The sequence below is a fragment of the Zootoca vivipara genome, chromosome 16 (assembly GCF_963506605.1).
Source record: "Zootoca vivipara chromosome 16, rZooViv1.1, whole genome shotgun sequence".
NCBI classification, from domain to species: domain Eukaryota; kingdom Metazoa; phylum Chordata; class Lepidosauria; order Squamata; family Lacertidae; genus Zootoca; species Zootoca vivipara.
The window spans coordinates 34,665,144-34,906,025 of record NC_083291.1 but is presented as its reverse complement, the minus strand read 5'-3'; the positions used below and the strand labels follow the sequence as shown (position 1 = coordinate 34,906,025).

At 46.7% G+C, this 240,882-nt stretch overlaps 7 protein-coding genes across 17 annotated transcripts; 5 read left to right on the top strand and 2 right to left on the bottom strand.

Annotated features, from left to right (window-relative positions):
* Window positions 1–8,507: 8,507 nt before the first annotated feature.
* Window positions 8,508–33,058, top strand: DCAF15 (DDB1 and CUL4 associated factor 15). Of its 2 annotated transcripts, XM_035097442.2 has the most exons (14): window positions 8,739–8,870; window positions 10,332–10,437; window positions 13,757–13,854; window positions 13,973–14,108; window positions 17,765–17,871; window positions 20,416–20,552; window positions 21,019–21,189; window positions 23,484–24,059; window positions 27,656–27,747; window positions 29,181–29,309; window positions 30,535–30,620; window positions 31,345–31,449; window positions 31,965–32,080; window positions 32,424–33,058. In XM_035097442.2, exons 2-14 carry the CDS (start codon window positions 10,384–10,386, stop codon window positions 32,477–32,479), a joined length of 1,863 nt encoding a protein of 620 aa, XP_034953333.2. In that variant the 5' UTR covers window positions 8,739–8,870; window positions 10,332–10,383; the 3' UTR covers window positions 32,480–33,058. The 2 variants fall into 2 exon arrangements, with proteins under 2 accessions (XP_034953332.2, XP_034953333.2); XM_035097441.2 differs by lacking the exon at window positions 10,332–10,437 and having other exon boundaries at window positions 8,508–8,870.
* A 6,580-nt stretch (window positions 33,059–39,638) lies between these two features.
* Window positions 39,639–87,379, bottom strand: RFX1 (regulatory factor X1). Its single transcript, XM_035097438.2, has 21 exons — window positions 87,171–87,379; window positions 74,610–74,942; window positions 65,302–65,411; window positions 64,766–64,849; window positions 62,353–62,445; window positions 58,784–58,879; window positions 57,669–57,755; window positions 55,038–55,132; window positions 53,422–53,788; window positions 51,409–51,590; window positions 50,683–50,802; window positions 50,076–50,191; window positions 49,196–49,314; window positions 46,991–47,100; window positions 45,479–45,630; window positions 45,058–45,155; window positions 44,591–44,740; window positions 43,161–43,369; window positions 42,665–42,818; window positions 41,858–41,903; window positions 39,639–39,907 (listed from the first exon to the last, which is right to left on the bottom strand). The coding sequence occupies exons 2-21, from the start codon at window positions 74,893–74,895 to the stop codon at window positions 39,741–39,743; spliced, it is 2,841 nt and encodes a 946-aa protein (XP_034953329.1). The 5' UTR covers window positions 74,896–74,942; window positions 87,171–87,379; the 3' UTR covers window positions 39,639–39,740.
* A 78-nt stretch (window positions 87,380–87,457) lies between these two features.
* RLN3 (relaxin 3) lies at window positions 87,458–103,872 on the top strand. Of its 2 annotated transcripts, XR_004694090.2 has the most exons (3): window positions 87,458–87,881; window positions 93,927–94,028; window positions 102,546–102,671. XR_004694090.2 is itself a non-coding variant. In XM_035141119.2 (2 exons), the coding sequence occupies exons 1-2, from the start codon at window positions 97,859–97,861 to the stop codon at window positions 102,800–102,802; spliced, it is 417 nt and encodes a 138-aa protein (XP_034997010.1). In that variant the 5' UTR covers window positions 97,690–97,858; the 3' UTR covers window positions 102,803–103,872. The 2 variants fall into 2 exon arrangements, 1 of the variants encoding a protein (XP_034997010.1); XM_035141119.2 differs by lacking the exons at window positions 87,458–87,881; window positions 93,927–94,028 and adding an exon at window positions 97,690–98,018 and having other exon boundaries at window positions 102,546–103,872.
* A 4,289-nt stretch (window positions 103,873–108,161) lies between these two features.
* On the top strand, window positions 108,162–142,288 carry IL27RA (interleukin 27 receptor subunit alpha). The gene is made up of 15 exons (XM_035097250.2): window positions 108,162–108,727; window positions 113,076–113,157; window positions 116,592–116,724; window positions 118,221–118,390; window positions 120,407–120,561; window positions 121,786–121,939; window positions 123,209–123,288; window positions 125,226–125,421; window positions 131,240–131,443; window positions 132,431–132,532; window positions 134,121–134,285; window positions 136,219–136,353; window positions 137,058–137,148; window positions 137,299–137,413; window positions 138,232–142,288. The coding sequence occupies exons 2-15, from the start codon at window positions 113,091–113,093 to the stop codon at window positions 138,391–138,393; spliced, it is 1,929 nt and encodes a 642-aa protein (XP_034953141.2). The 5' UTR covers window positions 108,162–108,727; window positions 113,076–113,090; the 3' UTR covers window positions 138,394–142,288.
* Window positions 142,289–142,568: 280 nt separating this feature from the next.
* Window positions 142,569–182,692, bottom strand: PALM3 (paralemmin 3). Of its 8 annotated transcripts, XM_060269204.1 has the most exons (10): window positions 182,254–182,692; window positions 168,565–168,954; window positions 166,050–166,249; window positions 165,832–165,883; window positions 159,848–159,928; window positions 158,143–158,267; window positions 155,561–155,681; window positions 153,829–153,859; window positions 150,596–150,703; window positions 142,570–149,052 (listed from the first exon to the last, which is right to left on the bottom strand). In XM_060269204.1, the coding sequence occupies exons 4-10, from the start codon at window positions 165,874–165,876 to the stop codon at window positions 146,777–146,779; spliced, it is 2,787 nt and encodes a 928-aa protein (XP_060125187.1). In that variant the 5' UTR covers window positions 165,877–165,883; window positions 166,050–166,249; window positions 168,565–168,954; window positions 182,254–182,692; the 3' UTR covers window positions 142,570–146,776. The 8 variants fall into 8 exon arrangements, with proteins under 8 accessions (XP_034997034.2, XP_060125187.1, XP_060125188.1 ...); XM_060269205.1 differs by lacking the exon at window positions 166,050–166,249; XM_060269203.1 differs by having other exon boundaries at window positions 166,050–168,662.
* Window positions 182,693–193,061: 10,369 nt separating this feature from the next.
* On the top strand, window positions 193,062–210,380 carry MISP3 (MISP family member 3). Of its 2 annotated transcripts, none has more exons than XM_035097105.2 (4): window positions 193,062–193,230; window positions 195,091–197,632; window positions 203,606–203,670; window positions 209,180–210,380. In XM_035097105.2, exons 2-4 carry the CDS (start codon window positions 195,109–195,111, stop codon window positions 209,273–209,275), a joined length of 2,685 nt encoding a protein of 894 aa, XP_034952996.2. In that variant the 5' UTR covers window positions 193,062–193,230; window positions 195,091–195,108; the 3' UTR covers window positions 209,276–210,380. The 2 variants fall into 2 exon arrangements, with proteins under 2 accessions (XP_034952996.2, XP_034952995.2); XM_035097104.2 differs by having other exon boundaries at window positions 203,606–203,688.
* Window positions 210,381–225,333: 14,953 nt separating this feature from the next.
* On the top strand, window positions 225,334–233,588 carry CLPP (caseinolytic mitochondrial matrix peptidase proteolytic subunit). The gene is made up of 7 exons (XM_035097387.2): window positions 225,334–225,394; window positions 228,050–228,151; window positions 228,888–228,959; window positions 230,575–230,671; window positions 230,812–230,999; window positions 231,614–231,719; window positions 233,114–233,588. The coding sequence occupies exons 1-7, from the start codon at window positions 225,377–225,379 to the stop codon at window positions 233,281–233,283; spliced, it is 753 nt and encodes a 250-aa protein (XP_034953278.2). The 5' UTR covers window positions 225,334–225,376; the 3' UTR covers window positions 233,284–233,588.
* The last annotated feature ends 7,294 nt before the right edge of the window (window positions 233,589–240,882 follow it).

Genomic DNA, 240,882 nt, shown 5'->3' with positions numbered 1-240,882 from the left:
TAAACAACAGCGACATATAAAAACTCATCCTTCCCACAGGGCACTTAATGGTAGAATGTGTCTGTCTTGGGAAGCAGACAGTCCAGATAGAATAGTTGCCAAGGTGGTCTTCAAATGCAGGGCCGTCTTAAGCGCCCCTGGCGCCGTGGAGCGACAGATCCCTCCGGCGCCCCCCCGCCCCGTTTCCCAGCGCGGTGGGCGGGTGCCACATGCAGCACGGCTGCCACAGGCGCTGCTGCGCGACGGGCAGGCGGGCACAGCGCGGTTGCCGTGGGTGCAGCTGCACAGCAGACCGGCGGACGGGCCAGCCAGCGGGCAGGCACAGCTCGCGGCGCCCTCCTGGTGGGCCGGCGCCGTGGTGCCCTGCGCCACCCAGCCTGGCCGTAGGGCCGGCCCTGTTCACCTGCCTCCCTCTCTCTACTGGGCTCCTTACACATTCAAAGCACATTTCCCCTCTCAAATAATTCTGGGCACTATAGTTTGTTTATTCTTACTGTTATTAGTATTATTATTATTAATAATAAAATTTGCATACTGTACAACCCTTCATCCAAAGATCACAACATACAAGCACAAAATTAAAACACAAAATACATAATAAAAGGCCACAGAACGTTTAACCAGCCCAAGGCCTGGTTATAGAGAAATGTATTTGCTTGGCGCCTAAAGGTATGTACGTAATGGAGGTGCCAGGCAAGCTTTCCTGGGGAGAGCATCCTACAAATAGGGAGCCACTACAGAAAAGGCCCGCTCTTGTGTTGCTGCCTTTCGGACCTCTCATAGAGGGGACACACAAAGAAGGGCCTTGGATTATGATCACAGGGTCCAGATGTGGGGAGAGGTGGTCTCTGAAGCACAGTTGGCAACCATTTTGCACCGGGGGGGGGGTTCGTTCCTGGCTCCCGTGTGCATTGGTGGAGCACGCATAAGTCCACTTCGCTCTGTTACACTCCCATTCTGCCCTCTTCCAAGTCTAAAAGGACCCAGGTGTCGGTGGTTTTGCATCAATTGGACACATGCAAAATGGTTGCTGCCTGTATTGTTAAGTGTTGCTGGGAATTGTAACTACGGCATGGAGAATTATTGGAGGAGATGCTGTAAAGCTGTAGTGTATACAAGCCCTGACTGTATAGATGGCCCTGTGGTGTGGGGAAAAGTCCAACTGGAGCAGGTTCTGAGGTGGTCTTCATAGAAACATAATACAAGACTGCTGGATCAGGCCTATGGCCCATCTAGTCCAGTATTCTGTTCTTCCAGTAGTTGATTATATGCCAGTGGGAATCCTGCACACTGGGCATGAACGCAACAGGAATATGCCCACCTGTGATTCCTATCAACTGGTAATCTTCATTTGTCTCCCCATTCTTTACAAGGCTTCAAAAACGTATTGAGAGGGACTTGGACTCACTGAATCTTCAAGGAAAACTGGCTCTAGTGGAGAACTCTGGAATTGGGACAGCTGCAACGAAAACAGGATGTTGAGTAGGCATGTCTCTGTCTGTCATAACACTAAGGCATAAGGCCATCCAGTGAAATGGATAAGCAGCAGATTCAGGAAAGGAACAATAAAGTATTTTTTTCACACAAATTATGATTCACTTATGCAATTTGCTGTCAGGAGATTTGGGGTTGGCTTCGGCTTAGATACAAGAAGGCTAGACAAGTTTATGCAGACAACTTGTACGGCATTATCAGCAGGTATTAGTCATTATAGGTGCTTAGCGGCAGCGTATATCTGAACACTAGATGCTAGGGGATTAGAGAAGGGTAGGGCTGTTGCCTTCTTGCCCTGACTGCTGGGGACTTCCTGGAAGCTGGCCACTGCTAGAAGCAGGATGTTAAAGCAGAAGGAACTGTGGTCTGATCCAGCAGGGTTGTATGCACTCTAGTCAACATCCCCTTAGAAAGACAACATCTGTGCTGTTAACAAATGCGCAGATATAGGGAATTTTGGATTCTGCGGCAGTAGAAGCCAGCACCACCACACACAAAAAACCAACTATAAAGTAACTTGTTATGCCCCCCAAGGAATACGGCATTCTACTCAGATTTGTGATGGTGCAGTTTTAATAAAAACATAATTGTCTGCCCATCACTTGTCCTTACAGGCTTCTCATGTCCCCCTTTTCGGGAGCCCTGAATTATGTAATGTGAGAGTTGGTAAACAAGAGCAGGTGGTTCTGGTTTTTCGGATTGTCATGCAAATTTATACAGCTCTGAAAGCAGATGCCAGGAATATTTCCAGTGACTCTGGAACATAGAATCATAGAATCATAGAATCATAGAGTTGGAAGAGACCACAAGGGCCATCCAGTCCAACCCCCTGCCAAGCAGGAAACACCATCAAAGCATTCCTGACAGATGGCTGTCAAGCCTCTGCTTAAAGACCTCCAAAGAAGGAGACTCCACCACACTCCTTGGCAGCAAATTCCACTGCCGAACAGCTCTTACTGTCAGGAAGTTCTTCCTAATGTTTAGGTGGAATTTTCTTTCTTGTAGTTTGAATCCGTTGCTCCGTGTCCGCTTCTCTGAAGCAGCAGAAAACAACCTTTCTCCCTCCTCTATATGACATCCTTTTATATATTTGAACATGGTTATCATATCACCCCTTAACCTTCTCTTCTCCAGGCTAAACATACCCAGCTCCCTAAGCCGTTCCTCATAAGGCATCGTTTCCAGGCCTTTGACCATTTTGGTTGCCCTCTTCTGGACACGTTCCAGCTTATCAGTATCCTTCTTGAACTGTGGTGCCCAGAACTGGACACAGTACTCCAGGTGAGGTCTGACCAGAGCAGAATACAGTGGTACTATTACTTCCCTTGATCTAGATGCTATACTCCTATTGATGCAGCCCAGAATTGCATTGGCTTTTTTAGCTGCTGCATCACACTGCTGACTCATGTCAAGTTTGTGGTCTACCAAGACTCCTAGATCCTTTTCACATGTACTGCTCTCAAGCCAGGTGTCTCCCATCCTGTATTTGTGCCTTTCATTTTTTTTGCCCAAGTGTAGTACTTTACATTTCTCCTTGTTAAAATTCATCTTGTTTGCTTTGGCCCAGTTGTCTAATCTGTTAAGGTCATTCTGAAGTGTGATCCTGTCCTCTGGGGTGTTAGCCACCCCTCCCAATTTGGTGTCATCTGCAAACTTGCTCAGGATGCCCTCAAGCCCATCATCCAAGTCATTGATAAAGATGTTGAACAAGACTGGGCCCAAGACAGAACCCTGTGGCACCCCACTAGTCACTACTCTCCAGGATGAGGAGGAGCCATTGATGAGCACCCTTTGGGTTCGGTCAGTAAGCCAGTTACAAATCCACTGAATGGTAGCATTGTCTAGCCCACATTTTACCAGCTTCTTTACAAGAATATCATGGGGCACCTTGTCAAATGCCTTGCTGAAATCAAGATAGGCTACATCCACAGCGTTCCCTTCATCTACCAGGCTTGTAATTCTGTCAAAAAATGAGATCAGATTAGTCTGACATGACTTATTTTTCAGGAACCCATGCTGACTTTTAGTGATCACAGAGTTTCTTTCTAGGTGCTCACAGACTGTTTGCTTAATGATCTGCTCTAGAATCTTTCCTGGTATTGATGTCAGGCTGACTGGGCGGTAATTGTTTGGGTCCTCTCTTTTCCCCTTTTTGAAAATAGGGACAACATTTGCCCTCCTCCAGTCTGCTGGAACTTCGCCTGTTCTCCAGGAATTTTCAAAGATTATTGCCAGTGGTTCTGAAATCACCTCTGCCAGTTCTTTTAATACTCTTGGATGTAGTTCATCTGGCCCTGGAGACTTGAATACATCTAAACTAGCCAAGTATTCTTGTACTACCTCCTTACTTATTCTGGGCTGTATTTCACCTGCTGAATCATCTGCTCCATATTCTTCAGGTCGGGCGTTGTTTTCTTTCTTGGAGAAGACTGAGGCAAAGAAGGCATTGAGGAGTTCTGCCCTTTCTCTGTCCCCTGTTTGCATTTCACCATCTTCTCCTCTGAGTGACCCCACTGTTTCCTTGTTTTTCCTTTTGCTACGGACATACCCATAAAAGCCCTTTTTGTTGCTTTTAACCTCTCTAGCAAGCCTGAGTTCATTCTGTGCTTTAGCTTTTCTGACTTTGTCTCTACACGTGCTGGCTATATGTTTGAATTCCTCTCTGGAGATTTCCCCCCTTTTCCATTTTTTGTACATATCCCTTTTAAATCTTAACTCAGTCAAAAGTTCTTTAGATAGCCAGCCTGGCTTCTTTAGGCACCTTCCATGTTTCCGTCTCATTGGTATTGCCTGAAGTTGTGCTTTTAATATCTCCCTTTTAACAAACTCCCAACCATCATGAACTCCCTTCCCTTTTAGTATTACTGTCCATGGGATTTCACCCAGCGTTTCCCTAAGTTTTCTGAAGTCGGCTTTCTTAAAGTCTAGAATTTGGACCTTAGTATGCTTGGTTGCTCCTTTCCGCTGGATAATAAACTCCAGAAGAGCATGGTCACTCCCACCTAATGATCCTGCCACTTCTACCCCACTAACCAAGTCATCACTATTGGTTAGGACCAGATCTAAAATGGCTGATCCTCTTGTTGCTTCTCCCACTTTCTGGACAATGAAGTTGTCTGCAAGGCCAGTGAGGAATCTGTTCGACCTTATGCTCTTGGCTGAGTTTGACATCCAACAAATATCAGGATAGTTGAAATCCCCCATTACTACTATCTCACTTCCTTTGGAATGCTTGGCCATCTGTTCCAGGAAGGCATCATCTGTGTCCTCAGTTTGGCTTGGGGATCTATAGTAAACTCCCACAATGAGATCACTGTTGTTTTTCTCTCCCTTAATTTTGACCCAGATACTCTCAATTTGGCTTTGAAGTTTTAAATCCTGGATCTCTTCACAGGTATACATATCCCTAACATATAAAGCTACTCCTCCTCCTTTCCTGTTTGGTCTATTTCTCTTAAATAGATTGTATCCCTCTATTACTACATTCCAGTCATGAGACTCATCCCACCAGGTTTCAGTGATGCCTATTATGTCATATTTAGTTTGCTGTACCAAGAGCTCAAGTTCATCTTGTTTATTTCCCATGCTCTGTGCATTAGTATACAGACATTGAAGACCGTTGATCATTCCCCCATGTCTCTTATTTAAGGATATTTTCGTCCCACCACTAGGTCTGCATGCTGCTTGCTCCATTTGGTCCTTGACATTTGGATGATCATCTTCAGCATTTGATAGACTCCTACCTTCAGGACCACTGTCTCCCTCCCCCACATAAGTCAGTTTAAAGCCCTCCTGATGAGGTTTTTGAGTTTTGTGGCAAAAACATTCCTCCCAACTTTTGTGAGGTGCAGTCCATCACTTGCCAGAAGTCCATCTTCAAGAAACTGCAGACCGTGATCTAGGAATCCAAACCGTTCCTGTTTGCACCATTTGCGAAGCCAGTTGTTCACTTCCCCTATTTTTCCCTCTCTCCCTGGGCCATGTCGTTCAACTGGGAGGACAGAAGAGATGACAATTTGTGCATCTAATTGTAGTTAGATCACTTGTAGTTCCCCATATGTCATTGGGATGAGATAGAGGAATTCTGTGAAGCCATGGACAGGGACTCACTTTACTTGGCCAAAAAAAAGCTTCCAGATCCGTCCTACGTTTAAGGCTTCATTTGAACCAGGGCTGAGCCCAAGACATGTGCTTAGTTTCAGTGCTTTATTTCAGACCGTAGAATTTGTTTCAAAATCTAGTTCTGGGTTTATCATTTTTCCTGGAATTCAATTTCTCTGTCGCTGCAGACAGTCTTGACTGCATACTTCCAGCCTACCAGATTTTCAGACATATAAGAATCTGATGTGCAAAATTATCCAGGTTGGAGAAAAACAGAAGTGTTACAGGGCTGAACTTAACTTGGCAGCAAAAGGACACAGTTCTTTGTTTGAAGATTGCCTAACAGTAACATCTGACTAGCTGGCTTGAAAGCACTATTTATAGCTTCCTTTCCTGGCTTGGCTTAAGTGATGGATATATAAACACTTTTTTTCGTTTATTGTTTTGTTATTGGTTCCCTCACCTCTTCCTTGTTATGTTTGCCAGCGTATTCAATTCTGTGCCAGGCTGGGGCACACAGCACAGCCAGTTATGATGACACCAAGCACAGTCAGAGCCCAAGAAGTGCTGAGATAAATAAAAAAGGGAATAAAAACCAGGACATTTTAGCTCTGCTCTTGCAAAATCTGAGATATAAACAGTGCCATGCACTTCAGTGAAAAGCACATAGGACAGAATTAATGGATTGGTGTGCCCTCTTGTTATCAATGGTTTTCTTTCTAGACCACCCGTCATCAGACAATTGTAAGGAAGTATACTACAATATAAAAGCTTACAAATACACACACACACACACACACACACACATAAAAACATCAAGAAGAAGAGTTTGGATTTGTTATCCCGCTTTATCACTACCCGAAGGAGTCTCAAAGCGGCTAACAATCTCCTTTCCCCTCCTCCCCCACAACAGACACCCTGTGAGGTGGGTGGGGCTGAGAGACTTCAAATAAGTGTGACTAGCCCAAGGTCACCCAGCAGCTGCATGTGGAGGAGCGGAGACACGAACCCGGTTCCCCAGATTTTGAGTCTACCACTCTTAACCACTACACCACACTGGCTCTCTAAGATGGAGGGCTGCTTCCCGAGCTCTGAGAATGTCATGGGAGTGCCCTGGGAGCTTCCCAGGGTTCTCCTGCCTCACTTACCCAGCTTTGGAATGGTGGTAAAGGGGCTCTGGAAGCTTCCCAGGGCCATCCCATGACCTTCTCAGAGCCCAGTAAGCAAGGAAAACGTACTGGGTGCACACATGGGGGAGGACATATAAATGGTTTATCCGCTCTCCATTTATTTATTTACTAGTGTCATTCAGCCCGTTTACTAAACGGGCGCTAGAACATTCGGCCTTTTTCGGCAGCGGCGGCGCGTGGGGGGGCCGGCTGGCCCCTCCCACGGCCGCCGCTTCGTCGGGGCGCTCCGCTGAGCCCAGCTGGCCAGCGGGCACCCAGGAGAAGGCCGCAATTCTTCTGAGGACTGTGAGGGAAACGGTAGGCAGAGGGGTGGGGAGAGCATGCGTGTGTGTGTGTGCGTCAAGTCTCTGCGTCCAATCCCTGTGTCCATGGGGCACATGCGCAGTAGCGCGGACACAGGGACTGGACGCAGATACACTTGCACTTTATTATAAAGGATTCCCCTCCACCCCACGTAAGGTTGCAATGGTGTAAGTAAATTGAGCTCAAGTTGTGGGTTCACTGTATAGTTTTCTTAGGGACAAGGAATTTTTGCTAGAAGAGCCATCCAAACCCAGTGATTTGTCAGTTTTTATTTTACTGTATCAAGAAGCCCTAGAACTTCATCTCTTTCTTGTCACTACTATTTGCCTCAATTCCTCAGACTCCCTTCTTGTGAAAGTTAAGGCCCAGGAATCTGCCCTATATCTTCTGCTGTGAAGACAGATGCAGCAAAAAAAAAAATTCTTTAGCACACCTTTTACTCTGCTGTCATCTAAAAGTCCAACACCCTGCCCTAGCCAACCTCCTGCTACGAATATACTTAAATGAATTTCTGTTGTTGGTCTTCTTCATGTTTTTGTTTAGCAATGTGCTCCTCGAATTCTTTTTTTAGCATCCCTTCAGGGGGTTTTAAAAGCAGGTTTTCCAGCTGCACAAATTCTCTGTCAGACATCATGTCATACATGCACTCATACACACAGTGTCGAATGAACACACAGTTTCTCCATAGAAGTTAGTCATTCTCATTCTCATCTACAGCAAAACCCAATTTGGGCATAACATCGGCATGGAACAACGGGAGAGATTATGGGTTGAAGATCTAAAATTTACAGCATGTTATAATTTATGGGAGAATTGTATGAAAATGATATACCGCTGGCATTTAATGCCATGTAAGCTGGCTAAAATGTATGGGGGAATAAGCCCGAGGTGCTGGAGGTGCAAGAAGGAGGAAGGTACATACTTCCATATGTGGTGGTCCTGCCAAAATATAAAAGAATATTGGAATAAAATATGTTGTTGTTGTTGTTGTTTAGTCGTTTAGTCATGTCCGACTCTTCATGACCCCATGGACCAGAGCACGCCAGGCACTCCTGTCTTGCACTGCCTCCCGCAGTTTGGTCAAACTCATGTTCGTAGCTTCGAGAACACTGTCCAACCAACTTTCTATCAACTCCTGCCTAGGTAAGGAAGGCTCCCTCTCGCTCCCTGTGGTCCTCGCTTGACAGGACTGCAGGCCGAAGCCTAGTTGCCACGGCAACACACACGTTTTTATTTTGCCCTATCGGCTTCCTCTATGTTAGGGGCGGGACTGAGAACCCAGTTAAGGCGGGGCATTAAGGCACGCATCGTTTCTCTTCGGCGGCAACTGAAAGCTATTTCCCAGACTGAAAAGCGGCACCACCAATCGCAAGCCGCTGAGAGCTCAGCACGCGCGGGTGCAGGATTTCGCTCTGGTGGGGGCAGGCAGCGGGGATGATCGGCAGCAGCGGCTGCCAATGGAGAGCGAGAAATGGAGAGCGAGAGAGGAGCGCATCAGAATCCCAGAGCGCCGCGGCGAGCGGCGACTCCTCGCGCTCGAGGCTGGCCAATGAGGAGAAAGCGATGGGCGGGGCTCCGATAGGGGCGCTCGTTGGGAGGGGGAGAGAGAGAGGTTGCTGCTGCTGCTGCTGCTGCTCTGGCGGCGGTGGCGAGGAGGAGGAAAATGGCGCCGAGCTCGAATCGGAGCGGGGCGGCGGCGCGTCAGGAGGCAAGCGGGGCTCGGCGGAGTCCGGGCGCGGCGGGAGGCGGGAGCATGTGGTGAGGCAGCTCGAGCGCGTCAAGGTGAGGAAAGCGGCGGGGCCTGGCCCTGAGCGGCGGAGGTGGAAGGCGAGGGACGGGCGGCGTGTGGGAAGCAGTGGGGTCGAGATGGGGAAAAGACCCCGCGGGGATGGAGGAGATCTTAAGGGGTGCGGGGAGGGGCGGAAAGAAAGGCGGCCGGGCGGGGTGTGTGTGTCTGTGTTGGTGCCACGGCCGAGACCTTCCGCGCTGAAGGCAGGAAATGTCTATACTGTGCTGTATGTTTATTTATTTATTAAATAAAATGTACACACCGCTTGGTTGATTGCTCCCCACCCCCCCAAAAAAACCACTCATCAGAGCAGTTTACAGGAAGATAAAACATGAATGTCGGGGGGACGACGACCTCACAACCCTACTTTAAAACATGCAAAAGTTAAAATGCTAAAGCAGATTAAAATTACCTCAGCTTTCATTGGCAGGCTTGTCTAAACAATAATGTTTTTAGTTGCATGACTACTGCTACTACAACTACTGTTACCATTACTATTATAATATATCTATTTATATATACAACCCACCCTTTTCCCTGACAGGGACTCGGCTGGGAACATAGGGAATAATAATAAAAAAGCAATTAAACACCAGTAGAATAAAAACTACAAGTATATATGTGTGTGTACACACACACATATACACACGTTTAGTCTAAACATACAGATGAAAACAACAATCACAGTAGCAACCCCCTCATTAAAAATGGCAGAAGGACAATATGGAGGGAGCTAATTTAAAAATAAAATATGTTTTTTATGGTTTTCAAGAGTAACATCATAAACGGAACATAAAAACAAAAAGAACACATGCTAGGAGGGAGCCAGTCTTCACTTCTCCAGGGAGGGAGTTCCAAAGTTATCTGGGAGGAGCCACCACCAAGAAGGCCTTCGTTCAATGTAAATTGGGGAAGGTGTGTATGTTTGAGGTTATGAATTGGATTTGGGCATACAAATTAGATTTTTTTTATTTTAAAAAAAGAATCTGTAAGATAAATGGATGGGATTATATGGTAGGTTATAACCATGTAAAACACCTTGCACATAGTTGTGCATTGGGTATTGAAATCCTTGAAAGCTAATGCCCACATAAACCAAGTTTTAGCCTTTTCTTCTGCAACAAACCAATACAGACACCCCTTCAGAATTGTTAATACTGTAGGTATGGGTGTGTGTATCCTGAGGAGAAACAAGTGTACCGGGAGAGTGAATGGCAGACTGTGATGGAAGTGCAGTCACAGGCTGGAGAAGATTGTGTGGCACTAGGGAGGCTGGTGAGGAGTAGGATGAGGGAATGAGCTGCTGCCTGTGGTTGGGGGTGTGCAAGGAGTTTGTGAAAGATGGCGGTGGAATGTTGCTTTAAGGAAGAGTGGGAAACACATGCAGCTAATAATAATACCAAAACCAAAAGAGTCTGCTCTTGCTGGACTTCTCACTACCCTTCACTCCACAGGCCCATCTGCTATCAACTGTTCCAGTGGAAGCAAGTCCAGTAGAGAGGATGCATGCAAGGAGCACCTCACAGCTGGCCATCCCTACCCATTAAGGCCTTTTTACCAGTAACTGCCCTGTGGGAAAGATCCTGATTACTTTTATACATTGTTATGTTGTGGTCTTCATTCATTCATTTATAAAAATGCAGTTTAATGTTACTTTTAAGCCATCTTGACAGATTTGTATGTAAGGTGGAATATAAATAGTTGAAATAAATGAATAGCTTTGTGTGTGTGATGAAAACATTAAGAATTCTTCTGCTAAAAGATTATCTATGAAAGTAGATACCGTGTTTCCCCTTTTTTAAGACACCGTCTTATAACTTTTTTTCCTTAAAAAAACACAGGGTGGCTTATTTTTGGTGGGGTGTCTTATGGTCTCCTCGGCTGGGCCAGGCCGCTGGCTCGGGGTGCTGCTGGGCACTACGCGCAGCGTTGCTGAGCTCTGTCCTACCTGACAAGGCTGTTGTATGTATTAGAACAATACAATGTATGCACAAAGATTTCAGAAGAAAGGGACGAGGGCTCTGCTGGGTGCTCTGAGCTGCTGAGTGCTCCGCGCGCTCCAGCAGCTGGTTCTGGGCAGCGGGACAGCAAGCCTCCTTGGCCAGGCAGAGGCAAGACCGCTGGCTCCGGCGCTCTGTCTGGCGCTGCCGGGTGCTCTGAGCTGCTGAGCGCTCTGCGCGCTCCAGCAGCTGGTTCCTGCCGGCCGGCCGGCCACTGCCTCCGGTGCTCCACCCGGTGCTGCTGAGCGCTCGGCGCTGCGGAGCGCTCCGCTCTGCAGCAGCCGTTCCGGGCGGCAGGGTGGGAGGTCTCCTCAGCTGGGCGGAGGCGGGGCCGCTGGCTTCGGCGCTCCGCCCGGTGCTGCTGGGCGCTCTGAGCGCTCGGCGCTGCGGAGCGCTCCGCTCTACAGCAGCCGTTCCGGGCGGCAGGGCGGGAGGTCTCCTCAGCTGGGCGGAGGCGAGGCCGCTGGCTTCGGCGCTCCGCCCGGTGCTGCTGGGCGCTCTGAGCGCTCGGCGCTGCGGAGCGCTCCGCTCCGCAGCAGCCGGTTCCGGGCGGCAGTTCTCCTCAGCCGGGCGCTCCGCGCGCTCACCACTACAACAGCAGCCGCTTCCCAGGCCCCCCTGGCTGACTGGGTCCCGCTGGCTGGCTGGGGCGCTCGGCGGTCTCGCTTTTAAAATCCAAAATCTAGTCACTTACATAGGATCTCAGTCTAATTCAGCAACATCTTACTGCCAGTAGTGGCCATAAGGAGGGTGTTAGTTTTCATACACGGCATGGAAGTATGTCTTATTTTCGGGGTATGTCTTATCTTTCGCAAAAGCTTAAAAATGCTGCCATGGCTTACTTTATGACTACGTCTTAAAAAAGGGGAAACACGGTAGTTAGGAGGAGGTAAATGGTGTATGGAGGTATTTCTGGCTGTGTTGGATTAGGCTAGTACAAGAGAGGCATATGTTCAAACGCCTGCTTTACCATCAAGCTAATCATGTGACCTTTGGCTAGTTGTTCTTCTGTCTGTCTGATTTACCTCGTTGGGTTGTGTGCAATGTTCGAAACTCCCATTCTAGGCGCATTTTGCGACAGGGAATTTCATTAGCACGAGCAGCTCCTGAGCTCTGCACCTAAGATTTCAGATTAAAACTGCAGAGTAGAAGGAAAGGAGGACCTTTTTTTTGCCTCCTCACTTCCAGCTACTCTCTGAAGACCAGAGAAGAGACACTCTTAAGAATATTAGGAGGGTGGGCGGAGGAAGGACTACCATGTGAAAAATTAACATAATATTTTAGCTGCAGTTCAATTGATTTTCAGCTTTGTATTCTTGTTATAAAAAAGCATGCTTAGGCATTCCTATAACCTTGGTTTAAGGTGCCCTTTTGTTCCTAGCTTTCATATCTCAGTTTCTAACACTGGTTGTGTGGTTCTGGGTAAGACAAAGATGTTGTAATCTACAGACACATGTGTAGGGAAAGAGCAAGCATATTGAGAGAATGTGAAATAGTATTGTGATGGAAGGAACATAAAATTGAAGAGGATGTAAAATTAATATAATAGAGGGGGTTTATATTGTTTGTGAGTTGCAGAGACCAGTAGCATTCAGATTCACAGTTAGTGGACAGCCGAGGACAGATCATCTGTTCCCAGCCATTTTTCGTTTTCTGCAGAAATAATTCATTATTAATCTTTTATGTTGTGGCTTGTTGGATGAAGTACTTCAAAGCTTTATTGTCCTTTGCTATGCCAGTCTTTTGGGGAGCCTTCTAATAAAGAATATAATTTCTTTGCTAGATTGAACCAAAATCCTTCTAATCCAGCAGTCAGATGCTCCTGGAAAACTTTCAGGCAGGGCATATAGATAATGGTTAACAGGAGGTTTTCCTCAGCACCTGTTAATCAGATGTATATTACATCTGTACACAGAGGTTCCTTTTTATTGTCACTAAAAGCATTTGGTCAGACCTGTTCTCTGGGGGCATGTAAAATTACTTATAAAAGTAATCTATTGCTGTTGCTGCTGTCTTCTGTAAAGCCATATTGTGCTGTGTGAAGCCACATTACTTTTTCTTCAATTTAGTTCCCCACCCCCTTTTCTAAAATAAACAAGCCATTTTCAAACCATGGGTTATGATTAAAAAGGTGGCTTCTTTCAACCACAATGTTTGGATCATATACAGCTGTACCTCAGAAGTTGAATGGAATCCGTTCTGGAAGTCCGTTTGACTTCCAAGATGTTCAGAAGCTGCATCGGATGTTTGGGTTCCTAAGAATGTTCGCAAACCAGAACATTAATTTCCGGGTTTGCGGGGTTCAGGAGCCAAAACGTTCGACTCACAAGGCGTTCGTCAACCAAGGCCCAAGGTATGACTGTATAATGTAACCCAGAGTTCTTTGAAATGAAACAAAGTGTTAGCTCTGTCCTCCTTACATCTGCTAAGGAGAAGGAAGAGAAGAGTGTGAGTCTCATTCTAGTTTATGCATTTAACACTAAACCATAGTTTAATGTTAAGTGCAAGCCAGCTGTTGGGTCATTGGCACCTGCTATCACTCCTTGTGCCTTTAACACCAGAGCAAAGCGTGTAAGTGAAAAGTTGGCCACTTTTAAGTCCATTCCTATTCATTTGTGTCATCTTGATTCTTGAGTGGGGCAGTGATATTCATGTGCAACTAGAGGTATGGCTCATCTGTGCTGTAAGGTTTGCAGTTGATTTGTGCCAAGAATCAGTGACTTGTCAGGACCACAAAGATGGCACCAGATGCTTCTGCTGCTGATTAAGCCCCATGTAACTGATGTGGCCCGTTCCCCCCTTTTGACCATTTGTGGTACTTTATACATTAGATATGGCCTTGAGATCTTTAAGAGAACCTTCTTTGATACCCCTTGCAGATCAGTGGACAGCTCTCACCTCGCCTCTTCCGTAAGCTACCACCAAGAGTTTGTGTATCCTTGAAGAGCATTGTTGATGAACATTTCTTGAGTGCAAGGTAAGACTATGTCCCTCATTCTGTGATGAACTGTCATTGTGCTGGCTCTTCCCTAACTGCATGGGTGATCTTTCTATACATGGACCTGATAGTCTTAATTTGGCATTTTTCTTTGCAGGCACATTTTCCTTGGCTTCTCTAAGTGTGGGAGATACGTCTTGTCCTACACCAGCAGCAGTGGTGATGATGATTTCTCCTTCTATATCTACCATCTCTATTGGTGGGAGTTCAATGTCCACAGCAAACTAAAAATGGTATGGTTCAAGCGGCATATGATGGGTATGGAATTGAGATCTCCCCCTTGTTGTGAATTAGGGGGATTAGCTTGGTCCTCAGAATTAAGCACAACTTGCCTTGTTATTGGTGGAACACTGTGGAAGGCACTTGGAAAACTTCAGGTAGTGGGAAATCAGGATTCAGGGAGAGTTTCGGCTTGGCAACAGGAAGAAGTATGATCTTTGAGCCATAATTGAAATTGGATCCCATCAAATAGCTGGGTCAGACATGCCAACTCTAGGTGGCAAGATGTCTTCGGGGCCCAGCCCCTCCATGCTGTGGGGGCTGGTGTAGCCTAGCAGAAGGCTGCGCAATGTCGTGAGATGTGTGTGATGTTGTATGACACCCTCCCCCCCCCCAATCTTGGGGGGAACCTGGCGCCTCTGAGCATGGTGCTCTGTATTTGTGACACTGATTTGCAAAGCGTGTGAACTTTAGTTCTCATGTGTATTTGTGTCCTGTCTGACAGTTTGCTAGGAAGGATTAACACATCTGTTGAAGCCAATGTAGAATAATATATTTGCCCTTACATACTTGCAGTACTTGCTTATCACAGGTATACAGATTGCTTCTTGATACCCAACCATCTAAAAGCTGCAATTTATCAATCTGGCAAACAGAGTTTGCAGATAATTTTTACATACAAAAACAAGTGTTAGTAATCTGTTTTTGGCAAGAGACGTTTTTTATGGGGTAGTGGATGCCATTTTTTGTGCTGATCACAAAACCTATGTGCACTCCTGGAGCACATGTATTCTCTTATCAACCTAGACCAATTATAGTTGTGAAGATAAACTTAAGAGCATAATAGCCCTGCTAGGTTAGATCAAAAGCCCATCCAGTTCAGTGTTCTGTTCTCACAGTGGCCAACCAGGTTCTATGAGAAGCCCAGAAGCATTAATCAGTTGGGCTGACTTCATTCCTCATGCTGAGGCTGCCTCAGATGGGCTAGCTTGGACTTTATGGTTTCCAGGACAATCATGGGGTTGCATCATTTGCCCAATACATCATTAGCCCAGCCCATGATGCCAGATATACCCTTGACCTGGGAATTGCCACAGAACAGATTGGTAATACTCCGTTGTGAGTTGGTTGTCATGGATGGGTTGTATCCTGGGTAGATTTGGGTTGAATGCAACTACTCCACTCTATTAGTGGTGAGGGCATTGAGATAGTCTGTCTATGGAGACTTATGGAATTTGATGGATTCCTGAATGCTCTGAAGAATTTTCTGTCTGATGCTCCTGTTGCTTCAGGAGGGCTGACAGTAGAGCATAGGTGATGTAAATCTCTGAATCTGACAGAACACAAGTGAGAGTGCATTAATGCTCTCCATGTAGCATCAAAGGCAGATAAAGCTGATTACTTTGGCACCATTGCTTCTGCACGACTAGCAGAGCTTCTAGTGGTGAATAGATTTTTTGTTACCTGGCTGGTAGAGCATCTCTCCGACACCCTTGGAAGCCTGCTTTGACCATTTTTGGCATAAAATGTATTTGGACTTTGCTCCCTACTACTTTCCTCCCCTCCACGTACCCCTAAATCTATTCCAGGGGTTCCCTCAACCCTCTGGAGCAGATTTGGAGATGGCATTGGGGGGGGGGGAGAAGAGGGGCTCAAATTCCCAGTGCACCAGCAAAAATCCTTGTACTGCCTCCTGCTAATGCAAGAGGTTAGTTGAATCTTGCCCTAGAAATTGCATGAAAACATGAATGTAGAAGACCCTGGTGTTGCAGTAATGTTAATTTAAGTTCATTTGGGACCATTGCCCTCATTTTCCTCATGATTCAGGCTAATACTGATTTTTGCTGTACATCTTTGCTTACAACACCAGTAGCCTTTGAACTCATGCCCCATTCTGACACTACCTTTACTCCCCTCTCCACACTTTTTGTATTAAATTGTATGGACGTTTGCTTGCTTTTGTCTATTCTGATTTTGTAATCAATAAATTTGATTATTAATCAAAACGTCTCCATTGGCAAAAAGAGTGCAGTTGAGGTGCAAAGAGAAAGGCAGTATGGTTACCTGGTTGGCTTTCTGAAAGGACTAAACTAAACAAAGAATTTCCCGAAGAATTCTGTGGGGAGGTGGGGTGAAGTGGAGGCTAAAGTCTTCTGGGGGAAAATTCCTTTCACAGTGGAGTGATGGAAGGAAAGGATGAAGGGAGCTTATCAGCTTCAGAGGACAGATCTCCCTTTACAAGTAAGAGTGGGAAGCCAGTATGGCTTGGGTGCCACAGAGATGAGCTGATTAACTTTTGAGTAGATCTCACTGCCACCTTGTTCACTTAGGTGACCAATGGTAAGGAGGCTGGTGACATCCTGAGGTGATGCTAGTACCGGTACTAGGGTACCACAAAGGTACTACAGTGGTACCTCGGTTTATGAACACAATTGGTTCCGGAAGTCTGTTCATAAACTGAAGCGTTCATAAACTGAAGCGAACTTTCCCATTGAAAGTAATGGAAAGTGGATTAATCCGTTCCAGACGGTCCGCGGAGTAACCGTTCATAAACTGAAGCGAACTTTTCCATTGAAAGTAATGGAAAGTGGATTAATCCGTTCCAGACGGGTCCGTGAAGTACTTAAACTGAAGCGTTCATAAACTGAAACATGGGTGTAATTGGTTCCGGAAGTCTGTTCATAAACTGAAGCGTTCATAAACTGAAGCGAACTTTCCCATTAAAAGTAATGGAAAGTGAATTAATCCATTCCAGATGGGTCCGCGGCGTTCATAAACCGAAAATTCATAAACCGAGGTGTTCATAAACCGAGGTTCCACTGTAACAGGATCAAGCTGGCAGTGAAGAGTAGAATGGGGGTGGGAAACAAAGCAAGTTTTCAAAAAGCAAGCCAGAGTCTGATCATCTGTGGGACAACTTACAGTTTTTAGTTTGCTTCCAACCAACCAACCCCATGGCTTAACATGATGTGTGAACCAGGCCAAGGTGAATCTTTTTGAATCAAAGGGAATTAATATTAGTGAACTGCTGTACACAAATACAGGTTCTGATTAATAGGGGTTACAAATTTAGACAAAGAAACCTCTACTAAAAGCAAACCAGTACTTTAACTTTTAGAGGGTATTATTAACCGGCTTCACATTGGTTTATGCTTGGGCCTGTCATGGCTTACTACAGGCATCCGAACCTGGTGCCCTCCATGTATTTTGGACTATAATTGCTGTCATCCCCAGCCTGTGTGGCCAGTGGTCAGGGATGATGGGAGTTGCTCCAAAGCATGTGGTTGGCCACTGAGAATAGATGGGCCTCCTGTTCTGCAGAGCTCTTATGTTCTTATGAAATGCACCAAATTTGGCAAGGCTGGTGTGCTGCGTCAATCGATGTTAAGTCTGGATTAATTATGAATATAAAATAGCAATCCTCACAAATCTAGAAAACCCATTTGAACTAAGGTTTAATCACAGAAAGTGCTTATTGCTTCCTCCATGAATTAATACTGTACAGCTCTAAACCATTAATTGGTTGGGTACTAATGGGACTAATTTGTTGGATACAGTACAGGTTTTAAGTGTATCCTCCTTTTTTCATGGGGTCATCTATTGCTAAGTCTCTTTTCTAAGGCCCAAGTGGGGTTTCTGAAATTTTACCAAGTGTCTTGCTGCCCCTTAGGTACGTCAGGTTCGATTGTTCCAAGATGAAGAAATCTACAGTGACCTCTACTTGACTGTATGTGAATGGCCCAGTGACTCCTCCAAGGTCATCGTTTTTGGTTTCAAGTATGTTTCTTTCAATGAAACTCGCTTTTGAGATTGAGTGTGATATCTGCCAGTTGAACTTCCCACATTTCCATGAGAATCAGGAACTCATTATACTTTCTTGAGGCATTCTGGATTACTGCTTATTATATTCTGCCTCTTAAGGAATGCTAAAAATTAGGAAAGGTGTTGGTGTCTTTACAAATTATTTAACTAACTGACGTGGCCCCCTTACTTTGATTAATTGAATCAAGCAAAAGGGTTGTGTCAGTTCCAGAGTTTGTCAGGACATTATTACCTTTCCTGAACCAAGGCTCTCTTACTTCCATGTTGTTCTAAGTAGAGCTTTGAGCTGCAGATAAAACAGATGCTAGCAAGAATTCAGTTTAAGAGGCTGTTCCTTTGCTGTTGAATGAGTTAGTGTGACTATGGAGAAGGATCATAGCTTAGTGGTGGAGCACATTCTTTTCATGTAAAAAATTGCTGGTGCCATCCCTGGAAACCTCAGATAGAGCAGGGAAAGTCTCAGACTTCCGGTCTACCGCCAGCGCTGATCGGCGAGGAATCCTCGAGCTCAGAGGTTCCTGGCGCTGTGAGGGAGGGGGAGAGCAACGCAGCCCCCCAAAAGAACCCCAGATTGAGCTTTCTGGGGGCATGAGAGCTCGGCTGCGCCCAAATGTGACTCCTCTGCTCACCAGCAAGCTCTCCTTGAGAGCTCCGAGTCAGAGCGGAGTTGCAGTCGCGGGCACCATTTTCGGGTCTACTGCTACCCTCACAGAGCGAAGTTCTGAGCCGGCAGCGGAGAGCAGTGGATTTTTTTAAAAAAAAAGGATTTGAAAGACATTCGACACCGTGAGTAACAGAAAGAATTTTTAAAAAATTCAATTGAAAAGAATTGGCCACAGGAGGAGATCTAAACAGGAAGTCGTTCTCCCCCATTGAGAGAACGGTGACACAGTTAACTTGCCTGCAGCCGGAGAGTTTGACAGGACTTTAATAACTTCCAAGGATTGGTCTTAAAACCTCCCCCCTGAGGCAGGGTAAAGGGGAGAAGGATTGATAACATTAAAATCCCTGTAAATTTTTAAAATTTGGACTGGGGGAAGCCCCCCGGGAACTGGAGTTGGGTCCCTGGAGGGGTCAGCCAGCCGCCATTATGACATCACAGTAGGAAGGAATTTGTTTACCTCTTTGAGGCTGAGAACTCTTAACTTTGAAGAGAGAGCAAATATAAGGCTGTGTACAAGAAGTTTGATAATGCTCTTTTCAGAAATGGACACAATATTTTAAAAATATGAACAAGAATTAAAAATGTTGAGAACCAGATCGGACGTAAACTTTGTTTCTGAGGTTTGGATATATGAACAGCGCCACTTCCTGCATTGTAATCTGTGCAGCTCCCATGGATTTTGAGACAAACAGGATGTCAGTAGACACAACATCATCTGGCTCTTTAGACATTGTGGATTATCAAAAACTCCTGGAACTGATTTTGGACGTGAGAGATGAATTGCAACAGAACAATATAGAGATTCACAAAATAAGACAGAACTCTGTGGAAAGTGAAGGTGGATTGGTCTTAGTAGAGAATTAACCGAAGCAGGATGCAGTCCTGGACAATATAACTGAACTTAAAAAAGAGGAGGAAGATGTATGGAATACTGTTCCCCCAGTGGGAGAGGGGGAACAAGACTTATGTTTGAATCAAGGAGTCCTCAAAGAAGAACCAGTATGGAATAATGTCCTCCCAGTGAGAGAGGGAGGGCCTGAGCTTAACTGGGGGGAAATTGAGATAGGGCTGGAAAGTGAAAACATAGCTGGATGGTACTGTGCTACAGTTAGAAAATGGGGGGGGGGCAGCAGGGGAGAAAGAAGGGAGAGTGGTGGACAGGTGGCGAAGGAGTGGGAATAGGGTGAGGAGTAACAATGGGTTATTTTCTGATCGACTAAGATGGTCCGAAACTGGAATGTTTTATGGAGCTGGTTGATACATCTGGGAGGTCCAGAGTCCAGGGGAAGGGGGGTAGAATTAGATAAATGTGTTAAAAGTTATTATGATATAAGAAATAATATTTGAATGTATGGAAAATTTTGGGGTATAAATTGTGAGGCTAAAGGAAGAAGTAGAGATGGATGGGAAAATAAAGTTAGATTTGGATTAATTAATGAATTATAGGTTGAGGATAGTCAATGTTTTTTTTCTTCTTTGAGTAGATTAGAATTGGTAGGGAAATAATGGAAAAATTGTGTTAGAATGATTTAAGATGATAAAGGAAAAATGCTTAATTTAGATTTAATAAATGGACCCAGTGTGGGGGGAATCGAGGAAGTCCACAATGTCAAGTTGACATGTTTTTGTTTTTTGATTATGTTTTATTCTTGCTTTTTGTGTTAAAATGTTTGAAAATTAATATTATTTGAAAAAGATAGAGCAGGGAAAATCTCCTGGTTGTGATGCTGGGGCACTGCTGTCATTCAGTGTGGTCACTTCTGAGCTTGAACAAAAGATGGATGGAAGGATACATGAATTTCCTCCTCTGAAAATTGCCCCTTCTCTCCTGATAGTACCCGTTCAACCAATGGCCTGCTCATGAACATGATGATGAGTGATGAAAACCATCGGGATATCTACATTAGTACAGTTGCTATGCCTCCTCTTGTGCACTGTCCCAGCTGCAGGGACATGGCCTTTGCACATCCAGGTGAGTGGCCTATTGCTGGCAAAGTGCCCTAAATTAAGAGTCTTGGAAGGACTGATTGAAACGTTTAGTAGGGTAGCTAAAGCAGTAATAATTGCACCTGTAATCCAATGTGGGGAAATGACAGGATTCACATCATTAGAAGGAATACTTCTGCTCAATGTAATTTTCCTTAAAAAATTTCATATTGCATGCATTTCTAGTTATTAAAATGTGGCAGTCACCAAAAGTTCCTTTTTATGAAACCACTAATAAATGTGAAACATTGAAAATTTATGGCCATTGAACTTTTGTTTATAGCCATAAAGAACTTGTTTAGTTTTAGAGCCACCCCAATTCCAAGGCTCAGGATATAGTTTCAAATTCTTTCTGTTCTGCTCTAGAAATTCAGAAATCAACTATTTACTTTCCCCCATGTTCAGAGCTTGCCCTAAGTTGGTGCTGATGATCCTTTGTACATGCTCCCTAGGTGATCCAAACGCCAAATGTTTGCAGCATGGGTTCATGCTGCACACCAAGTACCAGGTGGTGTACCCTTTCCCCACATTCCAGCCAGCATTCCAGCTTAAGAAGGACCAAGTGGTGCTGCTTAATACCAGCTATTCTCTGGTAGCTTGTGCTGTTTCTGTGCACACATCAGGTAAGAGTATGGGGAAGTTTGTGTGTCACTTCTCAGCCTCTGGATGAGAGTCTGTGCAAGGTGAGCTTTGAGATGTTCAACCTCAAGTGTTGCATGCCTCTGTTGCTTTTTAGAACTGGGACTGCCCAGTTAAAACATTCGTATGTTGAAGCTTCCTTTCATTTGGAACACTGAGAAGATTCCCCATTGCAATAAATTGAAGTGCTTCCACTTTTATGTATCAAAAAGAATTCTTCAGTCCTAAAAATCTAATTCAAACTGAGGTGAACTTACTTTTCTTTGAACCCCAAGGATTTTTAGTATGGCGAACAAAATAATAAAAAGGCATTGATGTTTTAAAATACAAAATGACAGAACATTGTTTTTACCCTCTTGGCTCTAAGCTTATACAGTTTTAAGACAAAAATCTGAAAAGCCTGAGCAAATGAAAAAAGGCCTATCTGGCACTGGATAGATAACAAAGTCAGTGCTGGACAAGTCTTTCTTGGGATGGTGAAAGAGATACTGCTATCGCAGATAAAGCCTTTTCACTGATCTCTGTTTTGCCTTCTGGTTCTGAGAAAGTATAGGAAAGGGTGGACTGGAAGGGCTAATGAAGGTGAGAGGAATAGGCTCTTGGAATATTATTTTATTTATTTCATAAAGTTTATACACTGCTTGATTATATATTTTAAAAACCCTCAAAGCAGAAAGGTAAAACAATAAAATCAAGAAAAAGTTACAACCATACTTTAGCATAACCTGAACTTTCTAAGCATCTGGGTAGCCTTGTCTGAACAAGAATGTTTTTAGCAGGCGCTGAAAAGACTACAGTAAAAGGCGCCTGCTTCATATCAATAGGCAAGGCATTCCAAAGTATAGGTGCCACAGTAAATGATCAAGTTCTTACAAATGCAGAAGAGGTATTATGTGGCACCTGTAGTAGTGCCAGTTTCACCAGTCGAAGTGGTCGAGTGGGCACATGGGGCAAGGTGATCTCGTAGGTAAACTAGACCCAAGTTGTTAAAGGCTTTCTATACTAATAGAAACTTGGCCTAGTAATGAGCAGGCAACCAGTGCAGACCTCTGAGCACAGGTGTTTTATGCTGACATGACCTTCATTGTGTTGCAGCATTCTGCACTAACTACAGCTTCTGGATCAAGCATGAGAGAAGCCTCATGTAGAGCGCATTGCATTAATCCAGTCTTGAACTAACAAATGCATGAACTACTGTGGCAACACTTTCCTGGTTCAGGAAAGGCCGTAGCTGTTGAATTAGCTGCAGTTGGGAAAAAGCACTTCTAGCCTCAGATGCTACCTGAGCCTCCAGCCACAGAGCTGGATCCAGAATCACTCCCAAATTGCGAAACTGCTCCTTCAGGGGGAGTGCAACCCCATCCAGGGCAGGCAACTGACCAAATTCTTGGATATTGGAGCTACTTGCCCACAATGCACCGTGGTGACCTCAGTCATTAAAAATGAAAGGTTCTATCAACATTTGTCCATCTTGGGGTGGGAAGTATTTGTCACGCTAAACTAAATTTTAGAAAGACTGTGCTGCTGCAATAAGGAACTGCCCAATTGACACTTCCATCTTTGGTCCATCTTTCCCAGTACTAATCTATCTTGCAAATCCTTATATGGAGGTGCCAGGGATTAAAACTCCAATGCTTACTATTATTCTTATTATATATTTATTTATACCCCCCCTCCCTTTCCCCTGTCAGAACTCAAGGCAGCTTACAGATTAAAAACAAGAATCACTAAAAACCAAAAAGTGATATTTTAAATAATGATTATAATTAAAACCATATACATATATACAGTAGTTTATGTATACATGTTTATGCAATATGTATATGCCCCATTTCTGAACTAAACCAGTCGTTGTCATAGATGTGAATTCTGCTTGAAAAAGAGGTAGGCTTGTAGACAGGCTGAAGTCCAGCCAGCCTGTGGGAAGCAAGGAGAGCTTTGATATAAAAAACATGCAGAAAAACATAAGAAGAGTCTGCTGGGTCAAGCCAATGGCCCATCTAATCCGTCACTGTTCTCAGAGTGGCCATCCAGAAGCCCATTGGAAGCCTGATTGCAGAACCTGAGTGCAACAACACTTTCCCGTGCCCCTTAAACATTTTATCACTGCATCTTACCCCTTCCAAAGGGAACAGAACCTAAGATTTTAATCAGTTATTGATATCTGATTACCTTGAAGTCATACTGTTTTGCTGGTGATTGAAAACGATGGCACATTGGGTGCAGAAATTGCAGTCTATTCAGCATTTTCTAACTTTCCTTCGCTACCTTCTTTCAGATGACAGCAACTTTTGCCAAATTCTTTATGATAGGAGTCGTCAGCCCTGGTCTCCTGTTGAAGTCAGCCACACAGCTCTCATCTCACAGTGCCCTGCGGGCTTGGAAGAAGGGCTAGAAAGAGATAACTGTTACTGTCAGGATGGAGCTGCACTGCAGCAGCCCCTTGCCGTGCCTCCGCAGGACACAGGAAACCATGTCTCCCCTGCTGTAGCTATGGCAAAGGAGTTTGTTGCGGACATCTTCCGGAGAGCCAAGGAAGCTAAAGGCACTGCCCTGATGGAAGAGGAGGCAGGCAGTGGGCTTCAGTGCCTTCTTGACTCTGATGGGGCCCTTGGCCAGGGCAGTTCAGCCTCTTGGGATCTAGGGAAGAGATTGGGGTCTTGCTTGCATGGCAGTGGCACTTGTAGCTCCACATCTCCTGGGAAAGACAGCATCTCTGATGTGGATGGATCTCCCAAAGATTCACCCACTGCCAGTGCTGAACTGGAAAACCAGCCAACAGAGCCAGGCTACGTGAACTATACTAAACTGCGTTATGTTATGGAGCCCAGTGATTCTTCTGAGGCAGAAGTTGGTAAGTGTCCCTTTAAAACAAAGCATGGTGTTTTGGGGAAGGAGCAGGTGACAGGGTTTTGAACCTCTGGCATCTGGATCTGCAGGCACGATCAAAGAGGCTCAGTAACAAAGCCTGCAGTTGTGCTGGTTCTCGATAGGCATCCTCTTCCCTAGAAGGCATAGTGTGTCAGGCCCATGCTATTGGTTGACTTCCTATATGTACAAGGAAAAGCCTTTTTCTTCAGCCTTGGGAATGTTTCCCATGCTGTCCCCGTTGTATACAGCTACGAGCAGCAGTTTTCTTCTTGTGTTGCCCCTGATCTCATGGGCTCCCTCTGAACACTCAAACAACAGTTTGGGGCAGGCCTGGCAGTGGGACTGCATGAGAGATTTTTGCTCTTCTCTTCTGGAAATACTGTATACAACACAGGGACTTAAAGGTTTCCATGTCTCCTATTAATGTGAAACAGTGAGGTGGAACTATGTTGAGGCATGGAGCCTAGTTGCCCTAGGCTGAATGGGCCTTGTAATGCCAATTCTACTAGTATAGTAGCTGATAGAACTAATTGTGACTTGTTTATAATCATAGCAAGTGGCTGTTGAAACTCTTGAGAAGTAAGTCCATGTATAAGAGGCTAATTTTTATTTTCACTTTAAGGGCAATGGATTTGACAGAAATTTGATAATTAATATGCGACTTCAACAAGAGAATACTGAGTGTGCATGTAGGGTTTTTTCCTTGGGATATTTTCCTAATCCTACCTCGGTGTTAAGCAGTATGTTTACAGATGCATAAAGGAAGGAATGTGTGTACTCTGCAAGAAAAGGAAAATCAAACTGCCAAGGAAAGCTGAATTATGTGATCTATGTAAGTTAGGCAGAGGTGCTGGTGTATACATCTTGCAAAACTTATTGGTCATAGGGAGGACCAAAGAGCTGAGCACAGCACTGACCACTGACATCCTGCTCACTTCTCCCCACCCCAGTGGTGGATAAAGGGTGTTCATCTGAATTCATTCACTGAGAGTCTGAAGGTCTGCATAAAGTATGAATAGGGGACAGACATGTCTTCTGCATGCATGTATTTTGAAACATGATAAAAAAATTCCTTCAGTAGCACCTTAAAGACCAACTAAGTTTTTATTTTGGTATGAGCTTTCGTGTGCATGCACACTTCTTCAGATACATGCTTAGCCAGAAAACTAGGTGCCCTACCATCCATTGAGTCATTTTGAATGACGGTTCCATTATTGCTTCATTTTATGCCCTTGGAGTGATTTAGGTTTGCAAGGTTCAACAACTCATCTTTCTGGCAAAACTAGGATGCTGCACTTCACCATGATTGCTTGGTTTTCCTATGTGCATTGTTTGGGTCCCTCGAATGGGAAACCTATTTCAGCCCAAGGATTGTGTTCCTTTCTGGGGAATCTTCCGAGACAAATATGCCAGAGGTTGGTGGGGCCAGAGGCAAATATAGGCAGAATAATGATTCATTTTACCTCCTTACCGTAGGCTAGTTTCTGTACATATTCATCGCACGCTCTCTCTGCCTCTCTAGCCATGCAGAAACACGTCTGGTGCAAAGCAGGGGCAGTGAGGGGGTATGGCCTGTGGAGGGGGATGTACCCTGGGGAAAGTTCTGAGGGCCAGATAGAGAGGCCTGGATAGCAGCATTTTGTCCCTGGGCCTGAGGTTCCCCATCCCTGCTCTGAACCAAACAGAATGGGGGATGTTGGGAACACAATGCAAGGAAAACCTTACGGTAAGTAGGCTGCTCCGTGGCAGGGTTTGGCAAATGAAACATAATAATAATAATAATAATAATAATAATAATAATAATAATAAATAAAATTTTATTTATGCCCTGCTCTCCCCAGTCAGAACCGGGCTCAGGGCGGCTCACACCAATAAAATTACAATAAAACATAAAAAGCAATTAATTAAAATACAGATTAAAATACAGTATTAAAATTTAAAATGCAGCCTCATTTTGAGTAGTCAAATACAAGCCATGAGGGAGGAAAAACGCAGGGGTCAGACTAAGTCCAACCCAAAGGCCAGGCGGAACAGCTCTGTCTTGCTGGCCCTGTGGAAAGATGACAAATCCCGCAGGGCCCTGGTCTCCTGTGAAAGAGTGTCCAACCAAGTTGGGGCCAATACTGAAAAAGCCCTGGCCCTAGTAGAGGCCAATCTAGCCACCTTATGGCTCGGGATCTCCAGAAGATTGTTGTTTGTGGACCTTAAAGTCCTCCGTGGGGCATACCAGGAGAGGCGGTCCCGTAGATACGAGGGTCCCAAGCCGCATGATTATGTTAGGTCTCTTGGCTTTGTGCTTGAGTTGGCTGTGGTGACAGATCTCCAGCCATGGAAAATGTAGACCTCATGTCTGAAATTGTAGACTTGGCAAATGTTCAAAACATTTGACATGCATCTGTGGGCAGGGGTGTGCATGTGGGCCCTGCTGCAGTGTCCCCGTGTGCGTCATTCTGCATGCTCAGTCCTCAACTTGCCCCATGTTGAGGTGGGAGGAGTCTGCAGGGGGGCTGTACTCATTTTGCTTGAACTCGAGTGAATCGCCTTGCAGTGTTGGGAACCTGCTCTATCAGGGTCACCAGTCATGTGGAAGGCTCTTCTCCCACTCAGGTGAAGTAACATAGAAGCCCCCTGCAGACCACCCCATGCAGCATGAGGACGATTGCAAACTAAAGGAGGATGTGCTACATGTATGAGGAAATTGGACGTGGGAGTTGTGTACATGCCCTTGCCGCTGCCCACATTTAAAAGCATTTGTGTGTTAAGACACTAAGTATGCCTTATATTTTCCTCTTGGGTGGTTGTGCCTCTGTGAATCATCCACTTTCCACGAATCTGTACAATCTGTAGAGTTGGAAGGGACCACATGGGTCATATAGTCCAGCCGCATTGTTTGCTCAAATCCATGACCCTGGAGATTAAGAATATCATGCTTTAGTGACTGTTGAAGCAGATTCAGTTTTAGACTACAAAAAGTCTGGGGAAGACACTGTGAATCCACCCTTAGAAGCAAATGTTGAGCCTTGGTGCCTTGCTGCTGTAATTGGACCAGTATGAGGAAACATGGGTTTCAATTGCCTTTCAGGTCACAAATCTGGCCTGGTGGTTTTGCACATTGCTGCCTCTCAGTCTTGCCCACCTCACAGCACATGAAATAATTTCTTATCTTTTCATTTTTGCATACTTCCACCTGTATGGCACACTACTGATAGGGCAGTCTCCAAACAGAGTAGAAATTTATTTATACTTGTAAAATGTGAAGAAGGCTAATATAATGGGGAGAGGAGGGGGAAAGGAATTTTTAAAATATTTCCATCAATGCAAAGCTGAGACTGGGAAAAGCAGCCTCAGCCTTGCATTGTTGGAAAGATGAAAATTTCCTTTTGAAGCATCCTGTTCCAGGAGCAAAGATTCTTTTGGTCCCTGATGTGCGCACTGTCTCTTCCTTCCTCCCTCCCTCTCTCTTTCTCTTTCATTCTCCCTAAATTTGAGCTGCTTGGACAGGTGCTTCATCTTGGCATCTGTTTCTTTTGACTGTGTGAGATTACCCTCTCCTTCGTCTCATATTGTGTTTACTTTCAGAATATGAGGATGATAAGATCTCCTTGCCATTTGTTGTGACAGACCTGCAAGGAAGAAATTTGAAGCTGCTGAAAGAGAAGGCTGTCTGTCAGGTGAGGGTGGTTCTGGTCCCAGCATCATTAGAGAAACTGGATTTGCAGCTAGCCTAGACTTGTGATTGGTTCACTTAAACTGAACCATCTTGATTTATTTCTATTAACAAGGTGACCTAAAGTCACTGAGAGGAGTTAATTTAAACTCAAGCAGGTTTCTCCTTCCCACTTATTTCCTAAACAGAAGTGTATACTGATTACTTCATATAACCAGAAAGAAGTGTAGTTTTGCAACTAGAGGGTTGTATTCCGTGCTAGTTCTATTAAGAAGAGACTCGTTGAAGTTCATTGATCCAAGTTAGTCATGTCCATTTATTTCAGTGGGTCTGTTCCAGAGCCTTCAATACAGATCTGTTCACCTCCCAAAAATTTTAAACTGAAAGCTGAAACTCATTCAGAAAGGTATCTGGTGTAGTCCTCTGGAGACTGCATCCCAAAAACTTGAGCACATGGAGGAATGAGCAAGTGATTGAATGACAATTATGTATGTACCAGCTCTCTGCATATGGAAAAACTAGAAAGTCGTGGAGGAAGCTAGTTCAGAATCCTTCCTAATGTGCTAATTGTCCCCAGGCTGGGCATTTTGACATTGGGGAACTTTCAAACGTGATTTCCCCCACCTACGTTCTGCAATGATACAGTCCCTAGAGAGCTGAACTTTCTCGTTTTTAATCATGTAGATCATACTGATGGGCCAGACGGTCTAGGAAGTCCATCACACCAGCAATACGCCACCCTAAGGGGTGCTTCCACATGGATTTGCTACACATGGCTGGCTTTTGCAATATATTACAGCTGTGCCATAGAGCCACCTCAGGGAGCAGGGAGCTTAGCAGCAGGCACATGCTCATAATATATGATGCTGGCTTAAAGGATTATTAGAGGAGTAGAATCAGCTTTCCCCCTCAACTGAAGAGTAATATATTTGGTTACAAAATGTCCTCTAACTGGTGGTGTTTCTAGTCTTCTGCCGTCATCCTATGACAGTTACTGAGCTTTCTGCTACCGAAATGCTGCTCTGTTAGTGTTGATGCACCTGGCCTACAGAACTCACTAGTAGAAAGTTGGCAGCCTTCATCTTGGCTCACTTGCACCAACTGCTCATCCATCATCTGCAACATGAGGTCACTTACAGAGATTGCATCTATCCACTACCCTCCAGCGATAAAAGGGAGCTGTTTTGATACCAGAGGGGGGCAGCAGGTTCCACCTCAAAGGAGTCTCTGGAAGGTGCTCTCTGCCATTTTGACTTTCCCTCCCAAGCTTTGTTAGGATTAAAGTTGTTTTAGATTCACAGTTGGGTTTTGCACATTGTAAGTTTTTATGCTGTAAATGTTTGAGAATTTAGAATTGTCTCAAGGTGGCTCTGGTGCAGGGCTGGCGATGCAAATGCTTCCCCTTTCCTAAAGCTGCATCTTTCTTTGCCTTTCCAGGGCCAATACTTAACAGTGGAGCAACTGACTTTAGATTTTGAGTATGTCATTAATGAGGTGATCCGGAACGATGCCTCATGGTCCAAGCAGTTTTGCTCCTTCAGTGACTACGACATCGTCATTTTGGAGGTAAGACAATGTTGGGTGTATTACCGCACCAACGGTGCCCCATTTGGGTGCAGTTTGGGTCATTGAGGAACTATGTTGCATCCTTGCAGCCATTGATCTCTGGACTTTATTTCCAAGGAAGGGCTTTATTTGTTGTCTCTTTTATTAATTTTTGATAGCTACATCGAATCCTTTTGAAGCTAAAGTGAGAGAGATATCAACATAAATAGCCAATGCATGTCTAGTTGGCATTTACTGTATTGCTACACTACAAGAGCCCTTGGCAATTGACCTACCTGTTTAATACCCTCTAGCAAGCCCCACTCCTATCCTTTCTTTAATTTTCTGGTTAGTTGTGACTGAAGGGGAGACTGAAACACAGTTGCACCATTGTTTGAAAACCAGAACTCTCACTATGCTTGCCATTGACCATGTTGGCCAATAGTGCCAAGGCATACTTAAAATGCTGTGGCCTTAGTAATTTAGGCTAGTACATGTGAATTATATTCAGTGCCAGCAGATGTCATCACCTGTTTGATTTTCCAACTCAAAAGGGCCTTTGAGAGTCCCATTCTGCTTTCAGGCATGATACCTAATTTGTATGGGAGCCTTCACTAATAAGGGGTAGCGGGAGACCTTCTTTTCTACCTCACCAAAGGTGGCTGATATGGAACCTTCCTTTTTTTAAAGACAGAGATGGCCAATTGTCTCCCTAGTGTCTCATTATAAGGTGCAAAGCTTGCTACTGCTATTTACCTCTCATTTCTTGGGAGACATATCCACCAGATTGGAAGTGGTACTCTGCAACACAGTCCCAAGACTGCCCCAGGGGAGGATTGAAAGGGGTGGGAGAAATCCTTCTCCCATGGTATCTCACAGCTTCTTGAGCCTGTGTGGCTTGGGTTATGCCTAGCCAAGGAATTAAGAGTGTGTGTGTTGTGTTGACCAGGGAATGTGCACACAGGGGGAGAAGTAGAATTGTTCCATCTGGCAAGCTAAAATGCTTGCATTGATGGAACCATTGCCTTGGTGTGATGTTGAAGCTCACCCCGTTGCTGATTTAAAGCAATAGTTAGATAGCAGAACTCTATAAAAACATAAGGCACTAGAACAAATGCCTGTCCCCAAAAGTTGTGTACATATTCTGAAAGGTGTTGGGCCAGCAATTCTGACTTACTGGTCCCGATATAAGTACGGTGCAGTTCAGGTAGTTTGCTTTTACCAGCTGTCAACTTTGCCTTCCTAGGTGTGTCCAGAAACCAACCAAGTTATTATCAATATCGGACTCCTGCTCCTAGCCTTTCCTTCTCCTGATGAAGAGGGGCAGCTCAGGTGAGTCTCTGTCAGACCCACCTTGGGCCTCTGAATATCTTCTCTCTTTGAATTTCTGTCATGTTAGGATTTTGACACAGAAGGACCTTTGGTAGGGGGAGAAATATTTTGGAGTGATTTACTAGAGTAGAAGGAAGCAGACTAAACATTAATATATAGGGCTTAAAAGTCATACACTTCACCTGTTTTGTCAGCTCACTTTTGCATTTTGGTCTTAATTTGGGTGGAGCTAAGTGAATTTTTTGCAGAACCCTCATTTTGTGTGTGTGTTGGGGGGGGGGAGAAATCAGATTTTAATGAAATTTTTACAAATGTGGTCTCATGATTTGTCAAAATATTGCCCAATACTGCAAATAGTAACATTAATGTCATTTGTCAAATAGTCAAAACCACCCAGCTAGCAAATATTTTCCAGTATTTACTCTCAGGTAATGAAATCAGATGCAAAATCCCAATCTTAGTACTTGGGCAAATACTTGGCAATAACTAGTATGTGAAAATAGCATCTGCGGAGGATATATATTGAGAGCAAATTACTTTCAGCTGTGGTTCTGAGTATCTAAGCTCTCTTCCTGGAGCCAATAGCTGGGCATAGGCTGGCGGAGGTCCATCAGTTGCTGAGATTAATCTTGGAGTAATTTACAAGGTATGTCGTTGGAAAGAGGATGTTGCTTTCTAGTGTACACAGCTGCTTGTCTAGATTGCCCTTTTCTGGTTTTCACAGGCCAAAGACATATCACACTAGTCTCAAAGTTGCATGGGATCTGAACACTGGCATCTTTGTCACAGTCAGTGTGGGAGACCTCACAGAAGTCAAAGGGCAGACCAGGTAAGACATTGTGTGATGTGCCATAAGGGAAATCCATCTCAGACAGCTGGTTCTAGTTGACTAGTTACCAGTTGCCCGATATATTCAGTATTATGAACAACGCACCAAAACGTATTTTGAACACACACAAATTCTTCATGTAGAACTGCATCCATTTATTTTTAATTGGCTATGCAATGTATGGGCCTGTATTTAGTACAGTTCCACCCCCTGTATTTTTTGTTGTAATCTGTTATTTTTTGTGAAATAGTCTATATTTTTATAAATAAATAAAATAATTAAGGAGCTTGCTAAAGCCAACTATCACCTGTACCCATACTGTTTCACCTAAAACCGTTCCCACAGCTGAAGGGAGTTTATAGTTGCAAATGAGTAGACATTTCACGAAGCCTCAGTCTGTTGTGGATTAATGATACCAAGATGGGGAAAGAAACTGTGATTTCTTCCTTAGTACTTTGTTGGAGACCTGTTTGCAGATTGTGGATGCTGATAGAGCCCCATCTTTCTTCCCTTAGTGGCAGTGTGTGGAGCTCCTACCGGAAAAGCTGTGTGGACATGGTAATGAAATGGCTGGTGCCAGAGAGCAGTGGTCGTTATGTCAACAGGATGACTAACGAGGCCCTTCATAAAGGTAACTCAGCACTTTCTAGGAGGCCCCTGGGTGCCTTCCTCAAGGCATAGTGGTGATACCGTAGTTGACTGGTTAATGTTGAGGCAGGAAGCCTACTTCAAACCAGGGAGCCAGCTGCTGGTTTCTGTGCCTCTCAGGAGGACAACATGTCTTTTCTAGGACACGGAAGGACTCATTCTCACCCTTGCTGTTGCTCAGGGCTAGCTTTAAGTTTCAGCTTATTCCTGTGCCTCCTTCCTAAATTGTAATGTGGTGTATTCTTGGAACACTGATGGCCTTTTGTGGATTGCCTGGCCCAGATCAGTGTGTGACTAATTTCATGTCTTCCTCCTTCCCCCTACAGGCTGCTCCTTGAAATTCCTTGCCGACAACGAGCGTTACACTTGGATTGTCTTATGAGGCCAGGTTCAGAAGCAAAGCTTACATCAGTAGTTCATTTCCTGCCATAACTGTGTGTCACATTCAACTACCTCCCTTGTTAAAAGTTTTTAATTTCCCTATCCCTTTGGACTAGACAGTTGCCCCAATGACCCTGAGTGCATCTTAATTGATTTGTGGGTAGAACCACACCCTCTGCTTCATTGTCTCTACATGCTGGGGGGGGGGAATACAAGGCTGGTCCAGATGCTCTGAAAAGCCTGCCTCTCCTTGTAAGGTAGTCGTACTAGTTGGACTACACAGGCTCCAACAGAAAAGCAGCTGCTTCTGTGCAGTTATGTCCATTTGTACTTGGTGAAACTGCAAGGAGACTCTTAAGAGGTGAGTCTTCTACAGGGTTTGTCCTCCTCGGGCCTAGAAAATGAAATGATTCCGGGGCAACGATTGTTAAGGAGACCAAAACCAACTTCCCTGTTTTGAGTTTCAGTGTTTCAGGACCCCCACCCCCCGAGTGGATGGGGCCACAAATGTGTTTTTCATTCTTTTAATTTGTCTCAAGCAGGCTTTCTCTTCCCTGCAATAAACATTTAAATTTGAGAATGGCTGTTATTGTTTCATTTGCTCTTTGAGAGGAAAAAACTTCATCACTTCCAAGGCTATATTTGAGAACCTACTTACATTGCAGCCAGAGGTGGGTTTAGGGTACTTCAACTGGTTTGGCTACATGGGTGCCACAACAATGATGTAGAACAGAGTGTGAGAGGTGGGGCGCAGAATTTTAGTGTTGCACAGGGTGCTGCTGAAATTTGAGAGCCCAAAATCCACCACTGCTGCAGCAAGGTGTATGTATATTCCCAAAGCCACTGGCTGCAAACTTAGGAGATGCTTGTGCAAGCTCAAGATGCTTTTTTGCCTCTTTTCAACTGCAAGGCAACAGTGAAAATAAAGAGCGGTCCAGCTTTGCATTGCAGCAGCTGAAATGTTTTGTTTACACCCCGCCCTTCTTCCATATAACTCGAAGCAATGTACACAGGCTTCCTAGCTGGAGTATCAATGCCCACACTTGCTCAGGTTCAGCAAGGTAGTATTGTATCATGCACCTTCTGACCATATTCTGTCTGCCATTAACTTCTCCTTTCTCGTACTATGGCACAAAAATATGCTTGTTTCAAGAGGGAGGGGAGAGATCAGAGAAGGGAAGAGTGGCAAGATTCATGGTGGATTGGGAGTGGGGAGGCATTACTCCACCACCACTGAGAAGTATTCACTTGAAATCAAAGTTGAAATATTAGCACATTACCAGCAAAACCACTAAAAGGTTGCAGTTTCAAGGCTTTGTGCCCTGGATTTCATATAAATTATTCTTATACAAGTGTGAATAATTCACAGTCCTATAATTGTCAAATAGCAGCATGTTGTAAATGCCTTTGAATAAAATTAATGCTATTTGAGAAGAATTTTTCAGGGGGGGGGGGAATGCTTGAAATTATTTCCCGCTGGCTGGTAGACCGCTTAAAGGAGAAGACCCCACCTGCTTCTGTGTTTGTCCACAGCTGGAGGCAGAATACCACTTGCTGGAAACTACAGGAGGGGAGAGTGCTCTGGTGCTCAAATCCTCTTGAGGGTTTCCCCACAGGCAACTGGTCGGCCACTGGGAGAACAGGATACTGGACTAGATGGGCCACGGGCCTGATCCAGTAGGCTGTTCTTATGTCGTCTTCCCTGTAAAGTGGCTGTTCTAGGCCCAAGCTAGATGAAACATTAATTCCTTATAGGCAATTAATAGGCAATATTTAAAATATAGACATTGGGAGGGAGTGTTGAGTAGAATCTGGACCATGGAGGAACTAATCAACTCCCCTCCTTGCTGTGGTTCTGATAAAGCTCTCTCCACTTCCCACTCTAAAAAGCTGAGGGGGGAGCTTTTTAGATGGGATCTTGTTTCCTGGGGCTAACAGCTTTGAGAGTGCAGAAGATGAAATTAAAATAGCCAGATTTGCAGTGGCTGTAAACTATAAAAACTAATGTTTACTGCTTATATGCAATGGGTGTCCTACCTATTAGCCAAGTTGAGATTTGTGCTGAGGATGTCAAGTCAAGGTTGTCCTCTTAGTTTAGTATAGCTGGACTAAAAGTGAAGGTAAAATTTTATTTTGGTAAGAGTAAGCAAGCAGCATCCTAGGCAAAGAACACGGCTGAATTTATTTCTTAAGAAAGAACTACAAAAGGTAGAAAACAGCTTTTTCACTCCAGACTACACACACGTACATCATCTGACCACAGGCACTGCCCATCTCATGGACCCAGGACACCTACAAAGCTCTTCAAACTCCACTTGAAGTCTATAGTGCAGCTAAAGCTGCTGCTGCACAAAAGATTGACACAAAATATATATTTTATACAATATGTAGATTTGCAATAAACATCTATATCACAGGTTTAAAACACTGGAAAATTGAACAAATAAGGCCATGATGGTTGAAAAACCCAAAAATATCAAGTAATTTATCTTCACCAATCTCACAATATTTAGGTGGTTTTTAGAACAAGAATTAGTAATTACATATAAAAGCACAGATTTTTTTTCTGTTTAAAACTAGAATATCTAATATTCAGTTACAAACCAGAAGAGTGATTACTTTCTTTAGAGTAAGAAGTAACCAAACCTGTTTGCTTAGTTACTAGCACAGAGGGAACAGGGGACTGGTTTCTTTTAAAAACTGAATGCGATGTTCTCATCCAGCAAGTATTTCTGCAGTCTGGAGCATCCAGACTGAGTTGAACCTGCTGACTGATGACTCTCCTTAGCTGCTCTGCAGCTAATCATCTTGGTGGACAGAGAGAATCTTGGTTCAGAGGGAATAGGTGTTGGCATTGTGTAAGGCAGCAACTGAATAAAAAGGTAAGCTCATTCATGTTGTTGAGTCCTGCGTGATTGGTAGATCCAGCATTCTGCACAGTTCAAAGGGGAATAGCTAGCTTACAGAAGCAAGGTTTTTGCAAACAACATGATCCATTTTCCATATCAAAGTTAGGACTTCTCTAAAGCTAAAAGCCAATCTGCATACATTTCAGAGAGCAGGAACAAGGGGAATGCTGGAACAGATGAGTCTTATTACTTGGAACCTTGATTTACAGCCAGTTCCTTCCAGATCACTGATTTATATCCCTGATGGGAGTATGAACCTTTATTCTCCGATGGGTGTATCTTGCTTTGTCAGGTGTGTGGGTATGCTCACATGCCCGACAGTGAAGTTAATCAGCATGCATAACCAGAAACATTTGAGCACACTGCTGTGAATTGTTAGTAAAAGCAGCCGAAGAGGCAGGTATGATAAATAAGGTGCTTCTCTGACAGGGCAAGTGCTTATTTATGCAAAGTGGGAAATGGCTATGAAGCCTCTGGTAAGGAAAGAAACATCCCTCTATCACCTGCATCCTACTTGCTGTAGTTCAAAGTAATGAAGAGGTGCTTTGTGCAAATATCTCCCTTCAAGGTAGCATTCTGCTACAGGAGCAAAGCAAAAGTTTTGGCACCTGTGTTTTTCCTCTAGTCAGTCACTTCAAGGAGAAATTTGCTGGCCCACAAGCTGGGCAACTCTCTTAAGTAGCCCTTCTCTAGACTAGGCTGACTGATTGCACTTTAATAGGGACTACAGAGGGGGCAAGTTCCTGTTTAGCACACTATATGCACTTGCTCTGCTGCAACAACTGCAGAGGGGATATTTTGCTAGAAGGACCAGAAAGCCTGCCTATAATCCCAGTACTTAGAAAACCCACGTGCCACTAAGCAAGCTGGCACATTTACATGATGGGGGTGATACGGAGGTGCTGTGCTCTAGGTAATTACAGCAGTTTAATACAGTTGGGTGCTGCTAAGAGCAGCCACCAGCCTATTTGGCTGAGGTTGGGAATGCGATGGTAGTGGCTAGAACAATGGGATTCTCTGGTTTCTGCTGTGAGGCAGGTAGCTTCAATAAATCAATTTCTTTTACATGGAGAATTTGGACAAACCAGAAAAAGAGGAGAACCAGAAAGCACTGGCGGAGGAAGAGGAGAGCAGGGCGAGCGCCCCCGATGGGGTGCCATCGTGGCTGTTCCCCTTCCCGCGCTGGGCGCCCCACCCCCGGGACGCGTGTCAGCCCTGCCCCCGCCTGCTCTCCGTCCCCCGGTGCCGGAGCATAAAGCTCCGCCACTGCCTGAAAGCCTCAAATCTCAGTCTTTTTGGACTACCAACTATTATTATTAATTAAATTCCTATGCCACCCATTATGAGCGCCTTTATATGATGACAAGGGTTAAAAGATTTACATGAATATCTATTAGTAAGGAGAAAGGTTTCAAGGAGCTGAGGGACTACAAGGATGGTCCTGAGAGTTTCCTCCTTGACCACATGCTTTGGTGCACATCCCTAACTTAAAGGCCCCCAGATCTTTCCTTCTCCTACCCTAGAAAGAGGTGTTTTATAGGAAACAGAGTGCAGCATCAACCACTATGATTTGTGATTCCTGGAGGTGGCGATGCTAGTGCCTGAACAAGTCTATGCTGAAAGCCAGCAATGAGCAAATGGTTTTCATACAAGCAAAATGTGTGTTGAATCCCACCTTCCAGACCTGGGTAGGTCAACACGCAAAGGTAACAAACAGCGGCTACACCTTTCCTCGACACAGTCTTCATGCCTTGTTACAAGCAGCTGTAATGGGTAAGGTGTAACCCACTGTTGTAAGCTCTGAGCCTAGGCACTCTTCCAACTGCTGCTTGTAAGAGGAGTAAGAAGCTAGCGTTTACCGTGCCGAGATAGTTCTGCAGTGACCTCTACCCTCCCAAGTACTTCAGTTTGCTTTCCTTTGACCTTTCCTAGCACAGGACCAATCAAGTAGGTTGCATCCACATGATTACCATCCAAATTTTGTAGCCTAATTATGCTGCAATGTGACTGGTGGGCTGTTAGCGTGGATATAGGCCGAGATAAAAGTGTACTCTGTACCACAGTTACATTGGTTGTAGTAGCTCCTACACTGTAAATCCCACCTGACTGCAGTGTATCAAGCAGGCTTTGGCCTCCAAGCGCTCACAAGAGGACTGACTAATCCTATCCCATGCATTGTGACAGCCGTAATAAAACCGTAAGTGGAAGCAATGTATCCAGACCCCGTTACTTGGTTAATGGAAGGTCTGCCCCCCCTTCACCCTCCACACTTGCAAAAGTTAAGTATTCGTCTGCCACTTTTGATCGCATTGAAAAGCTAGCCTTGCATAATGGTCAGACCCTTAACACAGACAGGTGAGTTAGCCATGTCTGGAAGAAGGCAGTACTGTTTATGCCACCATTTTGCATGCAGAGAAGCCCAGCACTGGAGAGTTTTATAATTAATGCAGCTAATTATCTGGCGTGGCTGAAATGCGACACCATTTTGACACAGCTGTACCAGGAGTCTGGTGGAAAGGACACTGACTCAAAGATCCTACTAGTATTGCATCCCATCCTACTCGAGACACTAAAGCAGGGATGGGGGAAACCTTTGACTCTCCAGATGATGCTGAACTTCCATCAGCCCCAGATAGCCTAGCCAGAGGTCAGAGACGATGGGGGCTCAGAGTCCAACATCTCAAAGGCCACATTCCCCATCCCTGATTTAAAGGGATCACTTAGCCTGACTTTGGGCTAACAACAGGTAGGGCTTCCTGACTTGTCACAACGGATAATCAAATCTGCCCAGAGATCCAAATTTCTGGCCAGTCACCAGCAGCAGCACCAATCAGCTTAAAACTGCCTACAATAAAGCTAATTGGGAACAGTAAAGCATCTGAGAACACAGCTGCTTCATGCCTTCTCTGCACCCAAATGTAGCAGCAGGAGCACAGAAGTGGTAGAATCCAAAGAGTTTTGCAGCGAGAGTTCAATTGCATGTTATGAAATAAGTATCTGTAAATTCAGACATGCTTACTGAGAATGAAAAAGGGGGGGGGCGAGGCAGAAATCAAGCTAAGCAATGGGCTGGAAGGAGTTGTTCAGAGCAATAAGCCCTGGACAACTTCTAAGCAGCTGGAGAATGAGAATTAGTTGTATGAAAAACCAGAAATTGTCAGGCATAGGGCCAGGGCCACCCACTGTAGACTGTTAATACTGCAGCGTTGCAGCAGCTCCTCTTCTAATGAGACCCTGCCTGCTGCAAGGAGTCTGCAAGCAGTTAAAAGTCTGACTGGGCTACAAAGACAGTACAGCATGTGTTGCATGCCCACACACGCATGTGGTCATTAGGCACATGTCCGTGGCAAATGGGAGCTTGGAGACCATTGTGACAGTACAGGTACACGCCGCACTCTCCAAAGTACCGTCTCACACATCCATTAGCTTGAGGCAGTCCAAAGTCCAGTAGTACACACCACACTTGAGAAAACCCATTGTTGCATTTAGCCACTGTCATAGAACACAGGGAAGAGTAACCCAGGATCCATGATGAAGCTATGGGATGAATACAGCACAGCGCCTCGCCCCAAAACAGGCACAAGTCTTGCTGCTGGGAGTTCTAAACCCAAGCACTGACCACTCCTCAAGTTCCGTGACGCTCAAACCATGAGCCCAACAGCCCCCAGAAGTACAAAACTAAGGCAGATGCCCGGGAACAACAGAAACTTCCAGGCAAACAGGGGGAAAGTTCCCCATCATCTAGTGACATTCAGCCTGATCTGAGGAAGGAGCTGGAGTGCCACTTCCCAGGCAGCCATCCTCTGTGGCTCATCCGGTTACCCATATAAAGAAACTTAGACTTGCTAGATACTGTGCATAGCCTAGTCCTTGCCAAGAGGCAGAAATGGCTAGATCCTTGGTGAACCTATCTCAGTTTAATAACTGAATAGCACTCACTGCTCTGGGAGCAGAGGCCATAGGGGGCTGGGACTTGTGCCCGGGCAAGCACCCCCTCCAACTGACAGTGGAAAGCAGCCATGGGTGAGGGGCATGGGGCAGAAGGGCTAAGCCAACTTCCAGGGAACCCAGGTTATCAGAGCAGCAGCTGGAATGAGGCAGAAACCAGCCCAAGTCGCCCAAACCAGCCCCTTCGGTGCTGCTAGGGGCTGGGGAGGCTGTTGGGGTGAGGGCTCCTAACTGGGGGCTTGCTTGGGCTACAGGTGAGACGGAGAGGTGTGAAATGAAAGCGCGATGCATACCACTTGGAGATAGGGAACAGCTCATCTTTATCGCAGGGCAGCGCAACACAGCGCAAGGTGCATCCTGGCCTCCTGCCGGCCACTTGGCAGTCAGTCCCTCCTGTGCTGCTTTTTAACTGGAGGGCAGCGCTTGGACAAAGATGCCCCGGGAGTCTGTCCGTGCCAGCTTCGACGGTGGCTCCATAGACTCTGCTGTTAAACTGCTGGACTCATTGGAGCTGAGAGATAGTTCTTGGGGCATTTCTTCATCGCTCTCGTCTTCCTCTTCCTCTTCCTCATCTGATTTAGAAAGAGAGACGGTTACAGCAATCCTGAGGCTTGCAGCCTGATTGAAAGAACCTGAGGACTGATACAATGCAAGCACCAGCCTATTTTGTCCCCTCAATCCTCGGAGATGTCTTTTTCAAACCACAGCCTGGGTACCCCCTCAAGGCCAGCTGACAAAGAACAACAGGGAAACAGACAGTCATCAGCTATCTAGTCAATTTGGAAGCCTAAGTAAAATCCAGGTATTAACCATGACATCTAAATAGAGCCTCCATGCGCAGAGGTGAAATATTAATATAAATATCACCTACCAACAGTTAAGGCCCATCACCTTTTATAAGCATTTCCGAGAGGCACCTGGAAGGCTCCATTCAAGATATAATGCTGGATTATTAGACCTTCAGTCTTATCCAGCAAATGTAAAAGTTAATACCTATATTCAAGTGTCTGTTGCTACTAGGGTTGCCAGACTCAATAGAGGACAGGACTTCTGTGCCTTTAATTGTCCTGCTCTCTTTTGAGTCTGGAAACCTTAAAGAGAAACCAGCAGGCCCTTTGCTTGGAAATTAAACAAAGGGTCTGCTGGTTTCTCTTTAAGGTTTCCAGACTCAAAAGAGAGCAGGGCAATTAAAGGCACAGAAGTCCTGTCCTCTATTGAGTCTGGCAACCCTAGTTGCTACCACTGGCTCCTTCCTTTGCCCAAGTCCTCTGTCTCAGGCCAGCGAACTGAGGGGAGAGTATTGTATTGCCTGTGGGAAGACTGCAAACGGGACCAGAGCACAACACCACTCTCTCTACCGGTGATTCCCAGCAACTGGTATTTTGCTAGCAACTGGGATTAAATGAACAGCTGATGATGTAAATACACCCTCCACAGCTCCAGGGACAGCTTGTAACACAACCAGTCCCTTCCCGACTGAGCATCCCCCTCCCTTCCCTTCTCCCTCTCTCTCTTACACGTTTTGTTTGTTTGAGGATCACCTTCCCTCAGGGCTAATCTGTCAAGCATATGCTGCTGAGGCCAGCAACAAAAGTGGATCTTCTGCCACCCACTTTTCTCCTTTTGCCTCCCTCTTCTTCCTCACCTAGAAGAATGTTGTTGCCAGGTCTGAACTGAGGACTTATAGAGGGCGTTTTTTTAAAAAAAATAGGTTGAGGGCTGCTTGTCCCTGCTTTATATCTACAAATTATTCACTTCTAACCATATACAGGGGTTTGTTATCACTCCCATCTTATGTGAAGTAAAGAGAATGAAATGGGACCAAGGTCATTTCGAATTCATAACTTTGCTGAGCTTGAAGCCAGCTAATGAGCCATTGATTTCATTCTGTGTTCTGGTCTTGCATCCAGGAGAGCAGAAAGACCTGTCCAGTACTGTAAGATACCCCAGAAAAAGAGGGCAGCCACAAGCAAACCAAAGGACACTGCAGTAATCAAACTTCTCTCTCTCTCTCTCTCTCCATGTAATTTGTTTTAAACTCTTTTTAATATTTTATTTTAAATGGGTGTGGAGCCCACCCCCAATGAAAGGGTGGTTAATAAATCCAAAGTAATGATGATGATGTATGGTCTAGGCCAGGCATCCCCAAACTGCGGCCCTCCAGATTTTTGGCCTACAACTCCCATGATCCCTAGCTAGGACCAGTGGTCAGGGATGATGGGAATTGTAGTCCAAAACATCTGGAGGGCCGAAGTTTGGGGATGCCTGGTCTAGGCAGCCGACATGCTTCAGAGCTGAAAAATCTGGGCTCCAATGCTGGCTCACCCCTTGAATTCAGTGAATAGCCTCAGGTAACCTCCCTCCTTCAGTTTCTCTTTCATACTAGACAAATGGGAAGAGCACTACCGCCTCACACATTTGTAAGGGAGCGAGAGTAATGGCCCCCAAGGGAGGGAGAGTAATGCCCCCCAAGGGTCTAACATCTACCACTGACAAAGCCTAAGCGAAGGGCTGGGCGATACCTTTATCCGGATCCAAGGGGTTCAAGGAGCTCGTCAGGTTTGCAAACTTAAAAAGAAACAAAGAAAACATATGTAAGGTTCTTCCCACGTTATAGACTACCCTGCCTGTAGCCTAATGCTGCCTCACACAGCCCTTCTATGCTGGTGGGCACTGCTTTTTCTCAGGCAGAGATCTGGGATGGGGGAGAAACAGTCCAGAAACCCCCCTCTCCAGAACATGGCAATGAACACTCCGTGGACTAAAAATTGGAGGTGGTGGTGGGGCGGCACTACTTCTTGTTTGGATTTCGCTGATTTCTTGACCTCCACACAAGCATCCACCAGCTAATGGAACATGGATGGCGAGTCTTGGATTAGCTATGGCTCCTCACTCACTGGTAAGCACTGGGCAAGTGAAAGTGTATCATGCCAGTGTGTGGAACTTTTAAGATTACACTGAACGAAACACGTTGGGCTCTGCATAGAAACAGAGGCACAGTTTCAATATTTCTGTAGCTCAGCACTAGAGCACATACAAAAGGTCCAAGATTTAATACCTGACCTGCCCAGTTAGCATAATCTTAAAATTGGGTTGGAAGAGGAGATTAGAGATTCATAAAAATTACTACCAGAAATGGATCAATGATTTGACAAATAAATATAAGGCAGCTTCATTATGTCCAAAAGCTCCGTGGTGTCAACAGGGGGAAAGATTCTTGATTCTGACATCCCAGCCGAAGGCATGTCAATCAGAATGGTTCTAGCTCTTTAAGCAAAGGTTCCTTCACAGATTTTTCCAACCTCAAGTCCAAAGCCCACGAAACCTACCTCTCCCATGACAGCGATGGGAGTCTCTCCCTTGGCCTGGGCCACACGGTGCTCTATCAGGTAGTACATGTACTCGTCATAGAGGAGGCGGATGAGATGGAAGGAGCCAAAACTGGCTGCGCTCCGCAGGGTCAGATCCCGAATCACCATAGAGCTGGAGAAAGGAGGAGCCCAATGCTGCAGTTACCATGCAGGCGGCAGGGGAGGACTTTGTAGTGCCCTGTGTGAGGCCAAAATCCCCCCATCCCTGTCTTCCATTCTGTGTGTGCACTACGGCCACAGTTGCAATGCCCTGCAGCACCCCCCCCCCCCTTTGGCTCGGCACCCAGTGCAGAACCGGTTGCACAGCCCTAAATCTGCATCTGCAGGCAGCATCACAAGGCACGTAAGCCACCCTGTTTCACAAGCATGGCTAAACAGCAGGGGAAAGTCTACAGCTGAGATGGGTGTGAGCCCAGAACCAAGCCCAACACTCTGCTTCTCACCTTCTACTTACCTGTAGAAGGACCACTTGAGGAGGAAGAGTTTGGCGGCTTTGGGGAAGCTGGGGCTGCCATGGTAGGGCTTCAGGACCTGGCTGACCACGCCATCCAGCCACACGGCCCACTGTTCCAGAGAGTTCTGCTGCTGCAGAGTCATCTTAAAGTCCTGCTCAAGGCGCTCCACCACACGATTCTCGCACCGACATACCCATGAGGCCTGCTCCTGCGGAGCAGCAAGAGGAGGAAGAAAGGTGTCTCTAGTGGGGTTTCTCTTCCCCGTTGGGTAAGCCAATGACCCACTTTGAAGCTACTTAAATGAACTGAAGAATCAGAGTGGCCAGGGAAATCTGGTACCTGGAGTCTCAAATGCCAACAAAATACTGTCAATGGCAAATCCCTTGTAATGGATGGGATGGAAAGGAGATCCAGACGCCCCACAGAGTCCAGACTGCCCAAAGAATCTGCCATTGGAGGGGGAGGGGAGCAGTTTGCAGCAAGGGAGCTGGCTTACTTGTGCCCACCTAAAATCATCATGGTTTTAGCCAGATAATTTCACTGTCCCGCTAAGTCATCACTGGGCACCCAAATAAAAAGATACATTCATTGCTAGAATTAATCAGCATACTTTGTCACAAGTAACAGTTATCCTCTGGAACTCACTGTCACAAGATGTGGCGGTCACTAGTTTAGGGCCAAGTTGCAGCAATGCCTAGTCAGGGAATTGCTGGACTCCAATTCCCACCAGTGCCAGCTAGCACAACCTATGGTCAGAGATGCTGGGCGTTGCACAAGTTCCTCATCCCCACTCCAGTTATATGAATACAAATGTGCTGTTAAGTGGGGGGGCAGGGGAAAGAAGGGGGAGAGCATCTGAAGCAAAGAAGTGGGGTAAGGATGAAGCAGCCCCCCTTCTCATCGCACACTGCTTCCAAATCTACTTTTTCTGGAGGCACAAGAAAAAGGGGCGCCAGCACTGCGTTCGTGTGTATATGCAACATCTAGGTGGCTTTTAAACATATTCAATAAGAACAGGTCCATCAACAGCCATTAGCCATCAAATGTAAATGAACTATCCTCCAAGGACCAAATTCTGGGATTAATCCACAGGAAGGGTCCTTCTTTTTGTGTCCTACCTGTGAGCTCCCAGTGCAAATGTGCCACTATGAGAAAGTCCTATGTTGAAGCAGATGTGTTAGTCCTATGTTGAAGCAGACTCAGCCAGATGGGTGGGGTATAAATAATGATGATGATGATGATGATTATTATCATGGGCCTAGCAAATAATCTGTAAGGCCTGTGCCTGACACAACTCTTATTTTGACCACTCAAAATGCCAAATAAGGCTTTGGGGTTAAATGAGACCAGTCAGTAGGAAGATATTTGCAGCTCCTGGATTCAAAATGGGAGAGGAAGAAAACAGTGGCAGAAGTGTGGAGGTTGTTACCTGGACATTAGTAAAATCCACCCTGTTGAGATCACTCAGCATCTGATTGATTTGGGCAGTGTTCTGTAAAACAGCCCGGGCAGCCTGGGCAAGGTGGTTCAGGGAGGTGTAACGCCGCAGCGTCTGGGCAAAGGCACTTGCTGCTGCAACCTGAGAGACAAAACACAGTAACGCAACGTGTTTCCCACCCGCCCCAAACTGAGGAGCTAGGAGTTTGTTCTGCTGCCACCCCCATTAGGAAGCGGGAGGAGCGGCTCCAACTGTTGAAAAGAGCCAACTGTGGCATCAAACTCTGGTCACTGGTGCAGAGGCAGAAAACCTCACCCAATGTGACTTGATAAGTTGTATACTGATCTGCCGCAACATAGACTGAAGGCTCCGGAGAGCACCGCCTCAAGACCTCCTAGTCTCAGAAAAATGTGAAGCCAAGACCAACGGCACCCCACAACTTCCCAAATCTGGCTCACCTTAACGCGGACCATCTCTTCTGGAATATTCATCATGGCATTCGTCAGCCAGCTCTCCAAACTTTTTGCAAAATTTCGGATTGCTTGCGTCAAGGCACCTGGGGAAGGATGTAACGTTAGCACGGCTGGTTTCAAGATGGTTGACAGTCCTCTGTTCATGGGGGTAGTAGAGAATACGTCCAAGGGCAACACGGCACTCAGGGGATGGCTTAAATGCCTCCACCTCAGGCCAAAGAGGCTTCCTACCCAAACCTGCACATGAGGCCAATCACCCAGCCCACTATGGAATAAGGCAGAAGCACCTGGCAGAGCCCCACCAGCAGCTCAAGCATCCTGATTTCAACATTGGTATTGGCTGTGGCCCTAGGTTTGGGATAGCCTGTTGCAGGCCTCAGATATGAGCTGGGCAGGATGAGCTTACTCGGAATGGGCCGGAGCACTTCTGGAATCAGGACCTCTACCAGCCCCTGGTACAGCAAGTTGTCGCAGTCCTTCGTCCATTTGAGGACAGGCTCGTACTTGGACAGTGTCACCAAGCAGCTCTTTGGGAGACGCTTCTCTGCTTCGTCTTGACTAAATATGAAACACAGACACCTGGTTAAAGAGCACCATCACCAAGCCACAACTCAGATTATCAAGACCCATCAACTATGCCAGCAGCCCTTCCCTAGGAACAGCAAATAGATTTTGGATACTAGATGTTTAAGGGCCTGCGGGGCAAAGGTGGAGATAAGATGCTAGGCAGTTAAGATGGGAAAACAACTTCCTATTTTGGTTCTCCTGCAAGGGTTCACATTTCCTCTGTAATAAGAAGTTCATTAAGAGGTTGTTATTCTTCTCCCTATCAGTTTTATTTTCCTCCTGTCCCATATATAACCCCTACATTTGGCCTTTATATCCTAATGTGGCCATGCCAGCCCAAGTCCTCTGTCTGATTGAACCAACAGGCCTTCAAGGGCAGTGAACTGCTCCATTCATTTTGATACAGAAGCAGATTATACGCAAGAGATGCTGGGGGAAATAATCTGGGTACTGGTGCAGAGGAAGATGCAGGGAACTTGAGGAGATGCTGATACAGGAGTGGAATGTCAATTCAGCAAAGTCTGCGAATGCCTAGATTAAATCAAAACTGGTGGAGTTTTTTTTTTACTGTTGTTCTACTCCAATAGGCAGTGTCTAAACCACAGAGCCTAGGACTTGCTGATCAGAAGGTCGGTGGTTCGAATCCCCGTGATGGGGTGAGCTCCCATTGCTCGGTCCCTGCTCCTGCCAACCTAGCAGTTCAAAAGCACGTCAAAGTGCAAGTAGATAAATAGGTACTGCTCTGGTGGGAAGGTAAACGGCATTTCCGTGTGCTGCTCTGGTTCGCCAGAAGCGACTTAGTCATGCTGGCCACATGACACGGAAGCTGTACACCGGCTCCCTTGTCCAGTAAAGCGAGATGAGCGCTGCAACCCCAGAGTCATCCGTGACTGGACCTAATGGTCAGGGGTCCCTTTACCTTTACTCCAATAGGCATATTTGCCTAAGTCTCCACTGAGTGCTGGGCTGACTATAAGCTGCAAGCCCTTGTTGCCTAGTGGCGTCTGTGCTGCAGGCTGGCTTCCCATGGTAAGTGTGATAGCCTTCTTAAAGGGATGAGCAGAGACAATACAGCACTGAAGTGCTATACAGCAGGGGAAACATGGAAGTGATTTTGTTGCTCAAACAGTTGAGAAATGCACCCAGACCTGGATCATGGAGACAGTAGAGCGAACCTGTCCTTAGTGCTCAGTAGTCTGATGCACTTCTTAGCAAATAGCCAATCCCATGTGCTTTTCAGCAGACGTCACTTGCAGATGTCCAAAAATGACAGCCTCTGCGTCATAAATTTGCAAAGCGCCCCACAGCATGTAGCTGATTTTTATATAAATGCCAAAAAACAAAGACTCACATATCGATGGGGGTAGCTTCACTGGGCTGGTTCAAATTGTACCTCCAAAAAGTCTTCCAGAGAGTCTCCACCAGTGTGAATTGCAAGTTTACCATCACATCAACAATGGCCTGAGGAGGAGGAGAAGTAGTTGTATGATTTAATTCTAGACCTGCTAGGCGGGAACAGAGACAGCAGAATCCTCCCTGCTAAATTAATTTGCCAGTGTGGTGTAGTGGTTAAGAGCGATAGACTCGTAATCTGGGGAACCGGGTTCGCGTCTCCGCTCCTCCACATGCAGCTGCTGGGTGACCTTGGGCCAGTCACACTTCTCTGAAGTCTCTCAGCCCCACCCACCTCACAGAGTGTTTGTTGTGGGGGAGGAAGGGAAAGGAGAATGTTAGCCGCTTTGAGACTCCTTCGGGTAGTGATAAAGCGGGATATCAAATCTAAACTCTTCTTCCTATCAACAAGATGATAGGCTGCCTTTAAAGAGTCAACCCAGTTGTCCAGCACATTCTGTCATTTCTGAATTCAAGGCCAATACTCTGCTAATAGTCAAGCAGAATATTTCAGAGAGCAGGTCGAGCATAAAGGCTGCTCAACTGGAATTCACGGACAGACTCAATACAAATTATTTCATATTGAAGCAAAACTCTAATTATTCCACCTGTGCCATGCAAATTGAGCACCTGCCTGCAAGGTGTGCTGCCCCAGTGACTGAATCACATTAACTTCAGTTGTTCACTCATGTATGGTAACTCTACTTTCAGCACGTGTTCATTGATTTTTCTGTCTCACAACAGATGTTTCCCAATCTGAAATGTGTGTCTGTCCACTCTCAACTTCACACACACATGCTCGAGCACCAAAAAACTAATGCTACAATAACATAGCTGCCAAGTTATCCCTTTTTTAAAGGGAAATTCCATTATGCTGAATAGGCTTCCTCGCGAGAAAAGGGAAAAGTTGGCAGCTATGCAATAAATTCATTAATATTTAAGAATCATATGCAGATGGCAAGATGCTTCTGAATTCCCATGATGCTTCTGCACAAATGCTGCAGTTAGAACAGACCATTCACCAGCATGTAGCTTAGGTGCTTAAAAGCTTCCTCTGGATAAAAATAAACAAATAAAAAACTTGCAGGGGCTGCCCATTAGCTACCAGGCAAAGTTAAAGACCTCTTTTGATTTACAAGGGCTTAACAATTTGGGCTCAGGATACGTTAAAGACTACCTGACTCCTTATATCCCTGCCCAATCACAGAGGTCTTGAGGTGAGTCACGGTCAGTGGTCCCCCATGACTCAGATATTCAGCTTGTATACCAGGATCCAAGCATTTAGTATTGTGGGCACAATGATGTAGAACTTCCTCCCAACTGAGATCAGACAGGCCCCCTCTGTTGAATTTCTGGTGCTTGGTGCAGACCTTTCTACTTCACTAGGAATTTTAAGTAAGTTTTCTGATGTTGTCGTTAATTTCAACTGATTTTATCTTTATTGTTTCTTTCACAATCTTACTGTACAACACTTAGAGCAGGCATCCCCAAACTGCGGCCCTCCAGATGTTTTGGCCTACAACTCCCATGATCCCTAGCTAACAGGACCAGTGGTTGGGGAAGATGGGAATTGTAGTCCAAAACATCTGGAGGGCCAAAGTTTGGGGATGCCTGACTTAGAGAATACAGCGTTAAGCATATATCCATATAAATAGTTGAAATAAATAAAACTTTAAATATCAGCTCAAGCTGACTGTTTAAAACCTTCCATGCCCACTAGCGGGCAGGTTGAGAGGGAGGAAATGTGGAAGGGAGTGAGTTCCAAGGCAAAAGTAGGTTATACTGTGGGCTACACTCCAGTCACACAGAAGCTGTTTGTACAATCCACCCGCTTACCCTGCAAACACACCCATCACTCCACCCTCTCTGGAGGCAAGCAAGAGGCACTGCCATAGTTCAGGGGTACATCAGGGCAGTCTCGAGCAGGTCGGGCGCCCTGGCGCTGAGGGGCGGAGATCGCTCCGGCACCCCCGCCCTCGCAGCGCACAGCGCCCTGCCTATCGGCCCAACGCCCTGGTGCCCTGTGCCACCAGGACTCTACCTAGAGCCGGCCCTGGGGTACATTCCATCCAGGCAAGGCGGGTATGGAGCAGGGCCAGGCAAGGAACCAGAGGTTCTCCACCCCTGCCTAGATTTCCCTTTCCAATGTGCTCTTCTGATGTACCTCGCAATGCTCTCGATAGAGCGACTGGAAAGACTTCACATCTTCGGCTCCAATGCCCTCAGGGAGGGACTTCCCTTGTAGGTCTATCTCTGCAAAGTCAGGCAGGCTGCGAGAGGCATCTGCAAGGAGGAGAGAGACATCAGCCCTCCAAGACCAACTCTGGGTCCCAGGGAGCAGCCCCACCTTGACATTGTCTGCTGAAGTTTGAACGAAAAGGTGGTGGTTTATCTGGATCAGGATCTATAGCTTCTCAGGGGACTGGGGAGTTGTGTTTCCATGGCCCACTCTATCCTTGGCCACAAGGGTGAGACTGCCAGCACTGAAGCCACAGACCTGCTTCAAATGTAACAGGGACACAATTTTTGCTGTTGTTGTTTGTTTTTGTGCTTTGTTTTTATGTGTTGGTGAACTATTTTGTATGGGTGGATTGTTAATGTGAATTGATTGTTTTTGTTCCTTTTATAAAATTAATAAATATATTTTTTAAAAAACAGAACAAAATGGTTGTCGCCCCAAAATAATTCCTTGTATTGAGGACTCCATGCAGGGTTTGTGGTAATGCATGCGAAGAACTTCCCACATACAGTGACTCTACCATGTGAAAAAGTCTCATTCCAGTGATGCATTTCCTGGGACATGAAGGTTCTCCACAACACTTGGCCCTGAGATGGTGTTCCTACTACACAGACACCGTCTAAGGTATCCAACAAGTCACATCAGACATGGGGCCACAGAATCTCAACCAAAAAAGTCATCTTCTGTGAGCCAGGTGGTAAAACAGGGGACCCTAACAACCGCACGTAGAAGCTTGTGTCACATGTCCTCTGCTTCCGTCTTAAAGACCTCACTCTGCCATGTACAAAAGAGTGGCCCTCCTTACCCAGGAATTGCTGATACTGTTGTACTTGGGCACTGATGTCAGACAGCCCCGAGGCTTGCTGCTGCCCGACAGCCACTCCATTGGTCATGCCTTCCATCTTCTGAATGGGTTTGAGCCTATAAGGCAGAACAACTTGGAGTCAGCCCCATATCACATCACAGTAACACCCATAGCATGTGGGTATATTCCGTCAAGAGCATGGGATACAGAGAGAAAGGGGTTGCCTCAGATACTGTTATGGAAAAATCTTCTTCAGCAGATAACACTTCACAAGCATTTCAAGGTCTTGATGCCACTTTTCACACTGGGGAGAACTTCAAGAATATATATCTCACCAAAGAAGTTACTCAGTTCCAAGAGGATAATAGCACTACAAGGGTCCCAAATTTTGGGGACCTGCATACAGCACTCTACTCTTTCATATAATTCTTGTCCTTGGTTTGCCTTGCTGATATGTACACTTTGCAACTGTAATAATATGTTGTATCTGCCAGGGTTTCAGTCCTGACTTCCTCCCAGCCCTACCTGAAGATACCAGAAATTGATGCCTAGACCTTCTGTTTGCTCTGCTACTAAACAACAGCCCTTCCCCATCACTATCTCCTACCTTTGCTTCTGAGAAAAGGGCTGTTGCCTCATGGCCAAGTGTTGCTGATCCTCCATGAGCCGCAGCAACGGGGAGTTAGCTTTGATGCGTAGCCCGTAGTAATGGTATTTGGAGTTCCCTCTGAAAGAAAAGGGAAGTAAGAAAACATAAGCCTCCATATAAACAAACCCCTTGGGCCACAACAAAAGATACACCACTGGACACAGAGAACTGCTATCAAGGTACCCTTAGGTACATAACAGGCCAAATTCAACTAACCAGTGCCATTAGTGGAAGCCCGCGCAAAAACTTCAGCTAGCACAATGGGACTTTTCTTACCTCTCCTCCCCGTATGTCCTATTGGTAGTTACCAGGAGGAAGATGTAAATAAATAAACGATTTTGCCCATTTGGCCATTACAAAGCTTCACTGGCATGGCGCAAATCAGATCAGTGTGAGTCCAGGCATTAGGCCTCTGCATTAAGAAGCAAGCTCCCTTTTAGGAGACAATTGGTACCTTCCAATTGCTCTGAGAAAGGGTGTGTAGCCCTGTATAGCACATCCACACTCCCCCCTTCCTCTGCTCAATCTGAGGTTTGTGAATGGGAAAGGTGGGCTTTAGTGCTGACAGTAACTGTATTCCAGAAGCTCCCAGGGGATGCAGAGATGCTTGACAGCTTAGGCACCTCACATTTTTTACTCTGTGATGCTGCCATGCAGCCCATGGGAAAGCCATCTTTCATTTACCTGGTTCCAAGCCGGCGTGTGCGAAGTCCCATAAACACTGAGCGGATGAGCTTGCCAAAGGAAGCTGCATTGACTGGCTCCAGTTTCTGCTCCTGGCAATGCAGGAGGTAATGGCAATACAAGGTACTCCGTGGAAGGCTTACACCTTCCGCAGTCTCATAGTTATCCAACAACCACTGGACCTGCAAAGAAGCAGGAATCCAAGTTATGGGCCTTCCAAGCCCTTTTGTTTGAAGTTATTAAAGGGAACAGTTCAGGGTACCGTCACAATTTCTCTCAATGAATGGTTCGTATGCTGCAACCCACGCTTGGGAGGTGGGAACCATCTTAATAAGCCATGTGAGGGTCCATTCTCTCCCCACTCCCAGGGCCCCAAAGTTATACAAGAGAAGGCTGTGTTGATGCCAAAGTCAATCATCCAACACTCCTATTTCATTAGCATCTTTTAAAATAAGAACCACACATCCGTTTGCAGGCCTTAGACTGAAATCCTATGGAACCAGTATAGAGACCTGCCATTAGATTCCCCCTCCACACCCCAACTTTCGCAGCCCTGGCCCTACCAACATTGGTGCTCCAGAGCTGGCAGGGTAGGGCCAAAAGGGGTTTGCAAGTCAGGGCTGGTTTGGGGACATGCTGGGAGATGACCGTGGAAAGGCCTGAATTATGCCAAACCCAGGACTGAATTAGGCCAGTCCAAGAGCTGGAGTACCTCAATCCCATTTCTTTTCCTCCCATTGTTTCCAATGAAGTACTAAGGAATTGTTTCCTGTGAGAACTAATAGATTCTAACAGGTCTAAACACACACAGAAGAGAAAGCAGGCACATTTCACAATCTTCAGTTAGATCCACCATGAGGTAAAGAGTGCGTTCGGAAGGCTCGTCTCAGAGAACAAGACCCATGAAATAGGGAAAGTAGCATCAAGGGCCAGAAAATCTAAGCAATCAACATCTGGAGGGACACAGATTCCCCATCTCTGCCATAAGTTAATATAGCTTGCACAAAGAACTTATTTGTGGTTTTTGCCTCATGTTAAGCTATATTAACTTATGGCAGAGATGGGGAATCTGTGTCCCTCCAGATGTTGATTCCCATCACCCTCAGTCACCATGGCCAATGATCAGCATGATGGGAGGTGTAGTCCAGTAACATTTGGAAGGACACAGGTTCCCCACCTCTGACTTAGGAAATGAAACACTTCTGTCTATCTACATTGAAGCTGTGCAAGAGGGTGGCAAATTTTGTCCTCTGGGTGAAATCTATCTTGTGTTCCACTCTGCCGCCTTTAATGACATCCAAACATGCTACTTTCCCTCATGATGTCTTGGGTGGCATCTTTTATTGAACCAGCTTCTGGTTCAACATTCACTGGAATGATCAAAGCTATCGTTTTCCTTTGAGTCTCAAAAGCACTATGAATTACTTCGTATTTTCACATGCCTGCTGTAATACAAACGTTCAACGCACCTTTAAAAGATATAAAATGATTCCACCAGAAAGAGCCCCAGGCCTACCAAAATAATAATAATAATAATTCTACCCCATCGCAGCAATGTCCTCTCGGAAGGTCAAAAGAACACAGAACAGAGAAACATGCATAAGTGTTTGATTCTCTAAGTCAGTGGTTTTCAGACTTGCTACCTTCAAAGGACATTTTCTTGAATGCACAGGGTGCTGCTATTGACTGTTAGGGCTCCAGGTTGCTCTGTGTGGACTGAGAGTGCGCCCAGAAGGGGCCCAATACTTTCCTGCTGCTGCACCTTGAACAGAATGGTCAGCTGTGGGCAGGCAAACCATCTCGGGGAAGCTTGCCTCAATCATTATGGGTCTTCTAATTAAAGAACCCTGAGAAGTCTCCAAGCAACCCCAGGTTCCCTGAAACACAGCTATGAAAACCACTGCTCTAAGAGCACTTGGGCAAGCTGCTGAAGAAAGCAAAGAGGCTCCCGGAAGCTCCAATCCCCTTGGAGATTATCCCCTTGGAGGTATCCAGAGCGAGACTCAGACTTACGGTTGCTGGGGAGGCACGAGTGGTGTGCGAGTATGACTGGCTTGAACTTCCCAGCATGTAACCTCCTTGAATCACATAGGTCCCCGTGCTGCTGCTGCCACTGCCTCCTCCACCACCGCCACCAGTGCTGCCACCGCCACCACCATTTCCATTTCCACCTCCTCCTCCTCCAGCACTGCTGCCTCCGCTTGGGTTGGCTATGATTTGCCCTCCGGAGACATACATGGGCACTGACCCACTGCTGGCCACAGTCTGGGAGGTTGCTGGGGTGGAGACCTGGGTTGGGGTGCCTTGCGATTCATAGTAGTTTGCACCAGTGTTCTGAGTGTAGAGAGGGGTTTCCGTGTAAGGGTAAGTGTTGGAGCGTCTGAAAACAGGAGAAAGAGGTGCTGTTTCCATCTCCGATTTCCAAGTGAAGAAAAACAACCACTTGTTATAGAGAAATGACAGCTAAACATACACACCACCCTACAGTAAGCAAAAAGGAGAAGGTTGTACATCTCCACTCCTTTACCATGCTTTTTGCTTAGATCAAGGTGACTTAGCTCAGGGGTGCACACAACTCCTTGGCCAAACCCAGCCCCCGAGTGATTTCACTTGACCCTGGTGACACTGTCAAATTTTAATCATGGTCTACCAATGCTCTGGGATTTTATTTTATTTTCATTAGAAAACAGGGACAATCAACAACCAATCCACCAATCTTCTCCAAGGCAGCACTTCAGAATAACTTCCCTGATTTTCTACAACATTCACTATATAAACGTTCATTTTTCTATTTTTTATAAAACAATAATAAACAGTTCATTTTTTAAAAGAAAAATCTAAGTCCATGCGCCCACAGTTTCATTTATAGTAAAAAGGGGAAATGTCTAAGAGATGTTGTCCACACCCTAGTGCTTCATCTGCGTTTGGTATTTGTATGTAATGTTCTAAGGTAAAAGGCAAAGGACTCCTGGATGGTTAAGTCCCGTCAAATTTGACTATGGGGTGCGGCACTCATCTCACTTCAGGCCGAAGGAGCCGGCGTTTGTCCACAGACAGCTTTCTGGGTCATGTGGCCAGCACGACTAAACTGCTTCTAACACAACGGGACACTGTGACAAGTGCCAGAGCGCACAGAAATGCCATTTACCTTCCTGCTGCAGTAGTACTTATTTATTTACTCTTGCTGGCATGCTTTCGAACTGCTAGCTTGGCAGGAGCTGGGACAGAGCGACGGGAGCTCACCCCGTTATGCAGACTTGAACTGCCAACCTTCCGATCGGCAAGGCTCAGCACCACCTGCTCCCAGAACGTAATGTTCTGGCTGCGACTGGGTGCAGATACTCCTTAACCATTAACCCTTCATTGCTAGGTGGCACCAATGTTGTGATGGAGCCTGGCCACCCAGAAAGACATTTCCAGCCGCTAGATCATTGTCTGGCCATCTATGCACAGGGAAGCTGACCGTCTCTGGCTTAAGATACAGAATAGAATCAATTAGCATCTGTGTGAAGACCTGTGTCTCTTGGAACCTGCACCTGGCAGGAATCCATGCCCGGCTCGCTGTGAGCTTGAATGCTGGGGCAGAACCGGTATGATAAAGCCTTCCTTCTCACCAGGCATGTACTCACATGGTACTTGCTGTGTAGCTGGCATCACCTCCTTCCACATACTGCACCTGGTTGGGATAGACATGCTGCACAGGTACCTGCTGGAGCTGCTGCACCTGAGAACGCAGCAAGCCCACAAAGATAGGAAAGGAAAAGAGGTGAGACAGGATGGGCCAAGGTTGCTGCGCTCCACTCTCTCTAATCCCTCCCAGGAGGCTGCTCTAGACAAAAGGCCACCTCTCTGCCTTCCTAATTGCCACACTTACTGTCAATCTGCTTGTAGCTATCATCACCTGTCCCATGATTTATAGTTGCCTCTATCCTACATCTGACATTGATCTAGCAGACATTAAGCAGGGGGTCAGGGGTGGGACTCTGGAATGCTTATTCCCATGGACAAAGGATTTCCCCACAAGTCAGAGCCATGGCGAGCAAAGTCAGGAACCCAGGCTCTACATACTCTGATCCTGGCAAAAGAAGCACAGTGGTATAACACGGAGAAGGAAGTGCTGGACACTGCTGGGGGCTCTTGCTGGGCAGGCAAGAGCTCCAATGGATTCTCTTGCATTCCCTTCTGGAATGCTAAATTGCAGAGCTGCATGCAATTCCTAAGGGTCACTTTGCACATTTTTGTTAAGAGTGCAGCTAAAATGTTGCAAGTGTACATCTACAAGAGTAAAGTGCAGGTGTGAGAAATATACATTTGCGTTGTGCAGATGTACTTGTAGGACAGCCATGACTGGCTGCAGTTGTCCTCGAGTGCATGCTCAGTGGCAAACCTGGGTTCGCTCCTGTGTAATGTGTGAAATGGCTCTTTGCAACAATGATACAATATTGGTTTTATGGAAATACATAGATACACCTTTATAAACAAGAGGCCTTTTACTTGCCATGAAGGTTCTAATGTCTTACAATCTGATGAGGTGATTTGAAGAAAACTCAGTTTCCACTCATTAGACAGCAGCTAACTTTGGCTCAGGAAGCAGCCTTTGTTTCAGTAGCTGATACAGTGTTAGGGCAAACAGGGCTAAGTAGTCCTCATACAATCGGTACTGCATGATTTCGCTTACCTAGATCAGACCTTGCAGTTATCTGGCATCCTGGCTAGCTATGGCAAGCATAGCTGCCAAGTTTTCGCTTTTCTCGCGAGGAAGCCTATTCAGCATAAGGGAAAATCCCTGTAAAAAAGGGATAACTTGGCAGCTATGATGGCAAGCCTCTGTTCTGGCTGCCAAATACTGAAAGTCCTGCACAAAATGTAGCACGCTTATCTGGTGGCATATGTCTCCCACAAACCCCAATACCTCAAGACTTCCATATCTACACCTGATTCAAGCAAATGAAATCAAAATCACATCCAGTGCTGAAGAGGTCCAAGAATTTCAATTTCTCTGGCAGTATGTGGGGAAGGAAAGAGGGTTGCTCTACCACCGCTAACTAAGAGGAGAGTCACAATTGTAGAGAAGGGGATAATGCTGGCAAGCTCTGCTACCTGACTCTGTGAGAAGGGAAATGCACAGAGCTTGCTATTCTTGGATCTCAATCGGTGCCCTCTGCAGGACCTACTTTAAGTGCTGTAGCTGCTGTTCCAAACACTAGCACCTGAGGGACTCTCTGAATCTTGACTCTCTGGTCAGGGCTGGAGTGATGAGAGGAGGAGAGGAATGGCAGCTGCTCTATCACCACCTTCTGTTGTGGCAGGAGGAGCGGTTGAGGAAGCATGCGGACCAGCTCCACCCACTGCTCCGAGGCAGAATCTAGAGAATGCATGTAGTGGAGCCTGTGCTCTGGGCCAGATAAACAGCAGCTGGCCAGCTGGGGTGCACTGTTGCTGCTGCTGCTGCTGCTGCTGCTGCACTCTAGGGAGAGACCTTGCTGCACTCCTTGTTGCTCTTGCTGCTGCGACTGCTGATTGCTCTTAGAAGGGCCACTGTCTGCACTCTAAACAATAAACAGAGAGACTGAAGCAATCAGAGATAGTGGAGAAACCCAGAAATGTCCTGCCGGAGTGAAGGATTAAGGCAGAGGGTGGTATTCAATTAAATAATTGCAGAAGAAGCAGAATGAGTTCCACTTGTTGCAAGGGAACTTCCCCTCTCCTTTTCCCAATGCCATTCGCATCCAGGGAACCTCCAGAACAGATTGAGGGGGGTGGGTGGAAGTTCTGTTGCACAAGGAGAAACTGTTGTGCTGATGGAATATTCCCCTTAATGCTACTTTGATTACAACCCTGAAGGTCCACGCATCCTGCCTCATCTACATTTTACCCAATGAGCGCAAGGCATTCTATAATGGTAGCTAAGGAGGTACCTTACAAAACAAGAACTGGCAGGGATGAGAACCTTCCCCATCTTCACTGTCTTATGGTGATCATCGTGGGGCTGGGGACAACTCATAATGGGGGAGTTATGGGTGACTACTAACCACTTCAAGGGAAGAAGGGTGTGGGGGAGTTTGGATATATCCAGAAAGCTAGTTCTGGGTGGGAACTAGCTGAGGAATTCAGGCCAGGAATGAGTGCAAAGGCTTTAATACCCTGGCACTGGCTAGCTGTCTTGGGGAGCAGGTAATCTAGGAATATCCTCCATGGTAGATCACAGCTGCTACCAAAGTAGGGCAGCCAGAAAGCAACAGTCAAAATCTCTTTCTTACCTCTTGAGTAACATGAACCTGCTGGAGTCCTTGCACTGCCAGCTGCTGCACTGTGCCTGCTTTGGGAGTTGTCTGCACAACAGATCTCTGCAGAAACAAACCAGAACTTATCAGAATCCTTTGGAACGCAGAGTTGATACAAGGCCTCCTTGCCCCAAGGATAGCTGTAGTCGAGCTGGCCAACAGGAACCTAACCCTAGGGCATGAAGCATGCAAAGTAATGATTTTTCTTTTTACAGAAGTCTTACAAAAATACTATTTTCACAAAAGGACCTACAAATGTATTACTTCATTTGGGTATTCCAAAGAATCTGAACACTATTAGGAGAAACTCAACACAGCACTCTTGTCAGCACAAGCATTTCTGTTCCAAGGCTTCTCCTGTCCCTCTCCAGGCCAATTTGGGTGGGGAAGAGATCCCTGTTGCACTAGGACAGTTGCACAGTTGCACTTGGCCCTCCAGCTGTTTTGGGACTACAATTCCCATCATCCCTGACCACTGGTCCTATTAGCTAGGGATGATGGGAGTTGTAGTCCAAAAACAGCTGGAGGGCCAAGTTTGGCCATCATTGCACTAGGAGAGGTCTTCATGTGGGCTTCCACAACTGAGACTGGCTAGTTGATTCTGGCCCATTAATTTTATATTAGTCTTATAAATCTGAATTGCACCCCAAAACCTCATGTGGAAAGTTTGATTTCTGGAAACTAAGGATGTCAAAAACCTTGCTCAACATTCAAAATGACAAAAATGTTTCACACAAAAACCCGTTTATTAGCTGTGGGAGAAATAAATACCACATAAACACATCGGTTTGTAGCAATGTGAAAGGGACAGTTGTTTAGAGTTACACAGATCTGGGAGTTGGTGTGACACCTCCACAACAAAACAAAGGTAAACTATAGGAAAGTTCACACTACCTTATAATTGAAAGCAGTGGCTACATGGAGTGCAATAAAGACCTTGAAAGTGCTTAGAAACCGTTAACAGATAGAACTTTGAAAATGTAGTGTCATGTGAACCCTTGACAAGCTGCAGCTTTTGCTACCCGACAATCCGATCACGTTACTATGACTGGGAAGAGACCACAAGATATTGGCAAGCAAAGATACAGCACCTCTTGTGCTACAGGCACTTGCTGGACTCCGTGGACCTGGAGCTGCTGCACTTGTCCCGGTTTAGCAGCAGAGCTGCTGTTCTGGACAGGGGAACGCTGAAAGGCAAGGAAGGAGACTTTACTTTTGGGTATGGACGAAGGAGGAAGGCATAACTGCATGATGTACTATTGTCTCAGGATTCATGCTTGCTTTCTCTCCGCCTGGAATCAGGTGGTGTCCCTCATTCAGTCATGGTGCACTCTACTTTTAATAAAAACTTCTACATGGTCATTATACTGTTGATGAACATTTTAGGGAAGAGAAAGGTTGTCCAGCACCAGGGGCGGAGGAAGCCGCTGCGGCACATGGCACGGCACCCGGGGGCGGGGCGCCGCAGCGCAGCACGCACGTGTAACGTCACCATGCACGCATGTGTGCTACACACATGCGCACTGCGTGGCAGCAGACCACTCCAGCGCCGTGTGGGGATGGCACCAGGACCCTCCGGTTGTGGCGGCAGCCACGGGCATGGGACCTCGGCTCCATCCCCGCATGGCGCTGAAGAGGCTTGCTGCTGGCGGACCGTTCTGGTGCCGCGCAGGGATGGCGCCGAAACTCTCCGGTCGCGGTAGCAGCTGCGGGTACAGGCGCTGGGACCCTGGAGGGGGGTGGCGCTCGGTGCGCCCCCCCCCCGTGACTCCCAAGCCGAGTGGCAGCCGCGAGCGCAGGACTTCGGCGCCATCCCCGCATGGCGCTGGAGCAGCTTGCCACCGGCGGACCGCTCCAGGGCCCGCATGTGCACACGGCGCTTCCCCCCTCAGTGGATACGCTGAAGCTTCCTGCTGGGTGGAGCCACAGAGGCCCTGGCCTGCCCCTCACCTCCGCCCCAGCAGGAAGAAGCAAAGCACGCACCAGCTGAGCAAGTGAGCGAGCAGCCAGCTGTCTTGCGAGGCTTTTTACCGAGCAGCGGCTGGCTGCTCACTCGCCGGGGGGGGGGGCGCCAAGTGTCACCCTCCCCAGAGTGGAACCCGGGGCGCCCTGCCCCCATCGCCCCCTTGCTATGCCCCTGTCCAGCACTACCAAATTTTATAACAAAAAAGCAGGAGGGAACACCATACACACTGCTATATTCTTTGCTTAAGTCTGTTGGTTAGAAGAGGGGCACTGAGTTGTGCCCAACACTGGGGGGCCCCATCCTGTGCATTATGATATTGTGCAGCTGTCGCAGACCTCCCAAGTGTCTGTGCAGTGTCTCCCAAAACTGCGCAAGCAAGGCAACTTTCTGCCAGGCCACACCGCTTCGTACAGTGTCTCTCAACAGTGTGTGGCTGGGGTGACTTTTAAGACGGTGGAGGACCGTGGACAAAGGTAGGAGGGAGGAAGCAGGCAGGTGAGAAAGGGCTCAGCCCATTCCAACAGACATGGGGTGCACTGAAGATGCCTCAGCTTTATAGAGTTGGTGCCAATGGAGGTCAGAGATCAAGAATTCTAAGTAACTTGCATTTCCTCCCAGCTTACATATGGTGCTATCTTCTAACAATGGTCTTCCATGGTTTACTGAATGTAGGTCTCTACAAAAATGACAGAATGAACGTAAACTGGATATTGAAAAATGGCAATACACAGAAACCAGTCCAGGTTCAGTCTCCTGGGACACTAATTGTCTAACCTGGATATTGAAGCAAAGGATGCTTTATGGAAACAACAGAATACAAGGCTGCTAAATGATCACAGTCTGGGCACAGTAACATCCCCACCCCACCTCCACTTGACGCAGAACAGGCATATCTTCTTCAGTGATCACTCATAGCTGAGTGTACCCAGGATCAAAACTAGGGGGGGTCACGCCAGCCACGCCCCCCACCCCCAGCCACCTGATTGGCTGGCTGGCAATGACATGGCCGGGATCCCCCCAGGATGCGTGGACAATGTCCACACACCCCAGAGGGAGCCACCTGCGCTTGTGCTTCTGCCTCGCCCGCTCCTTTACCAGCAGCGGTGACTAAAACGAGGCAGCAGCAGCGAAGCTGCCTCCGTCAAGAGAAACCTGGACCTGGACCTGGGCTAACTTCAGCCCACAGAAAGTGCTGCCCCACAATGCTCTGCGGCACTTTATTTGCATGTATGCAAATGAGGTGTCGTGGAGCATTGGTCCAGGTCCAGGTCCAGGTTTCCCTCAACGGAGGCAGCTTCGCTGCCGCTGCTGCCGTTTCGCTTCAGCCGAGCCGGCCAAGGCGGAGCACAGCTGGCAGCGTCCCTGCCTGTCGTGCTGTGCTCTCCCTTTTTTGCTTCTGGGGGGCAGCTGCCCCCCCTGCCCCGAGCTGGGTACGCCCATGTTGTCTTCCATGAATATGATCTTAATGTGTCCGTAAGTGACTGTGGAGGCCAATTCTAGGGAGTGGGTGGTGCTGTGGTCTAAACTACTGAGCCTCTTGGGCGGTTTACTCATGCTGGCCACATGATCCAGAAAGCTGTCTGCAGACAAACGACGGCTCCCTCGGCCTGAAGCGAGTTGAGCGCTGCACCCCACAGTCAAGTTTGACTGGACTTAACCATCCAGGGATCCTTTATCGTTACCTAACAGACATGTGATAGGGCTGTAACCCTTCAAGTAATTTGTCAATTTCTTTAGGCCACAGTAACTGAAATTCATCCTACAGCTCTAGAACAGCCTACCCCAACCTCCCCACCCCCAATATCTTGGACTAAAACTCCCATCAGTCCCAGTTAACACAGATGAAGGGGCTTGGAGTCTGCAACAGCTGCAGGGCACCAGGCTGAGGAAGGATCATCTAGACAAGCTGATCTGTAAGCTAGAGGAGTCCACATTAAAGCAGATACAATCAACTTAATCCTCAAAGTGGCTAACAAATATGATACAGTAGGTTTCCAAGGGTTCTGATGTCACCCTGTGGGCCAACTTCAAGTAGGCTCCCAAATCACTTGGCAAAGCCCCACTGGATGCAACTGTGACAAAGACATTTTGTGTTTCCAGTGCCACCACAAAGTGGGCTCACTAATTACCTCTTTTTGATCAGATATGCACCGAGATTTATGCTGTGCACGTCCTAGTAATCTTTCATCTTGCCTCATTGCTCCTACCTCACTGGTAAGCCAGGGAGCAGACTGAGCTCTGTGGTGTGTGAGAGGATGCATAGGACAGGCATAGGCAAACTTGGCCCTCCAGATGTTTTGGGACTACAACTCCCATCATCCCTGACCACTGGTCCTGTTAGCTAGGGATGATGGGAGTTGTAGTCCCAAAACATCTGGAGGGCCGAATTTGCCTATGCCTGGCTTAGGAGCAACTGAGGTTGGATAAGAAATGCTGGCCCGTTGCCAGGTAATGAGAACATGTTCCCAGGTCTCACAAAATATGATAGTCACAAGGGAGCTTAAGAGGAAACTGGAAATGGGCATCAACTGTGGAGGAACCAGGAAGTAGCTGATGAAGAAAAGAAGTATCGGACTGAGCAGGCAGATAAATAAATGAGCAACGTCATTCAACACAGTGAAGGCAAAACTAGGCTTTCTTGACTCATGGTGGATGGAACATCTGAACAGGCTTTCCAAACATCTGGCCACCCACCTCAGGTGAAGAATGGACCTGCTGCACACCATGGACGGCCAGCGCAACAGCTCCTCCTTTACCAGCCTGTGAAGTACTCTGTACCACCAGCCGCTGAAACAGGATGACATAAAAGAAGCAAGCCCTGGTTAATTACCGTATCTCCTGGAGACTGTTCAGAAGCTACTGACCAGTGGGCTACCAAAGAAATGCTCACCAACCAAACACACACATTTGGTGAATTATAATACGAGCAATTTTTTTACTAGCTACCTTTCACATAGGCAAATACCTTCCCACCCCATCCTGCACTACTCACTGTCATTTTCTCACTCAGTTGTCAAGGCAGCTGTACCAGCTAAGAGGTTTTTTTTATTTAAAAAGAGAGAGAGAGAGAGAGAGAGAGAGAGAGAGAGAGATTGAGGAAAGTCTGTTGAGAGGATCAAACAAAACATAAAACCGCCTCCTCAAATGGGATGCTCTGAAATCAACCACTTCCAGCTTGCCACCAGGGGGAAAGGAAGCCAAGATCGCTATGGCAGCGAACCGGCTGCTGGTTTTGGAGTTTTGGGGCAGCTTGTAAGCAGTTTCAATTGTATCATATGTGGTGGACATGCGAAAAAAATCGAAAGATTTTGGGAAATGATATATAACGAACTGAAAAAGATTTTTAAATACACCTTTCCCAAAAAACCGGAGGCTTTTTTATTAGGACTTATAGGACAAGAGATTGTAAAAGGAGATCAAGTATTATTTATGTATGCGACAACCGCGGCAAGGACTTTGTTAGCCCCAAAATGGAAAACTCAGGAGTTACCGACGATCGAAGAGTGGCAGATGAAAATGATAGACTATGTGGAACTAGCAAGACTGACTAGCAGGATCCGAAACCAGGGAGAGGCAAAGTTCCAAAAAGACTGGAGTAAATTTGTGGACTATATGGAGAGGAATTGTAGAAGTTTAAAGACACTTGCAGGATTGAAATAAATCCTACGAAATGACTTTAAGTAGAAGGAGAAAAGGAACTGCAAGATAAGAGTTGAAAACCAAATGAGGGGAGGGAGGGAAGTCAAAGCTCGGCAGAGCATTGGGAATTCGAGATAGGTGAATAGATGTTAAAAAGAGAAAATTTGTGTGTGTTATGTTTGTTGTTGAATGTTTTGTTATTGTTTAATGTGTTTATTTGAAATTTTTTAATAAATTGCTTTAAAAAAAAGAAGAAGTTTCAACTAAAACTACATAATTTTTAAGAGTTGGGAAGGGCTAAATGGATTATCAAGAACAACCACTCACCCTAATGTTTGACAGTGGAACAAACTCCCTTGGGAGGCGGTAGGCTCTCCTCCCTTGGAGGGTTTTAAGCAGAGGCTGGATGACCATCTGTCATGGATGCTATAGATGTGTATCCTGCATTGCGAGGGGTTGAACTAGATGTCGCTCGAGGTCCCTTCGAACTCTACAATTCTATGATTCTAATAGATTCTATACACAGGTGACTATAGAACTGTAGAGATGGAAGGGACACCAAGGGTCATGCCCACTACCTTGCAGTGCAGGAATCTCAATTAAAGCATCCATGGCAGATGGCCACTCAACCTCTGCTTAAAAACCTCCAAGGAAGGAGAGATTTATCCAATGAAAGAGAAAACCATCAAATAAGGATTCTCTCAACAGAAATACTGGAAATTGTAGTTCTGCAAGAGGTCTACGGCATAGCTGCCAAGTTCTCCCTTTTTTAAGGGAAATTCCATTAGGCTTCCTCGCGAGAAAAGGGAAAACTTGGCAGCTATGGTCTACGGGTGTCTAATAAAGAAATCTTAAAGGTAAAAGGTAAAGGGACCCCTGACCATTAGGTCCAGTCGTGACCGACTCTGGGGTTGCGCGCTCATCTCGCATTATTGGCCGAGGGAGCCGGCGTATAGCTTCCAGGTCATGTGGCCAGCATGACAAAGCCGCTTCTGGCAAACCAGAGCAGCACATGGAAACGCCGTTTACCTTCCCGCTGTAGCGGTTCCTATTTATCTACTTGCATTTTGACGTGCTTTCGAACTGCTAGGTTGGCAGGAGCTGGGACCAAGCAACGGGAGCTCACCCCGTCACAGGGATTCGAACTGCCGATCTTCTGATCAGCAAGCCCTAGGCTCAGTGGTTTAACCACAGCGCCACCTGGGTCCCAGGTGCTAATCTTAGCACCCTAATAAAAGAATTCACCCTTGACAAAGATTATGCTAGTTTACAGCTATCTGAGTTAGTAACATACAGGTGCCCTATTTCTCGTGACAATAAGCTGTAATAGCTAGAATATATTCTCAGGACAACATCAGTATCACTCAGACGCAGCCACAGCAGGCAGGCCAGCCCACTGGCCCAAAGTATGTGCTTTAAAACTGCACCAATTACTAGTGGCAGCATCACAGAGAAAGTTCAGACTCACCTGCTGGGGTACTTGTACACTTGTGAGCTGTAGAGGTGATACCGTTCCAGGCTTCGTCTGCACACTAGCTTGGACCAATAACCTCTGCCAAAACAAAAACAAACTAGCCAAGGATCAAGGCAAACAAAGACAATTCACAGGGCCACATTTCCCTCATTATAATGCACACCAATCTCTGACTTTTGTCTTCTGGGTTTCTGGGGGTTTTCCTGTTGTTATTCTGTCTCTCACAGCTACAATAAACCTACCGTTAAAATTATGGCCTGGCCATTTCTTTGTCAGAGGACAAACAGGCAAATTTAGCAGGGGATCAAATACTTCCCCCCCCCCCCTCACTGTATATCCCACTCAATATTTATGGAATCCAAGAACTTTATTCACAGCTCTCCTCACCTTTTATTCTAACACCACTAATTCAGAGGTATCTGCACTTTTAGAATGTCAAAGTAGTCCTGATTAAGAGAGCGGCCCCATCTGCTTCATTACAGGGTGGCCATTGTTGAACTAACCACAGAAACTATGGATGAGCTACATACCTGCTGAGTAGCCTGGACTTGCTGGACCACCTGAGTTGGCACCCCTGACTGTGTGGCTGTGGAGCCTGGACTGGACTCTGAAACCGTGTCACTGGGCCTCATGGAGCCTTCTGTAGAGAGGCAGACGAGAAGAGTTAATAGCACCAGCCCCAACTCTCCAGCCACCTGTTTAAAATCTCAAAAGCAAAGTAGGTGAAGCGTAAGACTAGGCTCAGAACACTCTAGCTCAGGCATCGGGAGTTCAGGTGTCCATTGCCCTAGTTTATAATATGATTCAGTGAAAACTGGAAGGTCAAGAGTAATGACTCCTATGTTTAACTGCTAGCTCTGTGGAGTGTTCACACAATACATTCTGCCACCTGACATAAGTATAGCACACAATGAAAGGACTTTGCCCCTGCATCTCTTGCAACATTGCAGGGGATCTTGGGCCCCATTTTACAGATTACACACTTGCTAAAATATCACCCCCATAAACTTTGATGCCCCAAGCAACTGCTTGAGATGATGGCCCGTGTTTTGGAGGCGAACAAATTCTGACCAGAACCACATTTCAATGTAGTTTCTACCTATCCAGAACTATCGCTATCCAGACCCCAACCTCAGATAGTAAAAGGAATTGTATGTGGTAATTAAACATATAAAAGGTTGACCTTTCTGAAGCAGGAATAGACAAGAAAATAAATTCTCCCCAGAATATTTCCAAATTACTGTTATTTGATGCAATAAATATGCAACTGTTACTTGTTTGTGGAGAAGGTTCCATGGGTATTTCCTGAAGGCAGTGATATCTCATTTTCTCAGCACTCAGTCTGCTATTTCTGGTCACTGCCGGTACAATCCTAACATGTGCACTAAGAAGTAAGTACCCTTGAGACCAATGGGGGTTCTTCCCAAGTAAACTGTGCATAGGACTACTGCCTGAGAAAATGCTATTCACACAGTCACAAACACAACACTCTCTTATCATATTCACTGTGAATTAGTGCTGTGTGGAACAGGCTTGTGTGTTACAGCCACCTAAGGGATACTGCCTGCAACATAGCTAGTAATAAGCAGCACTACCCCTCTCCACCACTCCTGCCATTTTATGAATTTTAAAATGCTTTGCCAACTTTAGAGTCTGAATGAACTCTCTCACTCTGTCAGAATAGCAACAATAAAAAATACACCAAAAAGACTACCCAATCCTGCCACAGCAACATTTCACTATTTTATAAACTCCTAAAATAAAAACAACAAAACTCTGACAACCATGTGCTCCTATCCTCATGACTGGTACATGGATATTCTGATTTTTTTTAGATGTGGCAAACAGCAGTATGTCTCTCTCCTGCAGAAAAGCTATCTCCACTATATAAACCCATTCTCAATTATGCCAATATAGGATATTGTGTCCCTGGCACTTAATCCAAACTCAATAAAGTTATCGTGCTATAATAAAAAATTCCAGTGTTTCTCATTTTCTAGATCTCACCCACCCCTCCCCTATTTTTCACAAATTGGCAAAGGAAGCAGGTACATCTATTTCCCAAAAGCAAGGACTATCACTTGAGGCAAGAAGTAGTTGTGATAACTAGGAAGCTTCCAGTGCCAAGTGCAGAATTCTGAACTCTTGGTGCTCAGGAGTTGGTTTTAACAATGTCCTGCTTGAATAGAGCTTGCTTCTTTTTTGCTGTAATTCCAGTGACCACAACGGATTTGCAAAAAAAAAAAAAAGCAGAGAATGTGATTTAGAAAAGCTCTGACCTCTGTCACAATTGGGCTGATCCTAAGCAGAAATCCCTTCCCAAGTACTTACGGTCAAAAGGCATTGCATAAAGGCAATCATAATACATGGTGAGGCTGTAAAAAGGGTTTCAGTTCTAGTTGTTCCTTTCCTTGAGAATAAAACAGACAAGGCTTTTATAAACTGCAACCTTGGCCAGGTAATCCCTGCTAGTTCCTACCAAAGCTCCAGACAGGTTGGTTTCAAATAAACATTCGCATTGTAGTAGGTACACCCTCTGTTCTTCTCAGGATGGGGTGGCGGATGCCGGCTGTTCACCTGATTGTAATCACGAAGCAGGAGTTCACGTTTCACGAGTGTCTCATTTGACATGCACAGCGGGAGGGAGAAAAAGGGCAGGGGAAGTCACTCTGGGCCACCTGCATTAGGCTTGTGCATTTATGTCCTTAGAAAAACTAGCATCATAAGTAGGGTTTCAAAACTGTTCTGTTTAAAAGCTTCAGCTCTTTTAACATGAAGAATGATCAGCAACTACATAACCAATATGACTATGCACATGTCTGAACTGAGGAGTGCAAAACCATATGGCAGACATCTCAACGATGAGAGTGTGTTCCATCTACAAAATAGCTGGAGGAGTTCAGTTAATGAAAAGACGCTTTCATTCAGTTAATGAAAAGGCGCTTGCAGACCCTCCAAGTGTCCCTATTTTCCAGGGATGTCCCTAACTTAGAGAAGCTGTCCCGGTTTCTGATTTGATCCCGGAATGTCCCACTTTTCCTTAGGATGTCCCTATTTTCATTGGAGAAATGTTGGAAAGTATAGTAGGATGTCCCTATTTTCACTGGAGAAATTTTGGAGGGAACAGAGTTATCCGACCCCCGAACCGTCTGAAGGCAACCCTATATAGGCAAGGTGTTTTTTAATGTTTAATGTTTTATTATGCTTTTATGTGTTGGAAGCTGCCCAGAGCTGCTGGGACAACCCAGTAAGATTGGGGGGGGGTCCTAAATAGTAAAATTATCAATATGGAATGGGACGTCCCTATTTTCATAGGAGAAATGTTGGAGCAGGCATTCCCAAACTCGGGCCTCCAGATGTTTTGGAACTACAATTCCCATCATCCCTGACCACTGGTCCTGTTAGCTAGGGATGATGGGAGTTGTAGTCCCAAAACATCTGGAGGGCCGAGTTTAGGGATGCCTGTGTTGGAGGGTATCTGCTGTATCTCCCAACATTCACAGAGCTACCTTGGAGCTCAGTGAAAATCCTACTTTAATCAGGATATTCTGCTGTGGCTAACAACAGAAGGCCGTGTATTCCAGGCTAGAGGGTCATCAGACTGTCATAATGAGCCTTCCTTGAAAAGACAACTAAAGAAAATGCAGGAAAGTTATCTGAAAGCAGTTGCTGTTTTCTGGGGAATGAGAGGATATAAGATCAAAGCAAACAGGAAGAAGCAGGGTCAGAAAAGGGGGACTGAAAAAGAGCCTGACAAAAATAAAAGTTAAAAGGGTTGGACCTGTGATAAGCAGAATTTAGCCTGCAGTGATTGGGCTGTACACTGTACAAGACCTGAACCACTGCCAGATGGGAGCATTTTTGAATAGGCCCTTTGCCTGTAATGAACAAGCATTCTGTTCAATGCCCCAGTGACACAATTTCTAGATTTGCCAACTCTGACATGCTAATCAAGGAAAAATAGACAGGCTTTGATCCCTGGAAGGCAGAACATTTCCACAACTGCCCCTCCTCTCACTACTGCTCTTACCTCAAGGCCCAAAGGATAAGCTAATTTCAGGACATTTTGGTACTAGAACTATTTTTACCAGAGTATTAAAGGAGCATACTTCGATTACAACAGGGTTTATGATCCCCTGGGATCCCAGCAAAGGAACAGGGCATGTATCTGCACAAGCGTGTGTCTGCATGCACACAAACACATATCCACAGCCTTAACTCCTTTTGGAAACAAGTCACAGGAATAAACCTAAAGGAACAAAGCCCACTGGAATTAGCGCTGATCCTGGTAACTTTGCATGGTCAGTATTCTTATTCCCATATTGCAGAATGGACAGGTGAGAGAGTTGCTTGCCTAAGGCAACCGTGGTTTGCTGACATTGTCATTTCTTTAAAAGAGAAAGAGAAATATTATCAGGCATCTCTGTGTTCTTTTCACTATATTTTCCGAAAGCTTGTTGCCTGCCTTAATTTTCCATTTTTCTTTCTAGGCTAATGCGGACGGTTTGCTCTGGTCTGTCTCTGTCCTTAGTTGAAACATCATCTTAATACTGTGACCAGATGCAGACCCCATAGCTTCAACACAAGATTTCAGTTTGTTCTTCACTTTCCAAGATTTTCCTTAGCATCTAGCCCACTCAAAAGCTGGAGAACTCAAAAGCTTGTACACTATTTGGGAATATATTTCATCAGCCTAATAAGGGTATTGCCTTTATATGGATTTTGGAATATCACCACTAACCATCATTTAATGAGGTAGCCTACTGTACACACTTTGGCAACTCAGTTGAAGGACATAATTTAACTAGGATTTTAAAAACCTGAATAAGAAAAATGGCAAAATTATCCAGAAAAAAACCTTTGAGCAAAGTCCTCAGCTGCTATAAAACTGTTCAGTTCGACTTCACTGAAATGAAGGAGGGCTGGCTATATATCTCTAGCATCAACCCAAAGAGAAACCTGCTGTGACCACAGATGCCACTCTGCCAGCTTGCTCAAATGTGCTCTGCGTTGTTTGACAAAGAAGGGGGCACAAGGTAATGTGAGCTTTCTGAACATCCAAATAAAACTCTCACTGGCAGTGGAATGTCTACTCAAAAGCAAACTGAATTCATTGGGGCTTATTCCCAAATAAGCAGGGTTATGATTGCAGCCTGAGAAAAAGTTCCGAAAACAATTTAGCAGAATACATGAAGCAGGAGAGTTGGACTTCATCTAGAGTGAATTTGAACACTGCCTTCCTATTCATCTTTATTTCTGTTTTTCAGTGCACTTGTTTTTCAGTGTAGCTGAAAATTAGTGGCTTCTTCCATTTGCTGAATGAACAGGTCGGTGTAACTCAAAACCTTGCATATCCCTACATCAGCAGAAGATATCACCTTACTCTTTAGTTATCTCTGATTTTGTCCAAAGCACGTGTTATAACAGCAGCAGAGTAAAATAATAATAATAATAATTCTGACTTTAATATTAATGGATTGATTTTTAAAAGCTGATCAATTCAGACAATGCAACTTGCCAACAAGTAAATATAAAATGAGAGAAGTTGTGTTTTCTGTTTTCTAAACAAGCACAAGCACAAGCATATAATTGGCCGAGTGGTCACTTAACAGATACAAAGAAAGAAAGGAGATTAATAGTGCTGCCTGAAAATAAAGATTTAAAAAACCCAGAGATCTGTTCTAGACTCAGTTTTTCAAGTAAGAGGAAAGGAAGGAGCTGTCTTGTACCAAGTGAAATCCAGTACTGTCACTACTTCATGATTCTCCAGAGTTTCAAGCAGTGGACTTTCCCCATCACCTGCTACTTGATTCTTTTAACTGGAGCTGCCAGGGATTGAACCTGGGGGCTCCCCTCTGAAAAGCATGTATTCTACCAATGAGCTCTGGCCCTCCCCCATGAGGCAAGGTCAAATATTATTCCACTCCGCTGCTGAAACATATGAAGCTGGTTTAAACTACAACAGGCCACTGTTCTGCTTAGCCCAGTTTTGGCTGAACTGACTAAGAACGACTGTCTCTGTGACTGTCTATATGCAGATCATCTCCTGTCCATTTACCTCCTGGCCTTCTTGTCCAATTTTGACAAGAGTGTATGAAAAGAGCTATACTAGAGCCAACACTTCAGTAGAAACAGAAGGGGTAGCAGCTGAAGCAGGAAGGAAAATGTAGAAATGTGAAACAGGCAAAATGCAACCAATATCAAACATTTTCTGAACTCACAAAAATACCCCCTTACCTAGAAGCCCTCTTCCCTCATCTATACTCTGTTCATGTTTAGAGGCACTTTCCTTCAATACTCCTTCACTTCTTCTAAGATTAGACCCTGATACTGAAAACAGGTTCTGAGTCTGGATCCTGGCGAGAAGGTACTATTTTTCAAAGGATCACGTGAAGCTTTGCTTGAAAAATCCAGCAGAGTTTCCAGCTCTGCTTACTGAAAAAAGAACTAAGCTGAAGGAAAGACTTAGAACTGGGATAATGCACCAAATCCAACAGACATTCAATATTTCAACAGGACTCAATAGTGGGAAGTTGAATTCTGCCAGTTTTTTTTCAGTTGCTTTCCACAGATATGGAAATCTACACTCTCTGGAAAAAGCTCAACCACAAGGCAAATCAAACAACTTCACTCTGCAGCTTAGGAGCTACTTGATTAGAATCAGAAGCAGTCCAGGTTTATTTGGATCATATTTCAGGCCAGCTGAAGTGCTGCATTACACTACGAAAGACAGCAGGAATTCTATCTGGCTGCTTGCCCTGCCTCCTTAAGATATAGAGAAGGCTCCACCAGGAAGCAAGGCAACACAACTGATCCTAGGAGCCATTAAGATAGCAGAATTGAAGACATGACAGACATGACGCATCAAGCACAATCTCTATCCATTTTAATGAAGCATGCACAGAGGAACTTCCCAGAGGATTGCATCCCATGTTAATTAGCAGATGGTAATGCATTTTCTGTCTCAGCAACCAGAATATTTTGGCTTGGGCCAACTCTATCAAACACACACACACACACACGTGTACAAGGACCTGAATGCCCTTGAAGTGGAGCAGATAATAATGCATGGCTTGTACTGATCACCTTTGTCTAGAGTTGTACAAGTGTCATGGAAGGCAGTACCGGTATTATTCATGTGTTTCTTCCACCAAGCAGGTCAAAACGTTCAGTGAAAATGGCTGCAGATTTTCTGACTTAGTCTAATCTCCCTGGGTGCCCATGGCACGAAACGGGGTGTGGAGAGCCCAATGCACTATGCTGCAGCAATCCATGAGCTCAGCTCTAAATGCCTATTTGTGGCACAATCCAGGGAAAGTTAAACATTTTCAAGTATCATTAACGTAAAAGTGGAAGAGTTCAGTATGCACCTGAACCTCTCCCATTTAAATTGGCTAGAATCTCACCACTGATCAGAAGGCCTGCGCAGAGCTCTGATGCAGAGTTCATGTCATGTCTCCCAACAGACTGGATGCAGACTATAGACCAGAATAACTAAAAAACTATGTAGATAATTTCACTGACAATCATAAAAAACTGATTAGTGACAGCAAAGACCTGCTGCGGAAGACTAAACTGGGTTCTATTCTCATTGCCACACTTAAGTTCTAAATGCAAATCTTCATTGTTGATGCTGGAGCCAGAAAGAATTCTGAAAAACTCTTTTATCAACTGCAACTCTGTATATACATTCTAATTTATTAACCTACAGGGTTTTCCTCCCCCTGAAGTGAAGCTACTGGCCCTCCTTTCTGGATCTGTACCAGAGTCCAGATTAGGAAATGGTTGCTTTTTCTTTTATTAGACATGTGTAGCCAGCATATCTCTGTTCTGGTTCCTTTACTGAATATATTTTTTTAAATACCTATCAGGCTGTCTTGAAAAACAGTAGGCTGACCTGCAGAACTTTTGTGGGTGGAGTATGGCATCTTTTATCCTTTATTTATGGAATTTATAGAATTCTAAGGGGACCTAAAATTTAAAACATTGCCAACATCATGACCTTTTGCAGACTGACAGCTGTGCTTTTCCATGACAACTGAGAAAAGAAAAGAGTGCTTGGCAGCTTATAAATGACAACTAAAAAGACAAAGAAAACCATATAATCAGAAAGTCAGGTAAGCAGGGGCCGAAATATAGCTGCAACTTTAAGCGTTCCAAATTTTAGCATATTGCGATGGGGGTCCAATATCCAATTTTCTTGTTGTTGACATGGGTGATAAAGTTATACCATGTTACTACAAAATTGTCCAATTTTGTATGCCCATGTGGAAACTGAAACTTAGAGGTAAGTTTTTCTGAAAGAGCAGTATGCTGGACTTTGCTATGCCAGTTTGAAATCATTGCCCATTAGGTCTTTCCAAAATCTTGCTAAGAAGCTCCTTGCTATTCAAATTCTTCACACCAACAAATACATTTAAAAGTGCCAGTTGAGGTGCTTTATCAATTTGTTGATGCATGCTACGTTGCAGATAGTTGAAGATAAGGATGCAGAACAATTGTGCTCAGTGACAGGACCCCCACATACCACCATTACATACCACCATTTCTTCCAAGGAGCTTGAGATAGTGTGCATGGTTCTCTTCCCCACCCCCACCCCCAGTTCATCCTTACAACAGCCCTGTGAGGTAGGTTAGGATAAGTCGAGATGGTGACTGGCCCAAGGCCACTTAATGAGCTTCATGGCTGAGGGAGGATTCAAACCCTGGTCTCCCAGGTCATAGTCCAACACTCTAACCATTACGCCACACTGGCTCTAATAGCCAGTGTGAGAACCCCTGGCTTGGTGCAGAAAATAAACCTAGGGATGCTGGCATGCACAGTGTTCAGATGGCAAGCCAGTTCAAATTAGGTGTCATGAAGGTTGAAAATAATACTGCATAGCCACAGCCTGAGAAGGACCGCCTGAGAGAAAAGATGTCCTGAGCTATGAACTATTATGGACAAAAATTAATTCAATGTTTGAAAAGCAAAAGTTGACAGGTGGAAAGAGCTGCTCATAATGGCTGCCCCCCCCCCAAAACAACCCTAGAAAATAACCTTCCTTTTTAAGACCCATCAAACATTGAGCCTGACAATCCTTTTTAAGAGCACAAAGAAATAGCTTTTTTTTACTGCAGTTGACTTTTGAGTCAGGTTTAAGCTAGTAATCAGCTGGAACTATTTTACACACACATGGATGTATGCACACACACTTACTTGCTTTAAGCTTTCAAGATGGTCTGGGAGATATATTTAAATACAGTTAAAATTGTGCACTCTAAATGGGGTCTCATACAGAAAGAAGGGCCTATACTGAGCCTATAATGAACAAGTTCCAAAACAAATAGGTAAGTTAATGCTATTTGCACATATCTCTCATGAGATATTTTTTGGATTTGCCAAAAAACTACCAAAAGACAACCATCTGTGTGTGTCCCCGCCCACAAGTGCCCACTGAGGATAGGATAAGAAGCAATGGGATACAAATCACTCAAAGGCACATTTAAGGTAGCTATTTGAGGACATTTTCATGGAATTGTAGCGTTGGAATTATATTTTTTTAAAAAATAAAATTGGTTCATCAATCAAACAGGTAGTCTAGGAATGTGGTGGATCTCCATTCTTGACAGTTTTCAAGAGAAGACTGATAAGCTTATGCCTTGATCGGTTCAAGAGATAGCTGCTGACGGGACTCTCTCCTCTGCCACAGGTGACTGTTTTGTGATGACAGAGTCAGTAGAAGACCCTGGATTTTTTCTATAGACTACTTGCCTCCTTTGCAGGCTGTAAAATGCTTCACCCATTCAGGTACTGTACCAGGACACACTCTTTCCCCCTTGCCACACACATACTTACCAGAAACAGTGACTACTATGTACTGCTGTGGGGCTGGCGTTGGTGTTTGTTGCCCAGTAGGTGGAGCCTGTGTCTGGGGAGGTGGGATTTCCGAGACATACTGTTTCGAAGCAGGCTGTTGCTGTTGTGCATTTTGCAATTCCGCCACATATTGTTGCTGAGCTGCTGCCACCACCACAGGCGCTGCTGTGGCCACTGTTGCTGCTGGCTGTTGCTGTGACGGTTGCTGCTGTTGTGACTGTTGCTGCGCTGCCTGTAATTCTGTAACGTACGCCTGTGTTGCCATGCCAACAGTGGGGAAAATGATAATAAATAAGGCTTTTTTTTTGCTTCCTTTCGGTGAAGAAAAAAAAGAGGAAAAACAAATAAAACAAAAAAGAAGGAAAAATTAATCAATTATAAAGCATTCCATAGACAGAAAAAGCTCCCTACAGTTCTATTCACTGAACACTAACTTAATAACACACCATGCTTAATACCTAATTGCAGCCAATTACAGAAAAAGAGTGGCAACAGGTATGCTGCAAAAGATCTGTCTAGAAATCTGGGAGACCAGAGAACACCACTTTGCATTTACTCATGTGTATTCTGAATGGCCGTACAAGTCATTTTCACAAAATTCCTCCCATTCACAACTTTCTGAAATTCAGTATTCTACCAGTACCAAACAGATTTAGCCCATGTCAGATACGAGAAACTGAGGACTGAATCACAAGTTGTACAATCCTCAGGATTATTAAAATATAAAAACACAAAAATACATAGCATAGTAACAAACAAAAACAATACCCACCCATTCACCTCCAGTTTAAAAGGTCATAGATTGTTTAATTAGTCAAAGGCCTGGTTGAAGAATGTTTTTGCCTGGAGTCTAAAGGTATATAATGAATGCACCAGCCAAACCTCCCTGGGAGAACATTCCACAAACGGGGAACCACTGCAGAAAAGGCTGATAGTTACAGGGTCCGGATTGGTTCATGTGGAGAAAGGTGGTCCTTTAAGTATTGCAGCCCTGAGCTACTTAAGGCTTTATAGGTCAAAACTAGCACTTTTAATTAGGACCAGAAACTAATTGGCAGCCAGTGCAATCGGGCCAGGATTGGTGTTATATACTCAAATCGTCTTGCCCCTGGCTGCTGAATTCTGTACCAGCTGAAGTTTCCAAAGTGTCTTCAGAGTCAGCCCAACATATAACACATTGCAGTAATCCAACCTAGAGGTTACCAGAGTACAGAGCACAGACAACAGAAGTTCGGCTATCCCTGTCTAAATCAGCGTTTCTGAACCGCTGTTCCGTGGCACACTAGTGTGCTGCGAGACGCTGGCTGGTGTGCCGCGACGTGCGGCGACGAGAAGGGCGATTTGCATTGTCACGTGCCTGGCGGCCGCCAATAAACAAGACTGACCCGCCGGCTGGGTCACAACGCGGAGCGAGCGCAGCTCTCAACAGCCACCACCACGGGAGGGTGGTTTTAGACAAACTTAAAGAAGCTGGCTGGATGAGCTCAACCTGAAACTTGCTGAGCAAAGGATTGTGCTGGCAGAGAAATCAGCGGCTTGTGAAGCCTTATTACAGGAGATTGCAACCAACACAGCAATTGGCAAGTGTTTCTTACAGTCATAATTATATAGTCAATATAGGGCGGCACAGAGTTAAATTTTTTAACTTTTTTAATGGTGGTGTGCCTCGTGATTTTTTTCATGGAACAAGTGTGCCTTGGCCCAAAAAAGGTTGAGAAACACTGGTCTAAATAGTTGCAAACCCGGAAGTAAGTGTTCCGGTTTGTGAACTTTTTTTGGAAGTCGAATGTGCTCTGTTTTGAGTGTTACACTTCTGTTTTGAGTGCCACACTTCCATTTGGAGTGTTACACTGAGGTCTGTCTGTTTTTGCTATTTATTTTGCTTTTTGTGGCTCTTTTTTGTGTGTGTGACTGTGTGGAATCCAGTTCAGCTACTGATTAATTGTGTGACTGCAGTACATTGTTTATTGCTTTCATTTTATGGATCAGTGGTCTCGTTAGATAGTAAAATTCATGTTAAATTGCTGTTTTGGGGATTGTTATTAAAAGTCTGGAACGGATTAATCCATTTTATTACTTTCTATGGGAAAGTGTTATTGGTTTTGGAATGCTTTGGTTTTGGAACGGACTTCTAGAACGGATTAAGTTTGAGAACCAAGGTACCACTGTATTGCTGACAACGTACTCCAAAGCTCTGGATGACCCCACTCAGTGGTTTCATGTACCGGTAGGTGTTAAACCAAATGGGGGATAAAACTGAAAACTGAGGAACAGCACACTGAAGGCTCCATTGAGCACAAAGAGCACTCCCCAAGCATCACCCTCTGGATGTGACCATCCAAGTAGGACCAGAGCCACCACAAAACGGTCCATCCAACCGTAACTCAGACAGTCACTCTGGAAGGATACAATGGTTGATCGTTATCAAAAGCCACTGAGAGGTTGAGGAGAACGAACTTCCCCTGTCTCTCCCCCAACAGAGGTCATCATACAGGGCGAACAAAGCAGTTTCTGTACCAAAAACAATCCTAAATCCCAACTGAAATGGATCTAGAAAATCAAATTTGTGCCAAGACCTAGATCTGGTCTGCGACCACCTTCCAAAAACGTTGCCCAAAGGGAGATAGGCAACTGGCCAGTAATTAACTTAAGTTTTTCCAAATCCAGGGTTTCTTGAGGAGCAGTTTTACCACTGCCACCTTCAAGCTGGCAGGGAACAACCTCTCTCACAAGGAGTCATTAATCACCTCCTTGGCCCAGTCAGCTGTCTCCTCCCTGCTCGTTTTTTTGGGGGGGGCAGGGCTTTTTTCAGCTGGAACTTGCCAGAACTCAGTTTCGGCACCTCTCAGGTGGGTGCAATTGCCATTATAAGAGAACAAGGGAGATGTTCATTGTGAATTTTGGCACCTCTTTTGTCACCAGGGAGGGGGTGTATCAGCTTACAAAAACATTGATTTTGGGGGAGATCTTGTTTCTGATCTTGTGCTAAAGAAATTAGCTTACTTGGAAGTACTAGAGGTCCCCATGGTGACATACCCTTACCTATTTTATGAACCTTAATGGAATTCCACACTTCCCACCCCCTCCCCAAAAATAATCCAATACTTTCAAAACAGCCATTGATTTGGAAAGCACCACACTGTGATGCTGCATGCTCAACGCAAATCCCAGGAATTCCAGCCTTGTAATTAGCATTCATTCACCTGGGATGAACAACAGTCACCTCCAAGTAACTCTAGTATATTAACTAAAGCTAGGCAGTATCACTGCATATTTGGCTATATCAGGGGTAAAGGTAAAGGTAAAGGTAAAGGGACCCCTGACCATTAGGTCCAGTTGTGACAGACTCTAGGGTTGCAGCACTCATCTCGTGTTATTGGCCAAGGGAGCCGGCGTACAGCTTCCAGGTCATGTGGCCAGCATGACAAAGCCGCTTCTGGAGAACCAGAGCAGCACACGGAAACGCTGTTTACCTTCCCGTTTCTACGGCACAAGCTGAATCCATCAAGCATTGGTGGGCAGTGAGGAAATTTGGTAGGTATAAAAAGGTTGACTACCCCTGATATAAGGGACGCGGGTGGCGCTGTGGATTAAACCACAGAGCCTAGGGCTTGCTGATAAGAAGGTCGGCGGTTCGAATCCCTGCAATGGGGTGAGCTCCTGTTGCTCGGTCCCAGCTCCTGCCCACCTAGCAGTTCAAAAGCACGTCAAAGTGCAAGTAGATAAATAGGTACCGCTCCAAGCGGGAAGGTAAACGGCGTTTCCATATGTTGCTCTGGTTCACCAGAAGCGGCTTTGTCATGCTGGCTACATGACCCGGAAGCTGTACGCCGGCTCCCTCGGCCAATAAAGCGAGATGAGCGCCGCAACCTCAGAGTCGGTCACGACTGGACCTAATGGTCAGGGGTCCCTTTACCTTTACCTTTATGATGAAAATTAAACATGCAAGCACTTTCTAGAAAAGAAATAGGCTTAATTTATAGGAAAGCATTCCTCTGAATTAGTACTGAACAACCCAAAAAGGGAGGTACATCTGTGTGAAGTCCCCTTACCGATAACAAACTACACCAAATAAGCTGTGCTATTTTTATTTTTAGTCATTTCTGTTCTTATCATTGTCAAAAGACACTCGGACCATACTTATTGCTATGCTTAGGGCTGAAATTATATGCCCTTTATGTTTTATATCACACCACAGTGGTTTTCAAACTCCTCCAGGAAACTCAGGAATTCTATGGTACGATAAATCAATAAAAATCAGTAATGGCAGATCAGTTTCTCGGGCAAATAACTGCCCACCACTGCCAATCTTCACTTTCAATCTGAAGCTTTAGGGGAATGCAAGTGGGTATTTTAAGACACACCTTTGGTTTACATTATTATTTCTTATTTTCATTTATTAATTTATATATTGCTTATATGGCAAAACATCTTCTAAGTTGTTTACAACCATAAAATAAACCCATAATTAAAAGAGCAATAAAATTATCTTTAATTAAAATATACAATTAAATGAACAATTGAAAAACAGAACAGTTAAAGCAGTTAAAAGCAATAAAATCACGATTTCTGCTTAGGGAAATGCTTGCCTAGACAGTTATTTTCCTCAGGAGCTGGCAGAATGCCCACATCTGGTATTTCAGCAAGGAAGGCATTCCAAAACACTTGTGCCACTAGTGAAAAAAGTCCACCCGTATGTTAACGCAAGTCAAAATCATCAGGCCATGGCAAAACTGTGTTCCACTGGCTGATCATAGTGCTCTTACTGGGTGATGAACAGGAAGGTGTTTTTTTGTTTTTTGTTTTGTAACCTGGTCCGGAGTTATTTAGGGCTTTGTATGTAAGTAATAGAACCTTAAACTGGCTCTGTGGCTAATAGGCAGCCAGAGCAGATTCCCCAACACTGGCATGCTGAATAAAGAGCAACCCCCCAACCCCCAGGCTGCACTATTCTGGATCAGCTGCAAGCGAAGCCCCACACAGAGTGTATTACAATACTCCAGACACGAGGTTACAAACGTATGTGTCACAGTGGCCAAGTTATCCCTGTCCTGGAAAGGACGCAGTTGACACACCAACTGAAGCAGGTGATAGGTGCTCTTCAAACACAGAGGCCACCTGAGTCTCTGTGGGCAAAGATGGTTTCAAAAGCAGTCCTAAACTGATTACCATGTTCTTTCAGAGGGAGTACAACCCTTTCTAGACCAGGCAGACTCCCCAGTTCTTGGACCTGAAAACCACTTACCCACAGTGTCTCTGTCCTAGCAGGATTCAGCTTCAGTCTAGTAATTCTCATCCACTTCACCACTGCATTCAAGAACTGGTTCAACATCCAGGTTGTATCCAGGCACTGGTTCAGCTGACAACAGGCATTGGCCAGTGTCAGGAACACGTCACTCTTTTTAAGGTACACAGCTACCAAGGTAGTGTGTGAATAAGAACAACATGTGCAGAATAATGTATTAGAGAGCCAGTCTATGCAGAAAGTGTTCCCTGAAGTGTGTGAATTATTGTTGATTCCTTTGCATCTTAAGGGTATCTTGATGAGCACAAGAAAAAGTGTATGGTTTTTCAATGGATCCAATGGTGCAAAAGTATACAGTTGTACTGTACCTTGGTTGACGGACGCCTTAGCAGTCAAACGTTTTGGCTCCCAAACGCTGCAAACCCAAAGTGAGTGTTCCAGTTTGCGAACATTCTTTGGAACCCGAACGTCTGGCGGGACTTCCATGGCTTCCGATTGGCTGCAGGAAGCTTCTGCAGCTGATCGGAAGCTGCGCCTTGGAAGTCGAACAGACTTCCGGAACGGATTCCATTCTGCTTCCAAGGTATGACTGTACTAGCTTTCCAATAACAGAGATCTCTTAATCTATCTGTGCCTGGGGGGAGGGGGGTTCCCAGCAAAAAACTGCAGCCTTTGTGGAATGTAATAAAGAAGACAGTTCCATCTGAATGGTGCACTACTCCTCAAGGTCAGTGCCAGAGGCCTATTGACTTTAAAAAACCATAAATCGGCATCCTGTACTATAGAAATTGAGGCTAATGCCTCAAGAAATTGCTAGTCCTGGATGACTGCAGGCCAACTCTCACTATTTGTGACATAGCTTTACATAAAGAGCCAAGGTAAAACTCCTGTCGTGAATCTCTTCAATAGTATAAATTTTCCTTCTTATTGCCATACACCCAGAATTTCCTGGACATAGCCGGAATACAACAGTTGGAAGGAATATCTGGGTGGAAAATGCTGAAATGTCCTGGAAAATCCAGACGTATGGCAACCCATGTCGGAAGTCTAGATTTTGCTGAATTTCCTTAAAAATAGCCCAAAACTTCAAATTTCCAAAACGAAAAGATTTTCACTGCTTGAAATATGGCAACCCTATCTTATAGTAATCACTGCCAGCAAGGAGACCATTCTTCCTATGGCCTATTTATCCTCTGCCATGGTACAGACTTTTCCTTACAACCAGTGACACAGAGCTGCTACTTCTTGGCGGAAGGGAGAAGACACTTAGCAGTTCAAACACCAAGACTGAAAATACTGTTCTCTTGAAATGTCCAGCTTGACAGACTCAGCATTGCTCCTGGAGATGCAGTGGACTTGGTGCTACAGTGAGATCCAGGTCAGGGCAGCTGCCACTGTAAGGGATTATTTCTTTTTAGTGGGTGATCTGGCCTCCTCTGGAATTGAAAGTGTAGCATATATGTAAGAAAATGAGAAATTTGCCTGCCTATTTTTACACAAGGATTGGGAGCCCAGTTTAAAATGTGTTCTTCAATGGACTCTAGCCAGAACGCAGTATGAGAAATATGACTCAGACTTGTAAGCAGCCACCTGTGCGGGCCCCTGCAATTCCTAGATAACCAGGTAAGGAAGCTTTCGTAAAATAATGAAACTCAATTTTCCTCACTCCCACCCAGCTAGTTATAATATGGGGGAAAGAAACTGCTGTGCACTTAACTGTATGGGCAAAGTGGCTGCCTTATTACCCCAGCACTGGTATTTACAGCAGCAGCAGAAGGCAGGGTGAGGCAGCAGTACTCATCAGACCTCGTCACTCGCATTGCTGCTGGATACTGGGGCAGAGAAGGGAAAGGCAAGATGGCAGTGAGGTCAGTGTAGTGCAAACCCACCAACAGGAGCACAGGATTGCACCACACTTACCACATCACAGCAGCAACACAGGCAACCAGAAGTCAGGTGAAGTGAGAAATCAGGTGAAGTGAGAAATCACTTCACCTGTCTGTCTGCTACTGGGTATTTATGGCTTCAAGTCTTGCCTCTGAGCTGTCAAGTTTCCAAGAATCTACTGGTGAAAACTGTAAGGTCTGGGATAAATCTACCTTCCTCAATTTCTCTATCCTCAATTAAATGTGAAAAACAATCCTAATATTATTTTGAGTTGCACAGTTTGGCAACCTGTTGGCTATGTACATCTGAAGCTGACTTATTTTGAATCAGACCACTAGTCACCTATAGCCCAGGACTATCTACTCTGAGCGACAGCAGCTCTCTAATACCACTACGTTTTTCATAGTTGTATACTTAAGTCCATACTCTTTCTTCCGGTATGCTATGAAAGTAGTGTGAGTAAAATGTCAATACTCATTCACCATTTGCTCCTTAGAAGCATGACCCAGGAGAAGCTGTAAGCATTCCTAGTATAATTTGTTTAGCCCTGTACAGGGTTGATGCCTAAAACCATGATGAAGGCTGCTGGGAATCTGACCAAGTTTTTTTAGTCCTAGTTCCAAACAAGTATCCCTTCTTGACTTTTCTCCCCTTTGAAAATGTGCTGGTAGCTAGACGTTTCCTTCATGCCAATGGAGTCAAGAGAGACAGGATCATGTCATCCACAGCGCAGTTCTCTGCTTAAGCTACATTCCAAAGGTTCCAATATACTTGGTCACTCCTTTTGGAACAAGCCAAACTTGGAAACGACCTGGCTGTTTTTAGATTCAGAGAGTCACAGCGAAGAACAACTGGGCCTGATCCCAATCAGAATTGTGTACTCAAGTCTCTCACTGGCAGACATGGTCATTATATTTGAAGGGCAAACTCTCGGCAAGTTGCTTGCTTCAGAGGCTCTGCTGACTCTTGCTTTTCACATTAAACCATGTTCTCCTTTTCATAAAGCAAGCAACTATTCCTATCCACAGAACTCCACAAACAGGAGGGGGAACAGGAAGTACTCTCTGGCCTGCAGCTGATGGTAGCATTATACAAGAGGAGAGGGGAAACAATCCAGCACTGACTGTTGAACGTGACTTGGCAGCAGAGTTACCACATCTATGTCACTTGTTGGATTCACCTCTTGAAATGCAGCCATCTCTGAGAAGGAACACAGATGTCTGAATGCAGACAACATCCCTATTTCTTTAGGGCTCAAGAAGAAACCAGGGGCATTGCATCCCATTTCGCTGCTGGAGGTGAAATGGGAAATGCCCCCCAGCCCTGCTGCTGTACCCCACCACCTCCACCACTTGCATTGGTGCCAATTTCACAGAATTTCACAGAAACAACATGAACCGTGGCGGTGACACAGGACTACTTTTTCTAGTTATGCTAAAAAGTGCCATTAATGTCCTCAAACTTGAAATTAAACTGAAATGTTTAGTCTTGCTGTATATGACACACATGTTCAAAGGGGCTCAAAAGGGTCTCTGTCCAAAGCAGGGAATGACTTTATTCTAGACAGAGAGCTTTTCGGAAATGTTTTTGGCATAATCCACTTGGGGGGGGGGGGAATCACACAAACTCCAATTGAATGAACAGGAGCTGTGCAAGATCACAGGCAACCAATACAGTTGGCACTGCTGCTGACAGAGGATTGTTTCGAGGGCCTAGGCCAGGCAGAGGCAAACTAGGCCCTCCAGCTGTTTTTGGCCTACAACTCCCATGATCCCTAGCTAACAGGACCAGTGATCAGGGATGATGGGAATTGTAGTCCCAAAACATCTGGAGGGCCGAGTTTGCCTATGCCTATGCCTGGCCTAGGTTCTATGTGGATTTTTAGCTGGTTGACTGACTGAAGCCAAAGAGTGCTCACCAATGGTTTCTCATCATTCCAGGGGGAAAGTGACAATTGGGGTGCCACAGGATGCTGTCCTGGGCCTGTTGTTGTTCAGTATCTTTATAAATAACTTGGATGAAGGCATAGAAGGGATGCTCACCAAATTTGCAAATGACACCACACTAGGATTTTTCTGTTGCCTCAGAGAGTGTTTTTGTTGACTAAATCCAAGCAAAATAGCTCAAAACTTTGAAACAGAAAAGCTTGCCAAATATTTATTTGCAACTGACATCCATTTACCGTGTTTCTCATATTATAAGACATGTCTTATATTTATTTTTTCCTCAAAAAACACACTATGGCTTATTTTCAAGGGATGTCTTATTTTTTTCCTCCTCCGCCTGCCGTGGCCGGCATTGCTGCTGTGCCTATCACTATGTCTTATTTTCGGGGAATGGCTTATATTCCTTGAATGCTTAAAAATCCTGCTATGGCTTATTTTATGGGTATGTCTTAAAATATGAGAAACAGGGTATTGTTATTAATGAACTCATCAAAGAGAAAATAAAGCACTAGAAAAATTTCTGCATCACATCACTGACTTATTTGGAAGCAAATATCACTGAAAGCAAGCAGGTTTACTGTCAAGTGGGAGTGCTTAAAATTGGGCTGAAAGTGAAACAGAAAAATTTTGATTTTAGGGAAGGCTCTCTTACAAAAACTGGAACTCCTCAGCTGTGGAACTAGTGACCTTCCAAGGCAGAATGGCACCCCTATTGATAGGGTTGCCAACTGATTAAAAAGTATGAACTGCTCTTGTGCCAACAGTGGCTTGTTGTACACATATCTGCAGGTTAAGTTTCCCAAGGCATGTAGATAAGCATTATCACCACCTAATGCCTACATCTCCAGCTGTTGTTAAAGATACAGTTGAAAAGCTGGTAACATTCCCTAGGGACAAGAGAAAGCTTAGGAATGAAAAAGGCTGTCACTGTGTCCTCCCTGCATTCTTAGTAGCTTGTCTTGTTTTTGGGATACTGTACAACATTTCATTATCACCATTATCATATGCTTTCTCATGTAGAAAATTTTAAATTCCTGCATTGAAACGTATACAGATATTATAGGCCAGGAGCCAAGGCAAACGTACATCACTGGAAAATGGAGACAGAAAGTTAAAATCCATCCTCAGCTTCCCTGAACTAGTGCCAAAATAAGCACATTTTTCCAGGCACAATGAGTCTTTATCCATATTTGCCTGAATTGTCTCAGTTTTGTTGGCAGGATGCTGTCTGAAAGTATTTCAGAGTCTAAAAATTGGTCTAAAGAGTACAGTTGCTGTATACTAAAACTTACCTCCTTCCCAATACAATAACTAAATAGTACAGTATTTTAAATTGCACCAGTAAACTGGGCAACAGTGCATCATGCCATATAGTCAGATGATTACAATTATCAGATTCTTTAATGTATCAGCACACTGTCTTAGGCCTCCAAAATTTTGCCTTCACCACTTAATGGAAGGAAGGAATCAATTAGCAGCTAAACTTAAAGCTGTGTGCTATAGCTATCTTGGCTGTAGCTTCCGCGTGACAGCCCTGCCCACATGGCACAAATTCCATCTGTTCTGTGATGCAGCCACGTGTTTGGATAGAGCTACAACCTGGGCTGTCATATAACTGACTAGCTGTAATTTCTGTCCCTGCAGCAGCTGCTATGAGCAAGTAACAATGTGCTTTTCAGCTGCTTGTTTTCGGCTACTGGTTTTTTAGTTAAACTCAAGATAAGAGTGTTTTGATGGCATATAATTAATACATTTTGGGACAAAGGGGGGATGGAACAATTTTCATATATACCCAAGTTACATCATCTAGTAAATCTAATGTACCAACATATCCTTTAGCATGTAAACAACTGAGCTACAGGCCTAACTGGCCTGTAACAGGAAGAACCATAACTTGTGTCAAAGTCCAATATTATAATCCAGTCCAAAAAAAAGGATCAGGAAAAGTAGATACAGCAGCTTCAGCTCCTCCCACCCTGAACAGCCCATTAGTTGCTCTTCAGGGGGTACAGGTCAAATGCCCAAGGAGGACAACTACATGTTTATTAATTATTTTTACATTTCTGCTCTGCTTTCTCATATAAACACCACAAGGTAGCCAAAAGGTTCACTATTTTAAGTAGCCTCTGGGTGCTGAGAATATATCAGTTCCAAGCATTCCATAAACCTGGATGGGAACAAGCGCTATGCTGATGCACTTCCTTGTCCCTTCTGACACAACACTTCAGTTAGTTACCAATTGCATCTGAATCAGGAAATTATGGTTTGCTCTTGCCCTCCCAACCAGGACTACGAACCATGTTTTGACCAAGCCAGGTAGAAATTTGTTAAAAGTGCTCGTTCGAAATAGCAAGAACTCAGTTTATTGTGAACCAGTACAAATAAGACCATTAACGCCTACCTGCACTCACTTCGGTTCTCAAAATCTTTCTCATACTATCTATGATCCCTTAATGGGAGATGCCATCGATTGAACCTAAGAACTTCTGCACAAAGAAAGCAGGTTGCACTGATACAGCCTTCCATCCCTTTAATATGTGTCAAATATAAGTAACTGACTCATAATTGGGGAGGCCACTGGTACATCTCTAGGTCAGTACTAACCATCGCCTAACTGCAGCTCTCTAAGGCCTCAGGCAGCCAATATTTAAATTACAGATTGAATCCTGAACCTTCAGAATCCAAAGTACATGCTTTATCTACTAACCTAGGTGCTCTTCCCATAAAAATATCACTTATGGAGTCACTATGACATCATTCCTTCCAAAACACCATAAAGGGACCAATGTTTTGCTTTAAATCATTGTAAAGGTAAAGGGACCCCTGACCATTAGGTCCAGTCATGACCGACTCTGGGGTTGCGGCGCTCATCTCGCATTATTGGCCGAGGGAGCCAGCGTACAGCATCCAGGTCATGTGGCCAGCATGACAAAGCCGCTTCTGGAGAACCAGAGCAGCACTCTGAATTCTGTGCTGTTACTACTACCCATTGATGTTTAACCACGAAGGGAGGCAGTGATTTTTTAAAAAATTCATTTATTACTGCTGTGCGACGTCACAATCATTTTTAACCAAACAGGGGGGAAACTACTCCACTTGACGTCACTGCGACGTCACGACGCGTCCGTGAGTCACTGTTTTTCTCTCCGTGTCTATGAGGGAGCAGTCGACGCCCGCCTCCCCGTAAACTCGATTGGCTAATCTCAGGGCCTCAGCCGGCGCCTATTGGTCAGCCCGCCCACCAATCACTGCGGAGCGCCGAAGCCCCGCCTGTCAGGGCCTGGGCCCTTTCCCGACAAGCCCTGCTTGGAGTGGCCGCTGCCGCGGGGGCCAAAGCCTGGAGAAAAGCCGCCGCTCACTCGCTTCACCCTCCTCGGCTGCCTCGGGGAGTCAAGCGGGAGCCGCAGGCCCCGCCATTTTGCAGCGGTGGGGGGGAAGGAGGGGAAACGGACTCGGACCCACCTGGACCGTCCCGGCCCCGCGAGGCCGCGTCCCCTCAGGGGGAGGGCGGGGACGGAGTCGCGGCTGTCGTGCCCTTTCTCGATTTTGGCGGGAATCGCGCTGAGGAAGAGAGGGTGGGCGGTTGTTGTTGTTGTTGCTGGGTTTCCTGGTCGCCACGACTACGGTGGCTATGGCGCCCTCCGTGTTCCCTCACCGGGGCAACTGTTGCTACCCACCTCGGCGAGGGGAGGGGAAGGGAGGGGGAAATGGGCGGCGCCCGGCGCCGATTGGACGGTGTCGAAGGCTCATTGGGCTGTGTTGCTGTCAGTCACTCTTTGGCGCTTCCTCCTCTCCGTTGGTTCTAAAGCCGCGCCCCTCACCGGATACTTCACCCTTTTATTGGCCAGTCAGGCATTCCGCAACACGGATTTGATTAGAGGCCTGCCTGTCTAGTGGAAAGGGCGAGCCTAATGGGCGGCTGTAACAAATTGGGAGTTGGCAACTTCCTACTGGCCGAAGGCCTTGTCAGTAAACTGTCGCGTCCGTTAACACTATGACACCTTAGACAGGTTGGGACGCATGCGCAACTTGCGGCATGCTGGGAATTGTAGTTCATAATTGACAGGAGAGCCTGGTTTAAAGGCAAGTAGGTGGCGCACGTGCTCGTCGCTTCACTGTGTTGCGCACGACCTGTGTCAGAAGCAGCTCTGCAATATGGATATGCCTGCGATAGTAAGTGTGTGTTACCTTACCATAAAACAGAAAGGACCGTTTGCTCCAGCTCAATGGAAACATAGATTAAAATATTGTTGGAGCAAAAAATATTAACTTCACGTACACGCCCATGGCGGTGTGATGTGGAGGTGGCAGATAAAGGTAAAGGACCCAGTGTGCGGCAACTGAAAAAGGCAAACTCCAAGCTAGCGATTGTTAAGGAAAGAAACTGAAAAATAAAACTCTCAGTATCATAATGCCATTTAGAGTACTGTACTGTGTACAGTCCTGGTCTCCTCACCTCAGAAAGGATATTTTGTAATTGGAAAAGATTCAGAAAAGTGCCACCGCAATGATCAAGGGATGGAACAACTCCCCTATGAAGAAAGGTTGCAGAGTTTGGCACTTTTTAGTTTAGAGAAAAGGCAAGTTAGAGGCAGTGTGATAGGGTTGCCATATTTCGAAAAGTGAAAATCTGGACACAAATGTTGGAGGAAGTGTTTTCCCTCTCTCATACCCCTAATGGAAAGTGAGAATGCTTAGAGATGAAATTGTAAGTGAGCACAATATGGGATACAGCACAATGTCTGTATATAATGACATAAATTATAGGCCGATGTTTATGCACATGTGTGCACAAACAGTTGTACTTTATAGAATCTCTAAGGATCAGTCACAGGGTTTTGTTTTTTTTTATCTTCAAACTTAGCACTAAGGGTAAAATGCAACATCTCTTCCCACCCCAGCTTTGGAGTGAGGTGGGGGTGGCAATGTTGCCTTTTACAGTGGTACCACTGGATACGTGCCTGATCCGTTCCGGGGTGCCATTCGCACCCGAAAAGTACATATCCAGAGCGGCAATAGAGCGCTTCTGCGCACATGCAAAGTGCGCAGAATGTTTCTGCGCATGCGCGCGCGGCGAAACCCAGAAGTTAACACTTCCAGGTCCGCCGAGTACTTAACATGAAAGTACGCAACCCACAGCGTATGCAACCCGAGGTATGACTATACTCTTAAAGAGCAGGCAGTGGGTTGATCTCAGTGCTGTGGTGCTTAGGGCTAAGATCATTCTGCCTGCTGTTTGGAGAGGAATTGTAAAGATAAAGCAAAATGCTATGTCTCCCAATTGGATTGGGAGATGAAGTTGCATGGCTGACAATTCAGTTCCTGGGGCCTAAGCAATCCAAATTTCAGTTTATGCACTTGATAGGACAGTTACTGGTAGATCTCTGGGTGATTTGCAGTAGATCCCAGTTGTTTAGTAACTGTCATTAAATACCCTGGCCATCATTTTGCATGAAACTATTCCACGCTTGATCTGGAAGCTGCAGTCATTACAGATTGCAGCAGCATGATTGTTGACAGAAGTGAGGCATTGTCAGCATATAACACCCGTGCTCAGAGATCTGCACTGGTTTGCTCCTGGGTCAACATCAAGGAGTTATAGTTAGCATATAAAGCCCTTGACAACTTGGAACCAGTTTACCCACGAGATTGACTTACCCCACATGTGCCCATTCGACTGGTTTGATAGCACTACTACAAATTAGTACTACAAATGCCACACAATACCTGTTCCATATTTGTCAGAACTTTAGTGTGACGGCACTTTGGAACTCCCTGCCCATTGAGGTGCCTTCAATGTCCTCTTCGGTGTCTGCTAAAAACATTCTTGGAAAGGAGGTGATTTTAATTTGTTTTAGTAATTTAACTTTTGTATGTTTTAAAGTTGAGTCATAACTTTTCTAGATTCTACTGTTTTATTTTTTTGTAAGCTGCTTTGAAGTCATTGTTTTATAGTCAGCAAATTTATGAAATAAATTTTTAAAAAATGAATTTGGAGTTTCAAGTGCAGAGAGGATCTATATACAGTATGGGACAGAGATCAAAATTGCACCAGTTAATTGCAGCTGCAAGTCTATTTTTTAAATCTCAGAAGCGTGTTTTGGGACATCATAGCAGGGTTTTAGCTTTGTTTCCTACCACCTATTGTTTCCCCACCCCCACCCCAACCCACGCTTCCGTTTTTCCTGTACATGCATAGACTCCCTCCTCTCACATCTGGTGGGTGGGTTGTTCTCTGGGGTGGGCTCAGATGTGGGTGTGTTTAAAGGTCATGTACCACAAAGTGGTAGGATAGAAACTTGAGACTTCCGTTTAGGTTAACAAAATGAACGAAAAGAGCTGAAAAATAATGTCCCTAACCTGAAGTGAGCAAGAGGGAGCATGTGTATACAGGCAACTCCCCATTTGCACAGGGATTGCGCTCCAGGTAATTGCGTGCATGGGTGAAATTGCACATAATTGAAAAATCCTGCAAACACCCTATTCCCGCCCCTTTTTGCTCCCTCTCCCAACCAAGTAGGAACTCCAAAAATGTCTCTTGGAGAAGTTAAAAGAGTACTTGGGAAAGAGACTCCCTGAAAGAATAAAGATCAAGGATGTATGATTCCTCAGTACTGGAGTCAAAGCTGTTATGTTGGACTGGAGGAAGACTATGATGAACTTTTATCAATAATAGTATTCAGAGAACCTCTTTTAAACTTTTTGTGTAGAAGGACAACGAACTTGAGATGCCCAGAATTGAGTATTGGAAAAAAAGATTGTCTAGCAGAAGGAGGAACTGTTGGACACCATCCTGGAGCGAACATTTCAAATATTTTGAAGAAATATTGTATATACAACTGACAAACTGATAGTTGGAAGTCCTTTTTATTTGTATTTCCCCCCCCTTTCCCTTGTCTATTTTTCTTTTATTTTCTCATTCCTTTATTATTATTCCATTTTTGTTGTTATTTCTTTTCCTTTTCTGCTCTGCTCTTGCTTCTGTTTTGATTTATTTTCTGTTGCTGCTGCTGCTGCTGTCCTCTACTTTGTGTTAAGGAGGGAATTGCATGCAGATGAAGGTGATGGATGGCTGGAGAAGGACCCTGTGTGAGAGGATGAGAAGGGGAGATCTCCTAGGGTGGGAGGCCATGGGAAGAAAGGAAAACTCTCAGGTGAGAGCCGGGAGAGCTCACCTTTTCTGTCTTGAACAAATGTTAAGATATACCTATGAGAGGACTTTTCATCTTCCTTTCAATTTTTGTCTAGTTTCTTTTTTATTGTATTATGAAAAGTCTTAATAAAATTTCATTAAAGAACAATGTCTCTCGCTTGCCGAGGTGTTAGTGTGTGTGTGTGGAATTGCTCCTTTGTTTGAAATGTTGCATTTATCATGCAGCCGAGGGCAAACTCGCCATTCAGCCTTGGGGCAAAGTTTATCTCAGTCACAGAAGGCTCGGATGGTGGCATTTGCCAGCGGCCGGGAGGCGGTGGATTTCTTATCGCAGGGCAGAGAAGTAAGGTCTCTTATCTTCAGCAGGCCGAAAGGACAGTATTCTGGGAGATAAGGAAAGTTCAATGATGCTCTGGCTGCCAGCGCAGCATGAAAAGAAGTCTTACGCAGCAGGGAGTTGTGGTGGCTCTGCGGACTTCTCAGCTATGCGAGGGCAGCATAGGGGGAGGCGAGGAGATCTCACCCGGATGTACAATCCAACTAGAGGTCCCTTGTTTGCAGAGGGTGGTCCTCTATTTTAAAGTGCTGTCGGAGGACGTTCCCCTATCTAGGACAATATCATCTACAAAGCAACTGGCAATAGCTCTCCAAGGTTTCAGGAAGTGAATCTTTCCCAGGTCTTCTTGGGGAATCTGCATGCAAAGCAAGTGTTCTACTATGGAACTTGGCCCTCCCCTTTAATGTGGGATTATAAAGGTAAAGGGACCCCTGACCATTAGGTCCAGTCGTGACCGACTCTGGGGTTGCGCGCTCATCTCGCATTATTGGCCGAGGGAGCCGGCGTATAGCTTCCAGGTCATGTGGCCAGCATGACAAAGCCGCTTCTGGCAAACCAGAGCAGCACATGGAAACGTCGTTTACCTTCCCGCTGTAGCGGTTCCTATTTATCTACTTGCATTTTGACGTGCTTTCGAACTGCTAGGTTGGCAGGAGCTGGGACCGAGCAACGGGAGCTCACCCTGTCGCAGGGATTCAAACCGCCAACCTTCTGATCAGCAAGCCCTAGGCTCAGTGGTTTAACCCACAGCGCCACCTGGGTCCCTTAATGTGGGATTATATTAAGGATTATTGCCTATAAATGTAAGGAAACAGTTGCACAAGGGTCCGAATGGACCACAGTACCAATGCCTCTGGGGTCTCTCAAGGAGGTATTCATAACACGGGGACAAAGTTCAAGCATGTGAATCCCCACCTCCACATCCTTGGTTCAGACCAAGGACGAGGTTTACCCAGGGCTTTTTTTTCAGCCAGAACCCGACATGCACACCATTGCCATTACTGTATAAGAGAACAAAAGAGGTGTTCGTGGAAGTGTTTTCTAGGAAAATAACGCCGAGTTTACCTACTTGTTTACCTACTTATTTCTGCCAAACATAGAGTTAAACTGTTTATTTGTCTGGTCTACCAGGTAGACCCTTTAAACATGAAATACAGTGGTACCTTGGGTTACAAACACCTCGGGTTACAAACACTTTGGGTTACAGGCTCCGCTAACCCGGAAGTAGTACCTCGGGTTAAGGGCTGGTAGAATTTTTATTCCAGGTCAATGTTAGCTGTCCCTGTACTGAAGAACCAGAGATTCTCGGTGGAAATTATGATCTAGGCCAGGGGTTGTCGACCTGGTCCCTACCGCCCACTAGTGGGCATTTCAATATTCTAGGTGGGCGGTAGGGGTTCTACGGCAGAAGCTGAACCCCCCTTCCATCAAGCACTGGTGGGTGGTAAGAAAATTTTACCATCAAGAAAGATAAATTAGTGGGCAGTAGATATAAAAAGGTTGACTACCCCTGATCTACAGGGACCCAGGTGGCGCTGTGGTTAAACCACTGAGCCTAGGGCTTGCTGATCAGAAGGTCGGTGGTTCGAATTCCTGTGACGGGGTGAGCTCCCGTTGCTCGGTCCCAGCTCCTGCCAACCTAGCAGTTTGAAAGCAGGTCAAAATGCAAGTAGATAAATAGGAACCGCTACAGCGGGAAGGTAAACGGCGTTTCCATGTGCTGCTCTGGTTTGCCAGAAGCGGCTTTGTCATGCTGGCCACATGACCAGGAAGCTGTACGCCGGCTCCCTCGGCCAATAATGCGAGATGAGCGCACAACCCCAGAGTCGGTCACGACTGGACCTAATGGTCAGGGGTCCCTTTACCTTTACCTTTACCCCTGATCTACACCCATATTGAACTGAACTTTCTACTCACCTGCTTCTCTAAGAAGGTGTTGTAGCGGCAATGGGAGAGTCGAATGAAGCTGCTGGAATTTCAGAGAGCTGCTCTTTTGTCAGCATCCCCAGTGGTTATGACATTTTTGTTGTTCCATTTTTCCTTTGCTGGCAAAAAATTTCCTTTACATGTGCAGAATTTTACATTGCTAAGCAGAAAGAGATTAAACTTTAAGCTGTTGCTTTCACAAAGTAATAAGAATAGATTTAAACTGTTATCTTCTATCATTGACTTGCTCCAAATTACGCACCGTTGAGAGAGAAAAATTAGAAGCACCAACATGAGAGATCATCAAAGCCCTTCAAAAGCAATCATCATAATTTGTATAGCTTTTAATGGTTCATAATATCTTTGCAACAGACACTACTTCTTGTAGCAGTAGCTTAATGTTGCTCATTATAAAATGATGAAGCCAACCCAAATAACCATATCATTTCATTTTAAAATTGCTTTTGTGTGTGTGTGTGTGTGTGTGTGTGTGTGTGCGAGAGAGAGAGAGAGAGAGAGAGAGAGAATTATATCTAGAAATAGAGCGGAATTCAATTTTATCTTGATTTTGATTCACACTTCTTGAATCTCTGTGTAAAATGAAGCAGAGCTATCCTTTGAAATTTGCACTTTCCCAAAAGTTGTGATGCAATTCTCCAACCAATGTATACAAAAATGCATATATTAGGGGAAACTATGCATAAAATACTTATATTTGTGAAATTTACAGACAATAATTAGGGGAACTTTGCACTAAAAAGATTTTGAATTTTAATGAGATTTTTATTTTTTTAAATCACAGATTGCGGTGAAAATGTGGCGAACTAAATTTTACTGAAAAAATGAGAGAAACTGATATTGACAGATAAATCCATCCTTGCTTGTATCCAGCTATGTGGCTACTGTGAGTATTATTAATGTTGGATACAACCCTCTGTTTCAAAATTCTGGATGTTCTGCTCTTCCATATCCTGGGTATGCTGGATCCTTATTACTGAATATTTTTTATTATATTATTTTACTGGTTTCTGTCTTGTAACACTTGTTTTTTCTACTGTCTTACTAGGCAGGGTAAAACAAAGTTGCTGCATGCATAAAACAAGGTGCAATTGCACAAGGGGACTTCCCCCCTTTTCTCTGCACCCCCTAAATCTGCTCTGGAGGGCTAGGGAAACCCCAAAGGAGGTTTAGGGGGCATGTGGTTTGTGGGTGAAGGAAGAAGAGTTGAGAACGTCCCAACAGGCAAGCAGACCTCATTTAGCTCTATGTTGGATTCCACCCATTGCTTTTTATGCTGTACTTTTTGTATGCTGCTTGGAGATTTTAAAATATTAAGCAGATGAGAAATCTTTTAAAATAAATTATCCCGCAGTCTTTAAAGTTTCAGCTGTGAGTGTATATGACGGCTTTTAAATGTTTACAGTGTGGTTCTATTTTTAATAGCTTCATTTTAGCTATTTGAAGTTTGCCACGCTGGACCAGCGCCGGAGCAAGCCGATCGGGCGCCTGGGGCTGCGCACGTCCCCTGTACCCAGGGGTGGAGCCAACCACCCACCGGGGGAGGGGGCCAGCCACCCACTGGGTGGGGCAAACCGGGGTAGGACGCTCTGTGGGGCCTCCGAGGAGTCAGCTTGCCTCCTCCCACTTAGCCACCCTACAGCTGAGGGGGAGGCGGCGGGCAGACCGTTTGGGGCAGCACGGAGCCCGTGGGCACTCAAGCCACCACGTCACTCCCAGGAGAGATGTGTGGCTCGGGCGTGCTGCAGGCCTCGCGGTGAGTGCCGCCCGGCATTTTGTCACCCCCCTCAGTGGTGACACCCGGGGGGGCCGCCCCCACCACACACCCCTTCCTCCGCCCCTGCACTGGACTTCATTGCGAGGAAGGCTAGGACAGAAATGTAAAGTATTAAAGATTGGGTTGTTGTATCCAATCAAGTCCTACTTGGAGTAAACCCAGTGAAATGAGTAGACATGACTTATTCCTTTACAGTGGTACCTCTGTTTACGAACACAATTGGTTCCGGAGGTCTGTTCATAAACTGAAGCGTTCATAAACTGAAGCGAACTTTCCCATTGAAAGTAATGGAAAGTGGATTAATCCGTTCCAGACGGGTCCGCGGAGTACTCAGCCTGAAGTGTACTTAACCCGAAGCGAACTTTCCCATTGAAAGTAATGGAAAGTGGATTAATCTGTTCCAGACAGGTCCGCGGAGTACTCAGCCTGAAGCGTACTTAACCCGAAGCATGGGTGTAATTGGTTCCGGAAGTCTGTTAATAAACTGAAGTGTTCATAAACTGAAGTGAACTTTCCTATTGAAAGTAATGGAAAGTGAATTAATCCGTTCCAGATGGGTCCGCGGCGTTCGTAAACCGAGGTGTTCATAAACCGAGGTGTTCATAAACCGAGGTTCCACTGTAATTTTAATTGGTCTGCTCTGAGCAGGACTTAGTTAGCTACAACCCAATAATGCTAATATACAATCTGGTATCAACTACAACAAAAAGTAAGTCGAGCCCTGCCCGATCACCTAGTCTAGCATTCTGTTCCCACAGTGCTAACCAGATACCCAAAGTCCAAAATTTGCTATGCAGATTAAAAACCTGGGAAGAGTTGTGTACAACACTTGTAACTCATTGGATAAAACATAGTTATGAATGCAACAGGCAGACAGGGGAGATGCACCAGGAAGATGCAATGGGAAACTTAGATGGCTTTGTGGCCTGATCCAAGAGGACTGTTCTTAGTATCTGAGCATGTTCAGGTAGTAAAAGCATGAAAAATCCTGGGGGAGTCCCCCTCCTAAAGATCCTTTTATCCATTCTGATTTATTTAGAGTTGAACTGGCTACAGAAGTAGTGTGCTCTCCAGATGTTGGACTCCAGGTTCCACCGGCCCCAGCCAGCATGGCTGACGGTCAGGGATGATGAGAGTTGTAGTCCAACAGAAGAGAGCCCTAGAGATCTAAGGGTCTGGCTAGCTTTTCGTCAAGAGAGATGCTCCCAAAGATATAGGAGTCCTGAGTTGTAAAAAGCTTTCTAAGTCAAAACCAGCACTTTGAACTGAGCTCAGATGCATACAGGCAACTCCCATATATTGAACAGAATTGGTGTTATGTGATCTGTAAACCTTGAACCTGACAGACAGCCATGTTTAGTACTAACTGAAGCTTTTGGTCCATTTTCAAAGGCAGCCCACATAAACTACATTGCAAGTAGCCCAGTCTTGAAAAGCATAGATTACGGTAGCCAAGTTATCCCTGCCCAGATAGTGTCGTTGTTGCGCCACCAGCTAAACTGGTAGAAGGCACTCCATGCCAACTGTGCCTCGAGTTACAGCAGTGGATCCAGTTTATTATCCCTCATCCAGTCCATTATTATGACCAAGCACTGATTCAGCATTTCTACTGCACCACCTAGAGAAGATGGAAAGGAGAAATAGCACTGGGTGCTGTCGGCATGCCGATGACAATGCCCTCAAGAACTCTGTATGACTCCATTCAGTGGTTTCACATAGACATTCAACCACTTGTTTCACGGACCACATTGGACCAAAAACAAAAGCCAGTGAACTATATCCCAAACATGTTTATTCGGCTCACTTAAGGGTGATTTAAAACTTTGTACCATAATAACATTAAGTCAGTCTGCATGAACCTTGTCAAGACTTGGCTAATGCGTTGCCAAAAGTTAGCAATGTAAGAGCTTAAGAACCAGCTTCCTGGATCAGGCCCCAAAGGCTCATGTGGCCCATCACCCCCTTCTCATAGTGCCCAGCCAGGTGCCGCTGGGAAGCCTGCAAACACGGCAGAAGCAGAACAGCACCCTCCCCTTTGGCAGCATTTAGAGGCTACATTCCCACAGGGAAAGCAGAACACAGCCAACATGGGTAGGAGCCGTGGTGGACCGTATGAACAAACAACATCTCAAAGCCCATGCTGTGGCCAAATTCAGATTTCTTTACAAATACATGTAACTTATTTTTGTTTCATTATCATTGCCTCTCGTCCCCTGATCCAGACGTTCTACTATTTCTGTATGGTTTCGACAAAGTTTCTTTGTGTTGTTACGATTTATTTGCCTTTTTTACGAATTACCCGACCCATCATACCCGTAGGAAGATCGTGATTACTTCTTTCCCCTGACTCCTCTTGTTTGGCCTCCCCAGCTATTTGTTTCCTGCAAATTCTCCTGTATCTGTATCCATGTTTTAAAATACACAAAAGTTAAAACAGTAAACCGAGGGAGTGGGGGGGGGGGAGAGAGAGAGAGACAGACCCGTGCAGTGTGAATAAGTTATTTCTGTCCTGAATCTTCCAACTTTCAACTTCATGGGATGGTCTTGAGTTCAAGCATTATTGGGGGGGGACGATGACGACAACAACACCTTCTCCACTTCCTCTGCACCATGCAGTGCCTCCGTCAATGTGCAGCTCCAAAAGGCCAGGTAAACACTGAACACAATTCCACACTTACCATGCCGATAACACATAAAAGGTTATCTCTGACTAGCTAGCGTTGTCTATAGCAGTCCTCCCCCCCCCCTGAAAAAAACCCGTGCCCAGCGTCCAATAAAGGTCTACATCCCTCCCTGATGATAATTGGGTAGATAACCTTGAAGGACACCCTCCCTCACCCATGATGGTATAAAGAGGGGCAAGGCACATTGAGAGCAGGCAGGCAGATAGGAATTGCACAACCCCCAGCATCTCTCGACTGTCCTGCCCGAGTCCAGCCATGCCCAAGATCTTCCTGGCTCTGGTACTCGGGGTGCTGCTGTCTGAGTTGAGGCTGCCAAGTGAGGCCAGGACACCACCTTACGGTGTCAAACTGTGTGGCAGGGAGTTCATCCGCGCAGTCATCTTCACTTGTGGAGGATCTCGCTGGAGACGGGCAGGTGGGTGCTTGGAGAGCTGGGGACTGTTGACGGGGGGAGGAGGAGGAGGAGGAACGAGGCCTCGTCTAGCCAGGACCAGTCTTAACATTGGGCAAGAGTGACGCAGCTGGTTTTCAGAGGTCCAGCAAATCGTTAGTCATTTGATTTTATTGTTATAGTTTTTCAAAGGGACACGGGTGGCGTTGTGGTCTAAACCACGGAGCCCCTTGGGCTTGCTGATCAGAAGGTCGGCGGTTCGAATCCCCATGACAGGGTGAGCTCCCGTTGCTCTGTCCCAGCTCCTGCCAACCTAGCAGTTCGAAAGCACACCAGTGCAAGTAGATAAATAGGTACCGCTGTGGCGGGAAGGTAAACGGCATTTCCGTGCACTCTGGTTTCCCTTTGTGCCAGAAGCGGTTTAGTCATGCTGGCCACATGACTCAGAAAGCTGCCTGCAGACAAACACCAGCTCCCTCAGCCTGAAAGTGAGATGAGCGCCACACCCCATAGTCGCCTTTGACTGGACATAACCATCCAGGGGTCCTTTACCTTTACCTTTTTTGCCTTTTACTGCCAGAGAGTGAGGAAAGGGACTCGGGTGACAAAATAACTTGGCTACCATGCAGTTTGCCTGGAGGCACCATTTGTTTATTTATTTTATTGCATTCATCTCCTGCTTTTTCCTCCAATGATCTCAGTGTGGCATACGCAGCTCTCCTCAATTAATGCCCACAACACTGTGAGGTAGATCGTGAGGTAGGTTAGGCTGAGAGGCAATGACTAGCCCAAAGTAACCCCAATTAGCATCATGGCCAAGTGCGGATTTGAACCCTGGTCTCCCAGGTCCTAGTCCAATGGTCTAACCACTACACCACACTAGCCAAAGGCAGGTCCTGGTTGGGGACCCCTGGCTCAAGGCTGTGGGTGGTGATGAGCTGTGCACAGCCCTAGCACAGGTGCTACAGATGAGATTCTGATAAACTAGACTCCAGCTTTCCGTGGAATTTGCCCTTCTAATTATGCTCAGAAATGATCTTCCGTAAATTATGACATTAAATACGTGCGTGCATGAATGTCCAATACATATTTTACATTTGGCACCAGTATTTGATATCCAACGGTTTTTCAGTAGCAGTAGTACATGCTTTATATGCCCCATAAGATATCGAGCGACCGAATAATTTGGCCACAATAAGGAAATTTTGTCCATGGCATGATTATTTTCCACCTAGTCATTTTGACACCGGCATTCTATTTGCAAAATTTAACAATTCCAAAATACAGATGCGCTTTCACTTTCACAAGATTGAATATCCTGCCTTCGGCTGTATTTGAGGGTCGATTTCAAAAAATTCTACTGGAAAAACTGTTACCGTACTTTTCTGTGTATAAGACTAGGGTTGTTGTTTTTTTACTAAAAAATAGTGTTAAAAGGGGGGGTAGTCTTATACACGGGGCCAATCTCCCCCCCTTTTCTTAATTTTGAGTCCCCCAAAATAGGGGGTGTCTTATACACAGGGGTGTGTTATACACAGAAAAATATGGTATGTCCCTGTGGAAATGGCAGTATCGAGTCAGTGGCTCATGTGCTTCTGGCTTGCACTCTTTATGAAGATTTGAGGAGTGAGGTTATTACCCCTCTATTATTGTCCATGCTGGGTCGCTCAGCCATTGCCACTGTGTCCTTTCTTTTAGCACAGGCACGTCCAACAGGTAGATCGAGATCTACCGGTAGATCACTGGACGTCTGTGGTAGATCACTGGTAGACCACTGGCTCCCCCTAAAGAAGCTCAACAACTTTGACTCCCCTAAAAAACTCAACATTTTTGCCCTTCACCCCAAAGAAATGGGGCCTTCCTTCTCCCTAAAAAAAAGCCCTACAACTTTGACCTGAACCCCTAAAAAATGGGCCTTTCTCCTTCCTAAAAATTTTGACCTGAACCTCCACAAAGGGGGTAGATCTCTGCCAGTTTTTAACTCTGTGAGTAGATCACAGTCTCTTGGGAGTTGGCCACCCCTGTTTTATCAGATCAAGATGACCAGGTGACAGCAAAAACTGCAAGGTGTGGAGTGGAGTGGGGGCACTTTGAATAAGATATATTATTTGATTATTGATGTAAACCCCCCAAATGTATTTTCTCTAGTTAAGTGTTTACCTCTATCTTCAGTACATTTTATTTTATTTTATTGCTATGGCTAGTGGCTGATGCAAATAAGGATTCTTCTGATTCTGATTCTGCTTTATATGATGGCTGACTTGTATTAGCATAAAGTTTTTACTAATGTCATTCATTCATTCAGCCACTCAGAAAGCATCCTCTTGAACAGGTGAAAAAAAGAGAACAGTCAACTTTAAATCATTACTGCCAATTCATTTATTTGCTTACCATATTTATAGGCATCTTTTTTAAGATGAATGTCCCCCAAGCTCCCTTGTTGGTGGTGGCTTATTCTGAAATTTGAACTCTAGCTGAAAATTGAGAGTTACATTGCAAAGTTTGAAAATTTGCCAGAATTGGAATTTGCTGAATGTTTTGCTTCAGCTCTGCTGTCCCCAATCCATCCCTTTCTTTCATATAATATATTGGTTTGTTAACAGCGGCATTGCCAGGTCCTTAAACAACTGCAATAATTAGTAATTGATAAGGAACTCAAGAAGGGGAAATGAGGAAGTCCGAAATATTTGGATTAGAAATGGGAGAATATGATAGTGTTTTATGCCTTTTTATTTTTAATTTGGGTCTTTTTTCTTTCCTTCACATTCCTTTATACAATGAATAAGAATGATTTAAGAATAAGGTTATGAAATGTGATATAAGATGTAACTTTATGATATTTAGATGAGATTTGGAAATGGTAAGAGTGAATTATAAACAAGGATTGTAAGAAGGGGAAGTGAAGATGTTGGAAGAAGTGAGAGGGGATATACATTGTCTTTTTTGCATTTTGTATTTTTGTATCTTTTAAAAAAAAATCTTTATCTTTTGTTTTTCTTTTTCTTTTTTTCTCTACGTAAAATTCAATAAAAATTATTTAATAAAAAAAAATTAAACAACTATGGAATTTGTCCCCACAGGAGGCAGCGATGTCTCCCAACCGGGATGACATTAAAAGAAGCTTAGACAAATTCTGGAGGTTAAGGCTATCTGTGGCTACTAACCTTGATGGAAATGTTCTCAGAGGCAGCATGTTTCAAATGCCAGTTGCTGGGAATCGCAAGAGGGCAGAGTGCTGTTGCAGAGTGTGATGGAGGGCTTCCCTTAGGCATCTGGCTGACAATTGTGAGAACAGGATGGTGGACTAGGCTATCCTGATCCAGCAGGCTCTTCTTATTTTTTGGTGGGACATGGGTGGCGCTGCGGTCTAAACCATTGAGCCTGTTGGACTTGCTGTTTGGAAGGTTAGCGGTTCGAATCCCCACGACGGGGTGAGCTCCCGTTGCTCTGTCCCAGCTCCTGGCAACCTAGCAGTTTGAAAGCACACCAGTGCAAGTAGATAAATAGGTACTGCCAGTGCTTCCCCCCCCAAAAAAAATGTTTAGGGGTACTCTCATTTTGACTCAAGAAAACCAGCATTTTATAGTTCAAATCGGGGGAAATAAATACAGTAAATGGATAAAAGTACAAAGATTCACAAAATGTTTAGGGGTATGCGTACCCCTGCGTACCCCCAGAAAAAAGCAGCGCTGTGGGTTAAACCACAGAGTCTAGGGCTTGCTGATCAGAAGGTCGGCGGTTCGAATCCCTGCAACGGGGTGAGCTCCCGTTGTTCGGTCCCAGCTCCTGCCCACCTAGCAGTTCAAAAGCACATCAAAGTGCAAGTAGATAAATAGGGACCGCTCCGGCCGGAAGGTAAACGGCGTTTCCGTGCGCTGCTCTGATTCGCCAGAAGCAGCTTTGTCATGCTGGCCACATGACCCGGAAGCTGTCTGCAGACAAATGCCAGCTCCCTCGGCCTATAGAGCGAGATGAGCGCCGCAACCTCAGAGTCGGACACGACTGGACCTGATGGTCAGGGGCTCCTTTACCTTTACCTTTACTGCTGTGGCAGAAAGATAAATAGTGTTTCTGTGCACTCTGGCTTCTGTCCTGGTGTCCTGTTACACCAGAAGCAGTTTAGTCATGCTGGTCACATGACCTGGAAAGCTGTCTGTGGACAAACGGCGGCTCCCTCGGCCTGAAAGCGAGATGAGTGCCGCAACCCCATAGTCGCCTTTGACTGGACTTAACCGTCCAGGGGTCCTTTACCTTTTTTACCTCTTATGTTCTTATGACTCAAGGTACAGGTCCATACCATGACACAAATTTGCATCATATTTGCTTACAGATGCAAATTTAGGCTGACTTTCGGAAGGAAAGCTGCTAAAAGTGCAAAAAAAAAAGAGAAGAGGGGTGAATGAGGATCAGGCCCCTCCCCCAGGTCACCGTCTAAAAAAATACCCCTGGTAGCGATGGCATGATTTTGAACGCTGATCTCTCTTTCTGTTTCCTGAGCCACATGCATTGTGCCTGCTCCTCCCAATTTCCCATATTGGCTTCTTGTTGCAGGAAATGTCGGTGCCCTCCCCGGAGGAGATTCTGCAGAAGCCTTTGCTGCAACTTCCTCATCCAATGAATGGGTCCCGATCCATGCCCCGCCGAAAGATCCGTCTGACTATTACGGGAGCTGGCATGGCCAGCAGAGCCACAGTCCCTCGGAAGAAACCTGGGGCTTTGACCGTGGAGCCCGAGATGTTATGGCGGGACTGAGCAACGCCTGCTGCAAGTGGGGCTGTAGCAAGAGTGAAATCAGCTCCCTGTGCTAAAGGGCATCGTGTGAGGTTGAGTGTGTGGGTGGGTGTTTGACAAAAAGGGAATTGAAATATTCAAATATTTGTACACTTGAAGCTCAGGCTATCAAACACAAAAATGTGCACACAGCTGGCCATAAATATCTCTATTAAAGCTCCACCGTTTTCACCAAGCTAGGAAAATGTGCCTAAGAATTATAATTCCCACCATCCTATGAGACAAGGTCTAAATCATTGAGCCTCTTGGGCTTGCCAATCAGAAGGTCGGTGGTTCGAATCCCTGCAACGGGGTCAGATCCCATTCCTCTGTCCCAGCTTCTGCCAACCTAGCAGTTCGAAAGCACACCGTTGCAAGTAGATAAATAGGTACCGCTGTGGCGGGAAGGTAAACGGCGTTTCCGTGCACTCTGGATTCTGTCACCGTGTTCCATTGCACCAGAAGCTGTTTAGTCATCCTGGCCACATGACCCAGAAAGCTGTCTGTGGACAAACACCAGCTCCCTCAGCCTGAAAGCGAGATGAGCGCTGCAACCCCATAATCGCCTTTGAGTGGACTTAACCGTCCAGGGGTCCTTTACCTTTACCTACCCCACATTGCCAGACAGCTCTCCTGTGAGTGGCTCCCAATACAATTTGAGTGGGATTTAGTGATTCTGGCAAGTCCCAAACAATTGACCAATTCCCACTCTGCCATTACTTCCCTTCTGTTGCTCCTCTCCTACAGCTGCTTTTGATAAACCTGAAGTTTGTTTTCCTACAGCCATTACTGCAATGGGAAACCAAATGTACCTGCAGCCACAGTAGAACAAGGAGCCCCCTCCCAAGTGGTGCAGAGAAATGCTCACGCGAGGAATGTGTCATGCCCTGGTCTCTTGACGGTGTGTGTGTGTGTGTGTGTGTGTGTCTGATGTGTGTGTGTCCGTCACACGTTTTATCTTACGAATGTGCAGCTGAGTTTTGATTTGAGCAAGATGGCATTGCAAGCAACAGTCTCTGCCCTGCTGCTGCTGCTGCTTCTCTGTTCATCAGTTCCTTCTGCCTGGAGAAATACAGTGTTTGTTCTCTTTAAGATTGCACATTACGTGAAAGCTGAAATAAAAAGCTGAAATGAAACAAAACAGAGAAATGAACTTTGTTGACATGGTGGGTAACAAGAAGGTCCTTCAAGGTGGATTGAAGAAGAAGAAGAAGAAGAAGAAGAAGAAAGAAGAAGAAGAAGAAGAAGAAGAAGAAGAAGAAGATAATCCTGATGACATAAGCAGGCCTAAAATTAGAAATGCCACAGCAAGTTTGCCTAAAGTATGTTTGGTGCCATCAAAGCTAAATGGCCTCCACTAAGCCAATGGCCTCCACTACGCAGAATGGGCAGGAGGGCCCTCAAACACAGGAAGGCCAGCTTACCACCACTGTGACATATATCACAACCCAAAGAGCCCCCCCCCCACAATTAAATCCAGAATCTAAAATGACCAAGCTGCTCCTCTCTCCGCCCTACAAGAAGTGCCCGGAGAATTTTGAGTAGATTCTGAATAGTTTTGATAAGACCAACAGAATCTCTCAAGGTGGTCCTTGCATCTGCACATAAAATAGTCCAGCCTGTCCAAAGTTTCATTAAATCCCTGGGTATGCAGGCAAAGTTGAAATTGACATTCCTCGTTCAATTGGGCTAAGCAAAGAGGAACGACTCTTGGGGGGTCTAACCAACTGAAATGGTGTATGCCAGAAGTTTTCAACCTTTTTGAGTCCACGGCTCCTTTGACCAAGTACCTTCTTTCTGCACCCCTGTGGGGCTCAGGAGCCCAGTTGGGTCACCCCTTGCCTGCAGAGCTGGAAGCCTCTCACCCTTTTCCAAACACCCTCCCTTGTGGAGTTTTCCCTCCGCCTCCTCTCCCCTCTCCTTGGGAGTCATCCGAGCAGCCGCTGCTGCTGTCCCTGGTCTCTGAGCTGTCCCCCTGCCCCCCAAAGAGAGATGCCGCCTCACGTCACCCCACCCCTGGGCAGAGGATGCCCCCAGCCTTAGTGGCCCAACGGAGAATGGCCCAAAGGTCACTCTGCTCCCAGGCAGGCCTTGCACACAGCAAGCACAAGAAAGGCGCCTGCCTGGCCTCCCACTTGTATGTCCATTTTATTGGACAGATAGCAAAGGCTGACAGGCTGGCTGGCTGGCTGGGCTCCCTCGCCCGCTTCTTGCTTACTCCAAGGCCACCTCAGCTCCTAGCAACCAGCGTCTCCCAGCCAGCCCCAGAAGCACAATTCGCCTGCGGAGCTTATAGCCAGGGCTGCTGCAACAAACAGCTGTGCAAGCCTTTGGGAGGCAGAGAAACAAGAGGGCATCAGAGGAGGGAGGGAAGGAAAGAGGGACAGAGGTGAGTGTTGCCCATGGCACCCCCAGACCATCATTCAAAGCACCCCAGGGTGCCACAGCACACTGGTTGAAAACCACTGCTGTATGCAGACAACTGCTCTAAAAGCCAAACTTCTTCTTCACTGAGAAGTAGCATAACTGGGCAGGGAGCAGCAAAATAACCAACTGGGGAGTCACTTAAGACCTCCCACCCACCCACTGTTTTCCCTGCCTGTGGAAATCCATAGGCGTATTTTGTCTCTCAAGCATCTTGTGGAACTCTGCAGGTGAGAAAAGCTGCTCCATGGATGATTTGCAGAAGTGAGAAGGTGATGGAATGATCATCAGTGGGGGGAAATGGTTGATTTGCAATGGTGCAAACCCCCTTTCCCAATCCCCAGCACTTTCCCACTCCCCTCTCTACCCGACCTTCCCCACCTTGCTTTGTGGCAAAGCAATGAGATATTGGCCTTTGTTACATGTCTCTCTGTAGGTTAGATCCTACCTAGTCACCCACAAGGCCGTCCTGTGCAGATTTGATATTCCAGAAACCCCACCCAGTCTGCCTAAGTTACTGGCCCATCAAACTTCTGTGGTTACATCAGAGGTGAAGAAAAGTGAATCAGACACTCAGGTGACAGGAGTGACGTGTAATTAAATATGAAAAAGGGAGAGATTGACAGATCTAAACAATGGAGCACAGGCCATCATGACAAAGATCATTGGGTTTTTTAAAAAATTAAATAAGAAGCTTTATTATTATTATTGTCATTTTTCATACAGAATAGTTATTGACAAAAGCACATACGGTATGTCATAAGCGCATACAAAACGCTGTAAGGGTAATGAATTTAAAACATACAAATAGAAAAATAAAATGAGTATAAAGAGGGGAAGGGGAAACTGGGAGACAACTGAGAGTGCAATGCCATATATTATACATTTATCACATTTAAGAAGGAAAAGGTGAGTCAAATTAGTTCTCCGTTAAGCCTCTCCACACATGTGGAGCAGGCGGTTTAGGGGGCTGTGCGGATGAGTGAACACTGGAGAGAAACTTCTACCAAGTTGAATAAAAGTGGTCTATTTCTGATGAACCATTGTCTCCATTTGTGTGTCAGGTGTTCTGACAGTGCACCGTCCCATACTTTCGCTAGCCACTCCTCTTGGGAAGTAAGTACCGGTAGGTTGGAATTCCAATGGGAGCCACTGAAATTCTGGCTGCAGCAAGTAGCATAAACACAAGAGATTTGTGCACGATGGGTGAGTTGGTACCAGGCTCCAAGGTTAGGAGTGCCAGGGCTGGGGCTGGGGACAGTACCCAAGAGGTGATGGTGGAGATAGTTTCCAAAATTTGGCTCCAGAATCTCTGCACCTTGCAGCAATCCCACCACACATGGAGCAATGTTCCAATGTGACCACAACCATGCCAGCATAAATTAGAGTAACCTTTGCCAATTCTGGATAGGCGGAGTCAGAGCCGTAGCTAGGGGGTGGGGCAGTGCTGGATTTACATATAAGCTAAGCAAGCTAAGGGACCCAGGTGGCTCTGTGGGTTAAACCACTGAGCCTAGGGCTTGCTGATCAGAAGGTCGGCGGTTCGAATCCCTGTGATGGGGCGAGCTCCTGTTGCTTGGTCCCAGCTCCTGCCAACCTAGCAGTTCGAAAGCACATCAAAATGCAAGTAGATAAATAGGAACCGCTTTGGTGGGAAGGTAAACGGCGTTTCCATGTGCTGCTCTGGTTTGCCAGAAGCGGCTTTGTCATGCTGGCCACATGACCTGGAAGCTATACGCCGGCTCCCTCGGCCAATAATGCGAGATGAGCGCGCAACCCCAGAGTCGGTCACGACTGGACCTAATGGTCAGGGGTCCCTTTACCTTTAAGCAAGCTATAGCTTAGGGCCCCACTCTCTTGGGGTCCCCCCCAAAAAAATTATGAGTCTTTGTAAATTGTGTTTCTAAAGGAACTTTTGTTATTGCCAAATCCCAACGTGTTTGCATTATTGTTTGTTATGAATAAAAAGTTAGAGTTTAATAATTATTTCACTCTTAATATACTTAATTGTATTTCAGTTCAACAATTGCTTTGATAAAATACATATTTTGTTATGTGTGAATGGCTTTAGATACCTATTAGGTCCATAAATTACCATATACAGTATACCATAACATATATTCAACACAAAAAACAGCGGCAATTTGTTGTTGACAAAGGGCAGCTGGATATATAAAGGATGCCATTAAACAGGCATCCCCAAACTGCGGCCCTCCAGATGTTTTGGCCTACAACTCCCATGATCCCTAGCTAACAGGATCAGTGGTCGGGGAAGATGGGAATTGTAGTCCAAAACATCTGGAGGGCCGAAGTTTGGGGGTGCCTGCTTCAGTAGCTTAGGGTCTCATCAAACCTAAATCCGGCCCTGGGGTGGGGGCTAGCTGGGGGCTTTGCCCCAGGTGAAGCCTCCAGAGGGGCATCACTGAGGCTCCCAGCCTCCCTGTGTGTGTACGCAAATGCGCACGGGGTGTGTGCCAAACTGGGTCTTTTGACCTGGGTGAAATAAAGCCTAGTTTCACCCCGGGCGGATTGGAGCCCAATGCCATTTTCACACTGTGTGGCTTCTTGTATTCTTACAGAAATTGTATTTAGTGGGGGTTTAGACACCCCATTGCTTCCCATACTTTGTTCCTCAATCCGGACCCAGATCATTCTCCAATGAGAAGAGTCGTGGGGGTGGGGCCCGGGGGGCGCCGCCAGAGCAACCCCCACCCACTGGCGCCAGCCAGGCTTTGAGGGGCGCATTCATGGCGAACTGCGACACTTTGCAAGACTCGCAAAAATAGCGCTGAGCTCGCAGGACGCTTGAGCTGCTGCGTCCTTCTCAGTCCGGCTGCGCCCGGAGGGACGGTCCCCGCCCTCCGCCTACGCTATGCCTCTGCGCCTGGCTAAGGCTCCCTAACGTTTTACTACATTGCAGGGGGTTGGACTAGATGACTCTCGGTGTCCCTTCCAACTCTACAATTCTGTGATTCCCCCATAGCCCGCACACGTGCTGGGAGGAATGGGCGCCCAGCATGGGAAACGAGTGAGTTTGTCGACTCGTGTGAGTCACGATTTGGATGAGACACGATTTCCTCTTTACGGAATCCCCTTCCACTCCCTTCCTCCTCCGCTCTCAAAAAGCCAGGAAGGCCAAGGAAGGGAGGATTGTCGCCCCTTCCACCCAGCCACGGATTTCTCAGAAAGCGGAGGGAAGACGAGCCCCCATCGCCCCACGCCTGCGCTCCAAGAAGGAGCAGCTCGTCCGGGAACAGGCTTCGCGCGGCGCGGGGCGGAGCGTGATCGGGCTGCGGGAGGAGCGAGCGAGCGAGCGAGCGAGCAAGCGCCCCGACACTTAGTGCTCTGCCTTCGGGGAAAAAAAGCCCCGAACTCATTTCCTTCCTTCGCAAAGAGAAGAACCCGGCTAGGGGCTCGTCGCTCCTGAGTCCCGCTCCCGCCGGGGTCCCCGAGGGGCGCCTTGGAGAGCGCGCGGCTGGGAAGTCGCCGTCTGGCTGAGCGGGCGCTGGAGTTTCCTCCCGGCGCGCAAAGGATGTTGTGTAAGTAACGAGGCGAGCCGATTACTTTCTCCCCTCTGTCTCTCTGGGAGGATCCTGCTGCATGGTGGGTCCTCCTCGATCTTCTCTCTTGGCAGGTGGGGAGTGGGACTTTGGTTCCCCGCCTGGGCGGAGGGGAAAGATCATGCGGAGATGCGCGCGGGCGGCGGCGCGGCGGATTATTCCCAGAGGCAGGGCAAAGAGCAGCTGCATCATCGACAAGGCTTGAGCTCGGCAGGCTGCTTGCTCGTTGTCTGGGGCCGAAGCCAGGAAAGGCTCCACCACGACGTGGTTCCCGGCTCTCCTTTCATCCACTTCTCTCCCTTTCTTCAGTTTAACGTTGTGTACGCGCTATGCCTTTAAAGCGCATCTCGTCCCCTCCCGAAGAATTCTGGGCACTGTAGTTTAAGGGTTGCTGGGAATCGCAACCCTGCGAGGAGCAAACTACTGTGCCCAAAATTATTTGAGGGCAAGGATGCGCTTTGTGTGTGTGTGTGTGTGTGTGTGTGTGTGTGTGTGTGTGTGTGTGTGTGTTTAAAAAAGTCTCAGTATAGCGCTCAGACAGCCCTAGAAGCCTGCTTTCAAACCATGGGGTCCAGCTCAGCTGGGGAAAGTGGCAGTAAGGAAAGAGACCTGCTCGTGCTTCTTTTCAAGAATGCAGAACTACTGTACGCTATACGCTGGCAACCAGTTTTATGGGTCTGTCACTTTAAGAAAGTGGAGGGGACCGCCCTGGGTGGGTCAGGTTGATCTCCACCATACGTCCTAAAGGGGACTGGCAATAAGTTCCCATTTCTACAATCACCTTCACTTCCCCCAGGAATTTACTTCTGCTGCAGTAGCTCCTGGGTGAGCCAACTGTAGTTGTGTTTTAGGGGTGGGGGTTGCCTTAGTTAGGATCCCTATTGTCAGGGAACAATAACAGCAAGAATAAATACTGTGCACACATGGATGCACGGAGACCGATTGCTTCTGCCTGGCAGATGGGGAAACCAGGGGTCATAGTTTGTTTCTGCTTAACAAGCCAGGATTGCTAGTCAGGTTTTAAAAACCAAGGTTATTTGTTGCTTTTGAATTCTGACTTGTTAAAAGGTAAAGGGACCCCTGACCATTAGGTCCAGTCGTGACCGACTCTGGGGTTGCGGCGCTCATCTCGCTTTATTGGCCGAGGGAGCTGGCGTACAGCTTCCAGGTCATGTGGCCAGCATGACAAAGCCGCTTCTGGCGAACCAGAGCAGCACACGGAAACGCCATTTACCTTCCCGCTGCAGTGGTATCTATTTATCTATTTGCACTGATGTGCTTTCGAACTGCTAGGTTGGCAGGAGCTGGGACCGAGCAACGGAAGCTCACCCCGTCGCGGGGATTCGAACCGCCAACCTTCTGATCGGCAAGCCCTAGGCTCTGTGGTTTAACCCACAGCGGCACCCACGTCTGACTTGTTAGGAAGAAACAAACCCAGATCCCAGGTGCAGACATTGCACTAGGCTGGTTTGCCCATCTTCTCACACTGGGGGAGGAGCAAAGTAGAAACACAGAGTGGTTGATCAAGGTAGGCCTTATTGTTGCATGCAGACATGTCCAATGAGAGCATCTTTCAAAATGGCTCCATCTTCTGTTAGGGACACACAATTAGCGGCATGGGCTGTAGAAGCTGCAGACAAAATTAAACTCTGACCGTGCATTTGTTAAGCCTTATAGGGTCACTTTGTCCAGCAGCAGACAGAGGTACATAAGGGACCCATTCGTCTTTGTGGAGCAAGAAGTAAGAAAGGCGAGCCTTGGCGGCTTCTAGATATGATGGATGACTACCAGGGTCAGCCAAAATTTGTGGGCTCCTGGTTAAGGCAACAAAACCCTTACCATTCTTATGTGTAATGTTTCAACCATTGCCACTGCGAGAAAGGGATGTGGGTGACGCTGTGGTCTAAACCACTGAGCCTCTTAGGCTTGCTGATCAGAAGGTTGGCGGTTCAAATCCCCGCGACGGGGTGAGCTCCCGTTGTGCTGTCCCAGCTCCTGCCAACCTAGCAGTTCGAAAGCACATCAGTGCAAATAGATACATAGATACCACTGCAGCGGGAAGGTAAATGGCATTTCCATGCGCTCTGGTTTCTGTCACGGTGTTTCGTTGCACCAGAAGGGGTTTAGTCATGCTGGTCACATGACCTGGAAAGCTGTCTGTGGACAAACACTGGCTCCCTCAGCCTGAAAGTGAGATGAGCGTCGCAACCCCATAGTCGCCTTTGACTGGACTTAACCGTCCAGGGGTCCTTTACCTTTTTACCTTTACTGCGAGAACAAGATTTCTCCACCTGTCCACTGCTGTGTCAAATGCTATGTGGAATGTAGTTAAGAACATAAAACAAGGGTCAGCAAACTTTTTCAGCGGGTCCACTGTCCCTCAGACCTTGTGGGAGCCCGGAATACACACACACACACACACACACACACACACACACACACACTGTACAAATTCCCACAAATAACCCAGAGATGCATTTTAAATAAAAGGACACATTCTACTCATGTAAAAACACGCTGATTCCCGGACCGTCCCCGGGCCGGATTCAGAAGGCGATTGGGTCGTATCCGGCCCCCGGGGCCTTAGTTTGCTTACCCATGACATAAGAAGATCTCTGTTGTTGTTGTTGTTGTTGTTTAGTCGTGTCCGACTCTTCGTGACCCCATGGACCATAGCACGCCAGGCACTCCTGTCTTGCACTGCCTCCCGCAGTTTGGTCAAACTCATGTTCGTAGCTTCGAGAACACTGTCCAACCATCTTGTCCTCTGACGTCCCCTTCTCCTTGTGCCCAAGATCAGGGTCTTTTCCAAGGATTCTTCTCTTCTCATGAGGTGGCCAAAGTATTGGAGCCTCAGCTTCACGATCTGTCCTTCCAGTGAGCACTCAGGGCTGATTTCCTTCAGAATGGATAGGTTTGATCTTCTTGCAGTCCATGGGACTCTCAAGAGTCTCATCCAGCACCATCTCGTCCTCTGTTGGCTCTGCTGGCTGAGACCAAAGGCCCATCTAGTCCAGTGTCCTGCTCTCATTGTGGCCAACCAGATGCCTATGGGAAACTCAAAAGAATGACCTGAGCACTCTCTGAACAACTTGTGCTCACCTGCAGCCGGCATTGAGGGGCACACATTGCCCCTGACACCAGAGGAAGAGCATGGAGTTATGCAGTCAGCTTAGGCTCCCACTGGATAGTAATTGTGAGTCCCACACAGCTGCTTCCCCTGCCAGCCTTTGAGCTTGTAAAAACGTTTTGTGCTTTGTGTGCTTAAATAGAAACAAAACTATTGCGCTTTAACAAAATAAAAAAAATCCTTCAGTAGCACTTTAAAGACCAGCTAAGTTTTTATTTTGGTATGAGCTTTCGTGTGCATGCACACTTTGTCAGCTATTGTGCTTTAGTTCCTCAAAGGCTCCAATGTGTCATTCTGACATGGGCACACGTATAAAGTCCACATAATAATAATAATAATAATAATAATAATAATAATAATAATAATTTTTCAAATAATTTTTATTCAGTTTTCAATATTGATATCTAATAAACAGTACTTCCATTACATTTTGTATATATTACATTTTCATTCACTTTGTTCATGCTTCAAAAAAAATTTTTTTATATCACTCATCTTTACACAATTGGTTCTTTAAGAATTGACTTCCACCCTGCCTTCACCCGTCTTTTTAAGTTCTTGTTTTTTAAACTTACACAGTTTATCTTTCTTTACGCTTAAAGTCATAAGTCTGCTATTGTCAGTCTCTTCAACCTTGTTTCAAATTTCTATATTCAAGTTTCTGCCATTTCTCATATATCTCATGAATTTATCCACTTGTCTTGTTTTGTCATACATTGTATTTGATATTCTTCCTTAATAACCAATAAAGAAATTTATATTTAATTATGTGGTTGTTTTTATTCTGCTGGATTATTTACATTTTAGTCACCTTATCCAACTAATAATAATTTTATTTATACCCCACCCTTCCCAGTCAAGACCGGGCTCAGGGCGGCTAACAACAAGAATATCAAAGCAAGCATAAAAGAAACAATTCCATTAAAATGCAGATCAAATACAATGTTAAAATTCAATTTTAAAATTAGGAATCTACAAGTGCAACCTCATTTAAATATCTGTAGGAAAAAGCCTTCGGGGAGGGTAACACCGGGGTCAGGCTGAGTCAGTCCAAAGGCCAAGCAGAACAGCTCCATCTTGCAGGCCCTACAAAAAGACAGTACTGTAAATAAATATAGTAAATGGGGGGGGATTTAATTCAGTGCTGCTTGACTTTGTCCTTATCTTATGACCCACCATTGCTGTCTCTTAATACAGGACATAGCTGGCACTATGGGAAACAGGGGGAACGCAGCATGGCTGTTGCTTCTGTCGTTAAAGGTCTTTGGGATGAAAAAAGGTAAGAGATCAGCCATTCTTCATTTCCTTCATACAGGACTGTCTCCAAAATTTCGTAGCTGAGCCGATTATGCTTCCTGCTATTCTCTCTCACACACAGCTGCATTGCAACTGATTATTTGTGGCACTGTGTCACCTGGCTGTAGCATTTGTGTGACTATCCCAGATACGTGCGAGTGGCTGGTGGCATAGATCTTTAATGCCGCGAGTCTAAAATTTGGGGGATGTAAACCAGCTTGGGCACCACATTTTGTGATGCTAATTAGCTAGGCTGGTGTCATATCACCAACATCAAGCTTTTCCGGGAACTAAGCTCCCTCGGAATGGAAGAAGGCAGGTGAATCAGTGGATTACAGGGATCTGAAAGGAAGTGGTGGTGGTGGAGACAGATAAATGCATGAGGGAATAAGTAGGGTTGCCAGACTCAATAGAGGACAGGACTTCTGTGCCTTTAATTGCCCTGCTCTCTTTTGAGTCTGGAAACCTTAAAGAGAAACCAGCAGACCCTTTGTTTAATTTCCAAGCAAAGGGTCTGCTGGTTTCTCTTTAAGGTTTCCAGACTCAAAAGAGAGCAGGGCAATTAAAGGCACAGAAGTCCTGTCCTCTATTGAGTCTGGCAACCCTAGGAATCATAGCTGCCAAGTTATCCCTTTTTTTAAGGGATTTTCCCTTATGCTGAATAGGCTTCCTCGCGAGAAAAGGGAAAACTTGGCAGCTATGCTAGGAATAAGGGCAAGGGAGATCATGTTTAAGAATCAGAGGGGTGTGAGAGGGCAGGGGAGCAAGAACAGGAAAGGCTTTGAGCTCTTGGGAGAGAGGCCAGGAGTCTCCTGGAGAAGAGACGGTTAAGGGGTGATATGATAGCCATGTTCAAATATATAAAAGGATATCATAGAGGAGGGAGAAAGGTTGATTTCTGCTGCTCCAGAGAAGCGGACACAGAGCAATGGATTCAAACTACAAGAAAGAAGTTTCCACCTAAACATTAGGAAGAACTTCCTGACAGTAAGAGCTGTTCGGCAGTGGAATTTGCTACCAAGGAGTGTGGTGGAGTCTCCTTCTTTAGAGGTCTTTAAGCAGAGGCTTGACAGCCATCTGTCAGGAATGCTTTGATGGTGTTTCCTGCTTGGCAGGGGGTTGGACTGGATGGCCCCTGTGGTCTCTTCCAACTCTATGATTCTATGATGAGTCAGGGAGGTGGACAGAGCAGGGAGTGTTTGAGAAGCAGAGTCTTGAGAAAACAGTAAATGGCGGAGGGATGAAGGTGCAGGCTAAGGAGAAAGCAGGGCTAAGGCCTAGAGATAGCAGGGGCCTATGTGGTATTGGCAGGAAGGAAGTGGAGATGCTGAGGAAGTGTGTGAGGTGGGGAGCTGTGGGTCAGAAATGCAATTACTGTTGAGCCTTTTAAGCTGCATCTGTATAGGAATGATGAGGATGATTTATTAAATTTTTATCCTGCCCTTCATCCAAGGAGCATAGGGTGGTTTACAATATAAAAACATTATTCTTATTCTTATTCTTATTATTTCCCCCACCCATCTGGACAGTTTACAATACATTAAAAACCTCCCAATACAGGGCTGCCTTCAGATGTTTTCAAAAAGTCATATAATTGTTCATTTCCTTAACATCTGATGGGAGAGCATTCCACAGGGAGGGTGCCACCACCACAAAGGCTCTCTGCCTGGTTCCCATAACATAGTAACACAGTGATGGGCAACCTTTTGAGCTTGGTGTGTCAAAATTTGCCAAAAAACCGAGCATAACTCGGGTGGTGTGTCACTTCGGGGGAAAAACCATAATTTCACGATATTTATAGTTTAAATAACAAAAATGTATAATTGTAATATATAACTGTATTTAATAAACCAAAAACTAATTATTTAACCAAACCAAACCAAACTAAACCCCCCTTATTTATCACAAAGTGCCCAGAGTTGTTGAGCTTTTTTGGGGGGGGCTGCTGACCAAAGTTTTGGAGGTTTTTTTTGGGGGTGCAAAAGTTGCTTTGGTTTTTTTTGTGGGGTGCCCCAAAGCTGCTGCGCTTTTTTGGGGGGAAGAGAACAGAAATAAATGACGAATAATACCTTCGCTGGAACTAACACGCAGCACCAACATAGTCTGCCAAAGTGCCAAAAAATCCAGCACAGAACAGGTTAAAAACGAACACTGTTACACCCAATCATCGTCTGCCAAAGCACCAGAAAAAACAGCACAGAAAGGATTAAAAAAACAATCTCTGGCTACCAGCAGCAGCAGCAGCAACAACAACAACAACAGGATCCAGGTTTTAACAGCGGAGACAAGCTGTAGTGTGAGGCGGAGCGGGAGAACAAATGGGGGGAAACAACAACAGCGCGAATGGGTCGATGGGGGGCGTGCCAGCAGTGAGGGCTCTGCGTGTCACGTCTGACACGCATGTCATAGGTTCGCCATCACTGTCGTAACATACAAAAACAATACCGCCCCCCCCCCCCGTTCAAAATGCCATAGATTGTTTAATTAGCCACAGGTCTGGGAGAAGAGAGGTATTTTTGCCTGGCACCTACTGTATATTCCTGCACATAAGACTACTTTTTAGCCCAGGAAAAATCTTCTCAAAAGTTGGGGGTCGTCTTATACGCCGGGTCGTATTTCTTATTTGGCGAGTATATCCCAAACTCTATATTTTAACTGGAAAAGTTGGGGGTCGTCTTATACGCCCAGTCGTCTTATACGCCAAATATATGCAATGAAGGTGCCAGGCGAACCTCACTGGGGAGAACATCCCACAAATGGGGAGCCACTGCAGAAAAGCCCCCGTTTTATTCTGGATTTTTTGGGGGGGTGTTGTTGTTTGAGATTTGTTTTCTAAAATATAAATCAGTATGATAATAATAATAATCATTTAATAATAATAATAATAATACCACCACCACCAATGGGGGGGAAATGGCACCTAGAAATTCTATTGTAGTGACTGCCATCTAGGTTTAAGGTGTCATTTGGTGATTAGCTTATGCAGTGTAACCTCAGTTTTCGACTTCCAAAACGTTTGAAAACCGAGAAGCAATGGTCAATCGGCAAAATCCATTGAGAAAATTGAAAACACACAGCGGAAGCATTTGACTTCCAAGGTGCGTTCGAAAACGGGAGCAATTACTTCCGGGTTTTCGGCGTCCAGCTTCCGAAATGCTCGAAAACTGAGGTTCCACTGTATATCGGAGATGTTTTTAATGATGTTTTTATTCCTCTGTCACTTGTTGTTTGCTGTCCTCAGCTCCTTTGGGGGTAAGGGCAGGACAGAAATGAAACAAACAAACAAACAAACAAACAAACAAACAGAGAAGGGTGGTAATTCTGTCTGGACACTTCCCTTGAATTTTAATAGTACAAGATAATGGCTGTGTTTTCTGTGGCTTGAGTGCTGATTTTGGAATATGCCTCTATTTGCAGGTGACCCTGATGCCCCCACGGACCTGAAATGTTACCAGTCAGTGCCCAGCAATATTGTGAACTGCAGTTGGTCCACCAGGGAGCCTCCAGATGCTGATACTACCCATGTCCTCTACTATAAGAGCCTTAAATTGTAAGCAAGGCATTACATGTGTGTCCATGTGCTGATCATCCAGCCCCAGAGAGGCTGTGGATTTGGGCATGGAAGAGGCAAAACTTCCAAAATGTCAGGCAGAATTTGCTCTGTCGGCCTTAGGATGTGTGTGTGCGCGCGCATGCACATTAGTGCCTGTGTGTGTTTGGGTGGCAATACTCGCAGTGCGCTGCAACTTCCTCACTCTATTGTTAGCCGCATTGGTCTCAAATGCTATTTCAGCATTCTTTAGGGAGGCAAAAGGGCTTCTACCCAAGGTCTTGTCAGCAAAAGAAGTCACTGCATTTGATTGACAGGGCCTTCCAGGAAGTTTCTGACGGGAAGTGAAATGCTGAGATAACAATTGTTCTCCTGTTACCTGCCTGGGCTGGAGTTGTCTGCCATTATTCTTCAGGCAGCTTTGCAAATAAGTCCAGAATCATTAGGCCACAGATCTTGTTTTTAAACTAACACATCACTCTCTTGGTTGGCGTCACTCTGGATCAGGAAGTCCCCTGCTGAAAATCTCACGTCTGCTTGAACTCGCCAGGTACCCTTAGGCAAGCTGGAACCCAATGAGCCCCACATGTGCAGTATGGAGACAATAGTAGTTGTCAGAGGAGCTACAACATTAAATTTATACCTCATAATTCCTCAGATACCCGATTACTCGGAGGGAAAGTGTTCAGGTTGACTTTAACAATCTCTGCTTATAGACCACCTCCAGGCCGGTCAGGAATTAAGCTTCTGTTGCCCAGTATTCATTATGAACTTGCTCTGTGTCTTTGCATGGGGCAATTGCTACTTCCGACTTACATCTCCAAATCCTTGATTATTTTTCACAAACCATCCACATTTGCCTGTTGCTTACCATTTTTTTAAAAAATTAAGTTGAATATGTACCGCTCTCTGTTTGTAGATGAATTAGCATTGGGTCTTTTTTAGTAGGCGTTCCTAGTCATTCCAGAAAGCAACTGTTCTCTAAAAATTTGTGGCAGTACTGTATACCGTATATTCCGGCGTATGAGACGACTGGGCGTATAAGACGACCCCCAACTTTTCCAGTTTAAATATAGAGTTTGGATATACTCGCCGTATAAGAAATATGACCCGGCCTATAAGACAACCCCCGACTTTTGAGAAGATTTTCCTGGGTTAAAAAGTAGTCTTTTATGCAGGAATATAGTATTTATTTATTTATAGATCACAGATGTATTATTATGATTATTACTGTAGCCAACAAAGAGGCATGTGTATGAAAATACATAGTCTTGGGAGACCAAATTTACAAATTCCACACTCGGAACAAAACAAATTACCCATTTTACTTAACTTTTTGTTCTGAATTGGAAATAGAGCATTTGCAGGATTTTTGTGGGAAGGTTTTGCAAGGAATGGTAAGTCCTGGGCAATATATTTGTATAACGAAGGAGTGGGAAATACTTACTTTTGATTCAAACTGGAATTGCCTTTCCCCTTTCTGCCTCTTTCTCTAGTCATCCTGGCAACCCGCCCAAGCGTGGAGCTGTGGGCAAGCAGAACTGGTTGCTTATTGAAAAGGGCAACATGCAACAGGGGGACAACTACAGTGTTTGGGTGGAAACCAATCGCAGCACAGCTGGGATTGCAACTTCCGCTAAGTTAAACTTCAGCCTGGATGAAATAGGTGAGAGAAAATATGCTCAGAGTGCTTTGGGGAAGGGTCTAGATCAGGCACCCCCAAACTTCGGCCCTCCAGATGTTTTGGACTACAATTCCCATCATCCCTGACCACTGGTCCTGTTAGCTAGGGATCATGGGAGTTGTAGGCCAAAACATCTGGAGGGCCGCAGTTTGGGGATGCCTGGTCTAGATAAACTTGCAGATGAGGATAAAAAAAACTTTACTAAAAATAGTAAGGTAAAAAAGGTAAAGGACCCCTGGACGGTTGAGTCCAGTCAAAGGAAACCATGGTGTGTGCTGCTCATCTCGCTTTCAGGCCGAGGGAGCCAACGTTTGTCCACAAGCAGCTTTCCGGGTCATGTGGCCAGCATGACTAAACCGCTTCTGGCACAACAGAACACCATGCCGGAAGCCAGAGCACAGTTTACCTTCCCACCGCAGCAGTTCCTATTTATCTACTTGCACTGGCCTGCTTTCAAACTGCTAGGTTGGCAGGAGCTGGGACAGAGCAACGGGAGCTCACCCCGTCGCGGGGATTGAAACCGCCAACCTTCTGATCAGCAAGACCAAGAGGCTCAGTGCTAAAAATAGTACCAAGTGTCCTTGCTCACTTGTATGTATCAGTGCAGGCTCAGTGTCAGCATCAGGTAACTCTTGGCAGTTGCTGAGACCCCAGCAGGGGACCACTTTGGAATTCCCCCAGTGCCTAAAGACCTAACCTGATGTAGCATCACTGTGGGGTATTGTGGGAAATTCAGGGTGCCACCCACTTCCACCACCATGAAAGCTTGTGGATGGGAGTGATGTGGGAGATTAGGCTGGCAGAGGGCACTCTGCCAAGGCCCATCTCACATCTGGAGCTGATCTTGAATTTGTGTGCAAAATAAAAAAAATTCCTTCAGTAGCACCTTAAAGACCAACTAAGTTTTTATTTTGGTATGAGCTTTCGAGTGCATGCACACTTCATCAGATACACTGATGGTGCTACTGAAGGAATCACATCACTCCCATCCACAAGCTTTCATGGTGGTGGAAGTGGGTGGCATCCTGAATTTCCCACAATACCCCACAGTGATGCTACATCAGGTTAGGTCTTTAGGCACTGGGGGAATACACTGATCTGATGAAGTGTGCATGCACACGAAAGCTCATACCAAAATAAAAACTTAGTTGGTCTTTAAGGTGCTACTGAAGGAATTTTTTTATTTTGTTTCGACTCAGACCAACACGGCTACCTACCTGTAACTTGAATTTGTGTGCTACAGGACAGCTTGAATAGTGGCTGTTATGCTGCGATAGAGAATCCTAACTGCAGATTCCACAGTGATGTCACGAGCTGTGAAATTCCAGACATCTCACCTTTTGTATTGTTCAAGGAAAAAATGGCAACTTGTATCCCTAAAGACTTTGACACTCGAAATGATGTGGCTGGGGCTTTCAGTGGGTCCTGTTAAATTTACTCAAAGCAGCCAGCTTCCAGCCCATCCAAGTTATCTCTAGTCCTGCAACACTCACCTCTTCGCTGCATTCAGCCCTGTGTGTGCTTTCTCAAAAAGGTGTGCCAAAATCCTGTATGTAGACTAAATTGTGAAAGTGAATCAAATGCGGTATCTCATTGTTGCATTTTTGTTTGTTTGGTTTTGGCCTCCCAATATTTGGATTCTGAAGGAATTTAGAACACCTTGAAAAGTCACCGCGCTGACTGCAGAAGTCCACCGAATCTCACCCTGACTTCTGAGAAAAAACACTAGACTGCTTCCTCCGATTCATAAGAAACCAGTAACTTCAGGAATAAAAAACAGTGGAAGTTGTGATGTGGAATTGCAGGGCCACCTGCTCTGTGGACATGCCGAACCTTGATCTTACTCCTCAGCATTTGTTTCCTGGGTTTTGTTTAGAGTTTGTTGTTACAGCATAGTTATGGCTCCATTCCTGATGCTTAGAGAGTGGGAAGTGGGAGTGAAGGGCAAGCAACAAGGGTTCTTGTGCCTGATGCCTTTCTCTGTGTTGCTTCTTTCAGTGAAGCCTCCTCCTCCTGACCTGGAGCCTGTGGAGTTTGAGTCTTCTGTCGCTACAGTGAGATGGACGAACCCTCAGTGGTCTGAATCCCTTCATCACCAGGCGCTCACCTGTGCCCTTCGATACAAGATGTCCAAGGACCATAGCTGGACCTATGTGAGTCCTGTTTTGTCTGGATGTGTCTGTTTCCCTATCCCATCGGCTGTTATCCAGCTTGTATTCTGGGAGAACGGCAACCTGAGGAGTCTGAGACAATTATGGCTGTTCGGCACATCACAGCAACAATCACTGGCAGACCAAGCATAGTCTCCGTGGGTGCACCTTGAAATGATTTGAGAAGAAAGCACAAACAGAGACCTCAGTGGAAGTTAAACAGCTTCCCAAAACTGGAACAGAACCCAGGAGTCTCAGCTCCAATTGTTTGGCGTTACTTTCACTCTCAGTGATAAAAAAATAACTTCTTCTTCTTCTTCTTCTTCTTCTTCTTCTTCTTCTTCTTCTTCTTCTTCTTCTTCTTCTTCTTCTTCTTCTTCTTCTTCTTCTTCTTCTTCTTCCCCACCTTTTTCCCTAAGAGGGGCTCAAGATGGCTTACAAATAAAAATAAGAACAGATAGGAACGGAAAAAACACATTAAAAACCAATTAAACATTGATAGAATTAAATTTATCGAAACCATAAAACTGATTGCTGTAGAAATAGCATGCCACCAGCCCTTTCATTAAAAGCAGTCAGTTTTCAAAAGCCCGTTGGAACAGTAAAGTCTTCACTAGGTGGCAGAAAGACAGAAAGGAAGAAGGCAGCCTGGCTTCTCTAGGGAGGGAGTTCCACAATTGTCTGGAGCAGCCAGCGCCAAGAAGGCCCTGTCCTGTGTCCCCACCAAGTGTATCTGAGATGGTGGTGGAACAGAGACAAGGATCTCAGAACCAGGACAGGTTTGTAGGAGGGAATATGGTCTCTTTCAGACCTTCCACTGGCTCTCCTTGTGGAGGAACAGGAAACTGACCTGGTCAGGTGTTCCTCCAAGTGGACACTCTAGGAACTGTTGTGACTTGTCTGCTCCCAGTATTCCATCCCACACTCCTAACACCTCACTCCTTGTGCTCCCCTGCATCTGCTCCACGCTAAACTTGCTGCTATTCTGATGAATTTTTATGTTGATGATTTTTGTTTTGTTTTGCTTTTATTTTTTTATTTGAAGGTAAGTGTATCAGCATAGCAACAATAGCAGGAGAAAAGGGGGGTGGGATTGTTGTTGTTGTTTTACCTGTTTTGTGAGATGTTTTCTATAGATTCTTACTTTAGAAGAGGAATATAACTGCTACTTCTATTACTACAATGAATAATAAGAGTAATAATGATGATGATAATGTTCTTTCCCAGCTGAGTGAGGAGCATGTGGAGCAGGCAGGCCATGACCTGGAGGACCTGAAACCGTTCACTTCCTACGAGGTGCAGGTACAATGCATTCCAGATACGAGAAAAGGTTTCTGGAGTGAATGGAGTTCTTCCCAGACCTTCGTAACCCCAGAGGCAGGTAAGTACAGCCCTGGAAGGGACGCAGGTGGCGCTGTGGTCTAAACCACTGAGCCTCTTGGACTTGCAGTTCGAATCCCTGCAACGGGCTGAGCTCCCATTACTCTGTCCCAGTTCCTGCCAACCTAGCAGTTCGAAAGCATCCCAGTGCAAGTAGATAAATAGGGACCGCTCCGGCGGGAAGGTAAACGCCGTTTCCGTGCACTCTGGTTTCCGTCATGGTGTCCCGTTGCGCCAGAAGCGGTTTAGTCATGCTGGCCACATGGCCCAGAAAGCTGTCTATAGACAAACGCCGGCTCGCTTGATAGCGAGATGCGTGCCGCAACCCCAGGGGCGTAGGAAGATAGGGGCGGTAGGGGCAGGCTGCCCCGAGCGGCGGGCTCCAAGGGGCGCCATCACAGGTGCCCACCCCGCCCTCAAAAAGTGCGCCCCGTCCCCAGAACATGCACCACGGCCCTCCGGGAAGTGCGCCCCACCCCCGGAATGTGCGGCCCGCCCCTCTGGGAGGCGCATCACGGCCCTGGAACGCGCCCCCTACCCCTCCGGGAGGCGTGCCCACCCGTGAAGCTCCGCCACTGCGCAACCCTATAGTTGCCTTTGACTGGACTCAACCATCCAGGGGTCCTTTACCATTACCTTTTACCTTCAGTTCAGTAACAGTTCAGTACCAGAATTTCACGTGTCAGTCACACGCACGTCTCACATTTTTGAGATGTACACTTGAAAATGTAGGTGTAGAACTGGAAAAATATACACTGTATGTAAATGTGTGGAGAGGCCATTGTATAAGGAATTAACCTTGTACTCTCAGACCTTATGCAGAGTGGTTGGGGTTGGGGGACTGAATCGTAGAATTCCAAAGTTGGAAGGCATCTTTGAGGTCTTCCGGTCCACCCTCCCTGATAACCCCATTTTAATGCAAGTTTCACAGCGCAGGATGCAGCTGCAGAACTTGTGACAAGGTGGCTCCCCGGCATTTGCTTAAATATATCCAGAGCCCACCAACTCCTTAGGCAGGTATTTTGGGGATTCAATATTCTGCTCATCTTTTGGTGGAATGGGTTCTAAGCAGCAAAATTGGAGTATAGACCTGATCATTACTAAATTACCATTGTGCATTTTGTTTCTATCTGCATGAAAAAGGTCAATTGTGCATGGTGCCTTATTCATTTGTTTCTTGGACTTCTGCTTCTTCGAGGAAAGCACCTGCGATTGTCCAGCTGCTCTGTTAGCTCTCACAAACCACCTGTTGCATCTCTGTTGCCTTTAGCTCCACTGGGTCAGGTAGACGTGTGGCAAAAAGTTGGTGTTTCTGAGAAAGGTGTTCCGAGTCGCTTCCTGCTGTGGAAGGTAAAGTGAACCTTGCCGGTCTCCCTTTTACATACACAAAGGATGAATGAAAATTGAATTTTAAAGATTTCCCCCCGGATTTTAGGAGCCTTGGAGTGTACAATACACAGAGCCTTTTGGCAAACGAGCAGACATACGCTCCTTGCTCTTGGCTGCGGGGGTGGGGGTGGGGGTGGGAGCCTGAAGTTTATTTAGTTTAGCTGAATTAACATCTCCCCTGAGCTGCAATGGCTCTCTGTGCTCAGCTTTTGGTCATAATAGCTTCTGGGAACTGATGGTGCTACACAGACCATGGACTGCTAGCAAATATGCTGAGCTTTGCAGCAAAACGAAGTTACTTTGCTGTCAGACCACAGGGACATTAGCAAATCGCGGTCACTTCCTCTTAGGACTGGTGCACTGTTTTTTAATTACAGCTGTAAGCTGCTTTAGGGGTTCGGTATGGACCCAGGTGGCGCTGTGGGTTAAACCACTGAGCCTAGGGCTTGCTGATCAGAACGTCGGCGGTTCGAATCTCTGTGACGGGGTGAGCTCCCGTTGCTTGGTCCCAGCTCCTGCCAACCTAGCAGTTCGAAAGCACGTCAAAATGCAAGTAGATAAATAGGAACCGCTACAGCGGGAAGGTAAACTGCGTTTCCATGTGCTGCTCTGCTTTGCCAGAAGCGGCTTTGTCATGCTGGCCACATGACCTGGAAGCTATACGCCGGCTCCCTCGGCCAATAATGCGAGATGAGCGCACAACCCCAGAGTCGGTCACGACTGGACCTAATGGTCAGGGGTCCCTTTACCTTTATGGGGCCAGAATGTGGCATTCTAAATATTGGTTTCCATTTTTTAAAAAAGGGAGCTTTGTGTTTGCAGGCCCAGAAAGCAAATTCTAATCAGGTTTGCTTTAGATCTGACCTCGCCATAACCATGCATGCATTTGGCCTGCCTCACTGCCTCAGGCTAAACTCTACAATTCTATGATTCTGTGTTTAGATTCCTGCATTGCAGGGGGCTGGACTAGATGTCCCTTGGGGGTCCCTTCCAACTCTACAGTTCTATGATTCTATACGAAGAAGGCATACTTTTGCCACGTATGCCAATTGCCACCTGTAAATTGATATGTGCCATAAATGTCTGTGGTGCGCTCATGGCCTATCAAACAAAACAACAGGAAAAATGCTGCGTAGGATCCTGTCTGATAAAACATACAAAATAATGATGCAGTAGTGAAACTAAGAATCACATCCTGATGTGCAGTCTCCAAAAATGTTCAATGTGATGCTGAGTTCAGTGGGTTTTAATCCCCAAAAAAGAATGCATCAGATTACACAGTGTTAGTTTTTAGGAAAGCAGTTCAGCAATCAATACTACAAGTGGGATCTGTCTGGGGTGCTCTCATTGCCCGCTGCTGCCTGTAGTGGTCATTCTGCCATGCCCACACCCTGGTGACCTTCAGGCTTAGCCACCCAGAGTCCAGCCATAATGGAGCCACTGTCTCTGGACCTACTTGGGCGAGTTTGCTAAGGTTTATGAATTTCTTCCAGAGCTTCCTTTCCCTATAAGGGCTACTGCTTTTCTCATCACCCCATTCCCTTGCTGAGAGGAGATGCACCCTGTGGACCTTTTGCCCTGTCTTTGCAGTGTGTTAAAGGCACAGGGCTTTCCATCTACTTAAATAAAAGTCGTCCCTGCCTGTCCTCTCCAGCTGCCCTGCTTCTAGGGGGGCAGCTGCCCCCCTGCCCCATGCTGGGTACGCCCATGTAAAAGTAGTTACACCATCTATGACTCTCTGGCTGCTGTGAGTGTGAGCAGGGACTGCCGTGCAGCTGTGTCCTTAGTGAGCAGGATCTGTTTGATTGGGTGGGCTTCTTCAGGGTTTTCTTTTCCTTTGTTTTATTTTATAACCACTTTTTTGACGGGAGGAACCTCTGCTCACCTCCCTTTTGCAGGTGCCAGACCCAGAAGCAGCTCGGGGAATCATCCTCGACTACAAAGTTGTTTTCCAGGACCGCGACAAAAACATCACTACGACGGTGTGCCTTTGCTGCCATGCTGCCCTCCCTCTTTCCGCCAACTACGCCTGGGTATCGGCCCGAAATTCTGTTAAGAGCTCGCTGCCTGCCAACCTCAGCTTGGAACAAGCAGGCAAGAGTTGTTGATAAAGCCTTATCAAAGGGCTGCTTGTAAGGGGGCTTTCCTCTCACGCCCTGTTTCCTGCCTTTTCTGCCGAGACTGGAGCTGAGTCATCCTCACCCCTGATGGGGGAAGGTGTTGTTGCTGCCTTCTGTGCACCTCCCCTAACATCCTGTTCGCAAGAGAGCACATTGCCTGTCGCCCAAACCCTTGCCCAAACCTAATCAGAAAATGCCATCCTGTATGCTAATCCTAGCATAGCAATTCAGCTACTCGAGTTCGCTTGGTTTGGAAGTGAAATTGGGCCAAAATTGTGTCGTGCCCTTCGTTGTGCTACAACTCCCATTAGCCCCAGCAAGCATGGTGAATAATTGGGGATTGCGGAAACTGTAGCACAGTGGTGCCTCGCTAGACGAAATTAATTCGTTCCACGGGTCTTTTCTTATAGCGAAAAATTCGTCTAGCGAATCCCATAGGAATGCATTGAAATTTTTTGGAATTTTTTTTTGCCGATAGGAACGCATTAATTGAATTTCAATGCATTCCTATGGGAAACCGCGATTCGCTAGACAAAATTTTCATAAAACGCATTCGTCTAGCAAGGCAAGCTCCGCTCGAAAAATCCTTTCGTTAAGCAGAAATTTCGTTAAGCAGGGCATTCGTTAAGCGAGGCACCACTGTACAGGGAAACCTTTGGTTCTCCATAGGTTAAAGGTAAAGGTAAAGGGACCCCTGACCATTAGGTCCAGTCGTGACCGACTCTGGGGTTGCGCGCTCATCTCGCATTATTGGCTGAGGGAGCCGGCGTACAGCTTCCAGGTCATGTGGCCAGCATGACAAAGCCGCTTCTGGCAAACCAGAGCAGCGCACGGAAACACTGTTTACCTTCCCACTGTAGCAGTACCTATTTATCCATAGGTTACTGAGCTACAACTCCCATCAGAACAGGCAGCATGGCCAATGTCTAGGAATGATGGGGGTTGTAGTTCAGCACCATATGGAGGGCCAAAGGTTCCCCACACCTGTTGTAGTGCATCAACATATCTGGGTGTCCAAGTTGCCCACCCTTGCCTTAATAGTTCAAAGTACCTTGAAGGGGACCCAGGTGGCGCTGTGGGTTAAACCACTGAGCCTAGGGCTTGCTGATCAGAAGGTCGGCGGTTCGAATCCCTGTGACGGGGTGAGCTCCAGTTGCTTGGTCCCTGCTCCTGCCAACCTAGGAGTTCGAAAGCACGTCAAAATGCAAGTAGATAAATAGGAACCGCTACAGCAGGAAGATAAACGGCGTTTCCATGTGCTGCTCTGGTTTGCCAGAAGCGGCTTTGTCATGCTGGCCACACGACCTGGAAGCTATACGCCGGCTCCCTCGGCCAATAATGCGAGATGAGCGCGCAACCCCAGAGTCGGTCACGACTGGACCTAATGGTCAGGGGTGCCTTTACCTTTTTACCTTGAAGGTGGAGTTAGGATACAGTGGAACCTCGGCTCCCGAACACCTTGGGAGCCAAATGTTCCGGCTCCCGAACAATTGAAAACTGGAAGTGATTGTTCCGGTTTTTGAAAGTTCTTTGGAAGCTGAACGTCCGGCAGGGCTTCCAATTGGCTGCAGGAAGTTCCTGCAGCCAATCAGAAGCCGTGCCTTGGTTCCCAAACTGTTTCAGGAGTCGAACAGACTCCAGGAACAGATTAAGTTCGGGAACCAAGGTTCCACTGTGCGAGAAAAGAGGCAAAATACAAACTCTTCCTTCAAATGCTGGTACATAAGACAAGGGAAATGCCACTCGGGCAACTATTAAAGAAAACAATTGAACCCAATGGGGAAGTACTACAGAATGTATATGGCTGGGAGATGTAATGTAATTCTTGTGTCTGACATTCACACAGAGAGGGAACCACAGACCCAGAGAAACAGAAAAAAAGACCCACCAAACTGCCTCATTCACTTGTGATCAGCTCTTCTCCCCCATGACTTGCGGTCGCCCCTTTGTGGGACAGGGAGGGAAGGGGCAGGAGATGCTTGGGGAGGGGCTGCACTTATCTAAGCTGCTTTTGATAAAAACTGAAGAAAGGCAATGTTGCATCTGCTTTTGTTTTCCAGAAAGAGCATGGCATGTTTGGTCAGAATATGTCTTCAATGCAAATGGGTTAGGGGAAGATTGGGGGATAGACGTAAACATATGTTTTCTATTTTATTTTTTAAACATACCTATAAAAATAGTTAGGGACCCAGGTGGCACTGTGGTTAAACCACTGAGCCTAGGGCTTGCTGATCAGAAGGTCGGCGGTTCGAATCCCTGTGACGGGGTGAGCTCCCGTTGCTTGGTCCCAGCTCCTGCCAACCTAGCAGTTCGAAAGCACGTCAAAATGCAAGTAGATAAATAGGAACCGCTACAGCGGGAAGGTAAACGGCGTTTCCTGGCTGCTCTGGTTCACCAGAAGCAGCTTTGTCATGCTGGCCACATGACCTGGAAGCTATACGCCGGCTCCCTCGGCCAATAATGCGAGATGAGCGCGCAACCCCAGAGTTGGTCACGACTGGACCTAATGGTCAGGGGTCCCTTTACCTTTATCTATAAAAATAGTTAGCTGTTGATGCACCACTTGGTCTGTTCCAGCTCTATACAGTGGTACCTCGGGTTACAAACACCTCAGGTTACAAACAAACACTTCAGGTTACAAACTCCGCTAACCCGGAAGTAGTACCTCGGGTTACAAACTTTGCCCCAGGATGAGAATGGAAATTGCGCGGCGGTGGCAGCGGGAGGCCCCATTAGCGAAAGCGCGCCTCAGGTGAAGAACGGTTTCGGGTTAGGAACAGGCCTCCAGAACGAATTAAGTTCAATGATTCTAAGGAATAACTTTGAAATCAATAGTTACCTGTTCTCCTCAGGATGGGTTTTCTCCTCCAGACACACAGGTGCAATACCAGAATACTCTGGAATTTCCTCGGTGACTTTCAGGAATTTATCTCCATGTTCCTGATAAACAGAGGTTTATGGGCAAGGGCGTACCCACCATGCGGCAAGTTAGGGCAGCTGCCCTACTCTAGAAGCAGGGCTGGTGGGCAGAGGCGGAGCACAGCCCGGCGGAGCGCGAGTTCGCCATTCCCGCCGCACCGCGCCGCACCCTCCCTCCAGCTCCCCGGCGCGCCCTCAGGCAAGGCCAAGCGCGGCGGGGAACCAGGGAGCGCGGCGCGGTGGGCGGGAACGCCGAACTCGCGCTCCGCTGGGCTGGGCTCCGCCTCCGCCCACCAGCCCTGCTGCTAGGGAGGGGCACAGCCCGGCGGAGCGCGAGTTCGCCGTTCCCGCCCGCCGCGCTGCGCCCTCCCTCCAGCTCCCCGTCGCGCCCTCTGGCAAGGCCAAGAGCGGCGGGGAACCAGAGAGCGCGGCGCGGCGGGCAGGAACGCTGAACTCGCGCTCCGCTGGGCTGGGCTCCGCCTCCGCCCACCAGCCCTGCTGCTAGGGAGGGGCACAGCCCGGCGGAGCGCGAGTTCGCCGTTCCCGCCCGCCGCGCTGCGCCCTCCCTCCAGCTCCCCGTCGCGCCCTCTGGCAAGGCCAAGCGCGGCGGGGATCCAGAGAGCGCGGCGGGCGGGAACGCTGAACTCGCGCTCCGCTGGGCTGGGCTCCGCCTCCGCCCACCAGCCCTGCTTCTAGGGAGGGGCACAGCCCGGCGGAGCGCGAGTTCGCTGTTCCCGCCCACTTTGTGGCCCCTCCCCTTCCGTGCCTTGGCCCCTCCCCTTGCCCCCCCCTAGTTTTGATCCTGGGTACGCCCATGTTTATGGGACTGCAAGCAGGCCAGGCACTCATTTCGCACAGGAATTTGTAACCTTTTGAACTTTGCCACCTTCCCACGCCCTTCTCCTGTTTCCCTATACATACCTCTGTGACTGGAATGTTAGAAAAGACAGGATGTTAGAAAAGATAGGTTTTAGAGCCCATTCAGGCAGTTTTTCATATCATCATGCCTCACTGTCATTATTATTAGTATCAGTACCAGCAGTGCCCACAAGACTAAGATGCTGTCAGATAAGGAATTCCTTTGCTAACTTTCCCGTCTGGCTGCCATTCTAAGACTCAGAGTAACTGCATTTCGGCAGAGCTTATTATTATGCATTTTACAAGGAAACCTGGGAATTCCTGATCTTTTTTTTACTCCTCTCTCTTTCCCTCCCTCTCCTAAACATGGCTTTGGACTTGAACAAAGCCCCACATCTGGGTATGTTTAGCCTGGAGAAGAGAAGGTTAAGGGTTGATATGATAGCCATGTTCAAATATATGAAGGGATGTCATATGGAGGAGGGAGAAAGATTGTTTTCTGCTGCTCCAGAGAAGCGGACACGGAGCAATGGATTCAAACTTCAAGAAAGAAGATTCCACCTAAACATTAGGAAGAACTTCCTGACAGTAAGAGCTGTTCGGCAGTGGAATTTGCTACCAAGGAGTGTGGTGGAGTCTCCTTCTTTGGAGGTCTTTAAGCAGAGGCTTGACAGGCATATGTCAAGAATGCTTTGATGGTCTTTCCTGCTTGGCAGGGGGTTGGACTGGATGGCCCTTGTGGTGTCTTCCAACTCTATGATTCTATGATCTCCCCGGCCCTTTTGGGTTGCTGTTGGGTTGAGAATGAGATCATTGTTAGACAACAAAACAAACTGGAGGATGTGCAAGCTTACAGAGTTTAGCTAACATGCTGCCCACCCCCCTACCCCTCCAGATCCAGACCAATAAAAGTGCAAAAATAGCACAGATCTTTTCAGCATGGTCCTTCTGTGCCGGAATGGAGAGACAGCAGCAACCTTCAGCCCAGGCTTCCCCTTTCCCTACAGGCTTGTTTGTTCTCCCCCATCTCTCTAAATCCTCCACATTTCTCCTCTGTGTCTGAGTGCCTTCTCTGCAGATTGACCCTAGGAGCCAATTCTCAGTAGCTGATTCTCCTCTTTTCACTCTGTTTGACTCCAATCAGCACAAGAAGCATAAGCCTAAGAAGCTCCACTTCCATGCTGATCCTGGATGTGGGGACCAGGATGGAAACTGGCTGCTCTCTTCTGCGCACTAGATGCCTCCCACTTCCCTTCACTGGATTGCCAATTGTCTGTTGGCATGTTGAGGAGCATGTCAGTAGCTGCAATGCATGTACAGTGGTACCTTGACTTACGAAGACGATCCGTTCCACGGTGCTCTTCGTAAGTCGAGGTCTTCGGATGTCGAAGCACCCGGTCTGCACATGCGTGAAGCGCGATTTTGCGCTTCTGCGCATGCGTGGCCAGCGCATGCCGCTTCTGCGCAGCCGCGGAACGCATGCATGGCAACAAGACTTCCGGGTTTGCCGGCTTTCTAAGTTGAAACCTTCGGAAGTCGAGTCATTCGGATGTCAAGGTACCACTGTATCTTTTGTTGGCTCAAGAGGTGCATCTTAAATGTTGGAAGAGCTGCAAGGTTAATATTATATGAATGCACTTTGTATATGCACCCAGCAATGGAGTGGGGGGAAGCTCCTTGTTGTGGGGACACTTGGTCCCCACCTAGTAGGTCTCTTGCCTGGCGAATGTCACAAGCAGTGATGTTGTCACAGGAGTCTTCTTGGACTGAGCCTCGAGGGTTCTTTTTCCTGATTTGATCTTGGGTTTCTCTGTATCAGGAGCTTTTTTTTAACCCCCCCCCCAAAAATCCAAAGCTGGGTTACAGATGTGCCAAACCAGTGATGGCAGCACTGGGAAAGAATGTGTTTCCACTTTCTGTGCCTATGGGAAAGGCATCCCCAAGAACCAATGGCATTGTGCTGGGGAAAGTAGCCAGGGATGCTCTTAATGACAAATGACTTGGCCTTTCTCCAGATCTTCCTGGCCCTGAGGAAGTCGAGGTGATGGCTTTACCAGGCCTGGGTCCCAGGGTGATGTGGAAGCCCAGCGCAAGCTCTCGGTGGCTCCAGCCTGAGGAGTATGTGGTGGAATGGAGAGAAGAGATCTCCAGCAACCCCGCCGGACAGTTGCTGAACTGGACACGGAGCCCCAGGGGCAACAGCAGTGCCCTGTTGAGAGGTGAGGAGTGTGGGAGAGCTCTAAGGGGGTGGGGGAGAGAAACTGAGAAACTCCCAAGCCAAAGTAAATGTGTTGTTAGTGGTGTGAAATGCCGTTAGCAGACTTTTTGTGATATAGATAGCAGTGTTGAGGGAAGCAGGCTTCCGGTTCCGGTCTGCCTTAATGGAGGCAGCTCCCATGACAGCAAGAGATTGTTGGCAAAGGAAAAACAAGGATATACCGGTAGTTAGCAGTGTTGGGGAAAACCCATCAGTTTTGGCACTGTAGGGGGGGGGGAGGCAGATTGGTCCTCTCTCCCCCCTGCCATAGTCCCAACAGAAATACTCTCCTCAGAGGATGCTCTTTGCTCTTCACTCATGGACCCAGGCAGAGCCTTCCCTTAAATTGCAAATAGCATCTTTTGGAGGTAAAATTTTTTTTGGGGGGGGGTCACAACCATGGCTGGGAGATAGTTACTCTTCCATGTACTCCCACCCGGCCCCACAAGGTATCTCAGGTTTTTCCAAATTTGCTGTTCACCTGACCAAAAATACACAAGTCCTCTTTGGATGCGGACACAACTGCCCTCCTCTGGATACAGTCATACCTCATGTTATGTTCGCTGCAGGATACGTCCTTTCATGTTGCGAACGGGCTGAACCCGGAAGTCCCGGAATGGGTTACTTCCGGGCTCGGTGCGCGTGCATGCGCAGAAGCGCTAAATCACGCTTTGTGCATGCGCAGAAGCGCTGAATTACATCACGCGCCTGCGCAGGTGCGGTGCTTCAGGGCGCGGCCTTTTCAGGTTGCGAACGGGCCTCCGGAACGGATCCCGTTCGCAACCAGAGGTACCACTGTAATCAAGTGGGATGCATGGAGTGAAAAGAGACCAGCAACAAACCCCAGATAATGTCTGGCGCCACATGGTCTCTGCGCTTGGAGAAAGAGGCTTGCCCAGCTTGTACCTCCTCAGGTGGCCTGACGTTGCTTTTGTTCCCCATTCCTCAGGTGACTTCAGAGCAAAGGTGCCATACCTTGTCTGCGTCTATGCTGTGTATGCTCACGGGAGCAGCGCTTCGGTCCCTGTGCGAGCCTACTTCAAAGAAGGAGGTAATCTCGATGGGCAGAGGGAAAGTGGAGGTTGGCAGTGGGATGTGGAACAAGGTAGGAACTATCCCTCCTGGTGTATTGGCTTTCTTTTGGCAGGGAAGAGGAGTGGCTTTTAGCTTTCTGGTGTGAGATCCTCTCCCTGTAGTCTTGAAACAGCCATTGTGTTTCTGCTCACTCTTCATATGTGGACCTTGCTGTTGTTCCAGCTTGTAGAAAGGGGAGCTTGCTATTGACTTGGGTCTCCCTTAACCACGATCCCAGCTGTTTGTAAGAAGATTCCCTTCAAAAGTGTATGGAGCTGCTTAGTAATGTAATGCAGTGGTACCTCGGTTCATGAACACAATTGGTTCCGGAAGTCTGTTCATAAACTGAAGCGTTCATAAACTGAAGCGAACTTTCCCATTGAAAGTAATGGAAAGTGGATTAATCCGTTCCAGACGGGTCTGCGGAGTACTCAACCTGAAGCGTACTTAACCCAAAGCATGGGTGTAATTGGTTCCGGAAGTCTGTTCATAAACTGAAGCGTTCATAAACTGAAGCGAACTTTCCCATTGAAAGTAATGGAAAGTGAATTAATCCATTCCAGATGGGTCCGCGGCGTTCGTAAACTGAAAATTCGTAAACCGAGCTGTTCATAAACCGAGGTTCCACTATAATAATAATAATAATAATAATAATAATAATAATAATAATAATAATAATAAATACACCGCCTATCTGGGCAGCTCCCAACAGAATATTAAAAACACGATAAAACATCAAACATTAAAAACTTCTCTAAACAGGGCTGCCTTCAGATGTCTTCTAAAAGTCAGATAGTTGTTTATTTCCTTGACATCTGATAGGAGGGCGTTCCACAGGACGGCGCTACTACCGAGAAGGCCTTCTGCCTGGTTCCCTGTAACCTTGCTTCTCGCAGTGAGGGAACTGCCAGAAGGCCCTTGAAGCTGGACCTCATTGTCCAGGCTGAACCATGGGGGTGGAAATGCTTCTTCAGGTATACTCAAAATATAATAGTGTGAGATTTTAATCCCCCCCTTTAAAGCAACATAGGTCAAAAAATGAAAGCCTGTCTTCAAAAGATAAGATCAACCTTTTCTCTTTGCTGGTTTTAGCCTGTTATATACTGATTTATTTTATTATTCATTGTTAAGATTTGTTGGGAAGTGGATGTTCCCCAGATTTCCTGTGCATTGTGCAGAGGTTCACCCATAATACAGTGGTACCTCTGGTTATGAACTTAATTTGTTCCGGAGGTCCATTCTTAACCTGAAACTGTTCTTAACCTGAGGTACCACTTTAGCTCATGGGGCCTCCCGCTGCCGTTGCGCTGCTGCCGTGCAATTTCTGTTCTCATCCTGGGGCACAGTTCTTAATCCGAGGTACTACTTCTGGGTTAGTGGAGTTAACCTGAAGTGTTTGTAACCCGAGGTACCACTGTAAGGCACTTTCACTGCAGATCGATGCAGAATGGACTGTCTTCCATTTGCCTTCCTTACATCACCTGAAAATGAAACCACCCCTTGCACCACGATCTCCTGCCGTTCCCTTTAGCTGACAGGCCGTCCTCCTTCCTTCTCCTTTCTAGCACCAACAGCTGCTCCCCAGGCACTGCAGGAAAGAAGCATTTCACCTACGGCCTCTCTCATCTCCTGGGAGGAAATTCCACTGGGAGATCGCAATGGGCACATCACCCGCTACACGCTTTACCTGGGACATCCCACTTTACGGAACGCCAAGGCAAACAGGACCAGTGAGTGACACCTGAGACCAAGAGGCAATTCCCAGCTTTGCGGGGAGGAAGGGGCTGGGCCCAAGACCCTCTGAGTTGCCGACACGGAGGTCTTCCTTTTTTTTAAAAAAAAAAAATACATTTTATTCCAATTTTCCAAATTCAACAAATTAACAAAACCAATCTTTTATACAAAATCTTATATTCACATCTTTTACCTTGCTCCGCCGAGCTATGACTTCCCCCCCTCCCTTCATGCGGGTTTCTTGTTAATTCCCTTTTTTGCAGTTCCTTTTTTAACATATTGGTCAATTCGTAAGGTTTATTTTAATCCTGCGAGAGTTTTTAATGATCTACAGTTTTTCTCCATATAGTCCACATATTTACTCCAGTCCTTTTGAAACCTTGTCTCCCCCTGGTCACGAATCTTGCATGTCAATCTAGCAAGTTCAGCATAGTCCATCATTTTTATCTGCCACTCCACAATTGTAGGTAATTCCTGTAATTTCCATTTTTGGGCTAACAAAGTCCTAGCCGCGGTTGTTGCATACATAAACAGTGTTTGATCTTCTTTTCTAATCTCTCCTCCTATTATTCCTAACAAAAATGCTTCTGGTTTTTTTGGGAAGGTATATCTAAACATCTTTTTCAATTCGTTATATAAACTTTCCCAAAATCTTTTAACTTTTTCGCATGTCCACCACATATGATAAAATTCACCATCTTTCTCTTTACATTTCCAGCAACTTTTATCACTCATTCTATACATTTTAGCTAATTTAACTGGAGTTAAATACCATCTGTACATCATCTTATATACATTTTCTTTCAAGGCAGTACATGCTGTAAATCTTAAAGTTTGATTCCATAATTTCAACCACGCATCATATTCAATATTATGCCCCAAATCTTTTGCCCATTTAATCATCACTTCTTTTGTCAACTCATCTTTTGTATACCACTCCAACAACAAATCATACATCTTTGCGACACGGAGGTCTTCCTTGCAGCTGCCTACATGGTTTTCATCTGGAATCTGCAACCCCTGGATCTCGGGGCTGAAAGATGCATTGAGTGGACCAAGGAAACCAAACCAGGTCCCACTACTGTGCAGCATGCAGTTTGCACCAGTCACAGCCTGCTATGCCAGTGTGACATCTGGCGCACATGCATTGGGGCTGGGCATGATTTATTCCATGTCTGCGCATGGGATTGACCTTGTGTGTAGCCATAGGGCTTTTACCATAGAAATACAAGGATGGAGTTACAGATGGGTGGAGTATAAATAATAAAATTATTATTAACTCAGTGGAGCATAAGGGTCATTATCTGCTTTCAGTTTCAGTTCAGTAAGGTGCTGTGGTCTAAACCACTGAGCCTCTTGGGCTTGCCGATTGGAAGGTCGGTGGTTTGAATCCCCACGGCGGGGTAAGCTCCCGTTGCTCTGTCCCAGCTCCTGCCAACCTAGCAGTTCGAAAGCACACCAGTGCAAGTAGATAAATAGGTACCGCTGTGGCGGGAAGGTAAATGGCTTTTCTGTGCGCTCTGGCTTCCGTCACGGTATTCCGTTGCACCGGAAGCGGTTTAGTCATGCTGGCCATATGACCCGGAAAGCTGTCTGCGGACAAACGCCGGCTCCCTCGGCCTGAAGCGAGATGAGCACCACACCTCATAGCCACCTTTGACTGGACTTAACTGTCCAGGGGTCCTTTAACTTTACCTTTAAACTTCCGTTCAGTAACAGTTCAGTACCAGAATTTCATGTCATGTTGGACTTCAGTTTCTTCTTAGCAGTCTGATGTCAATGTGGTCCCCATCTCTTCTCTCTCTCTCCCCCCCCCACCCCGCTTCCTGCCAACACACATTGAGATACTGGTGGAGTAAACTCTTGGGATGGTGGGTGCAGACTGCCCCCCCCCCCCGCCTATGCTCAGATTATCCACCCCTTTCCTAGTTGCAGTTGGTGCTGCAAAGAGGAGCTACAGCCTCTCGGACCTGATGCCTGGGACTTCCTACCAGCTCTGCATGACGGGATCCACCTCAGCCGGGGAAGGTGTGCCCAGCCCGGTGCATCACTTCCGCACACCAGGTAGGAGAGACTTCTAGGACTTCTGTTGCTTGGACCAAGCAAGACCTACTTGGCATGTGCAAAGGATATGCAACAGCTCAGTAAACACAGCAGTCAGAGCCATCTTGAAATGCCTTGATAGGGAAATATCACACTTCGGGACAAGATCAGGCCTTGTCAGCAAGAGATCTTGGGGAAGCCCCAGTTTTTGCACAGACACAGCCATGGGAGAGTCTTCTGGTAGAGTCAGGGGCCAGCTAATGCCATGGGGCTGGGGCCATACCTGCCAAGTTGCTGTCAGAGAAATAAGGGACCGGGCCGGAAATAGCAGACCGGAAGTAGCGCTGCCGCCATTTTGGAACTGGGTGGAGCAGCATCAAAAGTCGCTTCTGAGCATGCTCCGCCCAGTTCCAAAATGGCCATCGCGCCAGAATAAACCGGGGAAAAACAAAAAAATCTGTTTTTTCAGCTAGGAACAGCTGGAAAAACGGGGATTTCCCGGGGAAAACGGGAGACTTGGCAGCTATGGCTGGGGCAGGTTTCCCCCATGGCTCAGTGCTCTCCAAGAGCAGCTTTCTTTTTACTTTGTTCCATTGGCCTGAATGGCAGCCATCTAGTCAGCATGCAAAAAAGTAAAGCAGTTCACACAGTTTGTTCTGGTTTGACTCTGAACAGTCTGTGCCCAGTGAGGTTCATCTCAGTTTTATCCCCATGATCTCCTGCAGATTCCCACTGGTGGACCTTCATGGCAGCCATCCTGTTTCTGGGATTCCTGCTTTTCCTCGCTTTCCTTGTGGTGCTGGTTAATTACAGATGGTGAGTAATAAAAGGCAGAGGTGTGGTGGAGAGGCAGGCTGGCCCGTGCCACATCCTGCCCAGCATCTGTGGCTACTTAGCTCCCCTCCCCATCTCCCCCTCATTTGCAGCCCCGTGTGAAAACTCTTGTTCACTGTCTCTCCTCTGCAGGGTCCTTGACTTCTGCCGTAAGATCCTGCCTCCATGGTGCTGGGAGAAGATTCCAGACCCAGGGCACAGTGGTGTTACCCAGAGGATTCATGAGCACAGCGCTGCCCCTGGCATGGTAGGAAGTCATTGGGTTGAAAAACAAAGTGTACTGTCTCTGTTTGTGTTGGGAGCAGATGGGAAGAATCTGGTTTCTGGAGAGAACTAGCCGTCCCAGTTGCCCCTTCCTCTTCACTTGCTGAGCGGACCCAATAAGAACTTGTGCCAGATTTTAAGGACTGATCAACCCATCTTCTAACAGATTGTAACCAATAATATATTTGAATAAATGTGCTTATCTGGAATGGTCCCCCCGGGGAGGTTCACCTGGCACCATTATATATATATTTTAGGTGCCAGGTTGAAAACGTGTTAGAAGACATCTGAAGGCTGCCCTGTATAGGGCAGTTTTAAATGTGTGATGTTTTACTGTGGTTTTACAATTTGCAGGAAGCTGCCCAGAGTGGCTGGGGCAACCAAGCCAGATAGGAGGCAAATAAATAATAATAATAATAATAATAATAATATTATTATTATTATTATTATTGATACCCTGCCCATCTGGCCGGGTTCCCCCAGCCACTCTGGACGGCTTCCAACAAAACATTAAAATACAGAAATCAAACATTAAAAGCTTCCTTAAACAGGGCTGCCTTGTGCCTTGAGATGCCTTCTAAAGGTCTGGTAATTGTTTTTTTCTTTGACCTCTGGTGGGAGGGCATTCCACAGGGTGGGTGCCACTACCAAGAAGGCCCTCTGCCTGGTTCCCTGTAACTTGGCTTCTTGTAGCGAGGGAACCGCCAGAAGACCCTTGGCGCTGGACCTCAGTGTCCGGGCAGAACGATGGGGGTGGAGACGCTCCTTCAGGTATTTATGGTTATTGCATTTGTTTTGCAGGATGCCCTAAGCCAATGCCTTGCCAAGTTCCCAGAAGAGATAGACATTGTTGAGATAAAGGAACCAGCCCCAGAGCAGACCATGCCCCTTGCCCCAGTGGAGATCTCTGGCTATGAGAAGCGATTCATGCCCACTTTGGAGGAGCTGGAGAGGCTGGCTTGAGAAGAGAAGAGAGGATGCTGTTGACCTTGGGAAGACCAATGGGAGAGTGGGGACCTGACGCTTTTTCCTACAGCCTCTGATCTCTGCCTGGACCAGGATAAGCAACCTACACTCTGCATTTGTTCTTTAGCCTTGGACGTACTGTAGGAAAACTGCACTGCCAAATTCTTTGGCTATCGGAGCATCTCATGGGCCATGGATCAAGGGGCAGAACTGTCGGTTACAGCGCCCCAGGTGCTCTAACCCAGGTGCTCTAACCAGGTGCTTGTGGCCCCCAAACAGCCACCGAGAGATCCCTGGGGAGGAAGAAGCACAATGAAGTTGTGGACCGAGCCTGGATCTTCCTCAAGGCTCCCTGGTGTTAAGCTGTTACTACTTGGCTCGGTCTTTCTGTCATCTCAGCTGTTTGATCTCCACCTGGATGCTGGAGCCATGGTGTTGGGGGGGGGGAGGGAGAGGGAGGTTGGTTCTTCCTTCCTTAAGCAGAGACATCGTTCATCTCATTGGGGGCCAGTAGCTCAGAAGCGCAAAGCAGGGGTGTAGGAAGGGGGCGGGGGGAGGCGGTCCGCCCCAGATGTAATCTGTGAGGAGGGTGACAAAAAGGCACACGGTGGGGGGGCTCACCCCGCTGCCCCCCTGTGTGGTAGATGCTCCCCCCCCCGGGTGCACAGCATGGCCGCCACTCCAGGTGCCCATGCAGCTAACTGGACAAGGCTTGCACTGGTTGGTTGAGAAGCTGATGGGTTGTTTAGGGAGAAGTCTTTGGGGCTGCCACAAATCATACTTCTTGGCTGTTGGGTGACCAGATGGTCCCCAACTCCTGCCTTTGGACCGAGGAGAGGGAAGGAGTTGGTCCTCCGGAATCCTTTCTGCTCCGCCTGGCAGGGTTGAGCTTCCTATAGGGACAGAGCCATAGCAAAGAGAGACAACAGATCCCCGGGAGGGGGCAAAAAAAGCCCTCGATTCCCAAACTTATTTTGCATCCAGAGGTGCGCGCTCTCCAGGACGCAGTGAGTGGATGTGGGCTGGGTCAGTACTTTAGATGTGGGTGAGAAAGAAAGACGAAGAGGAGGAGTTTCTTTTGTTTTGCCGGGGGAACAGAGGGTGCCAGCATGGAGCTAGTTACAGGTAGGTAGCCGTGTTGGTCTGACGTAGTCGAAACAAAAATAAAATAAAATCCTTCCAGTAGCACCTTAGAGACCAACTAAGTTTGTCATAGGTATGAGCTTTCGTGTGCATGCACACTTCTTCAGATACACTGAAGGAATATTTTTGATTCCTTCTTCAGATTCCTTCTTCAGATGCACAGAAGGAATACTTCTGTTTCAGTGTATCTGAGGAAGTGTGCATGCACACGAAAGCTCATACCAATGACAAACTTTGTTGGTCTCTAAGGTGCTGCTGGAAGGAATTTTTTTAATTTTATTTTTTGTTTTGCCAGCATGGAGTAAGGCAGTGAGAAGGGATTTGGGTAGGTGGGGAGGGAAATGGGAGAGCGGGGGCCTCGGCCTTCGTATTCCCAGCAACTCCATTGCGCCGGAGACAGGGCGCTCTTTCTGGTGCTGGGCAGGGTCTCCAAACCATGTGCAACCCAGCAAGCAGGGCACGTTTAGGGCAATGCTGCCTCTCTGCCTCTTTGGCTGTGAACCCATTTAAAGCACACACACACACACCCCAAGAATCCTGAGAGGTGTCTCTCCCAAGCCTACCCCGAGCCGTTGATGTGGGCGGACGGGACAAAAAAAATTCTGCGCCGGGTACCACCTGACCTTGCTACGCCTCTGACGCAAAGCACACACTTTTCGTGCAGAAGGTTCCCGATTCAGTCACCAGCATCTCTGGGCAGGACTGGGAACGCCCCATCTGAAACCCCAGAGAGGCACTGCAGATTATACTGAGCTAGTTGGGCCAGTGCTCTGACTCAGCATAAAACAGCTTCCTGTGTTGTCCTATCAGTGTATTCAGCTGCTTCTGGAAGCTGTTGCCCCAAGGCAGGAGAATGCCGAAATGCCAAAGAGGAAGAAATGCTGCTTTCTTCTGGGAAGGGCTATAAACAGCTGACCTTTGGGTGGGGCCTGGTTCCCCTGCCCGAGTGTAACTGTTACTTCTCACTTTTCGTTAGGGTTTTTAAAAAGCGTCTTGGTGGGTCGTTGTATTTTTAAGATTTGCTTTCTATATCATTGGTTTTTATTTTGTGTCTTGTAAGCTGCTTTTGAAGTTTCTCCTCTTGCATAGCAGCATGGACGTACATTTAAAAGGTGCCTTGTGCTTAAGGGGTTAGGAAACACACCTGAGAGGTGCTCCTTAGATGGATAAAGCAGAGGTGGAAATTGAATTGGGGTGGCCTCCCTATCCCTGCAATGGACAGGTGTATTTCACACTTGATGGGAAACACAGCTAGAACAACTTGCAGCCAAGATCACCTGGAAGATGTCTATGCAAGATGGTGTCGTTACCAAGAAAGGTATGAAGGAGGGGAAGCCTGCAGTTACACCCCGCCTGCTACATGTCACGTGGTGCCTTTATAAGACAGTCACATACTTTCTTGTAGCAACTTTTGACAGATCTGGTTCAGGTTTAAAAGGTGCAACAACTCCCCTTGCCCCCACCAGGGGGCAGGAAAGCTCAGGGTGCTCTGAATACTGACAAGTTACAGCTGCTTTATCAAGGTTTATTTTGGGGGGGGGCATGTTTTGTTTTGTTTTTAAAATAAAAATGTCTCCCTCTCTGCCCCCCAAGCCACTAGATTCCAGTTTCATTGCTTGTCTTGTGTATTCTGCAATGACCACCCCCCCTTTCCAGATTTGTGTGTAATTTCTCGCAGCCTTGCATGCCTCCGATTACAAATGGCAGCAATTTCCTTTGCACCCGTTGAAGGATTGATCAGAAGGGAATTGGCCCAGGTTCCCCAGTGCAGGCAGAGTCGGGGGTGCAGCCTCTGGCACTTCTAGAGCCTACCTTTGGGCAGCTGCATAAAGTCCCCTCTCCCCTTGAGAGCAGCTCCCCTCCCTTCCCCCCTCCCCCTTGTAGAAAGTTCTGTGGATATAAAAGAGGCAGCTTCTTTCTGTTCAAGAGGTGGGTCTTATCTGAGCATCCCTTAGTTATGTGTGGGACAGATGCTTCTGTACAGCCACTTGCTGCTAACCTGCACGGTCAAGGCAGCTTATAACCCATTGAGCGCAGTTGTATATGGTTGTGTTTCCTACCTACAACTTTTAGTGTGCGGATTTTTTGTATCTGGCACACATTTCTCCCTTTTGAGGTCTGTTTCCCTACGAGCCATGTAGAATTAAACATCTTCACCCCCCTGCCAAAAAAGCCACTATCCTTCACTTGCCTTGGGACTGATTCAGGCCATAGGCTTTTGCTGTGTGTTTGTACCACAGTTTGCAGTGGTAAATATGACGGTGCTTGAAGCAGAGAGGGATGCTCAGCTCTCCCCTGGCTGTTGTGTGTTTACAGTCAAATCTCTCTTTCACGCTTTTATACACCAGCTGCTTAAAATATGCCTTGCATTAAAGCTGAAGGAAAACTTCAGAATTAAGTTATAGTGGAATTTACCCTGATCCTTTCCTGGCTGTGCTCGGAAGGTCTCTACCCCACAGCCATCAGTTTTACGGCTATTTCATAATTTTTATGGCTATTTCATAATCATGGATGCCACTCAAAGAACCTCTGGTATTGTAATGGGTGGGGATGCCATTTGTGCCTGATATCCCAACACCAGCACAACATCATTTTCAAACTATAATTCCCAGAATGCCTTTGCAGTTGCCATAATGCCTGGCTTGCCCCGTATGTCCTGAGGTGACCATTTGACCAGCTATCAATCAGATGTATTCCAGCAGCCTCAACACTTGGGAAGATGATCCACTTTGAAGACATAACCCAACCCCAGAGTCGGCTCTATGGCCAGGCTGGGTGGCGCAGGATGCCACGCAGCTGCTCCCGCCCTCCGCTCCGCCGCGGAGCACTAAGCGCTGCACGCTAAGCCTGCCCGCCCGTCGCGCCCTCAGCGGCCGCGCTGTGCGCTGAGCCCGCCCGCCCGTTGCGCTGGAAAACGGGGCGGCGGGGGACGGCGGAGGGATCCGCCGCACCACGGCGCCAGGGCGCCAAAGGTGCTTAAGACGGCCCTGCCCAACCCACACCCCCAGCCCAGTGAAAGGACTCTCCCTTTAGTGCTGCCATCTGTAAGAGCTCGGGCAAAAAGTCACTCCTTGCCTGCACACTTGTAATGGTTTATGGAGAGGGTGGTAGAAAGCAAAATTATTAGCAATAAAATATTGACAGTTGTGTTCCTTTGGAATGTGGTGTTCCAAGCAATGGCTTTCATACAGTAGTGTTTCACAGTAGGGCAGTAAGAAGAAGGGGGTGGTATGGGATTGGGAACCACGGTTCTCCTCTAGTAGACAAATGACACTTCTCCTTTCTCAACTGCCCATGAGAAAACAGCCCGGCTCAATCCTTTGGTTGAAATAAAATCATGCTGCTTGCTTCCTGGGGCTGGCAAGGCCATTGAGCTCTCTGCTTCACTGGGCACTGAACAAAGGCCTCACCCGATCAACTGAAATCTGGCCTCATACTAGGGCTGCCTTTGGTGCCAGCACAAAGACAGGCACATTGCATGAAATCTGCATGGCATGGCAAATACGTCCAGGAGTAGAAACCTAAGCCCGGATAAGGCAACAGGAAAACCCACTAGAACAGGGGTCAGCAAACTTTTTCAGCAGGGGGTCCACTGTCCCTCAGACCTTGTGGGGGGCCGGACTATATTTTGGAAACAAATATGAACGAATTCCTATGCCCCACAAATAACCCAGAGATGCATTTTAAATAAAAGGACACATTCTACTCAGGTGAAAACATGCTGATTCCCGGACTGTCCGTGGGCCGGATATAGAAGGCGATTGGGCCACATCCGGCCCCCGGGCCTTAGTTTGGGGACCCCTGCACTAGAAGAACTCTGGGTGCTCTGATCCTTGCACTGAATCCCCCCCATTCTACAACAGAAGCTGGGTGCTCTTGAGACCAAGGTGAGTGGCCCAGGAGTGGACCCAGCTGGCAGCTCACTGGCCTGGCTGTGGGTGTCAGGAATGGGCTTGCTCACCTGCATGCCTCTCTTAGTAGATCAGTAGATCAGAAGCACTTCCTTTGGGGTTGGGGGGCTTGCATAGGCACCATCTCCTGTTGGCACACCTGCCCCAAAGCTTTGCCCCACCACAGCTGCCCTTCCTACAGGTGCTGCTTAACACGGAAACGCCAAGCCTTCGCCATGAGTCTGTGGCCCAACATCACCTTGGCAGTTGTTCCTCGACTCTTAGATATGGAAGGAAGCTTGGGGGGTCATCTAGTCCAATCCTCAGCACAAAACAAGGATCTTGCAAATACGGCCTCCCCAAATGGGCATAGCTGGGGCCCATATAAAGTAAATAAATAAAAATACTTACTAACAGACCAATTGCATGTCAGATAATTCAGTTCTGTGTCCCCCCTAACATAATGCCTGCGCCCCCGAAATAAATCCTGGCTACACCCCTGCCAGCATCTGCTGAAATGCCTCTGGCAAACCAGAGCTTCTTGCAGCCAAACCAACCATTTCACCTGCCTCTCGCCTCTCAGTATGCAAGTATGTAGGGAGCTGGAAGTGGGGCTAGCTGGGAAGGCCTTTAGGGCAGAAGTCAAGGGCTTCACTTGGTAGAAAGAGCAGGAACATCATGATGGAAGCCAGACCCGGGTGGCGCTGTGGTCTAAACCACTGAGCCTCTTGGGCTTGCCAATTGGAAGGTCAGCGGTTCAAATCCCTGCGACGGGGTGAGCTCCCATTCCTCTGCCCAGCTCCTGCCAACCTAGCAGTTCGAAAGCACGCCAGTGAAAGTACAGTCATACCTCGGTTTAAGTATGCCTCGGTTTGAGTATTTTCAGTTTAGGTACTCCGTGGAACTGTCTAGAATGGATTAATCCACTTTCCATTACAGTGGTGCCTCGCTTAACGAATGCCCTGCTTAACGAAATTTCCGCTTAATGAAAGGTTTTTTCTAGTGGAGGTTGCCTCGCTAGACGAATGCGTTTTACGAAAAATTCATCTAGCGAATCACGGTTTCCCATAGGAATGCATTGAAATTCAATTAATGCGTTCCTATGGGCAAAAAAAAAAATCAAAAAAATTCAATGCATTCCTATGGGATTCGCTAGACGAATTTTTCGTTATAAGAAAAGACCTGTGGAACGAATTAAATTCGTCTAGCGAGGCAAGTTCGCTTCAGGTTAAGTACGCTTCAGGTTAACTACAGACTTCCGGAACCAATTGTGTTTGTAAACCGAGGTACCACTGTGGATAAATAGGAACTGTTGCGGCAGGGAGGTAAACAGTGTCTCCGTGTGCTCTGGTTTCCGTCACCGTGTCCCGTTGCGCCAGAAGCAGTTTAGTCTTGCTGGCCACATGACCCAGAAAGCTGTCTGTGGACAAACATCGGCTCCCTCAGCCTGAAAGCGAGATGAGCGCTGCAACCGCATAGTCGCCTTTGACTGGACTTAACCGTCCAGGGATCCTTTACCTTTACCTATTTAGGATAACCCCATACTGGAAAACAGGACCCCCAATTGCCCGCCTGCGTTCCCTGCCCTGACATCTGGATCATGCTGTTCCTCTAGCTGTGGTTGTTAGTAAAAAAGATGCTGGTAGCTGGAACATCCCTGAGGAGCACCTCTTTGCCAGCTCCGGAGCACAAGACCCATTTCCTCCCCCCAAGCACAGCCAGAGGTCCCGCTTGTCATTGTATCTGCCTTTAATTGAGACTCTTCCAGTACTGCCCAGGAACTGACCATGTAAAAGGCTCTTACTGACTTTGGCGGTGGCCCTAACAGAAGTTACATAATTCGAATTAAAAACAAAGTGCATAGAATAAACAGTCATGGGAAGGGTGTGGGTGGTTGTGAGGAGGAGGGCTGGGGGGTCCCTGTACCCTGGCTAGAGCAGTGTTTCTCAACCAGTGTGCCTCCAGATGTTTTGGGACTACAACTCCCATCATCCCTCGCTAGCAAGACCAGTGGTCAGGAATGATGGGAGTTGTAGTCCCAAAACATCTGGAGGCACACTGGTTGAGAAACACTGGGCTAGAGCACGGACCCAGTGGCTGTGATAGGAATTGGGGTGGGGTGGGGGGGTCACAGTTAGGAAAGGTCTCTCAGTCTGTCCTTGTGAGGGAGAGCATTGAGTCTGCACCACGTGAGATCTTAGCTGGGAGGCCACATCCAAGCCGAGAGGGTTCCAGCAGCTCCTTGTCCGGAGTCTCTCTGTATCGCCAGCTCCTGCTGTCCCAGAGTCCTCTTGTGCCCAAAGTGTCACAGTGCTGAGTATTTGCTGCAAAGTCCACCGTGGCACAGCTGGGGCACCTCAGCCTACGTGCAGAAGGCAGTACGAAGCGAAGGAGGTATTGCTCAGTGTCCCTGGAATGTGCCCAGACTGATTTTGGAGAGTAACGCCAAGCCGGCAAGAGGGATTCAGGCACATGCGGAGAGTGGAGGTGTCAAGAGTTCTGCATGCATGGGTGTAGCTCTCGGTATCCAGCCCAATGCGAGTAATGTACAAGCATGTGGAAGCATATGTCTTTTCTTACTGGCGCATGAAACTGTGGGGCGTGAACTGAGGCGCTGCAGGCCAACATGCAAGCGGATATGTGACTGTATGTGCCTGTGTAGGCATGTTAACAACACCTGCGCATGGATATGTGCATTCCAACGACGCAAATTTACACAAATGCACACCAAAATGTGTGTGTGTGTGTGTTTATGCGCACGTGTGTGTGTCTGGGGGAGAATGCATACACAGGAAACAGGTGGGGGGAACATGTTGGTGGAGTCTATGCGTTAGTGCATGGCGATGCAGAGTCAGCAATGTGGACCCATGTTGCTAGTGTGCAGAGTGTACCTGCTGCTATTGTGTGGGTGGGTGTCCATGCATTAGTTCCTACGTGTGACTATGTCATGTAGAGACACACTTGGAGCCTCCCAAACAGCATCAGATTTCTCTCTGTCCTGTTCACCCACTCCAGGGGAACATGGAGAGATGATAAACATGGAGAGGCAAATCCACTATTTGAACAAGTCCTCTGTTGGAAACCCTCTAAGGGCTCATCTCCACAACCAGCATCCGTCGTCTCCTCCCAGGGAGTGTGTGTGTTTGTGTGTGTACATGAGAGAGAGAGAGAGAGAGAGAGAGAGAGAGAGAGAGAGAGAGAGAGAGAGAGAGAGAGAGAGAGAGAGAGAGAGAGAGAGAGAGAGAGACCTACAGTAGACTACTGGCAGGGCATGTTACCAACTTCAGAGCCTGCCATTGGGACCAGATCAACAACTCCTGTTCCTGTGGAGAGCATCCTAGCCAAGCTCACATGACCGAGCAGCACTGGCACGACTTCTGCTTGCGCCTGCTCTGCCCCTGCTCTGGGTCTTCCCCTTGCCGGGGTGCCGTGGGTTGGAGCTGGCATGAGGAGGCAGTGTTGGCAGAGGTGGTGGTGTAGGTTGGGGCCTCCTGGTTTGTGGCTGCCTGGAGTTTTAAGATCCCCATCTTGGGCTGTAAGCCTCCCACAGAAATGTCCAGCGCATCTGCCGAGGCCTCCTGCAGCAGAGGTTGCTGTTCAGCGTGGAGACTTTCCTTAGCCTCTTCTGCTGCTGAGGCCAGGCTGCCATCTCTACCTTCTTTCAGCTCCCGGTTTCCCACTGATACAGTCTTGTCCAGGAGAGGCTGGCCAGCGTCCTGGCTGGACGAGAGCAAAGCATCTGGAGCCGTTGGGTTAGGGGATGGGGCTTGGCCTGGCAGCAGGGGCACTTCTTCCAGCTTTTCTGGAAGAGACTTTTCAGGCTCCTGAAGGGAAGTTGCCTGGCCCTGCGGAGAGATTGGCACCTGCTCCGTTAGCATAGGTTGAGCTTGGCCCTGAGGTGACCCTTTAGCTTCAAGGAGACGAGGTGAGGTCTGGCTTGGCAGGGATGCCTGCATCTGGTCTGTAAGGGACCCTCCCATCTCTTGCAGAGAAGAAGGGGCTGCACCCTCCAGAAATGTTGGGTCCTGGTCCAGAAGAGCTTGTGGGATCGGGTCTGGTCCAGATGCTGGAGACTCCCCTGGAAGTAAATGCTTACCTTCATCCACAGGGAATGGGATCTGGCCTGGAAGAATGATGTCTTCCTCTGGCAGAGAAGGGATCCGGGCCTCTGGAGCCGTTGGCATTTGATCCTGCAGAATGACTGGAATCTCTTCCAAGGGCAATCCCTCTGCTTCTTGAAGGGAATTTATTTGATCAGGCAGAGAAGTGAGCTGATTAGACAAGGAGGGGATTATGTCTGGAAAGGATCCTTTAGCTTCCACCCCGGAAAGTTCCTGGCCCTGTGATGTTGTCGACCTCTGAAGCGATTTCTCTATTTCGTTCAAAGAGGAAGGGATCTGCCCTGGCAGAGATGTGAACTGGTCGAGCGGAGGTGACAGGACCTGATCTGGCAGAGCAGCAGCACTCTGTTCTTGTCGAGATGTTGGGATCTGGTCCAGAGGTTTCCCATTAGCTTCATGTAGAGGCGATGGGATCTGGTCCTGCAGAGAAGTGAACTCACCCTGAAAAGAGGATGGGTTATCTTTTGGAGAAGAGGAAAGATCGTCCTGCAGAGATGGTGGGGTTGGATCTAAAAGGGACTCTTGCTGTGCGGATGGAAGCAGTTCTTTCTTTTCTTGCAAAGGAGCAGACTGGTCCGAAAGAGTGGACAGGCTCTGATTTGGTAACAAAGGCTCTAGGCATGAACCCTCCATTTCCTGAAAAGAAGATGGAATCTGGTCTTGCAGGGGAGGAGGAATCTGCTCCTGAAGTGTCCCTGGAACCTGGTCTGGCAGAGGTGATGATGACAACATGACTTCATCTAGAAGTGGCATCTTGCCTTCTTCCGGATCAGGGATCTGGTCCAGCAGAGGTAGCTTAGGCTGGTCCAGCCATGACCCCAGACTCTCTCCGCTTAGATTTCCCTGTCCCCCCATCACTGGCTCCGCATGGCCAACTGCTAGGCCTCGAGCAGGCTCCACCTCCTTGGCCCCCTGTTCTGGTAACTCCTTCTGCCCAGCTCCCATCCGTTCTGCTTCCTTGGCCAGGGAGCCCATCTCCAGCTCCGCCTCTGCCCGCCACTTGGGAGAATCAAGGCAGCTATTCTCACCCTGTGGCGCCTTAGAGGGACTCTGATGATATTCCCAAGAAGTGGGGGACTCTCCCTCTGGACCATCACGGCTGCCCAGTTCACTGTCCACCCGGCTTTCTGTAGCTCCGGGGGCCTTCACTGAACTCGAGGCACTGCAAAGGTGGTTTGGCTTGCTCCCTTCTTCACCCTCATTCCCCAAATCAGGGTGGCCCTCCAAGTCTTCCTCCTTCCCAATGGAGCTCTGCTTCTGCCCAACAGCATCCATACTGCCCACTTCCTGGCCCAAGTGGTCTCGGATGACCATCTCCTCCACTGCCAGCTTTCTTGGGCAGTTGGGAGAGGCTTCACTGAGGCCCAAGCTCTGGCAGGCCAGTTTAATGTCCGGAGCAGCTTCGGCACTTCTTTGTGGGGGCTGGATGCCTCCACATTCTTCAGTTATAGGGCTCACATCGACTTCTGCCTTCTCAGGACTGCATTCACTGCCAAACACACCTTTGGAGGAAAAAGCAACAACATTAGGTCCTCAGGTCCTCTGATTTCCCAGAAACACAAAGTATAATATTTTCAATAAAATAAACTACAGCTCCCATCAACCCTAGCCAGCATGACCAACGGTCAAGGAGGAGGAAGAGTTGTAGACTGGAGGGCCAAAGGTTAGCGACCCCCCCATAAGACACAGTTACTTATATAAAGAGGTGTTGTGCCGAGTCCATTGTCCAGAGTCTAAATTGACCAAACCAGAGACGAACTTTGAAAGGGGTAGACAAACAAGGACACACACACTTTGCATAATTCACTCTGCTTTTGCCAGTCATGGGGCGAGACAAGAGACTATGAAGTGATCGATACAGACCTCTGTTGTGATTCCATGGAGAGGTCCCACCCACCCACCCACACTTCAAACCTTAACATTTGCGTCCCCAAACCTGCTTTTAAAGGAAAACTGTGGTTTTCAGGATTTCAGCCAAATGCTCTGCTACTCAATACCAAAGTCCATGTTTGCAGAAATTTGCTTCACCCCATGCTCCGCTGGAATGCAAATGCTTGAGTCAAAGGGTTTGCCTCTGGTCCTCCTGGCCTGATCCCTCAACCCTTGCGATGCAAAATCTCAGCCCCAGGGGCCAAACATGTCCCCCTGGCCAACCCCCCCTGGCCCTGGGGACTCTTCTCAAGCCACATATCCGCCCCCCCAGCCACACCCAGGATGGATTTTCCTTTGCAGGCTCCTGGAGCATTTTTGTCCAGCAGGAAGATGTCCCCTCACTCAGATAATGCCTCTTCCTGGCTGCATGGAGGGCAGAAAGGAATGTTTGAGCATGTGTGGCAACTCATCACACCAAGGCAAACTTCACATGAGTTAGTTACAGGTAGGTAGCCCTGTTGGTCTGAGTCGAAGCAAAATAAAAAAAATCCTTCAGTAGCACCTTAAAGACCAACTAAGTTTTTATTTTGGTATGAGCTTTCGTGTGCATGCACACTTCATCAGATACACTGAAACAGAAGTCAGACTCTTATGTATATACAGAGGGTGGGTGGGGTGGGTGGGAATGGGTGATGGGCTGATGGGAGTGGTAAACCTGTAGATGGCTGTTAACGACTGCTGATGACTGCAATTGGTCCTGCGGGGAAAAAGCAAGGGCTGAGGCGCTAAAGAAAGCTTGATAATGCATAATGAGATAAGAATCCTATGTCTTTGTTCATCCCAGGTGGCTCCATGGTTTTAAGCTTGGTAATGAGTTCTCATTATGCATTATCAAGCTTTCTTTAGCGCCTCAAGTGTATCTGAAGAAGTGTGCATGCACACGAAAGCTCATACCAAAATAAAAACTTAGTTGGTCTTTAAGGTGCTACTGAAGAAAATTTTGTATTTTGCTTCACATGAGTTACTTGGCCCACGTTTGCCTCTGGCCCTGCCCACCCATGGCATTTGGCTCCTGAGAGGTTGCGCAGGATGGAAGATGGCCCTCAGGCTGAAAGAAAGCTCTCTCCCCCCCGCCTCACTCAAGGGCAGGCCTTGCCAGTCTCCAGCACCCACCTCCTCCCGGCATGTCTCCATTCTGCAGCTTCTCTTGGGCTGTTGCTTGCAGAGACCTCTTGGGTGGAACAGGAGCCAACTCGAGTCTGGACTCAGGGTTACTTCTCTCTGCAAGGAATTCATGGTCACATTCAGATGAAGTTATCAAGTCCTCTGAGAGGTGTGTGTGAAGCTTGTGAGTCATAGGTCAGAGGGCAAAGCCTGGTGGGGGTAAGAGACAGCAGCACCTGTATCTCTCTGTCTGGCAGTTCACCTGGACCCTTGTGGATAATGGGGACAGAGGTAATAGGTGCTATCTATCTATCTATCTATCATCTATCTATCTATCTATCTATCTATCTATCTATCTATCTATCTATCTATCTATCTATCTATCTATCATCTATGGTGGTACATAAATATTTTAACAAACAAACAAACAAACGGCAAGAACCACCAAGCAGATAACTAACCCTTCTTCTTGGTTCTTGTGTGTCACCCTGAGATTTTTAGCTCTTCCTCCTAAGGTAAAGGTAAATGGACCCCTGATCATTAGGTGCAGTCATGACCGACTCTGGGGTTGCGCGCTCATCTCGCGTTATTGGCCGAGGGAGCCGGCGTACAGCTTCCAGGTCATGTGGCCAGCATGACAAAGCCGCTTCTGGCGAACCAGAGCAGCACACGGAAACGCCGTTTACCTTCCCGCCGGAGCGGATCTACTTGCACTTTGATGTGCTTTCGAACTGCTAGGCAGGCAGGAGCTGGGACCGAGCAATGGGAGCTCGCCCCGTCACAGGGATTCGAACTGCCGAACTTCTGATCAGCAAACCCTAGGCTTTGTGGTTTAACCCACAGCGCCACCCGCATCCCTTTCTCCGAAGGAGGCCATCAAAACCCTGAAAGATCAAGCCAGGCCCTGAGACCAAGCAGACCAGTGTTCAGACAAGCTAAAGTAGTGCTATTAAGTAGTATCAGGGTGGCCTAAAGATGCACCGAAACAGGCAGTGCACCAGGGATGCCAAACTGGTGGTCCTCTAGGTGTTGCTGGACTCCAGCTCCCATATTTCCCTGACCACCAGCCATGCTGAAGTGGAAGAATATCTGTAGGCAGGGCTTTTTATGTATCACCTCTACAGAGTACCAGCATCTCTCTCTTATTTGCTGAGCACTGGCATTTATTTTATTTTATTTTCAAAAAAGCACTGTTGGTAGAGCACCAGGTTCACCATTCTGACCCCAGCACTTTCCTACCGGTCCATATCTTCCATTCTCAGTCTTAGTCTTAAAATTTTTACCTTACTGGCCCTTCATCTAAAGATCTCAGAGTGGTTCACAAGATAAAAATAAATAGCACAAAATGAATAGTTAAAACAAAAACAAAACAATAGCCCCATAACACAACACACACAACACTTTTTATAACACTGTAGAATATTAATCGGCCTGGTTGAAGAGGGATGTTTTTGCTTGGCATCTAAAGATATGAAGGCACCAGATGAACCTCCCAGGGGAGAGCATTCCACAAACGGGGAGCCACTGCAGAAAAGGCCTCAGAGGACGATCACAGGGTCTGCGTCAGTTTATATGAAGAGAGGCGGTCCTTGAGGTAGTGAGGTATGAGAACAAGCTCCCATTTCCTGGGCCAGGAAACTCTAAGGAGCACACACAGCCAACTCAATGCAGCCCATCTTCTGCTCTGAAAAGGGTGACTCACCAGGGGTTCAAGATATATGATGAGTTTTAGAACTCCCTGAATGGAGGTTCTAAAAGCCAGGGCAAAGGCAAAGCTCCAGGCCACAATGCAATGACTGGTGGCTGGTTTGGGGCTTGGTGAGTCACACTATGCAGGCTGGGAAGAATATGAAGAATTTGAAAAAGGGTTCTAGTTTCACCAGCAGGTGGCGGGAAAGAGGTGAGAGTGGGTAGAGGGGGATGGGTGAAGAGAGGTGTAAGTTAGTGTGATGCAGCAGCTAAAAAAGCCAATGCAATTCTGGGCTGCATCAATAGGAGTATAGCATCTAGATCAAGGGAAGTAATAGCACCACTGTATTCTGCTCTGGTCAGACCTCACCTGGAGTACTGTGTCCAGTTCTGGGCACCACAGTTCAAGAAGGATACTGACAAGCTGGAACGTGTCCAGAAGAGGGCAACCAAAATGGTCAAAGGCCTGGAAACGATGCCTTATGAGGAACGGCTTAGGGAGCTGGGTATGTTTAGCCTGGAGAAGAGAAGGTTAAGGGGCGATATGATAGCCATGTTCAAATATATGAAAGGATGTCACATGGAGGAGGGAGAAAGATTGTTTTCTGCTACTACAGAGAAGCGGACACGGAGCAATGGATTCAAACTTCAAGAAAGAAGATTCCACCTAAACATTAGGAAGAACTTCCTGACAGTAAGAGCTGTTCGGCAGTGGAATTTGCTACCAAGGAGTGTGGTGGAGTCTCCTTCTTTGGAGGTCTTTAAGCAGAGGCTTGACAGGCATATGTCAAGAATGCTTTGATGGTGTTTCCTGCTTGGCAGGGGGTTGGACTGGATGGCCCTTGTGGTCTCTTCCAACTCTATGATTCTATGATTCTACCTGGGTAATGGTAGGGAAAGGTGGGGTACATTCTGGGACGAGTAGAGGGATGGCTAAAGGTGGGCTAGAGGTTGTCCAAATGACAAGGCTTCCAGAGTTGAGATTACAGAAGGTAAAGAAGAAACATAAGCTTGGAACAGGCTGGAGCACGTCCCAGGGCTGTTTCTTTATCTGAATGCCCTACAAGGCTGTACCAACAATCTAGAATGGATAAAGAAACAATACACACACAGAGACACACAGAGACATGGATCAGGACTGTGCTCATTCCAAGTGACTCCGTCCTCTGAGCCTGCCCTTTTAACACAAATAGCTGGCTGGAGATCAGATTTCAGTCCGGCAGGTTGTGGATCTTTCAACACACATCCGGGAAAGTAAATTGCAGAATACACTTGGGGAATAAGGGGCCCACCTTCAGCCTTATTATGTTCGCCAACTGGGCTGCAGAAAACAAGACAGGATGAAGTGGAAAGCTGTCGCTTAAAGCAGAGTGGGATGTGAATTCATAGGTCCTGGATGGGACTGAACCATGCAATTGACCTGCATAGTTCAGAAGATTGCAACTGACAGTTGTGAGATTCCCATTCATTCCAATGAAGCTTTTGCAGAAGAACCGCCAGGCAAATTGCACCCACTGTGATGGAGGTATCCCGGCAAAGAGAGAATGACTCACCTTCTGGAGGAGAGGAAGAGGTCCCATCAACCTGAAAGCAAAAGAAAGGAACTTCATGGCAACAGCATCCAAAGAGATCACTAGTAAACTTTTTTTAAAAAAAGTTGAGATGGCTTTTGCTCATTCTCAAATTCTTATTTATTCAACATATTGATTCTTTGTCTTTCTTCCAAAGAGCTCAGAAGAGCCCCCATAAGGATCTCTCTCGTTTTATCTGCACAACAATCCTGCAAAGTATGAACACAGGAATCTGCTTTATACAGTGGTACCTTGGTTTACGAACTTAATCCGTTCCGGAAGTCCGTTCTTAAACCGAAACCGTTCTTAAACCAAGGCACACTTTCCCTAATGAGGCCTCCCACCGCCGGTGCCCTTCCACCGTTCAGCTTCCGTTCTTAGACCAAGGTAAAGTTCACAAACCGGGACACTATTTCCGGATTTGAGGAGTTCGTAAACTGAATAGTCCGTAAACAGGGCTGTTCTTAAACTGAGGTACCACTGTACTGAGTCAGGCCATTGGCCCTGCTTAGTATTGTCAAACTCCAAACTGACTAGCAGCATCTCTCCAGGGCTTCAGACAGGAGTCTTCTTTCCCAGCCCTGGGGAAGTGAACCTGGGACCTTTTCCACACAAACCTTGTGTTTTACCACTGAGCTAAGGCCCTTTCCCATGTTAAAGCAATGACTAAGACAGGATACAATGTTTGCACAATGCTTATTGGCCAGTACCTGTGACATCACCAAGGCATCTCTTCTCCCTCCCCCAATCCCTGGAAGAATTTTCTGCTTTAAAAAATATTTCCACTGGAGCCACTGGAGAGGAGGCTGGGGAACTCTTTTCCACTTCCCTGAATGTTCTGCTGCTACACTGAGCTAAGCCTTAAGTTTTGGCGTAGCGTATCACCCAGATCTGGTCTCATGGCTTAGCTTTCCCAGACAAACCACAAGCCATAAATCACGGGACAAACCTTGGTTTCATGATTAGTCTGGAGCAGGGATCGGCAACGTGCGGCCCATGGGCTTGATCTGGCCCACGAAGACCGTTTTACCGGCCCACGAGCTGCCCCCGAACTGAGTCGCCCACTTGGCGAGTCCCCCACGCGGTGCGCTGAACTGGCGCGGCGCGGGGACTCGCCGAGCGGCACCAGAAATCGCATCTGTGCACATGCAGATACCGGAAATCACTTCTGCGCATGCCCAGACACCAAAAATCGCTTCTGCGCAGGCACTATTTCCGGCATTTGGGCATGCACAGAAGCTATTTCCGGCATTTGGGCATGTGCAGACGCAATTTCCGGCATCGCGCTGCACTGGTCCGGCCCACAGGCAATCTCCACGGGAGTGATCCGGCCCATGGCTGGTAAGCCTTGCCGACCCCTGGTCTGGAGAGTGCTAAGCCTTGAGCCTTGCTTGAGACGACATGCAAAGCCAAACCATGCTTAGCTCAGTGCTTAGCTCAAGCAGCAGCAAAATGACTGAAGAATAGTAAAAGTGTCCCCAGTCTCCTCATTTGGAGCCTACATGCTTGCACTACTGAGCCATGCTTCCTAGTGAGCCATGGTTTGGCTTAGCGTAACGTGATTTCCACATATTTAAGCCATTCCCTACAACGATAAGGACAAGAAGCATGGTTTTAAAAAATGTATGCTGAAATTCTCAAAATGCCAAATTCTGTGCTTGCTTGATAGCCATTTTTTGCATTTGCCACAACAGAGATCAGGAACTACTCCTACCTCCCCAATGCCATCCAACGAAGACCGCTTCACCTCCTTCAAAGCCTTCACAGGCTCTTCTGGCTGCAGCAGTCCCTGGTGAAGTTCTGGATTATCCAGCTGCTGCATCTGAGTTTGGAGGCTTCAAAGAGAGAGGAACGGCCATTAAAGGACAACATTTCATGCCCCTGACAAGCAGTGACAGGGAACAACGGTGGCCATGACCAAATCTCTACATCAGGCTGGTGAACATGTGGCTCTGCGGTCAGAGCTGGACGACAATTCCCATATTACCCCTCATTGCTGGTCCTGCTGGTTGGGGCTGATGAAAGTTGGGAGTTCAACAACATCTGGAAGGCCACAAATTCCCCACCCCTAATCCACATGATTATTGTGACACAGAGATATGCAAACCAGGACTCTGTTCACAGGAAATTGATGCACTGATTATCACAACACATGCCTTGGTAACATCTAGATTAGTGGGGCCTCCTTCTGACATGCTTTTGGAACCTGCAAATCTAAAATACAGCAGTCTGATTGTTGACAGGAACTGGCCATAGAAAGCATATCCCATCTGCCTTCAAGACTGTCCTCTTCCCCCGTAATTTAAAAACCTTCTGTGGAAGTTTGGCAAAAGGAAGCATAGCATGTAGCTATAACCAACAGGACCTACTCGGTGGTTGCCTCCTCATTCTGGAAACCTGCCCGGCTTGCTCTTGACTGATTTTTAGCCAGCTGGCTAAGACCTGGCTTTTTAGAGGCATCTGCATGCTACTAAGAGTGCTATGGACTGGTTTTAAATAACTTGTGCTTCATTGATTTGGTGTTGATTTATTACTGTGTTGCGTTTTTATGGTATTGCCTTTTTCTCTTTGCAACCTGCTTTTGAAGGACCTTAGGCTACCCGACGGGACAGAAATCACAACATCAACAAGAACAACAGATGCATTTCATTGTTTTGAGTGGGGTTTTAAGCCGGAGATCTTCAGCCCCATTCTAAACTCACCAGTCACTACTCTGGGAACAATTGGCTCTCCTGTCTTTTGGAATTAAGCAACCTTATGAGCTGAACTTTAGCACTATGCTTCATGAGCAAGTACTGTATTCTGACATCCTTTGGTTAGACAAATCCTGGCTTCTTGCTTGTGCGCCTGGGCGTGAAAAGACCCCCCACCCCCACCCCACATTTACAGCCAGGCTGCTGGAGGCTCTCCACCCCTCTTGCTGAGTTGTCACTTTTGCACTGCCTGGGGGATCCTACCCTCCTCCTCCCCCTCCTCCTGCTGCTGCTGAGGGTGATTTAATCCTCAGGAGCCTTGCTGACTAATCACTCCATCTCTTGCTCCTTCCCTCCAGCTCCCTCAGGCCAGGAAGTGGTTTCAGGCTTCTCTGTCCTGAGTGTTGTTTGTTTGTTGTTTTTAGTCTCAAGCATCTTCTCTTCTGGAGAGAAGAAGATGCAGAGGCATGAGGGGGACACGAAGTGCCCACAAAACATCCCTCCTTCATGTCCTCCAGAGACCTCGATGTCATCATCAGCTTCCATCTGCAGCTTCAGCCAGAACAGCACATTATTGTGGCTGTAGTTGCTATTTATGTACATATTGCCATCAGCGGTCTGACTGGCCTCCACTAGGAGATGGGCATTTAAGTGTTGCTAGTCGCACGCTGCCTCTTCCAGCAGAGATTCAGCAAGCGTCCTCATTTTTTAAAAACTTTCAGGTATCTCTTGAAGACTTATTTTTTTAAAATGCAAACAAGCCTGAGTAGTTGCCAAAAACGTTCCTTGGGTAGCCCATCATTGTTATGATTGCTTTTTCTTGTTTTAAATGTTCCTGTTGTACACCACCCTAATGTTTCATGAGGGGGGGGGCATATAAACACTTTTATAAATCCAACAACAACAAAACGGTTTATTGTGAGGACCATGCCTGTACACAAATATCAACACAACAATAATTAATTAAAAATTAAAAATGTTAAGATTTTAAGATTTATGGAAAGATTTATAGACGATAAAGCAGACATCCCCAAACTTCGGCCCTCCAGATGTTTTGGACTACAATTCCCATCATCCCTGACCACTGGTCCCATTAGCTAGGGATCATGGGAGTTGTAGGCCAAAACATCTGGAGGGCCGCAGTTTGGGGATGCCTGCGATAAAGTAAAGACCCCTTCATCGTCTGTTTAACTCTTTGCTTGTTTTCCTTCTCTTTCTGTTTTGTGGGATGAGGGTTTTGTTGGGATAGTATGTAATGAATCTAACTTTTATAAATAAAAACAGAATGTGAGATGCTTTATAGAGAGTGAAGAGGACAGGTCTCTGCCCCGAGGGCCTTACAATCTAAAATTTGGCACAGGGAGGGGCAAGAGAAGGGGGAGGAAACTGAGGTGGCTGCTTCTCTGTGCTGGGTAAAACCATGAAACCCATTTGGGTGTTTGTTACAGGTTGGTAGCCGTGTTGGTCTGACGTAGTCAGGGGGGGGGGAATAAAAAAAAATTCCTTCCAGTAGCACCTTAGAGACCAACTAAGTTTGTCATACCGTAGGTATGAGCTTTCGTGTCCTCCACCACCGTCCCGCCATCACCTAAGACACACCCACCTGGACAGATCTTTCTCTAATTCCTGAATGCGATTCTGTGCCTCCCAAACAGAAGACAAGTGATCATTGTCGTCTGTGGGTGAGGATGTTCCCTCCATCAGCCAACGATCACGCAGGGATTTCCTCTGAGAAGAGAGAGACAGAGAATGCATTTGTCAGCAATCCTGCACTGGACACTTGCGCCGATAGAGACACGTGGGCTGTCAGGACACATCAAGGCAAGACAATGGGCTTACAGTCATGCATATATGCACAGGCACACGTGAGATCATTCCTGCGCACACCCAGAATTGCATCTTTGTTCCACCACATGCACATATAGGTCTATATGGGCAAGCAGTTGCACATGAAGCACCGACAGTACAATCTTCTCACGACAGGCTACATGCCCAGATATTTTCAGCATATTCATTGTCGGCTGTGTCAACTGCTTTTATTGTTTGGAAATGTATTTTAGTGGTGATTCTTTTTTAATTAAAAAAATTGTATTATTGTATTTGGTAGGATTGTCAGTCATACTCTTTACATACCATCCTGGAGGATGGAGGTTGGTTCAGAAATACTTTAAACTAAATAAATAATGAAGCTACATTGCACTGACAGCAGATGTTGAACACACCCACTAGTGCGGATGTTCAAACATACTCCAGCCACAATCCTCACCGTTTCTCTCTCTCTCCACAACCACCACGCATCACGCAAACATTTGCACACAAAGGGCCACACAGCCAGAACTTGGACTCCCACACCTTTCAGCTTCTAGGGGCACGAGCATCTGCACATAGGCCATTTGCACACCTTTTGTGAGGTCCGTGCCACACAAGGTTGTGAAAACATAGGCCAAAACAGGAAAAAACTCGCAAGCAAACCCATGGCTCATATCCCAGTGATTGTGTCAGAATGCCCAGTGAAGCTCATTGCTAAATGTGGGCTATAAATTTTCCTCGACTCAGATGCCTTTGAGTAGACATGTTTATTTCTAGTGCAGAACATTGGAAAGTGAAGCAAGGCTGTTGCTGTTTTTTCGCAGGGACTTACGGATCTAAAGCATGCAATTCTCAGGCCAGATTATGATTGGTTGAAGCCTTAGAGCTGTCCTATATTGTTTTTTTTTCTGGGAGGTGTGCAGAAAAATATGATCCTTTATAGAACAAAGATGCATTAGTGGGCTTAAAGGAACCAACATTTGATGCCTGTGATACAAGCACTAAGATCCATTTTGCAGCCATTTTATACCTCCTCCTATATCTTCACAACAGCCATATGAGGTAGGTTCAGTTGAGAGTTGCTAACTGGGCCAAGAAAGTGAGCAAAAGCAATGGGGAGTTAAGTGAACCTGCGCAGAGTATTTTATATTTGTTTATCAAGGTGGTCCAAGAAAATAAAAAGTCCACAAAAACATGTGCCATTATACGTGAGTTAGTTTTTAAGACACACCAAGACTTTTTTGTGGTATTATCTTATTTCAGGCTCTTTTTTGGGGGGGGTCTATTTTGGGAACTACAACAGGGCCCCCAACCACCTTAATACAGTACTGGGGTCTGACATTCCCTCTCCTCCCCCAGAGGTCCACCCTGGTCCCTCCCACAGTGGTACCCCCACCCCTCACCCCACAATCATTTCACCTCCTTCATCTCCCCACTCCCGCATCCCAACCTCCATCCCTCTGGTCCATCCATTCCTGCATCCCTCTCCTGGGCGTTACCTTGAGGCGCTGGGCTCGCAGTCTCTCCTCCTCCAGCTCCCGGCGGGTGGCCAGGATACGCTCCTGCAGCCTGCGCCGCTCCTGCAGCAAAGCAAAGGGGACCGAAGGGGTGGGAGGCGAGGCGAGGCAGGAGCCGCCCTGCAGAGAGGGGCGGACAAAGGGCCCGCCGCCGCCGCCGCCGCGGTGGGAGGCAGGGCGCAGAGCGAGCCCACGTGGGCGACAGACAGGCGAAGCTGCGTGCCTGCCCGACCGCGCCGAGGACTTAAGCCCAGCAGAGCAGCCCCCCCTCGGCCTTTAGCGGCATCATCACCTGGGTGGAAGGGCAGCAGGGAGGGAAGAGCCGCTACCCCTTTGTGTCTCGCCCCCGCGTCCTCACCCACTCCCTGCGCTGCGCTGCTTTCTCTCTCTCTGTCTCCCTCTCGCCACCGGTTAAGGAAAAGCCCATCTATGCCACCCCAGCCCCCCCATTGCAACTATGCCAGCGCCTCCCCCTTTTAAAGGCGGCAAGAGCTGGGGGGAGGGATGCGGGGTGGGGGGTGGGTGGGGAGACTGCTCTGTCTGCAAAGCCTGCCCCCTTAACTATACCGGGATGTTTGAGAGAGAGAGAGAGAGAGAGAGAGAGAGAGAGAGAGAGAGAGAGAGACCCTGGGGTCCCCCCCCCTGCAGCGAGAGGGAGACTTTACATCCACCCTCCCCTTTTGGCTGGACTCTCTGTAGCCTCGTGGCACCTAAAAGGTGGCGGCATATCCTTGTGAGGTCACAGACCATGTCTGTGGGCTGCGATCCATGAAAGTGTGTGTGCCACAATCAATCAAACGATGCTAATCCTCTCGAAGAGACTGGCTTTACCTCTCAATCATTTTCTTTTAACAGCGTGGTTTTTCAGAGTTTAGGGAAATCATTAGAAGTGTTCATCATTAATGCTTTTGAATTAATATACCCCCACCCCACCCCACCCCCAAAAAATCAAAATGCTATTTGCACTGGAGTTACATACAGGCGGTTTGTTTACATGAGTCTTCCTGATGTTTTGCACCTTTCAGCTGATGTAAGTCATAGTCAGAAATATCAGGAAGGCACCAGGCTGGGGAAGGTTGCGCTACCTTGGTTCAAATAATGCTGCTATTATCAGACGGGTTTAACTGTGTTAATGACAGATCCACACTGTGTGGGTCTAAACATCTTTTTAAAAACGGTTACTTTTTGGCACCAGACTGCAATTATCTCAAATTATTCAATTAGAATACTGTAGACAAACACAACCATGTCTATACAACCTGAGTGTGCCCAGCAGAATCTGGAGTTTACAGTCTATTGTGTTGACATTTAAAATCAACATGTTTATGCTACACAACCATCTATATGTGCCGAACAGACTTCCATATGCATAAACAACCCTTAGAAGACTAATGAATGAACATTTGAATTATGAATATTATGAATGAAATCAGGGCTCTAATCTTCCTTGGTGACTGGGCATATGAAATTAAAAGAGAGGACATAACGTCAAATGAATTATCATCTAGTAAAAGGTAAAGGTAAAGGACACCTGACAGTTAAGTCCAGTTGCAGATGACTCTGGGGTTGCGGTGCTCATCTCGCTTTACAGACCGAGGGATGTGCCGTTTGTCCGCAGACAATTTTTTGGGGTCATGTGGCCAGCATGACTAAGCCGCTTCTGGTACAATGGAACACCAAAACCAGAGCAGCACACGGAAATGCTGTTTACCTTCCTGCCAGAGGTAAACCTATTTATCTACCTATTTATCTGTACTTGCACTTTTTTCTGGGGGTACGCAGGGGTACGCATACCCCTAAACATTTTGTGAATCTTTGTACTTTTATCCATTTACTGTATTTATTTCCCCCGATTTGAACTATAAAATGCTGGTTTTCTTGAGTCAAAATGAGAGTACCCCTAAACATTTTTTGGGGGGGAGTGGGAGCACTGGCAGTACCTATTTATCTACTTGCACTGGTGTGCTTTCGAACTGCTAGGTTGGCAGGAGCTGGGACAGAGCAACAGGAGCTCACCCCGTCGTGGGGATTCGAACCGCCGACCTTCTGATCGGCAAGCCCAAGAGGCTCAGTGGTTTAGACCACAGCGCCACCCGCGTCCCTATCACCGAGTACAAAGGTACAAATTTTGATGAAGTGTTTGGGTGTGTGCCTACACGGAGGTTACAATGTGTTTACCAAGCCAGGATGTGTTGCATGCGCTCAAGACACCCTGTGGCGCGCATAAGGTCATGGGTGCATCTGCCACTATTCACGTACTCAAGGCTCCTCACTGCTGTTTGTAGCTCCATCTCCCTTTGCCCCGATTCTCTCCCTGCACAGAAACATCTCTCAGCTGCAGAAACACTTCACGCAACAATAAATGTTTACTACGCTTCCTGGCATGCACCATTCATGACAACATCTCCCATCTGGATGTGTTCGTGGGGCTGCACACAGGCTCCAACCCCAGCCCGGCCCCTGCTTCTTCCAGTCTGGGCAGCCCTCCAGATCCCTCTCCTCCTGTTTAGTTCAGGTTGGAGCTATTGCCTGGTGAATAATTCATTTGTTTCAAAGGCAGGATGAGCAAAGGAATGGCAGCTCAGGTTACACCAAGCTTGCTCAGTGTTTCCCACGGAGGAGGGGAAGCAGCCCAGATTTAGCCCAAATCCAAAAACGCTGGGAATATATTCAAGGGCTGCTGCAACCAGAATAATGCTGGCCACTTCCAATAGCCACATCACTGGACAGAAGAGAGATGTACACACACCAGATTTGCCCCTTGTGTATCATCAAGAAACAAGTTTGCATAAAATTTGCATGTGCAATGCAAATTCAGAAGCAACTGCGAGAAGTCAAGTTGCAGGGAACTAGGCAGAGGGCCTTCTCGGTGGTGGCGCCTGCCCTGTGGAACGCCCTCCCAACAGATGTCAAAGAGGAAAACAACTACCAGACTTTTAGAACACATCTGAAAAGGGAGGCTTTTAATGTTTAATAGATCATTGTGTTTTATTTTTCTGTTGGAAGCCGCCCAGAGTGGCTAGGGAGACCCGGCCAGATGGGCAGGGTATAAATAAATTATTATTATTATTATTATTATTATTATTATTATTATTATTATTAAAATAGAAATACAATGTATCTCTCATTGTGGGAAAGACCTGACCAGGTGACCTGAGGGCTTGCTTAGCCTGCTGCTCACTGTTATGGACAACCTCAAGGCTCCTAATCTCCCTTCTTAAAGGTTCCTTATCTTTAAATTGGACTTAAAACAGAAGTCTTCTTCAAAATGCATGGCTTTCTTCTGAAAGAACTTCAAAGTTCTCTGTCCTATGTGTGGACACATTACTCCACAGCCCTTTCATTCTGCCACTGTTCAGGCAAATCAGCACATTTCTGGCCGTGCTAATTTTCTTCTAGAGAAAACGGGTTGCCATATGTATTTTGAGAGGGGCTGCTTTTCACTAGAGCCTCTCCCAGTTGAACGCACGTGTGAGACTGGAAGAAAGACTCCCCCAAAAGTTCATCCCTGGCAAGTCATCTTTTCAGTAGTAAATGGAGGGGGTCCTGTGTGGCTGCTTCCTTTCCTGCAGGGGAACTTGGGATTGTATCCAGAACTGCGCAAGCAGAGTTAAAGGTAAAGGTAAAGGGGCCCCTGACCATCAGGTCCATTCATGTCCGACTCGGGGGTTGCAGCACTCATCTCGCTCTATAGGCCGAGGGAGCCGGCGTTTGTCCGCAGACAGCTTCCGGGTCATGTGGCCAGCATGACAAAGCTGCTTCTGGCGAACCAGAGCAGCGCACGGAAACGCCGTTTACCTTCCTGCCGGAGCAGTCCCTATTTATCTACTTGCACTTTGATGTGCTTTCGAACTGCTAGGTGGGCAGGAGCTGGGACTGAGCAACAGGAGCTCACCCCGTTGCAGGGATTCGAACCTCCGACCTTCTGATCAGCAAGCCCTAGACTCTGTGGTTTAACCCACAGCGCCACCTGGGTCACTGCAATCAGAGTTACACTCGCATTCAATCTCCTCTCCCTGCACATGGGAGTAGCTGGGGGGGGGAGGGGGAGGCAGCTGCCCCCTAATCAATAAAAATAAATAAAAATACATAGCAAAGTGAGGCTCTGCCCCCCCCCATCAAAAAACCTGCCCCGCTAACAAAAATCCTGGCTATGTCCACGTCCCCACATGCCCCAAAATCTGATCCAGGGTCCTCCACCCCCTGGGATCTGATATTGAGAGTGCACAAGGGGCTCGAGGCAACAGGAGCAGGATAAGAATTTTCATTTTGTGAACAGAAGTCTGTTGTGCAAGCGGAATTGCAGCATTTGATACAGCTCATAGGTTTGTAAACAGCTTCTGGGTCTGAAATGGTTGCCTCGGTGGAATGGGGGAACTGCCTGCGTGCAGGAAGGTTTTTTGTAAATGGGATTAAAAACGGAATCCCCTCAAATTCTCACATCAACTCAGAGAGGGCAATGCTGTTATCCTTATATTACAGAGCAGGGACTAGACTGTGTATTACACTATGCATTTAAAGCACATTCTAAGCGCCTTCTTTCCCTCAAGGAATCCCGAGCACAGTAGTTTGCCCCTCACAAACTACAATTCCCAGCAGCCCTGAACGACAAAAGCACTCATAATTCTTCGAGGGGGGAGGGAATGTGCTTCAAATGTGCTTTAAAGGTATAGTGCACACACACCATACATTTCAAGAACACCCAAAGAATCCTGGGAATAGTAGTTTGCTAAGGATGCTGGGAACCATAGCTCTGTGAGTGGTAAACTACAGTTCCCAGGATTCTTACCGGTGTGTGCTTTAAATAGGCTGCTCAAGATAGACAGCTCCTGCTGCTTGCACTTCAAACGTGAGTCATGAGAAGCTGTAAAGCCAGAAATAATTTTTTGGAAATATATCCCAACAATCTGCCATCCCATCAGCAATAGCTGGCCAGCCTCATGCCAGCAACATTGTCCTTCCCACCAGCAGCATCCCCACGGCTGAAGGCATTTGACTGTGTCTGTGTCCACACCATACGTTTAAAGCACATGACTCCCCCCAAAGGATCCTGGGTACTGTAGTTTGTTAAGGGTGCTGTGAATGGTAGCTCTTTGAGGGCTAAACGGCAGTTCCCAGGATCCTTTGGGGGCAGGGCCGTCTTGAGCCCATCCAGCGCCCCCCTCCAGAGCCTCTCCAAGGGCCCGGGAGTGCCAAGCGGACCACGGCAGCAGCAGGAGGACACCTCTGAGGATCAGCAAGAGCTGCTTGGGCGCTGTGCGCGCGCTGGTGGCGAAGTTCAACTGAGCGGAACCCAGCGCTGGGGAAACTAGAAGGAGGCGCAGCGCGGAGTCCTCGGAGAAGGAGAGAGACACGGCGCAGCCTCTTAGCTCGTGGAGCACAGTCCTGGCCAGATCGCCGGAGCCCTGCACTCACTTCCAGCGCCCTCCAGCGCCCGGCGCCGTGGTTCTCTGCGCCACTAGCCTCTATGGCTAGGACGGGCCTGTTTGGGGGAAGTCATGTGCTTTAAACCTACAGCCACTGTTAGGCTATAGGGCAAAGGAGCAACCCACAAAGCGCCACTGGGCCTGGCCTAGCTGCTGCAAAAAGCCTCCCTTGCGAGTTCATGCCAGCCTTTTAAAAGTGTCTAATGATGCCAAACTGATAAATAGAGTGTTACATATTGCAATGTGGCTTTGAGGGTCGTGAATACATTGCAGGTTGTGCCTGGTGGCAGTTGCCCCTATTGCCCCACCCTAGTTACATCACACTATTATTATGACAATTGCTTAGTTCTGGCATAGAGATCTGGGCACTCTTGCCTTCCCACCCTCCTCTCTCCTTCTCCCTCAGCTTTGGGACAGGGGTGGGGTGGGGAGCTCCTGTGGGAGACAGAGGCTGGACCTCGTCTGAGGACCCTGAGCCCCATTTCTGAACAAGTGGGGCCGGGGTAGTGGGGGTGGGTGGTGGGGAGGAAGAATACTTACAGTAATGGCCTGCAGCCGTTGCGCAAACAGGGAGCTCTCTGCCATTTTCCCTCTGAAAGACAAACAGAGCCTCTTGGGAAGTGTCCAGAGGACATTGGATGCCAGTAGGATGCCAGCGCTCACCTCTTCTCCCCCTCCCCTCCCCTCCGCCAGCTCCCGTCTCGCATTCCTGCTTGCTCTGATCCCTGCACGCAAGCAGACCCCTCTCCCCTTCCCACCTGACACCTGGTCACTGCATTCATGGCATTCAGTAGCAAGCCCAGGCACGGCAAAGGGAAAGCAGGTTTGCAGCACAGGAACCTCTTCTCTGGCTCGCTCCATCATTCGGCACATGGTTGTTGTGTCTCTTCCTTTTATCTGCCCACAGTGCCATTTCCATGCTGAAGTCAAATTACCCGGCACAGTTCAGCTAAGACAGCTGAAAAATATCACCAATGTTTTACGTTTCAAACTACTTTTATTTTCTTTTTAAAGTGGCATCGTCTGAAAGGGACTCAGGGCCAAGTCATAGCAGCACTTAACTGGCAAATCCACAGAAAGTGGATTAAAGTGCAAGGATGGCCAATCATGTGCTGATTATTCTTATTTTATCATTAAGCTGCCTTGAGTCCCTGAAAGGGAAAAAGGAAGGGCAATAATTGACTGATTGATTGATTGATTGACTGATTCATAGAATCATAGAGTTGGAAGAGACCACAAGGGCCATCCAGTCCAACCCCCTGCCAAGCAGGAAACACCATCAAAGCATTCTTGACATATGCCTGTCAAGCCTCTGCTTAAAGACCTCCAAAGAAGGAGACTCCACCACACTCCTTGGTAGCAAATTCCACTGCCGAACATCTCTTACTGTCAGGAAGTTCTTCCTAATGTTTAGGTGGAATCTTCTTTCTTGAAGTTTGAATCCATTGCTCCGTGTCCGCTTCTCTGGGGCAGCAGAAAACAACCTTTCTCCCTCCTCCATATGGCATCCTTTCATATATTTGAACATGGCTATCATATCACCCCTTAACCTTCTCTTCTCCAGGCTAAACATACCCAGCATGGCATTCAGTCCATCAATCAATTGATTGATGGACTGAATGCCATGCAAATCAGCCTTCCGCCTGCTTTTTCCAGGTCATTGCAGTGGCTTTTGGAAAGCTGTTGTATGCAGAATTCCACACATATCCTTAGTGGTGATTCTTATTAGGTGCCACCTTTTACCATATGTAGTAGAATTGTAAAGCAATAAAGGAATTCTGGGAGATGATATACAATGAATTTAAAAAATGTTCAAAATAATGTTTGTTTTAAAAAACCAGAAGCCTTTTTGTTAGGAACTGTAGGTGCAGAGATACCGAAGGAACTGAAAAAGTTTATGTATGCTACAACAGCTGCAAGAATGCTGCTTGCCCAATGTTGGAAAGATGACAGGGTCCCTACCAGAAGGGACTGGCAGACTAAACTACTGGACTATGAAAAGATGGCAAAAATGACTGAGAAAATCAGAAACCAGGAGGATCAAAACTTCAACAAAGAATGGGAGAAATTTATAATATACTTGACAGACCACTGTAAGCATTTGAACTCTTTGGCAGGTCTTAAATAACTCTTGTAATGATACACAGACTTGGGATACGATGGAGGACTGAAAGTTTATAATATGCAGTTGAAAAAGTTAACTAAAGAACCCACGCAGGGGAGGAGGGAAGTCTTGAGATTCAGAAGAATCTTGTGTAATTTTATTATTTGTGATTATGAGTGTGAATGAATTTGTAAAATCAAATTTCAAAAATTTCAAAAAAAAGAAAGAAAGAATTATTAGGTGCCAACTCCCGGGGGCCCTGGATGCCAGGGCACCCACAAAATTCCCCATGAAGGGGCCAGGCATCCACAAATTTCAGTGCCAGGGCAATGCACGCTGCATGGCACCCATGGCCCTGGGCACCCATGGTCGCAGGGCCAACCTGGCACTCCTGGCCATCACAATTGCACCTTAAAGTAATCACCCGGAAGAGATTTTCAGTGTGGTGGTAGCATGAAGTGGTGGTAGCATGAAGCCACCATAGGCCTGCTGTGACAAACCCGTTAAGTGCATTGCGGAGAAAAATGCTAGGATTTGCGTGGAATTAGACACCACAGTTGCTCCTGTTAAAGTGTCCAGGGAGCAAATAATGCCTTATTGCATGTGTGTGTGTGTGTTTTGAGGGGCCTTAAAGAGTACCAGCAGCCTTAAAGTGTCTGGGGTGCACCCCTTTCTTAAAAGAATTTCCCTGGACCCATGGGCATAGCCAGGGGGGCAGGGGGGACGCTGCCTCCTAAATCAATAAAAATCAATACAAATCTGAGGTTCTGCCCCCCCCAACAAAAGCCTGCCCCCCCCCAATAAAAAATCCTGGCTACGTCCATGCCTGGAGCCCAGAGTATTGGGAAACTATAGCCAATTCACAAATGTCACTTTGGGGGCAAGTTGCTCAAGAAGGTAGTGGAAGATTAACTTCAAAGTTACTTCAAGGATCTGGACCCCTTTCGATTCAGTTTCAAGCTCCGTTTCGGCACTGAAACGACCTTGGTCACCCTGGGGTAGATGGGCCACTGAAGCTGAGTGACTGGATTCCTTTTGTGCTTCTTGACCCCACAAATATCATGAGCTTAACTGGGGGGTGGGGGGCGGAGAGAGAGAAAGAGACGGCTCTGCTGGGTTCTGCACACTCTGTTAGAAAGATGACTTTTGTTTGCAAAACGAGGACAAACCTTGATTAGAACAGGAGATTACTCGTGTCCTCCTTCACCAAGCACACAGGAGTGGTGTGACAAACAGATACCGGTAGTTCGGATGTTGCTTTTGTAACCTGGACAACAGAAAATTCCAGAGAAAGGAAGATACAGAGGTACCTCTACTTACGAATAACTCTACTTACGAATGTTTCTACTTACGAACGGAGCTCCGGCCGCCATCTTGGATGCGGTTTAGATAGGATTTTTTCTACTTACGAATTTTTAGATAGGGTTGCTTCGACTTACAATTTTTTTCTCCCAATGCATTCCTATGGGATTCGGCTTACAATTTTTTTCGACTTACGAATGTGTGTTCGGAACGCATTAAATTCGTAAGTAGAGGTACCACTGTATTGGGTTTGAAATCTATCAGGAAAGATAAAAGGGAATGATAATTATTCCCAAGTTGGTCTTCTTCTTACTTCAATTCTGGAAAAGGGAGAATGATTCTCTGAGTCCCCCAAACCAGCACGCTTACATGACCAAATCCCTAGATACATAAACAGGGGACTATGGTGTATCCCCTAATAATACTTTTATGGATGCTGGGTGACTTATCTGTTGTTCAGGAGGTAAAGGTAAAGGGACCCCTGACCATTAGGTCTAGTTGTCACCAACTCTGGGGTTGGGCCGCTCATCTCACTTTATTGGCCGAGGGAGCCAGCGTCATGTGGCCAGCATGACTAAGCCGCTTCTGGCGAACCAGAGTAGCACATGGAAACGCCATTTACCTTCCCGCCGGAGCGGTACCTATTTATCTACTTGCACTATGACGTGCCTTCGAACTGCCAGGTTGGCAGGAGCAGGGACCGAGCAACGGGAGCTCACCCCGGCGCGGGGATTTGAACTGCCAACCTTGTGGTCGGCAAGCCCTAGGCTCTGTGGTTTAACCCACAGCGCCACCAGGAGATGGCTGGCTAATTATTGGGTGCATCTTCAAACAGAGCTAATTATAGGAGCTGTTCTCCTGATAACTGAGGATCCCTTTTCAGCCTTTGGAATGAGATACCCGTTTAGAGCTTGGGATGTGTCAGATGCTGCCTGCTGTGGGGAGAGAGCTGTTTCCTTCCAAATTGCTCTGCTCTGCTCTGCTTGCTTATAAATAAAGCAAACACTACAAGGACACCATGTAGCCCTATCCCTGGAACTTGTCACTGCTCAGAAGTACATGTATTCAAGACTGTACAAATAACCAAGAACAAAATATGTGCATCTAACCTTGTATCATTTGCGACACACTGAAAGAGGCTTGTTTTTATGCATAAAAGAGAGCTCATCCTTAATGGATTGCCAATTTCTTCTTGTTGTTGGCATCCTGTCTAGGGAGACATTTGGCTGGGAAAATGTATGGTTTAGGCATACATGCACAGTGCAAGGCTTATCCTGAGGCACACTAAGATTTGGGACATCATTACGGGTAGTGAAGTGATAACAGCAAGAACCTTTATTGAACTACATAACTGGAAAACAGGGGCAAAGCAACTGCTTATATTAATTCCTGAACGCCTGGGCCACTCCCACTCCTAACATGATTGGCTGTCTAAACTTCCAAGCTGTGAATCACAGCTCAGAGTTCAATGGCCAATGGCAGAGGCCGAAATCCTGAAATGTTCTGTGACTGGACATCATGTATTGAATCAGAACACAGGCGCTCAGAATCCTTAGTCCAGACTCAAGCTCAGGCAAAACACAAACCACTGAATACATAACCGGTAGCAAGAGGGGAAGAAGCAGGAAGATCTGATTCCAAAGGGGCATAGCCCTCTAGGTAGGTAGATCTCCCTGTGGGAGATTGTAATGAGAGGGAGAGATTGTTGATGCGCACAGGCTCACACACACAGGCAATGTTCAGAAAGGTAAATGTGCATCCAGGAAGTGAGGGTACATACGGGCAAATTATGCTGTTGTGCCACAATTTACGCCCATTGGTACAAATGGCCCATTTACAGGCAGGGGAAATGAGAGAATGAGTGTGTGCCTCCAAGCCACACACAGAGAGGTTTTCATACGCGCTAGGGGAGCTGCTCAGATAAATACAAATAATGTTTCACGGTGCCTGGTTGGGTTACACACTGCTCTCACAGTGAGTTTCATGCTGTTTGTGGGTATTCAATGAGCACCTGACTCTGCATGGGGAGGGAAGTATTTGTGCCCATGATCCCATGGGTGTGCTCCCAGTAAAAAGTGCTGCAGCTCCATCACCAAGGACTTGTCGCATCAGCATCTCTCTCTCTCTCTCGGTGACCCTGAGCTAATGCCCATTTGTAAAGCGAATGGGTTGCCTAATCCTATGGACTTGCACAGAGCTTAGCCTGGCTGCACAAGTACATTCACCCAGGTTAACTCACCCCCCATTAACCTCTCACTGGACATCATCTGGGAGAGGCCAGCTCTGCTCAGAAGCCGCAGCCTGGCTCTCAGGGGCCTCCTGAGGGTACCTAGTTAATATTGCAAACCGCACGAACGTCACAAAGTGCCCCTTCGGGAGAAGGGAGGCGGGCTTGCGTTTCCCAGCAGCAGCTCCAAAGGTCACTATGTAGGAGGGTGGCAAGGCAGCCAATGAAGACAGCTGCCATTTTCTGCCTGCTGCCTCTCGTCAGGCCTCCAAACTAGTAGAAAAATTAAGATGCTGCAGGTTGACAGAGCTGTGTTTGGGGGCTCCAGGGCCTTCCAAGCCAGCAAACCAACAAACAGGTTTGGCTCAACCATATAGGCAGGCTCAGCATCCATTCAGGGTGGCCTTGTTCCAGTACTCTGCATTGCCTTGCATGACCAAGGGGTGTACTCCCAGTTCAAGTTAGGATGCCTTCAGGACCGGATTTCGGTTTGATGAGGCCCTAACCTACTGAAGGTAATGGGGCCCTTTATATGTCCAGCTGTCCTTTGTCAACAACAAATTGTGGCTGTTTTTTGTGTTGAATATATGCTATATCAGGGGTTTCCAGACTACGGCCCGCGGACCAGATGCGGCCCAACTGGCCTCCCAATCCGGCCCACGACGACCCCCGCCTCCCGCTGCCGCCGCCCGCTCTTACGGCGCGCTGCGCGGTGGCGCACTTCCAGATCTGAAAAAAGCGCCGAAAATCGTTTCTGCGCATGCGTATGGGCCTCTCCCGACCCAGAAGAGGTCATTTCCGGTGCACTTCCAGGTCGGGGGAGGTGCACTTCCGGGTCAGGGGAGGCCCATACGCATGCGCACAAACAATTTTCAGCAATTTTTCCGACCTGGAAGCGTGCCACCGCGCCAGTAAGTGTGTGTGCGCATGCGCACGGGTGCGCACTCCCCCGCCCTCCGGCCCAAAGGCGGGTAAGTCTGGGGACCCCTGTGCTATATGGTCCTTTATGGACCTAATAGGTATCTAAAGCCATTTGCACATGTTGCCACGCAACCAGTCCATGCAGAATGGAGGCACCCTATATATAGAAATGAGCAAACCAGTGATATTTTAGGGAGCAGGCTAGCAGGCGGGGCCCACGACTTACATCATAGGAGCCTACACCTCTGCATCTCTATCATAATTATTTTTATAAACCCTTTGTCAATCCATAGCTCAAATTTTTACTACAAGTTTTCTGTCAATACTACAATGTATGTAGTTGTTTACAATAGCTTTTCAAATAAATTTTAAACATTTCCCTTTCTTTATTAAAGACCTCCTCTTCCTGGTTTCTAATTCTTCCTGTAAGTTTTGCCATCTCAGCATAGTTCATCAATTTTGTTTGTTTGTTTGTTTGTTTGTTTGTTTACCCCCCTTTCCCCTATGGAGTTCAAGGCAGCATACATGTTCTCTAGCCATCCATTTTATCTTCAAAACACTCCTCTGAGGGAGGCTAATGGTGACAGATACAGTGGTACCTCGGTTTACGAACTTAATCTGTTCCTGAAGTCCGTTCTTAAACCAATTCCATTCTTAAACCGAGGCGCCCTTTCCCTAATGAGCCCTCCCCTCTCGCCACCGGTGCCCTTCCACCATTCAGCTTCCGTTCGTAGACTGAGGTAAAGTTCGCAAACTGGAACACTACTTCCGGTTTTGCAGAGGTTGTAAACCGAATACAGTGGTACCTCGGTTTATGAAGACAATTGGTTCCGGAAGTCTGTTCATAAACTGAAGCGTTCATAAACTGAAGCGAACTTTCCCATTGAAAGTAATGGAAAGTGAATTAATCCGTTCCAGATGGGTCTGCGGCGTTCGTAAACCGAAAATTCATAAACCGAGGTGTTCATAAACCGAGGTTCCACTGTAGTTTGTAAACAGGACTGTTTGTAAACCGAGGTACCACTGTAATGAGTTTGCTCTTTGGCTGAGTGGAAGTTTAAACCTGGTATTCTCCAGATATTAAAGGTAAAGGGACCCCTGACCATTAGGTCCAGTCGTGACCGACTCTGGGGTTGCGCGCTCATCTCGCATTATTGGCCGAGGGAGCCGGTGTATAGCTTCCAGGTCATGTGGCCAGCATGACAAAGCCGCTTCTGGCAAACCAGAGCAGCACATGGAAACGCTGTTTACCTTCCCACTGTAGCGGTTCCTATTTATCTACTTGCATATTGACGTGCTTTCGAACTGCTAGGTTGGCAGGAGCTGGGACCGAGCAACGGGAGCTCACCCCGTCGCAGGGATTCGAACTGCCAACCTTCTGATTGGCAAGCCCTAGGCTCAGTGGTTTAACCACAGCGCCACCTGGGTCCCTACAATTTTGTTATTGTTGTTATTGTACAATTTTGTTATTGTTTGATATTGTTGGCCTACAATTCCTATCACCCCAACTAATAGGCACATGGTGCTGTTGGAAGCTGGATTCTAGCCATCTCTGGAGGGCACCACGTTGCCTACCCCTGCTCTGGCTGGTTCGCCATACTGCCTCTCTTAAGAATCTCATCATCAACATTGCACAATACAGCTCTACGAATTCGGATTTAACTTTTACAGTCTACCTGATTGTCCAGCGTGCAAAGAAAACGGGGAGCACATGCACACTGCCAAACTACGCCACGCATGCTTCCCTGATAACATTTTTTTAAAAAACCACCAATGGCTGGCACAACATCATTGCATCACAGGGCCTCCTCTGAAATGGGGTCCCTTATCTCCGAAATGCCCTCCCAAGGGATATTCGTACGGCGCCTCCCTCTCTCCCCCCCCCGCCCCCACGCTCTGTCGGCCTTAGAAAAAGCCTTAAATACTTATTCTTCCTGGTTTACATTAGGGTGATTTAATGCTTGTGATATTTAATGGCTGTTTTATGCACTGCTATTTTAATGTTAGGTTGTTGTTTTTTTAAAAAAAAACATCCCATTTTAAATTTTAGGCTTTTAACGCCGACTTGTATCGATCTGTTGCAACCTGGCTTGGGAGAACATACACCTTCAGAGGCAGGCTAGAAATCCATTAAAATGGTGCTACCGGTAGCTGTGAAGGCTATTTCTGTGTCATCCCTCTTCTTGGCAACCCCACTCCATACACTTCACTGCCTGCTACCTGCAGGGAGCTGGAGGTGTGGACACACCTTCCCACATGTAGAGACACAAGGAGACGGGTCAGTGACACCCGGTCATCTGCCCTGCATTCGACTTCAAAGCAGCTTAGCATTTCTTGATAAAACCAGTGCTTTTTTCTGGGGGGGGGACGCAGGGGTACACATGCCCCTAAACATTTTGTGAATCTTTGTACTTTTGTCCATTTACTGTATTGATTTCCCCCGATTTGAACTACGAAATGGTGATTTTTCTGGAGTCAAAATGAGAGTACCCCTAAACATTTTTTTTGGGGGGGGGGGAAGCACTGGATAAAATCATACCTAGATACAAACGAAACTCTGCCGTTGCTACATCCATTCACAGAATTGGAAGGGATCCTGAGCAGTGCTTTTTCTGGGGGGGGGGGGGATGCAGGGCATAGCTGCCAAGTTTTCCCTTTTCTCGCGAGGAAGCCTATTCAGCATAAGGGAAAATCCCTTTAAAAAAGGGATAACTTGGCAGCTATGATGCAGGGGTACACATACCCCTAAACATTTTGTGAATTTAATGGGAGGAAAAACTAAAAAAAAAATAAGTTTTTTAGTTTCTTCTCTAGCATGGTGAATCGTCAGTTGCGTTGCTATCCCCGATGGCGCCCTTTTGTCCATTTACTGTATTTATTTCCCCCGATTTGAACTATAAATGGTGATTTATCTGGAGTAAAAATGAGAGTACCCCTAAATATTTTAATTTTTTTTTGGAAAAAAAGCACTGTTCCAGAGGCTCGTCTGTTCTGACCCTCTGCAATGAAGGAACATGCAGCTGGCCCATGCAGGGATCAACCCTGCAAGCATATTAACATGGTTCCCAGATGATAAAATACCCTTAAAGATACAACACAGACCAAATGAATTCAGCAATAACGCACCTGCACAGGTAAACCTTGGAAAGAAGGTGCAAGTCCAACTCTCTCGGGACACCTTAGGAAGTCAGTCGCAGTCTTCCGCGGTCTCCGCAGCCCTGCTCCATGTGTTGGCAGGAGACAGAACCTTGGCCAGGATTTCACCCCCCCCCCCTAAAGAGTTTATAAGTGATAAGGCAGCCTCTGGTATGACATACCCAGGCTGTAAAGGTCTTTAAGGCTAACCACCGGAGCTTTGAACTAGGCCCGGATGCTAAGAAGCACTGAGTGGCGGCACGTTCCTTACATACTCGCAAGCAAAAGGAAGTGGGCAGCCGCGACGTGCGCTAGCTACAGCTTCAAAGCAGTCTTTTAAGGACACATCGCATACAGCACATTGTAATTGTCAATCACACTTCAGTACGTAAAAAATAAGGGGGGGGAGCTGACTGTAACGCCAATATGAAAAGATAAAGGTAAAGGACCCCTGGACGGTTAAGTCCAGTCAAAGGCGACTCTGGGGTTGCGGCGCTCATCAGGCTGAGGGAGCCGGTGTTTGTCCACAGACAGCTTTCCTAGTCATCTAGTCATCTAGCGAGCATGACTAAACTGCTTCTGGCACAATGGGACACTGTGATGGAAACCAGAGCGCAAGGAATCGCCATTTGCCTTCCCGCCACAGCGGTACCTATTTATCTACTCGCACTGGCGTGCTTTCGGACTGCAAGGTTGGCAGGAGCTGGGACAGAGCAACGGGAGCTCGCTCCGTCGCAGGGATTCGAACCACCGACCTTCCGATCAGCAAGCCCAAGAGGCTGAATGGTTTAGACCTCAGCACCACCCGCATACAATATGCGTCACCTCTGGCAACCAATGCGCCCCTTTGGTTTCAGATAGCACATGGGTAGATTAATCTAAAAAGCCTGGGACACAAATTTCTGCAGCCCTCCAGCAGCTATGGTGGCTCATTTTGCAGATGTTATGTACCGTATTTAGCATTAACTTGGGAAGTGTATACTCGATTCTGACCGCACTAAGCCTCCTAGAGCAAAATATACACCGGAACAGGCCTTTTTTGCAGTGGCTCCCCATTTGTGGAATGCACTCCTCATGAAGGTTCACCTGGCACCTTCACTACAGATCTTTAGACGCCCAGTGAGAACATTCCTCTTCTCCCAGGCCTTGGGCTAATTACACAATCCGTGGCCTTTTAAACTGAGGGGGATTATTGTTTCATTCGTTTTTATGTTATGTGTTTCTGTGTTTTTATACTGTAAACCTCCTGTGATCTTTGGATGAGAGGCGTTATATGCATTTTAATCATCATCACCAGTGCTTTTTTTTCCTTGGGGGGGGGGGACGATGGGTTATGCATTTTGTGAATCTAACGGGAGAAGAAACTTAAAATTTAAATTTTTATTAGTTTCTTCTTTAGCACAGGGAATCATCAGTTCCGTTGCTACCCTCGATGGCGGCCTTTTGTCCATTTACTGTGTTTATTTTTCCCAATTTGAACTATAAAACAGTTATTTTCTCAAGTCAAAATGAGAGGACTCCTAAACATTATTTTTATTTAAAAAGCACTGATAATAATATAATAATTTCATCCAGACTGACCACCCACGTTCATAACAATACCAATTAGGTTAAACCAAACGACCTGTGCTGAGCCAAGCCAGAATGACCTTCCTCATGGGCAATCCCTGACCTCCAGACCTTACAAATGTCCCTATTTTCCAGGGATGTCTCTGATTTAGAGAAGCCATCCCAATTTCTGATTTGATCCCGGAACATCCCTATTTTCATTGGAGAAATTTTGGATGGTGTGGAGTTATCTGACCCCCGAGCCGTCCGAAGGCAATCCTGTATTGGGAAGTGTTGGGGAAAAAATATGTTTAATGTATTATTGTTTTTATATATGTTGGAAGCTGCCCATAATTGCTGGGGCAAGCCAGTAAGATGTGTGGGGTATAAACAGTAAAATTATCATTATGGTGCTGGAGGAGACTCTTGAGAGTCCCATGGACTGCAAGAAGATCAAATCTATCCATTCTTAAGGAAATCAGCCATGAGTGCTCATCGGAAGGACAGATCCTGAAGCTGAGGCTCCAATACTTTGGCCACCTCATGAGAAGAGAAGAATCCTTGGAAAAGACCCTGATGTTGGGAAAGATTGAGGGCACTAGGAGAAGGGGACGACAGAGGACGAGATGGTTGGACAGTGTTCTCGAAGCTACGAACATGAGTTTGACCAAACTGCGGGAGGCAGTGCAAGACAGGAGTGCCTGGTGTGCTGTGGTCCATGGGGTCACGAAGAGTCGGACACGACTAAACAACAACAACATCATTATGTAACATAGCTGCCAAGTTATCCCTTTTTTAAAGGGATTTTCCCTTATGCTGAATCGGCTTCCTCGCGAGAAAAGGGAAAACTTGGCAGCTATGTTATGGAATGAAAGGTCCTTATTTTCATCGGAGAAATGTTGGAGGGTATGCACCTCAGCTGGTAACACAGAGCAGTCATTCAGAAACCGTGAGCTATGGCACATTAGTGTGCTGTGGGAGGCTGTGCCAGTGTACCACAAGAAATGCGCTAATTAAAGGCTCCTGTGAACCTGAGGTGCCCCACCCCCAGAGGAGGCTCAGAGGCAGCCATGCTCTGCCCTAGAGACACCTCTTTCCAATCAGCTTCTACCAGAAAGCATTCAGTCAGTACTAAGGTGCATCAAAACTACCCCTTCCCAGCACAAGCTGCGTTAATAACATACAATGCCATATTATTGTTATTAGCAGTATTAAATTAAATCTGCATGGCAGCCCATTGAAAGATACTCTAGGTGCTAAAGTAGCAGCATCACGAGGCACAATGCAGAAATGCAGTGATCAGAGCAACAACCAAAAAAACCCCAGGTTTTTTTTTAAAGCCCATTCTAGCTGAGACAGAATAGACAGATGCCTGCTTTGGGCTTGCCTATTTCCAAATAGAGGGACGCGGGCGGCGTTGTGGGTTAAACCACAGAGCCTAGGGCTTGCCGATCAGAAGGTCGGCAGTTTGAATCCCCGCGACGGGGTGAGCTCCCGTTGCTCGGTCCCAGCTCCTGCCAACCTAGCAGTTCGAAAGCACGTCAAAGTGCAAGTAGATAAATAGGGGCCGCTCCGGCGGGAAAGTGAACGGCGTTTCCGTGTGCTGCTCTGGTTCGCCAGAAGGGGCTTTGTCATGCTGGCCACATGACCTGGAAGCTATACGCCGGCTCCCTCGGCCAATAATGCGAGATGAGCGTGCAACCCCAGAGTCGGTCATGACTGGACCTAATGGTCAGGGCTCCCTTTACCTTTATCTCCAAAAAGAAGCCTCACTCAGAACACTGACTCATGCAGAAGCACAGCAGTGGGCTCCTCTGAAGCTAATTCACACTCTGTTAATAAGTCTTTTTGGGTGCAAAAGTGAAGTGACCCCCAGCTTTGATTCAGAAAAAAAAGTGCCCCAGCTTCCAAGTTTGGGAAACACTGTTGGCATATAGCCAGCTTTCTTTTTGATGGACAAATAAATGATTAATTAGATGGGAATAGATGATTTAATAATATAGGGTTGCTTATTAATTCCTTTTTGCGGAGTCCTGCGGGTCAGCACTTTGCTGAGAGCCTTCCAATGAGAAAACGAGCTAACTGTTGTTTGCTAGGACAAAGGGGACTAATGGTTGGATCCTGTTCCTGGCTGGGATCCAGTAAGTCTGATGTCAGAAGTCCAGAGACTTACCACTCATATGTATAGATGCTGGAGAAGGGGGGGGCGGGGTCCATGACTGAGGGAGGTGGGCCAGACTGAAGGGGGCCTGTGACATACCTGAGAAGCAGTAGAGGGTGACGGATGCAAGTGAGGTGCAATGCTGCGTGCCAAGAGGCCTCCTGGCCTAGCATAATTATTTTTCCACTTGGTAGCTGGATGTTGGGATTTTGGCATGCCCCACCAACCAGGGGTAAGCCCATCCTGGTTATATCTCCCTCACACACACCCCAACTAAGTGCTGGCCAAGTGCAGAAGCGACCCAAACCATCCTCTAAGCTGGACAGACACCATTTTTAGAGGTCCTAAATTGACGAGCAACCTACAATCTGAGAGGAGCACCTCCAGATTTCTTGCAAAACCATGGAACAGAAATGATGGACAACTGGGCTGGAACTGGGACATCCCCCAGATAAATTTATCTAGCCCCTGGTGGCCCTACAAACTTGTCATCAAGGCATGCTCGTCATTTCATGGGTAATAATATTAAGAAAGCCTATATATTTTCTAAGCATTTTTGGATGGCACGGGTAAACCGCCATGCCTGATCATACATGCTCTGAAAGCATCAATCCTTCCTTGCTATGTGGTACCCAGTTTATTATGGAGTCTGATCATCTGTGAGAACGGTTTGTGCGGCTAAAAAAATACTTCCAGACCTCAGAGCACTGACTGCGGGGGAGGGGGGGATGGATCCTGAGACTAAATTGGACACCTGAACTGCAAAGGATGCTGAGTCACAACTCCTGCATTGTTGTAATAAAGTATTACAACAAATGTTCAAAAAGGACCCAATATATGTGAATCCCATGAAGTGCGAAGTCCATAAGTAGATGCAAGCAGACCAAGGTTTTCCGGAATAAAAACAACCTCTTTTTATTGGGTCCTTTTTGAGCATTTGTTGTAATACTTTATTTGGATTTACATGACAGAGCGGTCGAGTGCCGATGCTATTTACTACATTGTTTACCCCTATGTGGAGATAAATTAGACATTGTATGTAATTTTCTCAGCGGGTTGCGTTTTTTTTGTGGTTTATGCTCGAACTGTACGTGACCTAGGTTTGTTTGGTGGTGGTCACAGAGCTGTCAAGCATGTATATGTCCCTGTTTAATGCTTCGGATGACATCATCTCCAAATCGTGCTAGCATTCCCAGAGAAGGCAACGGTGCTAGGAGAGTGAGGGGGCCACCACCCAGAAGTACTGTCATCCCCCCTCCCTCAGGAGCACACAGGACACAAAGATGCACAAGGATGCTTGGCAGGATTTAATAAATAACAGCAACAGCAACAACAGCAACAGCAACTATTATTATTATTTTTGGCAGGTGAGCCCTTTGCCATCTTGGGGGACCAGCAAATGCTGAACCACACCACCACTGAAGCAAGCCCTGAATATCTACATCCTGTCAAAAGAGGTTCTGAGGGACTGTTGTTTTACTGCAACAGCCACCTTGCCTCCTGGGCTGATCCTACCAGCTCATCTGGACTAGCAGCAACGAGAACTGAGATTTCCCTCCCTCCCTGCCCGCCAGCTCTCTCACCCACTGCTACTCTCGCATCACATGATGTAAAAAGGAAGCGTTACTATCTTGAAAAATTCAGAGAGCGCAGATAAAGCGCTAGGAAGAAATTAACACGACTAAGGGACATTTGTATATTTGGGCTGGAAACAGAAATCTCACTAATTGCCTCTTCAAAGCGCAGCCAAGTAAATCCGAGGCCAGCCTGAGGCTATATAGCTGCTCCCAAACATGCATCATAAGAACGTAATATATCACAAGGTCACAGACCTTTATATATTGTGTATTAATCTGGATCAAACACACACACATCTTGGTGCTAATATAGTCAGTTCAGATTCTGCTCTTCTTCCACAATCAAATCCTGAGGTTAGAAAAGTGACCCCGTGCTTTTTTGCTACATTTTTTATTTAACATGCACAATTGTGCCAGAAACATGATGGTTAAAAGATTTAAATGGGAAATTCATCCCCTTTAAGTCATCCTCAGTATGCGCCCTGGAAATGCCTGCAAATCTGGGTACAACAAAGACCTTTTCTTAATCAGTCACATTGGGACAGTGTCCTATAGGCTGTTGTGATTTCTTTCAGATTTCCCCTTCAGCACGGCAGCTTTTCGTGGGAACCTACTGCCATCATGCAAAGTACCACCCATAGAAGTACAGTACAGGTGAAAGGTTTGGTGCCCCTGAGGTTTAAATGCGCACAAGCGCTCCGAGCCACAGTTACCTGCACATGCAAACATCTTGTAGGGCCTTCCCTTTGCCCCACACTGCATACCTGAGTTTGTTATTTCCTTTGCCTCCGCAAAACAGTATTCTGTAGGCCTGGCAAGCAAGGGGAGGGGGGCTGTGTTCCTCTAGATTAAAAAGGTAAAGGTAAAGGGACCCCTGACCATTAGGTCCAGTCGTGAATGACTCTGGGGTTGCGGCGCTCATCTCGCATTATTGGCCGAGGGAGCCGGCGTATAGCTTCCAGGTCATGTGGCCAGCATGACAAAGCCGCTTCTGGCGAAACCAGAGCAATGCACGGAGACGCTGTTTACCTTCCCACCATTTATCTACAGTGGTACCTTGGTTTATGAACACAATTGGTTCCGGAAGTCTGTTCATAAACTGAAGCGTTCATAAACTGAAGCGAACTTTCCCATTGAAAGTAATGGAAAGTGAATTTATCCGTTCCAGATGGGTCCGCGGTGTTCGTAAACCGAAAATTCGTAAACCGAGGTGTTCATAAACCGAGGTTCCACTGTACTTGTGCATGACATGTTTTCGAACTGCTAGGTTGGCAGGAGCTGGGACCGAGCAATGGGAGCTCACCCCATTGGGGGGATTTGAACCGCCAACCTTCCGATCAGCAAGCCCTAGGCTCTGTGGTTTAGACCAGGCCACAGCGCCACCTCTAGATTAGGGTTTCCCAAACTTGGGTCTCCAGCTGTTTTTACACTACAACTCCCATCTTCCCTAGTTAGCAGGACCGGTGGTCAGGGATGATGGGAATTGTAGTCTAAAAACAGCTGGAGATCCATGTTTGGGAAACCCTGGTGATGGAAAGCACGAGTTTGAAAGTTTCAGCAGATGCAGCTTTACTGCTCCTTACTTAATCAAGCAAGCACCACCTGCCAAAATCCCCTCTTCTGGAGAACTGTGTAAAAAGCAGCCAAATTGGTGCCAGTCCGAGAAACCACTTTGGGCAATTTCCAGATTTCTTAAATGTCAGAAGGCACATTCTGTTCCAATCCAAGAAGAAAATAATAATAATCTTGGTATTGTGCTTTTATGAGTCTTGCCTTGCTTTGAGTCAAAGCATTTCCCCTTGCCCAGCACTATGCCACCCTCTCCAAGCCTGCAGGCCAACACCGGCGCTGTAGGCCCATTCCTTCATTGCGGGGGTTGGAATAATTGACCCTAGGCATCCCTTTCATGTATACAATCCTACCTACTTACTTACCTACCTACCTTCCGCAGCTACTCTGCTTTTACCCCTCTGCTCTTTTCACTTACCTTTGCAGCAGCCAGTGCCCAAAATGTGAGCTGCCTCTCTTCCAGGTGAGACCTCCAGCTGCGGCTGTGGGGTGAAGCTTGTGCCAGGGGAGGGGAGGGTGCCCTCCAAGCGCCCCTCTGCCCCGCTCAGATCAGAAGCCCAAAGAGACGCCTCCTCTTTGACTTTGCCCTTCAGGCTACGCAGAGGCATCTCTCCACATCTCCAACTCGGCAGGGCCCAGTTTGGCTTCGATCCCCGGTGTGCGTGTGTGTCCAAAGCCAGAGATGGAGAAGAAAGCCTTGTCGGAGCTGGTCGGGCCGGTTTGAGTTCAGGGAAAGCTGAGAGGCAGGCGGACTTGGGGCAAAGGGAAGAGAGTTTCTCCACAGCCGGCAAAAGTGATTCCGGGTCCTGGCGCCCTTGAAAACCTTCCTCCCCTCCGCCTTCCTGGGTCAGAGACGTTATCAGCTGTCTGGCTGAATTATTTACCAGCATTCCTGGGCTGCCTTGTTTAGTTACCTGCCTGTTTTTTCCCCTCTCCCTCTCTCTCATACACAGCCTAACAATTAGTCTATGTATGCATTACTGCTTACCATCACTGGTATTTGAAGCCAAGTACATATGACCGTTAGCCACAGTTGTTGTTGTTGTTGTTATTATTATTATTATTATTATTATTATTATTATTATTATTATTATATTAATTTATACTCGATGCCTGAGGAACGGCTTAGGGAGCTGGGCATGTTGAGCCTGGAGAAGAGAAGGTTAAGGGGTGATGTGATAGCCATGTTCAAATATATGAAAGGATGTCATATGGAGGAGGGAGAAAGGTTGTTTTCTGCTGCTCCAGAGAAGCGGACACGGAGCAATGGATTCAAACTACAAGAAAGAAGATTCCACCTAAACATTAGGAAGAACTTCCTGACAGTAAGAGCTGTTCGGCAGTGGAATTTGCTGCCAAGGAGTGTGGTGGAGTCTCCTACTTTGGAGGTTTTTAAGCAGAGGCTTGACAGGCATATGTCAAGAATGCTTTGATGGTGTTTCCTGCTTGGCAGGGGGTTGGACTGGATGGCCCTTGTGGTCTCTTCCAACTCTATGATTCTATGTTTCTATACTCCGTCCCATCTGGCTGGGTTTCCCCAGACACTCTAGGCGGCTCCCAACAGAATATTAATAATAATAGTAATAATAAAGCGATAAAAAAAACAAACATTAAAAACTTCCCTAAACAGGGCTGCCTTCAGATGTCTTCTAAAAGTCAGATAGTTGTTTCTTTCCCTGACATCTGATGGGAGGGCGTTCCACAGGACGGGCGGCACCACCGAAAATGCTCTCTGCCTGGTTCCCTGTAACCTCACATCTCGCAGTGAGGGAACCGCCAGAAGGCCCTCGGAGCTGGACCTCAGTATCTGGGATGAACGATGGGGGTGGAGATGCTCTTTCAGGTATACAGGACCGAGGTCGTTTAGGGCTTTAAAGGTCAGCACCAATACTTTGCTCGGAAAAGTCCTGCGAGCCAAGGAAGGTCTTTCAGGACCGGTGTTATATGGTCTCGGTGGCTGCTCCAGCCACCAGTATAGCTGCCGCATTCTGGATTAGTTGTAATTTCTGGATCACCTTCAAAGGTAGCCCCATGTAGAGCTCATTGCTGTAGTCCAAGCGTGAGATAACCAGAGCATGCACCACTCTGGCTAGACAGTCTGCGGGCAGGTAGCGTATTCCGTGGTAGTTTCTCGAGAAATGCCCGCCTGACACTGGACGGCCATCTGCCAGGGATTCCTGCACTGTGGGGCTTCAGACTTTGTGCTTCCTTGAATAGGAGTTCGGAGGGTTGCAGGTGTGGGGAAACAATTTGGGTTATACGCATCAAGTGAATACATCCTTCCCCCCCCCCCCCGGTGCGCACAGCAAGGCTACAAATGTGATTTGAAGCACAAGGGGGAGTGACCTCACTGTGTTTTAAGCTGCTAATGTATACATTAGATATCGGTCACAGTATAGACATGGAAGCATGGGAACAACTGTGGAATATGGATATAAAATTTATAGCATGTTATGGTTTAAGAGTAAATTATATTAAAATGATATTATTGTTGGTATCTAACACCGAGTAAACTGGCAAATATGTATAAATCTAAATCAAGTAAGTGTTGGAAATGTAAAGAGAAAGAATGTTCTTTTTATCATATGTGGTGGTCTTGTAGTAAGGTTAAAGCTTAATGGGAAATAATATACAATGAATTGGAAAGGATGTTCAAAATAACTTTTGCAAAAAACAAAAAAACCCAGCAGCTTTTCTTTTGGGAATTATAGGGACGGAACTACCTAAGACTCAGCAAAGGAAGAATGGATACAAACACTTATGGAACATGCAGAAATGACGAAACTTACTGGAAGAATAAGAAATCAAGATAACAAACATTTTATAAATGAATGGAAATGGTTTATTGAATATTTACAAATAAATTGCAAACAGATAAAAACATTGCCAGGATTATTGCGATAACCTGCAGTTTCATAAGAGTACATATTTAAAGTAGATACTTAAATGAGCAAATTAAATGAATTTGGATGTGCAGAGGATATTAAAAAATAAATTTAAGGAACCGCAGAAAGAGGGGGAAGAAAGACAAACTTTGAAATGTTAAATTCATTGTAAAACTAATAAAATGTATAAACTTGAAAAGTATATTTAAAAACTTTTTTTTAAAAAGGGCACCCTGGGGAATGCTGCCAGGCGGCCGGTGCGGGCATGATCCGACAAAAGGCATTTCCTGATGCAAAAAGATCTCAAAAACTACAAGCTATTTGGAGAAAATACGAGATGCAAATGCAATGTATCATGCTCTCTAGTATTCCGGCAAATTGTCATCCATGAGGTTGGTAGAACCCAGCCCATAAAAGCCAGCAAAACAAAACACTTCATTACAAGCGCGTTTGATCTGAACGGCTCTCACTTCTGGCAGGATTGGGTAGGAACATTCCTGGTTAGTTCTGTTGCGCCCCCTGCTGGCAAGCCAATGTAGTGCGCCTACTTACCAGCCTTTTGCAGCCTCCTTCCTCTCACTTTTCTGTAACTGGCTGCTGAGTCTTCTTCACCCCCCACCCCCACTGCCTTTCTTGCACTCCCATATTTCAGTACCTACTGCCAACAAGAGCGTCCTTCGTCGTATGCACGTGCTGCTTCCTACCTATCGCTCTTAATTTGCAAAATGCTTTAACAATTGCTGTAATTTCCATTCCACAGATGAAGCGAGCAATGTGATTCTTACAAATTAAACACTTGGCCACCCAGCTGCTAATTCTTATTGCTTGACAATAACATGCTGTTATTTGGGTTAAAAGGTTATTTATGTATGCCAATACTTCGGCCCGTGTTTTGTTAGCCCCAAAATGGAAAATAAGCGAGCTCCCAACCAAAGGAGAATGGCAATTTAAACTGATGGAATATGGTCAGCTTGTAGACTTAATGTATAGAAAAAGAGAACAAGAAGAACATATGTTTAGAGAAGGTTGGGAAATGTTTCTTGAATATATGGGGGGGAAATCGTGTACACTTGAAAACGTTGGCAGCATTAAGAGAAATTCAACAGTGTAAATAAGTTTTGATGGATGTAATAATGGAATACTGAACGGTTTAGTTTATGTAAAATATGCAGGGATTTATGATAAAAACAAAATGAACCATGGAAAGAGAAGAAGGGAAGTCACTGATATTTTAAGGATGTTTAAATGAGTATTTTAAGTTGTAAAATAGAAAATTTAATAAAAACTTTATATATATATATATATATATATATATATATATATATATATATATATATATACACTATATATATGTGTGTGTGTGTGTGTGTGTGTGTGTGTGTGTGTGTGTAAAACACACACACATATATATACAATAAAATGCTGTTTTTATTTGCTTTTTTAAAAAAATAATTTTTATTGAGAATTTTCCACTTAAAACATTTATCATAGCATCATAACATAAACATTTAATCTACAAAAAAGAAAAAAAGCACACACACAAAAAAAGAAATAATAAGAGAATAATAATAATAATAATAATAATAACATTCAATCTTATCTAATATTCTTGACATAACTTGGACTTCCCCGTCCCTCCCCTCCCGAGTCCATTTTAATCCCAACTTCAGCAGTTTCCCCCATTTAACAAATTCCTCTAATACCATTATCTAAATCATGACATAATTAAATTGATTTCAAATCCTATAATATTCCCTTAAAAAATATTCAATCTATAAAAACCCCTTAGCCTATAAATTCCCTAAAAAATATTCCCAGTTATAATGCTGTTTTTATTTGCCTAAGGAACCAGCTGCAAGACAGGAGTGCCTGGCGTGCTATGGTCCATGGGGTCACGAAGAGTCGGACACGACTAAACGACTAAACAACAACAACAACAACAACAACAAGGAACCAGCGGTGCTTTGAGGTTCCATCTCTCCACTAATAGTTCTTCCCCGAGGTTTCCCATCTCTTCTCCAAGGAATATTAATCAGCTTAGGACTCTAAAGACGACTGTGTACCAAACACTGCCCTAGCAAGGCAGGGCTGGCGATTAGCAAGACAGAAATAGATGTCCATTCTTCTTGACTGACTTGGAACGGTGTTGGAGTAGGAGAGGGGAGAATTCTTCCATCATCTACTCATTATTCAAGTTCCACCCAAGACCTGGCTTCCCACCCCACCCCACCCCACCCTGTTACATTACATGATCTAGGACAGGGGTGGCCAACTCCCAAGAGACTGCGATCTACTCATAGAGTTAAAAACTGGCAGTGATCTACCCCCTTTTAGGGGGTTCAGGTCAAGGTTGTTGAACTTTTTCTATGAAGGAAAGCCCTGTTTTTTTAGGTTCAGATCAAAGTTGTTGACCTTTTAGGGAGGAGTAAAGCCACATTTTGGGGCGGTGCAGGGCAAACTTTGTTGAGGTTTTTTTTACGGGAGCTAAAGTTTGGGGGGAGCCAGTGATCTACCAGTGATCTACCACAGACGTTCAGTGATCTACCAGTAGATCACGATCTACCTGTTGGACGTGCCTGATCTAGGAGATCTAACAAGGGTGATGGGGTGCAATGCTCTGATATTGTGTCCAAGTAGACTAGTGGAATCATACGAATAAAAAACATGGAATCCTTTCAAATAAAAAGGATGTTTCCTGACAACACAGAAGCTCTCTGTTGCTCTGCATACATAATACCTGCCAGGACCACAATACGTGCCTGGTGCCTTGGCACAGTCTATTTTGTTTGTTTTCAAGACACAGAGAATACTCTCTTCGACTTACAATGAACTAAAGGCATTTCATATCTGCATAGGCCTTGTACGTTGCTCTGTGGCCATTAATATCAGTGAAGAGCTGCTAGTCTGCCGTTCACTTCACATTTTTCTTTGCTTCTGTTTTTTACGGGGCCTATAATTCGGCTTTCAGGTGATTGCTGAGAGGCTACTAGGGTTGGAAGGACCTGAATATGTGAAGTATTGGCTCAACTAGATGAGCTCCTGATTTGTGAAAAGTCTTTGGCAGATTGGGGGGGGGGGCGGGGATAACAGGGTGTGAAAGATCATACAGAAACGGAGTAGAAAAGCCAATTGGGGGCAGACCCCACCACTGGTTTCCTGCCCATTTCTGCTCGGAAAGGATGCATTGTGAGCACCAGGAATCCGTTTCTGAACCTGGAGTCTGCATACACTCCAAACGCCTTTATTTATCCTGCTTTCTGTCCCTGGTAAATCTCTGTCACTAACTTGCGCCCGTGTCTGTGGGATCGAACAGAATGTTTAATATAATGAATATTTGTAACAAATGGAATATAATATTTGATTTGTCTGTGTATATTGGAGTGTACAGTGGTGCCTCGCAAGACGTTCCGCGAGTCAATTCGTTTTGCGAAAAATTCGTAAAATCGCGGTTTCCCATAGGAACACATTGAAATTTCTTTTTTTTGCCCATAGGAACGCATTAAAATTTCTTTTTTTTGCCCATAGGAACGCATTAATTACATTTCAATGCATTCCTATGGGAAACCACGATCCGCAGGATGAATTTTTCGCAAAACGAATTCGTCTTGTGTGTCACCATCAGATCGCAAGACGCATTCGTCTTGCGAAAAATTTGTCTTGCAGGGCATTCGTCTTGCGAGGTACCACTGTGCTTGATTCCTTTCCTCTCCCCTCTCAAATAACAGCCTTTCCAAATAGTAAAAGTTATTGAATGTACCTGAGTTGCTGCAAACAAGCAACTTGATCCTCTGGATTCTGGAAGATTAAGCGCTCTTCATTTTTTCAAAAAGAAATCTCTTACAGTCCATTTACTGCAAATATCCCCATGCTTCAGAAGAGAGGGCAAAACAGGCTGCTGCGGAGTATTTATGCTTTCATGAATTTGTTTGCTTCATGCATTTCAATCTTTTTTGCAGAAAGGCAGCATAAAACAAGCAGGAAAGTACTTCTAGCAGTGCTAGAGAAGGCAGATGCCCAGAACTTACAAAGAATGGGAATGCATACAGGAATATATGATAAGATTTGGTTTCAGAGCTTAAATTTAACATGCAATAGCCCGAAGTACGCAAGGATACAAGAGAATATTACAATACAAACGGAAGAACAAATTTAATAGCTGTCAACACAACAAGAAATAACAGTATGAAGAGAAGATCGCACGTGGATGAAGGGATGAAGTAATGGGTAAAGGGGGAGGGAGGTTTAAGGCAGTAATTGGAAAATGGTAGAGGACAAACATGCGATTTAGGAGGTTAAGAACAAGGAATTAAAAGATTTAAGTTAAAGAATAGTAAAAATAAGGAAATCAGAGAAGAATTTAGTAAAAATGAAAACATGAGAGTTGTGCTATTGCTTTTCTCTTGGTTTATTTTGGTTGTAAAGATTGTACATAAAATCAATAAAACATTATTTAAAAAAACAAAACAAAACTAGGGGCTATGGATGAAACCAAGTGTGTGGCTACTGAGAGAAGAAGTTGTGGTCTTCCTGCAATGTGGTGTTGTTCTCACTGCCAGCCCCTGGCACTTCATTATCTCAAGCAGCTGGACCTCATGATCTGGAAAAGGCTCCCTTGTGGTGGGCCAAAGCATGCTGGGCCCCAGTTCGCAGACCACGTGCAAAGGAAGGTGAGGTGCGTCAAACGCATGCTACTTCATTGCCACCCCTAAATGTGGTCTGTGCCCTGCTTTCACCTCTGCTCCCCAGCAGTGGCCCTCTGAGATGTGGCTGCCGTCAAGCTGACCCTGCGTGGCTGACCTTGGGCCCTGCCTCTCTTTCCCTCGGCGCTCTCTCTTCCCGCTTCCATTCACAGAACTGATCCCAATCTCTCCTGGGTGACGTGAAACACTTTGAAGGAACATTTCCTTCTACCAATTGCCAGCGGCTCTGGAATCTGGATTTCCCCAGTTCCAGCCTGGATAATCATAACATCGCCAGGCACGGGGTGACTTTGTGACTCTCAGATCCCAGGAAGGAGCAGCACTGGGCGGGCTTGGTACCCCTGCGTACCATATGCCTGCCTGCCCCCACCCTGCACGCAGTGGGGGAGGGGGGGAGTGGATCCAGTCTGTGCTGGGCAGCGAAGGGTGGTGGTTGTGCAAAGCCTCTCAGCCTGATCGCAGTTATTCAAGTCCTTGAGCGTCCTCTAATCCCATCAAACAACAGAACTTGAGCTGGCTCTCTCCCTCCGCCCCCCCAACCACCCTCCTCCTGCCGGTCTCATGGCACACAGCGGCAGTCTTTTCAGGAGGGTGAAGCAGCCTATGACTTGGGGTGGGGGCTGGGTCAAACAAGATCCCGGGGTGCAGCCCTTAGATCATGTGCTGGGGCTAAAAGCTCTGCCTTTATTCCCACCCTCCTTTAGTCTCCACTTGGAATCCTCCCTGGGAAGGATGAAATGGCCAGTGCATTACAGCGCGCACACATACCCCAGAAAGCCACAAAGCTATACAGCCCCCCTGCTTTTTAGCCGCCTATTTCCCCACTCCAAATTCATTTTTTCTTAGAGCCTTGCCTACAACAACATGCCGCACCTTCCTTAAGCCAGGAGCATAGACACTATTTGTTCCCTTGTTTTGCATTTTATCGAGCGGCAGCAAAGGAACCGTTGAAGGGACAGGTCTCACACTGGGAAACTCCTGCAGATGAAAGCGTAGCAGGCAATGCCAGTTGGGATAGACCCCTCTCCTTCTGTGTAAGGCAATAAGCCTTATGATAGGTCAGCCTTTGGTTCACCTGCTTGACACCTGCCAGGAAAGAACTTTTAGAAGGTACAAGGCTCACCTGTTCCATCCACAAACAACAGCTAGGTCTAATGGGTAAAGGTAAAGGTAAAGGGTCCCCTGACCATCAGGTCCAGTCGTGTCCGACTCTGGGGTTGCGGCACTCATCTCGCTCTGTAGGCCGAGGGAGCCAGCGTTTGTCCGCAGACAGCTTCCGGGTCATGTGGCCAGCATGACAAAGCTGCTTCTGGCGAACCAGAGCAGCACACGGAAACGCCGTTTACCTTCCCGCCGGAGCGGTACCTATTTATCTACTTGCACTTTGATGTGCTTTCGAACTGCTAGGTGGGCAGGAGCTGGGACCGAACAACGGGAGCTCACCCTGTTGCAGGGATTCGAACCGCCGACCTTCTGATCAGCAAGCCCTAGACTCTGTGGTTTAACCCACAGCGCCACCTGGGTCCCTGCGGTCTAATGGGTAGTTCAGCCTAAACAGGGAGGCATTTAGAGACTTTTTAGAGGGTGACCCCCAATTTACGTGATTTCACTTATGCATGTGGGGGCCCAGAAGGTAAACCCTGCATAAGTGGGGGGATGCCTGTACAGTGGTACCTCGGTTTATGAACACAATTGGTTCCGGAAGTCTGTTCATAAACTGAAGTGTTCATAAACTGAAGCGAACTTTCCCATTGAAAGTAATGGAAAGTGGATTAATCTGTTCCAGACGGGTCCGCGGAGTACTCAACCTGAAGCGTACTTAACCCGAAGCATGGGTGTAATTTGTTCTGGAAGTCTGTTCATAAACTGAAGCGTTCATAAACTGAAGCGACTTTCCCATTGAAAGTAATGGAAAGTGAATTAATCCGTTCCAGATGGGTCCGTGGCATTCGTAAACCGAGGTTCCACTGTATACCACATTGATACATGTGCTTTCTCAAAGAAGCTGAAATGTGTACTGCTTACCAAGACCAAGGCCTTTCTAGCCCAGCACTAGATGGGTGGTGCTGTGGTCTAAACCAGTGGTCCTCAACCTTGGGCCTTCAGATGTTTTTGGCCTACAACTCCCATGATCCCTAGCTAGCAGGACCAGTGGTCAGGGATGATGGGAATTGTAGTCTCAAAACATCTGGAGGCCCAAGGTTGAGGACCACTGGTCTAAACCACTGAGCCTCTTGGGCTTGCCAATCAGAAGGTCAGCGGTTCAAATCCCCACGACGGGGTGAGCTCCCATTGCTCTGTCCCAGCTCCTGCCAACCTAGCAATTTGAAAGCACGCCAGTGCAAGTAGATAAATAGGTACCTCTGTGGCAGGAAGGCAAACAGTGTTTCCGTGCGCTCTGGCACTCATCATGGGGTCCTGTTGCACCAGAAGCTGTTTAGTCATGCTGGTCACATGACCCAGAAAGCTGTCTGTGGACAAACGCCGGCTCCCTCGACCTGAAAGCGAGATGAGCGCCACAACCCCATAGTTGCCTTTGACTGGACTTGACCATCCAGGGGTCCTTTACCTTTTTTACCCTTACCTTAGTCCGGCATTCTGTTTTCACACAGTGGCCAACCAGAAACCTTTGATAGGCCCACCAAGTTCTGGGAGTGCTTGTTGATAAATGTGGTTTACAAGTACTGTATTAAAAAGGCCTAGTGTTCCTGATCCTGGTTTATTTGCATGCTGCTTTTCCACACACAAAAAAATGCAAGGAATGTTCTGTGCAGGGAGCAGGAATCCTGCACCTGCCATTAATGTATGGGGCAATAATGTTGTAGCAGAGGCCCGGGGGGGGGGGGTTGTTTCCTAGCCTGGTGAAAGGAAGACCCTGCCCGAGGGAGTTCCCATGTCCCCACCACCACCACCACTTCCCTGGAGTCTCTACAGGAAGCGGGTCAGAAATTCTGATGGTTAAGAAAGCTTGATTCTCCTCTGGTCCATAACCTATGCAGAATGCAGCAGTACAGAGAGCTGGGCAGGAATTCCATTGCAGGGAAGAACAGAAAAAAACAGGGGCTGCTTTGGTGAATCAGGTTAAGGTCCTGGCTCGGCATGCAAGTGCCAACAGTAGCCATATGGATGCCTTCCGAAAGCCCATAGCAGGGCATGAACCTTCCCTGTCAATACAGCATCTGGAAAGAAAAAAGCGATATCCTGCTACAGTGTGTGAAGGTGTGTTCAGCTTTCCTTGCTAATAGCCACCAATAAAAAAATTCCTTCAGTAGCACCTTAAAGACCAACTAAGTTTTTGTTTTGGTATGAGCTTTTGTGTGCATGCACACTTCTTCAGATACCTGTTATCTGAAGAAGTGTGCATGCACACAAAAGCTCATACCAAAATAAAAACTTAGTTGGTCTTTAAGGTGCTACTGAAGGAATTTTTTTATTTTGCTTCGACTCAGACCAACACGGCTACCTACCTGTAACTAGCCACCAATAGGCTGAGATCCCTCCATGAATCTCTCTGTTCCTCAGAATGTCCCTTGCACATGGTTAATATTCAATGCCATTGCACAACGGCCTGTGCTTTTACCATGCATATTTTGGGGAGGAGTGGCCCCAGGGCTGTGCATTTTCTTGGCAACTCTTTTTGCAATTGTGCCGCGGCAGGGCTGTGTCCTCCCAGCAGATTAGCTTGGGGCGTGTAATTGGCTCAGTGGCTGAGCATAAAGCCCAGGGAGAGCACCTCCTGCTGGGACAGACTGCCAGGGGTCCAGGACTCCGGCCAGGCAGAATCCGGAGAGCGTGTGTGTCAGTTGGCAGGTAAGAGAATCCCTATGCCTCTGAGATACAGGGTGCGGGCATCACTCTGCAGGTTGGAAGAGGTCAATGGAAAGGGCAATCCTTAGGCAGGCAGTAAACCATTAGTTAATCCACTGGGTCATGAGAAGAGAGTGGAAAGAGATGCGGGTGGGGACTGATTATTAGGGGCTCATATGGTCAGACTCTGGAGCAGCAAGGGCTGCAATGTCCCAAGATTGAGCTCTCTGTCTCAGTGCTCTGCAGCCAGTCATTTGTGAGGCCAACATGACCCCAAGGCTGCCCCGGCCTGGCTCTCCTCTCTGAGCCAGGGGAGAATTTTCTATAATGACATCAGATATTGATTTTAGCGTAGTGCCTAAAATTTTAATTATAATCTTAAACTTTTCATTTTGAATTGTTAATATTTGTCCTTGTGAGCTGTGAATTGTGTTATATTATTTGTGGCTTGTACGAGTCCGCTGATTTGTTTTGTTGTGTTGTGTTTTATGATGGGCATAAAGCCGAATAAACATCTTTGAATCAGGGGAGACACGGCCCTTGGACAAGATCCAAACTGCCCTGGTCATTGTTGGACTGAGATAATTTGTTCCTTCACAGGGGTGGGATAAATAAATCCCATGCCCTTTAATGTTCTTGGAATATAGCTCCCGCTTTGCTTTTCATGAATGCACTCCCCCCCCCAAGGCAGATTGTTGTACAAAGCATTTCAGAGAGTGATCCTTCTTGTTCATATAATATCCATCCCAAAACAGCAGGGGAAGGGTTGGGGAAGATCTCTGGAAGCTGCATGTTTTGATTGATTGATTTATTACGGTTCTTGACCAGCACAGAAGCTGCATGTTAATATCCTTCATAGCTGTATTTCAGCTGCCTCTGCACTTTTTGTGTACTGGGCTCCCAATTTTTGTCTATTGGAAGAGGTACTTATTCCTGCCACCTGTTGATGGAGAAGGAATCGAATTCCCTGCTACCAGAAGCACTCACCTATATAAAAAGCAGGAGGGCTTTTTTCCCCCTCCAGCCAGGATTTTCAGATTCGTGTCCGAGCAGGTTTATTTCATCCTGGCATTTTCACTGGGAAACCTTTGCATTTTACCCCTGAATCAGAGCAAATGGCAATCCTTGGGGGACCCGGCTGCCATTTGCTCAAATTCAGTGGTCGGACGTGGGTTTCCCCGCTTGGACATGGATCTGGAAATCCTGGACTTGTGCCTAAAAACATGGCATGTGAGGGAAGGAGCATAGAAGACTGCAGGAAATCTTTGGCCCTACACTCCTGCCCACCCAGTTTGCCTTAATTGGGCAGCACCCTAGTCGCCTTCTCCACTGGCTCAGGGGTTAGCACAGGGGTCAGCAAACTTTTTCAGCAGGGGGTCGGTCCACTGTCCCTCAGACCTTGTGGGGGGGGGTGGACTTTATTTTGAAAAATACTAATGAACGGATTCCTATGCCACCCAAATAATGCATTTTAAATAAAAGGACACATTCTACTCATGTAAAAACATGCTGATTCCCGGACCGGCTGCGGGCCGGATTGAGAAGGCGATTGAGCCAGATCTGGCCCCCGGGCCTTAGGTAGCCTACCCATGGGTTAGCTCAGCAGGGGAGGAGGAGGAGGAGGAGGAGGAGGAGGAGGAGGAGGAGGAGGAGGAGGAGGAGGAGGAGGAAGAGGAGGTAAGGAAGCTGCATAGAAACCCAACTCCGGTGCCCCTTGGCACCCTTTGACTTCATTGCCAGGAGGGGGAGCCATCACCTCATTGTTTCTTGAGATCAGGCCATGGGTGTAGTGGGAAACAGCACAAAAGAGATGAATGCTTTTGTTCAAGGTTTCTGTTTTGTTTTGTTTTTTACACAAAAAAGAGCCACACACTGCCCTGGATGAGCACCGAAACTCTCCCACTGCCTCCCCCAGCTGCTGGGTTGTGCCTCAGAGAACAGGAGAACTCCGGGGTGGATGTATTCGGGGACATGGTGGAAAGTGGGACTATGGCTGGGAATGTTCCCATAGCCACCCCACCCGACGACTCCTTGGCCCCCTCGCTCGATGTTGCTGCTGGTTCCCTTGCCAAGGACAATGCGCTGCAGGAACCGTCCACCTCAGGACAGGAGGGCAAACATGTTGAGAGGGGGCCGCCATCTCCAGTCAAGCCTCCAGAGGGGACTGAAATGGCAGAGGCCTCAAAGTCACCAGGCCAAGGGCAGGATGACGGCTATTCCGCTAAACAGGACAAGACCGCAAGTCCCTCCCCGCAACTGAATTCTGAGGATGCCGCAAGCCTGTTGGCCCAAGGGGGACAGGGCAGCCAATCTGTGTGTTGTGACAAGATGCCGGGTGCCCCGTGTCCTACTGGGACCTTGGAACGGCTGGCGCAAGAGGAGGAGGCCAGTCTGAATCACTGCCTTGAGAAGAATGGAGCTGGGCCCACTGACTCCTTGAAACAGTTGGGACATGGCCAAGAAGAAAAAGGAACTCCTCTTCTTTATTGTGTGGAGACCTCAGGTGTTTCTTCGGAGCAACAGAAATTCGCCAGCACCTCAAATCAACTGGACGTATGGGAGGAGAGTGGCATTGTGGGTAGTCACAGCCAGGATCCTGCTTCAGAACCTCTAGAGGAACCTGAACTTGTCTGCTGCAGGGGAGACAGCCAAGTTGATTGCGCTGCATCCTCCCAGACTCCCAGCATCTCGCTTCCGGGGACCAATTCCCCAAAGCAGTCATGGGAGGGAGACTGTTTGGTCTTTCCCAACCACCACCCCAGCTCCGCTCTCTGTGCTGAGCACCAGGAGACGTTTGACACTGCCAGCGTCGATCGAGACATAAAACCAGGCTGCTCGGAAACTGTAGAGGCTGGCAAGGAGGAAAGCACGCCCAGGGAGCTGGACGATCAGTCCCAAGCTGCAGAGGAATATCCGGGTAACCTGAATTGGCAGTTATTTGGGGAGGGCTCGGTGGATCACTCCCAAACAACGGAGAAGCAAGATGCCCAAGACGCTGAACGCACCCCAGCTGGACTTTCGCTGGCATTGGTAGACGCTCAGCCAGATGCTGGCACCTATTGCCAGCAGAGGGCAGCAGGCGCAGATGGCGACACTCCCCTCCAGGCAGCGCCGAAGCAGTCTCCTGGGGCAACCGGTGACTCCTCTGGACCTGCCCACTGGGGCCTGGCTCCTGACTGTGGCAGGCAAGAGAGGGAAGGACTGGCTGCTGAGGAATCGAGCGGAACCGGCAACGACAGCCAAGCCCAGGGAGAGGCTGGAGCCAAGGCTGCGCTGGAATCTGAGAAGGGAGAGGAGGAGGCACCCAGCCGCGCTGGGCCTGGGGAAGCCACCTGCGTACCAGAGAGTGCAAAGGACCTAGCTGGTGCCAAAGATCCAGCCGGAGAATCACCTGGCTCGGAAAGCCCGACTGGCACAAGGAATCCAGCTGGTCCCCAAGACCAAGCTGGTACCATGGTGCTAGCTAGCGCTGAAGACCCACTTGGGGCCAGGGACAGAGCGGGCTCTCAAGATTTGGCCGGCACCGCATGCCCAGTTGCCGTTTCGGAGCACGCCACTTCCAGTCTGAAACCTGGAGACCAATCGCTCCTCGGTGCCAGGGACCCTGCCAGCACCGAAGACCTGGTTAGCCCGGCAGACCCAGTCTGTGCCACATCCACGCCCAGCAGGCCCCCTGGGACTGGCGGCATGGACTGGACGGGAAATGCCACGGAGCATACGGAGGCCCTGCCCGCTGCCCCCGAGACCCCAATCGAGCGAGAGATCCGTCTCCACCAGGAACGGGAAGAGCACCTGCGGCGGCAAAGGGGCCTGGCTAGCCCCTGGGGCACCCAGGAGTATGTGGAGGTGCGCATCAGGCCCATCCTGAACCAGAACCTGGGGCCCCCCATGCTGCCCAAGGAGAAGGAGCGCCAGTGGGCCGGCGTTCAAATGCAGAGGGAGATCCAGCGGGAATGTCAACGGGAAGAGGACCTGGTTCAGCTGGGGAAGGTCAGGGGGGCCTATGACCGCGGCACCCCGCAAGAGATGCAGGAGAAGTTGATGATTTTTGAACAGCATCCCAGCCCGGAACCTCCAGCCCCCAGGAAGATGCTGTGCAGCAGCCCCAGAGGGGCGAGGGGGCTCTCCTTTGCGGAGGCCAACAGCACCGCCAACATGGTCATCGTGGACTCTGGCGCTCTGCTGCGAGCCCAACGGCCGCTGCCCGAGAGAACCCCTGCATCGGCCAACCCCTTCTTCTGCTTGCGTGCCAAAAGTCCCCAGTCTCTGCTGGAGCAGGAGGTCCAAGAAGCTCAGGAACGAGAGCGGGAGCTGCAGAGGCAAAGGCACAACCTGTATGGCTCAGCGTTGCCCTGCCAGGCAGCAGAGGCCTCAGCTCAGGATGAGGAGATCCCCAGCCAGCCAGGTAAGGGAGCAAGGTGTGATGAGCAAGTGGGGGGGGAAGAGGGAGAATGGGGAGAATGGGGGGGGTCATCCGCTGGGGCTGAAGGGCCGTTGGTTCAGGACTGGGAAAAGGAAGCGCTCCTTCGCACAACACGTAATTAACTCATGGGCTTTGTTTCCCATAAGATATATTCGTAGCCATTGGATTAAAGGTAAAGGGACCCCTGACCATTAGGTCCAGTCGTGACCAACTCTGGGGTTGCGCGCTCATCTCGCATTATTGGCCGAGGGAGCCGGCGTATAGCTTCCAGGTCATGTGGCCAGCATGACAAAGCCGCTTCTGGCAAACCAGAGCAGCACACGGAAACGCCGTTTACCTTCCCGCTGTAGCGGTTCCTATTTATCTACTTGCATTTTGACCTGCTTTCGAACTGCTAGGTTGGCAGGAGCTGGGACCGAGCAACGGGAGCTCACCCCGTCGCAGGGATTTGAACCGCCGACCTTCTGATCAGCAAGCCCTAGGCTCAGTGGTTTAGCCCACAGCGCCACCTGGCTCCCTAGCCATTGGATTAGTTGGCCTTAAAATGAAACAGGCAAACACATGGAGCCTCCAGTTTCAGAGGCAGCGCACTGCAGAACACCAGTTGCAAGGTTTCAGACCACAGGGAAGGGCTGTTGCTGTAATGGCCTCCTTGCTGGACTTCCCAGAGGCATCTTACTGGTCATTGTTGGAAACAGAACGCTGGGCTAGAGGAAGCCTCTTGGTTACTTTTACATACTTGTGATAGCTAAGTGGGATTCTTACATTCAGATTTGGCATTGTATTCAGAGTCAAATCTTAACATAGAATTCCTACTTGGCTATCCTGAGTCCCTGTCAAGGGAAAAGGCAGCGTATGAATAAATATATAATGGTATTGGTACAGTAAGTACATAAAAGGGACCAACTCTTGTATTCAGTTACATATTTACTGCATATGCATCTCATTGTTCTGCCAAGGAGCCCAAGGCAGAGTTCTCCCCATTCTATGTTATCCTTACAAGCAGCTGAGGCTGAGAGACGGCGACTGGCACAAGGATGCCAAGTGAGCTGAAAGGCTCTAACCACTGCACCATGCTGCTGGGACAAGCGGCAGGATGGCTGCCTTTTCATGCCCTGCTTGTGGGCTTCAGAAAAGCACCTTTGCTGGCCGCTGTCAGAACCAGGCGGTTCGATTAGGTCAGGCATGTCAAACTTGCGGCCCTCCAGATGTTCTGGACTACAATTCCCATCTTCCCCAACCACTGGTCCTGCTAGCTAGGGATCATGGGAGTTGTAGGCCAAAACATCTGGAGGGCCACAAGTTTGACATGCCTGGATTAGGTGGACCTTTGGTGAAGTCCACCAGAGTTCTTCTTACGATCGGTGGTTTTAGGAGTAGCTCTGTAGAAGAATGCTATGGTATGGGATCTTAAAAGACTGGCTCCTTTATTGTGTGGCATCGGTTTTCACAAGCAAGGCGGGTTTTCTTTTTCCTGTCTGGTGGCAAAAGGTGAACTAAGAAAGCTGTGTGCAGACAAATGCAGGGCTTGAGGAAACAACAGAAGCTGTTGCTTGGAGCAGTAATATTTCTAGAGTGAAACATATGGTCTAGAAACTTGCTGTTTGCTTTTTAAAGCTGGTGTTTTTGGTTTTCTAGTAACATGTCTTGCCACAGAACTCCCACAAAAGTCCTGTTTTGTAGGACAGAGCTTTCCAAACTGTGTTGCGACACGCTAGTGTGTCGGCTGCAGTGTGCAGGTGTGTCGTTTGAACACGCCCCACGCTCCTCCCAGGGCTGGAGAGGGGTTAGTTTAAGCTCCGGTTTGCTAGTAAAACTGAATTACTGTGTCGCGAAATGATACATGTCTAAAAAATGCGTCGCCAACACGAAAAGTTTGGAAAGCTCTGCCGTAGGGAATAAATATCACTTCCAAGGACCAGCTCCAGCATTAGGCAGAGTGAAGCAGCGGACTCAGGCAACTAATGTTGAGTATCAAGAAAAGGCGGGCAATGGTTATTTAATTTTATTGTAACAGGTAGGTAGCCGTGTTGGTCTGGATCGAAGTAAAATAAAAAAATTCCTTCAGTAGCACCTTAAAGACCAACTAAGTTTTTATTTTGGTATGAGCTTTCGTGTGCATGCACACTTCTTCAGAACTTAATTTTATTGTAGTTTTACTGCTAGGGAGGAGGAGAGGCACTTGTGGTGTTTTCTGCCTCAGGTGCCAAAATAACTGGACTCCCCTCCCTGTCCTCCACCATATCACATAGACCTTGACTGGGGGGGGGGGGCGGGTCACCATTTGCAGCTCCACCTCAGGCAAAAAAATGCCTTAGTCCAGCATTCTTGCTTGCAAAATCATTAAGATCATGAGAACCGCCACCCTTTCAGATCACACCTGCACGATCCTTCTGACTCACATCCTGGCTCCATAGCAGCAGGACCCAACAATCAAAGGAACGTGGCATCTAACACGACATTTAGCATTTCCATTGAATCCGGGAGCTCTTACAGCCCTGACCTCTGCCGTGATTTACAAGCTGAAGTGCTGGAACTTTCCAATCAATCCCTATCAGCTCACTGGGTAACCTTGAGTTTTTTGCTTTGTACTCCGGTTCATAAAGTGAGCAAATCAGATAGTAAAAAATAAATGAATTCATTTTTTACTTTTACTTTTACTTTTATTTATTCAGTTTATATACCACCCATTATCCAAAGATCTCAGGGCGGTGTACAACATTAGAAAAGCATTGCAAAACTGCAGTGATTAAAAACACAAGAAAAATACAGTAAAAAGCAGACTGACAGACAGCCTAATAGTAAAATAATAGTAAGACCGGTCCTCTCCTCCACATTTTAACAGGGCATAGATTATTTAATAGCCTTAGGCTTGAGTAAAGAGGAATGGTTTTGCCTGGCATCTAAAAAACATGTAATGATGGCGCCAGGCGAGGCTCTCTGGGGAGAGCATTCCACAATTGGGGAGCCACCTCAGAAAAGGTCCATCCATTCTCTTGTTGACACCCTCCAAACCTCTGGGGTAGGGGAGACATACAGAAGGGCCTCAGAAATACACAGAAAGCAGTGTATGAATCTTTCGGTCTCATAGGACGCCCAGTTTCTCACGTCCGACTAGGCTACTCAGGCTGCTTAAGGCCTGACACAACCTGTTCTTGAATGAAGAGAAAAAGAGACTGAGCGTGTGCTCTGTTGTCATCACGGGCAGGGACGTAGGTGTCACAGAACTCTGCGCCTGGATTTTGGACCATATTTCCCACTTGCCTTTGCACACATTTCTCTCCCTAAGGGGCATCTTTCTCCAACCTGGCACCCTCCAAATGCTTTGGACTTCAACTCTCATCAAGCCCATCCATAAGGGAGTTGCAGTCCAAAACATTTGCAGGGCAATGGGGTGGGACAGGGCTGGTAGAGAAAGTGGTCCAGTGTCATTCTTCATATCTGCATGCCCAGGCCACCCAGTGTTTGAATATACCGTAAGAACCTTCCTGGAAGGGCAAGTTCTTCTGCTAAGGTAGCCTGCCTGAAGAAGCAGATTTTTCTGGCACCATTCAAGGACAAAACATTGTCAAGTACTCAATTAGAAGACATCTGAAGGCAGCCCTGTTTAGGGAAGTTTTTAATGTTTGAAATTTCATTCTGTTTTATGTTCTGTTGGGAGCCGCCCAGAGTGGCTGGGGAAACCCAGCCAGGTGGGTGGGCTATAAATAAATTGTTGTTGTTGTTGTTGTTGTTGTTGTTGTTCTTATTCTTATTATTATTTACTGTGACATGTTTATTGCCATGGAGGGTACACTATCTGGAGCCTCTGCACCAAGGCCCCAAATAAGTCGGACCCTTTCTGCCTTTTTGGGTTAGGAGACACTTGGCTAAAGGCTTGTGGTGTGAGCTGTAGCTGACCTACAGAAGTTATCTGAAGAAGTGTGCATGCACACGAAAGCTCAAACTTAGTTGGTCTCTAAGGTGCTACTGGAAGGATTTTTTAATTTTGTTTTAGCCATTTCCTTGCCTCCTTGTTAGCTTAGCACCTGAGCCAATGTGTTGTAATGAGGGATGTGGGTGGCGCTGTGGTGTAAACCACTGAGCCTCTTGGGCTTGCTGATCAGAAGGTTGGCGGTTCGAATCCGCACAACGGGGTGAGCTCCCATTGCTCTGTCCCAGCTCCTGCCAACCTAGCAGTTCGAAACCACGCCAGTGCAAGTAGATAAATAGGTACCACTCCGGCGGGAAGGTAAACGGTGTTTCCGTGTGCTCTGGTTTCCGTCACAGTGTCCCGTTGCGCCAGAAGCAGCTTAGTCATGCTGGGCACATGACCTGAAAAGCTGTCTGTGGACAAATGCCGGCTCCCTCGGCCTGAAAGAGAGATGAGTGCCGCAACCCCATAGCTGCCTTTGACTGGACTTAACCGCCCAGGGGTGTTTTACCTTTTAGCTTTTCACCTTAATGATCAGAGCATTGGACTATGAGTCAGTTCGAATCCCTGCTCAGCTGGGGTGACCCTAGGCCAGTCACTGTATCCTACTGTGTCATTCTATTTGCCCAAGGACTTCTGTTTGCACAGCAGAACTGCTGCTCCCTCTCCTCTCCCTGCGTCCTCTGGGTTCCCCACCCAAGATTTTCTTTGCGCAGGGCAGGGGGGCTGTTGCAGAGAGAGGAGCTCCAGGAGAAAGAGAAATGGGGTGGTGTTTGTTGGTATGCACTCTGCCTTGAGCTCCTTGGGAGGAAACAGAATGATATGGATGGATTAAATAAACAAATTAGGGTCCCAGCTGCACCATGAGAACCTGGCACCCAGCAGAACCGGAATGTGTACCCAGTGGGCGGTAATAGTTTTCCTAGGCTGCTGTAGCAAACACAAGGATGGTTGAATTTTAACAGAGGCAAGACTGAAAGGGAAACCTCCCTGGCATCAGCAGGTGTAACCAGGGACAAGGAAATGTTACCAGAGGGACACAAAGGTTATAAAACGGAAACTGGGAGAAACTGCTTTGTGTGGCAATGTCCCTCCCTCCCCAGGAAATAAGACGCAAGACACAGTGAATTAAATTTAAGTGGGCAAAAAGGCCACAACTTTATTGGTTGCGAATGTTGAGCGGTATTGGTTTAGGCATTGGACCCTAACCGGCTATATCCGACTGTAACACGTGTTACAGTCTGGGAGAAATTAACCACCAGAAAGGAGCCCAGTGATATGTATCTACTGAGACACCTCCTGTGGCCACCGTTGGGGGGTGCCATCAGGCCCTGACCTCCGTAGGCCCAGGACAAAGCTACCGCCCCCAGAACCCCTTTAACGGGATTAAATCTCCAATTTCGGGCAGAGGATGACACAATCTGCCCCCCTTCTTTATTTATGCAAATTTCCAATGCCTAACCGCCAAACCAAGTTGTGACGAATTGCTATGAGGTAGGCGAAAAAACCAGTTTGGCTAGTCCAAGTGGAAAAAGTCCTACCAGGCCCCCCAGCCAACCAAGGCGACCAACCACAGTCCATAGCAGCGTCGGCCTAACCTGCCTAGCCTAAAGGGTGGGTGATCCGTTCGTTCGCTGGATGCCAGGGCAAAGAGGCTTAATTTAAAAAGAGGTCAAGCCCCGCCTCCTGGCTGACCATATTGGTCGGCTGGGTATGACGGAGGCAGGAACACCCATCCCGCAAAGGGGGCTGAGCTCTCAGCCCCCATCGCGAGAATCCGGTCAGGCCATGCCCACAACACCACCTCCGTGTGATGCGGAAGTGGTTTTCCTGACAGGGATGTGGAAAGAAGGTTCTCTCTCTCTCCAGTTCCCCATCTTCAGGGCCTAAATGGAAAGCCCTTCCCTAAGGCCATAGGTGTGGGTGGGTCAGTCCCTGTTGAGAGAATTGCACTTTGGGAAATGCATTTGGCCAGAAGCACTCTTATTACTGACCGTTAGCCCTGTGTCACCGTTGAGACCTGTCCTTTGTCTCCTTCTCAGAGAGACCTTCCTGCAAGAAGCTGGATGTCACCTGGCCCCCTCCGAGCCCTCCGGAGACCTCTCAGGTGAATGGCCTCCATCAGGTAACAAACACAGGGGAGGAGCACTGCCCTTATCACACGAGACACCTGTGGTAGAGAGCTGCCATCTTACAAGGAAGGAGTTGGAGTAAAAATACCCTGCGATGCACAACTCTAAATCTCACTTGAAGCGTAAGCAGGAACTACCAAATATGCCTCAAGGGACTAGCAGGCATATATTGGTCTGATATTAGTTCACATCATGATTGCAAACATGCAATCCATGTTCAAATGGACGGCCTTATTATAACAATGGCCACACAACTGCTGACCTGCCTGGATCCACAGTTGCTCTCCAACCTGTGAATGAAACCCAGCCATCCAACAGATATATATATATTTTAAAAAAAATTAAATTAATTTTCCATTTAAACATATATAATCACATCGTTATTATCCACTTTACTTCTTTGGCTCTTTAGAGCCTGTCAACTTCCTTCCCTCCCACCTCTTGGCTTTCAAAACTAACCTTTTTACACAGCATTTTATATATTTTCCAGTGCTAATATACCGTATTTTTCTGTGTATAATACTAGGTTTCCCCCCCTAAAAAATACAGTGGTACCTCTACTTACGAATAACTCTACTTACAAATGTTTCTACTTACGAATGGAGCTCCGTCCGCCATCTTGGATGAGGTTTAGATAGGATTTTTTCTACTTACGAATTTTTAGATAGGGTTGCTTCTACTTACAATTTTTTTCTCCCAATGCATTCCTATGGGATTCGACTTACAATTTTTTTCAACTTACAAATGTGTGTTCAGAACGCATTAAATTCTTAAGTATTTAAATAAATATACAGTGGTACCTCAGGTTGAGTACTCAATCCGTTCCAGGGTGCCGTTTGCACCCCAAAAAGTACTCAACCTGAGTACTCAACCTGAGCGGCAATAGCCGAGTACACAACCTGAAAATACGCAACCCACAGCGTACTCAACCCGAGGTATGACTGTAGAAAGGTAAGAAATTTCTCATTACAAGTCTTCAAATAACCCTACTAGTGTTGTTAATTGCTTACAATGATCTTTCAAATCTATATACAGTATATAAAAATGTAAAAAGGGCATGTGGGTTATTATCCACTTTTATCTGAAACTGCTTCACCAATAGCGTTCAAATTTTGACACAACATCCCAAGCGAATGTCCGAAGGTTCTTATAAAGTTTGCTAAAACAGATGTCACACCTGTGCAACATAAAACCCGTTTTTCAGAACACACCAAACAGATAAAAGTGCATGCTGGGAAATAGAATGGAGAAGTAGCGTCTCCATTGGCTGCAGACAATCGGTGACATCACAACATTCCACAGCAACCAACTGAAAACAGGCCTTTACAGACTTTACAGGCCTATACAGACTAGGCCTTTACAGACTAGGCCGAATGGAGGTACTGACTCGCCTGGATGGGGGGTGGGGGGAAGAGGGAGTTGGGGGATTCACAGGGATGAGCCGGGGGGGGGGGAGGAGGAACAGAATAGGTCATGGTTGGGACAGGGTGGGGGCAGTCACAGGGATTAGCCACTGCAACGCGTGGCAGGGCCAGCTAGTATTGTATAAATTTACTCCAGGCCTTTTGGAACACTTGATCGCACTTGTTTCAGATTTTTCTTCGCCAGTTCCGCAAAGTCCATCATTTTCATCTGCCACTCTTCTATCGTTGGTACTTCTTGTTGTTTCCATTTTTGGGCTAAAAGGGTTCTTGCCGCTGTTGTTGCATACATGAACAGTCTTTTGTCCTTTTTTTTTTAATCTCTTCACCTACTATACCCAGTAAAAAGGCTTCTGGTTTTTTAACAAAAGTGTTTTTAAACATTTTCTTTAACTCAGAGAGCCTTTACCTCTTTACAAGTCCACCACATATGGTAGAAGATACCTTCCTTTTTTTTACATTTCCAACACTCGTTATATCTTGTCCTATACATGTTAGCAAGTTTCCATCAACAGACAGAATTCTATCCCACATACATTAACACAATGCATTTCTCCTGAAAGGCCAACACAAGACCTGTGATTAACTTTAAAAGTCAACAACAACAACAACAACAACAACAACAACAACAACAACAACAACAACACTTGTTTAGAAGATCCTAGTTTAGGGTCTCACCTGCTAACTGATGCTCTAAGAAAAATGACGTAAGGTACAGATGGGAGTTTCCAGAAGGAATCTCCTTTACATATAAAAAGGAAAAGTTTAGATTTAGAGACCCAGTAGAAGCTGATAAATTCTGGAGGAGATATGACAAAGAACTAGGAGAAGTTGAATCATTACCTGAGGGAGGAGTAGGAGGGCAGGAGCAAAAAATAGCAGATAATAGCACAGAAGAAGAGGAAGGGAATAAAAAGAAAAAGAAAAAGGGTAAAAAAGAAAAGACAAGACTTTAATAAATAAATTAAACATGGCTGATTTGAGGATGTCAAACTGGAATGTAGATGGACTAAATAATAAAACAAAAAGGAATAGAATTGAACATGTAATATTAAAAGAGAATCTAGATATAATTTGTTTACAAGAAACCCATGTGGCTAAAAGACACAGGAGAATATTGATGAATAAAAGGATTGGAATGGAATTTATAACCTCAGATAAAACTAAAAGATCCTACTTTAGGGTCTCACCTGCTACACTCACCATTCCTTATTGCCCTTAGCTCCTCTTTCTGTTAGGAACAGAGGACGCTCTCTTATATGAAGTCACACTGTGACTGCTCAGTAGTGCCTACAGACTAACTGGCTGTGACTCTCCAGAGTTTTAGACCAAAGCCTCACTCAGCCCTGGAGTGGAGGAGCTAAACTTTCAGTATGCAAACCATGTGCTATTATCTCTCTCTCTCTCTCTCTCTCACACACACACACACACACACACACCCCACTGTGGGATACCCCTCACCCTTTTGTTTTTTGTTTTTGTCTCTTTTGCTGTTAACATTTCAACAGCAAATTCCTTCAAGGAGACACTTGTCTGCGTAGTGGGTGCTCGTCGACAAAACTATACACGTTATTTTTACATAACAGCAAGGTCTAGAATCCTATTCGTTCATTATTTGCTGCTAGTAACTTGTGGTTAGTGACTGCCGTAACCCGGACTGCAATCTTATACACACTCTTCAGGCTGCATAATACATTACCAGCTTAAAATGTATCTAGGTCGTTCTTTTTCTCAATTGGGATTGAAGCTGGTTTTGCAGAAAGCGCATCAAAATGCAACGTTTCCTAAGAAACAACAGGATAGACACAGGGCAGGTATGGATTTTGACTTACATGTGTATACGCTGCTTCTCAAGCCCTGGATGCAGAGTAAATGGAACTGGGAACAAATTCCATTGAACTAAGAGCCAAACTAGACAATACCGTATGTTAGCTATGGCTGTGTACACACTTTTCTGTTTATTCTGCATCAAGTGCACTCTTACGCTCATTTGAGAATCTGTGTACACACAACATTAGCCACAAGCTATATCTATCCTGCTGTTTGTTATGAAATACTGCATTTTGATGTGTCCCGCCCCCCCCCACAAACCAGCTTCGATCTGAATTGAGGAAAAGAATGACCTTGCTGTGTTTTAAGTCAGTAATGTGCATAGGCGGGCGGAGCAGCTGCCCCCCTAAATCAAGTAAATAAATAAAAAAACTAACTGACCAATTGCGTCACAACTCACTCTGTTCTGCCCCCCCCATCCTGTTCCAATTCACCACTGGATTATGGATTTCCCTGGCAGAAAGTGAGGAGATGAAGGGAAGTGTGGATGAACCTCCAGGAACTGCAAAAGCACAACTCCTTCCTTTTTTCAATTAGGCTTGCAGAGAAAAGCTTGGGGGGGGGCGGTTGTGCTCCATTGGCCAGGTCCCCTCGATTTGTGTTGTGCTTTAATGGCACACGCACACAAATAATCCAGTGGAAACGAGTATTGGTTATCTTTCCTTTGCCTATCTCACTTTCATAAAACACACACAAGACAAGCACACACTTCAATAGGTTCATTGTAATGCATTAAAATTTTGTTTCCTTTGCTGCTGATAAATAGGGGTTGGCAAGCCCGTTGAGCATAGCAGCGCTGAGCCGGCCGTTCCTCATTTCACATGGCTGCAAAATGCTGGCAGCACAGGAGGCAGGAAAACTTTGTATCTTTTGCCTGCTTCTTGATATGGTAAAAGCCAGGCTGTTTTGTTTCTGAAACCTTAAGGCCCGAGGGGGCCTTCTGCACAGTGCCAGCGAGACCCCTTCCACACTCACAGGAGGGGAGGGGGCATGAAAATCACTTCTCAGGTGACATCCCCATCCCCAGCTCAGCACTCCACCTGCTTTGCCTGCAGGCGGGCTTGCTACCGGTAGGTGCTGTTGGAACGGCGGCTAGCAAGCCTGCTGTTGCAGGGGACGTGGTGGGAACTGCGCACCGAAAGGAGCCCTTTTGGGCGCTGCTCCTGCTGTCCCCCCCCCCGCAAGCCTGCTGTTGCGAGGGGACGTGGCGGGAACAGCGCACGGCGGAGGATACAGTCGACCGCCCCATGCAAGTGCGATGGAGGAGGGGCAGCGGCAGAGCTAGGCTGCTTCAGCAGCAGCGCCTCACTCACCGCCTCGAACATGAGCAGCGCGCAGGGCTGCTGGGTGCCCCAGCCCAGCGCCCCTGATGGGGAGGTGCCTTGGCGCACCGCGCCACTAAGCCAACTGGAAAGGAAGGCCCTGTGCAGAAAGAATCTGCCAAGATTTCCAGCAGGGGAGAGAAATGGGTCCTTGGAGCAGCTTCCAGGAGCCCCATCCAGCCCAAAGGAGGTGCATTCCTCCTGTCTAGGCAACCTTGCCTGCTTCTCAGATTTTTTTGGGGGGCGGGGGGAGGGAACCAATACAGCAGCTTTTACTCCAGTTTTCATAAACAGGAGGCCTGATATCATTTGGATTTCCTGCATCAGGCACTGAAATGTTTTAGACATCAGTCAGGCTGCAATCCTAAACTCAAGTAGTAGGGAGTAAACCCTACTTACTTCAAAGGAAGCATGCATAGGATTGCAGCATCCATGCTTGCAAATTCGTCCTAGCACAAACCACAACGTATTGTTCCATCTTAAAATTTAGCTAGCTAATTGTGATTTGTTAGTGCTTTTTCTTTCTTTTTTAAAAGGGGCAACCATCACCACCAAATGCAGGAAGAAGTTTTAATTTTCAGCAGAAGAATGGGGTGGGTGAATTAAGAATTATTTTAGGTGCGGAGCCCTGCTCCCTAAGTCCTTGAGTGTAATAATTGGGCTCCGTGGAACTGCCCAACAGCAGGGCATGGGGCAAAGCTTTTCCTACTGAAGCAAGTGTTTCTTTGCAGAGAAATTGGGTATTCTGTCTTTTCTGTTCAGAAACAGCCGCACACACCCAGAGCCTCAAGTCCTTTATCACTAAGCAGAGAAAGCTCTCTGCCCCAGCCTTCTGCCTGCATGTTTCCTCACTTCCCAGGGACTCTTGCTCACTTTCCCCACTTTCTCTCTCCCCTCATTTAACCCCACAGCCGGAGAGAAGCCCTCGAATCCTCCGCCGACAGAGGAGTGCCTTAATCCAGCGCTGGGAGTCGGGAGCTGTTGGCAACCAGGACAGTGAAGATTAGGGGGCTGCCTCGGCAAGAAAAGCCGCTGGGTTGCATCTCCAGTGCAAAAGACACAAGGGCTCCCCTGTGCCTCCCCCAACCTTGCACAAAACATAACTCACGGGGCGCATGTTGAGTGCACCTCTGGAGCCGACCGTGTGTTCTCTCCACTCCACCTTTTGATTTGTCAAAAAAAGTCCAAAAGCATGTCTGCACAACCAGTTTGATCCACAAGGCAGAAATAGCATTTATAACCGGCTGCCTTCTTCCCAATTTTATCCTGGAACAAAGAGGAGAACGATTTAAGGGATGGGCTCCAAAGCATTACTATTCATTTTAGTTTCTTTTTTTTAATGTAGGTAACACCTGCTTGGACACTGATTTCTCAACCCAAGGGCTTTCCAAACACAGGTTTCCCCTACATTTGGTCTGCTTTGGGCAACCCCACACAGAAGTGTACGGGTGGATCCATGGAGGGGGATGCACAGGAGCAGCTACACCTAAGTGTATGTGTAGGAGCTGTCCCATGCCGGCAGCATCTTTTCCTGTTGAGGTCCGGTCGTTTATGGGGAAGGGCCATAGCACCATAGTAGCAGAGCACCTGCCTTGCAAGGAGAAAGTCCTAGGTTTAATCCCAGGCAGGGCTGGGAGAGATTCCTGCCTGAAACCCTGGGGAGGTGCTGCCAGTCAGTGTAGACAATTCTGAACTAGATGGAACACGGGTCTGACTAGGTGAGGAAGATTCCTACATTCCTATGTTTAACTGGTTGCGGAGGGCCAATAATCTGGGCAGACTTGCGCCTCTGGGCATCTATCTCAGGCGACTTGCGACCGCTCCCCCAGGACTTCTTTCATTCTCAGATTTGACCAAGTCACATGTGGGTTTTGTCCCTGGGTATTCACACTTGTGTACAAACAAGTATTGTAGGAACCAGCGCACAGGCAGTTGCTGCTGCTGCTACTACTACTGAGATGAAAGATGGCAAATTTTTACCCTGGGGTAGTATGCTTTGCCACTGACACTCCTTTTCATTCAGCAAAATAAGAATCAAACAAGAATCTTTCAATGAAAAGAGCTCCTTGATTTTGTCTACGCCAGCAAGAATTAAAAGTAAATCAAACGGGAGTGACTCCAGATTGTTGCCTTTTGTAAATGTTACGAGAACATTGACCTTCAACAAATGGAGAGGGGAAAGACCCTTAGCACCTTTGAGGGGAAGCCCTGCCTCAGTTCCCCTCACTGATAAAAGAAAAAAACAAAACACCAATGGGGACAAGCTGGTTGCAAGCAGGGTAGTAAAAGCCACCGCGGGAATTTCTCAAAGAAGAGCAGGAAAATTGCTAGAAAGGTATCACAAGGAGAAAGTCTGAAAACCTATGAACAACAAAGCGCAGAGAGCCTTTGGGAAGCCGAAAATTCAGCCATGCCTTACTATCAGATACGTTTGCTTGTTACTAGCGGATAATTTATAACTGGGGGGTGGGGGTGGGGGGTGGATACTGTTAATGGCTTGTCCATATAATGAAAGACACAGAGTGGTATTAAATAACCCTGCTGATAATTCTGACTCATCTACTGCAGTGCCATGGCAGACCTGTGCTAGGATCAAACTACATGTTACCTTAAGCCTGCTTTTTAAACAGCGTGCCCATCAAACCCAAAACAGCATGATTCCAACTGCAGGGAGAGGGGGTTAACCCCTTCACCCCAAAGCTGTTTTACCACCACAAATGCCTCTCAGCTGCTCTTTCCCTCCCCAAGGATCTATTTCCAGTGGGGAAATGGTAGGGGGAGGAAAGTGTTGCCCCCTCCACAGTTTCCAATCCATTTTTAACGAAAATGTTAACCGGGCATTGTTAAGCATGTTTTGTTTTTGTTTTAAAGTGTTTAACTTCTTGCAATTGAACCAGCTGCCTAGCCTTGGGCTTGCCGCTGTGGCGTAATGAGAACTGCTACAGGTTATAGTACGATGATGGGCTGTTGCTCAGCTGTTCTGACGTCTGGAAGTCTGAGCCTTGGGTGAGACTACTGACTGCCATGGGAAAGCATTTGAACCCTCTTGGCTACTTGGGGTCTAAATGAAAGGGGTTGAGATGTCTCCATGCCATGGCCTTTTTGAAAAGATACTTCACAGATACAAATTATCTGAAGGACCTTGGAGCCATTCAGCAGAAACAAACATTGCTTGTTGCTTTGATAGGAGACTATTGCAAAATCTCAAAGAATAGCCTCCTCCTCTTCTCTTTGGACTTCAAGCCATCTGACAACTATTTCCTGTCCTTGAGAGAAGAACAGGCTGCCTGCTTATGTTTCACCCCACAGAGGAAAATGCATCAATCCCCCACCAAGATGCAAATTTGCATACAAGTTGCATATGGTGATTTATAGATGGATGGATAATTGCCACAATATGACTAGAATGCAACGCATCTCACCATAGTGATTAAGATGCTTAACTAGCTGTAATTTAGAGGGACCAATTTGCAACCAGATTCCTTTCTGTAAGCAACGGAATTTCAGGGCATTTGTGTGGCATTTAGCGCGCTGTAAAATATAAATGCAGGGAGGGCTATCGGGCTTGGCTGTCTTAAATTAATGTGGGCATTTTATGCACCATAAATTAAAATACAAGAACAGGAGAGGAGCTGGAGCCAGGTGGCTTGGCTGTTTCGTCCCTGGCTGCCTCGACCACGTCATTCTCCTTTGCCTTCTGTTTTGTGGCAACAGAAGGGAAAATACGTCGATATGAGTAGCTTAGGAAGGCAGAAGAGGCTTCTTGTTTCACTAGTCTGGAGTGGGGTGCAAGGCTCAGGTTGCCTCTGCTATTTTCCTGGTCTGACCAGTCAAACCACATTCTGGTAGGTATCAAAAGGAGCTATACATTTCAGACCTGGCTTAGCAGAAAGTGCCACCCCAGGATACCCATGACCCACGCAGTTCTTCCACGGTGCTCCCCATCTCAACTCTGTCAAGTTCTGCTTAGGTGGTGAAGGCAGGCAGTATTTTTAAAAGGGGGAATACAGTCCCTGAGGCCCTGATGGATTGGAGGGAACGAAGGTCACTTCTGTCAGTGCCAAGCCAAAGGTGAAAGCAAGCATTTCCAGCCTGCATTCCCTAGGTGAGCAGCCGAAGGTGGAACCAATGCTCAAACTATGGGGTGGGTGAGGGTGGAGGTAGGGGAGCCTGTATTAAATCCACACGCCCCAACCCCTGTCTCCCTCTAATTTTAGCCACATCATGGGCCTTGCATCTTTTAAACAAAACAATAGTGAAGCACACAAACCCACCATAACTCGGGCACTGCTAGATCCAAAAATGCAGCAAACAGAAGATTTTTTTCACTGCAAAACAGGCACTAGGTCCTAATTAGGGCCTGAGAGTGGAAGCCGGCATTGAGACCCTTGTCATTTGCAATGGGTCCAGAGCGTACAAAAGTTGTCCATCCAACTACAGTGTACAGTTTCTAAATGCTTATGAAGGGAAGGGAAAAAATAGCTTCGTCCAGTGGGCAGCTTGCCTGTACACAAAAGAACCACCTCTGCATGGTGACCAGGGACATTGCTAGGCACATAAAGCCTTGGGGTGGTGATGGTGGTGTCCATAACCCAAATTTGCATAACATTTGTATATGCTAATTATATTTATATAGATTCAATTTTAGGTCCTCCTTCAAAAGAAAGAGAAAAAATTAACTCTGGCTTTTGCCATCAGAGCTTACGGTATTTTCTGGGCTCTGTGGATTATATGTAGACTGGGTCTCCCACATCACCTTACCATACATTGACAAGAACCGCTGTACAGTACATATTAAACTCATACAAGACTTGTCCCACAAATATGATTCTCTTCCCTCTCTCATGCACAGTTTTTTCTCCTCGCCTATGAAGCTCTTGCACATCCCTACAGGTATTCTGCTACATCAGTACCATGCACACATGATATCTGGCAAGCACAGATCACACAAACAGGAAAATGTCCAATGTACCAAACAGATAAGTCAAGAAAGTTAGTCAGGCCACACATGATGTACCTTGTGTATCACCAACTCTTTCCCTTCCTGCCATTGGTCTGCTCGGAATCGGTCTCCTCAGGCTGTCTCTCTCCCCAAGGGGTAAAATTATAAGGGTACCAGCATTTTCTTCCAGGGAGAAAAGTATGTGTGAGTGGGGAGGATTCTGAGTGCAAATCCAGACCAAGGGGAACGTTTTCAGCACCTCTTCTACCCTTCCCCTCCTGTTCTTGGTCAGCCTCAAAGCTTCAGACAGTTCTTTTGCTCATTAAAAAATGTTGGAAAAAGAGCCATGGAATGATATGTCATGTATACTTTGCCTCATAGTTTGTGAGAGCTCTGGCTAGGCCACAACTCGAACCCAAGGGGTTTCTGATTTAAGCCCTGGCGTCTCTGAAGGGCAACCGGTTTCATCTTAACCCTAGTTAAAATTATGACGGGAAAGGGATGGAGCAGAGGCTTAATGAATTCACATTTCTTACTGCTCAACTCCAATTTTAGTCCCATTGTGTATACACACCGGTTCCTGACTGCTACTAGAGGAGTCCTAAGAGGAGGATAGGGACATGGGCTTTCTGCTGCAAATAGTTCTCAGGGATAAAAGCTAAAGGTAAAGGGACCCCTGACCATTAGGTCCAGTCGTGACCGACTCTGGGGTTGCGCGCTCATCTTGCATTATTGGCCAAGGGAGCCGGTGTATAGCTTCCAGGTCATGTGGCCAGCATGACAAAGCCGCTTCTGGCAAACCAGAGCAGCACATGGAAACGCCGTTTACCTTCCCGCTGTAGCGGTTCCTATTTATCTACTTGCATTTTGACGTGCTTTCGAACTGCTAGGTTGGCAGGAGCTGGGACCAAGCAACAGGAGCTCACCCCGTCACAGGGATTCGAACCGCCGACCTTCTGATCAGCAAGCCCTAGGCTCAGTGGTTTAGCCCACAGCGCCACCTGGAGCAAATAAATGAGCACAAACGAATAAAAGGTGGCAGGTACAGGACAGCAGCAGAGGAAGCTGCTCGGGCGCCTGGAGGGGCACGCCCATACGGGCGGGGTACACTGTGGGGCCTCCGGAGCCTGCCTGCCTTCTCCCACACAACCGCCCTACAGCTGGGGCGGGGAGGCAGCGGGCGGGCCGTTTGGGTAGCGTGGAGCCTGCGCACACCCAAGCCATCTCTCCCAGGAGAGACACGTGGCTCAGGTGCACTGCAGGCCCCGTGATGAGTCCCACCCGGCATTTTGTCACCCCCCTCAATGGTGACACCCGGGGCAGCCCGCACCCACCGCACCCCCCTTCCTCCGCCCCTGGTACAGGAGATAACCTAAGCAGCAGCATGTGGGTTTAAGAAGGCAGAGGTGAATTCAAAATACAGTGGTACCTCGGAAGTCGAACAGAATCTGTTCCGGAAGCTTCGGAAGTCCGTTCGACTTCCAAAACTTTTGGAAACCAAGGTGGAAGCCGTGTCAGACGTTCGGGTTCCAAAGAACATTTGCAAACCAGAATTTCACTTCGAGATCTGCGGCATTCGGGAGCCAAAACATTCGACTCACAAGGTGTTTGGGATCCAAGGTACGACTGTACTTGTGCAGTAGTACAGCTCTCCCATTAGGCAACATGATGTTGAGATGTCGCAGCGAGGTGCTGCCTTAATCTAGTTGGCTGCTCTCAAGTATGGTGGAAAATGACCCCCTACCCCGCCACCAGTATTGAAAGAAAATACAACTACCTGTCCGGTCATAAGATGTAACGGGGGTGGGCACATCTTATCCTTCACCTTAGACAGGAAAAAGAATATATGTGTGTGTGGTATGCAGGTATACCACTAACTCCTGCAGAAAACATTGAAGTGCTGTACTGCAAGTATAAAATCACAGTAAGCATATAAAAATATAAAAAACAGAAACACCATAAATATTTGGCCAGTCCTAGGCCAGTCCTGTACGAAGGTGAGTCTGTCAGCACCTGCGAACCTTTTCAAGGATGACAACAGCCATCTTTACCGAGCCTTTGTGTCTACCTGCAGTAAAACTTTACAAATGGCTCTTTTATTCATGGAACAGGTAGAATGTCATAGGTAGGACAAAAGAAGCTGGAAACCTGGGATTGTAAACAGTGGCTAATCTCCCTCTAAACAAACAGCCCAACCTAGAAGGATAGGGAAATGGGACTAGGTGGGGCACAGCTAACTATGTTCCTGACTTGCTCACCCTCATTACCGTTACCACATGCAAAGAGATATTTAAAGGGGGAGGGAGATAAACTCTTGGATTCATTAGTTCTCTAGCAGGGTTTCCCAAATTTGGGTCTCCAGCTGTTGTTGCACTACAAAGCCCATCATCCCTAGCTAGTAGGACCAGTAGTCATGGATGATGGGAACTGTACAGGGCCGGTTTGATGAGGCCCTAAGCTACTGAAAGTAATGGGGCCCTTTATATGTCCAGCTGTCCTTTGTCAACAATAAATTGTCGCTGTTTTTTGTGTTGAGTATATGCTATATGGTAATTTATGGACCTAAAGCCATTTGCACATAACAAAACCAGTGATATTTTAGGGAGCAGGCTAGCAGGTGGGGCCCATTACTTACATCATAGGAGCCTACACAACACAAAACACTGTTGCTGTATGTAGGTTTTTTTTATCTTATATTTTGGAAATGTACATCCAGGTTGTTGTTTTTCCTTTAATTTTGCGTGGTGGCCCAAGAGAGTAGGGCCCTAAACTATAGCTTGTTTCGCTTATATGTAAATCCGGCATTGGAACTGTAATCCAAAAACAGCTGGAGACCCAAGATTGGGAAACCCTGCCCTGGAGGCTCTTCACGCCATAGGGCTGTTGCTTAGCCAGCCTCTTCCTCTGCACCAGCACAGTCCTTAAGAATGCTGCTTCTTTAACTCTCATAGGAGAAACCTTAAGTGGAAGGAGAAAACTTGGGGTGGCAATCCCAAGCCAGGAATCATTGAGGCTGGCTCAAGATAGGGCTGCCATATTTTGAAGAGCAAAAAAGACGACACATTTGCGGGTGCCTGGGGCTGGAGGGGAGGAGGTGCAGTAGAGAAGATGCTGTTTGATATTGTTCTATTTTCCTATCACGTTGTTTGCTGCCTTGATTTATTTTTTTCTTTTATGGGAAAGAAGGAGATAGCTGTTGAAAGTAAGTAAAGGAATAACCAAACACGCATGTCTGAATTAGCTCTTGTCCAATTCTAGTACTCCTGGAACGACAGTTCCTGAACGTACGTGTGCTTCCTTGGTACCAAACAAACAAAAAACAAAAAAGAGGACATTTTGGCAAATTCAAAAAAATCTGCCAGGACAAAAATTTTACCCCTGGAAAATACGACATGTCTTGGGAAAAGAGGATGTATGGCAACCCAGGCTCAAGACAATTTGCTGCTTCGATAGGCTGAGCTAGAGAATCCCAGAAGTTGTCAATGATCCCTTGTAACATGCAAAAGTGGTTGGTATTACTGCAAGAGCCCCCAGGCAATGCCACTTTGATGACCTGGAACTCCACTGGTGCCCCACCCCAAACTCTAAATGGCCATGGGTCACAGGATTGGCTCAGGTTCCTATCCAGCGTTTTGTGAAATACCAAGTTTGCCATTTAATTGATCAGAATTGCATGGACCAAAAGACTGTATGTGATAGATAACACAGCAAAAAAAGAAAAGAAAGAAAGAAAGAAAGAAAGAAAGAAAGAAAGAAAGAAAGAAAGAAAGAAAGACAGGTGTCATTATGCACCTCTTTATGACAAAGCATTTTTTATCACTGATCATCATAACAGTTTCCAGAAAGGAACCTGTGTTCGACCATTGCATAAAAAAAACCCCAAACACTCTTGGTTATCATGATAATACTGTATACCACAAGTCTATCCAAAAACATTTCACACAGTTGAAACAAATCCAGCTATATTTTGAAATATTTTAACTATGCTGGTTCCCACCCAAATAATCCTGGGAATTGTGGTTTTAGTGAGGATACAGAAGCTTATTTGACTACCCCCTTCTCAGAACTACAGTTCCCAGAATTCTGTGGGCCAAGGGGACCTTTACATGTCTACTCAGGGTTAGCCTCCTTGGATTCAATAGGACTTTCCACCAGGTAAGCGGGTATAAGATTGCAGACTAACAGCACAATCCTAACTTTATCTATACTCAAAAGGACATCCTGTTGAATTTAATGGGGCTTACTCTCAAGTAAATAGAGTTAGGATTAAGGGTGGAATGCAGATCCTTCTTTAATCTAGAAGCCAAGCTATTTGTTTTATTCTTACACAGAAAGCAGTCCAATAAATATTTGCAGAGCCTCATAACCTTTGTACCTCAGACACAATAGGATGCAGGCACAAAAAAAAGTTTTCTGGACTGATTGCAAAATTAACTTCAGTATTCAGCCAACCCCTACAGCAACATTGTGAGGTGCCAGGATAGATCACGGCCAGATTCCTAGGAGTTTTGTTGTTTAGTCGTGTCCTACTCTTCGTGACCCCAAGGACCATAGCACGCCAGGCACTCCTGTCTTCCACTGCCTCCTGCAGTTTGGTCAGACTCATGTTGGTAGTTTCGAGAACACTGTCCAAACATCTCATCCTCTGTCGTCCGCTTCTATATGAGTTTAAGGGTTAATTCTCTATTGCTTGCTGAAACAGACTTAAAGGGCTTTTTGTTTGTTTGTCCAAAGTCCTGTGTCAAGTTCATAGCCAAAATTGCATTCCCAAGGACAAGTGAACCAACTGGTGGACTAAGTAGAATGGTATAGATTGCAAATGTTATACTTGGACCACATCCTTCTGTGGATATTATAAATCCTTGAAATGTGGCTAGTGGTCTTGTGGCTGCCTTATTGGTCATTGGGTTAGCAAAAGAAAAGTTGCAGATTTTGTTGGAGTAGCAGTCAAGGGGTTTGTAAGTTTCCTTGTGTAGTTGGTATTTCTTGGTCTGAGAGTGCTGTGTTTCTCTTATAAAAGTTACATAGCTGGTATAGAACTTTTGCCCACCTTCTGACCACATCATATTGTTGTGAGGTAATGTGAGAGCTGGACCATAAAGAAGGCTGATCACCAAAGAATGGATGCTTTTGAATTATGGTGCTGGAGGAGACTCTTGAGAGTCCCATGGACTGCAAGAAGATCAAACCTATCAATTCTGAAGGAAATCAGCCCTGAGTGCTCACTGGAAGGACAGATCCTGAAGCTGAGGCTCCAATACTTTGGCCACCTCATGAGAAGAGAAGACTCCCTGGAAAAGACCCTGATGTTGGGAAAGATGGAGGGCACTAGGAGAAGGGGACGACAGAGGACGAGATGGTTGGACAGTGTTCTCAAAGCTACGAACATGAGTTTGACCAAACTGTGGGAGGCAGTGCAAGACAGGAGTGCCTGGTGTGCTCTGGTCCATGGGGTCATGAAGAGTCGGACACGACTAAACGACTAAACAACCCAAACATATCTGAAATCGTAGTATTTTTTTAGGGGGGGGGCAGGCGGAAGTTTTTTATGTCTGATGTTTTATTGTATTTTTAATATTTTGTTGGAAGCCGCCCAGAGTGGCTGGGGAAACCCAGCCAGATGGGCAGGGTATAAATAATAAATTATAACGTTAGCTATGTATTTTTATTGATTGGGGGGGGCAGCTGTCCCTCCCTGACCCCGGCTCTGCCCACGTCTCTTTCCATGCATTAAGCATGGTTTGCATGACTCTCCTTCATTTTTTTAGGCAAGTTCTAAGTTTTTGCTTTAAGAAAGGGCATGCTGAGGTCAGTATTCCCCCAGCTAGCTCTGTTTCCCATTGTTTTGAGGTGTCATCTAAAATAAAAGGGATGGCATGCCTTACTTGGTGACAGAGGCTCTGACTTGGGCTCCAGATTGTGGGTGCCCATGACATCACTTGGGCCATCATGTGCGTGTGACACGATGTCATGTCGCACATGTGCCTTGGCGGTGACTGGGCCGAAGCCTCTGGCTCCTCAGTGGAGTCTTTGTCGAGGGTCCCTGTGGCTGTGGACGTGCTTCTGGAAGTGCAGCCCAGCTTCTAGGGGGCATCTGCGGCCACAGCGGGCCTCAGGGGAGGCCTCACAGCAGAGGCCTTGGGCTGGTCACAGAAGTGGCTGCAGGGGTGGGGCGGCATGGCGAACATTTGGGGGGCCTTGGGCACAGGCATCCACAACCCCATGCAGATGGTGCCTATGTCATGCTATATGACAACACACACACGCGACACATTAGGTCACCCCGCCAGGCACCCACAGTGCAAATTTTGTGAGTGCCGAGGCACCCAGGGCCCTCTCAGAGATGGCGCCTATGCTTGGAGAGCAATAAAATATAGTTCCAGGCTTAAGATGCTCCAGCCTCCTTTCACTGTGGGGAGATACAGGAGATTGGCATTTATTCTGGGCCTTTTGCAGTAAAAAATAAATGATTTTTCCCCCCTACCACTTTCGTATCTAGTTGAGTGGGGTCTAAATTGGGAGTGATTGGAATAGAAACAGCAGTTTTGGTAGGATCGTTGTTTTTACCATTACTAATCTGCCTGGGAGGACGACATGGGTTTTGCTCAATTTTCCCCAAATTTTGAAGAATTGTCCGCCATACAAGGGGATAGTTTTGTGAACAGAGTCTGTTAAGGTTTCTTGTTATAATAGTTCCTTAATATCTATGCTTTGTGTGACAGAGTCTAATGCCTGTGAATTCTGTGAATGTTTTTTTGTTTCTTGGGTGATATATTGAAGCATAAAGCTTCGGATTGTGAGAAGCTAACTTGCAGGCCTGCAAAACTGTTAAGCTCTCACAATATTTTTGCTGCTGTGTTTAGCAGGTCAGGTGTCACAATAATTAAATCAGGAGCAAACAGTCCGAATGTATAGTTTTGGTTCCCAACCTGGATTCCTTTGATGTCTGGATTCCTTTGATGTCAGAACAAGCTACATGCCTTGTTCTGAGGCATATAGCTAATGGTTCTAAAGCTAGGATGAACAAAAAGGGAGGGTGTACCCCAATACACATTTCCCGTGGAGTAAGCACCCCCATAATGAATTCAGGTGGGATTACTTCTGAGTAGACATGTATAGGATTCTACTGTTAGATGGTGTCTGAGGGAAAAGATATCAGGTTGCAGCAAGGCAGGGCTGGGACAATGGGCCACTCTCCTTTCGAAAATGAAAAAGCCAGCAGCAACTATTGAAATCCAAGGGAGAGAGCCTATTATTTCTTTGTCCAAGAAAGCCTTGCTGCAACCTGATATCCTTTTACACTGGGCACAATCAAATGCCTCTTTCTTTCCATTTTAAGGCTATTACATACAGATTTCAGACCATCCTTCCCATCGTACTCAGAAAATGTCCTCTCTCCTAATCTCCTTTTAAAAACTATTATTTGTTAAATCCAGCTTGAATGAGTTTTGATTTACAGTACTCAAAGACTGGAACAGTGCCTTGTAGGTTTTTTTCCCCTTTTCCTTTTTTTGTCCTAGTAAAAGTATTGTTCTACTATTGCTGCGTAGAATTTTCTAAATGCCCGGCATTGCTACTTGTGATTTCCTGCTTTGTATCAATTTATTGGATTTTTACAACACTTTACTCCTTGTACATTTCTCCCCTTCCGATTCCTCGATGAATATGATGGCCTTGTTCATGGTGGATACCTTTGAAAGGGCTTCGTGACTGCCAAAGTCCTATCCTGCTCCACAGAATTGCCAGTTCTTCAACCAGTCTTGAATCCGTTTCCTGGAACAGCAGCTTCAGATGCAGACGGTGGCAGGTGTTTAATGTTTATCCCCATGGCATTAAAAGAAAAACCACCTGCTGGTTCTAAACATCCATGTTTGTGTGTGTGTGTGTGTGTGTGTGCGCGTGCGCGCATGAAAAAGCATTCACACGAATTAATTAAAGAGGTTTTCTGCACTGGTCCAGTAAAACGCTTTTGCTGCGCTATACAGACCAGAAACTGTTCTCTTTGCAGAGCATTAAGCACAGCGGCTGGATTCTTCTTGTGGTAAAATTCTTGTAGCTTTGCAGCAGAAAACGACTCACCAAAGCTCAACTTTCGAAGACAGCTTTATTGCAGAAAAATAACAGAAACACCTCCAGAGCTTTCAGACATGACTGCTCCACACCCCACAGGCAAACAAAACAAACGCTCTATATATACTGAGCATCTTAACAACTTAACGACTTAACAACTTAAATCACATTACCTTGCTAATTTGCCAGCGTCTCAGGTTTAAAGTCCTAACATTAATAAGAAAGAGATACCATTTAACTAAAAGGGGCAGAATTTAAATCATTACAACATGCAAATCCCCCCCCTCAATTCCCATATCCTTGCTTCTCAATGCAATATTTAAAATATTTCCCTTTGCCGTTTCCTTTATGAGATCCATGCAACTCTTTGGAGATAAGAAAGGACATTTCTCTTCGTCTCTACCAGCCCCTCTGCAGGTAACATTAGATAGTAAATGTCGCTGGGTGCTTTGAGTCCCAGCTTTGTTATAATTAACACCTCAATCCTCTGTGAAATTAAATTTTCTCCCATTTTCCAAAAAGGAAATACCAGTAGTTGCAGTTGGTGTACGTATTGAGTTTCAGAAGTCAGCACAAGAGATGTAGTAACAAAATATAGAAGGCAGGAAAAACGCTGAGGTAGGGAAGCATTACAGATTCCCCCACCTGTAGTTGTGGCAGCTCAAGCTGTGAGAACATTTTTCAAGCACAAGAGAGTGTCCTTCTTTCATGTGCGAAATATCAGGAGGGGTATGCCCCCCCCCCGCAGCTAAAGATTGGATCGCCAAGTTCCATGCCTGGAGAGGAAACATACAAGAACAGACAGAAGTTGTTGCAGTCTGAAGGGGCCTTTTTGTCATGCCCACCCCCCCTCCATGGAGTTGCAAAGAACAGATTGCACTACAATGTTACTTTCCTTTGTCCCAGATTTGCAGCCAAGGGGAGGTATGGCTCTGCTTCTAGTAACTTCACCATCTTTCTGGCCTTGACTGGCAAGCATGTGAATTGGACGGGGAATGAGAACCACAGCTGCACCCTGTGATGGGAAGGGGCGGGGCATTTTGTAGGAACCTGGCACACTCAGGGACATTCATCTTCTCTGACTTTTCGGCAAATATAATCAGTCTTGAGACCCTTAACGTATGGAAAAACAAAGGGATCTATATAGGCAGGACTCACTTTCCCAATTGACACAGCCCTTTTTGAGCTCTATACCTCCAACATTTTTCCGATGAAAATAGGGAAATTATAATTATACCTCCACCCATCAGACTGGGTTGCCCCAGCGACTCTGGGCAGCTTCCAGCGTATATAAAATTAAACATTAAAAAACTCCCCTATACAGGGCTGCCTTCAGATGGAACAGGGGTTGCATAACTCCATACCCTCCAACATATCTCCAATGGAAATAGGGATGTCCTAAGGAAAAGCGGGATATTCTGAGATCAAATCAGAAACTGGGACGGTTTCTGTAAATCTGAGATTGCCCCTGGAAAATAGGGACACTTGGAGGGTTTGATACCGGCATAACTTGTTAACTGCCCTGTGATCTTCAGATAGAGGGTGATGTATAAATTTAATAAATGCTGACAATAATATTAAATAATAACTTCCACCAACAGGTCTTTCCCTAAGCTGACACAAGTAGATAGGCTGGGATAAGTTATTTACACAGACTTAAGGCCAGATCAGTGGGGCCTAATTTCTCCCAGCCAATGTATTTGGGGGGGGGGCTAGGATTGCACCCTAAATTAGTGATTTGCCTAAAGGAAGATCCCTGCATGTATGAAGGTATTTCGGTGCACTGGCATATACTACAATAGGGCTGATTTATTTGTATGTCTACTGGGTGGAGTTTAAATATTATGGAGGCAGCTCTCCCTGTGCTGTTGCTGGCAGGATATTTCTCTGGCATTCTTGCCACTGTGCGGACGGTAGTGGAAATACAGGTCTTGGACATGGTACAATGGATCTGAAAGCATCTATCATAAAGTCAGCAGGCAAGAGTGTACAATGGCAAAACAGGGAGATCCCAGGAGACTTACTCATAACAGACACAGCTGACTTTGTGATGTAAGCTCATAACAGCGGCGGGTTCGATATTGTATCCTGCTGTATGATCGGATGCCTGTGAGGCACTCAGCAGTAAACATTTATTTACATTATCATTATAATTCATTTATAGTCATGACAAAACTCAGATTTTTTTAAAAAAACACCAACACCAACACGCAGAATATAATCTAAATCAATGCAGAAGCTACTACCACTACTCTTGCACAAGCTTTATTGATATAGACCTCGAAAATGTATTTTGCATAATTAAGTTTTTACCTCTATCCTCAGTATATTTTATTTTATTGCTATGGCTAGTGGCTGATGCAAATAAAGATTCTTCTGATATGATATTGCACAAACTTATCTTTTGTGCAAAATTTGCCATCTCCAAAATATAAATGCTAGAAACTTGGTGGAGGAAGCAGAAATTGGAAGAATGACGGTGAGTGATAGACTTCCACCCCCCACCTGGAAATGTAAGGTACCCCTTTGCGGTGAGGTTTTTTAAACCTCTTTTCCTGTGGCTGACAGCAATGTCACCATCTGTAGACATTTAATGTGAGTGGCTAAAACAATGTCAACAACTTTCGGGTCTTCCTTTTAAAAAAATCTCAACAAATTTTGGGATGTCTTGGTTTTTATGTTTTGAAATATGGCAACCCTAAAGGCACATCAAAGGACGCGGGTGGCGCTGTGGGTTAAACCACAGAGCCTAGGGCTTGCTGATCAGAAGGTCGGCGGTTTGAATCCCTGTGACGGGGTGAGCTCCCGTTGTTCGGTCCCTGCTTCTGCCAACCTAGCAACTTGAAAGCACGTCAAAGTGCAAGTAGATAAATAGGTACCGCTCCGGCGGGAAGGCAAAAGGTGTTTCCGTGCGCTGCTCTGGTTCGCCAGAAGCGGCTTTGTCATGCTGGCCACATGACCTGGAAGCTATACGCCGGCTCCCTTGGCCAGTAAAGCGAGATGAGCGCCGCAACCCCAGAGTCGTCCACGACTGGACCTAATAGTCAGGGGTCCCTTTACCTCCCCTTTAGAGGCACATTGGCATTAGAGGAAATTTGGTGCATGCCATGAGACGCCTCACTTGCTCCTTTTTGCAGATCCCATCGCTATTGAAGGCGCAAGAATGGACCGCTGCTGATCTTAGCCACCTCTGAACTTGCAGACCTACAAAAAAATTCGGTTCTCCCCCCGCAGCCATCTGACAAATGCTTATTTTCCTCTTGCCGTGCACTTATTTTTTAAAATCCCGTTTGCTTAAAAATGAATGAATGCAGGGCCAGATTTAAGTTTGATGAGGCCCTAAGCTAATGAAGATAATGGGACCCTTTATATGTCCAGCTGTCCTTTGTCAACAAATTGTCGTTGTTTTTTGTGTTGAATATACAGCATGCTATATGGTAATTTATGGACCTAATGAGTAGGCTATCTAAAGCCATTTGCACATAACAAAATATGTATTTTATCAAAGTAATTGTTGAACTGAAATACAATTAAGAAGAAGTAGGCCTATATTAATAGTGAAATACAATTAAGAAGAAGTATATTAATAGTGAAATAATTATTATTACATCCAGGGTTTTTTTCCTTTAAATTTTTGGGAGTGGGGCTCTAAGTTATAGCTTGTTTATAGCTTGGTATCTGAGGAAGTGTTCATGCACACGAAAGCTCATACCTATGACAAACTTAGTTGGTCTCTAAGGTGCTGCTGGAAGGAATTTTTTATTTTGTTTCGAGATTGTTTAGCTTATACTGTACGTAAATCCGGCACTGAATGAATGACACTCTTTTGTTGTTTTTGTTGTTTAGTCGTTTAGTCGTGTCCGACTCTTCGTGACCCCATGGACCAGTTTAGAGCAGCTTAATACTAAAACCGCTTTAAAAAAATAAAATAAAAAACCCCCCCGGTGCCTAAATTTTATACTACATTTCCCATGGTGCACCGCGGTGGCGTAGCAACGCTGCACCTCAGCCATCGTCACGTGATTCGCGTATTCTTGCCCCCACCTTTTTAAGAAAACCACGTGGGACGGTGGAAAGCAAGACCTTCCGGGGCAGCATGTTGCAGAGGATAGTGGTGAGGGGCAAGTGCTCGTGGGTGGGGTTTGGAGGGTGGGTGCATCAGGGACTGTGGGTGCAGTAGTGAGGAAGCCCCCACCCCGAGAGCCACCCCTTCCTTGCATAGATTTCTCCTGCCTCAAACGCCTCCTGGAGCTCCCACTCCTCCCGTCTCCTCAAAGGCAAGCAGCCGCGCCAGGCTGCGTGGGGAATGCAAAGAGCCAAGGAAGCGATCCGAGCCTTGCAGCCGCGGGCGGAGCGCCTCCTTTTTTCACAGCTGCTCTCTAGCCTCCTCTGCAACCTCAGAGGCAGAATATGGAAGGCGGTGGTGGCAGCCCCTTCCTCATCCTTTTGCCCCCCCTCCCATACTCGAAGGCCCCTTTAAACAGGAAATATCATTTTAAGCTGCTGCGGGGGGACAGATGTTGAATAGACTTATTTGAATAGACGTTTCAGTTTCCCCCACCCTTCCACTTTTAATTCGTACGCACGAGGCGGTTTACAAACTGAAGCAGCAGCAAAATATACACCACCACACATAACAACCCATGCATTTGGTCCAATCCCGTTTTCCAGCCCATCTAAGCCAGGGATCCTCGCTCTCTCTTGTTGCTACAAGCTCTGTAAAAGGATGTAGCAAGTGCGGGAAAGTACTTTTTATTTTCTCTCTCCTGAATGTTTCTCTCTCCTGCTCAGTTTCATTGTGGTCACCCTGAATTCTAGAGGATTTTTGGGGGGTGGGAGTGCGCCGGGGGCAAAGGATGTCCATTTTGCTTGGAGCATTCATTCATGATTCTATAAACCTGTATTATGTTGGTTTTCGGAGCCAGGGAGACTCAAATGCTTAGGATCTCCTTAAAAGTAGCCCCGCAGGATGAGTCCCTGGTCTGTCTCTCTCCAAAGGCCTACATGTGCTCTTCTCTGCTTTGTGGTGCTGCAGGGCAGTGGGAGGAGAAGGGTCAACCCACATACTGGCCAACTGCTTAAAGCAAGCCACTTAGGGTGTTTATTGGGGGGGTAGCAAATACTTTCGGGGTCTGCAAACTTCCTTTGCAGAAGAAGAGGGAGGTGGGTGGGAATGGCAGCACTTAGGCCCTTTGCAGGTTGTACACAGAGGTGATAGTTTCATCCCGGTACTGTGACTTTGCTGTGGGCCCTGTAGCACATCATTGCTGGTGGCCACAGAGTGGGAGGGGAGACATCATTTCTTTGAGAACTGGTATAGCAGCTAAGAGGCTGAGGTTTAAGGAGCTATGTACGTTTAGCCTGGATAAGAGGAGACTGAGAGGAGATATGAAAGCCATCTTCAGATATCTCAAGGGCTTTCATGTGGAGCAAGCTTGTTTTCTCCTGCTCTGGAGGGTAGGACTCGGAAGCAATGGATTCAAGTTGCAAGGAAGGAGATTCCGACTCAACATTAGGAATAGCTTTCTGACAGACAGAGCTGTTTCGACAGTGGAACGGAGGTGTGGTGGTGGACTCTTCTTCCTTGCAGGTTTTTAAGCAGAGGCTGGATGGCCATCTGTCATGCATGCTTTAGTTGAGATTTCTTGCATTGCAGGGGGTTGGAGTAGAGCAGGCTTCCTCAGCCTCCGCCCTCCAGGTGTTTTTGGCCTACAACTCCCATGATCCCTAGCTAGCAGCACCAGTGGTCAGGGATGACGGGAATTATAGTCTCAAAACATCTGGAGGGCCAAGGTTGAGGAAGCCTGGACTGGAGGACCCTTGGGGGTCCCCTCCAACTCTGTGCTTCTTTGATTCCAATCACCAAACGCAAAGTGTTGTCTTCGGAGACAAACTCATGGGGATATTGCTAGCCTGCCATGTAAGTGCAACAGCTGGTTGCACGGTGTGTTTCAAATGCACAAAAAAGACTGATGGGTAAGTGTTGCTGTTCTCTCATGAAAGTAGAATGCCACACCTTTCCTTGGCTTTCTTTGACCTGGCATCCCTGCTGAGTCCTGCCTCTACACTTTGTTGTTGTTGTTTAGTCGTGTCCGACTCTTCGTGACCCCATGGACCATAGCACGCCAGGCACTCCTGTCTTGCACTGCCTCCCGCAGTTTGGTCAAACCCATGTTCGTAGCTTCGAGAACACTGTCCAACCATCTCGTCCTCTGTCGTCCCCTTCTCCTAGTGCCCTCAATCTTTCCCAACATCAGGGTCTTTTCCAAGGATTCTTCTCTTCTCATGAGGTGGTCAAAGTATTGGAGCCTCAGCTTCACGATCCGTCCCTCCAGTGAGCACTCAGGGCTGATTTCCTTAAGAATGGATAGGTTTGATCTTCTCGCAGTCCATGGGACTCTCAAGAGTCTCCTCCAGCACCATAATTCAAAAGTATCAATTCTTCAGCGATCAGCCTTCTTTATGGTCCAGCTCTCACTTCCATACATCACTGCTGGGAAAACCATAGCTTTAACTATACGGACCTTTGTCGGCAAGGTGGTGTCTCTGCTTTTTAAGATGCTGTCTACACTTACAGATGCTAAAAGCAGTGTAGTCTCCTCCCTTTCCCTCTGATCTTGAGGGCGCAGTGGTGAATGTGGCAGTGAATTTGAAAGGGTGTTAATGAAAATGCTGCGCCTTGAATGGAGGAGTACAGAGGAGGTGCTGGTGCTTATTGACAGGGGTGAGTGTTTGTCTGTTTGGTAACGGGCCTTCTCTTTGCCTGCAGCGCCCCTTGCGGCTGGGATGCCACGTCCTCTCTGTGGCTCGGAGCCTCCACCAGTCTCCCCGGAGTCACATCCCTCTCATTCCCATTGTAGTGGAGCAAACGGTAAGCAGAGGGGAGGGGAGGGAGGTACTCTTCTCTATCAGCATATTTTTGGGAAAGGGAGCAGACTAGGAATTGCAAAGTCTGAAATCACTTATAACAGGTGGTTGTGGCGGTGGCTGGCAGTTAGCGTCAGGCTCACAGCAGTAATTTGTTAAGGGTTGTGCCACACTGCAGGCCCACCAATGCAAAAACTCCAGAGACCTAACTACAAGCAGACAAATTACGTTTCATAGTATGCGATTGCATATGAAGGCTCTTAAGAAAATTTAAGAATATGGACAGGGCTTTGTATATTGTGCTAGTCTTTTTGCAATTGGAGGAGGTTTCCTTCTGATTGGACAGATTATTACCTGTACATCTTTTATATATCCCTAAGGGTGGATGCTTTTTTAAATTTTAATTCTTTTTGGTGGTGACAGCCAAAGTGTCAGGGATGGAGTTTGTGGAGACCAGAATCACGGGGCAGCCATGTTTTAAGTCCCCTAATTTATTTACAACTCTGCCTTCTGTCGATGCACACCTAGGTTTTTCTCAGCATGCAGCTGTTCCATTGCCCTTCAAAATGGCATAACTTTGTTCTGCTCTTAGAACCATGCTACAGAAAGCTTCCAGCAAGCTGTTTCCTTAGTATGAGACTGGAGGTCCTTCCCTCTGAAATATGCTGGGACTTTCCTCCTCCTCCACCACCAAATCACAGGCTTTGAGGATACTTGTGCTGATCTTCTCTCTGTTTCAGGGTCGTGGCGAGCGAGCTTATGACATCTACTCCCGCCTTCTGAGGGAGCGCATTGTCTGTCTCATGGGCCCAGTAAGTACACAAACTCCTTCTTCAGCGAGGCAAATGGGTCCTTTGGCACAGGGTGTCCATTTGTAACAGCAACAGCAACATCAACAACAACAATTTATTTTCCCCCGCCCATCTGGCTGGGTTTCCTAGGCCACTCTGGGCGGCTTCCAATAAAAGATTAAAAATACATTAAAACATTAGTCATTATAAACTTCCCTAAACAGGGCTGCCTTCAGATGTCTTCTAAATGTCAGAGGGTTGTTTATTTCTTTGACATCTGATGGGAGGGCGTTTCACAGGGCGGGCGCCACTACCGAGAAGGCCCTCTACCTGGTTCCCTGTAACCTCACTTCTCGCAGTGAGGGAATCGCCAGAAGGCCCTCGGAGCTGGACCTCAGTGTCCGGGCAGAACGATGGAGGTGGAGACATTCCTTCAGGTATATTGGGCCGAGGCCATTTAGGGCTTTAAAGGTCAGCACCAACACTTTGAATTGTGCTCGGAAACATACTGGGAGCCAATGTAGGTCTTTCAAAACCGGTGTTATGTGGTCTTGGTGGCCGCTCCCAGTCACCAGTCTAACTTACTCCACCCAGAATGTGGCTATGAACTCAAGCTCCTGGGGAATTCTGGGCATAATTCAGCTAAATTGTTGGGTGACGGAACATGGTCTGCTTGCACAACAGGACTTCTCCTCCCCCTGCACGGTTCCACGCATCTTTAAAATCTGCACTGGAGGGTTAGGAAACCCCCATTACATGTTTAGGGGTGTGTGCAGAGGAGCCGGGGGGGGGGGAGTCCCATTTTATGAGTGGACCTCATTCCCTGAGAGCATGCCCCACTGACCTACACAGAATTTCACACTCTGAGCTTTAAAAAAAATTGTGAAGAGCTCTGAAGATTGTGGATAGATGGTTAAACGTGCTTATAGTGGGAAGAATTTAAGTGTACAGGATTCATTCCATCAGTACAAGATTTTCAGCTTATCAAATGGAACCTCCTCTCCTCTCCTCTGCACACAGCACACGGTTCCGGGGGGGGGGGGTCTTTTAGATAATTAAGTTCAAAGGATTTCTCTAATTAAGTCCCTTGCATTATATTAACGTGCACACTTTTGTCACTCTGGGCTGGTGGGGTTCTCATTCCTGAATTTTGGATGGATAGCAAGATGGACTTGCTAATAATAAATTATAATTATAATTATAGTTTTTTTCTTTATACCCTGCCCATCTGGCTGGGTTTCCCCAGCCACTCTGGGCTGCTCCCAACAGAATATTAAAAACACGATAAAACATCAAACATTAAAAACTTCCCTAAACACGGCTGCCTTCAGATGTCTTCTAAAAGTCAGATAGTTGTTTATTTCCTTGAAATCTGATGGGAGGGCGTTCCACACAGTGGGCGACACCACTGAGAAGGCCCTGTGCCTGGTTCCCTGTAGCCTTACTTCTCGCAGTGAGGGAACCGCCAAAAGACCCTGAGAGGAGGAACTCAGTGTCCGGGCTGAATGATGAGGGTGGAGACGCTCCTTCAGGTAAACTTTACTTTAGGTATATATTGACTTGAGCAGGAGGTGGACTTCCTGCAGCAAGGAGTTCCCCTGCTTCTCATTCACTGCCTTGCATTCCCCGTCTACAGATTGATGACAACGTTGCGAGCTTGGTTATTGCACAGCTACTTTTCCTGCAATCGGAAAGCAACAAGAAGCCCATCCACATGTACATCAACAGCCCAGGTGAGAGGCAACGAAAAGCACAGAGTGACGTCAGAGCAGCTTCCCTACAGAATCTCCCAGAATCTCCTGTCTCCCAGCTTATCCTTAATGCTACTTGGGAAGGCATGTTGTGTCTAGTGACTTCTCGGTTCCCTCCGTAGGTGGTGCAGTAACATCTGGACTGGCTATCTACGACACCATGCAGTATATCCTGAACCCCATTTGCACATGGTGCGTGGGGCAGGCAGCTAGCATGGGCTCCCTGCTATTGGCTGCCGGTTCACCAGGCATGCGCCACTCTCTGCCCAACTCCCGCGTAATGATCCACCAGCCGTCAGGTGGGGCACGGGTAAGTCTAACCCTACTGCTGCTTTCTCTCGCAGGGGCTACACCGTATTCTCTAGCCAGCACCCTATCTTGATGCTTCCCTGAGCAAACTGCTCCCTGGGACGTGGGACATGGGGTGCAGATCTCGTATCCATCCTCTGCCTAGGGGACACTGTGGTCTAAACCACTGAGCCTCTTGGGCTTGCCAATCAGAAAGTCGGCAGTTCGAATCCCCGCAATGGGGTGAGCTCCCATTGCTTTGCCCCAGCTTCTGCCAACCTAGCAGTTCGAAAGCATGCCAGTGCAAGTAGACAAATAGGTACCGCTGTGGCGGGAAGGTAAATGGCATTTCCGTGCGCTCTGGTTTCCATCATGGTGTCCTGTTGGGCCAGAAGCTGTTTAGTCATGCTGGCTACATGACCCGGAAAACTGTCTGCGGACAAAAGCCGGCTCCCTTGGCCTGAAAGCGAGATGAGCGCTGCAACTCCATAGTTGCCTTTGGACGTACCCACCCAGGGGTCCTTTACCTTTACCTTTACCCATCCTCTGCATTGCCCAGTGCTTGCTGGTAAGTGAATGGTCTCAGCAGGTGACAGGGTAAAATTTCCTACTGACTCTCTGATTCCTGACTTCCAGGGTCAGGCTACAGACATTGCCATCCAGGCTGAGGAGATCCTCAAACTGAAGAAGCAGATCAACGCCCTCTATGCCAAGCACACCAAGCAACCCCTGGATGTGATTGGTAAGAAGCATCAGAGCCAGAAGATGGGGCAGGGAGACGAAACCTTGTGTTCCAGGAGAGATATCTAGCGTTCGGACAAGGGAGAGGGAGGCCACATGCTTGTTCCAGCCTCCAGTTTGGATCTGTCCCTCCTTTGGCACCACTGTGGTGAGATAAATCTTTCCGTCCCCGTGCAGGCTCTGAAGGTACCCGAAGCCCAGCAAGTCTGAGTCTCATCAGTGTCTGGGTGGGTGGCAACCTGAGATTCACATGTATGTCAACTTGAGTTCCATGGAGGAAGAAAGGCAGGGTATAAGCCAGGGAAGGGGAACCTGTGGCCCTTCAGAGATGTCGGCCCCAGCCAGTGTGATGATCTGAGCTGCGCTCCAACAACATCTGTAGGGCTGCAGATTCCCTTTGATGAAAAGGTGAATAAACAAATAAAACAAGAATTCCTTCCGTGACAACACAATTTCCTTTTGAAAATATATATATTTTTAATTAAGATTTCCCCATAAGACAGCTAAATTACAACTACAGAAGATGCAAATTGAATTATTCTTAAAAGTAGTTATTGGTCCTTAGCACCCACAGAGGACAGTGGCTCCTCTCAGCTCTCACCCGGGATCTTTTTTCTCTCCTCCCAGTCTTTCACCCTGGGAGACCGACATTTCTCTCTCACACACACCCAGAGCCCTCCCTGGTCAGCCTTGAGAGGTGCTGTCACATGATTAGTTGGGCCAGGGCTGGACTTGTGCTGTTAGATTTATTGGTATTTTCTGGCATTTGTAAATGATTTTGGCTCTGGAATTGGACCCTAATTTAAACTGTACCGATGTTGCGTTTGTGCATTGATTCTATTTTTATGTAAACAAATAATCCTGGAAGACTAAGTAAGGGTTGATGGGGCCCTTGCAGTGTATAGCCATGGATCAGGGCCGTCTTAAGGGTATCCAGCGCCATGGTGCAACATCCCTCCGGCGCCCCCCCCCCCGGCTTGCTAGGCATCGTTGGAACGGCGGCTAGCAAGCCTGCTGTTGCGAGGGGGCGTGGCGGGAACAGCGCACGGCGGAGGATACAGTTGACCACCCCCTGCAAGTGCGACAGAGGAGGGGCAGCGGCAGAGCTAGGCTGCTTCAGCAGCAGTGCCTCGCTCGCCGCCTCGAACATGAGCAGCACACCCCAGCCCAGCACCCCTAATGGCCGCGCCACTAAGCCAAATGGAAAGGACGGCCCTGCCATGGATGCTTCAGGTGCAGAATGGCAGTGGAGAGGGAAGTTGGGATGGAGGAGCAGGGTGACTCTGAAGGCCTCCTGAACTCAGTTGGGCTTACTCCCTGGTATGTGGGCTTGCACTTTTTCGGTGCTTTTCCACGTTTACGTATTAAGCCTTTACGTGTCCTTTACCCTCACAGAAGCTGCCATGGAGAGAGATCGTTACATGAGCCCAGTCGAAGCCCAGGAATTTGGCATCTTGGACAAGGTGCTTGTTCATCCTCCGCACGATGGGGAAGATGAGCCACAGCTGGTTCAGAAAGAGGCTCCTCCTGCCCCTACTCCCACCTCTTCCTCAGCCGAACCTTGAAGGATCAATGACTTCTCAGATGCTTGTCAATGTCAGGAATTATTTCTGCAACGCCAGCACTCTGAAGTGAGGGCGGTGCTACCTCCCCAGGCTGGTTGGTTGGAGTCCTTGGAATTGCTTGGGGATGTCTCCCATTAGCGAGCCTTCTCTTAGCGGAGGGTCCCACAAGTACCTGGCCAGGTGTGTTTACAGGAGCTGGTCTCTTTGCCATTTACTCCTCAGCTGATCCAGTTTCCTTCTCACTCCTCCAGTTGCACCATTGTATAAGAGAGTGATGTTTTTAAATTAAACTTTGACCTCTGTGATGTGGACGTTTTTCAACCCCCCCCCCTGGTTTTCTAACTGAAAGGCTATTGGCAGCAGATCTTGAGGTTCCCTCGACTTATGGGCCTGCTGTTTATATATCAGGTAGAAGTCCGATATAGTCCACAGCATAGGCTTGTGGGAGATAATTTTGCTGGCTGTTGCAGAATTGTGGCATGGCCAGTTTGCCAAAACATCATCTCTGCCAGGTAATCAAGAAGACTGTGTTTCCAACACCTTCCTCATAGTTCCAACACCTTCCTCATAGTCCTTGTCCTGACATCTAGCTCTTCTGCCGCCACTCAATATGGAGGAGCCCCAGGATTATCCACAAACATCTCTATGCCACATCCATGCATGATCATGGCTTTCATACACAATGGTAACTGATGCATGCACAGATGTCTCAGCTTTGCCAGTATAACACAGCCACAGCCACACGGGAAGAAGAATTCGGAAGGGCAGGGGAAGCCAATTGCTTCTTTCTTTGCTCTTACGGCACCATCCTCCATTCTCCCTGCATGTGGAGAAGTGGTGACTAAAAAAGGTGATTCTGCTTGCTTGGCTGCTGCCCTGCATGATGCAAGGAAGATTCTCCAGAGCTGCTGTAGATGCCACTGGCCCAGAGGTGATAGATGGAAGTGTGAGTTGGGGGAGTTTGCTGCTGTGACCCCCCCCCAAAGTACGCCCCCCCAACAAGACAATGACACCAAACTCTTGCAAAAGATAGCTGGTGTGCATGTTCGAGAGCAAAGATTTCCGGAGAGAATGGAAAGTGGATATCTGAGCAGGACTCTGAGCACTAGGGGGTGGTTTGCAACTGGGCTGAGGAGCATGGGCACCCATCACTGAAAGCTGCCCTTTTAATAATCTGCTCAAATCAGCGGGTGGGGCGGGGTGGGGGTGTCGCCATCTTAATAAAAGATTCATTGCAGAGGGTTGGACCAGATGACCCTCGTGGTCCCTTCCAATTCCACAATTCTGTGGTTCTCGCAATGTTTCAGAAGGGACCCTGTGTCTCAGGAAATTGTGGGTTGGCTCTGGGAATCAAATAAATCCCATAACTCCCAAACTAAACTAGGTGCAGTAGCTTTATTTTTATTTTTAAAAAAGAACCCCATTTATCCTTGCAGTTGGATATAAGTATTTGGTGGGAAAAGTAGAGAGGGGGCACCTGCACACCTTACAGCAGGCATCCCCAAACTTCGGCCCTCCAGATGTTTTGGACTACAACTCCCATCATCCCTGACCACTGGTCCTGTTAGCTAGGGATCATGGGAGTTGTAGGCCAAAACATATGGAGGGCCGCAGTTTGTGGATGCCTGCCTTACAGCATTTGAAGTGATGCGGTTTGGGGTTTTCTGAAAGCATTTTTGTAGACTATCACTTTGCAAAGCACTTTGCTATGTGGACAGCATGAGCCAAGGGTACCAACTTGAATAAAATATTGGGAGGGGGCAGGTAAGCCCTGCCCCACATAATTGATCACAAGATGTAGCGCATGCACATCATTTGAACCATCATTTTTTGGGGGGGGGGCTCCAGCCCCCTCAAATATTTTGCAGGGGTGGGAAAAGGGACCTCAACCCCTTGGATCCTGCTATGGCATGAGCAGCTGATAAATCGTTGCCATCTGTGCACACGGAAGGCATGTCCTCTGCGTGACGCGACTTCCGGTGGCGCTTCGCCCTTCTATGGGCATCAGAAAATGGCGGCGCCAGCGCCGGAAGTCGCTTCCGCGCATGACCGGAAACACGTAAAAGCGACTTCCGGCGCCGCCATTTTCTGATGCCCATAGAAGGGCGAAGCGCCACCGGAAGTCGCGTCACGCAACCTCCGGTCATGCGCGGAAGCGACTTCTGGCGCCGGCGGCGCCATTTTCTGGTGCCCATAGAAGGGCAAAGCGGCACCAGAAAAATGGCCGCCGGGAAGAAGCGAATTTAAGGGAGAATGCCGGGATTTATCGCCAAACGGGATGCCGCCGGGAAACAGTAAGAAAAAAGGGGTTTTCCCGGTGGATACGGGATACTTGGCAGCTATGCCTCTGCTCACCAACCCCCCCCCCAAAACCTGGAAAGTTTCCTAATATGCACACAGTCACAGGCTGGGCAGGCCCTGTTTGAGGGATTGCGCTCAAAATGGCTGCTGTGGGGGGCATGCTTTAACACAAAATGGCTGCCACACCTAAAAGAGCAGAAAAGGCGACAAGAGAGGGCCACAAAACATTAATGGCGGGGGGGGGGAGGAGTTCATATATTCTCTACAGCCATTCTTGCTGACAAGACACAAGCTCTTTGCGCGCCTCTCCTCAATTCAGAACAGGAGGGCTGGATTGGCATCTGGTGGCATATTAACACATTTGAGGAGGTTACAGGTAGGTAGCCGTGTTGGTCTGGGTTGAAGTACAATTTAAAAAATTCCTTCAGTAGCACCTTAAAGCAAACAGTTTTATCACGCGTTTTGGTTTTTTGAGGGGATCTTTACTGAGACCTTTTGCAGTTGCTGGAGGAGGTGCTAGTGGGGAAATACGGGGATCTATGGGTGCCATTTTGGCCAACAAGAGCTTTTAGATCAGGGGTTTCCAAACCGCGGTCCGTGGGCCACTGACCCATGAGGTGTTTTGTGGGAATTGTGGCTCTCTGAAAGGTAGCCACTGCATTAAAAATTCGTATTGCTTTTTAAATTGTATTTGCACTGCTTCTTTTATTCGTTTTCTGTTGTTTATGCTCATACTTTACATTGTATTCTCTGGAATTGCTGCCTTAAACTGATAGGCAGCTTGTTTCAGATGTATTAGCTGGATTTTAAGGGCATTTCAATAGGATATATATATGCCATTAAATTGCTTGCTAGCTTCAGAATGGCCCAGGCGACACGTTAAAATAAAGATGTCAATACGAAGATGGTCAGTCCTTTTTCCAGTAAAAATACATTTAAAAGTGAGGTGTCAGTACTCATACTGTATATTGATAAAAAGTGACAAGGGTGCCAGCACAAAATAGCTGTGCCTTGACCTTGTCACATGCACAAAAATCACTGTGCCGATCTTCCTCCTTCTCTCTACTGCCTTGAGCTGCCAATATTCTGTGATAGCTGAGTGGAACCTCCATGTTCAGCCGCAGTATATCCAGGGCCGGATTTAGGTTTGATGAGGCCCTAAGCTCCTGAAGGTAATGGGGCCCTTTATACGTCCAGCTGTCCTTTGTCAACAACAAATTGTCACTGTTTTTTGTGTTGAATATATGCTATATGGTAATTTATGGACCTAATAGGTATCTAAAGCCATTTGCACATTAAAAAACCAGTGATATTTTAGGGAGCAGGCTAGCAGGCAGGGCCCATTACCTACATCATAGGAGCCTACGCAACACAAAACACTGTTGCTGTATGTAGGTTTTATTTTATTTGTTTTTTATCTTATATTTTGGAAATCAGGGGTTTTTCCCCCTTTTATTTTTTTGGGGGGCCCCCAAGAGAGTGGGGTCCTAAGCTATAGCTCAGGCATCCCCAAGCTGCGGCCCTCCAGATGTTTTTGCCTACAACTCCCATGATCCCTAGCTTACAGGACCAGTGGCCAGGGATGATGGGAATTGTAGTCCAAAACATCTGGAGGACCGAAGTTTGGGGATGCCTGCTATAGCTTGTTTAGCTTATATGTAAATCCGGCACTGAGTATACCTCACTCTGATGCTGCTGGGGGTAACCAGCCTCAACATATCGGAGCTGCAAACTCCATGACGTCAGAGCGGGATCCCTCCGTTCCATCCAATGGTGAGTCGCGCGGAACAGGGGCGGGAACTTTACAGAAAAGGCCATTGACCAGCAGCTCCCGGCGAGTCTTGCAGGGTCTGCGCTGCCGCTAGTAAGAAGCGCGTGAAATGCTGTTGCAGGGACGGCGGTTCGGGTTCGGGGGGTTTCGCTGGTGCCGGCAGGGCTGCTGAGCGTATATTACACAACTCTGCAGGAGGTTAGCTTAGCGGGGTGGCGGCTTCAGCGCGGTCCTATTATTCCTTTATATAATATACCCCGCCTTTTCCCCTGCCAGGGACGCAAGGCGGCTTACAGATAAAAAAAAATAAGAGCAGCGCTGCTAAAGGATTAGTGTGTGAGTGTGTTGTGTGCATTTCATCAACGAGATAAGCGTATGGGGGATTTCGAGTTTTGTTTTGCTTTTTAAAAAGAATAGCTTTTTATTATACACTATGGATGCTGCGTGTGGTTGTGTGTTTGAAGGGCTAGAGGGGTGTGTGTGAGAGTGAGAGAGAGAGAGAGAGAGAATGGACGTCATGCCCTGTTCCCCAACGGTATCAGTCACACCTTTCCCCATATGTTCATTGTTGTTATTATTATTGCTATTATTATTAGCGTCTCTGTATCCTTCTGTCTGGGTGGGTGCAGGAAGTAACAGATATTCTTAAACTTAGGAGAACAGTAGCAATAATCACTGGGAAGCAGGCGAAGCTTGAGTCAAAAAAACAAGCTTGCTGGCCTCTAATATAGGTGCCTGAAACCCCTTTAAACATGGAGATTTGAATGCTGGCTTTTTAAAGGATGAGGATTATCCTTGCAGGTTCCCCTTTGAATACTAAAGTAAAGGGAAGTTGGTTATGAAGGTTGCCAACTTCTTCCTGGTTTGCAGGGTGCCTGTGCCTTTTAAGCAGAAATTCAGCAGGGCTGAAGTTTTCTCCCCACATAGAGATGAGAAAAGCTTGTCAGGCAGCTGTCTTATAAGGGGTCTATTGTATGTTTTGCCTTGTTTGTGCTTTTATTATTAATGAAAGGTAATGTGTAGGCATCTTAATTAATATTTGAATTTTTTTTAAAAAAACAGCTCTATCAGACAGCCTGGCATTTTTCAAAATAGTAAAAACACAGCTAGGTCTATATCCAGAAAAGCTTACAAATGTGAGGTGGGACATTTGGGAGGGTTGTGTTCAAGACTCTGGCAGTGTTTCTCAAACATGGGTCCCTGGCTGTTGCTGGACTGCAGTTCCCATCATCCTTAGCCAGCAGGACCAGTGGTCAGGGATGATGGGAGTTGTAGTCTGACAAACAGCCAGGGAACCCAAGTTTGAGGAACACTGTGGGGGCCATGTTTACAATGGCAAACCAGCTAGCATCCTTACAGAGTAGACAAGTAAAATATGATTTGGCAGACAATCTTAATAGTTTGGTTTTTTAAAAAAATCATCTTTATTCATTTTTCACATAAAAAAAACCATACAAAAATACAAAAAGTAAGAAGAAAGAAAAAACACAAAAAGAAAACAGAACAAGACAAAAACGCAGCGAAAAAGAAAAAAGAGAAAAAATTATCTAATAATCTTATATCATCATCATATCATTTAGACTCCCCCGGTTCCCCTCCCATTGGTTCCCCATTTCCAGATCCTTATAGAACAGTTTTCACATAATACCAATTATTTTCCAATTGATTAAAATTTCCTCTCTAATTATCTCCTTTCAATTTTATCTATTAACTCAATTTTTATATACATACATTCTAATTAAATAATTCCCCAACTTAAATTTTCATCAGAAAAGAATTCCCTTTTAATACTTCATTCTTCCCTCCTTCCCCCGGACCCAGGTAACCCAGAAAATCCAGCAAATTCCATAATTCATACCAGTGTCAGACTTTCCAATCAATCCAGCCTTAAATCACATGAATAAACTTTTTAGGCCAAACTATTATTATTATTTTAAAATAATAATAATAATAATAGTTTGGCCTAAAATGCCGATAAACTCCAGGCCTTCTGTCCTAGGAAACAGGCAGCATTCCTGAAATGAGCCTTCACCAACATGCTACCATGCAGATGTTTTAGTCTGATTCCCATCATTCCCAGTCAGCTAGTGGTGCTGGCAGGGGCATATGAGAGTTGCCTCATCCGAAACATCTGCAGGGCACCAGGTTGGCGAAGGCTGCCTTGAATTGACAGAAGCATGGGCCGAAGGGCAGGATTTGCAGAAGCCATCTGTGTGACGAGGCTAATCTGAGGCAATCTGATGGAAAAGCATTGCAAAATAACGTGTGGGGGAAATTACACACTTTTCTGAATCCCCCAAAACACGCTTCAGGACAAGTGTACGGCCTTTTTCTTTTTACCTAAATTCAAAAGCTCTCCAGAAATTCAGTGCATAAGCAGTGTGAGGCCCTGTTACCTAGAGGGACATTCAGTTTTCTCAAGTCAGCTACCTGGCAAGTAAATTCAGTACAGGATCAAAGTTTAAGAAATGAATCTGTATCTGCTAACAACTGGTAGTGATTATTAAAATAGAATTAATATGTGAGTTCTTGTAAGAGAGCCAGATGCATGTTGAATAGCTGTGTGTAGAAGAGCTCAGAGTCCCGTGTCACTGCTGCATTGTGGACCTTGTAGGAGTGTCTAAAATAATAATAATAACTCTTTGTTTCTTTCTAGATTTCTAGTGAACCCCTGGTAGAAAATGGAAGCCTCAGCTGCCCCAGACACTCCAGGGGAACAACTATTCACAGGTAACTGTGCAGTTACCATTTGGTAAGGCATCTTAGCTAGAGATGCTTGCCAGAGTCCCTAACTTTTCAAGCATTTGCTCATTTGATTGATTTCTTACATTTCTATCCCACCCTTCCTCCAAGGGGCTTAAGGCGGCAGTGTACATTATACAGAGACACATTTTTATCCTCACAACAACCATGTGAGGTAGGTTAGGCTCAGAGAGAGAGTGACAATGTCAAGGTCTGCTGCACGGCAGGGATCTGAACCTGGATTTCCCTGGCTGTAGTCGCAACCCCATGTTGGCTCTTGTGCTGGCTTGCTCCAGGGTTGTCAACACATTCTTCCCTGTTGACTAATTGAGGCACCCAATGGCCTGTGCTATAGCTGGCGGGGGGACACGGGTGCCGCTGTGGTCTAAACCACAGAGCCTAGGGCTTGCCGATCAGAAGATTGGCGGTTTGAATCCCTACGACGGGGTGAGCTCCCATTGATCGGTCTCAGCTCCTGCCAACCTAGCGGTTTGAAAGCACGTCAAAGTGCAAGTAGATTAATAGGTACTGCTCCAGCAGGAAGGTAAACGGCGTTTCCGTGCGCTGCTCTGGTTCACCAGAAGTGGCTTTGTCATGCTGGCCACATGACCCGGAAGCTGTCTGCGGACAAACGCCGGCTCCCTCGGCCTATAGAGTGAGATGAGCGCGCAACCCCAGAGTCTTCCGCGACTGGACCTAATGGTCAGGGGTACCTTTACCTATAGCTGGCGGGAGAGCTACTCTGCTTTTCTAGGACTGTTTCCTCTTGGACTGATTCCTCCTTG

Coding starts and splice junctions, on each gene's coding strand:
- DCAF15 (XM_035097441.2), top strand. CDS start 8,523: ATGATCGGCAGCAGCGGCTGCCAATGGAGAGCGAGAAATGGAGAGCGA. Junction 20,553..21,018: donor CATGGCCTTTGCACATCCAG/GTGAGTGGCCTA, acceptor CATGCTCCCTAG/GTGATCCAAACGCCAAATGT. Junction 32,081..32,423: donor TAACGAGGCCCTTCATAAAG/GTAACTCAGCAC, acceptor TTCCCCCTACAG/GCTGCTCCTTGAAATTCCTT.
- RFX1 (XM_035097438.2), bottom strand. CDS start 74,895: ATGGCAACACAGGCGTACGTTACAGAATTACAGGCAGCGCAGCAACAG. Junction 51,591..53,421: donor CTCGTGCCTCCCCAGCAACC/GTAAGTCTGAGT, acceptor GCTTCTTTGCAG/GTCCAGTGGTTGTTGGATAA. Junction 45,631..46,990: donor GAAGCTACCCCCATCGATAT/GTGAGTCTTTGT, acceptor TTTCATATTTAG/TCAAGACGAAGCAGAGAAGC.
- RLN3 (XM_035141119.2), top strand. CDS start 97,859: ATGCCCAAGATCTTCCTGGCTCTGGTACTCGGGGTGCTGCTGTCTGAG. Junction 98,019..102,545: donor ATCTCGCTGGAGACGGGCAG/GTGGGTGCTTGG, acceptor TTCTTGTTGCAG/GAAATGTCGGTGCCCTCCCC.
- IL27RA (XM_035097250.2), top strand. CDS start 113,091: ATGGGAAACAGGGGGAACGCAGCATGGCTGTTGCTTCTGTCGTTAAAG. Junction 113,158..116,591: donor GGTCTTTGGGATGAAAAAAG/GTAAGAGATCAG, acceptor CTCTATTTGCAG/GTGACCCTGATGCCCCCACG. Junction 121,940..123,208: donor CTTCGTAACCCCAGAGGCAG/GTAAGTACAGCC, acceptor TGTTGCCTTTAG/CTCCACTGGGTCAGGTAGAC.
- PALM3 (XM_060269204.1), bottom strand. CDS start 165,876: ATGGCAGAGAGCTCCCTGTTTGCGCAACGGCTGCAGGCCATTACT. Junction 153,860..155,560: donor CGTTGGATGGCATTGGGGAG/GTAGGAGTAGTT, acceptor TTTTGCTTTCAG/GTTGATGGGACCTCTTCCTC. Junction 150,704..153,828: donor CTCTTCCTCTCCTCCAGAAG/GTGAGTCATTCT, acceptor AATTCCTTGCAG/AGAGAAGTAACCCTGAGTCC.
- MISP3 (XM_035097104.2), top strand. CDS start 195,109: ATGAGCACCGAAACTCTCCCACTGCCTCCCCCAGCTGCTGGGTTGTGC. Junction 197,633..203,605: donor GGAGATCCCCAGCCAGCCAG/GTAAGGGAGCAA, acceptor TCTCCTTCTCAG/AGAGACCTTCCTGCAAGAAG. Junction 203,689..209,179: donor AGGTGAATGGCCTCCATCAG/GTAACAAACACA, acceptor TTAACCCCACAG/CCGGAGAGAAGCCCTCGAAT.
- CLPP (XM_035097387.2), top strand. Junction 228,960..230,574: donor TTGTCTGTCTCATGGGCCCA/GTAAGTACACAA, acceptor CCCCGTCTACAG/ATTGATGACAACGTTGCGAG. Junction 231,720..233,113: donor GCAACCCCTGGATGTGATTG/GTAAGAAGCATC, acceptor TTACCCTCACAG/AAGCTGCCATGGAGAGAGAT.